The sequence below is a fragment of the Bombina bombina genome, chromosome 3 (assembly GCF_027579735.1).
Source record: "Bombina bombina isolate aBomBom1 chromosome 3, aBomBom1.pri, whole genome shotgun sequence".
NCBI lineage: Eukaryota > Metazoa > Chordata > Amphibia > Anura > Bombinatoridae > Bombina > Bombina bombina.
In genome coordinates, this window is record NC_069501.1 from 73,839,452 (window position 1) to 74,127,809 (window position 288,358).

The following is a 288,358-nucleotide window of genomic DNA, read 5'->3' on the forward strand; positions in this document are numbered from 1 at the left end:
ACCTCCCTAAGCAACACGCGGAGGTGTTCAAGCTTAAATTTAAATGTAGAAATATTAGAATCAGGTATCTTTCCTGAGTCATTAACATCACCCACTGACTGAAGCTCTCTTTCCTCAGCTTCTGCATATTGTGAGGCAGTATCAGACATGGTTCTTAAAGCGTCAGTATGCTCTGCATTTTGTCTCACCCCAGAGTTATCTCGCTTACCTCTAAGTTCAGGTAGTCTGGCTAATACCGCTGACAGTGTATTATCCATGACTGCCGCCATGTCTTGTAAAGTAAACGCTATGGGCGCCCTAGATGTACTTGGCGCCATTTGAGCGTGAGTCCCTTAAGCGGGAGTCAAAGGGTCTGACACGTGGGGAAAGTTAGTCGGCATAACTTCCCCCTCGTCAGATTCCTCTGGTGATACATTTTTTAAAGACAGAAAATGAAATCAGTACATTTGGTACACATTCTAAGAGGGGGTTCCACCATGGCTTTTAAACATAATAAACAAGGATTTTCTTCTATGTCAGACATGTTTATACAGAATAGCAATGAGACTAGCAAGCTTGGAAAACACTTTAAATCAAGTTAACAAGCAAATATAAAAAACGGTACTGTGCCTTTAAGAGAAACAAATTTTGTCAGAATTTGAAAAACAGTGAAAAAATGCAGTAAATCAAACGAAATTTTTACAGTGTGTATAATAGGCTAACAGAGCATTGCACCCACTTGCAAATGGATGATTAATTCCTTAGTTCAAAAAACGGATAAAAAAAAAGAAATAGACATTTTTTAACAGTCACAACCAACTGCCACAGCAAGCTGTGGCCCTACCTTCCCCAATAAACGACTTTGGAAAGCCTTTGGGCCCTTTAGAGATGTCCTATAGCATTCAGAGGGCCTTTGAGGGAAGCTGGATGTCACAGTTTGTAATTTTTAACTGCACCAACTGTAACTTTTATACTACAACAGTGGAAATTGTTTCTAGTCAAAATTTAAGCCAGCCATGTGGAAAAAACTAGGCCCCAATAAAGTTTTATCACCAAAGCATATATAAAAACGATTAAACATGCCAGCAAACGTTTTATATTGTAAATATCATAAGGGTATTACCCCTGGGAGTAAGCATGATACCAGTCGTTATTAAATCACTGTATTCAGGCTTAACTTACATTAATCCGGTATCAGCAGCATTTTCTAGTGTTTTCCATCTCTAGAAAAAATTATAACTGCACATACCTGATAGCAGAATAAACTGCACGCCATTCTCTCGCTGAAGTTACCTCATCTGTGTAATCCCCTCAGACATATGTGAGAATAGCAATGGATCTTAGTTACAACCTGCTAAGATCATAGAAACCTCAGGCAGATTCTTCTTCTATTTACTGCCTGAGATAAAATAGCACAACTCCGGTAATATTTAAAAATAACAAACTTTTGATTGAAGAAAATAAACTAGCTATATTTAACCACTCTCTCCTACAACGTCCTTGCTTGTTGAGAGTTGCAAGAGAATGACTGGCTATGACAGTTAGGGGAGGAGCTATATTACAGCTCTGCTGTGGGTGTCCTCTTGCAACTTCCTGTTGGGAATGAGAATATCCCACAAGTAATGGATGATCCGTGGACTGGATACACCTTACAAGAGAAATTATAGTCTTTTTATATTGGTATACTTTTTCGCTTTACATCAGCACAGACGGTGCCTGGACTCTTACCTTGTCCTTCAGGCTCTACAGGAGCTGCATCTGCCTGGTCTCCTCCAGGCTCGCCAAAAATGGGGATGTAGGGACATGGTGCACGGCTCAGGTGGTGCACACAGGATAAAAGATGCCTGCTCCTTCTACTGGAAGTGTTAGCAGAGTGGTGGGGGAACTCCTGGGACCTGGGCAGAGATGGGATTTGAATGGGAACCACCTACACGCAGTGAGAAAGTTTCTGACGTTGCACCTGCAAGTTCCTCTTGAAACTGGGGGATTTTCACAAAAATTAAGTGTGCCTACAACTTCCCCACTCGTGGCAAAACTCCAGGGCTGTTAACAACTGCTGGCCCCTCTAATAAATCTATGCACTCTGGCTGGTAGTGTCATCCGGATGCGGGCCACACCCCCCTAGTGACGCCACTGGATTAAGTAAAAATATGTAAAAAAACGGCATGCAGATTTTAAATGACACGCTACAAAGCAGTACTCAAACAATGCATTTTTTTGTCATGTGACCTTTCAATAGTGAAAAAAACATATAAAAACATGTATAACATTATATAAACAGTAGTTCCTCTTGCTCCCAATCAGTAAGAGAATATCACTACATTCATCTATACTATAATTGTGTTTGTAACGAGTCCGTCACTGTCGGCAGTTGCACACGCATCCTCAAAGGATTGTTGGCAGCGCGAGGCAGCCAAAAGAATTCACCTGGATGCAGCTTAGCTGCAACCAGGTGGATTCAGAAAATGGCAGGGTGGTAAAAGAAAACACCATTTTCAGAATCCACAGGGATGCAGCGGTGGATTATTTCACCACCCTGCCATTTTCTGAATCCACTGAGATGCAGCGGTGGATTATTTCACCACCCTGCCATTTTCTGAATCCACTGAGATGCAGCGAAGGCAAACGGAGCATTAAAAAAAAAATAACCGCCCACAATAAGTATTGAAAAAATAAATAAATGCCGTAATAAGTAAAAAAAAATAACCGCCCAAACAAAGTATTAAGAAAGAAAAAAAAAAAACAATAAAATTATTAACCTCTAAATCCACCAACGACAAAATCGCAAACTACTTAAAGGGACAGTCTAGGCCAAAATAAACTTTCATGATTCAGATAGAGCATGGGATTTTAAACAATTTTCCAATTTACTTTTGTCACCAATTTTGCTTTGTTCTCTTGGTATTCTTAGTTGAAAGCTTAACCTAAGAGGTTCATATGCTAATTTCTTACACCTTGAAGCCCACCTCTTTCAGATTGCATTTTAACAGTTTTTCACCACTAGAGGGTGTTAGTTCACATATTTCATATAGATAACACTATGCTCGTGCACGTGAAGTAATCTGGGAGCAGGCACTGATTAGCTAGACTGCAAGTCTGTCAAAAGAACTGAAAAAAGCGGCAGTTTGCAGAGGCTTAGATACAAGATAATCACAAAGGTTAAAAGTATATTATTATAACTGTGTTGGTTATGCAAAACTGGGAAATGGGTAATAAAGGGATTATCTATCTTTTAAAACTATAAAAATTCTGGTGTAGACTGTCCCTTTAATACATCTATTAACTCCTAATCCGCAAACCACCCACAACGCATTAAAGTGAATGTAAAGTCAGTCTCTCCCGTTAACACTGCAGTAATCGCTATCCAAAAATATGTGTACTTTAATTCATAATTTAATGATTTTATTATTGTTTGCTTTGTATTTTACCTTACTAGCCGTTCGCTCAAAGTATTATTCCTCTACCCGCCATCTTAGCTTTTTGATTGTCAGATTATGTTAAATCTTGTCTACCAATCATTGAATCCCCCCTCGGGAGGAACAAACCTCTTTTTAATACGTCACTCGTTCCTAATGCACCTGCGTTAGACCGCTAATCTTCTATTCAACTTTGCCACACGTTCACGCTTCATGCATGCGCGGTAGCATTTTTTTCAGTGTTTGAAAATTATTTAACAATCGTCCTACAGCCAGGTAAGTAGCGATTGTATCAGCTCTGATGTAAAAACATATATAATGACTTTGTAAACGTATTTTAAAAGCGTTAATATAATTGAGATGCATATAGAACATAAATATGAATATTGGCAATATTTATATTTAAATTATTATAGTAACTATCTAATTTTATTGCAATAATTTTATATTAAAAATATTTTAAAAATAGAATTGAATACTTTAATTTCATTGAATACTATGTAGCTATTCAACGGAATCACAGTGTAACGCATGCGCTGTTGTACTAGACGGGAGCGTGCTTTGTGAAAAAGTAAACAGCGGGTGGGACCACTCTATACGTAACAGGGAGGAAAATAAGGAAGTAGTGGATGGGAGGAGCTGGGATTGAAAACGTCCGAAAATTGGTGATATAAATATATAAAAAAAAAAATTAAACATTGAAGGAATTAATATATGCCATCAAAACTATAAAAAAACAACATTCACTTTAAACCTAATTTACCTATTAACTCCTAAACCGCCCACAATGCAAAAAACTAATTTAATGACTAAGCCCCCTAGCATAACAACCCCTAAATTAAGCACTTAATTACATTAAAAAATAAATAAATTACAATTAAAATAAAAAATAATACATTACATTAATCTAAAATTACAGAAAATAAAAAAGGCTAACATTCCAAAAAATAAAAAAGTCTAACATTACAAAAAAATAATAAACAACACTATCCAAAATAAAAAAAATTAAACCTAATCCCTATGAAAATAAAAAAGCCCTCCAAAATAAAAACACCCCCTAATCTAAGAAGAAGCTACCAAAAGCCATTAAAAGGGCTTTTTTTTGTAGGGCATTGCCCTAAAGAAATCAGCTCTTTTACATTAAAAATAAACAAAGTTCCACACTAACAGTAAAACCCCCCACCCACCAAACCCCCCAAAATAAAAAAAATCCTAACAGTAATAAACCTAAACTACCCATTGCCCCTAAAGGGGCATTTGTATGAGCATTGCCCTAAAATGGCATTCAGCTCTTTTTCACTGCACTTAAAAGGGCATTCAGCTCTTTGGCAAATTTGCTCAATAAACCCTAATCTAAAAAAACAAAAACCCTCCCCAAAATTAAAAAAAAAAACTAACACTAAAGCCCCAAATAGGTACTCACGGTTTCAGAAGTCCGGTGGAGAAGGTCTTCCAGGACGGTCCATCATCTTCATCCACAGCGAAGGCGGCACAGAGTGGAGATACGGAGCGGTCTTCCCAGATGTGGCGATCCTTGGCGTTGGTCATCTGTGGCGGCGGTCCTCGGTGGCATGGAGGCTCCTCTGCATCCGTTGTCCGTCGTATACTGAATATTGAATGCAAGGTACCGCAATCAATTTGGTATACCTTGCATTCCTATTGGCTGAATGTTTCAAAACAGCCAATAGGATTAGAGCTATTGAAATCCTATTGGCTGTTCAAATCAGCCAATAAGATTTCAGTAGCTCTCATCCTATTTCAAAATCAGCCAAGGGGGTGAGCTTGTGCACACATGTTATTTCCATATTCAGTTTAAGGAAGTTTACTATGAAATCTCATGAAAATTAAGTCAAATCTCATGAGATCACAGTAAAAGACTTCATAACTGCTGATGCTGATTGGCTGCAGTTCATTTCTTCATTTTTTTTTTTACCTGGAGCTGGATAGCAGCTGAAGTATAACTTTTTACACAGCACTTACTCTGCTGAGCTGAGGAAGTTGTGAGGTAAAATATCTTCCTTTTTTTCTTAGAGATGCTCAGTTGATACTTTGCTGTCAACTTTTTACAGTTATACTGCATCAGTTTCAAGTGATTTAGCATATGAGTATTATGTCCCTTTAAGGGGGGTTAAGAGGGGGGGCTATTTATGAGGATACCTATATCTCAAAAACTGACAATGTTACAAACGTGAAAATTGGAATTTAGATTCTCCTTGAAAAATAAAGAAACACGTGTTTTACCATTTCCCCAAAATCCACTTAAAGGGACAGTCAACACCAGAATTTTTGTTGTTTAGAAATATAGATAATCCCTTTATTATCAATTTCCCAGTTTTGCATAACCAACACAGTTATACCTCTGTGATTACCTTGTATCTAAGCCTCTGCAAACTGCCCCGTTATTTCAGTTCTTAGACAGACTTGCATTTTAGCCAATCAGTGCTCACTCCTAGGTAACTTCATGTGCGTGAGTTCATTCTTATCTATATGAAACACATGAACTAATGCCCTCTAGTGGTGAAAAATTGTCAAAATGCTTTCAGATTAGAGGCGGCCTTCAAGGTCTAAGAAATTAGCATATAAACCTCCTAGGTTTAGCTTTCAACTAAGAATACCAAGAGAACAAAGCAAAATTGGTGATAAAAGTAAATTGAAAAGTTGTCTAAAATGACATGCCCTATTTGAATCATGAAAGTTTTTTTTGGACTTGACTGTCCCTTTAAGGGGGGTCAAAAGGGGGGGCTGATTTATGAGGATACCTATATCTCAAAAACAGACGATGTTACAGACGTGAAAATTGGTATTTAGTTTTTCGCTATTTTTTACAAATCACAAAATCCATGCGAGCAACAGCTAGTTAATCATAATCTAACAATCTACACTTTTTTTATTTTGTGCCATAAATCCTATTTTTATTTTTAGAATATTTAAAAGCCTTATTAAATGCTAAGTATTATCAATTTGTGACAAAATTGATGCCCTTGAACTCTCTGTGCTTTAATATTTGTGCCTTCTGCATTTCTTGTACCCGCATCCGCCCACTGCTGAATTTGGGATTTGAGCAGTAAGACATCATTAGTTGCAGTACGCTGCTCTTAGCTGTATGTAAAGTGGTCTGTGGGAAGGACTTTGCAATAGATTAGGTAAAAAAACTAAAGTTATATGAATTTATCATAGCTCACGGGAACATAAATGTACGTGATAGCAATGAGTAATGCATGTGTCACGTTAAAGGGACATCAAAACTATTTGTTTCTTTCATGGTTCAGATAGTGCATGCAATTTTATATAACTTTCCAATGTATTTCTGTTATCTAATTTGTTTTGTTCTCTTTGTATCCTTTGTTAAAAAGAATACCTAGGTAGGCCCAGAAGCTGTTGATAGGTGGTTGTGCATATATACCTCGTCACTGGCATTCATTTAACTCCCAGTAGTGAATTACTGTGTCCTCAACAAACGATACCAAAAGAATGAAGCAAATTAGAAAGTAGAAGTAAATTGAAAAATTGTTTAAATTATAGCATCAATGTGAATGGTGAATTGTGAGTTTCATGTCCCTTTAAAATACACTGTATCCATATTAACGTTAGAATTACTGATCCAAAGAGCTTGCAATCAGATCAGTAGAAATCCTGCAATTAATACACTTTCTCATTGATGCTACTGTTCTGGATTGCCTGTGGAGAAATAAAATCATGAAACCACTGAATGACAAAGGAACACGTTCCATTAGCCAAAATGTTTCTGGTAAAATTTATTCCTGCAGCATACGCACATATGCTGTGAGGACCGGTGCTCCAGCATTTAAACACAATGCCTGCTCAGAGAGTCAGCAGTGGTTTATATTACACAAATTCTTCACAGGCGCAATACACACCACCAGCAGCGGGCATATGTGCGTATGTCACTGAAATGCAGTAACAACTTTTACTAGAAACATTATTCCTAATAGAAATATATTGCAAAAATGCTTCTATTTAAAACTGAAATACACCCATGAACATTTTAATGTTGACCTTTCTATCCCTTTAAAGATCTCCAAAGTAAAAAATAAAAACTAAAATGTATATTTGCACGGGACAGCAACAAATTTTAGAAAAGAACAAAAGCATTTTTACATACATGTAACCATGCTTCTCCTATTACATACATGTAACAATGCTTCTCCTATTACATACATGTAACAATGCTTCTCCTATTACATACATGTAACAATGTTTCTCCTATTACATACATGTAACAATGCTTCTATTACATACATGTAACAATGCTTCTCCTATTACATACATGTAACAATGTTTCTCCTATTACATACATGTAAAAATGTTTCTCCTATTACATACATGTAACGATATTTCTCCTATTACATACATGTAACAATGCTTCTCCTATTACATACATATAACAATGCTTCTCCTATTACATACATGTAACAATGTTTCTCCTATTACATACATGTAACAATGCTTCTCCTATTACATACATATAACAATGCTTCTCCTATTACATACATGTAACGATGTTTCTCCTATTACATACATGTAACAATGCTTCTCCTATTACATACATGTAACAATGTTTCTCCTATTACATACATGTAAAAATGTTTCTCCTATTACATACATGTAACAATGCTTCTCCTATTACATACATGTAACAATGCTTCTCCTATTACATACATGTAACAATGTTTCTCCTAGTATATACATGTAACAATGCTTCTCCTATTACATCATTACAATGCTTCTCCTATTACATACATGTAACACTGTTTCTCCTATTACATACATGTAACAATGTTTCTCCTATTACATACATGTAACAATGCTTCTCCTATTACATCATTACAATGCTTCTCATATTACATCATTACAATGCTTCTCCTATTACATACATGTAACAATGCTTCTCCTATTACATCATTACAAGGCTTCTTCTATTACATACAGTACATGTAACAATGCTTCTCCTATTACATCATTACAATGTTTCTCCTATTACATACATGTAACAATGTTTCTCCTATTACATACATGTAACAATGCTTCTCCTATTACATACATGTAACAATGTTTCTCCTATTACATACATGTAACAATGCTTCTCCTATTACATCATTACAGTGCTTCTCCTATTACATACATGTAACAATGCTTCTCCTATTACATACATGTAACAATGCTTCTCCTATTACATACACGTAAAAATGTTTCTCCTATTACATACATGTAACAATGCTTCTCCTATTACATACATGTAACAATGTTTCTCCTATTACATACATGTAACAATGCCTCTCCTATTACATCATTACAATGCTTCTCCTATTACATACATGTAACAATACTTCTATTACATACATGTAACAATGTTTCTCCTATTACATACATGTAACAATGCTTCTCCTATTACATCATTACAATGCTTCTCCTATTACATACATGTAACAATGCTTCTCCTATTACATACTTGTAACAATGTTTCTTCCATTACATACATGTAACAATGATTCTCCTATTACATACAGGTAACAATGCTTCTCCTATTACATACAGGTAACAATGCTTCTATTACATAATTACAATGCTTCTCCTATTACATACATGTAACAATGTTTCTTCTATTACATACATGTAACAATGATTCTCCTATTACATACAGGTAACAATGCTTCTCCTATTACATACAGGTAACAATGCTTCTATTACATAATTACAATGCTTCTCCTATTACATACATGTAACAATGTTTCTTCTATTACATACATGTAACAATGATTATCCTATTACATACATGTAACAATGCTTCTCCTATTACATACACGTAAAAATGTTTCTCCTATTACATACATGTAACAATGCTTCTCCTATTACATACATGTAACAATGCTTCTATTACATACATGTAACAATGTTTCTCCTATTACATACATGTAACAATGCCTCTCCTATTACATCATTACAATGCTTCTCCTATTACATACATGTAACAATGCTTCTATTACATACATGTAACAATGTTTCTCCTATTACATACATGTAACAATGCTTCTCCTATTACATCATTACAATGCTTCTCCTATTACATACATGTAACAATGCTTCTCCTATTACATACTTGTAACAATGTTTCTTCTATTACATACATGTAACAATGATTTTCCTATTACATACAGGTAACAATGCTTCTCCTATTACATACAGGTAACAATGCTTCTATTACATAATTACAATGCTTCTCCTATTACATACATGTAACAATGTTTCTTCTATTACATACATGTAACAATGATTCTCCTATTACATACAGGTAACAATGCTTCTCCTATTACATACAGGTAACAATGCTTCTATTACATAATTACAATGCTTCTCCTATTACATACATGTAACAATGTTTCTTCTATTACATACATGTAACAATGATTCTCCTATTACATACAGGTAACAATGCTTCTCCTATTACATACATGTAACAATGTTTCTTCTATTACATACATGTAACAATGATTCTCCTATTACATACAGGTAACAATGCGTCTCCTATTACATACAGGTAACAATGCTTCTATTACATAATTACAATGTTTCTCCTATTACATACATGTAACAATGCTTCTCCTATTACATCATTACAATGCTTCTCCTATTACATACAGTACATGTAACAATGCTTCTCCTATTACATCATTACAATGCTTCTCCTATTACATACAGTACATGTAACAATGCTTCTCCTATTACATCATTACAATGCTTCTCCTATTACATACATGTAACAATGCTTCTCCTATTACATACATATAACATTATTTCTCCTATTACATACATGTAACAATGCTTCTCCTATTACATCATTACAATGCTTCTCCTATTACATACATGTAACAATGCTTCTCCTATTACATCATTACAATGCTTCTCCTATTACATACATGTGACATTATTTCTCCTATTACATACATGTAACAATGCTTCTCCTATTACATGATTACAATGTTTCTCCTATAACATACATGTAACAATGCTTCTCCTATTACATCATTACAATGCTTCTCCTATTACATACAGTACATGTAACAATGCTTCTCCTATTACATAATTACAATGCTTCTCCTATTACATAATTACAATGCTTCTCCTATTACATACATGTAACAATGCTTCTCCTATTGCATACATGTAACAATGCTTCTCCTATTACATCATTACAATGCTTCTCCTATTACATACATGTAACAATGCTTCTCCTATTACATCATTACAAGGCTTCTTCTATTACATACAGTACATGTAACAATGCTTCTCCTATTACATCATTACAATGCTTCTCCTATTACATACAGTACATGTAACAATGCTTCTCCTATTACATCATTACAATGTTTCTCCTATAACATACAGTACATGTAACAATGCTTCTCCTATTACATCATTACAATGCTTCTCCTATAACATACATGTAACAATGCTTCTCCTATTACATACAGTACATGTAACAATGCTTCTCCTATTACATACATGTAACAATGCTTCTCCTATTACATACATGTAACAATGCTTCTCCTATTACATACAGTACATGTAACAATGCTTCTCCTAGTACATCATTACAAAGTTTCTCCTATAACATACATGTAACAATGCTTCTCCTATTACATAATTACAATGCTTCTCCTATTACATCATTACAATGTTTCTCCTATAACATACATGTAACAATGCTTCTCCTATTACATCATTACAATGTTTCTCCTATAACATACATGTAACAATGCTTCTCCTATTACATACATGTAACAATGATTCTCCTATTACATACATGTAACAATGCTTCTCCTATTACATACATGTAACAATGCTTCTCCTATTACATACATGTAACAATGCTTCTCCTATTACATACATGTAACAATGCTTCTCCTATTACATACATGTAACAATGCTTCTCCTATTACATCATTACAATGCTTCTCCTATTACATACATGTAACAATGCTTCTCCTATTACATACATGTAACAATGCTTCTCCTATTACATCATTACAAAGTTTCTCCTATTACATCATTACAATGCTTCTCCTATTACATACAGTACATGTAACAATGCTTCTCCTATTACATCATTACAAAGTTTCTCCTATAACATACATGTAACAATGCTTCTTCTATTACATCATTACAAAGTTTCTCATATTACATACATGTAACAATGCTTCTCCTATTACATCATTACAATGCTTCTCCTATTACATCATTACAATGCTTCTCCTATTACATCATTACAAAGTTTCTCCTATAACATACATGTAACAATGCTTCTCCTATTACATCATTACAATGTTTCTCCTATAACATACAGTACATGTAACAATGCTTCTCCTATTACATCATTACAATGTTTCTCCTATAACATACATGTAACAATGCTTCTCCTATTACATCATTACAATGTTTCTCCTATAACATACAGTACATGTAACAATGCTTCTCCTATAACATACATGTAACAATGCTTCTCCTATAACATACATGTAACAATGCTTCTCCTATTACATACATGTAACAATGTTTCTCCTATAACATACATGTAACAATGCTTCTCCTATTACATCATTACAATGTTTCTCCTATAACATACATGTAACAATGCTTCTCCTATTACATCATTACAATGTTTCTCCTATAACATACATGTAACAATGCTTCTCCTATTACATAATTACAATGCTTCTCCTATTACATAATTACAATGCTTCTCCTATTACATCATTACAATGCTTCTCCTATTACATACAGTACATGTAACAATGCTTCTCCTATTACATCATTACACAGTTTCTCCTATAACATACATGTAACAATGCTTCTCTTATTACATCATTACACAGTTTCTCCTATAACATACATGTAACAATGCTTCTCCTATTACATCATTACAAAGTTTCTCCTATAACATACATGTAACAATGCTACTCCTATTACATCATTACAATGTTTCTCCTATAACATACAGTACATGTAACAATGCTTCTCCTATTACATCATTACAATGTTTCTCCTATAACATACATGTAACAATGCTTCTCCTATTACATCATTACAATGTTTCTCCTATAACATACATGTAACAATGCTTCTCTTATTACATCATTACAATGTTTCTCCTATAACATACAGTACATGTAACAATGCTTCTCCTATTACATCATTACAATGTTTATCCTATAACATACATGTAACAATGCCTCTCATATTACATCATTACAATGTTTCTCCTATAACATACATGTAACAATGCTTCTCCTATTACATCATTACAATGCTTCTCCTATTACATACATGTAACAATGCTTCTCCTATTACATACTTGTAACAATGTTTCTCCTATTACATCATTACAATGCTTCTCCTATTACATACATGTAACAATGCTTCTCCTATTACATACATGTAACAATGTTTCTCCTATTACATACATGTAACAATGCTTCTCCTATTACATACATGTAACAATGTTTCTCCTATTACATACATGTAATAATGCTTCTCCTATTACATCATTACAATGCTTCTCCTATTACATACAGTACATGTAACAATGCTTCTCCTATTACATCATTACAATGTTTCTCCTATAACATACATGTAACAATGCTTCTCCTATTACATCATTACAATGCTTCTCCTATAACATACATGTAACAATGCTTCTCCTATTACATACAGTACATGTAACAATGATTCTCCTATTGCATTACTACTGATAATAACATTAAACATGCTGCCGATACAATGGTTGGCAAAATGCACTTGCAACTGCCTCCAGCGCATGCGTAAAGATAGATGACGTGTTAGGTAAAGGAATAGTAAAGCTAATTTTTTTCTCTCATGTTTAAATAGAGAATGCACTTTTAAACAGCTTTCATGATTACTTCTGTTATCAAATTTGCTTCTTTCTCTTGGTATCCTTTGTTGAAATGCATACCTAGGTAGGCTCGTGAGCAGCAGTGCACTACAGGAAGCTAGCTCCTCCCTCACCTGCCATTGGGCATTGTACTCAAAACACTCAGCAATTCGTATTAAAGTTTAAAGGGACAGTCTACACCAGAATTGTTATTGTTTAAAAAGATAGATTATCCCTTTATTACCCATTCCCCAGATTTGCACAACCAACACAGTTATATTAATACACTTTTTACCTCTGTAATTACCTTGTATCTAAGCCTCTGCAGACTGCCCCTTATCTCAGTGCTTTTGACAGACATGCAGTTTAGCCAATCAGTGCAGACTCCTAAACAACTCCATGGGAGTGAGCACAATGTTAGCTATATGACACACATGAAATAGTACTGTCTAACTGTGAAATTTTTTCAAAATGCTCTGAGCTAAGAGGCTGTTTTCAATGGTTTAGAAATCAGTTTGAAATCAGGTTTAGCTTTTCAAAAATACCAAAGGGAAGAAAGCAAATTTAATGATAAAAGTCAATTGGAACGTTGTTTAAAATCGCCTGCCTTATCTGAATCATGAAAGTTTAATTTTGACTAGACTGTCCCTTTAACATCTAAGCATGTCACATTTTTATTTTGCCTGTAACAATGTGAAGTAAAATTTGTTTAAATTTAAATGGATATGAAACCCAATTTTTTTTCCTTTCATGATTCAGATAGAGCATGCAATTTTAAACAACTTTCTATTATCAATTTTTATTCATTCTCTTGGTATCTTGTTGAAAAGCAGGAACGTTACCGCAAGAGCGTGCAGATGTATATATACTATATGGTAGCACTATTTCCTGCTGTGTAGTGCACCAGACACCTATCCAGGTATCTCTTCAACAAATAATATCATTGGAACAAAGCAAATTTGATAATAGAAGTAAATTGGAAATTTTTTCATGCTCTGTCTGAATCACACAAGATTTTTTTTTTATTTTTTTTGGGGGGGGGGGGGGGGTTCATATCCTTTTAAAGTGGAACAAATACAGAAGTGTCAGCTATACAGTTCCTGGCAGAGATCTACTCCATAGTAATACACATTGGTTTATAGGTATTTCCTGACTTAACATTGCAAAACTCATACTGGTTATTAAACAATGACAGTGTTTTTATCAGACTGAATGTCTTTTGTTTAAATGATGTTTATACCAAAGCAAAATATTTTTGACTATTCTATCTCTTAAAGTGTCAGTATAAGGCTTGGTCTATAATTATTTGGTGTTTATTTCCTACTTTTAGCAATTTGTCATTCCCAAGGGCTAAAGGGTTTTTTTTATGCTTTAGAAAAAAATCCTCAACATGACATCTAATTGGATTAGCTACAATTCATGTGCAGGGATATGAAAGAGGGTCTCAGTGCATTTCTAAGAGAGAAAAACTTCTTTGTCTGACTAATGAATATGACTGGGGGTTGGGTGGTTCAGGAGCAGACCATTGTGTGGTTGGCAGCAGTTTTTACTTGCAGGAGACAGACAACCTGTGGTTCAGGTCTGCCAGGGGAGGGAGCAAGGTGATACCTGTGATTATGCATTCCATGCTCTATGCAAATGACCCAGGAGAGGAAAACTAGTTGTGGCAAAAGAGGAGGGGAGGGAGGTGCCTGCTCACCAGGGAGGGGTGCTGGCTGGTGACAACCGTGGGAGTGGGGGAGGGTGCACAGGTTTCTGAATGGTGCTGAGAAGTTTCTCTTGATTGGAATTAGGTCTCTAGCACAAGAGCATTGTCTGCTCACTTTAAGGAAGACCCCGAAAAGCCCCTCGCTACAGTGTGATCTCTGAGCAGGGCCCTCGTGAACTGCACACGGGACTGGAGCCAGCAAAAGACCTGTTGGTCAATTAAATTGTGAACTACTCTGCGGATACAACATCCATGATACTAATACACCTGCTGCTCTATGGCTGGCTGGCGACAAGTAAGTGTTCCTAGGTGACGGGGGTCGTTTATAGTGAGGGAGCTGGGTAACAGCGCTGCGCATGCGCGGCCTTGTAGCAGGTGCGGTGGGCAGGTGCATTTGCTTCACAGTGAGGGGTTTTGTAATGGTTACAACACAAGCGCAATGTATGTAGCAGGCCGACTATTTACATATGCTGTAATACTGTTACACATCATTTGCTTCTGAATATAGCTAATATCTATTCAAATGGACGTTTTCAGGATACAGTTCTAATCAATTGTATTATTGTTTATATATTTACGTTATATAGACTGCTAGATGCAATACATCCATCATCAGGAGGACCCAACATCTACCCTCCTTGTGCACTTCCATATGGAGCTCTGAGAGTACTTATAGGGATTGGGAAGGCTATAGAAATAATTGTGTGGCTTCTGATTGGCTGATAAGCAGAACTCTGCATAATTTAACAATGTGCCACAAAAGCATACAAACATTTTTTTTTTAACATTAAAGGGACACTGAATCCAATTTTTTTCTTTTGTGATTCAGATAGATCATGCAAATTTCTAATTTACTCCTATTATCAATTTTTCTTCGTTCTCCTGGTTTATTAATTGAAAAAGAAAGTCCGGAACCTTTGACAGCACTTGTTTATTTGTGGATGAATTTATCCACCAATCAGCAAGAACAACCCAGGTTGTTCACCAAAATGGGCCGGCATCTAAGCTTACATTCTTGCTTTTAAAATAAAGATACCAAGAGAATGAAGAACATTTGATAATAGGAGTAAATTAGAAAATTGCTTAAAATTGCATAATCTATCTGAATCGCAAAAGAAAACATTTGGGTTCAGTGTCCCTTTAATCTCAGCTGGCTGTAATATACTTTAACTTGCACTTTGTAGATGGAGTAAATAAATTATTTAATGTCCTAGATTAATTCTATTTTATAAATACTGGAAATTATAATTAATATATAGTATCCAGGAATCTATGTTGTAGTCCAAATGTGTTTTACCTGGGAAATAAATAAATACAGCTACACAGTATGCAATTAAAGTGAGTGTCATATTGTGTATGCACATGACCTGCTCTGGTGCCTCTTGTAGTAGACTGTGGATGGTTCTCAATAGTCATTTGGGCGAGCTCCCATTAAAAAGCAGACAGCCAACATGATAAATCTGTGCACGATGCAGAAACATAGCAGATATAATGAGACTTTAGATGCTTAATTTTTAATGGCTCGTAAATAGGCTCAGCATAAATCTGTCTCTTCAAATCATTTCCAGAGGGAGTTAATGTTATATTGTGAGACTCTGTAGCACAGTTTTCTAATTCCCTTGCTTTTTATGTGCTCTTCCCTATACACCAGCTACCTCTCCTCATTTGCAACCCACAGAATGCTTTATTTTAGCAATATGCTTATTTATTATTGTATAAAACACAATCATATTCTACAATGCTATGACCTGCATGATGACAGGATAAAGCGATTTAAATATAAGACTATTTTTTTTCATACAAAAATATTAAAACCTGTTTTTCTTCTGCTCTTTCATATACATGATAAAAATACTACATACTATATCCAGTTAATGTTACTTTATCTGCAGTTTAAAGGGATATTAAACCCAGCATTTTTCTTTCATGATTCAGATAGAGCTTGTTTTTTTAAACCACTTTCTAATTTACTTCTATTAACAAATTTTCTTTGTGCTTTGGTATCTTTTGTTGAAAAGTTGGGACGTATGCTTAGAAGCCTGCCATTTGTGGAACACTACATGGGCTCCATTTATCACCCCGTGGCAGACGGGCAAATATGTACATATTCGCCCCTGTCCATCTGGCTTATTCTCTGGCTCCAGTGTGCTTGCGTGCAACTTCGCCCCCTGCCCATGCACAGCCAATAACGCGCGGGCAGAAGCTGTCAAATGAGGCCTAAGAGGTAGAGAACAGGACAGAGAAGCAGCAGTCTGATGACCGCTGCTTGATAAACTTGATTGCAGGTTCTCTCGTGCGAACCTGCAGTCAAAAGGGGCTTTATAAATCGAGCACTGTAGGCTTTTGATTTATCAAGCCCTTCTTTTCCCTATGACTGCAGGTTCTCACAAGCGAACATGCAGTCCGTATTGATCAAGCAGCGGTCATCAGAATGCTGCTTCCCTACCCTCTTCTGCCTACCAGCGCGTGATTGGTTGTGCATGGGCAGGGGTGGGGTTGCACGCCGTGGCAAAATGGCGCTCGCGTGCAATTTTAAATTCTGGCAGCGGATTGCTGGCAGCAAGAGGAGAGCTCGGGCGGGGAGGGGCGAATATGTATGCCCTTGTCCGCCCTTGATTTATAAATCGAGCCCCATATGACAGGGGTTTTGCAAGACTTATCCATTTGCAAGAGCATTAGATACAATATACATCATCCATGTAGTGCTCCAGATATTATGTATCCCTTTAACAATGAATATCATGGGAATGAAGCACATTTTATAACAGAAGTATATTGGAAAGTTTTTTTAAATGATATGCTCTGTCTGAATCACAAAAGATCATTTTTGAGTTTCGTATTATTCCCCCCCTCCAAGATCTAGGGCAATGATACCACGCACCTTCACAACCCTATTCTCACTCTTAGTTAGAACATTTCTGAAGTAATATACAAGATAGCTGCAATTTTTGGCAAAGTGACAAAAATGTGTATGTAGGTTATTCCTGATTGCAGTCAAACTTTAAAGTGTTGTAAAAGTTAATAACACACCACACGCAACACTCTAATACAACACACAAACGCAACACTAATACAACACACACCACTCTAATACAACGCACACAGCACACACGCAATACTCTAATACAACACACAAACGCAACACTCTAATACAACACACACACACTCTCGTACAACACACCATACGCAACACTCTAATACAACACACGCACACCACACGCAACACTCTAATACAACACACAAACGTAACACTCTAATACAACACACACCACTCTAATACAACACACACACCACACACGCAACACTCTAATACAACACACACACCACACACGCAACACTCTAATACAACACACAAACGCAACACTCTAATACAACACACACCACTCTAATACAACGCACACAGCACACACGCAATACTCTAATACAACACAAACCACACACAACACTCTAATACAACACACGCACACCACACGCAACACTCTAATACAACACACAAACGCAACACTCTAATACAGCACACACCACTCTAATACAACGCACACACCACACACGCAATACTCTAATACAGCACACACCACACACAACACTCTAATACAACACTGTCATACAACCCACACAGCACACTATCATACAACACACACAGACCATACACACTATCATACCACACTATAATACAACACACACACTCTAATACAACACACCACACACAACATTCTAATACAACACACCACACACAACATTCTAATACAACACACACACTCTAATACAACACACACAACACTCTAATACAACACACACCACACACAACACTCTAATACAACACACAACACTCTAATACAACACACACCACACACAACACTCTAATACAACACACACCACACACAACACTCTAATACAACACACACACGCAACACTCTAATACAACACACAACACTCTAATACAACACTCTCATACAACCCACACAGCACACTATCATACAACACATACAGACCATACACACTATCATACCACACTCTAATACAACACACACACTCTAATACAACACACTCTTATACAACACACATACACACCACCCATGCAATTTTAACCCTTTAATGACCACAGCACTTTTCCATTTTCTGTCCGTTTGGGACCAAGGCTATTTTTACATTTTTGCGGTGTTTGTGTTTAGCTGTAATTTTCCTCTTACTCATTTACTGTACCCACACATATTATATACCGTTTTTCTCGCATTAAATGGACTTTCAAAAGATACCATTATTTTCATCATATCTTATCATTTATTATAAAAAAAATTATAAAATATGAGGAAAAAATGGAAAAAAACACACTTTTTCTAACTTTGACCCCCAAAATCTGTTACACATCTACAACCACCAAAAAAAAACATGCAAAATAGTTTCTAAATTTTGTCCTGAGTTTAGAAATACCCAATGTTCACATGTACTTTGCTTTTTTTGCAAGTTATAGGGCCATAAGTACAAGTAGCACTTTGCTATTTCCAAACCACTTTTTTTCAAAATTAGCGCTAGTTACATTGGAACACTGATATCTTTCAGGAATCCCTGAATATCCATTGACATGTATATATTTTTTTTTAGAAGACATCCCAAAGTATTGATCTAGGCCCATTTTGCTATATTTCATGCCACCATTTCACCACCAAATGCGATCAAATAAAAAAAATTGTTCACTTTTTCACAAATTTTTTCACAAACTTTAGGTTTCTCACTGAAATTATTAACAAACAACTTATGCGATTATAGCATAAATGGTTATAAATGCTTCTCTGGGATCCCCTTTGTTCAGAAATAGCAGACTTATATGGCTTTAGCTTTGCTTTTTGGTAATTAGAAGGCTGCTAAATGCCACTGCGCACCACACATGTATTATGCCCAGCAGTGAAGGGGTTAATTAGGGAGCATGTAGGGAGCTTCTAGGGTTAATTTTAGATTTAGTGTAGTGTAGTAGACAACCCCAAGTATTGATCTAGGCCCATTTTGGTATATTTCATGCCACCATTTCACCGCCAAATGCGATCAAATTAAAAAAAACGCTACATTTTTCAGAATTTTAGGTTTCTCACTGAAATTATTTACAAACAGCTTGTGCAATTATGGCACAAATGGTTGTAAATGCTTCTCTGGAATCCCCTTTGTTCAGAAATAGCAGACATATGACTTTGGCATTGCTTTTTGGTAATTAGAAGGCCGCTAAATACTGCTGTGCATTACACGTGTATTATGGCTAGCAGTGAAGGGGTTAATTAGGTAGTTTGTAGGGAGCTTGCAGGGTTAATTTTAGCTTTAGTGTAGAGATCAGCCTCCCACCTGACACATCAGACCCCCTGATCCCTCCCAAACAGCTCCCTTCCCTCCCCCACCCCACAATTGTCCCCGCCATCTTAAGTACTGGCAGAGTGGCGCTCTCTCTGCCCAGGATGGCTAAAAAATGTTATTGCGGAATGCCTCGATATCGAGGCATCCTGCAATAATCGGAAAGCAGCTGGAAGTGATCAGGATCGCTTCCAGCTGCTTTCCAGACCGAGGACGTGCAGGGTACGTCCTTGGTCGTTAACTGACTTTCTTTTGAGGATGTACCCTGCACGTCCTTGGTCGTTAAGGGGTTAAACAACTTTCCAATTTACTTTTATCATCAAATTTGCTTTGTTCCCTTGGTATTCATTTTTAAAAGCTAAACCTAGTTAGGCTTAAACTGATTTCTAAACTGTTGAAAACCGCCTCTTATCTCTGAGCATTTTGAAAGTTTTTCACAGTTTGACAGTACAATTCGTGTGTGTCATATAGACAACATTGTGCTCACTCCTGTGGATTTATTTAGGAGTCTGCACTGATTGGCTAAACTGCATGTCTGTCAAAAGCACTGAGATAAGGGGCAGAAGCTTAGATACATGGTATTTCAGACATCCCAACTCTCCCTGAAGTTCAGGGAGTCTCCCTGATTGTAATAGTGGCTCCCTGATACCAGCAAATGGAATTCAATCTCCCTGAAACTCCAAGTACCATGATCCAATGTGGCCCAAATCCGGAAAAGTGTTTTTTTTTTAGGAATGCCTTAGTTGCTTGGACGTTATAGAACCCTCAAAGCATGCATCAGTAACCATAAAGCCTCCACTGATTTTAATAAAATAAAACACAAATATTACCTTATTTACTGCACGTAATTAAATTTCATATTCTAAAATATTTAAGCATTCAACAAGCGTACGATCATTGGAAAAAAGGTTTGTTGTATGTGATTGAGCAATAAAGCTATTTTTTTTAATGTGCCTTTAATGGGAAGCTACTTTAATAATAAGTCACTATCTTATTTAGGGTTTCAAGGTGTCTAATATATAACTGGGAGGGGGGGTGGCGGCGGCGGCGCAGAAGCGGGTAAAGCCACCTCCCTGAAATGAGCTTTTGCAGGTTGGGATGTCTGGTATTTACAGAGGTAATATGTGTATTAATATAACTGTGTTGGTTATGCAAAACTGGGGAATGGGTAATAAAGGGATTATCTATCTTTTTAAACAATAACATTTTTTACGTAGACTGTCTCTTTAACTGCTTAGTTACTGATAATGCAGCTGTCAACCCCAGCTTAAGCAACATGCTGGGCCCTTGGTCCAGGTTCTATTTGCCTGGCTGGTCAGTCCGCCCCTGAACACACTCTTATACAACACGCACACACCACCCACTCTCATACTACCCACACACACTACACATTCTCTTACAACACACACATACTCCACACACTCTCATTTCACACACACTTTCATACAACATGCACACACAACACACACTTTCATACAACATACACACACAACACACACTGTCATACAACACACACCACACACATCCTTTCATACAACACACAGCCCACACACTCTCCTGCAATACACACACAAGTCGCGACCCAGTAAACATGGTGTTGCTAATGATTAATGGGTCCCAACGCTTGGTTTGAAGAACCCTACAAGAAAGAATAGTTTATGGAGTTAGTGAGACATTACTGTATGTAAACAGTTACATTACCAAGCAGTAGCATTAATTTATTATATCAGTAAGTGCCTACAAATAAAGATTGAGGTTGTTGCTGAATTAGAGTATTAGCGTGACACAGGAATCTGCAGGCTGTTAATAGTTGAGCATTTACAATTTTTTTTTTCTTTGAGTGATTCACAAAGGAGGGGGTTGTCACATTTAATGGCTAATAAAGTTTAGTGTCAGAGGAGGCAGTTATAAATAACAACTGATCAATAACCAGACCTGCTGACTTAAAAAAAAACATTTCTAGTGCGCACAGATTAGAATATCTAATGATGTTACTCTGTCATACTGCAGTATCCCAATTATTAGATCCTATTCATATTATTATTATTATTATTATTATTATTATTTATTTGTAGAGCTCCAACAGATTCCGCAGCGCTAGATTAAATATTACTAGAAAACTTTATATCAGAAATATGTGCTTAGTTTTTTTCTAGAATATTTAAATTTTACCTTTTTAGGAGCCAAATATTTTTGTGTTTGTGTGTGTGTATTATTATTATCGGTTATTTGTAGAGTGCCAACAGATTCCGCAGCGCTAATATAATAAATATATAACCCACACAGCAAAAAAAATAATAATAATTATATATATATATATATATATATATATATATATATATATATATATATATATATATATATATATATATATAAATAAATAAAAGAATACTTCTCAATAGGGTGACTTAGATATAAGCATCATATTACTGCATTAAAGTATATGATAGACTGAATTGAATGTTAGTAATTCACACTAAACCACTGTGGGGCTAGAAGAAATACTGTGATATTAATCTCCCAGAAACTTTATAAACAGCAGAAAACGTGCACTTATCCAGCCCAGAGTTACTTTGGAAACACAAAATTCCTTTGCGTCATAAGACCACAAATAGCTGAGGATAATAATGACCAGACTGACTATATGACGATTGTAACTTCAGTAAATGTGCCTTATGTCTAACTAGATAAAATGTACTATATCTGTTACCAGGGCCGCCACCCCTTACTTAACCATTGATCAGAGCCCCCCTTGACGTGCAATTTTTGACCAAGTGACTAAAACATATAAATGCACTTTTATTCTTAAGTGTAGTTAAACTTGGAAATGTTAATGTAGTACCACAAAAACACAGAAACACACAGACACACTCATACAAGAATTACACACATACGGATTCACATATAGACACTCTAGCTGCCTAGCAGACATGCAAAGAGACACACAAACACACTCAGACACACACAATCAGTACTTGTTTACATTGACCTGACAAGTAATGAGGTAGACTACAGTTTTGTCAAAAAGGAGGAGTTCTGATTATCTTTTTGTCAAGGAAGATGCCAACTATATGATAACAGCATGCAGTGGCTTCCGGAAAGGTCTCAAAGTCTGTAGAAAGATGTGAATAATCAGTAGTAAATGTGCAAACAAAAATACTCATGTAAATTCAAAATTGTACATTAATAATCTGTCAGAAAGGGTAGTTGAAGAGAAGTACTTTTGAAAGGTTGACATATGTTGTCCCCCCCCCCCAACCAAGAGCACAACTTCAAATCCGGTGTACAAATGTTCCCATCTGTCAGCTGTACTTATCGATTTTGAAAATGTTGTATTCTATAAAGGCGATTTATCAAGCTGAGGCGGACAGGGGCGCACATACGCACCCATGTCCGCCGCTGCTCGCCTCTGGCTGGCTGAATTCCCCATGCAGAATTCAGCATTGCACATGAGCACTATTTTGCACTTGCGTGCAATCCCGCCTCCTGCCCATGCACAGCCGATCACGCGCAGGCAGCATCTGTTAATCTCCCTGGTCGGAGATTTATTTTCGCCAATTTAGAGGTGGCGAAAGATTAGGGAAACAACGGTCTGAGGACTGCTGCTTGTTAAATATGGCGTGCAGGTTCTCTTGTGGGAACCTGCAGCCGTAGTGGGTCGAAAGGCTTGAGAAGCCTTTGATAAATCGACCCCTATATGGTCTTGGTGGAACCATAAGCTGTGGTACTCATACCATTCGATCTGATTAAATGCAGGATTTAGGCTTGTTTGTATGTACAGTATTTCAAAATTAAGTCAGCTGTAGTGTAAACTGAATAGTGTTAAGTTATCCTGTCTCATTTCAAACACTGAGCAATCTTAACCTGAGAGTATATCAATTTATGCAGATGTAAAAAATTCTTAGATAAAATGCCTCCTGGCATCTGGAAAGTCCTTGCACAAAGGGGCGGTAAACTGGAATGTAATTAAAAAAAAAAATATATAAAAAATGTAATTTAAAAAAATATATATATATAAATTTTTTTATATATATATATAAAAATCATATCTGCCAAAAGGGCACCTACCATTTGTGTATTGAGGAGAAAACCTTTCTGCATGGCCTCTGACAGGAGTCGCCCCTTTCATCCCCTGACGGCGGCCCTGTCTGTTACAGCTAATATAAAAAATGAGTGCTCTTTGTAATGTGATTTATTGAAATTGTGAGTCCAGGAGGTCATTGCCCCTACAATTATAGTTCAGGTGCCTGACATTTTTGTTTATTCTTCTCAGTTTTCTAGTTAGCAAAATTTCAAATAAATGTTTTGATCTTCCTCTTCGTCCGCTTCGTCCTCTTCTTCCTCTTCTTCTCTTCCTTCTCTCTTTTATTCTAAAATTTAAAATGGACATTTTTTGTGTTCCTTTAAAGGGGCAGTAGAGCCAAAATTAAAGTTTCATGGTTTAGATAGAGCATGCAATTTAAACCCTTTAACGACCACAATGTACGACCAGCTACAGGGAACTTCAATGGTCATTAAGGGGTTAAACAACTTTCCAATTTACTTCTTATTTGGTATCTTTTATTGAAACATACCTATGTGGTTCAGAAGCATCAATGCACAAATGGGAGCTAACTGCTGATTGGTGGCTGAATATATGCATCCTGTAATTGGCACACAGGATGTGTTCCTTTTTAAAGGGACACTTAAGTTAAAATTATACTTTCATGATTCAGATAGAGCAGGCCATTGTAAACAACTTTCCAATTTACTTCCATTAACAGAATGTGCACAGTCTTTATATTTACACTTTTTGAGTCACCTGCTCCTACTGAACATGTGCAAGAATTCATATAATATATGTATATGCATTTGTGATTGGCTGATAGCTGTCACATGATACAGGGGGGAGTGGAAATAGACATAACTTTAAATTTGTCAGAAAAAATCTACTACTCATTTGAAGTTCATTGCATTGTCTTTTTAGCATGCAATTATTGATTGTGCAAATCTACTTTATTTACTGGTCTTTTAACCCCTTAACGACCAAGGATGGCAGGGTACGTCCTACAAAAACTGCTAGTTAATGACAAAGGACGTACCCTGCACATCCTCAGTGTTTTCAAGAGCTGGAAACGATTGTGATCGCTTCCAGACGCTTTCACAGTATTGCAGCGATGCCTCAATATTGAGGCATTGTGCAATACCCATTTTAAGCACACAGATGCAGAGGTGGCCCTCTCAGCATCGGCCAGAGATGGTGCAGATCGTTGGTGGCGTGGGAGGGATACAAGGGATGCGGGTGGGCGGCCCATCGCTGGATCACTTCCTCTCAGTGTTTTCCTTTTGATCCAGTGCCGCGAGGGCGTTGGGAGCGTGCAAGGGGGGCAGGAGTGCGCGCACGTACTTAGTACAATGTATAAGGGTAGGGGGGATAAGTCTTGGGAAAAGGGATCAGAGAGGGTATTGAGGGGGGCAGCTACACTACGGAAAATATGGAATTAATAATAAAAAAAAAATTAAAACGGCACAATTTTAAATGCAAAGTGGGTGCCAGTACTTAAGATGGGCGCAAATAGGAAGAGGGGGGAGGTTAAGAGAGCTGTTTGGGGGTGTTTGTGGAGGTTGGGGGATTAGGGTGGAATCTACACTGCAGAAATTATTTATATAAAAAATAAAAACTTTTATTTTAGTACTGGTAGACTTTCTGGCAGTACTTAAAGGATTACTTTCTGTTATAATTTTTAAGCTAAACAACTAACATATTAAAGTTAATAAACATTAATTAAAACCTACTGACCTATATTTTCTCCAAAACGAAGTTTCATAACGTTCTAAAAGTTATATCTTTTATTCGCCGATGATGTCACGTTATCCTGCCCACTATTTTCAGCACTGCATGTTCAAAATACTTAAACCAATAACTTTGTGTTTAAAGCGCCATTTTGAAACCTAGGTATTGTAAACGGATTGGTACAGAGCAAAGGATACCCACGGAGTGGGTTTGGAAAACAATTAAATTTGCAGACAAGATTTCTGATATACGGTAGAGATATGTTAATGAAATGCTATTGATAAAAAGTGTATTTGGGGTAGTTAGTTAGTAACAGGCATAGAAAATATTTACTTACAGTGGCCCTTTAAGATGAAGATGACATTTGTGAGGAGGGGGAGGGAAGAGAGCTGTTTGAGAGGGGTCAGGGAGGGATCAGTGGGAATATTTCTAAACTCAGGACAACATTTAGAAACTATTTAGCATTGGTGTTTTTTTGGTGGTTGTAGATGTGTAACAAATTATTTTTTTCCTTAATTTTTTCATCTTAATTTACTTTAAAAAAATTTAAGAAAATTATATGATGTGATGAAAATAATGGTATCTTTAGAAAATCCATTTAATGGCAAGAAATGGTATATAATATGTGTGGGTACAGTAAATGAGTAAGAGAGGAAAATTACAGCTAAACACAAACACAGCAGAAATGTAAAAATAGCCCTGGTTCTTAATGGTAAGAAATTTGAAAAATGGTCTGGTCACTAAGGGGTTAAGTTACCTGGAAATAATCATAAAGATTTCTGGCTAGCCAGCTTTGTTCACTCCTCACAGCTGCACATTAGTAGGTCATTTGTCCTCGTTGTTTCACCAAAAAGATGGTATTTAAATTAATAGCATGAGCCTGTCTTGACTGAATTAATATTTTCTTCTCAGGCCTGCAGAAGAATGTCCTCTCTTACCAATAGAACTGTGGTAGTTGTTCTTAGCTAATGAACATTTAGTACTTAAAGGGACAGTCAAGTCCAAAAAACACTTTCATGATTTAAATAGGGAATGTAATTTTAAACAACTTTCCTATTTACTTTTATCACCAATTTTGCTTTGTACTCATGATATTCTTAGTTGAAAGCTATACCTAGGAGGTTCATATGCTAATTTCTTAGACTTTGAAGACTGCCTCTAATCTGAATGCATTTTGACCACTAGAGGGCATTAGTTCATGTGTTTCATATAGATAACATAGAGCTCAAGCACGTGAAATTACTCTGGAGTGAGTACTGATTGGCTAAAATGCAAGTCTGTCAAAAGAACTGAAATAAGGGGGCAGTTTGCAGAAGCATAGAAAAAAAGGGAATCACAGAGGTAAAAAGTGTATTTCTATACCAGTGTTGGTTATTTTAAACAACAAAAATTCTGGTGTTGACTGTCCCTTTAACATTATCTTAGTCAAAATATTTTCAGTATCTTTATGTGTGTTATACAAATTATATTAATATAGTGTCCCTTTAACCCCTTAATGACCGCAGCACTTTTCCATTTTCTGTCCGTTTGGGACCAAGGCTATTTTTACATTTTTGCAGTGTTTGTGTTTAGCTGTAATTTTCCTCTTCCTCATTTACTGTACCCACACATATTATATACTGTTTTTCTCGCCATTAAATTGACTTTCAAAAGATACCATAATTTTCATCATATCTTATAATTTACTATAAAAAACATAAAATATGAGGAAAAAATGGAAAAAAACACATTTTTTCTAACTTTGACCCCCAAAATCTGTTACACATCTACAACCATTAAAAAACACCCATGCTAAATAGTTTCTAAATTTTATCCTGAGTTTAGAAATACCCAATGTTTACATGTTCTTTGCTTTTTTTGCAAGTTATAGGGCCATAAATACAAGTAGCACTTTGCTATTTCCAAACCACTTTTTTTCAAAATTAGCGCTAGTTACATTGGAACACTAATATCTTTCAGGAATCCCTGAATATCCATTGACATGTATATATTTTTTTTTAGAAGACATCCCAAAGTATTGATCTAGGCCCATTTTGGTATATTTCATGCCACCATTTCACCGCCAAATGCGATCAAATAAAAAAAAATGTTCACTTTTTCACAAATATTTTCACAAACTTTAGGTTTCTCACTGAAATTATTTACAAACAACTTATGCAATTATAGCATAAATGGTTGTAAATGCTTCTCTGGGATCCCCTTTGTTCAGAAATAGCAGACATATATGGCTTTGGCTTTGCTTTTTGGTAATTAGAAGGCTGCTAAATGCCCCTGCGCAAAATACGTGTATTATGCCCAGCAGTGAAGGGGTTAATTAGTGAGCATGTAGGGAGCTTCTAGGGTTAATTTTAGCTTTAGTGTAGTGTAGTAGACAACCCCAAGTATTGATCTAGGCCCATTTTGGTATATTTCATGCCACCATTTCACCGCCAAATGCGATCAAATTAAAAAAAAAACGTTAATTTTTTCGCAATTTTAGGTTTCTCACTGAAATTATTTACAAACAGCTTGTGCAATTATGGCACAAATGGTTGTAAATGCTTCTCTGGGATGCCCTTTGTTCAGAAATAGCAGACATATATGACTTTGGCGTTGCTTTTTGGTAATTAGAAAGTCGCTAAATGCTGCTGCGCATCACACGTGTATTATGGCTAGCAGTGAAGGGGTTAATTAGGTAGTGTGTAGGGAGCTTGCAGGGTTAATTTTAGCTTTAGTTTAGAGTTCAGCCTCCCACCTGACACATCCCACCCCCTGATCCCTCCCAAACAGCTCCCTTCCCTCCCCCACCCCACTATTGTCCCCGCCATCTTAAGTACTGGCAGAAAGTCTGCCAGTACTAAAATAAAAGAATTTTTTTTTTTTAAAGAAAAAAAAAAAAGCATATTTACATATGCTGTGTTTAGGATCCCCCCCAAAACAGCTCTCTAAGCCTCCCCCTCTGCCTTATTGGGAGTCTACCCAGTTTGCACAATCAAATGTTTATTTTTTTTATTTTTTTTTTATTTTTTCTGTAGTGTAGCTTCCCCCCCCCCCCCCCACGGACCAACCCCCACCACCTAAATAACGCCTAAGGTTTTTTTAAAAAAAATTACTGGTCCCACTTTTATTTTGGGACACATTTTTTTCTGTAGTGCAGCGGTCCCCACCCGGTCCCTGCCCCGTGCGCGCCCGGGCTTCCACGCCCACGATCCCGCCCCCCTCCACATGACCAGGGCCATCGATGGCCGCCACCCACCTCCCACACCGGCTCCCACCCACCAACGATACCGGCCATCGATGTCCGGTGCAGAGAGGGCCACAGAGTGGCTCTCTCTGCATCGGATGGCCATCTAAGGTTATTGCAGGATGCTTCCATATCGAGGCATCACTGCAATAACCGGAAAGCAGCTGGAAGTGAGCAGGATCTCTTCCAGCTGCTTTCCACACCGAGGACGTGCAGGGTACGTCCTCAGGCGTTAACTGCCTTTTTTCTGAGGACGTACCCTGCACGTCCTCGGTCATTAAGGGGTTAAAGGCCTCTAACACACTAAATAAATGCTAGATAAGAAAAGATTAGTTTGACAATAACATTTAGAGGTATTTTTTAAGTTTCATTAGCTGTTAAAAAAAGTGACAAAATAAGTGTAAAGTTTTAGTGTCTATAACACAATGGGAGCTGCCATGTTGTAATTTAGGCTACCTTCTCTGCTGTGGCCAATTAGGAACAGTTATAAATAGGTCACTAGAGTGTGCAGCCAATGACTGTGTGGAATAAGTGTTCTGCACTTCCATTTGTAACAGGAATAAGCATAATCGTAAACCTTTTCTGACGTTTTCAACATGTTCAGTTTTGTGCTGAATATTTTTTTCCCCAGCTCCGCAAGAGTTAAATTTAAATATTTTGCAGTAATAAAACCTCACCAGTATCTTGCATCCTACGTGCTTGGTTTCTGTACTTGCTTTTTTTTTCTTTATTGATCAAATGTTCCCTTTTAAAAGGCAGACGTAAATAACCATGGCAATCATCATTATTTGTTTACTTTCATTTGACGGCTGGATAGATATTGATATTTGCTCTCTGTGTAGCTGTTCTTTTTGTTGCATTGCAATTAACAACTAACTTTAAATGAACTTTCGTTACAACAGTTCGAAGCTTCCGTTTGTGTAGGCCTGAAGCAGTGCTAAAATTACCATCTAGTGTACAGTTTGCTGCTCACAACCAATCATTTGAGTTATCGCTAGATAGGGTTGCCATGCGCCCCGTATTCAACCGAACAGTCCAGTAAAAATTTTTTTTATTGATGTTCAAAAATCAAAGCATAATAGACAAATTGTTAGCATTTGCCATTCAAGTACACAAATAACATTCATAGTTATATTGGCTAATAAAAGAGCAATCTACAGATTCACATACACCAAATAATAATTAATAGAGAATGTCTACTTCAAGGAAGAGAAATGAAGTTCCCAAACAAAATAGGAGTGGCCGCAATTCTCCTAAAATTGTGCCTCTAAATCTGCATACGACTGAATCCCTTGATTTTATTAATGCAAAGTGCCCCTATCAGGAGTGCAATATAAATTTGTAGTGAAGTAAGTCAGCTGAACAGTGAGACTTTCTCCATTGTGGGGAGGGTCCGTCTCTGTAAGTGAGAGAGTTGGTCTGTTGTGACTGACCATAAGAGTAACTGAGCTGCAGAAGTTTTGTTGCTCGAGGGGCAGTGGAATTGTCAATTGAGAGGTTGAAATCACAGATAATGAGTTCAGGGGTGCCTGAGGAGAGGGAATATGGTAGCCAGGCAGGAAAATGATAAAGTAATTGAGTTGGGAAGCTGGGGTGTGTGTGATTATATAACTGCAACATGTAGAGAGGCTGAGAGAAAAAGTGAATTGTGTGGGTTTCGATGGGAAAAAATGGGTTGTATTTGAAAGACCCAGCAAGAGGAAAGTAAAATGCCTACAGCACCTTATCTGTTTCCAGAGCTAGGGGTGTGGGTGAAGTGAGACCCCCATGTAACAATGCTGCAGGGGAGATTGTGTCTGAGGGAGAGAGCCAGGTTTCTGTGAGAGCCAGAAGGTTGAGGTAGTGGGTGATGAAAAGCTCATGGATAGAATAGAACTTGTTACAAACAGAGCGAGAGTTCCAGAGTGCACAAGTGAAGGGGGTGTTGGCTTTAGATGCACAATGAATTGGAGTTAGATCTCCAGAGTTCTGTGTTTTTTTGGTCTATGGTAAGAAATACATCAACGTTTGATATTAGGAAGTAGTGGGGGGCCAGGACTGGGGGAGATATCACCAGCAACTAATATTAGCAAGTGAGTTATATAAGATGAGATACAGATGTGCGGTATTGAGAGTGTCTTTGGGATTTGATGCAGGGAGGAGAGAGAGAGAGTTTAGGAATGTGTGGAGCCCATTAGAGTAAAAGTGAGGTGATGGTAGGAGAGATGGGCCAATTAATGTTTCATGTGGTGAGGGGGAGGAGTAAATAAATAAATAAATATAGTTGGTTACAAAGACAAGAGATAGCAAAGGGAACATTAAGATATGGAGTATTTTTACAGTAAGGGAATCGGTGAAACACATGGAACAACAAAATTACAATATGTGCCTTATGTCTTGTACTTGGTTCAATCCTTGTATAATCCTTATTGCGTCACTTATAAATGCTCACATAAAGGGACATCCTACTCCAAAATCTTTATTGTTTAAAATGATAGATAATCCCTTTATTACCCATTCCCCAATTTTGCATAACCAACATGGTTATATTGATATACTTTTAACCTCTGTGATTACCTTGTATCTAAGCCTCTTTTGAAAGCCCCCTGATCACATGGCTATTTGTTTATTATCTATTGACTTGCATTTTAGCCAATTAGTGCTGTGCCAGCCACAACTCCACTGGAGAGAGCACAATGTTATATATATGGCCCACATGAACTAGCAGTCTCTTGTTATGAAAAGCTAATACAAAAACATTATAAGAGGCTGTCTGTAGTGGCTTAGAAACAGGCAGACATTTAGAGGTTTAAATGTTATAAAGTATATTAATATAACAGTGATGGTTGTGCAAAGCTGGGGAATGGGTAGTAAAGGCGTTATCTATCTTTTTAAACAATAACAATTTTGGTGTTGACTGTCCCTTTAATTAACCCCTTAACGCCTTTAGGACGTTCTATGCCGTCTTAACTGCACTGGACTTTAACGCCCTTAGGACGGCATAGAATGTCTTAGCCTTTTGGTTGTACTAAAGCCAGAGGGGCTTCGCGAATGGGATGCGGGCTGGAGGGCGTGCCTAGCGTCATAGGCAATCCCCTCAGACACTATCATAATTGAAATCACGTGATCGCTTGATTTACATTTTCTTCCTAATGGGAAAGAGTCCACAGCCACATTCATTACTTATGGGAAATAAGAACCTGGCCACCAGGAGGAGGCAAAGACCCACCAGCCAAAGGCATAAATACTCCTCCCACTTCCCCTATCCCCCAGTCATTCTTTGCCTTTCGTCCCAGGAGGTTGTCAGAGATGTGTCAGAAGTTTCCTTTTAAAATTATTTTACTTTTATTTCTTTTTCATATGTCTCTTATGGAGGGTGCTACCCTTTGACATGGGACGGGAGTTTTAAGGTGTCCTGTCAGTCTCTTGTGGGGGCCTGGGCGAAAGTGAGAGTCCGGAGATGCAGTGGGAGCTTCCCCTGTGACACCATCCCGACTCATATTCACATCTCCGTTTCAGCACTTGGTGTTGCCGAACTTTGTTTCGCTACATGCTGTCTTCTCACAAGTCCATGACGGAGGCGATGCTACTATTCGTCACACTTGAAGGACCGTCTTCCTGTTCCATGGCGTAGATTCCGGTAAGATTGTTTAATTTTATTCTGTTTTCTGTAATGTAATTATTATGACAGTTAAAGGACCAGTCAACACATTAGATTTGCATAATCAACAAATGCAAGATAACAAGACAATGCAATAGCACTTAGTCTGAACTTCAAATGAGTAGTAGATTTTTTTTATAACAAATTTCAAAGTTATGTATATTTCCACTCCCCTTGTACCATGTGACAGCCATCAGCCAATCACAAATGCATATACATATAGTCTGTGAATTCTTGCACATGCTCAGTAGGATCTGGTGACTCAAAAATTGTAAATATAAAAGACTGTGCACATTTTTTTTAATGGAAGTAAATTGGAAAGTTGTTTAAAATTACATGCTGTATCTGAATCATGAAAATTTAATTTAACATGAGTGTCCCTTTAAGTATGGGCCTCGCTGAGGCACCTTCTGCTCCGATCTGGGAATCATGGGATAATTCCTCCTTGGATTAGTGAACGGGGATGGGTTTTTTTGTTTCTCATGTTTCTTATGTGATTCAACCTGCTTGTGTATGTGCATAGGAGCTCTGCGGCCGAGACATATGCCTATGTGGCACATATTGGCTTGTACTTTCAGTTGTGGTTTACACGGCCTAGAACTATACCTTCGGGTTATGCCTATTTTATTCAGACTTGCTAACTTTTTCTGTGGGCCTAGTTTTGCCGCCCTTTAGTGGCACGCTTTTTGGGATTTTGAGGGGTATCTGGTGACCGGGCGTGTTTTTATGCTTGGGTGGGTCTTCTTCCCCTTCTGCATTCCTGACTGAGTGGCGACGGAGTAAAGAGTCTGCTCTGCTGCAGTCTAGTCATAGGAGGTAGTGAGTGCCCCCAGCCATTGTGGGTGTCAGGTGCAGTCGCTTTTTTTTTTTTCCTCCCAATCTCTGTTTATCTTGTGCAGTCTTAAGCTATGGAGGATTCCAATGCCGGGACTAGTTTCATATCCGATTCTGAGTCATCCTCTGATGAGGATTGTAATTCTGAGTCGTCCTCAAATGAGGACCAAAATTTGGCCCTGTTATCGCAAGTCTGACAATTTTGTTTCTTGTGCCTGGATAGTTTGCCGGGTCCCTCAGGCTCAGAGGACCCTGGGCCTTCCGAGCCATTGGCCTCTGGGGGCTCTGCTCCTCAGGAGGCACCTTCCCAATAGCATACTTCTTTTACTTTTGAGGTTGGCCCCGATGTCAATGTCCCTTCTGCGCAGGGTGGATTGTTTCCCCCAGAGATGACGGGACATTTTCGATTTAATATTTTAATGGAGCTGATTCGTTATAATATTCCCCCCGGGGGTGTTTGTTCCCCCTTGTTGTTATTTTCGTTATAGGATTATGTGGCTTTGTGTCCTATTATGACGACTTTTTGACTTATTTGGGGATCCTTTCCTTTATGGTCCAAGGACTTCTCAGTTCTTCGAGATAGGCTAGTGGGGATGTGTCTCTCCCCGGTCGGTCTACTGTGAGTTTCCCCAGTCTTTTTTTCTGGAGGTTACGGTTTCAATTTGGCAGGTCCTGCGGAGACATAGTTCTTTCTGGACGGATGCCTGTGGGTGCCCTTGTTTTTCTTTTATCTGGTCCGGATTATTTATTTTTTTGTTTTCCCTATGGGAATTCTGGGATGGCTTGATTTAAGTTCTTCTATGGAAGTTGTTTTCGGATTTATTACGGAGTTTTGTGTGTGACCTGTTACTTGTTAGTGACGCATGTTGTGTCTGGCTGGTCCGGCGGGACCTACTGATTCTCTTGTTCAGTTATTTGTTTTTATACACAAAAAAAAATAAAAAATTACACTATTCTTCTGGACCTTCGGATCTGGATGTTGGAAACGCTTGGGCTGGCCCGTGTCAGTCCGCACCCGACATCTAGACCGGTGGTATCTCACAGCGTCCTTTCGCATCCCTGATCCGAAGAGTGTGGTCCTTACCGTGTGGTTATGTCCTTTTGAGCTGCTGTTGATGGTTCTATTAGAGTCTTTGCCATCGTGTAGTTTAGGCTGTCATGCAGAGGTGGCCAATGTCCTCTTCCTCCGCCCCTGGGAGCTTTTTAGGCTCTGATGGGATTTTAGATTGACTTCTCCGGTGTTGTCACTGGTGCCCTGTTCGTCTTTATCGCCCCTTGGGGTGTTGGGCCATAGGTGGGCTCTGTTCTTGGAGTCCTGTGCCTCGGGGCTACGGATTAGGGTTTTTTCCCTAATGGACTCGTGCTGCAGGTGTTTTTCGCAGTTTCTCTTGTGTCCTTCTTGGATTTTGATTCAAGGTTCTTTTTTCTCGTTGAAATAGCCTGCCAGCTGGTTTGGATTGGGGCGTGTCGCCTTGGGCGCTAACTTATGTAAATCTGTTTTCCTCCTTTATGATTCCGGTGTGGATTTCGGGGGAGAGTCTACGGTTCTTTATCCTATCTGTATGACCCTGTTATGCCCCTGGGATTTGGGGTTGGGTCAGGATGGGTCCTATTGTCTCCCTTTTAGGGTGTCTGGGGTATTTTCGGTTTGATACCTTTGTGGAGGATGGGCTCTAGGCCTTTTTGTTAAGGGGTTCCCTTATCTTATTCCTCTTTCATGTCTAGGACTAGCTCTAGCTCGGTTTGACCTCTTTTTTCCCCTTTGTCTATGCCTTCTGCAGACTTTGTCATGGCTCATTGGTTGGGCTTGTTGGTCGCCTTGCTGCTTATGCTAAGGGGGATTGAGCAGTTGCTCTCAGTCTTGGCCCTTTTGTTGGGTTCTGGGAGGTCTGTATTCCTTTCTGTCCTAGGATTTGCGCTGGTCACTCAACACTTTGGGCATTCTGTGCCTGTACAATCATTTGTAAATTGGTTGGGTGCCCTGGGGACACGTGCTCCCTGTCTTTGTCTGAGGGGCTCTGGTCTCTTGGATTAGCTTTGCTGTCTAGTAAGCGGAAGGTTTGCTGTTGGGAAACAGCTGCAGTTATTTTACTTTGACTGCTGGCAAGCTATTGAGCCTAGGTGGCCTAGTGGTTAGCTTGTCTGTCTAGCAAGCTGCAGTTCTTGAGTTTGTACTCAGCTGTGATTACTTGCTATTTTATATCTGATGCCTGTGGGCTTGCCCTTAGGTATTGTGCCTGGTGGTCCTTCCCTTCCTTTTGTGTAGGGGTGGGGTTCTGTTAGTCAGCTATTTTGGCCTTTGGTTAGCTTTGCTACCCAGCTTGCAGAAGGTTGCTGTTGTCTCCATGGCAACTGTGGCTCCTTGAACGCTAACATGCACTTTAGGGTAAATTTTGAGGTGTTTTTCTGAACCCTCTGGGGGAGTTGGATCCTTGTGATCTCTTTGTTCAGAAGGGTTAATTCAGGAGGGATGTTCAGCTGCTCTGCGGCCTATATAGCTGTAGTGTTCTGCGCAGTTTCAGTTGCGCAGGAGCGGGATGTTTCGTATCCGTTTTCGGATGGGGGCTCTGCATATTTTTGCGCCACTAGTTTTTGGCATCCTTTTCCTGTCTCTCTCCTGAACTTTTCTCCGGCTACAGAAATTTTTCCTTGCTTGTGAGGCGTCCTCAGTCTCTTGTGGTCTGGGCTGTGGGACTTGGTCGTTTTTCCCCTGCTCACTGGGGTGTTTTTTTTTTCCTTCATGTCCTCGTTTATATGGTGATGCGTGTCCAGGCTGTCTCATTGTTTTTGCGTTTGTTGGTCCTTGAGATTCGTTTGTTTCTCTCTGGTCCTTTCTTGACTTTTCATATATTCTGTTTGGGTGTAGCCTACTGAGTAGTTCTGGGTTGTCTCTTTGTCACCCTGGACGTTGTTCCTTTTCTTCTGTCTTGTCTCTTCCCTCTGAGAATTTTTAGTCAGGGTCCCTCGCTTGGTTGAGGGGCTGCGGCGGGGTTGTTGCCCCTGACAGATGCTGTCCTTGTGGTGGGTGCTCTCGGTTGGACCCACTCATGGTTTTATCTAGGTTCTTTGGACTGTTGGTAGATTTGTGTTTCTGGGACCGCTTTTTCAAAATGTTTGCTGATCCCTGTTTCGGACGAACTGGGACTTTGTTTCCTTGGGAATCTGTTTTTAGGTTGGTGCCTTTATTGGTCCGCCTCTTACTCGTTTTGGCATTCTGTGTCCTCTTTGGCTTGGGTATAAATTTCCTATAAGTAATGAATGCGGCTGAGGACTCTTTCCCATTAGGAAGAAAAACATAAATTATGCTTACCTCATAATTTCCTTTTCTTCTGTGGGAAAGAGTCTGGCACCCTTTCACCTTGATGCTTCTTCCACTGTTTCTTGTTCCTCGGCTGAATGACTGGGAGATAGGGGAAGTGGGAGGAGTATTTATGCCTTTGGCTGGTGGGTCTTTGCCTCCTCCTGGTGGCCAGGTTCTTATTTCCAATAAGTAATGAATGAGGCTGTGGACTCTTTCCCATGGAAGAAAAGGAAATTATCAGGTAACCATAATTTATGTGTTTTTTTTTTACTTATATGTTTGCATCTGAACTTTGTTCCGATGTAGACATATAAGTCTGGCCGTTAAGGGGTTAATGTGAGCGTATGACGATGCTAACTGTCCTTACTATCCTAACTCCTTGGGCTCCATGTATGAAGCAGCAAGAGCTGCTCCAGAGCCCTTGCGGGGCAGGTTCACATATGCGAGCCTGCTTCCCACAATGTAAGACCGCTGCTTCTTACACCCTACGCCACCTCTGAGGTGGCGAGGGAAAATCCCAGAGAGTGGATTGACAGCCCCTTCTGTCACGCGAATGAAGGGGCGGGTATTACACACTGCGATGAGTGTGTAATGATACTTACGGGCCAGCATACAAACAGATCTGCCTGTATGTAGCAAAGGCAAGTGGACAGCTTCGCAAGTTGAGAAGTTTTTGTCCGCCAGTTAGTACATGGAGCCCCTTGCTTTGTTTTCCCCATACAAGTGTTAAATTTATAGGGCAATGCAGTCAGCTAGGTCCCCTCAATTAGTTAAAGACAGGATCAAAGACATTCAAAAGGTCAACTGGGTCAGAGTGACCTAAACTTAAAATAAATAGATAATAGAATTTGGAGGGAGCTTGAAGTTATACAATTAATCAACTAGTAATTTTAGTTGCTAAACCAATGGCAAGGCTTAAACATATGTTCAACCGGAATTAAACAGCAAATTACGTTGGTGGCAAAAGCGGGTATTTATTATATACCAAAATCTGGCCTGTAGCCCAAGCAGTGGTAAGTGTTGGAAGCGTGTGTTTATTGTATTGGTTTAAGTTCCATAATAAGAGTGAAAGTTTTCTTACCGTGCCCCCTGTGTCAGCCGGCCGGTCCCTGGGTAGAGGCTGTGGGTCTTACGCTGCATTAATCCTCTCCTGGATCTTAGCCGGTACTTTCTTGTACTCCTCAGCGTTCTCCGTCCTCCATTCAGCCTGCCATACCCTCCTCAGCTCGTAGCAATAGGGGGCGCGGTTACGCCTCTGATGCGTCCGATGACGTCAGCTCACCTCTGCCTCTGCTCGTTCCGGAACTGTATACCGGATAGGATGGTCCTGAACTCGCTTCTAAACCCCAAAAGTTGCCGTGCTCACTGTGGGTAATGTTCAGTAATAGCTGCTGTTTTTTAAGGCTAACACAAAACTCGTAATCTAGCCGCAAGAGAATGAAGCAAATTAACAAAACAGAAGATATTTAATAAAGTTGTTTACAATTGCATGCTCTATTTGAATCGTGAAAGTTGAATTTTGACTTTACTGCCTATTGAGTGTAGACTGAAATATGTAAAAGCAGAATGCAAGTTGTGGGTAAACTTCTGCCAGTACTCACTAATAATTATTTTATTGCCAGAATACATAACTTGTCTCAGATAATAGGATTAAAAAAAAAAGCCCTGTTGATAACGATATGACTCATTATCTTATTAAATAAACCTTGGTCACCCCAAAGTTGACGGTGATTTATCTTGAACGTGTTATCAGCAAAACTCATTGTTCTTTTATGTAGTGAACTTGCTATTAAATATATAATCACAATAAGATTAGGTCTATTTGCATTTGTATCTGTGGAAATTCATTTACACAATTTAGTTGCCTAACTTTACAGAGTCAAAATTTTAATTGTTTTATTTTTTAAATGTATTAAAGGGAAAGTCTACTCCAGCATTTGTATTATTTTAAAAGATAGATAATCCCTTTATTACCCATTCCCCAGTTTTGCATAACCAGCACTGTTATATTAATACACTTTTTACCTCTGTGATTACCTTGCATATAGGCATCTTCTGAAAGCCCCCTGATTACATGACTCTTAATTTATTGACTTGCATTTAGTACTGTGTTGTGCTAAATCTTAAATAACTCCTTGTGCGTGAATACAATGTTATCTATATAGCCAACACGAATTAGCAGTCTCCTGTTGTGAAAAGCTAATAAAAAAGCATGTGCTAAGAGGCTGTCTATAGCTAGTGGCTTAGAAACAGGCAGAAATTTAGAGGTTTAAAGGTTATAAAGTATATTATATCAATGTTGGTTGTGCAATGCTGGGGAATGGGTAGGAAAGGCTTTATCTATCTATTTAAACAATAACAATTCTGGTGTAGACTGTCCCTTTAACAATTTAAAACCATATTCTTACATACTGTATTTGTGAGAGAAAAAAAATCTGATTTAAAAAAAAATAAAAAAGTATTATTTAAATTAGATTTCTTTCCTAAGATATGGAGAGTCCACGAACGTCATCAATTACTAGTGGGAATATAAGAAAAAAGAAGATATAATGTGTACTAGACACACCAATCCTCCAGGGGGAGCTCTTAACAGATGTATAATATCATATGGAACAGCAAGAAATCTAAAATAATGCTTAAAAACAATAATAAACATGCAAATTATAGTCCATACAAACAAGTACAGAAGGAGGAGAATACTCAAAAAAAAAAAAAAGAAATGGTCAGCTCTCTGTCATAGGAGGGTCAGGATCCTGGTAATTCGGATGGTCTAGGAGAGAAGAACACAAAGGTGCCCAATGGCCTAATGCCATATACACAGAGTGGATACAAGTAAGCAAAATGGATACTCACAAATTGACAGCACCTGAAGGTGCAAACAGGCAGACTGGAACCTCACAGTTGCCCAGCTAACTGGATATAAACAGCCAGATATTCAAAGGGGAGTCCCCACTTGTAGATTCCAAGGTGATCCTATATACAGGGAGACAGAGCCAACATAGCCCAGCACAGTTTGGTACAAGGATGTGTCTATTTATGGAAATAAGCACACTTACATGTTCCAAAGCACCCCCAGGTGCAATCAAAACAGGCTGGAGCTTCTCAGCCGCCCAGCTGACTGAGGGTTCAGCAGGTCACAAAAAACTCCCAAAGAGTTCAGGGATGGATGAAAAATATCACCAGAAAAACAGCAGCAAGTGTATGGATAAAAAATGCTTTATCAAAAGCGACGCGTTTCTCAGCCATTATGTGGCTGTTTCCACAGGCTAATACATAAAATAATAAAAAATCACTTGCTACTTATAGGGTGTGAACCCATCTGATTGGTTAATTAGATAATCGGAACCATCTGTGTAAGTAGACCTCTTTTTGGTTTTGTTGTCATAGTAATGTCTAATACACAACCCTGATCCTAGAGATGACATTGTAAACAGTGTGTAATATATGATATACAAAATAATGCTGTATACATGTCAGGAATGGCACAAATAATGTATATCAAAAAATAAATAAAAATGTCTTCTATTAATAAGGTCTGGCTTTAAACATAAATTAGTAACAAATACATACAAAGTATAATGCAGAAGATACAAACATTTAAAACAATTATTTAATATATAATGATAAATCCTATCTAGTTAGATCTTCCTCTCCACCCCTAAATAGACAATACATAATATATATATGTAATTCCTGTTTCATACAGTTTAATAAACTGATCCCAATACAATACCCAACATCCAAAAAAGCAGATGTAAATATAAACTTTCACCTTGCGATCAGAGCGACAAGATGTCCAAGCAAATGATCCCTTCCTAAGTGGCACACATGGTAAATATGATAGTACTACAAGCGCATTTGCAAACTCAATCGGTACAGCGTTTGTAGTACAAAATTGTTATAGTTGTTATAACCGATGGTGAACGTGTGGCCATCCTACCTCTCACACATCCCTTTTAATTCCGATATGAAGAGGGTGCATGGTCGGTCATCCAATCACAAGTCTGTATACAAAAAAAGAGGCTGGATACAGATGGTGGTGAGCCCACCACTGGTCAAAGTCCCGTCACACGCCCCCACCGCTTCATCCTTAGAGGGCCTAGCAGTGTTCATAGTAAACAAGACACTAACAGGCTATCCGATCACCTGATAACTGTCAGATAGAGAAAAGTAGATCTGCAGGTTTAATGTGTAAAAAATTTGTTGCTCTTAGCATGAATTATTATTTGCTTTGAATTATTTAATGGCTTAATTTTTCACCAATATTATTTTTTTACATTATGGCAGTTTTTGGTATTTGTTACAATTTGAAAAGATTATCTAATTAAATTGCAGTTGTTTGTGAAGCCAAATCGAGAGTTAAAGGGGCATTGTACTGTAAATTTGTCTCATCCCATAATTTGTTTCTAACCATCCATTTTATTTGCTGGAGTTTATTGTTTGCAAACGGCTCCTTTACCTTTTTTTATTTTAATTTTTTAATTTATTATTTAAATCAGATTTCCTTCCTAAGATATGGAGAGTCCACAACGTCATCAATTACTATTGGGAATATCACTCCTGGCAAGCAGGAGGAGGCATAGAACATGATAGCAAAGCTGTTAAGTGTCACTCCCCTACTCATAATCCCCAGTCATTCTCTTTGCCTCTGTCAATGGAGGAGGTAAAGTTTTGGTTTCCGAAGAAAATTGTATTTCTTTTGCTACAAGCAAGAATTTTGGGTCTAGCCGTAGTGTGGAGGCTTTATAGCAGTTAGTAACTTGTGAGGTGGGCCTGAATGCTAGATTGCAGGTAAGTGCCTTTTTGTCTTCTAGGTTTGGAGATGGGCACTTAAGAAGTTTGCCTGCAACTTTAAGAGACTTATATATCCTTTATACAGGATATTTTCTGGCGGGAGCAGGCACTTTTATTGCGATTAGAGACTAGGGGTTATCTCTCCCTATTTGGGCTAAAGTATTATGTGGAACTGTTGCGTGCACTGTATGATTTAAGCTATGCAAGCTGCTTATTTTTGTGTAAACAACGCCTTCTGACTCAGTATAAAAGCTAGATGTTAGCTATCCTGCTGAGGTGCGGTCTAGATACGTTATAGAGCGGTTGCACTATGTCTTATGAGAAAAATGACTGTTGCGTGCATTTTATATGTGTTTGCAATTTTTAATGTTCTTTTCACATAGGGATTTCCATGCCGCTCCAATAGCTGTTGGGCTGATGATTTTTTGCTGAATATGTTATGCTCGGTTTTCCGCCATTATGGCTTCATGGCGGGGAGGACACTGCAATCCTTGCAGGAAGAGAAATGCGCGCTTGTATTTTATTGCACAGTTTCTCGTCGGCGAGTCATATGACCCGCTTCTCCGCTTCAATCCTTTAGCGGAGCAGTGTTTGTTTCTGATGCCAACTTCTTCCGTATTTAATGGTTTGGCAGGAGAACTTCCTGCCCTTTTTACTCTTGCAAATGAGTGGTTTAGACATCCGATCTGAGTCAGGCTGAGACGTTCTATTCATATTTTAAAGTGACAGTACCTTATAATTTTATATATTTCAATAAAGATTTGTGGGCATGGCAGTCTTTGTGTTTTTTATATTTATGTTTGTATACTTTGAGACACAAATTGTTTCGCTATACAGTCTGTGCTGCATGCTTAGCTAGGACTGTTGTATGTAGAGTTAAATTTTTGCATACTGAGTCCAAAGTCTTTCAGGATGATGCTGTTCAAGTAATGTCACAGCTTTCTCCTTAAACGTGTCAAGCCTTCATGGCGTCACATGCAGTGCCCTGCAGGTCCTTTTAGACTCCAGGAGGAGTTTATTTACATGCAGAAATGGCTGCACAGGTATCTTCTACGGTATCTGGTATCTGTGGCACTATCTGCTTTTCCTATGCTAAAGGGAACACGCAAGAGGAAAATTGGCTACTATGACTATCCTGTCAAGGTCAACCTTAAAAAGTCTAGTAAGCTTTGTATATACAGTGATGTTCATTCCTCTGTGAAAGTTTTTTCCTGTTCCAGACTGTGTAATGGAGTTTAATTCACAGGAATTGGGATGTTTCCTGTTGCTGACTCCATTTCACATTTATGGATGCACGGAGCCTAAAGTAGAAGGGTTTTTTTTCTAAAGTAGCTTAGAGATTTATGGTCCCTATAGAGGATAGCTGCTCTTTTAAGGATCCCATGGACAAAAGCTGGAGGTTTATTTTAAAACACTGTGGCCTCAGTAGCAAGCGCGGCATCCTTTGGTGCGACGCCTTGTCTGAATCTTTTTAGTAGAGAATTCCTTGGGGGAGATCCAAATAGGATTTAGGCTCTCAATCTAGCCAATTCCTTTATTTCTGATGCTTACATGCATGTTATTTGACTGGGAGTCTAGATGTCTGGCTTCATGGTCCTAGCCTACATGGCTTGGTGGCTTTAATCTTGGTCAATGGATGTTTCCAAGTTTCTGGTCCTTCCTTACTAGGATGAAACCTTGTTTGGTCCTGGTCTGGCAGAAATAATTTCTGATATTTCGTGTGGAAAAGATTCTTTTCTACCACAAGACAAAAGATCAGACCTATAAGTTTTACTTTCTCTGTTCCAAGCAGAAACAGTACAAGTCTTCTTGGAATCTCAATCATTCTTGGAGCAAGGGGAAGTTTATTTAAGAAACCCATAGCTGAGTCTACATCAGCATGAGGGGGTCTGCCTTCGGTCTGGGTTCGGATCACGTGGGGACAGCCTTTCCCTGTTTTTGTCAAGCGTGGATATGAGATGTCCCAGATCCTTGGGCTGTGGACATAATATCTTGGGGTTACAAAATAGAACTCAAATCTTGCCCTCCCAGGGGCAGATTTCTCCTCTCTAGCTTATCTGCGGTTCAGGTTTAAGGAGAGGCATTCTTAAGCTGCGTTCAGGATCTTTTCTCTCTGGGAGTGATTGTTCTAGTTACAGTAAGGGAATAGGGTCTAGGATTCTATTCCAATCTGTTTGTGGTTTCAAAAAAAGTTTCTCAGGTTACCGTCCTTCAAATGGAAACCATTCGTTCCATTTTTTCTTTGGTCCAAGAGGCTTGGTTCATGTTGAAGGACGTGTATCTTCATGTTCCCAGTAAGGGATCATCAAAAGTTCTGGTTCGTCTTTCTAGACAAACATTTTCAGTTTGTGGCACTTCTGTTTGGCCTTGCTATAGCTCCCAGTATCTTCTCAAAGGTTCTGGGGGCTCTTTTGGCAGTGATCAGGTCTTGGGGTATTGCAGTGGCGCTCTTCCTGGACAACTTATTGGTTCAGGTGCCATCTTTTCAACAAGCTAACTCTCATACAGAGATCTTGTTGTCTTTCTACGTTCCCACGGCTGGAAGTGAATCTGGAAAAGAGTTCCCTTGTTCCAGCTACAAGGGTAGTTTTCTAAGGGACCCTAATAGATTCCCTGTCTATGAAATTATTTCTGACAGAGATCAGAAAATCCAAGATTTTTTTTCCTCTTGCCTCTCTCTGCAGTCTTCTGTTCGACCATCAGTGGCTCAATGTGTGTGTGGTAATTGGTCTGATGATCGATTTCATGGACATCATTCCCTTTGCTCGATTTCATTTGAGAGCTCTTCAGTTATGCATGCTCAGACAATGGAACAGGGGACCATTCAAATCTGTCTTAGAAGATAGATTTAGTTCAGTCGACAAGAGACTCTCTCCCACGGTGGCTTTCTCAGGAGCTTTTGTCTCGGGCACATGCTTCCGGAGACCTTCCTGGGTGATCGTGACCATGGACGCCAGCCTGCTGGGCTGCAGAGCAGTCTGTGACTCGTTAAAGGCGCAGGGACTATGGACTCGGGAGGAGTCTGCTCTCCCCATAAATATCTTGGAGTTGAGAGCGATTTACAATGCTCTGATGGCTTTGCCTCAATTGTCTTTAATCCGGTTTATCAGGTTACAGTCGGACAATGTCACCTCAGTGGCTTACATCAACCACCAGGGAAGAACTCGGTGTTCTTTAGCCATGAAGGAGGTGGCTCTAATTGTTCTGTGGGCAGATGCTTTCTATAGCTGTTTATCTGACATCCACATTCCAGGTGTAGACATCTGGAAAGCGGACTTTCTGAGCAGACAGATATTTCATCCCGGGGAGTGGGCTCTCCATCCGGAGGTGTTCTCCAGGTTAACCCTCAAATGTTGGGTGCTGGAGTTGGATTTGATGGCGTCTCAGCAGAACGCCAAGCTTCCAAGGTACGGTTTAAGGTAAAGGGATCCGTAGGCCGCCCTGATAGATGCTCTGGCAGTTTCTTGGGACTTCAGTCTGTTTCCTCGGTTTGCTCTCCTTCTTCGAATCTTTGCTCATATCAGACAGGAGAGAGCATCTGTAATTCTAATAGTTCCTGCATGGCCTCACAGGATCTGGTATGCCGACCTAGTGAAGATGTCATATCTTCCACCTTGGAGGTTGCCTCTGAGGAAGGACCTTTTCTCACTTAGGGTCCATTCCTTCATCAAAATCTTGTTTCTCTGAAGCTGAGTGCTTGGAGATTGAACGCTTAGTTCTGTTTAAGCGTGTTTTTTCTGAGTCGGTCTTTGAGACCATTATTCAGCTTTGCAAGCCTGTTACTGGAAAGAATTTCCATAAGGTATGGCGTAAATACCTTTATTGGTGTGAATCCAAGGCTACTCTTGGAGTAGGGTCAGGATTCCTAGGATTTTGTTTTTTCTCCAGGAAGGATGTGCCAGATGTTCAATATTTTTGTCAGGCTCTGGTCAGCATCCAGGCCGGTGTTTAAGTGCTCCTCCCTGGAGTCTTATCCTTGTTCTTAAAGTTTTGCAGCAGGCTCCGTTTGAGCCATTGCATTCCATAGATATGTTATCTTGGAAGGTTTGGTTTCTTATTGCTAGCTCTTCTGCTCAGAGAGTCTTGGAACTCTCGGCTTTGCAGTGTAATTCGCCTTACCTTATCTTTCATGCTGATAAGGATGTTCTTTGTTATAAGTTGGGTTTTCTACCTAAAGTGGTTTCAGATAGAAATATTTCTCAGGAAATTGTAGTTCCTTCTCTATGTCCTAACCCTTCTTCTTATCAGGAATGTTAGTTGCACAACTTGGATGTTGTGCATACTCTAAAATTCTACCTACAGGCGACTAAGGATTTTCGCCAGTCCTCAGCACTGTTTGTTTCTCTGGAAAGCGTAAAGGCTCATTGCAAGAGGGCTGTCTACTCTTTTTGGGCTTTAAAAAATTAAGCTTCTATGGAACAGATTTGCAAGGCTGCAACTTGGTCTTCTCTGCATCCTTATTTTTTTTACAAATGTTTATTTACAAATTTGATACTTTTGCCTCGGCTGAGGCTTCTTTTGGGAGAAAGGTTCCTCAAGCGGTGGTGGCTTTTGTTTATGTCTGCCTGTCTTGTTCTCCCTCTCTAGTCATCTTTGTCTTCTAGCTTGGGTATTGGTTCCCACTAGTAATTGATGACGTTGTGGACTCTCCATATCTTAGGAAAGAAAACAAAATTTATGCTTACCTGATAAATTTATTTCCGGATGTGGAGAGTCCACGATCCCACCCATATTTTTAAGACAGGTATTTTTGACTAAACCTCAGGCACCTTTACACCTTTGTGTTATTCCTTTTCCCTTCTGTCGAATGACTGGGGATTATGGGTAGGGGAGTGACACTTAACAGCTTTGCTGTGGTGCTCTTTGCCTCCTCCTGCTGGCCAGGAGTGATATTCTCACTAGTAATTGATAACATTGTGGACTCTCCATATCCGGAAATAAATACATTTATCAGGTAAGCATACATTTTTTTTTATTTATTTATTTAAATAGGAATTTTTAAAATAAACATTTTTTTTAGGAAAAAATCTATCTTAATATAGTTTCTACTTAAAGGGACAGTCTTCACCAAAATTGTTATTGTTTAAAAAGATAGATAATGCCTTTACTACCCATTCCCCAGCTTTTCACAACCAACATTGTTATATTAATATACTTTATAACATTTAAATATGTGGGCCATATAGATAACATTGTACTCTCTTCTGTGGAGTTGTTCAGGACACAACAGTAATGAGCTAAAATGCAAGTCAATAGATAATAAAGTAGCCATGTGATAAGGAGGCTGTCAGAATAGGCTTAGATTCAAGGTAACTACAGATGTAAAAAGTATATTAATATAACCATGTTGGTTGGGTAATAAAAGGATTATCTATCTTTTTAAACAATAACAATTTTGGAGAAGACTGTCCTTTTTAAAATACATTATAATCCAAAGGTTATTCATCCTGAAATATAGATTCGTTTTTTAACTATATAGCAAGACGCTGTATATTCAAATCATTAAGATAATCTGAAAACGTATTATTTAAAAAATGAAAACCATGATTTAAATCGATTTTACTGACAAGTGGTTTAAATAATGATGTAAATCAAATCCACCCTGTTTTTAAATAGTAGATTTTGTATCCAACTATTCAGATTATATATAAATACTGCTGTATGCTCTGTAGAAAAGCTATATAAATGTGAGACCGTATAAATTAACCTTCCAGTGGGGGGTGGGAGAGGGAGATTTAGCTGTATTTGCTATATTAACATTTCAATACCTAACTACAGTATAAGCTTTGTGTATACAAAGAGAGATAACATGAGTAGGTCTGCTGTTTCTTCAAGTTCAACCTATTTAAACGGGTATGTCCTTGAGAACAATAGACAATGGTTTTAATGACTAAAACCAGCTAATTCAAATACAAAAATAAACACGAAGGAGCATTTTCCCATACATCTATTGAAAAATGAGTGGATTGATTGCAGGTTCACAAGCAGGAGTGTCAGTATTTGTGAGCCAGGAGTGGAAATGAGAACTACAGTACAAGAGAACAAGGAACATTGTACTCCAAAAAATTACCATCCATATAAAAGAGCTAAAATATTATTTTAACTTCTTGAGTGATAAGCCATTTAACTAGTGGTTGTCTCTTATGTATGCATACATTTCTCCTTTTTTTCTGTGAAGTACCCATACAAATTATACCTCACTGATTAGTAACATACCTTTCTTAACTGTTGTCCTGCCCTATCTCATGGACTTAATTGCTTGGGTATAGGATCCCACATGTGATGACTTGTGGACTCTCACCATCTTATGAACGAAAACAAAATGTATGTTTACCTAATAATAAATTCATTTATTTTATGATGGTGAGAGTCCGCAAGCCCTGCCCTTTCTTTCCACTGTTGGCGGCAGTACTTGCACTTCTTTTGCCCCACTTTGTCTTTCCTGTCCTACATCTACTCAGCCATATGTACTACTGAGGAATTATGGGAGAGTGAACGGGTTTAAAACTTTGGTATGTACTGGGGTTTTTGCCTTCTCCTAGTAGACTACTAGACAGGAGTGTAATCCCTCATATAATGTCTCGCTATCATGAAGGAAATGTATCAGGAAAGTTTATATATATATATATATATATATATATATATATATATATATATATATATACATACATACAGTATATACATTTTTATTATTTTTTTTATTATTATTTTTTTTCTTCTTAAACGGGGAGAGTCCACCGCTGCATTCATTACTTTTGGGAAATACAGGCAAAAACACCACAGCCAAAGGCTTAAATACCTCCCCCACTTCCCTCATCCCCCAGTCATTCTTTGCCTTTTGTCACAGGAGGTTGGCAGAGAAATGTCAGAAGATTACGGAGTAGTCTCTTATGGAAGGTAGTACTCTTTGAGATGGGACTGGAGTTTAAAGTAGTCCTGTCAACCTTTCAGTGAGAGCATGGATGAAAGTTAGAGTCCTGAGATGCAGGGAGAGTCTTTCTGTAAAACCATCCCGACTCATATTAACAACTCCATAAGCAATCAGCGATGACGAGTTTCGCTGTCTGCTTTCTTCTCTCAAGTCTATGTCAGAAGCAACACTACTATCTATCAAACTTGAAGGGCTGTGTTACTGTTCCACGGCATAGATTCCGGTAAGATTGTTTCCTTTTCATTGTGTAATGATAGAAGACAGGGTCTTTATCTTTATGGAATCAAGGGTTAATATCTCCTAAGGGGGGGTTATTGAACAGTGGGGGACTTTAATCATGTTTGTGGCTCATGGCTATTACAGAACGTACAAGTTTTTTCGAGTTGCACAGTTCTTGTGGACTGGCACTTTTTTCCTTTGGCCTGCATGTTGCACCAGGGTATTCCAGCCCAATCAATTATGTTCTGTATGCCGTAATAGAGTGCTTTCTTCTCCCAATGGGGAGAGGTTAGAGACCGCTGAGCCGTCCGCCTCTGAGGATTCTGTGTCCAGTGAAGTGCGTTTCCTAGAATCTTCTGTTCCTACACAGGCAGTTGTCCCATATACCGTTACATCTTCTCCAGAAGGAGGTTTATTTCCACCAGAGGTTACTGCATGGTTTTGCATGGCCATATATTTGGCGTTGGCGCACTTACTTCCTGATTGCAAGCGAAGAGCTCATCTGTGTCCTCTTACCCTGGGTGTGTCAGGTGAGAGATTGAATATATTGGATATTTCCTCTGGGGAAGCAGTTCCTTCTGGGGCTTCAGGGGTACAGCCTTTCCGGGTCGGGGTCTTCAGATGCCCCGCTGGAGGGGAGTCTCGCCTTTAGATTCAAAATGGCGTGCATTCGTGAATTGCTGAGGCATGTGTTGGAGGCTTTGGAGGATCCCAGTTCGGATTTGTCTACGAATCCCCAGTCTTCTGAATCAGATGGCGAACAGCGCTAGATGAGTGGAGGTTTTCTGGTCGTTTCTTGTTTGTGTATCTAATCCCAGTTCTGAGCTCTTGAGCAATCGGGTCTCTGACAGGCTGGCCCTTTTAGTATTTCCATTCCTTTTGGCGTTCACCTATGGGTGCTGCCTACTTTCTTTTGATCCGGTTAGGATGTATTTTATTTCTTTTATTTCCAGAGCTCGAGACTGTTGTTGTTGTTTTTTTGTTTTAGGAAAAACTTTTTCTTTTCTGGGATTTTATGGTTGCGATAGAAGTTACTTCTGGCGGAAGTTTAAAAAAAAATGTTGAGACAATCTTTAAGCCTCAGAGCTTATTTATCGTTTGTCTGTTTATTTAGTCTAGCCCTGCTAGGGTTTAGAAATTTCAGTTGGCCCTTGAACAGTTCTGTGGTACCCTGGACATCAGGCTGGTCCTGGTTGGGTACTAGTTCATTCTGTTCTTTTGAGGTTTATATCAGACACGTTGTATCCTTGACAACAGGCTGGTCCTGTTTGGGTACTAAGTTTGCTTACTTCTTGTTAAAAAGTTGTTTCTACAAGCTATAGGAGGCCCTTCTATCCTAGATGTCAGGCTGGTCCTAGTTTATTTAATCTTGGTGGGGCATCCGATGTTTGGTTCGTACTCAATCCTAAGTGTCTTGTCCCTGCATAGCTAGCATAGTTAGCTCGAATTTCGGATCCTGCTATGGCTGTAAATTTGTAGTTCCTGAGGTCCTTTGGACAGGAGCTAGAGTTCTCCCTTCTGAGGGGGGGGGGATCAGATGACTTCATGGAGATCTTCAGTACCTGGTGTAGGAGGTGGTTAATTTCCCCCTCTATTGGTACTCCATTGTGGATTGAATTGTCCTATTTTGGTTTTGATCTCCTTAGGCAGTGCTTCTCTTCTCTTTTTTTGAGGATTGCTGTATTTTTCTCTCCCCTTGCTTTTTGGGGAAGGCCTTCCTGTTATCTGGTTGAGGAGTCCCGGTTCTTAGGGACTGTTTTTCTTGTAGTATCCTCTTTTTAATCCTATATACTTGGGGATCTGGGGGATTGTTATGCAGTCTCTTTTGCCGTTGCATGACAGGATTTTTAGGATGCTTGTTCATTCGTCAATCCCTTGAGTTGTGAGGGTTGATCCAGACTGGATCTTTAGAGACTGTCATATTCTCTCAAACGGGGATTCATTTCTAAGGTTTGAGTACTGATCTCTTTTGGGTCCTACCTTTGTCTTTGGACTTTGTGGGTATTATCCTAGAAGCCCTTTGAGCCTGAGTGGACAGTCTCTGAGATGCAACATGAGATATCAGAGTTCGAGACCCCATGGGGGCATGGCAGTGATTGCATCAACTCTTGTGCAATTTCATGTTCAGCAGGGGTAACTTTGTGGTTGTATCGCAAGGTTTGTTGGTTTTGATCCGGCTCCTGGTTCCGGGTGTCCGCTTTTTAACCTAGTCCTTGTCTTTGACTTGGCATTTGTCCGGCGTCCAGTAGCAGTTTTTGGTTTCCCGGTCCTGAGGAAATCTCTTTGTTCCTACGGGGGCGGTTCTTTTTCTCTCTTACGGAGAAATGGAGGCAGTTTTGCCTGCTATTTGGGAGGATATGGTTTGCTGCGCCTATCCAGTTGGCTCCTCCTGAGGTAGTTTTCCTTATCTGACTCCAGGAGTAGAGTGGGTCGAAGGGGGTCTCTTTGCTGAGTGTACCTTCCCTTCGGGTTTCTGAAGGGAAATGAGGATAGGTATTCTGAAACCCGAGTTAGTCTCTCTGGGTATCGGTGCCTCTTTCCTACTTCTTTTTCTTAAGAAATCGTGGCTGGAGATTCGTTATCTGATCTCCGGGCCTTGTCGATGTTGGAATTTTTTAATCTTCCTTGTCCTTTTGGACCTTACCAGTTGCTTCTGTGAAGGGACAGTTCAATCGGAGTTGGGGTAAGGGAATCTGACTGCTTTGTTTGGGCATCGACCACGTATCATGAATCCTGATTGCTCCTTCCATAGATTGAGAGGCCTTGCAGTTGGTTTGGATGATATGGAACCTTCCCTCAGTGGGTAGCTGGTTCTTCTTTATTGGTCAGGGTGTTGTCCTCCCTTACCCCATTTTTCTAGTAGGGGGGGAGTTGGTCCACCCTGCTTTCTCTATTTTTTTTCTCTTGTTCCTTTCCAGGAAGGTCCTGGTACAAGTTTTCTAGCTTCTCGGTTGGCTAGTTATTATGGCTTGAAGATTAGCCTGACTGCCTATTCGATGGAAGCTTGTGGCTTTCTTTGTGGCATACTCTGATTTTTCTATTATGTTCATGTTCTGCTCCTGGGCTTTCTGACCTACGGGTGTTCTGTTTCTATGTGCTAGATAGCTGTCTGGGTAAGGTAATTATGTTCTACCTTTTGTCCTTCTCGGACTTCGGTTCTGGTTAAGGCTTTACATTGGTTCCTTTGGATCCATGTAGGAGGTGGTCTGGAATTTTTCCTTTCTTTGCTCTCCTCCGTCGGTTGAGTATTCTCTATGGGGCTTTGACCTCTTGTAGTCCGCTCTGTTTCGGGTTTTGCTAGGGGCTTCTCCCTCTTTTGGTCCTTGAGTTTTCGAGAATTGTTTCTGGAGGTCCATTCGGACTTTCTTATCTGATTCTTCCTTTCTTCTTAGTTGGGGAGAATGGGTGTGGGGAGTTTGTTTGTTGTTCCCCTTGCCATTGATCATGTAGAGGGTTTATTTTTTGTGTGCTTCTAGACAGTGGGACTTTTGTCTCCTCAGAGGCTTTTGTGCTCAGTTGAGTCCAGTATTTTATGAGTGGTCTTTAACAGGAATCCTTATGGTTCTAATTAATGGGCAGTTACTTTGTCCTCTTCCCATTTTTGTTCCTTCTGCTTCTGTTGAAGTAGTTTCTCAGAATGGGCCGCCTTTTTGTTCCCGCGCATTTGCATTAAGTGTCCTCTATAGCTTGGGTATTGATTTCCCAAAAGTAATAAATGCAGATATGAACTCTCCCCGTTTTAAAAAGGAAAAACTTAAATTATGCTTACCAGATAATTTTCTTCTGTACGTAGAGAGTCCACAACTACCCGCCCGTAATTTTTCTGTGGGTGGCCTTAAATTCTTTTTTCTCCAACATAGGTGTGTCCGGTCCACGGCGTCATCCTTACTTGTGGGATATTCTCTTCCCCAACAGGAAATGGCAAAGAGCCCAGCAAAGCTGGTCACATGATCCCTCCTAGGCTCCGCCTACCCCAGTCATTCTCTTTGCCGTTGTACAGGCAACATCTCCACGGAGATGGCTTAGAGTTTTTTAGTGTTTAACTGTAGTTTTTATTATTCAATCAAGAGTTTGTTATTTTGAAATAGTGCTGGTATGTACTATTTACTCAGAAACAGAAAAGAGATGAAGATTTCTGTTTGTATGAGGAAAATGATTTTAGCAACCGTCACTAAAATCCATGGCTGTTCCACACAGGACTGTTGAGAGCAATTAACTTCAGTTGGGGGAACAGTGAGCAGTCTCTTGCTGCTTGAGGTATGACACATTCTAACAAGACGATGTAATGCTGGAAGCTGTCATTTTCCCTCTGGGATCCGGTAAGCCATGTTTATTACGATTGTAAATAAGGGCTTCAAAAAGGGCTTATTAAGACTGTAGACTTTTTTTGGGCTAAATCGATTGATTATTAACACATATTTAGCCTTGAGGAATCATTTTATCTGGGTATTTTGATATAATAATATCGGCAGGCACTGTTTTAGACACCTTATTCTTTAGGGGCTTTCCCAAAGCATAGGCAGAGCCTCATTTTCGCGCCGGTGTTGCGCACTTGTTTTTGAGAGGCATGGCATGCAGTCGCATGTGAGAGGAGCTCTGATACTTAGAAAAGACTTTCTGAAGGCGTCATTTGGTATCGTTTTCCCCTTGGGGCTTGGTTGGGTCTCAGCAAAGCAGATACCAGGGACTGTAAAGGGGTTAAAGTTCAAAACGGCTCCGGTTCCGTTATTTTAAGGGTTAAAGCTTCCAAATTTGGTGTGCAATACTTTTAAGGCTTTAAGACACTGTGGTGAAAATTTGGTAAATTTTGAACAATTCCTTCATGTTTTTTCGCATTTGCAGTAATAAAGTGTGTTCAGTTTAAAATTTAAAGTGACAGTAACGGTTTTATTTTAAAACGTTTTTTGTACTTGTTATCAAGTTTATGCCTGTTTAACATGTCTGAACTACCAGATAGACTGTGTTCTGAATGTGGGGAAGCCAGAATTCCTATTCATTTAAATAAATGTGATTTATGTGACAATGACAATGATGCCCAAGATGATTCCTCAAGTGAGGGGAGTAAGCATGGTACTGCATCATTCCCTCCTTCGTCTACACGAGTCTTGCCCACTCAGGAGGCCCCTAGTACATCTAGCGCGCCAATACTCCTTACTATGCAACAATTAACGGCTGTAATGGATAATTCTGTCAAAAACATTTTAGCCAAAATGAACACTTATCAGCGTAAGCGCGACTGCTCTGTTTTAGATACTGAAGAGCATGACGACGCTGATATTAATATTTCTGAAGGGCCCCTAACTCAGTCTGATGGGGCCAGGGAGGTTTTGTCTGAGGGAGAAATTACTGATTCAGGGAACATTTCTCAACAAGCTGAACCTGATGTGATTGCATTTAAATTTAAGTTGGAACATCTCCGCATTCTGCTTAAGGAGGTATTATCCACTCTGGATGATTGTGACAAGTTGGTCATCCCAGAGAAACTATGTAAAATGGACAAGTTCCTAGAGGTGCCGGGGCTCCCAGAAGCTTTTCCTATACCCAAGCGGGTGGCGGACATTGTTAATAAAGAATGGGAAAGGCCCGGTATTCCTTTCGTCCCTCCCCCCATATTTAAAAAATTGTTTCCTATGGTCGACCCCAGAAAGGACTTATGGCAGACAGTCCCCAAGGTCGAGGGAGCGGTTTCCACTTTAAACAAACGCACCACTATACCCATAGAGGATAGTTGTGCTTTCAAAGATCCTATGGATAAAAAATTAGAAGGTTTGCTTAAAAAGATGTTTGTTCAGCAGGGTTACCTTCTACAACCAATTTCATGCATTGTCCCTGTCGCTACAGCCGCATGTTTCTGGTTCGATGAGCTGATAAAGGCGGTCGACAGTGATTCTCCTCCTTATGAGGAGATTATGGACAGAATCAATGCTCTCAAATTGGCTAATTCTTTCACCCTAGACGCCACTTTGCAATTGGCTAGGTTAGCGGCTAAGAATTCTGGGTTTGCTATTGTGGCGCGCAGAGCGCTTTGGTTGAAATCTTGGTCGGCTGATGCGTCTTCCAAGAACAAGCTACTTAACATTCCTTTCAAGGGGAAAACGCTGTTTGGCCCTGACTTGAAAGAGATTATCTCGGATATCACTGGGGGTAAGGGCCACGCCCTTCCTCAGGATCGGCCTTTCAAGGCAAAAAATAAACCTAATTTTCGTCCCTTTCGTAGAAACGGACCAGCCCAAAGTGCTACGTCCTCTAAGCAAGAGGGTAATACTTCTCAAGCCAAGCCAGCTTGGAGACCAATGCAAGGCTGGAACAAGGGAAAGCAGGCCAAGAAACCTGCCACTGCTACCAAGACAGCATGAAATGTTGGCCCCCGATCCGGGACCGGATCTGGTGGGGGGCAGACTCTCTCTCTTCGCTCAGGCTTGGGCAAGAGATGTTCTGGATCCTTGGGCGCTAGAAATAGTCTCCCAAGGTTATCTTCTGGAATTCAAGGGACTTCCCCCAAGGGGGAGGTTCCACAGGTCTCAGTTGTCTTCAGACCACATAAAAAGACAGGCATTCTTACATTGTGTAGAAGACCTGTTAAAAATGGGAGTGATTCATCCCGTTCCATTAAGAGAACAAGGGATGGGGTTCTACTCCAATCTGTTTATAGTTCCCAAAAAAGAGGGAACGTTCAGACCAATCTTAGATCTCAAGATCTTAAACAAGTTTCTCAAGGTTCCATCGTTCAAGATGGAAACCATTCGAACTATTCTTCCTTCCATCCAGGAAGGTCAATTCATGACCACGGTGGATTTAAAGGATGCGTATCTACATATTCCTATCCACAAGGAACATCATCGGTTCCTGAGGTTCGCATTCCTGGACAAACATTACCAGTTCGTGGCGCTTCCTTTCGGATTAGCCACTGCTCCAAGGATTTTCACAAAGGTACTAGGGTCCCTTCTAGCTGTGCTAAGACCAAGGGGCATTGCTGTAGTACCTTACTTGGACGACATTCTGATTCAAGCGTCGTCCCTTCCTCAAGCAAAGGCTCACACGGACATTGTCCTGGCCTTTCTCAGATCTCACGGATGGAAAGTGAACGTGGAAAAGAGTTCTCTATCTCCGTCTACAAGGGTTCCCTTCTTGGGAACAATAATAGACTCCTTAGAAATGAGGATTTTTCTGACAGAGGCCAGAAAAACAAAACTTCTAGACTCTTGTCGGATACTCCATTCCGTTCCTCTTCCTTCCATAGCTCAGTGCATGGAAGTGATCGGGTTGATGGTAGCGGCAATGGACATAGTTCCTTTTGCACGCATTCATCTAAGACCATTACAACTGTGCATGCTCAGTCAGTGGAATGGGGACTATACAGACTTGTCTCCGAAGATACAAGTAAATCAGAGGACCAGAGACTCACTCCGTTGGTGGCTGTCCCTGGACAACCTGTCACGAGGGATGACATTCCGCAGACCAGAGTGGGTCATTGTCACGACCGACGCCAGTCTGATGGGCTGGGGCGCGGTCTGGGGATCCCTGAAAGCTCAGGGTCTTTGGTCTCGGGAAGAATCTCTTCTACCGATAAATATTCTGGAACTGAGAGCGATATTCAATGCTCTCAAGGCTTGGCCTCAGCTTGCGAGGGCCAAGTTCATACGGTTTCAATCAGACAACATGACAACTGTTGCGTACATCAACCATCAGGGGGGAACAAGGAGTTCCCTGGCGATGGAAGAAGTGACCAAAATCATTCTATGGGCGGAGTCTCACTCCTGCCACCTGTCTGCTATCCACATCCCAGGAGTGGAAAATTGGGAAGCGGATTTTCTGAGTCGTCAGACATTGCATCCGGGGGAGTGGGAACTCCATCCGGAAATCTTTGCCCAAGTCACTCAGCTGTGGGGCATTCCAGACATGGATCTGATGGCCTCTCGTCAGAACTTCAAAGTTCCTTGCTACGGGTCCAGATCCAGGGATCCCAAGGCGGCTCTAGTGGATGCACTAGTAGCACCTTGGACCTTCAAACTAGCTTATGTGTTCCCGCCGTTTCCTCTCATCCCCAGGCTGGTAGCCAGGATCAATCAGGAGAGGGCGTCGGTGATCTTGATAGCTCCTGCGTGGCCACGCAGGACTTGGTACGCAGATCTGGTGAATATGTCATCGGCTCCTCCTTGGAAGCTACCTTTGAGACGAGACCTTCTTGTTCAGGGTCCGTTCGAACATCCGAATCTGGTTTCACTCCAGCTGACTGCTTGGAGATTGAACGCTTGATCTTATCGAAGCGAGGATTCTCAGATTCTGTTATCGATACTCTTGTTCAGGCCAGAAAGCCTGTAACTAGAAAGATTTACCACAAAATTTGGAAAAAATATATCTGTTGGTGTGAATCTAAAGGATTCCCTTGGGACAAGGTTAAGATTCCTAGAATTCTATCCTTCCTTCAAGAAGGATTGGAAAAAGGATTATCTGCAAGTTCCCTGAAGGGACAGATTTCTGCCTTGTCTGTGTTACTTTACAAAAAGCTGGCCGCTGTGCCAGATGTTCAAGCCTTTGTTCAGGCTCTGGTTAGAATTAAGCCTGTTTACAAACCTTTGACTCCTCCTTGGAGTCTCAATTTAGTTCTTTCAGTTCTTCAGGGGGTTCCGTTTGAACCCTTGCATTCCGTTGATATTAAGTTATTATCTTGGAAAGTTTTGTTTTTAGTTGCAATTTCTTCTGCTAGAAGAGTTTCAGAATTATCTGCTCTGCAGTGTTCTCCTCCTTATCTGGTGTTCCATGCAGATAAGGTGGTTTTACGTACTAAACCTGGTTTTCTTCCAAAAGTTGTTTCTAACAAAAACATTAACCAGGAGATTATCGTACCTTCTCTGTGTCCGAAACCAGTTTCAAAGAAGGAACGTTTGTTGCACAATTTGGATGTTGTTCGCGCTCTAAAATTCTATTTAGATGCTACAAAGGATTTTAGACAAACATCTTCCTTGTTTGTTGTTTATTCTGGTAAAAGGAGAGGTCAAAAAGCAACTTCTACCTCTCTCTCTTTTTGGATTAAAAGCATCATCAGATTGGCTTACGAGACTGCCGGACGGCAGCCTCCCGAAAGAATCACAGCTCATTCCACTAGGGCTGTGGCTTCCACATGGGCCTTCAAGAACGAGGCTTCTGTTGATCAGATATGTAGGGCAGCGACTTGGTCTTCACTGCACACTTTTACCAAATTTTACAAGTTTGATACTTTTGCTTCTTCTGAGGCTATTTTTGGGAGAAAGGTTTTGCAAGCCGTGGTGCCTTCCATTTAGGTGACCTGATTTGCTCCCTCCCTTCATCCGTGTCCTAAAGCTTTGGTATTGGTTCCCACAAGTAAGGATGACGCCGTGGACCGGACACACCTATGTTGGAGAAAACAGAATTTATGTTTACCTGATAAATTACTTTCTCCAACGGTGTGTCCGGTCCACGGCCCGCCCTGGTTTTTTTAATCAGGTCTGATAATTTATTTTCTTTAACTACAGTCACCACGGTACCATATGGTTTCTCCTATGCAAATATTCCTCCTTAACGTCGGTCGAATGACTGGGGTAGGCGGAGCCTAGGAGGGATCATGTGACCAGCTTTGCTGGGCTCTTTGCCATTTCCTGTTGGGGAAGAGAATAAGTAAGGATGACGCCGTGGACCGGACACACCGTTGGAGAAAGTAATTTATCAGGTAAACAAAAATTCTGTTTTTTTTTTTTTATTTGTTCTTCTGGCACCTTTTTCACCCTGATATTTCTCCTACTGTTCCTTGTTCCCTTGGCAGAATGACTGGGGGATGAGGGAAGTGGGGGAGGTATTTAAGCCTTTGGCTGGGGTGTCTTTGCTTCCTCCTGGTGGCCAGGTTCTGTATTTCCCAAAAGTAATGAATGCAGCGGGGGACTCTCCCTATACAGAATAAAAGAAAACTGTCTAGTAAGCATAATTTAAGTTTATATATATATATATATATATATATATATATATATATATATATATATATATATATAAAAAATTAATATGTAGTATATATATTTTTTTTTTTTACTATGTCGTTTATTAAAACAAATGTGGCTGTGTTCCTTTTTTTCTTTCCGCATCTTTTTATTCGCTCTATGTGCATGTAAGTGACCTAAATGCTTAATTGAATGTATTTTACAGTTGAACACTTTTTTAGGATCAATATGTAATTCTCAGATTAAACCAGTATTCATTCCACCATAACCATTACTGTGCAGCGAGCTGCTTAATTTAAAGGGATGAAGAAGCTATTTAGTAACGTTTTTAAAGGTTTTAAAAGCTATTGTGTTTGCAATACAAGTACTGTTTTGTTTGCTTTCTCAGTACACAAGCTCTCATTATATTGTTTAGTGTTCAGTGTGCGCCCACTATTGATGATGGTTTGCACCTTTTTGCCTGTTTTGAATTTAGCATTTTTTTCTATTTATTGATCATTTTTGGTTTAGTCTTCAGTTGAAATGAAAAGATAAAGGGCTAGATTACAAATTGAGCACATTAATATTAGTGCAATTGAGCGCGTACACCACTCAAGATCTATCTATATATCAATCTACTTTTGAAGTGTTGCTAGATGACACCTATAAAAATGCTCTGGTCAGTTTGTTACCCATAATCAGTAGAGGACTTCTGTGAATATCATGTGACAGTAGAACTTACATTTTGCAATGTCTGCTTCCTTATCTAGCTGTAGACAGGGGCAACACTGAGAATCTCTAAGTGCTTATTTGGCAAGAAAACAAGTGAGTTGTTTGCTTTTTGTAACACAGTCTGTTTCTTTTTATGTTTACATTGATTTGTATTTTTTATTTGTATTTTTTATTTTTTTACTAAAGAAGCACAGTTTAAAATCCCTTTAAATAAACAGGAAATTTGAAATTATATTCAGATTCAGATAGAGCATGTGATGTTAAACAACTTTCCAATTTACCTCTATTATATAATTTGCTTTGTTATCTTGGTGTCATTTTTTGTTTCATTAGTGTAAACCCAATCTCCGGAGCAGCAATGCACTACTAGGAGCTAGTGATTAGTGGGTACGTACATATGCCTGTTGTCATTGGCCCAATCTGTTTAGCTGCCTCCCAGTAGTGTATTGCTGCTCCTGAGCCTTCCTTGAAAAGTTTCCAAGAGAATATAGTAAATTTATTAACTGAAGTAAATTGGAAAGTTGTATAAAATGCTATGCTCAGTTTAAATCATATAAATTTAATTTTGACTTTACCGGCCCTTTAAAAGATTTACCAATAATAACTATAAGCACAAATCCAGATACAAATATAGAACCAATTTGGTGTAAATAAATAAAATACAATTCCCGGTGCACACATTTTCTTGCTTGTAACTGGAATTTATGTATCATGCTGGAGAACTAAGAAGGTGATAAAATTACTAATGTGTTTTGGCTCCATTTTAGTATCAAGTTTCCATTGAAATATTTTGCGCATTGCGTTCAGTCGCTCTTTGCGTGTAGGTGTAAGTTAATGTGTTAACGCTTCCATCTGACGTTGGATTTCTTGAAAATCAGTTGCTATGGTAACCCGTCAAACTATAAAATTTATGTTTAACGTCTGCGCTCCTTATCTGTGATCACCTCTAAAGAGAAACAAAAACAGATACACTTATTTATATATATATATATATATATATATATATATATATATATATATATATATATATATATATAAAACAACATTTTAAATTAGGGGGAGATAGAAGGCGAGTTTAAAATCCTCCACTACGGACAAAATATAGAAAAAATAACTCATTGTGTAGTTCATTAACAAATCTAGACAGGCCCAGAGGCTTGTTTTCCCACAGAAAACCTCTGAATTACATTGTTTCCAATGCAGCAAAGGATTCTGGGTAAGATATGCAAATTAAGTACACAATGACACACCTTTTTACTTCAGTCTGCTTTTCAGCAGGTTCCCTTTACGCCGAAGTATCGCTGTTCACACAGCTTATAAACTTAGCTAGGGTTAGTGCAGTGATTCATAACCATCCCAGGACAGACTGTTTCGTGGTTTTTGCCACTCATCAGCTGGGAGAAGGTTAGAGTCACTGCTGGGTGAAGTTGATTCCAGGCAGAATACAACAACATTTTTAATTAGGGGGAGAAAAAAGGCGAGTTTAAAATCCTCCACTACGCACAAAATATAGAAAAAATAACTCATTGTGTAGTTCATTAACAAATCTAGACAGGCCCAGAGACTTGCTTTCCCACAGAAAACCTCTGAATTACACGTTCATACACTGCTGAGAGTTGCCAGTATATATTGACAGTACGTTCATACACTGCTGAGAGTTGCCAGTATATACTGACAGTACGTTCATACACTGCTGAGAGTTGCCAGTATATATTGACAGTACGTTCATACACTGCTGAGAGTTGCCAGTATTTATTGATAGTACGTTCATACACTGTTGAGAGTTGCCAGTATATACTGACAGTACGTTCATACACTGCTGAGAGTTGCCAGTATATACTGACAGTACGTTCATACACTGCTGAGAGTTGCCAGTATTTATTGATAGTACGTTCATACACTGCTGAGAGTTGCCAGTATATACTGACAGTACGTTCATACACTGCTGAGAGTTGCCAGCATATACTGACAGTACGTTCATACACTGCTGAGAGTTGCCAGTATATACTGACAGTACGTTCATACACTGCTGAGAGTTGCCAGTATATACTGACAGTACGTTCATACACTGCTGAGAGTTGCCAGTATATACTGACAGTACGTTCATACACTGCTGAGAATTGCCAGTATATACTGACAGTACGTTCATACACTGCTGAGAGTTGCCAGTATATACTGACAGTACGTTCATACACTGCTGAGAGTTGCCAGTATATACTGACAGTACGTTCATACACTGCTGAGAGTTGCCAGTATATACTGACAGTACGTTCATACACTGCTGAGAGTTGCCAGTATATACTGACAGTACGTTCATATACTGCTGAGAGTTGCCAGTATATACTGACAGTACGTTCATACACTGCTGAGAGTTGCCAGTATATACTGACAGTACGTTCATACACTGCTGAGAGTTGCCAGTATATACTGACAGTACTTTATACACTGCTGAGAGTTGCCAGTATTTATTGACAGTACGTTCATACACTGCTGAGAGTTGCCAGTATATACTGACAGTACATTCATACACTGCTGAGAGTTGCCAGTATTTATTGACAGTACGGTCATACACTGCTGAGAGTTGCCAGTATATACTGACAGTACGTTCATACACTGCTGAGAGTTGCCAGTATATACTGACGGTACGTTCATACACTGCTGAGAGTTGCCAGTATTTATTGACAGTACGGTCATACACTGCTGAGAGTTGCCAGTATTTATTGACAGTACGTTCATACACTGCTGAGAGTTGCCAGTATATACTGACAGTACGTTCATATACTGCTGAGAGTTGCCAGTATATACTGACAGTACGTTCATACACTGCTGAGAGTTGCCAGTATATACTGACAGTACGTTCATACACTGCTGAGAGTTGCCAGTATATACTGACAGTACTTTATACACTGCTGAGAGTTGCCAGTATATACTGACAGTACGTTCATACACTGCTGAGAGTTGCCAGTATATACTGACAGTACGTTCATACACTGCTGAGAGTTGCCAGTATATACTGACAGTACTTTATACACTGCTGAGAGTTGCCAGTATATATTGACAGTACGTTCATACACTGCTGAGAGTTGCCAGTATATACTGACAGTACGTTCATACACTGCTGAGAGTTGCCAGTATTTATTGACAGTACGTTCATACACTGCTGAGAGTTGCCAGTATATACTGACAGTACGTTCATATACTGCTGAGAGTTGCCAGTATATACTGACAGTACGTTCATACACTGCTGAGAGTTGCCAGTATTTATTGACAGTACGGTCATACACTGCTGAGAGTTGCCAGTATATACTGACAGTACGTTCATATACTGCTGAGAGTTGCCAGTATATACTGACAGTACGTTCATACATTGCTGAGAGTTGCCAGTATATACTGACAGTACGTTCATACACTGCTGAGAGTTGCCAGTATATACTGACAGTACGTTCATACACTGCTGAGAGTTGCCAGTATATACTGACAGTACGTTCATACACTGCTGAGAGTTGCCAGTATATACTGACAGTACGTTCATACACTGCTGAGAGTTGCCAGTATATACTGACAGTACTTTATACACTGCTGAGAGTTGCCAGTATATATTGACAGTACGTTCATACACTGCTGAGAGTTGCCAGTATATACTGACAGTACTTTATACACTGCTGAGAGTTGCCAGTATATACTGACAGTACGTTCATACACTGCTGAGAGTTGCCAGTATATACTGACAGTACGTTCATACACTGCTGAGAGTTGCCAGTATATACTGACAGTACGTTCATACACTGCTGAGAGTTGCCAGTATATATTGACAGTACATTCATACACTGCTGAGAGTTGCCAGTATATACTGACAGTACGTTCATACACTGCTGAGAGTTGCCAGTATATACTGACAGTACGTTCATACACTGCTGAGAGTTAACAGTATATATTGACAGTACGTTCATGCACTGCTGAGAGTTGCCAGTATATACTGACAGTACGTTCATGCACTGCTGAGAGTTGCCAGTATATACTGACAGTACGTTCATACACTGCTGAGAGTTGCCAGTATATACTGACAGTACGTTCATACACTGCTGAGAGTTGCCAGTATATACTGACAGTACGTTGATACACTGCTGAGAGTTGCCAGTATATACTGACAGTACGTTCATACACTGCTGAGAGTTGCCAGTATATACTGACAGTACGTTCATACACTGCTGAGAGTTGCCAGTATATACTGACAGTACGTTCATACACTGCTGAGAGTTGCCAGTATATACTGACAGTACGTTCATACACTGCTGAGAGTTGCCAGTATATACTGACAGTACGTTCATACACTGCTGAGAGTTGCCAGTATATACTGACAGTACGTTCATACACTGCTGAGAGTTGCCAGTATATACTGACAGTACGTTCATACACTGCTGAGAGTTGCCAGTATATACTGACAGTACGTTCATACACTGCTGAGAGTTGCCAGTATATACTGACAGTACGTTCATACACTGCTGAGAGTTGCCAGTATTTATTGACAGTACGGTCATACACTGCTGAGAGTTGCCAGTATTTATTGACAGTACGGTCATACACTGCTGAGAGTTGCCAGTATTTATTGACAGTACGTTCTTGTGTATTTCAGGTTGCTGGTCCGTGCTTGTGACCGTACAGGACACTCAGCGATACACCATGTTGTTCTCCAGTATTATCCTCAAGTGTGATTACAGCACGTCGGCACAACTGCAAGACGTGGCGGTCACGTGGCGCTTCAAGTCCTTCTGCATGGATCCTTTGTTTGACTACTATTCAGCTGGTAAATTCTATGTCCTAACTCACAACTGATAGAGCATAGAATAAAGAAAAACTAGTTAATTTCAGTTAAAGGGGCATGTTATTTCAGTTAAAGGGGCATGAAACCCAATTGTTTTTTTTTATGATTCAGTTAGACCATATCATTTTAAACAACTTTCGAGTTTACTTCTATTATTACATTTGCTTTATTCTCTGGATATGCACTACTGGGTGAGCCTATTACAAGAGGCATATATTGTATGTGTAGCCATCAATTAGTAGCTAGTTCCCATTAAAGCATTGCAGCTCCTGAGCCTACCTAGGTATGCTTTTAAACAAAGGATACAAATAGAACAAAAGCAAATTAGATAAAACGTGAACTGAAATTGTTTTTTTAAATTGCCTGCTCTATCTGATTCATGAAAGTTTAATTTTGAGTTTACTGTCCCTTTAACTAATGTGTCTCTTTATTCTCTTGGTATCCTTTGAAACTGAGCTTCTTTCCTTGAGAGCATTCTTAGGTAGGCTAAAGAGTGGGCATGTGTCTTCAGCACTATATGACAACAATGTTTGTAACAATGTTTTACATACACTGGTCAAGAAACATGCATAATTCTGCTAATAGAAGCTTCTTTTTTCTTTCCAGTTGTGTACTCCTTGCAGGTGTTAAACATACAGCTAAGGATAAAAATGATATGCTCAAACAAATGAAAACTTGTATTTCTTTACTATGAGCTAGCTGAACACATCTGGCGAGCCACTGACAAGGCATATGTGTGCAGCCACCAATCACCAGCTAGCTCCCAGTAGTGCGTGCTCTGTCTGAACCATACACGCTTAGTTATGGCTTCCATGTCCCTTTAACTGTCTTGTTAGTATAAGCGATGGGCATCATATTCCCCTAGAAATGCATTGTGTGCCACTGCATCTTTGTAAAACAAACAGACCTAAAAGTGTTAGCCTCATGTTCATTTAGCTCTCCCTTCAGTCAGATAATTAATGTAGTATTTAAAGGGACATGAAAGCCAAAACATTTTCTTACATGATTTAGGTAGAACATACAATTTTAAACAACATTCCAGCTTACTTCTATTATTAAATTTGCTTCATTTTCTTGGTATCATTTGTTGAAGGAGCAGCAATTCTCTACTGGTTTCTAACTGAACACATGGGTAAGCCAATGACAATTGGTATATATATATATATATATATATATATATATATATGCAGCCACAAATCAGCAGCTAGAACCTAGGTTCTTTGCTGCTCCTGAGCTTACCTAGATAAACCTTTCAGCAAAGGATAACAAGAGAAGGAAGCAAATTAAATATTAGAAGTAAATTGGAAAGTTATTTAAAATTCTATTTTCTGTCTAAATCATGAATCTCTAATTAACACTTTACTGTCCCTTTAATTTAAAGGGATACCATGTAACTAAAATGCATTTCTCTTATAGAAAAATATATTAGCCAAGTGTAAACAAAGTAACATCTTGTTTGCTGAAATTGCCTTGTTCAGATGAGCCAGTCTAGATTATTACAGGAATAGACCAGGCTTGTCATGGTTTTTATCTGTTGATGTCCATTAAAGAATGCAGCAGCCCCAGTGCACTTGAATAAATGTTACACACACTTTACTGGGGCTGCTGAATTCTTGAATGGATATTGTTCTATGGGCTTAGATGTGAAGCCCAGTAGCTGGCACACAAGACACTGGTGCTGAATATTCTTGTTTTGAGTTTTATCTGTTGATGCCATTTAGGGAAATATATGTAGCAGGGTTTGCAGTTCAGGTTTTGTATTGCAGTCTCAAGGGGTTTACTCTCCATTTAAATAATAACATTATTTGAAATTGAGAAATTCAAATGTATTACTTTGATATTAGCGCTGCAGAATCTGTTGGCGCTCTACAAATACCTGATAATAATAATATTAGTTTTAAATCCTATTTAAAGGGGGGCAATAGCAAAAAATATTAGAGGGATATGAAACCCAACATTTTTCTTTCCTAATTCAGATACATCATACAATTTTGAACAACTTTCTGTATCACTTATATTATCAAATGTGCTTTGTTCCTTTATTATCCTTTGTTGAAGGAGCAGCAGTGCACTACTGGGAGCTAGCTGATAAACCAATGACAGGAGGCATATATGTGCAGCCACCATTCAGAAACTAGTTCCCAGTAGTGCTTTGCTGCTCCTGAGCCTATCTAGATATAATTTTCAGTAAAGAATAGCAAGAGACCAAAGCAAATTAAGCAGAAGTAGTTTGGAAAGTTATGTAAAATTGCATTATCTATCTGAAGCATAAAAGAAAAATGCTGTGTTTTGTATCCCTTTAACATTCTATGGATATTCCTAGACAAAAAAGGATACGATCTTTGCAGAACATTTAAAGGAACAAATATGTCTCTATAAAATGTGTTCTGGTTATTTTCCCAGAGAAAGACAAGAGGACAGAGTAAGGAGAGTCCACATTAGGTTACTTATTAGTAGATTTGTGCATTCGTTTTACTGGAAAAGTGCTTGAATAAATCATCTAAATATAAGACTATTAATAAAAAGCAGTCATTTTTATAATGGCAGATTAGGCTTCTGGGTTTTATCTGAATACAAAATACAGTTTTACTTTGTCTCCGAAAATATCTTCTTCCATTTTCAGCTTATCAAGCCGGCTTAGCGCTTAATCAGGATCCTTCCAATGACTGTAATGACCGACAGCGGGAGGTGCGAATTGTAATACAGAAGCGAGGACAGAATGAAGCTGTGCTGGGTATGGATTATCGGCAGCGCAAAATCACCATGAGGGATAGTAAGTACTAAGGATGTATATTCTACCTTTTTATAAAGCCTTTCAATATAAACCTTATACTTTACTCAATAAAAGCAGCACATAGATTATTTTACAATGTCAGCTTGCGTCAGATTTCTCAGGGGCAACAATGCTTTACTGGTGATAGGTAGTGACACACATTTCTCTCTAGATCATAGTGGTACATTGCGGCTCCAGTGCTAATTTTTAACTTTGTGTTTAATCCCTTTTTCAGGGATATAAACAAGCAATAGTGCAATAATAACGCTCTAGAAAGCAGAGTGATTTTTTTTGTACTTTTACATTAGTATAAGCCTATCTAAGCGTGGCAGGGTTCAGAGCTGTAAGATCTGCATGGACCCAGTGGTGCACTAATGTGATGGCTATATGCGTGCCCGGGGCTGTGCTATGAAGAGAAGGTTTAGTGCTGCTGATAGCTTGTGGTACGCTATGTGCATCTCAATGTTGGAAGAGGGGTGCAGGCGACTTCTAATAATATCACTAGCTGTGTGACCTGTGCTAAAGATATCCGTATTTGTGACCTTTGTGTCAGAAGTGACCCTGCAGCTGATTTGGTGCCAAGATCTATGGTGGTTAGCATTCAGGCTCCTGCAATACCAGTCTGTGCTTGTTTATTCTTTATTAAAAATCTTGTTGCTTCTGGCCTGCTCTCCTGGTTCTGACCGTACCGTGTATCCTGGTTTATGCCTTTTGCCTCACCCTATAAGCGTATTTATGGACTTATAAACTGGTCGCTGATTTCTGGAACCCCCCCGCTCTCTCTGTAAAGACACACCCACACATCCGGTCCCGGATCGGGGGCTACCCCTTCATGCTGTCTTGGTAGCAGGCACAGGCTTCTTGGCCTGTTTATTCTTATTCCAGCCCTGCAAGGGTTTCCAGGTTGCTTTGGGCTGTGAAGCGTTACCCTCTTGCTTTGCGGCAGCAGAGGATGAAGCAGGTCCGCTCCTGAAGTTAGTATTACCTTATATTGATATTCCTTGGCTGCTGACTTCTGCTTCTGTCTACCCGTGACAACTTGATCCTGACTATTGCCTACAACACATCTGCAGTGTTTAAGCAACGTAAATTCTGTTTGCCTTCTACCTTTAAAACATAATAATTAAGCCTTTATATGCACAGTGCCACCTACTGCAGCTTAGTGCAAAACCTTCATGTGCATAGGAAAGATTTTTTTTCTTAGAGGATTATCATCTATTTTTGCACACTTCTCACCAAAAGTTTTGCCCCCACTAATCTAGCGGCAGAATGGGGTCTTTGGAAGAGTTTGTGTGCTTCTTAGGGTTCACTGAAAAAGGAATATAGATAGACACACCCACACATCCCAGCTCTCTCTGTAAAGACACACCCACACTTCCCCGCTCTCTCTGTAAAGACACCCCCCCGCTCTCTCTGTAAAGACACACCCACACATCCCCGCTCTCTCTGTAAAGACACCCCCCCGCTCTCTCTGTAAAGACACACCCACACATCCCCGCTCTCTCTATAAAGACACACCCACACATCCCAGCTCTCTCTGTAAATACACACCCACACATCCCAGCTCTCTCTGTAAATACACACCCACACATCCCTGCTCTCTCTGTAAAGACACCCCCCCGCTCTCTCTGTAAAGACACACCCACACATCCCTGCTCTCTCTGTAAAGACACACCCACACTTCCCCGCTCTCTCTGTAAAGACACCCCCCCGCTCTCTCTGTAAAGACACACCCACACATCCCCGCTCTCTCTATAAAGACACACCCACACATCCCAGCTCTCTCTGTAAAGACACACCCACACATCCCAGCTCTCTATGTAAAGACACACCCACACATCCCAGCTCTCTATGTAAAGACACACCCACACATCCCAGCTCTCTCTGTAAAGACACACTCACACATCCCAGCTCTCTCTGTAAAGACACACCCACACATCCCAGCTCTCTCTGTAAAGACACACCCACACATCCCAGCTCTCTCTGTAAAGACACACCCACACATCCCAGCTCTCTCTGTAAAGACACACACACACATCCCAGCTCTCTCTGTAAAGACACACCCACACATCTCTGCTCTCTCTGTAAAGACACACCCACACATCCCAGCTCTCTTTGTAAAGACACACCCACACATCCCAGCTCTCTCTGTAAAGACACACCCACACATCCCTGCTCTTTCTGTAAAGACACACCCACACATCCCAGCTCTCTCTGTAAAGACACACCGACACATCCTAGCTCTTTCTGTAAAGACACACCCACACATCCCAGCTCTCTCTGTAAAGACACACCCACACATCCTAGCTCTTTCTGTAAAGACACACCCACACATCCCAGCTCTCTCTGTAAAGACACACCCACACATCCCAGCTCTCTCTGTAAAGACACACCCACACATCCCAGCTCTTTCTGTAAAGACACACCCACACATCCCAGCTCTCTCTGTTAAGACACACCCACACATCCCAGCTCTTTCTGTAAAGACACACCCACACATCCCAGCTCTCATTGTAAAGACACACCCACACATCCTAGCTCTCTCCTTTAAAGTGTCAACATCATTCCTAGGTGCATTAAAACGGTATTACAAAATCACAGTTATTACTGATATTTATTTTGTAAAAATATTTACAAAATTAAACTAATTTAAGTCAACTTACTTTACTAACAAAGCTAATTTGCAGATTTGCTAATCATGTAGGCACAATCATATTCGTGCAGGGTAGATACCTAGGCGTTCTGTTTTCACACCTTTCAATAGAGTCTGTGTTTGTAAAAATGAAAGGTTTGCATGCGAGTCTCAGAACAAATGATCATAATTTAATTTTAATTATCTATGAAAGGATCCAACACCATAAAATGTTAATTACTGTTACCAAACATGACCTTCATCTGGGAGTTTGCGTTTATTTAATATAAAGCTGTGAATTGCATTTTATAGGCTAGCAGAACTAAAATATATAAAATAAAGTATATGTTTTCCATGTTGTTTTAATCCCTTGTTTTACAAAGATGGCTGCAATACATTACATATCAATGAGTCGCAAAGCCTGTCTGGAAGCAAAAGGGTTAATAAACATTCAGAAGGGTATATGAAGGCTCAAACAATGTTCATCATTTGTATGAAAGATCATAATTTAAAGGGACATTTGAGTCAAATTAAACTTCCATGATACAGATTGGGCATATAATTTTAAACAACTTTCCAATTTACTTTTAGCGTCAAATTTGCTTTGTTCTCTTGGTATTCTTTATTGAAAGCTAAACCTAGGTAGGCCCTTGAAAGCTGCCTCTTATCTCCGTGCATTTTGTCATTTTTTTACAGCTAGACAGCACTAGTTCATGTGTGTTTATATAGGTAATTTACTCACTCCCGTGGAGTTATTTATGAGTCAGCAATGATTGGCTAAAATGCAAGTCTGTTGAAAGCACTGAGATAAGGGGGGAGTCCGTAGAGGCTTAGATACAAGGTAATCACAGAGCTAAAAAATGTATTAATATAACTGTGTTGGTTATGCAAAACTGGAGAATGGGTAATAAAGTGATTAGCTACTGTATCTTTTTAAACAATAAACATTTTTTTTAAGTAGACTGTCCCTTTAACCTTTTTTTCAAATCATTACAAGTAATATTTGCCTTAAATGTCCATTTTAAAGTGGTTAAAGTTGATTTAAAAACTAACAGGAAGTGTACATTTGTGCATAATTAATCTGTAAGGCTATATTGCTCCCTGGCTGATAAAGCTTCATTGATGGGCAGTGCCATAACTCACGAGCAAGAAAACCGACAAAAAGTATATATTTTTTCTCAGCACAATACATTCATTCTTTAAGGAAAAAAGATCAACATAAGACTACTGTTTGTAACCTGATGAAGATAACAATATCTTGTGTGCATTTATTTTACAATTATACAAATGTATACCTGTACCTGTGCCTGGAATCCTGACCTGTATAACCTGTTTGACAAATTGGTGCTCGATTTCCTTCTCTCTGTTGTTGGAGCTTTGTAGACGTTTTATTCCGGTTTTCTGTATAAACGGAATTAAAGTGAAACAAGTATGTCTGCATTCAGGGTGGTGCAAATAATCTGTAAATGTGATTCTGGTATAATTTCAGAATTAGGTCTTTAGCTGCTGGGTTGTTCTGTATTACACACATCTTGTGCTAAAGACAAGGTAATTATTATAGTCAATATAGTGTTTTTTAGTCACAGCCATTAAATATGGCACAATTAGCCCTATTCAAAATCAAGCATAGAAAGGAAATGGCTTGAGAGCCATGTGACATAGCAAGATTTAAATTAAAGTGACAGCATAAATCATAGTCATGTAGTCATGTCCGTGACATGTCCTGGGATTGCTAGTGGAAGTGTTTTATTCACACAAATCTACAGCTAAACGTGATATAAATATTCTAACCACCATATTTCTGTATACTACATCAAACATGGTTCTAGTAAAAGTTATCCCTGTTTTATCGTTAGAATTTTTCAGTGCACCAGTGTTTTAAATACTGCAGCTGCTCTGATCGCCAGTGGGGCCTGTCTCGTGTCAGTAATTAACAAATTAAGTCATTACCAGATGGTACAAGGCTCTGGGTGAGTGCTGGTGCACTGAGCATACTTAAATACACCTTTGAAACAGCTATAGCTTTTATAAGAAGCAGTTTTGCTAATACATGTTTATTACAAAAATGCTTCTATTCAAAACTAAAATTAATCCATGTGGATTCCAATATTGGCTGGAATGTCCCTTTAATTTAGTGTAAATAAACAGTTTATTTTGTTTCCTTTAATCAATTTATCTCAGAACTTATCTAGGCTAACACTGCTACATATATATACCCAACTGGCCTCAGCAGAGATTATCAGATAACAAACCACAGCACAATGAGTTTTCTACCATAATGATCCTCCTAATAAAACACATGATGGATGGGGTCTGGCTATTGCATAATAATTGCAGCTTACAGGGTATTGTTAAAAATGATCGTAGTTGTCCGGTATGTTATTCTGTAGCAAAACATCAGAACGTGTTATGGTTAATGTATAGTGAACTGTGGCTTGCACCCAATCAAACTCTTCCTGGGCAATCAATTACTTTTTCAATTTACTGAGAGTAACTTTTTTTTAACTTTCTAGTTAAGCAACCAATCAGAAGGGGACTTTTTGAATTTACTAGTTATGCAACCAATCAGAGGGGGGACTTTTTGAATTTGCTAGTTATGCAACCAATCAGAGGGAGACTTTTTGAATTTGCTAGTTATGCTGACCACACTCAGTTTATGTCTACAAAGTCTTTTTTCCTAGCTATCTGAGGAAAACCTTGTATTGGATTATATGGCCTTGACCTTGAATTATGACCTTTGCCTTGTTAATGCTCAGGCCTTGCCTATTTTTACATGATCTAAGATGATATAGTTTAATACAGTGCCCAATTAATTTGCTAAAAGTTTAGGAGCCAGGGTTTTTTGGACGAGATCTATCTATCTATATCTATCTGTGATGAGAGTGGGAGGTGACGTCACCAGATAGGGGCGTGGCCTGGGGCCGTTAGTGTGTGTGTGTCGCAGTTTGCTAAGTGAGATGTTTTGTACAAGCTGTATACTTCCATGCTCTGCAACAAAATAGCGTTGTACCTTTTATGCTGTGTCCTGCATCTCATGACACTATCAACACTGAGGTTGTTCCGTGTTTGTGTGCGCACACTGCAGGGACAATGTTGTAAGCTACTCTATATTGTATTATGACCAATAACTATAATAAGCACATATGTCCCGTATCACTTGACACGCTTGCTCATGGTCTGCTATAATCCGAATCTGGGACTCACCCTGCCTGTTGTCACATCCTGGGGCTAACACCTCCTGCTCACTTGCACCATCCACCTGCTGTTCTCCGGACATGGCATGTAATCCTTGTTATAGTGAGAGCAGGGAGGCCTGGGCTTGTGACTTAACTTCCTGGGGCATGGGCTTATGACAGGCTGGAGTTGGCAGGGACAGATCCTGCAGTGGTTAGCGAGTGTGAGAGAGAAATCTTGGCTCTGGGCTTAATTTTTGAGGTACCAGATTCAGATAGAGCATGCAATTTTAAGCAACTTTCTAATTTACTCCTATGCGCAAATGTTCTTAATTCTCTTGGTATCTTTATTTGAAGAGCAAGAATGTAAGTTTAGATGCCGGCCCATTTTTGGTGAAAAACGAGAACGAAGAAAAATTGATAATAGGAGTAAATTATAAAGTTGTTTAAAATTGCATGCTCTATCTGTATCACAAAATAAAAAATTTGGGTTTAGTGTCCCTTTAACTATGTGTGGGGAAAATCCTGCTTTTAGTGAATAGCGGTTGGGAGCTGAATCACTATTATCATTAATTGTGATTGGGGAGTTCACATTTAGAGTTAATTATGTCTCCTCTATTGTCTTCTTTCTCGCTCTCTGTTCTCTCGCTCTCTGTTCTCTCTCTCTCTGTTCTCTCTCTCGCTCTCATGCTCTCTGTTCTTGTGCTCTCTGTTCTCGTGCTCTCTGTCCTCGTTTTCGCTATCTCTCTCTGTTCTCTCTCCTTGTTCTCTCTCTCTCTCTCTCTCTGTTCTCTCTCTCTCTCTCTCTCTCTCTGTTCTCTCTCTTTTGTTCTTTCTTTCTCTCTCTGTTCTTTCTCTCTCTTTCTTTCTCTCTCTTTCTTTCTCTCTCTCTCTCTCTCTCTTTCTTTCTCTCTCTCTCTCTCTCTTTCTTTCTCTCTCTCTCTCGTTCTTTCTCTTTCTTTCTCTTTTTCTCTTTTTCTCTCTCTTTCTTCCTCTCTTTCTCTCTCTTTCACTCTCTCTCTTCCTTTCTCTCTCTCTGTTCTCTCTGTCTGTTATCTCCCTCTCTCTGCTCTCTCTCTCTCTCTCTCTCTCTCTCTCTCTCTCTTTGTGTTCTCTCTCTCTGTGTTCTCTCTCTCTGTGTTCTCTCTTTCTCTCTGTTCTCTCTCTCTCTCTGTGCTCTCTGTTCTCTCTCTCTCTCTCTCTCTCTCTCTCTCTTTCTCTCTCTCTCTCTCTCTCTCTCTCTCTCTCTCTCTCTCCATTCTCTTTCCCTCTATTATGTGAGTGTGTGAGTTATTACCTTTCTTACAACTATTTAATGTTTGGCTACACCCGTACACACATTTTAGTCACTTGGCCATAATTTGCACAGGCAAAATTTCTTTTATGCACAGTACTCAGAAATCAGAGGGAACAATGCTTGTGGGGCAGGTTGAGTTACTGGGATTTTCTTCATCAGCCAGTGAGCTTCTATCCCACAGACCAGTTCTTTTTCTGTTAATATCAAAATAAACCTTTTTTTAATTTATGTAAAAACATAGTTTAACAATTTTTAAGACTGTTATATGCACGAACAAAAATGTATTTAAATAGGTTTATTGTGTCTTTAATTCCAGGAACATAGGCTTTCTGTACCAGAATATTTTACTAAAAACTCCATACCAATCACCACTGCCTTTTCTCTATTTTCCTATGCGTCGTACTCCACAGAAAGATTTGATATTTGTCATTTATAAATGTAACTTAAAGGGACAGGCTACTCCAGAATTTGTATTGTTTAAAAACATAAATATTCCCTTTATTACCCATTCCCCAGTTTTGCATAACCAACACAGTTATATTAAAGGGACAGTAAAAACGTTCATGATTTAAATAGGGCATGTCATTTTTTTTTTTAATACTTTTTCTTTTTATTCGATATCCAACAAAATATTGATTTTAGTGCCTACTACATGTAGGGTTCCTGTTGCGCCTCGCAGGGCATTATAGTACAAGAAAACAATAAAGAAAAACATAATTAATTAGTTAAAACACTAAACAAATATATTTATATATCTCAGAAACAAAATTAAAAACTCACTCAATGACAAGACAAAAAACTGTTACAATTTTACCCTTGTGAACGTCTATTATCAACTGTCTTGCCCTAGTCTATTATTTTGTGCCCTGTGTTAAATTTACCTATGTAGGTTTCGCATTTTGTTGATTTTAATATTACTGTGTTGGAGATCCTCAGTTTTCCTTGCTGGCAAGCGGAACACCCAGTTTGTGGTTTACTATAAGTTATATGAGGCAGGGGGGGGGGGGGGGAGAGAACGAGACAGAAGAGGAAGGGGGGGGGTTATGGGAAAGGGAAACTGATTGTTGCCTTCCCTTCTCTTTCCTCTCCTTTCTGTGCTTTTACCAAATTCCTAAGAGAACTAAATCTGAATTCCTAAATGGATAAATTAAGTGGTCTATTTCTTCTTTTGGAAAGATCTTTATAAATGATGACCATTTTTGAGTCATATTGTTCAAGTATACATTGCTTTTTTATGCAATTTCTGAACTCTGGGATACTAGGACTTGATGTTTCTTTCCATTTTTTAAACAGCAGATATCTTGCTGCTAGTTAACAATTTTTTTTCTTATCTGGGGGAAGTCTTTCATCTGTTCTAAGAAATATTACTTTTATAAATGAGAGAGCCGCGTAGGTTATACCTATCCTTCTATTTAACCAAAATTCTACTTTCCTCCACATTACTCTCACCTTTGGACACTCCCATAGCATGTGCTTGAGGTTAGCCGCTCCCAGTGAACATTTTGGGCACTTATTGAATTCAGTGTCGCCCCATCTATGTCCCTTTTCAGGGGTAACATAAGTCATATGCAGAAGTTTCACATGTGACTCCCTCCATGTGGAGGAGAGTGTTGTCTGACTATCAATTGATATAGATATTTGGGTATATCCCTCCTCTAAATAAGCTGGTTCTATAATTGGAGCCCATTTTGATTAAATTTTTGTTATGTTATTTGCAATGCTTGAATTCAGCATTTGGTAAAAGGGAGAGATTGACATCTGGCCTTTATTAACCAGTAGTAACCAATTCTCAAGTGGTCCCAATGACCAGTTCCAACCTGAAACCCTTATTAGCTTCCAAATATAGTGTCGTATCTGAAGGTAGACAAAAAAAATATTTTCGTGGGAGGTCGAACTAATTTCTAAGGTCACTAAATGATTTAATACAGTTCCCTGCTATGTCTATTAGTTGCGCCACTCTTTTGAGGCCTCTTGCCTGCCATCTTTGGAGAGGTGATATTTATAAACCTAGTTCAAACTGCGGGTTTCCTTTTAAGGGTAGATAGTTTGAGATTTTCTCGTTTATTTTTAATAAATTACAAATCTTCAACCATGCTTTAATTGGGACAAAAGTAGAACAAAGTTTCTTAACTCCCTTTGGTATTTCAGTAATTTTACAATGTATTAAAGCTGTAGGAAGGTAGGGAAAACTTATGTTCTTCTCCAATACATTGTCCGTTACATAGTCTTTAAGGTGGATCCAGTCTGTTACTATTCTGGCTAAGAACGCGAGATTGTATAATCGTAAGTCTGGTAAAGCACACCCTCCATATTTTATAGGTAAAGAAAGTTTTTCAAGGGAGATTCTAGGTTTCTTGCCTTGCCATAGAAACTTTCTAAGTGCCTTATTTAAAAGCCTAATATCTTTCTGCTTCAATAACATCGGTATATTTTGACAGATATAGAGAATTTTTGGCAATAGTATCATTTTGTAAAGAGCAATTCGACCTGAAAGTGAAATGGGGAGGCTCTGCCAATTTTTCATTGTTTCTCTAGTAACTTTCAAAATTGGAGGTATATTAAGAGAATACCATTGTTCTGAGTTTGAGGTAATTATAATGCCCATGTATTTAAATGAATCCTCTGCGATTTTAAAAGGTATATTTTCTATGGGCTGTTCTGGGTAACTTAACCAATAGAGTTCAGACTTATTAGTGTTTATCTTATATCCCGAGAACGAGCTGAACTGGGTTATAATAGATAATAATTTGGGGATATTTGACTGAGTATTTCTCATATATATTAGAATATCATCCGCATATAGCGAAATTTTAAGTTCTTTTTTCCTTATTTTAATTCCTTCGATATCTTGCCTAATTAAGATTGCAAGTGGTTCAATTGCAATATTAAACTGCAACGGGGAGAGAGGACAGCCTTCCCTTGTGCCTTTTGCAAGGTGTATGTCTAGTGATTGTCTAGTATTAACTAGTAACCTAGTGTAGGCTTTATTATAAAGGTTTTTAATGAATTTAGGGAACTGGCCTCTGAACCCAAATTGGGATAGTGTGTGTAATAGATGATCATGATGGATCGAATCGAATGCCTTTTCGGCATCGATTGTAACAATTGCCTTATCAATATCGCTTTGTTCTCCTCCTTGGGCTTGGGTCGGCTCTGTATTGACATAGTCGATAGTAAGGAATAGCTCACAGATTTTGGCTGATGAGTTTCTATTTATCAAAAATCCTGCTTGGTTTTTATGTATTATGTGTGCAAGGGGGGATTGTAGCCTACTTGCCAAAATAGATGTCAAAAGTTTATAATCTATGTTTAACAAAGCAATAGGTCTATACGACTCTTTTAGAGTTGGGTCTTTTCCAGGTTTTAAGATGAGTGGTATAGGATACTGAGAAGCTGGCAGATGGTGGGCTACCCTCCCTATACATATCATTAAATAATTTGGTTAGATGTGAAGCTATAGCAGGAGATAATAGCTTGTAAAATTCACCAGGCAAGGCGTCCGGGCCTGCCGCTTTATTAATGGGCAAGTCCCCTATTCCCTTCACCACCTCTAACTCTGTAATGGGGAGATTGATCATTTCATTTATTTCTTCTGAGATACTTGGATACGGGATTTTTTTTCAAAAGTCCTCGCTATCTCTATTATTTGATATACTTGGAGAGTAGAGACCTTGATAATACTCTACAGTTATTTTTAAAATCTCTTCTGAATCTGAAATAGTTTGTCGTCTTTCTGAATAAGTTTGATTGGAGTATATCCTTTATCTTGCTTAACTAGCCTAGAGAGTAGTTTGCCTGCCTTATTCCCGCATTTATATAATTGTGATTGGAGTCTCAGTTCTTGTTGAGTAGCTTTATGTAGTAGGAAAGAATCTTTCTTTTTTTGCTTGTGTGTAATTGTTCCAAGTTGCAGATGTTTTATTAACTATATAACTATTGTAAGCATTTGATAGTGTTTTCATGATATTCTCTTCCTTTTTTTATAACTCTTAGTTCTGTTAATGTTATATGCTAATATCTCTCCCCTCATAACTGCCTTTGCAGCTTCCCAGAATATCATTGGACGATTTATGTATTCCCTATTAAAACGAACATATTCTTAAAATTTTAAGTTTAACATTGTTTTAAATTCTGGGTCTGTGGCCAGATATTGAGGAAAATAAAATTGATTGTTTTTAATTTTGGCATCCTGTGAACAAATTTCAATAGTTATTGGGGCGTGATTTGATATTGTAACCGGCAAAATTCTGGCCTCGATTTTTAGATTCAATAACTTCTCATCTATTAAAAATAGATCAATTCTCGAAAGAGACTTGTGTGCCTTTGAGAGGCAAGTACAATTTCTACTCTCTGGATTTTGAGATCTCCAAATGTCTTTTACTCTTAAATTATTGAATAATTTATTAAAAATTTTTGCTTCTAGATTATCTTTTTTTGTTTTCAGTATTGTGGCATTGTGTCTAAGTTTATCTAAGGCATATTGTGGTGACATATTAAAATCTCCTCCAATTATTAACATTCCTTCTATTTTTGAAAGTATCTTATTTTGTAGGGTTTCCCAGAAAACATAGTCTATAATATTTGGTGCATTTAGGTTACAGAGTGTATATATGGTGTTACCATTTTTAACCTTTACTATTAAAAACCTTCCCTCTGGATCTACTTCGAGAACCGTAGATGTTGCTTTAATTTTTTTCCCTAGTAGGATTGCTACCCCTCGTTTCCTTCCTAATGCTGGAGAGGCTATAACTTCCCTAACCCAGGATCTTTTCAATTTATATACTTCTTCCAGTTTAATATGGGTTTCTTGGAGGAAGGCGACATCTACCTTCAGTTTTTTTAAGGTGAGATATAATTGTGGTTCTTTTTATTGGGGATGTTTGCTCACCAATGTTCCATGAGACCATTTTACAATCGTTCGCTGTCATTATTAATTAAAACAGGTAAAAAGGAGAGAAAAAAAAAAGGGGCTAAATTATGAGCCACCCTCTCCCCGGTCCCCTCTCCCCCACCCCCCGGTCCCCTCATTCCCGTCCCATCTCCTTGGGAGTAATCCCGGTGCCCTTGCCCCCTTATTGATGTCCTAGTAGTCAGATTGGCTCCGACTAATGCATCTTCCCTATTTACAGACTGAGTATGCATTACAAAATTCAAGTTGGAGAAGCCCTTATTGAGTTTGATTTGTGATTTTAATTAATTATTTTCACCTTTTCCCTTGCGCCTGAGGTACAGCTTGCGTTATATATTTTTCAGCCTCTTTAGCTGTTTCAAAAAATTGAACGTCATTGCCTATTGTTATTTTAAGTTTGGCTGGATATATTAAAGTGGCTTGATAACCTTGGTTTATCAGGCGAGTACATACTGGTGCTAGTTCTCTCCTCTTAGCTGAGGTTTCCGCTGCGAAGTCCTGAAAGAGCATGATTTTGGTATTTCCCAATAAAATGGGTTGATTTTGTCTAAAGTGTTGGAGCAGAGTAAGTTTGTCTTGGTAGTTAAGTAATTTAGCTATAATAGGTCTGGGCCGAGCTTTCCCTCTCTCCAGGTTATACCACCCTAACCTATGAACCCTTTCAATTATAATACGGTGATGTGTTTGAGGTATTTGTAAAAGTTGTGGAATTATTACTGTAATTAATTTATTTAAATCCTCATACTGTTTATCTTCGGGAACTCCAATTATTCTAATATTGTTCCTTCTTGCCCGGTTTTCTAAATCTTCTATTTTTAGTTGCATTTTCAGTACTTTGGCATTTATTTCTTCTAAACTGGAGTTATGGTTTAGGGTGGTATCCTCTAAATCGGATATTCTCTGCTCTGCCTCAGAAATTCTTTTAGAGAACTGGTGTACTTCTGTAGTTAAAGAATTAATATTGTGCTTAATCTCATCTCTCAGTTGTTCGAACTTGGGAGAGAGGGCTTCTGATATTTTAGTAACTAATGTTTGTATATCAAGTTGTTCACTTACATATGAGGGGCTGCTAGAGCGAGTCTCTGCTGCATTTTCTTGTGTGTTCTTGTTTTTTCTCTCTCTTTGTTTTGCTGCCATGACTGAGGGAGGAGTTCTGATTTATGCAGTAATATATTTGTCCATAGATTTGTGCTAAATTGTGTGAATATGATGTGAATCACAGTGGAGGAGGATTGGTGAGGCGAGAGAAGGGGGAAGAACAAAAAATTGGATCCCCTCGAGTGAAAAAGAGAAAAAAAAAAAAAAAAAAAACGGAAAAGGAGGGGGGGAGGGAAAGGAGTGCAGTTAGTGAGGGTGACGAGTGATATGGTGCTAAAGTGGACTATGTGGAAAGACAGAAAGAAAGGGAAAAAAAAAAAAAAAGGAGCAAGTCCGTGTATTCAGAACACCTCAGTCATGCAGATCTGCAGTTAGGTATTTCCAGTTCTTTAATAAAAATGTATTCAATAAGTTATTATGCTCTGCCTCAATAAGAATATAATCTTTTGTCTTATTACCGTAGGTACAAATGATAATATTCCCTTTATTTATGTTTTTATAAAGTCTTAGGAGAGTCTTACTGGACTGAGCAATATTATACACCTTCAATTTACCCCCCAATCTAGTATAATGTCTAGGTTCTTATGAAAAGCTTACAAGGAGCAATTTTATCAGTTATTTTCAACAAGGGGCTAAGCTATTTCAATTACCCCAATGATCTCGCTTCAATTTGCTTTTCTGCTTCTATTAATCTCAGTCTATGTAATCACTATGAGCTATTTAGCCAATTTTATCTTTGATAAATTTCTATTTTATTAGGTTTGTCTCTTCAGGAATTTCCTTCTCCTAAACCATGTGCATTTTTAATCTGATGATAAATTCGTGCACTCTTAATATATTTACAGTGATACAATTTCTATTTTTACAAAGAGTAACAGTCAATACCTAGGATATAAAACACACAAGATATTTTTGCTTTCCCTCTGTTATGTATCATAATGAATAGGAACAAATTCTGATGTTTACTGTCCCTTTAATATACTTTTTACCTTGTATCTAAGCCTCTGCAGACTGCCCCCTTATTTCACATTTTTATTTTTGACAGACTTGCATTTTAGCCAATCAGTGCCCTCTCATAAGTAACTCCATGGGGGTAAGCACAATGTTATGTATATGACACACATGAACTAGCACTGTATAGCTGTGAAAAAAAACTGTCAAAATGCACTGAGATAAGGGACGGTCTTCAAGGGCTTAGAAATTTGCATATGAGTCTACCTAGGTTTAGCTTTTAATAAAGAATTCCAAGAGAACAAAGCAAATTTGATGATAAAAGTAAATTGGAAAGTTGTTTAAAAGTGCATGCCCTATCTGAATCATGAATGTTTAATTTTGACTAGACTGTCCCTTTAAGCTGCACAAATTAATTGCATGATTTTGCATAAATTGATCAAAGGAACATAAACCCCAACATTTTCTTTCATGATTCAGATAGAGAATACAATTTTAAACAACTTTCCAATTTACTTGTATTTTACAATTTTATTTCTTTTCTTGTTATCTTTTTTTGAAAAAGCAGGAAACTGTTTAGGAGCGTGCACGTGTCTGCAGCACTATATGACAACAGTTTTGCAACAGTGTTATATATTAGCAAGAGCATTACATGGCAGCGCTATTTCCTGTCATTCCCTATCTATCTAGATATCTCTTCAACAAGGAATAACATGAGAACAAAGCAAATTTGATAATAGAAGTAAATTGGAAACTTTTTTAAATTGTATTCTCTATCTGAATTATGAAAGGCATTTTTTGGATTTCATGTCCCTTTAACTGTTTGAGTAATTAAATTTCCAATTCGTTACTGGTACCATAAGAAAGATGTAAATTGGTTAATAGAAGAATCATGAAAGTTTAAATTTGACTTCCATATCCATTTAACTGATTTTGTATCATTAGATATTGTGCTTTTGAAGTCAGTGGTTATTTACTAATACAGTAATCATATGCAGGTGATGAGTGGTGCTCAGCAGACAAGAGATAACTACAGAGTATTTGACTTTCACTAGGCTGCTGTGTGTAACTCTGTTATCCAGTTCAGGGCAGATACATTATCAGCAAATTACAATTTGAGCAACAAACATTGAAAACATTTAATATTAACTAATTATAGCTTTAATAGTAGCTTACATTTTAGACGGTTAGTCAGTAAAATCACCCGGGTGGTTCACCCACTAAACAGCCCCTGGGGAGAACACTGCTATGTTATGTATATTCCTTATGTATTCTATTAAAATACCATTGAGATAAATATGTTTCTCTCTCTATACTTTAGCTAAAATACATATCTCATTGGTTTCCCATAACAATAAAAATATTGCAGGGTCAGGCTAGAACTTTTATGTCCGTTATATTTGGGAGATTGCCAAGGTTTGCAGCTCTCTGGCCCTGAAAGGGTTAATGTGACTGGGCATCTCTGCTGCACATGTAATAGCTTGATTACGCTTTACATTGCACTGCAATTGATTAGACAGGTTAAGAAAGCGTAGTCACAGTATGACTAATGTTAAACAGTGGAAGGTAGCGACCGCATGAAATAGAATGGGATTGCTTTTCTTTGTAAGTAGAATGACTCAAGTGCAGAGCACATGGGCATCACACAGTTCTGAATGAGCTGTCTGACATTCTGTATAGATGAAAGGTTGTAAGGTCCCTGTTTAGTTACAGACAATCATCTAGTCTGGAAGTTGCTTAATTTAATTGGCCCCTTTTGAAAACCCTTGCTGACATGTGGATAAGCGCAGTAATATAGCAAGAGAGAAAATCGTAGCATTCATGTCTGCAGAGAAATGAGCTCTGACACTGAGATTTGCATCTGAGTGCAATTTATGGACGTTTAAAGAGACACTAAATTAAGTCAAAATTAAACTTTCATGATTCAGATAGAGCATGTAATTTAAAAAAAAAACTAATTTCAGTTTACTTCTCTTGTTTACATCTTTTTGATGGTATCCTTTTTACAAACCTTTTTTCAAACTTGATGCTTTTCAAGAAGAGCATATTGAGGTAAGCTTAGGAGCAACACTGTAGGTATAACGTTGCAAACACTGCTGCCATATAGTGCTTCAGAAGTACATGCACACTCCTGACCGTACCTCAGTATGCTCCCTTAGCAGAGATTTATCAAAGGACTGTTATGTCCTGACACTGGAGCAATTGATATCACAATAGTACTGAAAAATTCACACACGAGAATGTAGTGGTATAATAAGTGTTTATAATTAACTTAAATGCAATAACATAAATCGGTAATCCGCTTATAAAGCAAGATAGTGAATATACTATAAACGTATTACTTATCTTCAGGTTTCAAATAAGGCATTCATATCAGCTTACAAGGTTAGATATGCAGATAAGTGCAGTTACAGTCAACATCTTCATTCAGTGGGAAACACACACAGCAGATAATGTTTGAGCCGTCTCTAAGATGTTGCTCAAAACTCTCCTGCCCCCTCTCAGCAATTCTAATACTTAAACTACAGTTTAGCAGGCGTGTCTAAAGTTATGTCAATCATATTATTAAATTTAGCAAACGTGTTAGTTCCTCATAACAAGAAACAGATTCTCACCCTAGGGCCTCTCATTGGAATGCAACACCCCCTTCTTTCTATATAAGAACACTGCTTGAGAACATAACAGCAGAGTGAAATACAAGTGCAACATTTCTTAAAACATATTTCTCTTAATGTTCGCCATGTTCGAACTTAAGTTTTCCTATTATCTTACTCTCTTGCTGAGAATAATTAAAAACAGGCAATGGAAGAAACTGTTCAAACAAGGCTGTGTGAAACATAAGATAATCTAACACAGCCTTATTTGCACATATTGCCTGATTTATAAATGTCACTAATTGTTCACAGAAGAAGAGAGAGATAAATAGAAAACTAGTTCTAACATGGCTTTATAGAAACTAGACCTTTACATTTATAGATTCAGTATTTAAACAAGTAATATAATTGTAAGAAATAAATATGCATACATATTATTATTATAAGCGTGATTTCTGCTTTGTATAAATAATTATGTCTAGTATTCCATGGCTTAGATCTCATTGTGACACTAAAGACAAAGCTGGGAATGGTCAGTAAATATCTTTTAACAAAAAAAAAAAAAAAGTTAATTACTTTGTTGACTTGAATCAACTCATTGCTACAACATCTACAGAATGCAATAAGAATGATAAGCCATTGGCAGGTAAAATACGTATTTGAAAGGATTTCTCCATTAGTGCAGTGCCGGTTTCAGCACATCTCTGTGAGCGTATTCCCTGTGGTTATGGCATTTCACAAATTTGTAATAAAAGACGTTGAAGTAATATTTGTCTTATTCTAACCCCCAAGCAAACCAGTGCTAGCAAATAATATGACCTTTCAGAGAATTGCTGTTATCAGCTCTTCCACCAAAGCCGTTCATCAGCTGTCCTAAACCGTTTTATTGAGTGAGGTCGGACTTGGAACTATATATTTTGTTTATCTTCATTCATTTTATGGGATGTTTTGTTATACATTAGAAAGAACACTATTGTTGTTCCTTATGTAATTAATGCACGTCAAATGTATGTTTAATACTTAGGTATTTATACTCATTGGGTGACAGGAACTCCTTCAGCTGAATTAGTGAAGACCGGCACGTCTGCAAACTTGACAAAAAAGATTGTTTATTGAAAGCACACAAAAAAGCAAAAAGCAAATGCTCTGTTAGATTAAAGTATCATTGCTCTATTGCTTGCATATAACTATGTGTTTAACACCTGAAAATGGGCTAATACATAGTTAGTCAGCTATAGAGCAACAATGCACTAATGGGACATAGTTGAACACATCTGGTGAGCCACAGACAAGAGGAATATGTGTGTAGCCACTAGGGATGTGCATTTAACAGTTTCATTAGCTGCCAAATGCAGAAAAAGGTTGTTGCTCGTGGCATTCAGCAGTTTTCGGAGCCGGATTTTTTTCTTGTGAAAGTGCAATACACTAAGATCTGGATTTACACAAATTTGAATGTGTTGGATCTGTTGCACTTTCACAAGAAGAAATCCAGTTTCGAAAACAGCCGAATGCCTCAATCAGCTGCTTTTTCTTAAACTGCCCCATACAGCAGTTATTTGTAGTCTTCCTGCCCTTTTAGTCAGTGCACAATGGGGGTTCCTTTTGGTGACACAAATACACAGGTTACCCAAGTGTTATGTCCTCTTTCTATTCTTCTAATGACTCATTAGACAAGAGTCAACATTAAAAGGGACAGTAAAGTCAAAATTAATCTTACATGAATTGGATAGAACTTTCCAAGCCATGTTAAACCCATGATAAAGACACATGCACGCTCCTGAGCTCCCATCAGCCTACCTAGGTTTACTCTTAACAAATGATATCAAGAGAATAAAGCAAGCTTGATGATAATAATAATAAAAGTAATTTGGAAAGTTGTTTAAAATCATATGCTCTCTGAATCATGAAAATGTAATTTCATTCATATGGCATGGAGAGTCCACGAATCATTTAAATTACTAGTGGAATATTCACTCCTGCTGTATCACTTCCCTTACCCATAACCTCCAGTCATTCTCTTTGCCTCTGTCAAGGGAGGATGTCCGAAGTTGGTGTCTGAAGATATGTAATCCTTTTATGGGTACTTTTCCCTGCAAGCAAGGATTTGGGGCTGTGCTGTGTCCATGTCAATCTCTTTAGTAAGAGTAATGGTGGCGTTTAGCAGTTAGAAGACGGCAAGGTGGTCCTTGCTTTATTTCTAACAACTATGCTATCCCTATTATAGAAAACCAGAGTTGGTTACTCTGTTTTTTCTTTTTCTACAGGTCACTGTTAGATGTGGAGTAATCTGACAGACCTAAAAAGCTATTCCCTGCTGCTTCCACGGGTAAGTGCTAGGATAGAAGGTGCCAGCACTCTAGAAGTTAATTGTACAAGATTTCTGTGGAGTGTGGACGGTAATCAGGGGAACTTGTATGCTAATACAGAGCATATTATTTTCTGGGCAGGGAACATGTAAGGAGCACTGCATTAAGGGACTTTCTGGCTGAGAGGACTCTTGTTATATAGTGGGCTATATAGGTGTCTGGGCTCTGTAAATTTTGGGTATTTATCCTCCTTTACGTTTTAGGAGGTGTTTTTGGTGCTTGTTTGCCGGAGTTTTGGCAGCTTCCTGTTGTGGTCATGTGACTTGTCTGTCAGCCGCTCCGCTTTGGCCTTAGAGGTTTAGCCTCACTATAGGAAGTGCTCTGTTTTCACACTGTTTCTTTCAGAGTGAGAGGCGTGTGACGTAGTTATTTGAATTGCGGTCATGTGACCACGTTTGTTTTGCGCTTCCTCTATCTGGCTCTGCTTGCAGACCGGAGGTTTCTCTGACAAGGTGTCTTCGACAGCGGCTGTTAGTGGATGGTTGGTGAGGACTAAGAGCTCAGTGGTCTTTAGGAGCGGTAGCCCTCAGCAGAGCTGAGGTTTTTTGGTGTCTGGATTTTTTGCAGCTATCAGTAAACTGTTTGCAGACATATTAGCCTGTTTATATTTGATAGAGCTAGTGTATCTTATAAAGACTTTGCTGATTCCCTGTCATTATGGACACTAATGAAAATTTAAATTTGCCAATTGACAAATGTTTTGCTTGGAGGCTCAAGTGGTTCCTCCTGTGCAATTTTGCTCCTCTTGTTTAAATAAGACATTATTATTTAAAGATAAGATTTCTCCCCAGAGCCTTCTGTCTCTCAGGATAATGTTGTTTTAGCAACGCCTCAGCTTTCCCCTCAAAAATCCCAAGCTTCACATGCAGTGCCCTGCGGTTCCTCTCAACAACCTCCTGGGGGTGTTTATTTACCTGAGGATTTTGCTGCGCAGATAACTTCTGCTGTTTCATCAGCCTTATTAGCTTTACCGAAAGTTTCTGGTAAGCGCAAGAGTAAATCTAAAAATATTAATGTTAATAAGGGTTCTGAATCTGCTAAGTCTTCGTTAGTCAGTTTATCTCAGTTATCTGATGAGGATGATTGCTCAGTGGCTTCTGAGGGGGAATTGTTAGATTCTGATACTGTAGTGACTAATTCCGCAGATTCAGAGGAGATTAATTTCAGATTTAAGTTAGAACACATTTAGAGTACTTTTAAAGGAGGTTCTTGCTACTTTGGAAGAATCCGACTTGTCTGTCGTTGAGAATCCAAAGAGGTCTAGTAAACTTAATAGAGTATATGATGTACCCTCATCTGTGGAAGAGTTTCCAGTTCCAGACCGTATGGTAGCTATCATAACTCAGGAATGGAATAAACCAGGGATGCCTTTTTCCCTGTCCCCTGTTTTTAAGAAGAGGTTTCCTGTTGCTGACTCTATTCGTGACTTGTGGTGCACAGTGCCCAAGGTAGAGAGAGCTATCTCTATTCTTGCCAAGAGAACTACTATTCCTATTGAAGTTAGTTGTTCTTTCAAGGATCCCATGGATAAGAAGCTTGAGGTTTTTTTGAAGAAGATGTTCGTACATCAGGGATTACAGTGGCAGCCTGTTGCTAGTATTGCTACAGTTGCACGATATAGCTTAATCGTGCGCACGATTTAGCAAAATATGCTCACGATTTATAAAAAAAATCTTGTGTGACACTTCTGGGGCTCCATAAAAGGCAGAGGTCTATTGAGAACTGCTGTGAACTTATATTTGAATCAGTGTACAGTTAACTGAGTGTGTCATTGCAAAGGAGTTAGTTAAATGGGACACTCAAGTCAAAATAACCTTTTATGATTCAGATAGAGCAGCAGTTTTAAGACACTTTCCAATTTACTTCTATTATCAAATTGTGCACAGTCTTTTTATATTCACACTGGGGAACAAAATCCTAATGAGCATGTGCACAAGTTCACAGGGTATACATATACTTGTCTGTGATTGGCTGATGTCTGTCACATGATACAGGGGCTTAGAATATGAGAGAAAAAATTAATTTGTCAGAAAAAAATCTACTGCTAATTGGAAATTCAGAGTAGGTGTTTTTGCATTGCATTTTTATTATGCCCTTGTTAATTATGTAATTCTACTGCATCGTTCATGAACTGGACATCACTATGGGCTTGATTTATGAAGCACTTCTCCCTATGATTGCAGGTTCTCACAAGAGAACCTACAGTCACGATTTATCAAGCAGCGGCCATGAGACCGCTGCCTCTCTACCCTCTTCTCCTAGTCTGACAGTTCCTGCCCGCTCGTGATTGGCTGTGTGTGGGTAGGTGGCGGGATCGCAGGTGAGCGCAAAATAGCGCTCGTGTGCAATGTTAAATTACGGCAGCAGATTGTTGCCCACCAGAGGAGAGCTGGGGCGGACAGGGACGAATATGTACGCCCCTGTCCGTCTCTTGATTGATAAATTGAGCCCTATGTGTCAGTGAGGATCAGCACAAACTGGTAAGTTACTGTGCACTTATCAAATTCAACAGATAAAATGAAATATAGAAGAAAAAGGGATAAGGAGGAACAAGATAGGTAATGAGAGATTTGGCGCACTATCTTCCTCAAATAATAAAACCTAACACTTTATTGTTATTCACTAAAAAGCTAGTATCCAAAATAGGTCAATACTAGTTATATCACCAGTCCACACTGCCAGAAATTAAACTAGTGTATAAGGAATGATACATTAACATAAACTGCAATGGAGTTGGACTCCCAAATCAATGGAGACCATAACCGCAGCACTGATTCCACTCATACAAAAAAATCATGCCGTCATGTCCCCATAGCGTGATCTTCCAATCACCCAAATAGTGCCAGTGAATCATTTCTTTTTTGTAAGTAACTGTGCACTTCAGCTACAGTCACATGGATTTCTGTTAGCATTATGTTATGTGACAAACAGTACAATTAGTATTGCAATTAAAGCATAGTTATACTTTCACAATACAATGCTAAATAATCTGTGATTACCTTGTATCTAAGGCTTTGCACCAATCCCCCTTATCTAAGAGGTGTGTGCATACTTGAATTTAGCCAATCGGGGATCACTCACGATTTAATGAGTCAGCTCAGTGTTATTTATAATGGTACACATTAAAGGACCAGTAAACACAGTAGATTTGCATAATCAACAAATGCAAGATAACAAGACAATACAATAGCATTTACTCTGAATTTCAAATGAGTAGTAGATTTTTTTCTAACAAATTTCAAAGCTATGTATATTTCCACTCCCCCTGTACCATGTGATAGCAATCAGCCAATCACAAATGCATATACGTATAGTCTGTGAATTCTTGCACATGCTCAGTAGGAGCTTCTGACTCAAAAAGTGTAAATATTAAAGACTGCACATTTTTTTAATGGACGTTAATTGGAAAGTTGTTTAAAATTACATGCTGTATCTGAATCATGAAAATGTAATTTGACCTGAGTGTCCCTTTAACTAGCTTTGGTCTTGCTGTGAAAAACTTATAAAATGCTATTGATTTTAGTTCTTATAAATTATATTAATAAAACATTGTTAGTTGTGCAAAGCTGGGGAATGGGTAGTAAAGGCACTATCTTTTTACACAATAAAACATTTGAAGTAGACTGTCCCTTTAAACTTTACACTGTACTCAGACAGATATCTCCATGTAAACAACACATTTTGCAGCTATACTGCTTTGGGATCCAATCCCTATCTTTTGGCTAAGCTGTGCAATGCACAGCATTGTGTGTACAATAACACAGGCTTCCATGATTCTATTGTGCACAGAGCATTATGAAAATGTATAGTTCTAACTGCCATTTCTTTCTTTAGGTAGTGGAATCAAATGAGATGTTTCCATAGTATTAATAAAACACAAATTGCCTGCTTAAAAAAAGACAGAAGACTCTGACAATATTTTATAAAGAAATTATAGAAAAATATGTATTTGAAATTGTACAATTCATAACTTTTTACACGGAGCACAACTTTTTTGTTTTGAGAATTCAGTTTTTAACCTGAATAATTAACTAATTTCTGTTCAATATATACTATAAATATAATATAATTTACACCAATTTCACCTCCAATAATTTTGAATATAATTGCCTTGTTTTGTGAAGAAAGGATAAATATACGTTGTGAGCATTGCAATACTAAATGTACTGTTGCATAAAATAATGCTAACATTCTTCTTAGATTCTTGCACCGGGGCCCTGTGGTTTCTAGTTACGCCTCTGTTAAGGTGGAATAACATGATTATAATAAATTATAAATTGTGCGCATGATATAGCTAAATCGTGCTCATGATATTGCTAAATTGTGCGCACGATTTAGCTAAATCGGGAGCACGTTTAACTAAATTGTGCGCACGATATAGCTTAATCGTGAGCACGATATAATAAATTGTGCGCGCGATTTAGCTAAAACGGGAGCACGTTTAACTAAATTGTGCGCACGATATAGCTTAATCGTGAGCACGATATAATAAATTGTGCGCGCGATTTAGCTAAAACGGGAGCACGATTTAACTAAATTGTGCGCACGATATAGCTTAATCATGGGCACGATATAGCTTAATCATGCGCATGATTTAGCTTAATCGTGCGCACAATTTAACAAAATTGTGCGCACAATATAGCTTAATCGTGTGCACGATTTAGCAAAATCTGCTCATGATTTATAAAAAAAATCTTATGCGACACCTCTGGGGCTCCGTATATTCTGAGTTTTATTGGTGCTGATTATATTTTGTTCACCTACTGAAGCATGCAAATACTCTAACTAGTGTACTGTGAGTGACATCTAGTGGGGAACTTGTATAATTACAGTTGGCTTTGTGTGATGTATCTGTCCAGTGCTGTATTTCAGCGATAGCCTATATCCTAGCACATGGGGGCCCCAGATCAATATTTTAGAAACCTAATGGGCCACATATAAATGGATGGCTATTAAGCAAATATATTTACTAAAAAATGTCCAGTGGCACAGGGATAGATTAACATAAGGTTGCATGGAACCCTCTGTCTGATTCCTTTTTTTTTTTTAGTTATGATCACTCACAAGATTATAGAAAGGTAAATTTACTGTGTCTTTAAAGGGACAGTCAAGTCCAAAAAAAACCTTTAATAATTCAAATAGGGCATGTAATTTTAAACCATTTTTTTCCATTTTAATTTGATCACCAATTTTGCTTTGTTCTCTTGGTATTCTTAGTTGAAAGCTAAACCTAGGAGGTTCACATGCTAATTTCTTAGACCTTGATGGTCGCCTCTAATCTAAATGCATTTTGACAGTTTTCCACCACTAGAGAGCATTAGTTCATGTGTTTCATATAGGTAACATTGAGCTCACGCACGTGAATTTACCGAGGAGTGAGCACTGATTGGCTAAAATGCAAGTCTGTCAAAAGTCTGTCTAAGTCTGCAGAGGCTTAGAGATAATCACAGAGGTAAAACTTGTATTATTATAACTGTGTTGGTTATGCAAAACTGGGGAATGGGTAATTGAGGGATTATCTGTCTTTTAAAACAACAACAATTCTGGTGTTGACTGCCCCTGCATTTCTTGGCGTGAAGGATAGGCAAAGCCCAGTACAATATAGCAGTGCCTGACATGAGTTTAGTTACATTTACATATTGTTCTTTGCTTTTTTAATTAACCCCTTTGCTACCTGAGAAAAACTTGCATAACATACAGGATAATTTTTTAGCATTTTTGCTATCACTCCATTCAAACAGAAATAGAGCCTTGTTTTGTTTTGTTTTTAAGTAGAAAAAAAGTTCTACAATTCAGTGAGTTCAGCCCCTGTGAAGTCTGTACTTTCATTCTAAGTTGGAGAATATTTGAGAATTGGGCCCCTAGTTTTGGCTACCTGACATTGATATATTTTACATATTTCACATTACACATTTTCAGAGTTTCAACTTAGTCTATCAGTCCCTGATGTTAACAACATTATATTAACTTAAAGAAGCAAATGTTGACAACAGTTAAAGGACCAGTTAACTTTTATGTTTTGCATCTTGTCTGTTAAAGATCAATTTGCTATTTAATATAGGCAAGACATTGATTGGAACAGTCCAATCACTGCGCTCAGAATAAGGATCATTTTTATGCAAGTACTCTCCTATCTGCGTGCAGCGCAGTTCCCTTCCAACATCGATAGTGACTGCTGATCACATCAGCGCTCCAATTACACAATGGGCCTGGTGGTTGGACGCTCTCAGTGCTGCGTGAAGTTAGTGTAAGGTGACAATAGCAGTGGTAAGGCAAGGTATAGTGCCATATGTGTCATCTTAGTATTTACTCCAGTCATAGCTATATCCCAGGGCCAGACTAGATGAGACATTAAGTGATGACCACAAAGTCTTAGGGCATTGCACAAGATTGGTACCTGCAGCTGTAGTGTGTCCCTGTGTAACCTTTCTCATTCCCTGTGCTTCTGGAACTTCTGGGTCAGCAATCAACATCGCTCCCCAAATTCTGCACCAACAAGGGCTCCCCTACAGTTTTCTCTGAGTAGCAAACATCCATTGTAATAGGAGGCCCATCTGTCACCTCCACTATGAGCAGCAGCTCAGTCTCACTTATAAGTAGCAAGCTTGGTTGAGAGTTGGCCACAGATGTAGTTAAGTGCAGTGTTTGATCACAAAATCAATTTTTGATACTGTGCATTTAAAAGGCACTCTACTGCTTCTAATAAGCATTGATCTGCATTCACCATCTTGTAAGTAAAGTCATATTTTTACATTAAACGGTAGCTCCCCAAGGATTCAAGTAGCAAATGCTAGGCTAGGAGCAAATATGTCCCAGTTAGCAGCCACAAGCTGACTACTTTACCTGGGTCACGGGTGGGAGGGGGGAAGGGGTGTTGCAAGCTCACAGGAGGCTGCTGTTAAAGCTGCAACAGTTCAGACCAGTGTGCATGTTGGGAAAGCAAGACAAATGCATCATTATCTGTACCAGTAAACTCTCATACCATCAATTCTTACACTTAAGAGAATTCATGGTACAAATAGTCAAAGATTCGGCAGATTATCCATTTCTAACACACAGTATCTAACATACTTAAAGGGACACTGAACCCACATTTTTTCTTTAATGATTCAGACAAAGCAGCAAATTTAAGCAACTTTCTAGTTTACTCCTATTATAATTTTTTCTTCGTTCTCTTGGTATCTTTATTTGAAAAAGCAGGACTGTATAAGCTTACAAGCCGTCCCATCTTTGGTTCAGCACCTCGGTAGCACTTGCTGATTGGTGGCTAAATGTAGCTACCCAGGGTGCTGAACCCAAGATGGGCCAGCTCTTAAGCTTACATTCCTGCTTTTTCAAATAAAGATAGCAAGAGAAGGAAGAAAAATTGATAATAGGAGTAAATTAGAAAGTTGCTATAAATTGCATGCTCTAAATGAATCATGAAAGAAAAAATATGGGTTTAGTGTCTTTCAGTTTCAGTTCTATAGCAGCAGTGCATTATTGGAACTTTTCTGAACACATCTAGTAAACCAATGAGATTTGACATATGTGTGTAGCAACCAATCACCAGCTAGTTCTGAGTAATGCATTGCTGCTGAACCTATCAAGCTATAATTTTTAATTTAATCTACAAAAAACAATAACGGTTAATTTGATAAAGTAAATTGAACAATGAAAGTTTATTTATGTCCCTAAAATTCCCAAACATTGTTTTCCTTTTATTGCCGGTTTAAATTGCTGTCCAGTCTATAGCAAGTATCTGAGTTTTTGTAACCTTAAAGGGACAGTCAACACCAGATTTTTTGTTGTTTTAAAAGATAGATAATCCCTTTATTACCCATTACCCAGTTTTGCATAACCAACATTGTTTTATTAATACACTTTTTACCTCTGTGATTAACTTGTATCTAAACATCTTCTGACAGCCCCCTGATCACATGACATTTTATTTATTATCTTTTGACTTTTATTTTAACCAATTAGTGCAGTGTCTGCCACAATCCACGGGCGTGATCACAATGCTATCTATAGGGTTTACTTGAACTAGCTCTCCCCTGCTGGGAAAAGCAAATACAAAAGCATGTGATTAGAGGCGGCCTTCAAGGGTTTAGAAATTATCATATGAGCCTTCCTAGGTCTAGCTTTCAACTAAGAATACCAAAAGAACAAAGAAAAATTGGTGATAAAAGTAAATTGGAAAGTTGTTTAAAATTACATGCCCTATTTGAAACATGAAAGTTTTTTTTGGACTTGACTGTCCCTTTAATGTAAATTTTTTGAGTGTACAGTATTCTTTTCTTCACACACAGCTAGATTTCTTTGAACCAAATCAATAAATAATTAAGTGTTTTGCTTCAACTTGATATGCCTTTTTTTTTAAAAAAAAACTTTGGAACATTATTAATTAGCTAATGATGTGTCTTCATTATCCTCATTAACTCTTTTCTAAAGAGGAACTATCCATATAGGTAAAAATATAATTACGGATAAACTGTTTTCATCTTTACTATAAAGACTGTGAGCTAGGTCATAGCAATTAATAGATTAAACCATTAAATTCCCAATTTTATTCCCTGTAACTATGGAAACGCTGTTAATAACTAACATCCACCTAAGTGGGAACTAGATGTTCACAGAGGATAAAATGTCATTTGGGATAATTAATTTAACCACTTCATTATTTATGTGTTAGGGATGTGTAAGGTTGTAATTCTCTTTACTCTAGGTTGTTGTATTAGGCTATAGAAAACATACATTTCAGGACCATCTTGACAAATACACAATGGACAAAGGCTATTCCCTTACAAACTACAAAGTAAGTCAATCCATCCACACATTTACTTAACAAAGACTTCTATTTACTCACATGGGTCCACACATGAATAGACTGTTTCAAGCATCAAACACAGCCTAACACTAATACATGCAATTCAAGCTTAAATAGCACAGTTACACTACAATCTAGTAGCTATTAGTGTAAATATACCTACATATATACACATATACATATACAGGGCTCAAGTCCTAAGCTACTAGCCAGCCCAAAATGTTACTCGCCTCTTTTGATCCCATCCTCTACCCCCCCATTCTTTGCATACGTTTAGCCAATGTGAAACACCTTACTGTGCAGTCGTTTTTTTAATATTGTTTTTGTTTTATGCTATGATATCAATAATGCTACATACAGTAATAAATGAACTAAAATAAGTGCATAGCCATTAGCAACATCAACTAGGGTTCTGGGGAAGGCAACAGCTAAGTTGTTGAACTGAGAGAAAGCAGAGAGTGTTTACATTAATGTGAGGTCATAGCAGACCTGGTGATTTTTTTATAATTATCATCTCACATCTATCTTTCTCCACTACCTCCTCTCTTCAATTTCTTTTTTTACCCCCCCCCCCTTCTCTCTCAGGCCATATCTTCTATTTACACTCTCTTTCTCTCTTTTTTCTCAAACCTCTTCATTCTTTTTTTTCTCCACTCTTTTCTAACGCTTTATTTTTCTCCACTTTCACTTTTCCTCTCCAATCTCTCTCTGCCCCTGTTTACCCTCTCAGTAGAAACAGTCTACGCACTCATGGGGTCCCTATAGCCCTAGAGGAATAACATATCCTTGCCTTTTCATGGATTTATAATATCACGTTACAAATATAATAAATTACAAGAGTATTGCATTAACCCCTTCAGGACGGAGGCAACTGTGTAACTTCCAAACGTAAACATGACCGTGACTGCGATCATGTGATTCCAAATACCGCTGATTGGCTCCTCGGGGGCTACCTATGTTGCTAGGCATGTCCCCAGTTGGATCCACTGGAGGTTTCACAAGGAGGGGACCAGGATGCCGCAAAAGTTAGGACGCTCCATGTCGTTATAAAGGTGTTAAAGCCCAGCGCTTTTAGGACGACATGGAAGTCATAATGGGGTCTAGGGGCTAGGCAATGCTATTGTTTTATTGGACTAACTATACATTTTAAAAAGGCAAGCTTTCGAGAGTTTCTTCTCTTCCTGAAACAATATTGCTTGTCTTTTTTCCTCCCGATGTATAGTTAGTCCGATAAAAAGTATCAATAAAAAATAAAAAAAAGTATTCGTACAGTGATTTTACAATGAGGAAGAGTGCCGTTATTTCACTATTACTTTTTATATGTGATTTATGTATAAATCCCAATAACTACAATTAGATTATTTTACTTGCTACATATACAAATTATTCCACTCAACTTTTAAAGAAAGGGAGAACAATCAAAGTCACAATTCAAATCGTATGGTTCTGACGTTCTCAACGTATAAATCCATAGCATATCCCACCACATCTAGGCATCTCTGCCATTTCTGTAGTCTGAGACCTAACGAGGCTGACACTAAGAACATATTAATTAGTAGTCTACTTCAGAGTATTCACATCTCTAATATCAGACTTCACTAAATGATCTGAGGTTAAGGACCCTTTTATAAGCAGTTGGTGGATCTGTAAAGCTTTGATGGCTGGTTTACATTTTTCTAAAACATTTAACTGCTTTCTGATAATCCTTAACGGGACGCTGAACCCAATTTTTTTTTTTTCATAATTCAGATAGAGCATGCAATCTTAATCAACTTTCTAATTTACTCCTATTATAATTTTTTCTTTGTTCTATTGCTATCTTTATTTTAAAAGCAGGGATGTAAATCTTAGCAGCCAGCCCATTTTAGGTTCAGCACCATGGATAGCGCTTGCTTATAAGAGGCTTACATTTATCCACCAATAAGCAAGCATAACCTAGGTTCTCAACCAAAAATGGGCCGGCTCCTATGCATCACATTCCTGCTTTTTAAATAAAGATAGCAAGATAATGAAGAAAAATTGATAATAGGAGTAAATTAGAAAGTTGCTTAAAATTGCATGCTCTATCTGAATCATGAAAGAAAAATATTTGGGCTTAGTGTCCCTTTAAGAGGTCCCAATTAAGGGGATACTAAGAACTTATTAGATTTCATATTCCTTCCTCTAATTATGGGTGCCACCATTTTGAAACCTAGGTTACACTGCAGGTATCTGTAGGAGAGTGGTTGCACGTGTGTAAACAGGTCAGCGCTGTGCGACAAATATTAACCTTTATAAGTGACAGCCTTGTAGCTCACATCTGTGGGATATCCTCTAACAATACTTTATTTTTTAGCATTACCTGGGTCCTAGTTCTTTTTGCAATCTCAGGGATTGACGCTTAGGGAGTCCTTTAAATGCAGTAGGAGAATGAAAGCTGTCAAGTTGTTCCTATCTGTTGTTTCTGTGATCTTAAAGGGCCATTGTAGTGATAAAGAATATGATCTAATTCGTTAGAGAGTATGTTATTGTAATGCTAGGGACATGGCAAGAGCTGCACAACTCCCACTGCTGATTGGTTCAGCAGAAAGAGGCTGTACCCTGAGTAGGGACCATCCCATAGGACAAATTATTATAGCAATGTCCCTTCCTTTCTTGTTTTGTATCTGCATATCACCCTTAGGGAGTTTGTTTGTGTAATGGATTTGAAACACATTTTCTTTTGTGATTCAGACAGAGCATAACATTTAAAAAAAAAAAAGTTTCCAATTCACTTCTTTTATCAAATTTGCATTGTTCTCATGGTATTCTTTGTTGAAGAGATACCTAGGTAGGTGTCTGCAGCACTACATAGCCGGAAATAGTGCTGCCCTCTAGTGCTCTTCCAAATGGATAACATTCGTGCAAAATCGCTGCCATATAGCGCTGCCATATAGCGTGAGCTTATGTCCCTGCTTTTTAACAAAAGATACCATGAGAATGAAGACAAGTTGATAACGGAAAAGTTGTTAAAACTGCATGCTCTATCTGAATCATGAAAGTAAAAAATGTGTGTTTCATGTCCCTTTAAGGGTGATGGGGTAACGACAAGTGGACCCCTTGCACTGTGTGCCCTAGAGTGATATGGTTGCCCCTGCACCACAGGCAGCTGCCTATGGGTAATTACAAATGTGAGTCTGTTAATAAAACACCAAGCAGGGAGCAGTGAGGGAATATTGCTTCATACCTGTGGGTGTGTCATGTGACTGTCACGTGATCAAGGAGAGCGGCCATGTCTGTGCACTATGATTATATATGGTGTACTTTATTATGTATTTATTAGACATATTCTAGCAGTACATGCCAAGTGTTTTGCACCTCGTCATGACGTTGGTTTTGTTTTTCCTTCCCAGAGGCTGACCTAGTTATCAATGAAGTGATGTGGTGGGATCATGGAGTCTATTACTGCTCAGTAGAGGCTCAAGGTGACACAGCAGGGGACCCTGATAAAGAAGTGAAGCTCGTTGTGCTACGTAAGTTGTGTTAGATTGGCTTCAGGACTGTGCTTCACTAAGGAATAGAGGGAAACGCTGCAGTATAAAGGGCGGGATATATTCAGCATTAGGTAAACTTGTACCCTAAATACAAGATGAGCAGAGGCTGGTTAGCTAGTGGCTCCGCTCTTGCAGGGAGATCATTTAAAGGGACATGTGTTATAATATTTTTTATTGCTCTATTGTTAAAGGGACAGTCAACTCCAAAATTATTTTTTAAAAATATAGATAATCCCTTTGTTACCCTTTCCCCAGTTTTGCACAGAAAACTGTTATATTAATACACTTTTTACCTCTGTGATTACTTTGTATCTAAGCCTCTTCTGACAGCCCCCCGATCACATGACTATTTGTTTATTATCTATTAACTTGCATTTTAGCCAATTAGTGCTGTGTCCTGCAAAACTCCACGGGCATGAGCACACTGTTATTTATATGGCCTACATGAACTAGCAGTCTCTTGTTGTGAAAAGCAAATATAAAAGCATGTGATAAGAGGCTGTCTGTAGTGGCTTAGAAACAGGCAGACATTTAGTGGTTTAAATGTTATAAAGTGTATTAATATAACTGTGTTGGTTGTAGAAAACTGGGGAATGGGTAGTAAAGGCATTATCTATCTTTTTAAACAATAACCATTTTGGTGTTGACTGTCCCTTTAACACTGCTTTGTTTTGCATTCAATGGACATATCTCTTCAAAATCCTTAAATATATTTATCCTTTCTCCTCTGCTGTGGCACAGTTTTTATTAAACAGATTTGTACACTTTACAGAAGCACTATACTAGATATTTATTTATTATGTGCCAGCATATCCCTTAACACTATAACTCAGACTGTGAAGCGGCACGTTGCCACCTGTAATGTATGCGCTGGTTCAGCACGGTGCGCACTACTGGACATGTGAGCTGACGTTCTGTTTCTCTTGGTCCCTACAGACTGGCTAACGGTGATATTCATCGTTCTTGGAGGGCTGCTGCTGCTTCTTTTTATCTCGATTTGCTGGTGTCAGTGCTGTCCCCATTGCTGTTGCTGCTACGTCCGGTGTCCCTGCTGTCCAACTAAATGCTGCTGCCCAGAAGAAGGTAAAACACACTTATGGATATTTTGCTCCTCTTAATAGGAATGTCAATAAAAAGAAATAACTCCGGCCTTGGATAAATGTGTTTAAAAAGGGTCTTTTATTTTCTTACATGGTCCAAAGTACAGAAAAAACGTTTCAGGTCCTTAGTCATGCCTGATGTATATATACAAAGTGGTCTTTTATTGATTCACCCGCATCCTATTACACAATATCACCATCTAGTGGTCAATTTTCATATTATAAGTTTTTTTCTTTAATGATGCCATCTAGTGGACATTATGTATATCATCCATAAATAAAATTATATTCAGTCTAAAGCAGTGTTTCTCAACCACAGTCCTCAAGTACCCCCAACAGGCAAGGTTTTCATTATAGCTGAACCAGTGCACAGGTGAGGTAATCGGCTGAACAGTAATCATGGTTACTAACCTGCTCTCACCCATCAGCTGATTATTTCACCTGTGCACTGGTTCAGCTATAATACAAACCTGGCCTGTTGGGGGTACTTGAGGACCGCAGTTGAGAAATACTGATCTAAAGTGTGTATATACAAAAGTTAAAAAAATAAGTTTATACATTGTTAAAGCACTTTTACACCTAGTAGTATGACACATAGTGCCTCTACTTATATAGCACTGGTAGAGAAAGCTATAGAGAAATTGTTATTTAAAAATAAAGTAACAAAACTCCATCCAATGGGGATTTAAAAAAAAGACAAAAAAGCTTTTGATTCACTGAAGAATCACAAAGGGACACTGAACCCAAATTTATTCTTTCATGATTCAGATAGAACAATCAATTTTAAGCAACTTTCTAATTTACTTCTATTATCCATTTTTCTTTGTTCTTTTGCTATCTTTATTTGAAAAAGAAGGCATCTAAGCTAAGGAGCCAGCAATGTTTTGGTGCAGAACCATGGACAGCAATTTTTTATTGGTGTTGTCCAATCAGCAAGGACAACCCAGGTTGTTCACAAAAAATGGGCCGGCATCTAAACTTACATTCTTGCTTTTCAAATAAACATACCAAGAAAATGAAGAAAATTTGTTAATTGGATTAAATTGGAAAGTTGCTTAAAATTGCATGCTCTATCTGAATCACGAAAGTGTCCCTTTAAGGAAGCCGATAATGGCGGAGCTACAGTTATAATGAATAAGTCAGATAACACAAAAGTTAAATGACGCACAGGTTTAAAAAAAAAAAAAAAAGTAGAAAATATAACATTGAAAGCTGTAAAAAGAGGAATTATTACAGAACATTTTATAAATTGGTAAAACATCAAATTAAGCCCAATATATGGCCACTAGACCACCAGGAAGACCAATAGTGGCAGGTGTGGGGTCAGTTTTCTCATAAAATCGCTATATTTTTAGACAGAGTCTTACAACCTTTAGTTGTCAAGACAACCTCATATCTAAAGGATAGTGGCATTTTTTTCGATAAACTAAAAAAATTGTGACATATTCGTGAAAAATGTATTCTCTATACACTTGATGTATGCAGTCTGTATACATTGATCAGACATACTAGTGGAGTACCAGCCGTCAAACATGTATTGAAAACTGATGGTTCTTATAATGAAGGCCAAATTGATTTTGTGGTAGAACTATTTGAGATTATCCTTTATCAAAATTACTTTCTTTTTTCAGACACATTCTTTCTGCAGAAACGAAGAACTGCCATGGGCTCCAATGTCACCCCCGACATAAGCCAATATTTTCATAAACAGCTATGAGGAACACTTTGTGTATATTCATAGTCTGTTCATGCTCTATGGTGCCATCTGGTGGAGGTACTTAGATGATATTTTTGGCGTTATATATCTAATTAAGTGTCCGTGTGGTTAACATTATGTAGGTGAGTCCTGTAGGGAGGCAAGTGAATGAATCACGGAAAATAAATCCAACATAAGATGTAGGAATAAGGATGCCCCTGTCTCCTCCCACTTCTTGAAAGCTGAACACAAAATCGGGTTGTTACACTTCCAAATTATTGAAAGAGTTGATTATCCCAGAAGAGGAGGAGACAGACAACATCTTTTAAAAGTCAAGGAAATGTATTGGATTAACAAACATTGGTACCAAAAGGCCTCAACAAAGATTTTGATTGGGCTTTATTTAGGTAACAATCTTGTTTTCCTTCTTAATATGAGGAGAGTCCACGGCTTCATTCATTACTTGTGGGAATACAGAACCTGGCCACCAGGAGGAGGCAAAGACACCCCAGCAAAAGGCTTAAATACCTCCCCCACTTCCCTCATACCCCAGTCATTCTTTGCCTTTTGTCACAGGAGGTTGACAGAGAAGTGTCAGAAAATACGGAGTAGTTCCTTTTGGAGGGTAGTACCCTTCAGAATGGGACTGGAGTTTTAAGTAGTCTTGTCAGCCTTTCAGTGAGCATTGATGAATGTTAGGGTCTGGAGATGCAGGGAGAGTCTTTCTGTGAACCCATCCGAACTCGTATTAACAGCTACTAAGCAATCAGTGTTGACGAATTTCACTGCCTGCTTTTATCACTCAAGTCCATGTTAGGAGCGATGCTACAAGACCGTCTCTGGACTATCTATTTTTGAAGGCTTGGTTGGGAGACGTGCAAGACCCTTGGGTCCTGGAGGTCATCTCTCAGGGGTACAGGATAGGTTTCAGATCTCATCCACCCCAGACAGATTCCTCTTGTCAAACATGTCTTCAAGGCCAGAATAACGAGAGGCCTGTCTAGGGTGTGTGAGGGATCTCTCCTCCCTGTGAGTAATTGTACCAGTACCTCTAGCAGAAAGATGTCTTGGATACTACTCAAACCTTTTTGTGGTCCAAAAGAAAGAGGGAACTTTTTGCCCGATTCTGGATCTAAAGTGATTAAACAATTTCCTGTCGGTCCCCTCGTTCCAGATGGAGATGCTAAGGTCCATTCTGCCCTTCGTTCACGAAGGACAGTTCATGACTACAATAGACTTGAAGGATGCTTACCTTCACGTTCCAATCCACAAGGAACACTTCAAGTTCCTGAGATTTGCGTTCCTGGACCAGCACTCCCAGTTTGTTGGACTTCCATTTGGTCTAGCTACTGCCCCAAGAGTCTTTACAAAGGTTCTGGGGGCTCTGCTCGCAGTGGCGAGATCCAGAGGGATAGCAGTAGCGCCATATTTAGACGACGTCCTGGTTCAGGCTCCATCCTGTCGGCTGGCAGAGGACCATTTAAAAGCTCTTCTATTTCTTCTTCGATCTCATGGATGGAAGATAAACTTAGAAAAGAGTTCTCTTTTTCCCAGTGCCAGGGTGTAATTCCTGGGTACGATAATAGGCTCCATATCCATGAGGATATTTCTTACAGACCAGAGATGTTGCAAGCTAACTTCCAATTGTCTTGCCCTACAGACCTCTTTAAAGCCCTCTGTGGCCCTGTGTATGGAGGTAATTGGACTCATGGTGTCCAGCATAGACATCATTCCATTTGCCAGGTTCCACCTCAGGCCTCTTCAGCTGTGCATGCTGAGCCAGTGGATTGGCGACCACAGATTTCTCTGGACAACCGGTTGAGAGAATCGCTCTCTTGATGGCTCTGTCCAGATTACATGTCCCAAGGGACATCCTTCTTGAGACCATCCTGGGAGATTGTGACTGGGGAGCTGTTTGGGGTGCCAGGACGGCACAGGGCCTGTGGACTCGAGAGTAATCTCTCCTCCCGATCAACATTTTTGAACTTTGAACGATCTTCAATGCTCTGAAGGCTTGGCCTCTTCTGGGTTCATCCCAGTTTATCAGATTCCAATCAGACAACATAAGCTCAGTGGCTTACATCAACCATCAGGGGGGAACGAGGAGCTCCCTAGCAATAAGGGAAGTATCTCAGATTCTGGAATGGGCGGAGACCCACAACTGCTCACTGTCAGCGATTCACATTCCGGGTGTGGACAACTGGGAAGCGGATTTTCTCAGCAGACAATCCTTTCACCCCGGGGAATGGTCTCTCCATCCCAAGGTGTTTGCAGAGTTTTTCAACAGGTGGGGGACGCCGGAGATAGATCTCATGGCATCCCGACTTAATACTAAACTACCCAGATATGGGTCGCGGACCAGGGATCCTCAGGCAGAGCTGATAGATGCATTAGCAGTGCCTTGGATGTTCAGTCTAATTTACATTTTTCCACCGTTACCACTTCTCCCTTGGGTAGTGGCCCGCATCAAGCAGGAGCAATCTTCGGCAATACTAATTGCTCCATCGTGGCCGTGAAGGACATGGTTCGTGGAACTGGTGGAGATTACCTTGTTGCAGGGATCTGCTAGAACAGGGTCATTTTGTTCATCAAAATCTAGATTCTCTGAAGCTGACTGCGTGGAGATTGAATGCCTAGTCCTAGCCAAGAGAGGTTTTTCTGAGAGAGTGATTGATACTCTCATTCAAGCTCGAAAGCCGGTCACTCGTCGCATTTATCATAAGGTGTGGAGGACCTACTTATTCTGGTTTGAAGAGCGTGGATTCCCCTGGCATAAGGTCAGGATTTCCAGGATTCTTTCTATTCTCCAGGATGGTATGGAGAAGGGCCTTTCTGCGAGTTCCCTAAAGGGACAGATTTCGGCTCTATCTGTGTTATTGCACAAGAGGCTCGCTGAGCTTCCTGATGTGCAGTCTTTTGTTCAGACTCTGTCTAGAATCAGACCTGTGTTTAGACCTTCCGCTCCTTCTTGGAGTTGAAATCTAGTTCTTAAAGTTTTGCAGAACGCTCCATTTGAGCCTATGCATTCGATTGACATTAAATTACTATCTTGGAAGGTTCTTTTTCTACTGGCTATTGCTTCGGCACGCAGAGTTTCTGAGATGGCGGCCTTGCAATGTGAGCCTCCATACCTAGTTTTTCATGCTGAGAAGGCTGTTCTTCGTACTGGGTTGGGTTTTCTTTCTAAGGTTGTTTCTGATCGTAACCTCAATCAGGAGATTGTGGTTCCTTCCTTGTGTCCTAATCCTTCTTCACCGAATGAACGGTTAATTCATAATTTGGATGTGCTTCGGGCTTTGAAATTCTATCTTCAAGCTACAAAGGATTTTAGACAGACTTGTTTTTTGTCTATTCTGGGAAGCATAGAGGGCAGAAGGCCTCTTCCACTTCCTTATCTTTTTGGTTGAGGAGTATTATTCGCTTGGCATATGAAACAGCGGGACATAAGCCTCCTCAGAGGATTACGGCTCATTCAACTAGAGTTGTGGATTCATCCTGGGCCAAATGTGGCCTCTATGGAGCAGATTTGTAGGCCGGCTACCTGGTCTTCCTTACATACCTTTTTAAATTTTTTACAAATTTTACGTTTTTGCTTCGGCTGAAGCAGCTTTTGGGAGAAAGGTTTTGCAGGCTGTGGTGCCCTCAGAATAAGGGTCTGCCTCTCTTTTACCCTCCTGTTTTCATTCAGTGTCTTCTAGAGCTTGGGTATATGTTTCCCACAAGTAATGAATGAAGCCGTGGACTCTCCTCATATTAAGAAGGAAAACATAACTTATGCTTACCAGATAATTTCCTTTCCTTCTGTATGAGGAGAGTCCACGGCCCCCGCCTGTTTTTTCTCCGTTCGGCGGACCTAAATTTTTGTTTTTTCTTCTGGCACCCCTTATACCCTGATATTTCTCCTACTGTTTCTTGTTCCCTTGGCAGAATGACTGGTATATGAGGAAAGTGGGGGAGGTATTTAAGCCTTTGGCTGGGGTGTCTTTGCCTCCTCCTGGTGGCCAGGTTCTATATTCCCACAATTAATGAATGAAGCCGTGGACTCTCCTCATACAGAAGGAAAGGAAATTATATGGTAAGCATAATTAGTTTTTTTTGGGGGAAAAAAGATATAATGTTTGCCCTGATAGAATATAGTTGATGTAAAATAGCATTGAGGAAGTCTGCAACCACATTTTTTTAATAATGGTGATAGAGTTGTGCAATATAATTGTTTTTAACTTTTGTATATTTAGACTGTATATAATTTTATTTAGGGACGATATACATAATTTCCACTAGATGTCATCGTCCAGTAAAGAAAAAAGAAAAAGAACTCATATGAAAAATGACCACTAGATGGTGATATTGTGTAATAGGACGTGTGTGGATACTTCCATGTAAAAGTCTGACAGCTTTGTATAATATTAAAAATGACCACTAGATGGTGATATTGTGTAATAGGATGTGTGTGGATAGTTCCATGTAAAAGTCTGACAGCTTTGTATACAGTATATACATGCAGACACAAATCTCTCTCTCTCTCTCTCTCTCTCTCTCTCTCTCTCTCTCTCTCTCTCTCTCTCTCTCTCTCTCTCTCTCTCTCTCTCTCTCTCTCTCTCTCTCTATATATATATATATATATATATATATATATATATATATATATATATATATATATATATATATATACTCTTAAGTGATAGGTCTATAGTCAACTATGCAAATGCCCCCCTTGAATTTTATTCCTTAAAGGAACATTAGACACTTCTTGCTTTTGTGTAATAATTGTTCTTCGTCCAACACTCAGAGAGCCGCCAGAAAGCAAAATATGTACCCTAGATTTTCAACAGGCTGCAAATTGCCTGATCTAGCTATTTGATTTGCAGCATTTCCAGGTTACTGAATTTGCTTTCTGGCCTTCTAGGGAGCGTAGGACAAACACAAAATTACACAAAAGTCAGAGGTGTTTAATGTCCTTTTAACTTTAAACATAAAAGTCACTCTCTTCATGTTAGTGAGCATTTTTATTTTTATTTAAATGATGTCCAGAACATTTGTACAATCTTTCTATACTGCTAAGTCTAGAGAAGTATATTTGTAACTGCCCAATCATGTTTGTTTATAGTTATAAAGGGCAATGAAACACACATTGTTTTCTTTCACGATTCAGATATAACAAACAATTTGTAACACTTTTACGATTTTCTTCTATCAAATCTCCTTCATTTTCTTAGTATCCTTTGTTGAAGGAGCAGCAATGCACTACTGGGAGCTAGCTCACCGCATTGAGTGAGCCATCGAGAAGAGGCATATATGCAGACACCAATTAGCAGCTATCTCCCAGTAGTGCATTGCTTCTCCTGAAGCTACTTAGGTATGTTTTTCAATAAAAGATACAAAAAGAACAAAGCAAATTAAATATTTATAACAAATACTTTGGAAAGTTCTTCAGAATTGCAAGCTCTATGTAAATTAGAAAATAATTTTAAAAAAAGGGTTTCATGTCTGAAGTTATTTGTATAGGGTTATAGTTTTACAAAATTGCATTGTTTATGCAGCACACCAATTGCCTGAATCCCTATATATTATTATTATTATTATCAGGTATTTGTAGAGCGCCAACAGATTCCGCAGCGCTAATATATCCTTCTATGTACAGACAGTTGCAGCTTATCTAATATTCTCAATAATAAAGATTAGAATTATTATATCTTCTATGAAAATATGTGACTCAAAGAAATATATGCCCTGATATTGCACTTTGTTTTGGCACCAGCCCTTGCCCGACATAGATACATGAAACAGGCGGAGAGTCTGCTGCCATGGATGGTTGATAAGAATATGTTTGCAGGAGCTGACAGAAATTCTCAGAATTCTTCTTATCAGCTAAACCCTCTTCTTCAACGAGGTGAGGTGGGGTTTTTGTGTTTTTAAACTGTTGTGTTTGATAAAAAAATGTTGCACAAAACACATCAAAATTACGTTTAAAGGTACAGTTACACTGACTAATAAAATGATCAAAAAATATTGCTTAAAGTTATAAGGCTTCAAAGATCTAAGGTTTCAGTTGTTAAAGCCCTTTGCCTGCCTTTTTTTTTTTTAACAGAGATACATACATATGCATGTCTAAATATGTATAGGTAGGTTTTGTGTGTGTATATGTGTGTATATATGTATTTGCAGACATATATACACATACAAACACATAAATACATAGATAGACACATATATATAAGTGCATTAAAGCCCTTTGAAGTCAAGTAGCTGAAAACATGTAAATTAAGATTTATGCAATATTCATGTTTAATAAAGTGTTTAACAGTGTTTGTACTGTAAATATTTCACTTTCCAATGTTCTGTATATATCTATACCTATATATAATCCTATATATACATAGGTATAGATATATATTTTACCAAGAAACATCAGATATATATAGAAATATTTATGTATGAATAAATAGAACATATTTTCCTATGTGAAGAACATTGGAATGTGAAATATTAATTTCATGTCGGGTTAGCGCACTTAGTTAAACACTATGGGGGAATACATTAACATGGTCGCAATATTCGAAGTCCGCCTTTTTGTGTGTGTCAGGTTATCACTCGTGCAAATTTGTTTTTACTTTCAACTTATAATACGCATGCTACCCAACACGCACAAAAAGCTTACTTTTAGCAAAGTTAACGTGCAATCATTAAATAGCACGCCACTTGTAATCTAGCCCTAAATTATTTATTTCTTTAAAAGAACTTGATAAGTAAATACAACCGACTAAAAATAGTGTAGATGTGGGATATAATATCATAACCTTGATATAGGTCTATTTTAAAATTGTTATATATTGTTTTTTATCATAATACATAGTTATATGTTTATTTTTTTCCCTTCATAGATTTTTCATTGCCTCATAATGCACCAATGGTCAGACAACAACACTACCCATCTTCCAATAACAGAGTTCTAGATTTTCTAGAATCTGAACTCAAAAACCTTAATACAGCGCAGCCGCTTCTTGCTGGCGCTCAATACAGTGGAGCAAGCCATCACCCTAGTATGTTGTCGTCTCTCGGTGATGTTGGGGTACGAGAGGTGGAACGTAGAGTAATTCAGCTTCCTCCCATTGTAGAACATATTGTAAATTCCCAGAGACCCAGCAACTCTTCTCAACAGCGTAGAAATATGGGTTCTTGGGATCCATTGTATAGTGAGCAAGACAGGAGGAGGAACAGAGCTTTGGATACTTCATATTCAACAGAGAGTGATTGGAGGGCACATGACCGTCTACGAGATGATAGACCTTATGGGCATAGGAGAGAAACTCAAAGTAGTAGCCGCCCACGAAGAGATCATTCCCCCCAGCGTAGACATGATTATGATAGTTATAGTGATCATTCAACTCATGGGGATGATCGTGGTCGTTCACATATAAGAACACGGTCTGCAGAGAGGAGAAGGTCACCAGAGAGAGGAGCACAAAGGTCAGGAAGAAGAGGTAGCCCAGATCAATATTCAAGACCCCGGGAGCAGAGGAGGGGCCCTTCTCCACCACATCGACGGGATTCCTGGAGCTCAGTAGATGAGAACTTGCATGTCCGAGGACGAAGCGAAAGACCCCAGCGCTCTTATGAGTGGCCAGAGGAAAAACCTCCCAGCTATAAATCATTAGATGTAACTACAGGGAAAACCCCAAGGCAAATCGTAGGAAGACAGTCGGTAAGCTTATGAACTACAAGTAGATATCTAACATTTTGCTTAGCTTCCTCAGAAATGTGTAAATACTAAAAATATATAACAATAAGGTGTCTTAAAACCTTAACATCTCAGCAATCATAAACGCAACAAAAAGACTTACTACAATAAAATCTCTGTATACTACATTTACTAAGGATTCGGTGCAGTAGTTTGTGCTGTAGCTTTGTCTAGATCACACAGTTATACGCAAGCAATTGTGCAATAATATATTAAAGCATTTTCTTTTTGTACTTTTATGTCCTTTAGCTATTGTCTTTGCTTTATCAAGTATAACAAATACCCTTATGTATTTCATGAGATTGAGGAAGACAATAACGTTTCTAATGGCACTATAGTGCACTGAATATGCTATAGATGTTTCAAAATTGTATTTAAAGGAACAGTAAAGTCAAAATAATTGTACATGTTACAGATAGAGCATGCAATTTTAAACAACTTTCCAATTTATTTATGTTATGAAATTTTATTTGTTCTCTTGGTGTCTTTTATTGAAGAATACAACTAGGTAGGCATAGGAGTGTGCACGTGTCTTTAGTACTCTTTGGCAGCAGTGTTTTGCAACATTGATTGTAGCTTTGTTACACAAAGTAAATTGGAAAGTTGTTTAAAATCGCATGACCCATCTGAATCATGTAAGTTTAATTTTGATTTTACTGTCCCTTTAAGTATGCCCCGTGTACCAGTATTTTAAACACAGCATGGCAATGACTCAATATGTTAATTGCTGACATGATACAAGCCCCACTGGCACTCTGAGCAGCTGCAGTATTTAATATGCTGATGCACTAAGAATATCTAGCTATGCTTCACATGCAAAAAAAGAGAAGAATGTTCACTAAAACATTAATCATTTTTACTAGAAGCATTTTTGCCAATTCATGTTGTGTACTTTTTCGCGTGTATTTTTTTAAACTGACGATTATAGGAACACAATTATTCCAGGAAATGTTACAACCTATTTCTACCTATTGGTGAATTTAAAGGGACATTTCATGCACCTCTTTCTAATTACGGGTTCCTCTGTTTTGGAACTTAAGTTTTACTGCAGTTATCTGAAGGAGAATTGCTGCACATGCGCAAACACATCAACACTGGAATGTAGTTAAAGATAGATTTCTATATGGTAGCACCCATGACTGAGGGAGGTGGGGAATCATTTTAATACTGTGCTTATACATTGTATTTAGTGTTTAATGTCAATTTAAAGTGAAGGTCCATTTTGATGAATTAATGCCCGGTTTTTAATAAACCTATTAAAAACAAGGGTACTTTAATGCATCAAAATTGACAATTCACAATTTTCTTTGAAAACTTACCTTTCTTTCATGTAATTAGCAAGAGTCCATGAGCTAGTGACGTATGGGATATACATTCCTACCAGGAGGGGCAAAGTTTCCCAAACCTCAAAATGCCTATAAATACACCCCTCACCACACCCACAATTCAGTTTTACAAACTTTGCCTCCCGTGGTGGTGGTGAAGTAAGTTTGTGCTAGATTCTACGTTGATATGCGCTTCGCAGCAGGCTGGAGCCCGGTTTTCCTCTCAGTGTGCAGTGAATGTCAGAGGGATGTGAAGAGAGTATTGCCTATTTGAATTCAATGGTCTCCTTCTACGGGATCTATTTCATAGGTTCTCTGTTATCGGTCGTAGAGATTCATCTCTTACCTCCCTTTTCAGATCGACGATATACTCTTATGTACCATTACCTCTACTGATTCTCGTTTCAGTACTGGTTTGGCTTTCTACAACATGTAGATGAGTGTCCTGGGGTAAGTAAGTCTTATTTTTTGTGACACTCTAAGCTATGGTTGGGCACTTTATTTATAAACTTTAAACTTATATTTGCCATGATTCAGGATGATCAATATTCCTTATTTCAGACAGTCAGTTTCATTATTTGGGATAATGCATATGAATAATCATTTTTTTCTTACCTTAAATTGTTTCAATTGACTTTTTTTCCCTGTGGGCTGTTAGGCTCGCGGGGGCTGAAAATGCTTCAATTTATTGCGTCATTTTTGGCGCAGACTTTTTTGGCGTAAAAAATTCTGTTTGTCATTTCCGGCGTCAAATTTGACGCCGGAAGTTGTTCGTGTTTGTGTCATTTTTTTTTTTTTACGTTTTGCGCCAAAAATGTCGGCGTCACCAGATGTGGCGTCATTCTTGACGCCAGAAATTTTAAGGCACCAATAATGTGGGCGTCTTTTTTGGCGCTAAAAAATGTGGGCGTCATTCTTGTCTCCACCTTTTTTTCACATTATTTCAGTCTCATTTTTCATTTGCTTCTGGTTGCTAGAGGCTTGTTCATTGGCATTTTTTTCCCATTCCTGAAACTGTCATTTAAGGAATTTGATAAATTTTGCTTTATATGTTGTTTTTTCTTTTACATATTGCAAGATGTCTCACATTGACCCTGGATCAGAATCTACTTCTGGAAAGACGCTGCCTGATGCTGGTTCTACCAAAGTTAAGTGCATTTGCTGTAAACTTGTGGTAACTGTTCCTCCGGCTGTAGTTTGTGATGAATGTCATGTTAAGCTTGCTAATGCAGATAGTATTTCCATTAGTAATATACCATTACCTGTTGCTGTTCCTTCAACATCTAATACTCAGGATGTTCCTGTTAATATAAAAGAATTTGTTTCTAAATCTATTAGGAAGGCTATGTCTGTTATTCCTCCTTCCAGTAAACGTAAAAGGTCTTTTAAAACTTCTCATTTTTCAGATGAATTTTTAAAGGACCGTCGTCATTCTGATTTGTCTGTTTCTGATGAGGATATTTCTGGTTCAGAGGATTCTGTCTCAGATATTGACACTGATAAATCTTCATATTTATTTAAAATGGAATTTATTCACTCTTTACTTAAAGAAGTTTTAATCGCATTAGAGATGGAGGATTCTAGTCCTCTTGATACTAAATCTACTAAGCGTTTAAATTCGGTTTTTAAACCTCCTATAGTTATTCCAGAAGTTTTTCCTGTCCCTGATGCTATTTCTGAAGTAATTTCTAGGGAATGGAATAATCTGGGTACTTCATTTACTCCTTCTCAAAGGTTTAAGAAATTGTATCCTGTGCCATCTGACAGATTAGAGTTTTGGGATAAAATCCCTAAAGTTGATGGGGCTATCTCTACTCTTGCTAAACGTACTACTATTCCTACAGCAGATAGTACTTCCTTTAAGGATCCTTTAGATAGGAAGATTGAATCATTTCTAAGTTAAGCTTATTTATGTTCAGGTAATCTTCTTAGGCCTGCTATTTCTTTGGCTGATGTTGCTGCCGCTTCCACTTTTTGGTTGGAGGCTTTAGCACAACAAGTATCAGACCATAATGCTCATAGCATTGTTAAACTTCTTCAACATGCTAATAACTTTATTTGTGATGCCATCTTTGATATCATTAGAGTTGATGTCAGGTATATGTCTTTAGCTATTTTAGCTAGAAGAGCTTTATGGCTTAAAACTTGGAATGCAGATATGTCTTCTAAGTCAACTTTGCTTTCTCTTTCTTTCCAAGGTAATAAATTATTTGGTTCCCAGTTGGATTCTATTATTTCAACTGTTACCGGGGGGAAAGGAACTTTTTTGCCTCAGGACAAAAAATCTAAAGGTAAATATAGGGCTGCTAATCGTTTTCGTTCCTTTCGTCAGAATAAGGAACAGAAGCCTGACCCTTCCCCTAAAGGAACGGTTTCTGTTTGGAAACCTTCTCCAATCTGGAATAAATCCAAGCCTTTTAGAAAGTCAAAACCAGCTCCCAAGTCCACATGAAGGTGCGGCCCTCATTCCAGCACAGCTGGTAGGGGGCAGGTTACGATTTTTCAAAGACATTTGGATCAATTCGATTCACAGTCTTTGGATTTAGAGCATTGTTTCACAAGGGTACAGAATAGGTTTCAAGGTAAGGCCGCCTGCGAAGAGATTTTTTCTCTCTCGCATTCCAATAAATCCAGTGAAGGCTCAGGCATTTCTGAAATGTGTTTCAGATCTCGAGTTGGCTGGAGTAATTGTGCCAGTTCCAGTTCTGGAACAGGGTCTGGGGTTTTACTCAAATCTTTTCATTGTACCAAAGAAGGAGAATTCCTTCAGACCAGTTCTGGATTTAAAGATATTGAATCGTTATGTAAGGATACCAACATTCAAAATGGTAACTATAAGGACTATTCTGCCTTTTGTTCAGCAAGGGCATTATATGTCCACAATAGATTTACAGGATGCATATCTTCATATTCCGATTAATCCAGATCACTTTCAGTTTCTGAGATTCTCTTTTCTAGACAAGCATTACCAGTTTGTGGCCCTTCCGTTTGGCCTAGCAACAGCTCCAAGGATCTTTTCAAAGGTTCTCGGTGCCCTTCTCTCTGTAATCAGAGAACAGGGTATTGCGGTATTTCCTTATTTGGACGATATCTTGGTACTTGCTCAGTCTTCACATTCTGCAGAATCTCATACGAATCAACTTGTGTCGTTTCTTCAAAGACATGGTTGGAGGATCAATTTACCAAAGAGTTCGTTGATTCCTCAGACAAAGGTAACCTTTTTGGGTCTTCAAATAGATTCAGTGTCCATGACCTTGTCTCTCACAGGAAAGAGACGTCTGAAATTGGTTTCAGCCTGTCGAAACCTTCAGTCTCAATCATTCCCTTCGGTAGCTTTATGCATGGAAATTCTAGGTCTCATGACTGCTGCATCGGACGCGATCCCCTTTGCTCGTTTTCACATGCGACCTCTTCAGCTTTGTATGCTGAACCAATGGTGCAGGGATTATACAAAGATATCACAATTAATATCCTTAAATCCCAATGTACGACACTCTCTGACGTGGTGGATAGATCACCATCATTTAGTCCAAGGGGCTTCTTTTGTTCGTCCAACCTGGACTGTGATCTCAACAGATGCGAGTCTATCAGGTTGGGGAGCTGTATGGGGATCTCTGACAGCGCAGGGGGTTTGGGAATCTCAGGAGGCGAGATTACCAATCAACATTTTGGAACTCCGTGCGGTTTTCAGAGCTCTTCAGTTCTGGCCTCTTCTGAAGAGAGAATCGTTTATTTGTTTTCAGACAATGTCACAACCGTGGCATATGTCAATCATCAGGGTGGGACTCACAGTCCTCAGGCTATGAAAGAAGTATCTCGGATACTTGTATGGGCGGAATCCAGCTCCTTTCTAATCTCTGCGGTTCACATCCCAGGTGTAGACAATTGGGAAGCGGATTATCTCAGTCGCCAGACGTTACATCCGGGCGAATGGTCCCTTCACCCAGAGGTATTTCTTCAGATTGTTCAAATCTGGGGACTTCCAGAAATAGATCTGATGGCCTCTAATCTAAACAAGAAACTTCCCAGGTATCTGTCCAGATCCAAGGATCCTCAGGCGGAGGCAGTGGACGCGTTGTCGCTTCCTTGGAATTATCATCCTGCCTATATCTTTCCGCCTCTAGTTCTTCTTCCAAAAGTGATTTTAATGGAACGTTCGTTTGTACTGCTGGTGGCTCCAGCATGGCTTCACAGGTTTTGGTATGCGGATCTCATTCGGATGGCCAATTGCCAACCTTGGACTCTTCCGTTAAGACCAGACCTTCTATCTCAAGGCCCTTTTTTCCATCAGGATCTCAAATCATTAAATTTGAAGGTATGGAAATTGAACGCTTGATTCTTAGTCATAGAGGTTTCTCTGACTCAGTAATTAATACTATGTTACAGGCTCGTAAATCTGTGTCTAGGAGGATTTATTATCGAGTCTGGAAGACTTACATTTCTTGGTGTTCTTCTCATAAATTCTCTTGGCATTCTTTTAGAATTCCTAGAATTTTACAGTTTCTTCAGGATTGTTTGGATAAAGGTTTGTCTGCAAGTTCCTTGAAAGGACAAATCTCTGCTCTTTCTGTTCTTTTTCACAGAAAGATTGCTAATCTTCCTGATATTCATTGTTTTGTACAGGCTTTGGTTCGTATCAAACCTGTCATTAAATCAATCTCTCCTCCTTGGAGTCTTAATTTGGTTCTGAGGGCTTTACAAGCCCCTCCGTTTGAACCTATGCATTCTCTGGACATTAAATTACTTTCTTGGAAAGTTCTGTTCCTTTTGGCCATCTCTTCTGCTAGAAGAGTTTCTGAGTTATCTGCTCTTTCTTGTGAATCTCCTTTTCTGATTTTTCATCAGGATAAGGCAGTGTTGCGGACTTCATTTAAATTTTTACCTAAGGTTGTGAATTCTAACAACATTAGTAGAGAAATTGTTGTTCCTTCTTTGTGTCCTAATCCTACGAATTCAAAGGAGAGATCTTTACATTCTTTGGATGTAGTAAGAGCTTTGAAATATTATGTTAAAGCTACTAAAGATTTTAGAAAGACTTTTAGTCTATTTGTTATCTTTTCTGGGTCCAGAAAAGGTCAGAAGGCCTCCGCCATTTCTTTGGCGTCGTGGTTAGTCTTTAATTCATCATGCTTATGTGGAGTCGGGTAAATCCCCGCCTCAAAGAGTTACGGCTCATTCTACTAGGTCAGTTTCTACTTCCTGGGCGTTTAGGAATGAAGCTTCTGTTGATCAGATTTGCAAAGCAGCAACTTGGTCTTCTTTGCATACTTTTACTAAATTCTACCATTTTGATGTGTTTTCTTCTTCTGAAGCAGTTTTTGGTAGAATAGTACTTCAGGCAGCTGTTTCAGTTTGATTCTTCTGCTTATAATTTCAGTTTTTTTCATTATTAAGATTAATACTTTTGTTTTGGGTTGTGGATTATTATTTTTCATCGGAATTGGCTGTCTTTATTTTATCCCTCCCTCTCTAGTGACTCTTGCGTGGAAGTTCCACATCTTGGGTATTTATTATCCCATATGTCACTAGCTCATGGACTCTTGCTAATTACATGAAAGAAAACATAATTTATGTAAGAACTTACCTGATAAATGCATTTCTTTCATATTAGCAAGAGTCCATGAGGCCCACCCTTTTTTGTGGTGGTTATGATTTTTTTGTATAAAGCACAATTATTCCAATTCCTTATTTTTTTGATGCTTTCGCTCCTTTCTTATCACCCCACTTCTTGGCTATTCGTTAAACTGAATTGTGGGTGTGGTGAGGGGTGTATTTATAGGCATTTTGAGGTTTGGGAAACTTTGCCCCTCCTGGTAGGAATGTATATCCCATACGTCACTAGCTCATGGACTCTTGCTAATATGAAAGAAATGAATTTATCAGGTAAGTTCTTACATAAATTATGTTTTTAATCCTGAATGCCGCTCCAGTGATTGCTCCGGGCGTCTGAAGCCTCTGCAGACTTCAGAAATGACGAATCAGGCTTCCTCCAATCACAGCTTCCCTCCCCAGGGGAATCTTGGCCTGATGCAATGCTGTGATTGGAGGAAGCCGGATTCGTCATTTTGGACCCGCGAAGACGGCTTGTGACGGACGGAGGAAGTGCTGGAGCGGCTGCCAGGATTAAAAGATAAGTTTTTGAAGAAAACAGTGAAATGTCAATTTTTATGAATTAAAGTGCCGTTGTTTTTAATAGGTTTATTAAAAACCGGGCACTAATTCATCAAAATGGACCTTCACTTTAATGTATGCCAAATTCTAAAACAACTCTCCAGCTTGGAGTAAAACCATTGTGCACACTTCATGGTGCCTTATTGCAATGAGACTTGTAAAAGATACTCAGAAATATACAGTGTATAATCCTAATTTGTTAGTTACACAGAAACATATAAAGTACAATCACTGTTTGTAAAAATCAAATTTTCTTCATAAATGGATAGAGTCCACAGCTGCATTCATTATTTTTGGGAATTCAGAACCTGGCCACCAGGAGGAGGCAAAGACACCCCAGTCAAAGGTTACACCTCCCAATCCCCCAGTCATTCTTTGCCTTTCATCCCAAGACGTTGGCAGAGAAGTGTCAGAAGTTTACGATTAAGTCTCTTATGGATGGTAGTACTCTTCGGCATGGGACTGGAGTTTTAAGTAGTCCTGTCAGCCTCTCATTGAGAGCTTGGATGAAGTTAGAGTCTGGAGATGCAGGGAGAGTCTTTCTGCGAAACCATCCCGACTCATTTTTAACAGCTCCATAAGCAATTGGTGTTGATGAGTTTCGCTGCCTGCTTTCTTCTCTCAAGTCCATGGCAGAGGCGATGCTACTATCTGTCACACTTGAAGGGCCGTGTTCCTGTTCCACGGCGTAGATTCCGGTAAGATTGTTTCATTTTACTTTCTTCATGATTGTATTGTACTACAAGTGTTTTCCTGAGAGGCTACCACCTTGAGGGATTAACTATAATTGGGGTCTCAGTAAAGCTCCTTTTGTATCTTGGAATCAAGGGTTAATATCTCCTGAGGGGGGTTATTGAATAGGGGGGTCTTTAATCATGTTTGTTATGTGATTCGACCTGCTTATGTGTACTGTTACTTAGGCTCTTGGCTTGTGGAACATAACGGCCTTGAAAGTGACGCGGCCTTTGCGGTCGGGCACGCTTTTTTTTTGGACTGTGCAGCTTACCTTGTGACCAGGCGTGGTTACCTTTTTGACTCACCAGTTCGGCATTCCTGACTGTGTGGCGACGGAAAAATTCTGGTCCGCTGGTGTCTGGTGCATAGGAGGTGGTGAGTGCCCCAGCCATTGTGGTTACAAGGTGCCGTTTAGATATTTTCAAATTTGGTCCATTTTTTTTTTTTCATATCTCAGTTATGGAGGACTCTGATGTTGAGATTGAAGTAGTCTCTGACTCAGATTCTATTTATTGCGAAGAATATGAATCAGCCCTGATGATACATGACAGTCAGTTATGTTCCGTTGGCGTTTTAGAGGGTTCGATTCCTCGAAATCGGGGAATCAGGGGGCCACTGAACCATCTGCCTCTGGGGGTTCTGTCCCTCGAGAGGCGAGTTCCCTACCACTTACTGTTACTACACGTGCAGGTGACCCAGATTATGCTTATCCCTCCCTGGATGGAGATTTGTTCCCTCCAGAGGTTGCGATACGTTTCCGTATGCAAATAATTATAGCGTTAGCACATCTGCAGCTTCCAGATGGGGTGGCCCGTTCAGCTCTCCGGGGGTCCTGAGGCTCCAGCAGAGGTGTGCTGTGCTTTTCGATATAGACTAGAGCGCCTTCGTGTTCTGCTACGACATGTTTTGGCGTTGTTGGAGGATCCCATCCTTAATGGATTTAGAAGTTCTCAGTCTTCTACTTTGAATAGCACACACAATTAAATATAAGGGGATGAAGTAATCTTCTTATAGTCTGATCATTGAGTATCCTTTACAGTCTGAGCTTGGACGAGCAGGGTTCCGTTGGGCTGGTCCTGCGGGTGTGTCTGTTCTCCTTGGGCGAAAATATACGGGTTGCCTTTTCTTTTATTTAATCCGGTGAGGATTACTTTTATTTGCTTTAAAGAGCTTATGTTTTGTTTTATATTCCTTCGGGAATTTTCCTTCTGGAATCGATAATTGCAATTTCTTAGTCGCACTGGTTACTTCTACGGAAGTTGTTTTGGGGATGCGTTTAGCCCTATGTTTGTCTGTCGTTTATTTTATATTACGGCCTTGACATTAATGGCTAAGGTTCAGCTCCTTCTGTCTTGAGGCCTATTCAAACACGTAGCGCCTGTTCTGCCTGGCTGGTCTGGCTTGGGCGTTGTGTGATTGCATTATTATTTGTGTTTTTCTTATCATGTTTTTAGAAGTGTCAGCTAAGCATTCTGAGGGTCCGTAGGGCATGGGGGACTGACTCAGTGCTCATCAGCCTTTTCGAGCTGGTCGTCTGACTCAGTGGAGTAGAGTTGCGTCACACTCCGTTGGTTCCGATATGTCGGGATTTGAGTGTTTCCTTCCCGACGTGGGTTGAGGATTTAGTGCCTCCTTGCCCTTCAAGGGCAATTGGAATTGTCCTTCTGGACTTGTTCTTTTTGGGACTCTTCCTTCAGGTTGAGTTCTCTAGACTTTGTCCATTTTCTCCTTAGCAGTTGAGGACGCCTTATGGGAGGGCCTTGTGGTCTTTCCTACTCTGGGAGTTAGCCTATAATTCATAATAAGGAACGACTATGTGGTGTCCTTGTCCTGGCTCCGTCTAGGTTTTTTTTCCAGTGTTTGGGATGATATGCATTCTTTTTCCTTGGATATAGTCCTCTGGTTCTGTACTCTGAAGAGATTATGGAGACTAGCTTTTGTTAACTCGCTCTTCGGGTGACTTTGTCCCCGATATTTCCCCTTGGTTCTGGAAGTTGGGTGTTGTATACCTGTTGAGCTTAGAATCTTAGTGGTTCTGTCGTGCCCTAGCTCTTTTGGAGTGTGTTCCCTTCCCCTTGGGTTGGGATTTATGAGTGAGTCCTAGACCCGTTCGCCGGGTTAGTCTTACCCTCTGTGTAGTCTGTTTTATTCAGATGGGGTATGGTGTTTCCTGGAGTATTGTTTGTTTAGACAATTCTGGGGCTCGGGCCCTACGTTTGTCGGGATCTTTCTGGGCCTAAGCCAGCTGGTCAGATTGGGGGTTAGCTCCATGGTTTCACTACCTGGATCCTGCTGTGGGTGCGGGTACTCTTTCTTCATGACCTTATCTGTCATTCTTTTTCCGGAATTTTATGATCCTATAGCTGGTTCGGGAGCTCTAGTTTTCCAGGGAAAATAGACTATATCTTATGGTCTCGCTAGTTGAGCTACTAGCAGCTTGGCCAGGAGTTATGTGTGCTCCTCAGAGCCTTCCTTGTTCTTGAGTGGTATATGCTTCCCTCTGGGAAGTTCCCTGTTCATATTCCTCAGTGGCGCCTGGATGTTTTTCATTTGGCTCAGACTATGGCTTCGGCCTTGTGAGCGTGTGCGCTATTCTGTAGCTGTGCCCTTCCCTTAGGGGGGGTTGTTTGCCTTTCTTAAGGAGGTGAGGTTTTCCTCTCTCTGGAGGATGCTTGTCCTGCCCTGTGTGCAGGGGGTTGGAACAGGTGGTTTATCCTGTACAGAGAGTGGTTTACTTTCTGGGATTGTTCTGTTCTGTCTGGGTTTTTTGCAGTCTCCAAGTTAGATCTCATAGTTACGCTTGTCTCTGTTGGGTTCTCTTTGGAAGTACCTATGGGCGTGCTGTGTGGAGACTGCCATAGAGTGTCGGGCTAGATTTCATAGGACTTCTGTCTTCTGCCTATATCTTTGGGGTCCTTATTGGGAGTAGCTGTTTGTAGGTGCTTCTGGAAGGCCCCCGAGCTCTGTTGGGGAGCCTGAGACCATCCCATTCCGTCCTTTTATCTGGGGGCTGGTGGTTGGGGTCCCTTCTGTTCCCCTGTCTCTCAGACCTGTAGGTTACTTGGGTCCGGTGTTGGAATAAGATCTCAGATATGTTGTCTATCCTCGGATCATTGAGGTACGATGAGCCTCTTTGAGGTTCTGGGCTTCTCGTTGTTCCAGACACGTGGGAAGGCCTTTCGGCTTTGAATAACCTGCAGTGTACCCGCTAATTAATGTAAGTTAGAAGCCTGCCGGTTGGTGTTGGCTATCTATCTAAAGCTGCTTTTTACTTGTCTGCGAGTATTTTAGTATTTTATCCTGGTATGACTGCAGCATGTGGTGTTCAGAGGTTGCTTCTCTGGGTTTGATGCACGTGTTGGTTTGGGAATATTTTGATATTCTGAGTTACTGGCGACTTGGGACTCCGGTTTCAGTCGTTTTTTTCCAGGGCGGTTGCTCTGTTTTCGGGGAAGTTTTCTTCTCTGTTCTGATTCCCGGTCTCAACCTTGTGGTTCTGTACAGTTTGGGGTCTGGGCGATGCATTTCCTTGTTTCAGGAACCCTTAGGGTCCATATGAGCTTGGCTCATGTTTTGGGGTTTTCCATTTTTATTTGGATCTTATTGCACCCTGTTTAGGGTCTTCCAGAAATCCTTGTTTGTTCCTCCATGTCCTCTCCCCTTTGGGAGTTTTCGATTGTTGTTCCTTTTTCTCTGTAAGGGTATGTGGTTGAGGACCGACCTTTGGGCAATGGTGTCTCCTGGAGGGGTGTTGGCTCAGTTGAGTCTGTTTCTGCAATCTCTAGCAAGGCTTGTGGACTCTCTGCAGGTCAGTGTCCTTGGGGCCTTTTTTCCTTTTCATATGTTTTCCTGGCTTCGGACGAAGCAGGATTTTTGCTGGGTTGTGGTTTCAGGCCTGGTGCCCTCAGAATCTTCCGCCTTTTGTACCCTCCCGTTTTTAGCATTCAGTGTCCTCTATAGCTTGGGTATTGTTTTCCCAAAAGTAATGAATGCAGCTGTGGACTCTCTCCATTTATGAAGAAAAACATAAATTATGCTTACCTGATCATTTTCTTTTCTTCAGATGGAAAGAGTCCACAGCACCCCGCCCGTGTTTTTATGTGGGGCGGCCATAATTTTTGTTCTTCTGGAATTTTTTCACCCTGATATTTCTTCTACCGTTCCTTGTTCCTCGGCAGAATGAATGGGGGATGAGGGGAGTGGGAGGAGTATTTAAGCCTTTGGCTGGGATGTCTTTGCCTCCTCCTGGTGGCCAGGTTTTGATTTCCCAAAAGTAATGAATTCAGCTGTGGACTCTTTCCATCAGAAGAAATGTAAATTATAAGGTAAGCATAATTTATGTTTTCTAAATACACTGCTGTATACAAAATCTAAATGCATTAAAACACAAAATACTATAGAAGTGAAAAGCATAAAGGGCAAGTGTTTTATTTTTATAGTTTCCCTGAAATGTTAAGTATCTCATTATTGTCTTTGTTTAGGATCGTGCAAGTTCTAGGAGTGGTAGGAGTATGATGATTTAAGTAGGAAAACCTCATGCAATGTCTGGAGGTAATCGTACAGTTCCTGGGAGTGAGCCAGCTGCTTTTAAAACAGCGATGGAATCCATGGACATAAAAGCTGTAGAAGAAAAAAAAACACTTGACGGAATCCATTTTCTACTCTAGTATTTTTATACATTTTTTAAAATTGTTGTTTGACGCAAAGGAATAATGTGACTAAGCACAGTTTACTGTAAATATTGCATATAATAACGCCTTGTATAGAACATTTTAAAGATAAAGAACACATTCTTACTTTTTGTTGTATTAAACCTGTTGTACATTTTATGTAAATAAATAGGGTACATTTGGAGGAACGGAGTGGTTATTTTGTTTTAATTGGAAGGAAACCACAAGTGACGTGACCAAGAAATCAATATTACAATAGAAACATTAGCAGTGACGTCACTAGGGGGGTGTTGGACCGGGGTGACACTCTCAGGGGGGTAAGGGGTTACACCACCAGGCGCATAGTTGCTAACAGTCCCATATCTGACCTCTTAGTTCAGGTACACAGTATAGAAGAAGCCTGGCTAGCTGCTCAGACTCTGTTAAATGAGCCCAGCAAACACCCCTTCCCCTCTTTGTTTCCTTCCTACTTCCCCTGTGTCAGACTGATGTGGGACGGTGTGTTGAAGTAAATGCAGCAAGCATCAGCAGCCCCCCTCCTCTCCCCCGTGCCGATATCAAGGAAGGGATTTAATGTAGGTTTTTGAAGCAGAAGCGTGGCACCGTGGAGCAGAAGGTAGGGGGTTGGCTACTGTCTCCTGCATTGGTTAGAGTCTAAGGTGTGGGACTGTGCTTGTCACTCATTACTGGCTTTAAACAGCTTAATACAGACAGCATTATGCATATACTGTTATTTGGGTACTTTACTTTACATAATTAATCTGTTTAAACAATTAGCAGCAGCTGAAAATTAGTTTAACTGTGCAGAGTAATGTCCCCAAATAACACTATATGCATCCAGCAGTGAGTGCTTTGTTTTAGGAACTTTTTAAACTAAACAGTTAATGTGAAATCCCCTAAGAGAACAACAGTCTATTAAAACAAGCCCACCCAACAAAAAGAGACCACTGAAGTACAGAGAAAAGGAGTGTGACTCGTTATTCCTACTCCCCCAGCCCCCCAAACAACAAATAACTATAAGATCAACCGCTACAACAGAGTTCTTATCGCTTTGCACTACTGAGCAGCACATTACATTTTATGTCAACTTAATATTATCAACTCAGAGGAAAGAATCTCATTAAAGCAGAATTTCTTTACAAATATTATCAGTAAGTATACAATAAAACGATAGTTCCAGTTAAAAGGGGTTTATTTAAAAGCAACGCGTTTCTCAGTGGGAATACCACTGTTTCATCAGCTGGTAAAACAGTGGTATACCCACTGAGAAACGCGTTGTTTTTTTTAAAAAAAAACTTTTAACTGGAACTATTGTTTTATTGTATACTTTATATACAATCTCAGCAGCACTTTTTATCACCTTTTATTGCCTAATTGGCAACCTGAGTGCTCTTTTGCACTGCCTTCCAGCCTGTCTGGCTAAAAGGTGGCTATTTTAAAGTTGAAACACTTACTTAAAAGTAAACTCATCTTTAGACTGGTAATTTTAAATGCCAGGTTTGCTACTGGTAATTTTATGAAAGTTGTTAATAAAAATGACAAAGTAAATGCTGTCAAGTTGAGTCCAAATACGCTTTGAATAAAATTACTCTGAAGACTGTAAGTGATATTATCATGATTGGAATTGAAATGTGTTTCTGTTTATCACAGTGAAACAGGTCTGAATTATTTAGGTTGAAATGTTTAAGAATTAAAATAGTCCCAATGGCAACTAAGACTATAAATTGTAATAAGCATTTGCTTACTTAGTAATATTATTACAAGGGGGTCCTTTTTTCTCCCCTGTAAAGGGTCCCTGGCGCAAAAAGTTTGAGGATCCCTGAGCTAGAGTACTATAGCTGTGACATCTTTATTTTACTGTTGTTTCAAAAGAGAAGTATGTTAAATACATACTATACATGCACACTCACTAAATTCATACAGGCACACTCACTAAATTCATACAGGCACACTCACTACATACAGGCACACTCACTACATACAGGCACACTCACTACATACAGGCACACACACTACATACAGGCACACTTACTACATACAGGCACACTCAGTACATACAGGCACACTCACTAAAGACATGCATGCACACTCACTATAGACATGCAGGCACACTCACTACATAGAGGCACACTCACTATAGACATGCAGGCACACTCACTATAGACATGCAGGCACACTCACTATAGACACGCAGGCACACTCACTATAGACACGCAGGCACACTCACTACATAGAGGCACGCTCACTAAAGACATGCAGGCACACTCACTATAGACACGCAGGCACACTTACTATAGACACACAGGCACACTCATTACATAGAGGCACACTCACTATAGACATGCAGGCGCACACACACTAAAGACACGCAGGCACACTCACTACATACAGGCACACTCAGTAAAGACATGCAGGCACACTCACTAAAGACACACAGGCACACTCACTATAGAAACGCAGACACACTACATACAGACACACTCACTAAAGAGACACAGGCACACTCACTAAAGACAGGCAGGCACACTCACTAAATACATACGTGTACACTCACTAAATACATACATGATACTCACTAAATAAATACATACAGGCACACTCACTAAATACATACATGCACACTCACTAAAGACATACAGGCACACTCACTAAATACATACAGGCACACTCACTAAATACATACATGATACTCACTAAATAAATACATACATGCACACTCACTAAAGACATACAGGCACACTCACTAAATACATACATGCACACTCACTAAATACATATAGGCACACTCACTACATACAGGCACACTCACTAAATACATACAGGCACACTCACTAAAGAGATACATGCACACTCACTAAATACATACATACACACTCACTAAAGACATGCAGGCACACTCACTAAAGACATGCAGGCACACTCACTAAAGACACACAGGCACACTCACTAAAGACATACAGGCACACTCACTAAAGACACACAGGCACACCCACTAAATATATACATGCACACTCACTAAATAAATACATGCACACTCACTAAAGTCATGCAGGCACACTCACTAAAGACATGCAGGCACACTCACTAAAGACATGCAGGCACACTCACTAAAGACATGCAGGCACACTCACTAAAGACATGCAGGCACACACAAACATGCATGCTACAAATATACACACAAGACACTCATCAAGAAAAATCCCAATATAGGAGCTCTTGCCTGTGGAGTTATATCTTGCATATTTCAGCCCTAGTTTCCTTATTAAAAAATCTTGGACCTCCCAAAACCTGCCCTGGAACCCCCAAAACTCTGACCAGAGTTGTCCATGCTTGCCCCCAAATAGCCCCACCCACAAAGACCACCTACTTGTTCCTGTACCGGCCTATTCCAGTATTCATCAAAATCGGGAAGCGTATAGTTATCTAGCCATGGAGAAATTAAATGCTTAAGCTTCTACATTAAAATGTCCATTTAAACCATGTTGCGATGTTTAAATTAATGCTAGGCACATTTTGCAATGCATATACCAAGCCTTAATATAAACATTACAACATGGTTTAGATGGTCATTTTTACGCATATGCATAAGGATTTCATGTAAGCATTGACTGCACTTGTCTTGGGCTGGCTGGGCGAAATGGGACAAGTACATCCTCTGTTCATCTGTCGCTGTCACAGTGCCAGCATGGGGGGATTTTTATGGGGATTTTTTTTTAAATAAAATAGTAGTAGTCTGCACTAATGCACACTATTTATTTAACACATGAACTTTTTTAGGATAAAGTTCATGTGCTAAATAAGTAGTGGGCATCAGTGCAAACTTCCACAATTTAAAAAAAGAATTCCCATAAAAAAATTGCCACACCACCTAAGTAAAAATATGTGAAAGCGAGTGGGACGACTGATAACAAGAAGAGACCCCCTTTGGAGTAGGGACAGTCAGTCACCAGCCGCAAAATAAGGGGTGCGGGAGAAGGTCAGCAGCGCAGTGGTATTTACCCCTGGCCTGTATGAATCGTAAAGCATGTTAATCATTGACACTGCTGGTCCCGGACCAGAATACAGACCAGGAGTAAATACCGTGGCACTGCTGGTCTTTCTAATCCTGAGGGAGAGAGTGAATAAAGGATAGGGAGATGGTCTGGAGAGTGGGGCAAAGAGGGACAAGTCCCCAAGAGTCGGAGCCTCTTACCTGCAGTAGTAGACTGGTTCAAGGCTGTGAGGGCGAGGAAGGTGTCTAGAACTCAGTATGCAGAAATTAAAAACCAAAACAAGTCTTTTCTTGAACAAACTTTACTGAAAAAAAATAATGCAGAAGCAGGTAATTTAAATTGAGGTCAATATTGAACCAAAAAAATGAACAAATATACGGCTAGATCACGAGTTTGGCGTTAGGGTAAAAAAGCAGCGTTAAGGGGTCCTAACGCTGCTTTTTAACGCCCGCTGGTATTACGAGTCAGGCAGGTACAGGTGTACTGCTCACTTTTTTTCCGCAACTCGAGGCTACCGCAAATCCCCTTACGTCAATTGTGTATCCTATCTTTTTAATGGGATTTGCCTAACGCTGGTATTATGAGTCTTGGAGAAAGTGAGCGGTAGACCCTGTCCTGTCCAGACTCCTACCGCATTTAAAAGTCAGTAGTTAAGAGTTTTATGGGCAAACGCCGGAACATAAAGCTCTTAACTAAAGTGCTAAAAAGTACAGTAACACCCATAAACTACCTATTAACCCCTAAACCAAGGCCCTCCCAACTCACAAACACTAAAATACATTTTTGTAACCCCTAATCTGTCGACCGGACATCGCCGCCACCTACATTATACCTATGAACCCCTAATCTGCTGCCCCTAACATCGCCGACACCTACATTATATTTATTAACCCCTAATCTGCCCCCCACGTCGCCGACACCTACCTACATTTATTAACCCCTAATCTTCCGACCCCAACGTCACCGCTACTATAATAAATGTATTAACCCCTAAACCTAAGTCTAACCCTAAGTCTAACCCCCCCAACTTAAATATAATTTAAATTAAACGAAATTAATTTAACATAATTAAATAAATTAATCCTATTTAAAACTAAATACTTACCAATAAAATAAACCCTAAGCTAGCTACAATATAACTAATAGTTACATTTGTATCTAGCTTAGGGTTTATTTTTATTTTACAGGCAACTTTGTATTTATTTTAACTAGGTACAATAGTTATTAAATAGTTATTAACTATTTAATAACTACCTAGCTAAAATAAAGACAAAATTACCTGTAAAATAAAACCTAACCTAAGTTACAATTACACCTAACACTACACTATCATTAAACTAATTACCTAAACTACCTACAATTAATTACAATTAAATGAAATAAACTAAATTATGGAAACCCCCCCCACTAAATTACAGAAAATAAAAAAAGAATTACAAGAATTTTAAACTAATTACACCTAATCTAATCCCCCTAATAAAATAAAAAAGCCCCCCAAAATAAAACAAAATTCCCAACCCTATACTAAATTACAAATAGCCCTTAAAAGGGCCTTTTGCGGGGATTGCCCCAAAGTAATCCGCTCTTTTACCTGTAAAAAAAAATACAATACCCCCCAACATAACAACCCACCACCCACACAACTCTACTCTAAAACCCACCCAATCCCCCCTTAAAAAAACCTAACACTAACCCCCTGAAGATCACCCTACCTTGAGCCGTCTTCACCCACCCGGGCACAAGTGGTCCTCCAGAGGGTCTGAAGTCTTCATCCGATCGGGGCAGAAGAGGTCCTCCAGACGGCAGAAGGCTTCATCCAGGCGGCATCTTCTATCTTCATCCTTCTGGAGCGGAGCGGCTCCATCTTCAATCCAGCCGATGCGGAGGAACCTCTTCAAACGAAGTCCTAACGAAGAATGAAGGTTCCTTTAAATGACGTCATCCAAGATGGCGTCCCTTGAATTCCGATTGGCTGATTACATCAGCCAATAGGATTTTTCCTACCTTAAATAGGTGTAATTAGTTTAAAATTCTTGTAATTCTTTTTTTATTTTCTGTAATTTACTGTTTTTTTTTTCTCGTAATTTAGTTATTTAATTTAATTGTAATTAATTGTAGGTAGTTTTAGGTAATTAGTTTAATGATAGTGTAGTGTTAGGTGTAATTGTAACTTTGGTTAGGATTTATTTTACAGGTAATTTTGTACTTATTTTAGCTAGGTAGTTATTAAATAGTTAATAACTATTTAATAACTATTGTACCTAGTTAAAATAAATACAAACTTACCTGTAAAATAAATATAAACCCTAAGCTAGCTACAATGTAACTATTAGTTATATTGTAGCTATCTTACGCCTAGATTTAGAGTTCTGCTTTAGCCGTTAAAAGCAGCGTTAAGGGCTCCTAACGCTGCTTTTTACCGCCCGCTGGTATTTAGAGTCAGTCAGGAAAGGGTCTAACGCTCACTTTCCAGCCGTGACTTTTCCATACCGCAGATCCCCTTACGCCAATTGCGTATCCTATCTTTTCAATGGGATCTTCCTAACGCCGGTATTTAGAGTCTTGGCTGAAGTGAGCGGTAGAGCCTCTACCGTCAAGACTCCAGCCGCAGAAAAAAGTCAGTAGTTAAGAGCTTTCTGGGCTAACGCCGGTTCATAAAGCTCTTAACTACTGTGCTCTAAAGTACACTAACACCCATAAACTACCTATGTACCCCTAAACCGAGGCCCCCCCACATCGCCGCCACTATAATAATTTTTTTTAACCCCTAATCTGCCGACCGCACACTGCCGCCACCTACATTATCCCTATGTACCCCTAATCTGCTGCCCCTAACATCGCCGACACCTACATATTTATTAACCCCTAATCTGCCCCCCCCAACGTTGCCGCTACCTTACCTACACTTATTAACCCCTAATCTGCTGACCGGACCTCGCCGCCACTATAATAAATGTATTAACCCCTAAACCGCCTCAAAAAGCCTATAATAAATAGTATTAACCCCTAATCTGCCCTCCCTAACATCTGCGACGCCTAACTTCAAGTATTAACCCCTAATCTGCCAACCGGACCTCGCCGCTACTCTAATAAATGTATTAACCCCTAAAGCTAAGCCTAACCCTAACACCCCCCTAAGTTAAATATAATTTTTATCTAACGAAATAAATTAAATCTTATTAAATAAATTATTCCTATTTAAAGCTAAATACTTACCTGTAAAATAAACCCTAATATAGCTACAATATAACGAATAATTACATTGTAGCTATTTTAGGATTTATATTTATTTTACAGGCAACTTTGTATTTATTTTAACTAGGTACAATAGCTATTAAATAGTTATTAACTATTTAATAGCTACCTAGTTAAAATAATTACAAAATTACCTGTAAAATAAATCCTAACCTAAGTTACAATTAAACCTAACACTACACTATCAATAAATTAATTAACTAAACTACCTACAATTACCTACAATTAAATAAACTAAACTAAATTACAAAAAAAACAAACACTAAATTATATTAAAAAAAAAGATTACAAGAATTTTAAACTAATTACACCTACTCTAAGCCCCCTAAAATATAACAAAGCCCCCCAAAATTAAAAAAAGGCCCTACCCTACTCTAAATAAAAGCTTTATTACCTTACCAGCACTTAAAAGGGCTTTTTGTGGGGCATGCCCCAAAGTAATCAGCTCTTTTGCCTTTAAAAAAAAACCATACAATATCCCCCCAACATTACAACCCACCACCCACATACCCCTAATCTAACCCACCCAAACCCCCCTTAAAAAACCTAACACTAAGCCCCCTGAAGATCTTCCTACCTTGTCTTCACCCAGCCGGGTACCATCCGATCCGCCCAGAAGAGGGTCCGAAGTCTTCATCCTATCCGGCCAAAAGAGGTCCTCCAGAGGGTCCGAAGTCTTCATCCAGACCGCATCTTCTATCTTCTTCCATCCGTAGCGGAGCGGGTCCATCTTGAAGCAGCCGGCGCGGATCCATCCTCTTCTTCCGACGTCCTAACACAGAATGAAGGTTCCTTTAAATGACGTCATCCAAGATGGCGTCCCTCGAATTCTGATTGGCTGATAGGATTCTATCAGCCAATCGGAATTAAGGTAGGAAAAATCTGATTGAATCAGCCAATCAGATTCAAGTTCAATCCGATTGGCTGATCCAATCAGCCAATCAGATTGAGCTCGCATTCTATTGGGTGTATTGATCAATCGACCAATCGGAATTAAGGTAGGAAAAATCTGATTGGCTGATTGAATTAGCCAATCAGATTCAACTTCAATCCGATTGGCTGATCCAATCAGCCAATCAGATTGAACTTGAATCTGATTGGCTGATTCAATCAGCCAATCAGATTTTTCCTACCTTAATTCCGATTGGCTGATAGAATCCTATCAGCCAATCGGAATTCGAGGGACGCCATCTTGGATGACGTCATTTAAAGGAACGTTCATTCGTCGTCTAGTCGTCGGGGATGAAGGATGTTCCGCGCCGGAGGTCTTGAAGATGGAGCCCCTCCTCGTCGGATGGATGAAGATAGAAGATGCCGCTTGGATGAAGATGTCTACCGGTCCGGATGTCCTCTTCTGCCCGGATAGGATGAATACTTCTGCCGCTCCGGATGTCTTCTTTTGGTCCATCGGTGCCTGGTTGGGTGAAGACGACTCAAGGTAGGGAGATCTTCAGGGGGGTAGTGTTAGGTTTATTTAAGGGGGGTTTGGGTTAGAGTAGGGGTATGTGGGTGGTGGGTTGTAATGTTGGGGGGTGGTATTGTGTTTTTTACAGGCAAAAGAGCTGATTTCTTTGGGGCATGCCCCGCAAAAAGCCCTTTTAAGGGCTGGTAAGGTAATAGAGCTGTTAACTTTTTTAATTTAGATTAGGGTAGGGAATTTTTTTATTTTAGGGGGCTTTTTTATTTTATTAGGGGGCTTAGAGTAGGTGTAATTAGCTTAAAATTCTTGTAATCTTTTTTTAATTTTTTGTAATTTAGTGTTTGTTTGTTTTTGTAGTTTAGTTTATGTAATTGTAGGTAATTTATTTAATTAATTTATTGATAGTGTAGTGTTAGGTTTAATTGTAACTTAGGTTAGGATTTATTTTACAGGTAATTTTGTAATTATTTTAACTAGGTAGCAATTAAATAGTAAATAACTATTTAATAGCTATTGTACCTAGTTAAAATAAATACAAAGTTGCCTGTAAAATAAATATAAATCCTAAAATAGCTACAAAATAATTATTCGTTATATTGTAGCTATATTAGGGTTTATTTTACAGGTAAGTATTTAGTTTTAAATAGGAATACTTTAGTTAATAAGATTTAATTTATTTAGTTAGATTAAAATTATATTTAACTTAGGGGGGTGTTAGGGTTAGGGTTAGACTTAGCTTTAGGGGTTAATACATTTATTAGCGTAGCGGCGAGGTCCGGTCAGCAGATTAGGGGTTAATACTTGAAGTTAGGTGTCGGCGATGTTAGGGAGGGCAGATTAGGGGTTAATACTATTTATTATAGGGTTTTTGAGGCGAGAGTGAGGCGGTTTAGGGGTTAATACATTTATTAGAGTAGCGGCGAGGTCCGGTCGGCAGATTAGGGGTTAATAAGTGTAGGTAGGTAGCGACGACGTTGGGGGGGGGCAGATTAGGGGTTAATAAATATAATATAGGTGTCGGCGATGTTAAGAGCAGCAGATTAGGGGTACATAGGTATAATGTAGGTTGCGGCAGTGTACGGAGCGGCAGATTAGGGGTTAATTGTGTAATGCAGGTGTCAGCGATTGCGGGGGCGGCAGATTAGGGGTTAATAAGTGTAAGGTTAGGGGTGTTTAGACTCGGGGTACATGTTAGGGTGTTAGGTGCAGACTTAGAAACTGTTTCCCCATAGGAAACAATGGGGCTGCGTTAGGAGCTTAACGCTGCTTTTTTGCAGGTGTTAGGTTTTTTTTTCAGCCCAAACTGCCCCATTGTTTCCTATGGGGAAATCGTGCACAAGCACGTTTTTCCAGCTAGCCGCTACCGTAAGCAACGCTGGTATTGAGAGTTGAAGTGGCGGTAAATATGCCTCTACGCTCCCTTTTTGGAGCCTAACGCAGCCCTTTAGAGAACTCTCAATACCAGCGTTGTTTAAAAGGTGCGGGGGGGGGGAAAGGAGCGTTAGCTACGCGGGTCATTACCAACAAAACTCTAAATCTAGCCGTTAGACCTAACTTATAACAAAGAACCTTAGCTGTATAGAAATATCTGAGATTATGGTGACTGTCCCGTACTAGCTGAGGAGGCATCTGCATCCGACATTACTGCCATCATAGGTATTTCCCAGTGTGGGTAGGTAATTGCAGCCTATAAACTTATTCCATGACAATTTTGATCATGTTTAACAATAGGAATAAGTAATGATTAAAAAATATAACGTCTCAGCAAAGGCTACGGGTAGAAGATGCAAACTTATTCTCCTTATTAACAAATGCCATATCTGTTTGTGTTCATAATTCTTGGGTTAACCTGCACCGCGTGTCTCCATTGTAGTGTAGTAGCTGTTAGCAGGCAAACAGGAGTTCCATATCTAATGCCTCGTTGGAACCCACTTTTACAGGGAAGCGATGGATAAAGGAGAAGCACACACCTTACCTCCAAATCAAACTCACGTCCAGACCTGATGGTTCATATGGAGCTACTTGAAATATCGCCAGGAGTGAGCTGCAGATTCACACATGCTTGTGTTTTGGTATCTTTCCATGATTGCTCCCAGCCCACTACTGTATTGTGACTGAACTGCAGAACCTATGTTACAGATGATTTTCTCTGTGGCTTACTCTGAGCACATTCGGTCTCTCCCAAGTAGGCGTCCCGTGAACGCAGTGCACAGGACTCAGTCAAAGGTTGACGCTGGGGCCCTACAGCATCACACTGAGTAAGTAAGATATTCCAGTTGTTAGCGTGGGAGACTGCGGTAAGAGTCATATCTGAGGAAGATCTGGCTTCTGTATTCAAGATGGAAATGCAGGTCACATGGTGCTGGTCCATGCGAGAGCTCAATTCCCTTAATAGAAGGGCAACCAGCTCCATAATGGAATACAAGGTAGATGCCAAGTGCAAGATGAGAAGCGTTATAGCAGAGGGTATAATATTGCTTACACCAAGTTATCGGGAGAAGGAAGTTTCAAGATACACAGGTTAGATCTCCATCTGGGTCTTCAGTGAGCTAATACAGGGGTTGGCTTGAGAGGTTTGAGCTTTAGTATTCGTAAGTCCAGCGACTTTTTGGTAGTTGCCGATTTATCCGTGAGGATGATTCAGAGGGTGCCCAGTTATAGAAACTGAGTCTACCATCTTTGTGAGGCCGCAGGCCCTGTTGCGTAGTTTCTGTTCCGGACTCTTCAGCTTGTTAAAGTCAGTTACTAGTATTTGTAATCTTTGTTAGACCGGCTCAGAGGTTGGTAGGAGCTTATAGCTATGGAGTGCTGCTCCTTAGGAGTATGTTTAAGTCTAAAGCTAGTTGTAGGTCCTCTTAAAAGATAGCATCATGGAACTTTGTGCAAATGCAGCCATATAGGTCTCTGGTCAACTCCGTCTCCCGCAGCTCTTTATTTTATCAGGGAAGCTCTGAATAGCTGAAACTACCTTCATATGGCTAGCTAAGCTAAGAATGGCATCTGATTCACGCCAAAACTGTTTTAGCAGGCAGCAGGGATAGACGTCCCTCTTGTGTGTTCTTGGGAAGACTATGGCCGCAATAAAAGGGTATACAGGGATCAGGTCCTATAATACTAGGCACTACAGGGGAGCAATAGGTAACTCACTCAGATCCGTAGTTTTGATCCGCTGCAGCCCTTCTGTGAAATGTTCCACTAGCCGCACTCGGGTGTCTCCTTGTTAGTTACTCGCTCCTCTGCACTAAACCAGGCACTGTAGTGGATCCCCGACTCTCCGGATTACAATACTAGTCCCTGGTGTATGATGTGAGCGGCTCGGTTTGGCAAGCATGCTTGCGTGCTGTATTGCAAGGTCTCGTGCTTCCTCTGTCTGGCCGCAGCTCAAGTTCAATCACGAACCTGAAAATAAAGGTTTCCACTTGTGCAGGGACGCTCTCTCACTCAGGATACCTGTGTGATTGAGGGTATATTATGCCCCCTATTCTATTAAATTAGCTTAATTATGCGATTTGTCTGAGGAGCTTCTTGGTAAAGCTTCTGATCTGCTTGGCTCTGATCTGCTTTAGGATTTTTAATTTGTAGTTTATTTTATTTTATTAGAATAGTTATGTTAGGTTAATTTATAGTTTTATCTTATTTTTTTAATTTCACTGGTAAGTTTATATTTATTTTAAGATAGTTATATTGTACTTTTAATTTAAATTAGGGGTTAATAGGTTTAGTTTATTAGTTGCGATGTGGGGGTCTGGCGGTTTAGAGGTTAATACTTTATTATAGTGTTGGCGATGTGGGGGTCGGTGGTTTAGGGGTTATTAGGTTTATATAGTGTTGGGGATGTGGGTGGGCGGCAGATTAGGGGTTAATAGGTTTATTTAATAGTCACGATGTGTGGGGTTGACGGTTTAGGGGTTAATTGGTTTATTTAGTATCAGCGATATTGGGGAGCGGCAGACTAGGGGTATTTTGACTAGGGGTTTATGTTAGGGTGTTAGGTTTTATCTTAATTTTCTTTTCCCCATAGACATTAATGGGGTTGCGTTTACAGCAATTTGCCATTCCGCGATCGCAGGTGTTAGTTTTTTTTCTGACACTTTCTCCTCATTGATGTCTATGGGGGAAAGCGTGCATGAGCACGTAAACTCAGCCCTTGGCCTTTGTGTGGTACCTCCCTTCAAAGTCAGATCTAGAATCCCTGAAGTCTTTTATTAAGGAGGAAATGAGAGATCTCAAGAAAGACCTTAATGACATGGGATCGAGAATTGATTATTTAGAAGAGGGCCAAGATTCTTTAAACAATCTGGTAAGCTCAAACACCCAGTAACTGTCGATACAAGATTCTATGCTGCAATCCCTGCACGAAAAAATTGAGGATCTTGACAATCGTTGAAGAAGAAATAATCTTAGGATCAGAGGCATCCTGGAAGAAGTTACACAAGATCAACTAAAATCCTACGTGAGAGACCTCTTTTACTTTCTATCTTCGAGATCACCTCCTCTCCAAAATGATGATATTGAACGGGTTCACAGAGCTCTCCTAAACCACCTGCTCCTCCAAGGGATGTAATCCTAAAATTTCTGAAATTCACCACTAAAGAAGAATTCTGGCAAGCTGCGAGATCAAGACAAATTATCTTTTTTAAAGATCGCAACTTACAAATACACCAGGATCTTAGTCCGCAAACAGTACAGAGACGAAAAGAGGTCAGATTTATAACCAAAACCCTGCAAGACCACAATATTAAATATCGCTGAGGATTTCCAATAGTCTCTCATAATGGGTCCCAAATTGTTTACAAAAAATTTAATGATCTGGACAATCTGGCGAAAAAAATTGAACATCTCTATTGTCCCTCCTACGGACAATGTACTAGAAATCCCCCATCACATCCAGATTTAAGACAGGATTTCCCCAAAGAACAGCGCCCGCTCTGGAATAGGGCACAATTTAAAAGACGGAAGACAGATCTCTCCTCTTCAGAAAATAGTTAATTACTGTACAAAATTTAACTGTAGTAGCCTAAGGTCAATGAACCCCAGAATTCCAAATCAGGGACACTGTGGGGACATTTATAAGCCCTATCAGTTCACAAAAGTATTGGGTAAGAAATGCAATAACAATGCATATTACACTATGATTTATACCTGAACTGTTCTTTTATTTTTACTTAGTTTTATTCATGCTTAGTTTCTATTGTTCTAACAAATAACAGTATTATTACCACTATTGCTCTGAATGTTCTTGTATCACACCATACTCAGTCCTTAGACTGTGGCAAAATAATCCTCCCTGATTCCTGGACCTATGATGTTTGCACTTATTTCCATTGCCTCCCCTTTTCAAGATCCTTATAATTCCATGGATTTATCATAAATGACCTTTCCCATTATGAGGATTCCACTCCACCCACATATATTCTCTGCTATACCAAAAGAGCATTGTGAGACATTACTCAACCCCCCCATTATGGTGTATGAATGTGAAAATGCACTCATTGTTAGTACTGTTTCAAGCTACTGTTTAGCTTATTTTTTTTATTACCATAGTTATTGTTCATATTGTGTCTAATACCATGCCTTCAATGATATCCTTATTTGATACATGTTTACTGTACAAATGTGCCTTGTTATCTGAACTTGCTTACACCTTACTACATGATTATGTCAGTACACTCACGTGAAATTAAAATCCTTTCACATAACGTAAAGGGGTTTAATATCCCACAGAAGCGTTGCATCGCTTTAAGAGATTACAAAAGGCTTAAATGTCACATTGTTATGCTTCAAAAAACCCATTTCAAAAAAGGTCACGAACCTCATTCCTCTTTCAAAAAATTTGGTCCAGCATACTTTACCTCAAATACCACCAAACATAATGGAGTATGTATATTAATCAGTAAGTCTCTTCCATTTAAGGTCAACTCAAGTCACTAAAGATAAGGAAGGGAGACACCTGATTGTTTCGGGCATCCTACATAACAAAATGATTACTCTGGCAAATATCTATGCCCCAAATACTGACTCCCCCTGTTTTTTCCAACATACTTACAATAAAATTTTAGAATCTACTAGGGGTAGTTTGATAGTTGGAGGAGATTTTAATGTTGCTCTTGACCCAAACATTGACTGCTCGTCAGGACGATCATCGGTTTCAACACTAAACTTAAAGGGGAAGTCTAGTCCAAAATAAACTTTCATGATTCAGTTAGAGAATGTCATTTTAAACAATTTTCCAAATTACTTTTATCACCAATTTTGCTTTGTTCTCTTGGTATTCTTAGTTGAAAGCTAAACCTAGGAGGTTCATATGCTAATTTCTAAGCCCTTGAAGGCCGCCTCCTCTCTCAGGGCATTTTGACAGTTTTTCACCACTAGAGGGTGTTAGTTCATGTGTGTCATGTAGATAACACTGTGCTCACGCATGTGGAGCCAGCTCTGATTGGCTAAAATGGATGTCTGTCAAAAGAACTGAAATAAGGGGGCAGTTTGCAGAGGCTTAGATAAAAGGTAATCACAGAGGTAAAAAGTGTATTTATATAACTGTGTTGTTATGCAAAACTAGGGAATGGGTAATAAAGGGATTATCTATCTTTTTAAACAATGAAAATTCTGGTGTAGACTGTCTCTTTAATAAAATCTAATTTGTCTAACCTAGCAATACATGACGCTTGGCGCATACATCACCCAAATACTAAAGATTATACCTTTTTTCACATCCTCATCAAATTTATTCCAGAATTGACTACCTGATGATTGACGTCACCAGCTTAACTCATATCACCCACACAGATATCTCCCCTATTACCTGGTCAGATCACGCTATGATTAGTTGTACTCTTACACTACCCTCACAGGAAGCACAAGAAAGAATTTGGAAATTAGACAAATCCCTACTGAAAGATCCTTTAATCCGCATTCAATTACCAAAATCATTGATGAATATTTTGACCTAAATACTACTCCTGATAGCTTTGAAAGCAGCCTAAATCAAACAGCAACAAACATACTTAACGTCCTTATTAATTGATCTAAATAAACTTCAAGAAATTCATAAATCACATCCTAAATATTGCTCCCTTCTCGAAAGCTTAGCACATAAAAGACAACAACTTAATCTTTATTTAGGTATTGAAGCAAAATGTAATGCATTATTTTTTAAAAAACTTTTTATGAAGGTGCCAATAAACAGGGGAGACTCCTAGCCAGACAGCTTAAGAAGAAAATGTACAATCGCTACATTTTGCATATCAAAGATGATGTGGGAAAAAACTGGTATTCCTCAAAAGATATAGCTGATAAATTTAGACAATATTATGAAGCACTTTATAATCTAAAACAAATTCACACTCCTCCGAAAGAGGTGGAGATACAAGAATATTTAGCACAATTACATTTACCTACATTAACTAAAGAACAAAAAGATAACTTAGATGCTCCCTTTTCTATTGAGGAACTCCAAATAGTGATTAAATCCTTAAAATCAGGAAAATCTCCAGGCCCTGACAGACTAGGTAACAGTTATTACACTACTTTTAAAGAACTCCTAGCCCCTCACCTTCTAGCTTTCTTTCAAAGTATAGATGAAGATAAAAAAATTCCCCCTCCTAGCACTCCAAGCTAATATAACATTAATACCAAAACCAAATAAATCCAACACACAAATCCCTAACTATCTCCTGATTTCGCTATTGAACTCCAATATTAAAATGTTTACGAAAATTAAAGTAAACAGATTGAACTTAATTCTTCCAAATATTTTCCATCAAGACCAGGTGGGTTTTGTCTCCTACCATGAAGCCAAAGACAACATGGTACGTAATCTCCATTTAATGTGGCATGCTAAATCAGAACATATCCCCTCAATTTGGCTATCTACAGATGCAGACTGTGTCGGATGGCCTTTTCTGAAAGCAACTTTACGTGCCTTTGGGATGGGTAATAAAACATTACATATAATCTTTGCATTAAACAATTCCCCCAGCGCCAGAATATTTCTTAATGGTACTTTGTCACAACCATTCCAAATAACGAATGGCACTAGACAGGGATGTTCTCTGTCCCCACTGCTCTTCACCTGCCTTATTGAAGCCCTGGCGACAAAAATAAGACTAAATAAAAAAATAACAGGTATCCACCTCGAAGGAGAGGAATACTGTATAAGATGTCTCTGTTCACAGATGATATCCTTTTCTCTCTCATAGACCCGGTCAAGACAATTCCTCTTCTGCTAAAAGAACTAGAATCGTTTCATAAACTTACCAATTTTAAGATTAATAATACCAAGTCAGAAATTCTAGGAGTAGCTATTGCTCCTCAGCTAGAAAGTCAAATTACTAAAATATGTCCATTTAAACGGAGCAAAGAGTCCCTGAAATATTTAGGGATCCAATTAGCAGATAATCAAGAGGCTTTATTCAAATTAAATTACCTACCCATCAAAAAAACCCTAATGAGAGATCTCTCCTCTTGGACTAAAAAAAAATCTTTCCTGGCTTGGTAGGATTAATAACATTAAAATGAATGCCTTTCCAAGGCTCTTATACATACTGCAAACCCCCTACTTATGTATCACAGATACAACAATTATTCGGTTCCTTCATATGGAACAGTCGTCCTCCTAGGATAAACAAACACACAATGTCACGCTTCACCACACAAGGAGACTTTGGTGTTCCAGATAAAGATTCCTATAGACGATCAATATTTCTCCAAAGAATTCTAGATTGGAGAATACATAAAGATCATAAGAGATGGATTGCACTAGAAGAGAATTTGAATCTAAATGTCAACCTCCCTTCAATCTGCTGGCACCCAAAATCCCTATATTTTTCTAGACATATCACCAACCCAATTACTCAAGAGACATTAAAAATGTGGGACAACATAACTAGGATAAATTCCTACCTTTCCTCCTGCCCAGGACCACTAACATCAATACTTCACAACAGTGAATTCTCCATTTTGGAGCTGAGTAGCAATACGAGCATTGATGATACTACTGAAGATATTTCTATTAATCACGACGAGCTGAGTCAGGAGCCAAAGCGAATAGTCAGACAAGCCGGAATCAGCAACAAGGAAAACAGCAGAGTCAGGAACAAGCCAGGGATCAGGAACCAGGAGGACGTCAGGCAGCCAGGTAATACACAGGAACTCTCACAAACAGGTCTGAGACAACGCAAAGGCAAAGCATACTGAACAGAAGCCCTTTAAATAATAAGTGATGACATCACAATTCTGAGACTGCATCCTGTCTCACACGGATGATGCACACCAGTCTGGCCATAAAAGGAAGTGCAGGAAATGAGCAGCATCCCCCACAATGCACCATAGTTAGGAAGAGAGGTGAGTAAAATGGCTGCCAGCAGCACATGGCAAACAAACAGGAAAAAAACCCTGACAGTACCCTCCCCTCAACGACCCCTCCCCTGCGGGAGGACAAAAGGCTTATTGGGGAAACGGGCATGGAAGGCACGGAGCAGGGCGGGAACATGAACATCAGAGGAGAACATCAGAGAACCCAAGAACGCCCCTCCAGTGAACCAAATACTGTACACGGCCCCTGGACATACGAGAGCCAATAATGCTGCTGACCTCATACTCCTCATGGTTGTCAACAAAGATAGGATGGGGATGAGGCAACACAGTGGTAAACCGTTTACAAACCAATGGTTTCAAGAGGGAGACATGAAAAACATTGGAGATGCGCATAGCAGGAGGAAGGTCAAGAGCGTAGGCCACAGGATTAACCCGTCGGAGTATTCGAAAAGGACCAACATAACAGGGAGCCAATTTATTGGAAGGCACACAAAGGTTCAAGTTGCGGGAGGACAGCCAAACTCTGTCACCAACCTGGTAGGAAGGTGCGGGCAGACGCCTACGATCAGCCTGGAACTTTTGGCACTGCATAGAATGATGAAGGCAATCCTGAATCTGCACCCACGTGGAACGGAGTTGCCAGAGATGCTCCTCCAAAGCCAGAATACCCTGAGACATGAATGAATCGGGCAACAAGGATGGTTGAAACCCATAATTCGCCATGAACGGGGATAACTTGGAGGAAACATTAATAGCACTATTACAAGCAAACTCTGCCCAAGGTAACAGTTCAGACCAATTATTGTGGTGATCTGAGACATAGCAACAGAGGAACTGTTCCAGAGCTTGATTAGACCATTCCACAGCCCCATTGGATTGAGGGTGATATGCCGAGGAGAAGGAAAGCTGGATCCCCATTTGAGCACAAAAGGAATGCCTAAATCTGGAGACAAACTGGCTACCCCGGTCCGACACTATCTCCTTGGGTAACCCATGTAAACGGAAGACCTCCCGGGCAAAAATTGAAGCAAGCTCCTGAGCAGTAGGCAGCTTCATCAAGGGAATGCAATGTGACATTTTAGAAAAACGGTCAACCACCATAAGGATAACAGTATTGACATTGGAAACAGGGAGCTCGACAATGAAGTCCATGGAAAGATGTGTCCAAGGACGCTCACCATTAGCAATAGGTTGAAGAAGACCCACAGGAAGACGTCAAGGAGTCTTATTCTGTGCACAAACTGAGCAGGAGGCAACATACGCAGCAACATCAGAACGAAGACCTGGCCACCAGAATTGTCGAGTGACAGACCAAATCATTTGGTTCTTGCCTGGGTGACCTGCGTCTTTAGGATAGTGGTAAGTGTGCAAAAGTTTAGTTCGAAGATTCTCAAGCACAAAACACTTACCACTAGGTTTCTCAGGACGTGCAGCCAGGATCTCCTCCCCTAAGGGAGAAGTCAAATTAGTACGTATGGTAGCCAAAATATGGTCAGGAGGTATAACAGGAGTAGGTACAGACTCCTCCTTGGACAAAGGCGAAAATTGTCGAGAGAGGGCATCAGCCCTAACATTCTTACTACCAGGCAGGTAGGAGACCACATAATTAAACCGAGACAAAAATAGCACCCATCTGGCCTGTCGGGGTGACAAATGTTTTTCTTCAGATAGATAAGTTAAATTCTTGTGGTCAGTAAGAATGAGCACTGGCTTGCTAGTACCCTCGAGAAGATGCCTCCATTCCTTGAGTGCCAAAATTATGGCCAGTAATTCCCTGTCGCCAATTTCATAATTGCACTCCGCTGGAGACAATTTCTTAGAGTAGAAACCACACGGATGCAAGGAACCGTCAGGCGTAGGATGTTGAGACAAGAGGGCACCTACTCCAGTCTCAGACGCATCAACCTCAAGAACGAAAGGCAGGACAGGGTTAGGATGAGCCAGAACTGGAGCGGCAGCAAAGGCAGTCTTAAGACTATCAAAGGCCTTAATGGCAGTAGGTGACCAATGGAGTGGATCATTCTCTTTACGGGTCATGTCTGTGATAGGTTTGACCAAGGAAGAAAAGTTTTTAATAAACTTTCTATAGTAATTGGCGAACCCCAAAAAACGTTGAATAGACCGAAGACCAACAGGGCGAGGCCACTGCAGAACTGCAGATAACTTGTCAGGATCCATGGAGAACCCTGCAACGGAGATAACATAACCTAGGAAGGTTACTTGAGTCTGATGGAACTCACATTTCTCGAGTTTACAAAACAGGCCATTCTCACGTAGTCTCTTAAGAACCCGTGTAACATCAGAACGATGAGCCTCAAGTGTGAGTGAGTGTATGAGGATGTCATCTAAGTACACCACAACACACTGTTGCAACATATCTCGTAGGACATCATTAATAAATTCCTGAAAAACAGCAAGAGCATTACATAGGCCAAAGGGCATTACAAGATACTCATAATGCCCGCTCCTGGTGTTAAATGCTGTTTTCCATTTGTGGTCCTCCTTAATCCAAATGACATTGTACGCTCCTCTCAAATCAAGTTTAGTAAAGACCGTAGCTCCCTTGAGGCGGTCAAAGAGTTCCGTAATGAGCGGAATAGGGTAAGCATTCTTAATGGCAAGACGATTAAGACCCCTATAATCGATGCATGGTCTTAACTCGCCACCCTTTTTCTTCACAAAGAAGAAGCCAGCCCCTGCAGGAGAGCAGGATTTGCGGATGATCCCCCGCGACAGAGCATCGGCAACATACTCCTCCATAGTACAATTCTCTGCAACAGCCAGAGGGTACAACCCGGCCCCAAGGAGGAATGGCTCCGGGTTGCAGGTCCATGGCACAATCGTAAGACCGGTGAGGAGGCAACGTACCGGCACGCACCTTGTCAAAAACGTCTAGGAACTCTCGGTACTCCTCTGGCAATTGAGATACCGAAGAAGTGCACAATACTTTAACTGGTTTTCGAAGACAAGCGGAAATACATTGCGGGGACCACGACAAAATTTCAAACCTGCGCCAGTCGAGACTGGGATTGTGCTTTTGGAACCAGGAATAACCCAGAACAACCAGAAAATGCAGAGTTTATCACCTGGAACTGGAGGGTTTCAAAATGGAGAGCCCCAACAGCCATGGACAACGGAGCAGTTTCGTGAGTAACGAGTGTGGGCTGAAGGGGCCTGCCATCAATGGCCTCAATAGCAAGTGGAATGGACCGAGGCAAAACAGGAGTGGAGTGCTTTGATACAAATGAAATAGCCTGCAGCACCGGAGTCAACAAGAGCCTGAGTGACTATGGAGGAGTCCACCCAGGAAAGGACAACCATGACCAAAGGTTTCTCCTTAAGCGGTTCCGGGGACGAGGATAAACCACCCAAGGTCCATAGGTGTGAGCGTTTCCCGGCCATGTAGGACAAGACTTCAAAAGGTGGCCCTGTAACCCACAATAAAGGCAGACCCCCTCCCTCCTCCTAAAGGCCCTCTCCGCCGCGGAGAGACATGTGAATCCCAACTGCATCGGCTTAGCAGTACCTGGTGACTCGGGACCAGGAGGCATGGGAGGAGAGGGAGGCATGGGTGGGAATGAACACGAGGCTTCTCTCTGAGTCTGATGTCAATTAGGATCAAAAAAGACACCAATGCCTCGAGATCCTCTGGCAAATCTCCGGCATCAACTTCATCTTTAATCACATCAGAGAGCCCATGAAAGAAAGCGGCAACAAGGGCTTCATTGTTCCAACCTACCTCTGCGGCAAGTATACGGATCTCAATAGCATATTGAGCAACAGATCTTGTACCTTGCTGAATGGACATGAGTCGTTTAGCAGCAGAGGAGGAGCGAGCCGGAACATCAAATACCCTTCGAAAGGAGGCCACAAATTCAGGGTAATTTGAAATCACAGGTTTATTAGTCTCCCACAAGGGATTAGCCCAGGCAAGAGCTGTGTCAGAGAGTAACGAGATGAGAAATCCCACCTTAGCTCTGTCAGAGGGAAAAGCCTGAGGTAACATCTCAAAGTAAATGCCCACCTGGTTCAAAAACCCTCTGCACTGAATAGGATCGCCTCCATATCGCTGAGGTAGAGGTGCAGAACCGGACATGCTCCTGGTAGGCATAGGTGCAGCAGCGGAAACAGGAGCAGCCATAACTTGCGAGACACTTTGGTCTAAATGTGCAGTGCGAGTCAGCAGGGTTTGCAGGGCTAGTGCAAATTGATCCAAGCGGTGATCCTGTACATCCATCATGGAAATTATGGCAGGTAAAGGTGGATAATTAGCACCATCAGGATTCATGGCCATTGTGTAATGTCAGGGTGCCAGGAATCAGACTGAGACGAGAAGTGCAAAAATAATCACACCTTTATTAATATCAAAAAATAATAAAAAGTCCACAAGTCAAATAACAAGCCAGGAATCAAAACCAGAGCTGGTAGTCAGACGAGCCGAGTCAGGCGCCAAAGCGAATAGTCAGATGAGCTGGTATCAGGAACAAGGAAAACAGCAGAGTCAGAAACAAGCCAGGCATCAGGAACCAGGAACGACGTCAGGCAGCCAGGTAATACACAGGAACTCTCACAAACAGGTCTGAGACAACGCAAAGGCAAAGCATACTGAACAGAGGCCCTTTAAATAATAAGTGATGACATCACAATTTTGAGACTGCATCCTGTCTCACATGGATGATGCACATCAGTCTGGCCATAAAAGGAAGTGCAGGAAATGAGCAGCATCCCCCACAATGCACCAAGTCAGGAAGAGAGGTGAGTAAAATGGCTGCCAGCAGCACATGGCAAACAAACATTGAAAAAACCCTGACAAGAGTACACCATTACATCACAACTACTAATTTGACTCGCTCGTTAACTTATCTTGATTTTTTTTTTAACTCTAAACCCCCTATTAAGCACAGTCTTTCACACATCTATAAGATTATTACCCAGCCAACCCCTGGTAATCTACCACACTCTATTGAAACATGGGAGAAAGAGCTTGGAGTGATTATAACCCCTCAAAAAGCAACTAACATTTTCCATAATACAAAAGCCTCCTCCTCCTCCTCTTCTATCCTTGAGATAAACTAATACATTTTACATTGCTGGTATTTGACCCCTAAAAGGCTCCACAAACTATTCCCCAAAACTAAAAATCATTGTTGGCATTGTGGTCATGTAGGTAGTAATATGGGTCATATGTGGTGGTGGTGCTCCCAGATGAATTCATTATGGAGAGATATAATTAAAGAAATAGAAGATATCTTTCAAACTCTCCTCCCACTAGACCCTTTGATTTGGTTGCTTAATAAATCTACTAAATTACCTCAGAACCATTTCAGACCTTTATTAAAAATTATGATAAACAGTGTTAAAGTTCTTATTGCACAAAATTGGAGATCCACTTAAATACCCTCCTTAGAGCTATGGCGAAGTAAAGTAACACATTTGATTGAATTAGAGGAATAGAGCTCATATAAATCAGGTTAAAGAGACCAATCAGATTTTTCCTACCTTAATTCCGATTGGCTGATAGAATCCTATCAGCCAATCGGAATTCAAGAGACGCCATCTTGGATGACGTCATTTAAAGGAACCTTCATTCGTCGTTAGTCGTCGGGAAGAAGAGGATGCTCCACGTCGGATGTCTTGAAGATGGACCCGCTCCGCGCCGGATGGATGAAGATAGAAGATGCCGCTTGGATGAAGACTTCTGCTGGATGGAGGACCTCTTCTGCCCCGATCGGATGAAGACTTCTGCCGGTCCGGATGTCCTCTTCTGTCCCATCGGATGAACACTTCTGGATGGATCAGATGACCAGTGGTGCCCGGCTGGGTCAACACGGCTCAAGGTAGGGTGATCTTCAGTGGGATAGTGTTAGGTTTTTTTAAGAAGGTATCAGATGGGTTTTAGAGTAGGGGTGTGTGGGTGGTGGGTTTTAATGTTGGGGGTGGTCTTGTATTTTTTTTTACAAGTAAAAGAGCTGATTACTTTGGGGCAATGCCCCGCAAAAAGCCCTTTTAATGGCTGGTAAAAGAGCTGATTACTTTTGTAATTTAGTATAGGGTAGGGAATTTTATTATTTTGGGGGGCTTTTTTATTTTATTAGGGGGCTTAGATTAGGTGTAGATTAAAATTCTTGTAATATTTTTTTATTTTTTGTAATTTACTGTTTGTTTTTTTGTAATATAGTTTAGTTTATTTAATTGTATTTTAGTTTAGATCATTGTAGGTAATTTATTTAATTAATTTATTGATAGTGTAGTAAGTGTATTTGTAACTTAGGTTAGGATTTATTTTACAGGTAATTTTGTAATTATTTTAACTAGGTAGATATTAAATAGTTATTAACTTTTTAATAGCTATTCTACCTAGTTAAATTAAATACAAAGTTGCCTGTAAAATAAATATAAATCCTAAAATAGCTACAATGTAATTATTAGTTATATTGTAGCTATCTTATGGTTTATTTCATAGGTAAGTATTTAGTTTTAAATAGGAAAAATTTATTTAATTATAGTAATTTTATTTAGATTTCTTTAAATTATATTTAACTTAGGGGGGTGTTAGGGTTAGACAGGTTTAGGGGTTAATAACTTTATTATAGTAGCGGCGACGTTGGGGGCGGCAGATTAGGGGTTAATAATTGTAGGTAGGTGGCAGCGATGTTAGGGAGGGCAGATTAGGAGTTAATAAAATGTATTATAGTGTTTGCGAGGCGGGAGTGTGGCGGTTTAGGGGTTAATACATTTATTATAGTGGCAGCGATGTCCGGTCGGCAGATTAGGGGTTAATAAGTGTAGGTAGGTGGCGGCGACGTTGGGGGCGGAAGATTAAGGGTTAATAAATATAATGTAGGAGTCGGCGATGTTGGGGGCAGCAGACTAGGGGTTCATAGGGATAATGTAGGTTGCGGCGGTGTCCGGAGCGGCCGGTTAGGGGTTAATAATATAATGTAGATGTCAGCGATAGCGGGGGTGGCAGATTAGGGGTTAATAAGTATAAGGTTAGGGGTGTTTAGACTCGGGGTTCATGTTAGGGTGTTAGGTGCAGACTTAGAAAGTGTTTCCCCATAGGAAACAAAGGGGCTGCGTTAGGAGCTGAACGCTGGTTTTTTTGCAGGTGTAAGGGTTTTTTTTCAGCCAGCTCAGCCCCATTGTTTCCTATGGGGAAATCGTGGACGAGCACGTTTAGCCAGCTTACCGCTACTGTAGGCAACGCTGGTATTACAGGTAGAAGTGGAGCTAAATTATGCTCAAGGTTCACTTTTCTGAGGCTAACGCAGCCATTCAGAAAACTTGTAATACCAGCGTTGTTTAAAGTGAGCGCTGGAAAAAAAAAAGGAGCGTTAGCACCGCAAGTTTTTACCGACAAAACTTGTAATCTAGCCGTAAAAGAATTATATCTATTTATCTCTACACAAGCCCATGGTCAAGGTTACACTTGTCAACTATGCTTCTGTTTGGAGTACTCTTTATCAGTCCACCTATCTTTAAATATATCTGATGTAGATAACATTGGATCAGTGGTTGTATATTAACATCTAATTGCACTTTTTTAAAATCAATCTGAAAGGCGATTTTTAGATTTGGTCAGGCAAAGGGTTAATTGTTTATTTGCTATTGCATAACTGCCCAAATAAATTATATATATTTTAAGAACAGACAACCCAAGCCCTATTTTTGTATATTTCAGTCAGATAAATGCCAAATGCAATAATTTAGAAAAGTAAAATAGATTATTTTCACAAACATTGTCATTATTTACAGAAAAACATGTACAGTGAAAATTCTAATTATTTTAAAATCTTTTTTGGGGTCCCTTTTTTAAGAATTCACAGACATGCATGGGCTTGTCATTGGTTTTGGTACTTAGAAGGCTGCTAATTATAGCTGTGAATCACAGTTCTGAAAGGGGATTTTAGATATTTGTTGTCAAACGGTCATATAAAGTCACAAATTGCAGCAGTGCATCACAGTTCTGGAAGGGGATTTTTGGGAAAGTGTTAATCTCTTGTTTTCTCCGGCATAACTGCTTGTATTAAATGATATAATTTTCCTGCCACCAGCCATTCGCAAGCGTGATCATTTAAAAAAAATTATACACAGACTTTGAGATTGCCAATTTATTAATAACCAGCATTTTTACCAGTATTTTTCAACTGTATGATGAATTTCAACGCAATTTTTGATGCATAAACCAGGTTTTGATGTGCAAGTCATACAGTGAAAACGTGAGTCTTTCCTCATTCCCTTTTTTCGAACAATCTCTGCAGAATTTTTGGGAACAGGCCTTCTTTGCTATAGGGGAGATATAACTGGGGAAATGTCTGCCAGTTAGTCTTGCAATGTTTTCACACTAAGGGGCATATTTAACAATGTGCGAGCAGACATGATACGAAGTAGCGTATCATGTCCAATGCACATCGCTGCCCATCGATAAATGCCGACAGCAATGCTGGCCCTTGCAGACTTGTGGCCTCTAGCAGGGGGTGTCAATCAACCCAATTCGATCAGGTTGATTTTTGTCCGCCGCCTCAGAAGCAGGCGGACAACTTCTGGAAAACTTCTGTTTCCGGCGAGCCTAAAGGGCTCAAGCTCCATGCGGAGCTTGATAAATATGCTCCTATAGGTTTTGAGGTTTCACTATTTTCAAATAAAAGGCTTGCAATTACCTCTATTTGTTAATTTAGGTGGGGAACTTTTTGCCAGATGCAGTTGTTTTGTACAAAATATACAAATTAGAAAGTGCCTTTTGAATCATATAGACAGCAAGCTTTTTATACCAGATTTTGGGTTTTCTTGCGCAAGATAAGACTTCATCATCTGGTCAGAGAGGTTTGCTCCACCCACGTATTTATTGTAGTCTAAAATGCAAACTGTTTTTTGAATTTGTCTCCTTTCACCTCTGAGAGTAACTGCCTTGGTTTTATCATTGTGTATAGTTGTTAGCATATACACATCTTTTTTGTCACTAAATTTAAGTGCTAGGAATTCTTCGCTCCGCAGCGCTGCTGTTTTTCCTGTATTTTGTTTCTTGGAGACTAATTGCTGTGAGAAACATTTACGTTTTTTTCAAATTGTTCCACAGGCTAAGGTGTCAACGCAAAATAATATTTTGAAAAGGGGAATACTAGTTTAATTATTATCAACATACAGATGGTACCCATGTCCTAACAAGGGAGGATGAGGTCCCAGACAATTTTCTCACTTGTTGTAAGGTAAGGTGGGCAGCCAGGTAGATCTAATTGGCACAATTCCACAAACCAATCAGAGGAACACTTCCAGCGGTGCTAAAACTTAACTTTTATTTACATTAAGCAATACAAATCCATAACTTGTATCATCACTCTGGGGACCAGTTTTGCACTGGGCAGTGTGAATAATTGCCAGTTTCGAGTTCTATTCAAACGTGAAGTTTTGTGATATATAAGAGGGAAGTTCATCAGTACAACAGGTGCCGAATATTTTGTTGTTGGATCTAATTGGCAGTCTTTCCCTTCATACGCTCTAAAATGTTGTATGTAGCCCGTGGAACTCTCACACAGTTTATAGAATTTAATAACATAATGTGCTCTTTTAGAGGGGATATATTGTTTAAATTGTAATCTACATTTGAAAAGAATTGGGGACTTGTCAATACAAATATTTTTGATGGGGTATATACTTCAGCAAACAATTTGCTAAAATAATCAATTAGTGGTCTTATTCTATATAATCTGTTAGCATTAAAGTGGAGGAAACTGTGTAAGGTTTCATACCTTGATCTGGGCATTACTGCTGGGAACAGAGGTGTTGAAAATACATGGTGGGTAGACCAATACGGTTTTATAGTAACAAGATAGTAGGTAAAGTTATACTAATGGTAAGTACCTATAGGTGCCATCATAGATAAATGAGTAACAAAAAAAAGAGTGCTTTACCCCTGCAATTATTTAGGAAAAATTCTCACTGAATAATACAGGAATGTTTATTAACCATTCATACTTTCATACTATCTTTATTGGTTTAACTATTCAATCATATACGTTTAAAAACACTTAGGCCTAGATTTAGAGTTCGGCGGTAGCCGTGAAAACCAGCGTTAGAGTCTCCTAACGCTGGTTTTAGGCTACCGCCGGTATTTGGAGTCAGTGATTAAAGGGTCTAACGCTCACTTTTCAGCCGCGACTTTTCCATACCGCAGATCCCCTTACGTCAATTGCGTATCCTATCTTTTCAATGGGATCTTTCTAACTCCGGTATTTAGAGTCGTTTCTGAAGTGAGCGTTAGAGCTCTAACGACAAAACTCCAGCCGCAGGAAAATAGCAGGAGTTAAGAGCTTTCTGGCTAATGCCGGTTCATAAAGCTCTTAACTACTGTACCCTAAAGTACACTAACACCCATAAACTACCTATGTACCCCTAAACCGAGGTCCCCCCACATCGCCGCCACTCAATTAAAATTTTTTAACCCCTAATCTGCCGACCGCCACCTACGTTATACTTATGTACCCCTAATCTGCTGCCCCTAACCCCGCCGACCCCTATATTACATTTATTAACCCCTAATCTGCCCCCCACAACGTCGCCGCCAGCTACTTACAATAATTAACCCCTAATCTGCCGACCGCAAAGCGCCGCCACCTACGTTATCCTTATGTACCCCTAATCTGCTGCCCCTAACACCGCCGACCCCTATATTATATTTATTAACCCCTAATCTGCCCCCCTCAACGTCGCCGACACCTGCCTACACTTATTAACCCCTAATCTGCCGAGCGGACCGCACCGCTACTATAATAAAGTTATTAACCCCTAACCCGCCTCACTAACCCTATCATAAATAGTATTAACCCCTAATCTGCCCTCCCTAACATCGCCGACACCTAACTTCAATTATTAACCCCTAATCTGCCGAGCGGACCTCACCGCTATTCTAATAAATGTATTAACCCCTAAAGCTAAGTCTAACCCTAACACTAACACCCCCCTAACTTAAATATAATTTACATCTAACGAAATTAATTAACTCTTATTAAATAACTTATTCCTATTTAAAGCTAAATACTTACCTGTAAAATAAATCCTAATATAGCTACAATATAAATTATATTTATATTATAGCTATTTTAGGATTAATATTTATTTTACAGGCAACTTTGTAATTATTTTAACCAGGTACAATAGCTATTAAATAGTTAAGAACTATTTAATAGTTACCTAGTTAAAATAATAACAAATTTACCTGTAAAATAAATCCTAACCTAAGTTATAATTAAACCTAACACTACCCTATCAATAAATTAATTAAATAAAATACCTACAATTACCTACAATTAACCTAACACTACACTATCAATAAATAAATTAAATACAATTGCTACAAATAACTACAATTACATAAACTATCTAAAGTACAAAAAATAAAAAAGAACTAAGTTACAAAAAATAAAAAAATATTTACAAACATAAGAAAAATATTACAACAATTTTAAACTAATTACACCTACTCTAAGCCCCCTAATAAAATAACAAAGACCCCAAAAATAACAAAATGCCCTACCCTATTCTAAATTAATAAATTTAAAAGCTCTTTTACCTTACCAGCCCTGAACAGGGCCCTTTGCGGGGCATGCCCCAAGAAAATCAGCTCTTTTGCCTGTAAAAGAAAACATACAATACCCCCCCCCCACATTACAACCCACCACCCACATACCCCTAATCTAACCCAAACCCCCCTTAAATAAACCTAACACTAAGCCCCTGAAGATCTTCCTACCTTGTCTTCACCATCCAGGTTCACCGATCCGTCCTGAAGAGCTCCTCCGATGTCCTGATCCAAGCCCAAGCGGGGGGCTGAAGAGGTCCATGATCCGGTCAAAGTCTTCATCCAAGCGGGGCAGAAGAGGATCTTCCATCCGATTGAAGTCTTCATCCAGGCGGCATCTTCTATGGTCTTCCATCCGGAGCGAAGCGGCAGGATCCTGAAGACCTCCAGCGCGGAACATCCATCCGGCCCGACGACTGAACGACGAATGACGGTTCCTTTAAGGGACGTCATCCAAGATGGCGTCCCTCGAATTCCGATTGGCTGATAGGATTCTATCAGCCAATCGGAATTAAGGTAGGAATATTCTGATTGGCTGATGGAATCAGCCAATCAGAATCAAGTTCAATCCGATTGGCTGATCCGATCAGCCAATCAGATTGATCTCGCATTCTATTGGCTGATTGGAACAGCCAATAGAATGCGAGCTCAATCTGATTGGCTGATTGGATCAGCCAATCGGATTGAACTTGATTCTGATTGGCTGATGCCATCAGCCAATCAGAATATTCCTACCTTAATTCCGATTGGCTGATAGAATCCGTGAACCTGGATGGTGAAGACAAGGTAGGAAGATCTTCAGGGGCTTAGTGTTAGGTTTATTTAAGGGGGGTTTGGGTTAGATTAGGGGTATGTGGGTGGTGGGTTGTAATGTTGGGGGGGGTATTGTATGTTTTCTTTTACAGGCAAAAGAGCTGATTTTCTTGGGGCATGCCCCGCAAAGGGCCCTGTTCAGGGCTGGTAAGGTAAAAGAGCTTTTACATTTATTAATTTAGAATAGGGTAGGGATTTTTTTTATTTTGGGGGTCTTTGTTATTTTATTAGGGGGCTTAGAGTAGGTGTAATTAGCTAAAAATTGTTGTAATATTTTTCTTATGTTTGTAAATATTTTTTTATTTTTTGTAACTTATTTATTTTTTATTTTTTGTACTTTAGCTAGTTTATGTAATTGTAGTTATTTGTAGCAATTGTATTTAATTTATTTATTGATAGTGTAGTGTTAGGTTAATTGTAGGTAATTGTAGGTAGTTTATTTAATTAATTTATTGATAGGGTAGTGTTAGGTTTAATTATAACTTAGGTTAGGATTTATTTTACAGGTAAATTTGTTATTATTTTAACTAGGTAACTATTAAATAGTTCTTAACTATTTAATAGCTATTGTACCTGGTTAAAATAATTACAAAGTTACCTGTAAAATAAATATAAATCCTAAAATAGCTACAATGTAATTATAATTTATATTGTAGCTATATTAGGATTTATTTTACAGGTAAGTATTTAGCTTTAAATAGGAATAAGTTATTTAATAAGAGTTAATTAATTTCGTTAGATGTAAATTATATTTAAGTTAGGGGGGTGTTAGTGTTAGTGTTAGACTTAGCTTTAGGGGTTAATACATTTATTAGAATAGCGGTGAGGTCCGCTCGGCAGATTAGGGGTTAATAATTGAAGTTAGGTGTCGGCGATGTTAGGGAGGGCAGATTAGGGGTTAATACTATTTATGATAGGGTTAGTGAGGCAGATTAGGGGTTAATTACTTTATTATAGTAGCGCTCAGGTCCGCTCGGCAGATTAGGGGTTAATAAGTGTAGGTAGGTGTCGGCGACGTTGTGGGGGGCAGGTTAGGGGTTAATAAATATAATATAGGGGTCGGCGGTGTTAGGGGCAGCAGATTAGGGGTACATAGGGATAACGTAGGTTGCGGCGGTGTACGGAGCGGCAGATTAGGGGTTAATAATAATATGCAGGGGTCAGCGATAGCGGGGGCGGCAGATTAGGGGTTAATAAGTGTAAGGTTAGGGGTGTTTAGACTCGGGGTTCATGTTAGAGTGTTAGGTGCAGACGTAGGAAGTGTTTCCCCATAGGAAACAATGGGGCTGCGTTAGGAGCTGAACGCTGCTTTTCTTTCATGTAATTAGCAAGAGTCCATGAGCTAGTGACGTATGGGATATACATTCCTACCAGGAGGGGCAAAGTTTCCCAAACCTTAAAATGCCTATAAATACACCCCTCACCACACCCACAATTCAGTTTTACAAACTTTGCCTCCGATGGAGGTGGTGAAGTAAGTTTGTGCTAGATTCTACGTTGATATGCGCTCCGCAGCAAGTTGGAGCCCGGTTTTCCTCTCAGCGTGCAGTGAATGTCAGAGGGATGTGAGGAGAGTATTGCCTATTTGAATGCAGTGATCTCCTTCTACGGGGTCTATTTCATAGGTTCTCTGTTATCGGTCGTAGAGATTCATCTCTTACCTCCCTTTTCAGATCGACGATATACTCTTATATATACCATTACCTCTGCTGATTCTCGTTTCAGTACTGGTTTGGCTTTCTACAAACATGTAGATGAGTGTCCTGGGGTAAGTAAATCTTATTTTCTGTGACACTCTAAGCTATGGTTGGGCACTTTGTTTATAAAGTTCTAAATATATGTATTCAAACATTTATTTGCCTTGACTCAGAATGTTCAACTTTCCTTATTTTTCAGACAGTCAGTTTCATATTTGGGATAATGCATTTGAATTAATCATTTTTTTCTTACCTTCAATTTGACTCTTTTTCCCCTGTGGGCTGTTAGGCTCGCGGGGGCTGAAAATGCTTCATTTTATTGCGTCATTCTTGGCGCGGATTTTTTTGGCGCAAAAATTCTTTTCCGTTTCCGGCGTCATACGTGTCGCCGGAAGTTGCGTCATTTTTTTGACGTTATTTTGCGCCAAAAATGTCGGCGTTCCGGATGTGGCGTCATTTTTGGCGCCAAAAGCATTTAGGCGCCAAATAATGTGGGCGTCTTGTTTGGCGCTAAAAAAATATGGGCGTCGCTTTTGTCTCCACATTATTTAAGTCTCATTATTTATTGCTTCTGGTTGCTAGAAGCTTGTTCACTGGCATTTGAGCACGTTTTTGAGGCTGGCCGCGTCCGTAAGCAACTCTGGTATCGAGAGTTGCATTTGCGGTAAAAATGCTCTACGCTCCTTTTTTGGAGCCTAACGCAGCATTTGTTTGAACTCTCGATACCAGAGTTAATTTTATGGTGCGGCCAGAAAAAAGCCCGCGGAGCGTTAACAGCCCTTCTACCGCCAAACTCCAAATCTAGGCCTTTGACTCTCTAGATATCAATATATAGCATAGATGTGTGAATAATACCGCTGAGAATCATGTATCTAGATGTGAAACATTATACTAGGTTTGTATGATATCAAGCAGTCAGATACAAACATTATTTTTTGTAGCTGGCTATTAATAAATTCAGAAATAATACTGTAACAAGAGGATCTGTTAATATGTGGGATGTCAGATTATGAGATTAAAGCTATCTAGCTAATAATCTATCTGTAATTATAAAGTCCTTGCTTGCATGGTCAACTTTAGCACAGCTGTTCAGTGTAATAGATTCTGCCTGCTTAAAATCTCTAGATAACAGAGGCCTACTTTTCAAGCCGTCAACTTACTTGCATTCGACTGCACTAATACGCTTGCCTAAGATTGCCTAACATCGCGGCCGCAGACCTGAATACGCTCTCCATATTTAATAAAAAAGCTGTCAAAAAGCCGCGCACCAAGTACGGGGCGATGAGCAGCGGACTGTTGTTAACTAAACAGTCATCGATCTCGCTGCTATTCGGCTTTTTCCCAGCTTTATTTGTATACTGTCACTAAACACCGCCACTATACTAAAATGTTTAACCCCTATCCCGCCGCTCTCGGACCCCGCCGCAACTCTAATAAAGTAATTAACCCCCATCCCGCTGCTCCCGGGCCCCGCCGCAACTCTAATAAAGTTATTAACCCCCATCCCGCCGCACCCGGAGCCCACCGCAACTCTAATAAACTTATTAACCCCTATTCCACCGCTCCCCGACAGCGCTGCAACTCTAATAAACTTAATAACCCCTATTCCGCCGCTCCCGGACCCCGCCTCAACTAACTAAATATATTAACCCCTAAACTGCCGGCCCCCCACATCGCCATAAACTAAATTAACCTATTAACCCCTAAACCTAACAACCCGCTAACTTTATATTAAATATTAACTCATCCCTATCTTATAATAAATTTAAACTTACCTTTAGATTTAAATTAAACTATATTAAACTACGAATTAACTTACCCTAAATGTTATACTAAAATTACATTAAACTATATTAAACTAATAATTAATCTACCCTAACTATTAGACTAAAATTACAATAAACTATATTAAACTAATAATTAACCTACCCTAACTGTTATACTAAAATAACAGTAAACTTTAAATTAAATTAAATATATTACATATTTAAACACCTAACCCTACTCAAATAATTTAAATCTACAATAAAAAAATTACAAAGTTACAAAAAACTAACAACTAAGTTACAAAAAATAACAAACACTAAGTTGCAAAAAAAAATAATAAACACTAAGTTAAACAAAATAAAAAATAAATTATCAGATATTTAAACTAATTACACCTAATCTAAGAGCCCTATGAAAATAAAAAAGCCCCCCCAAAATAAAAAAAAACCCTAGCCTACAATAAACTACTAATGGCCCTTAAAAGGGCCTTTTGAGGGGCATTGCCCCAAAGAAATCAGCTCTTTTACCTGTAAATAAAAATACAAACAACCCCCCAACAGTAAAGCCAACCATCCACGCAACCAACCCCCCAAATAAAATCCTAATCTACAAATCCTAACATCCCCATTGCCCTGAAAAGGACATTTGTATGGGCATTGCCCTTAAAATGGTATTTCGCTCTTTTTCAAAAGCCCAAACCCTAATCTAAAATTAAAACCCAATAAACCCTTAAAAAAGCCTAACACTAACCCCCGAAGATCCACTTACAGTTTCTGAAGAGCCGACATCCATCCTCAATGAAGCGGCAGAAGTCCTCATTGAAGCTGGCAGAAGTCTTCATCCAAGCGGGCCGAAGTCCTCCTCGAAGCCGGCAGAAGTGGTCCTCCAGACGGGCAGAAGTCTTCATCCAGATGGCATCTTCTATCTTCATCCATCCGGCGCGGAGCGGCTACATCTTCAAGACATCCAGCGTGGAGCATACTCTTCTTACGACGTCTTCTTCCGAATGAAGGTTCCTTTAAATGACATCATCCAAGATGGCGTCCCTTAGATTCCGATTGGCTGATAGAATTCTATCAGTCAATAGGAATTAAGGTTGAAAAAATCATATTGACTGTTGCAATCAGCCAATAGGATTGAGCTTTCATCCTATTGGCTGATCCAATCAGCCAATAGATACGAGCTCAATCCTTATGGCTGATTAGATCAGCCTATAGGATGAAAGCTCAATCCTATTGGATGATTGCAACAGCCAATAGGATTTTTTCAACCTTAATTCCGATTGGCTGATAGAATTCTATCAGCCAATCGGAATCTAAGGGATGCCATCTTGGATGAGGTCATTTAAAGGTACCTTCATTCGGAAGAAGACGTCGTAAGAAAAGGATGCTCCGCGCCGGATATCTTGAAGATGGAGCCGCACCGCGCCAGATGGATGAAGATAGAAGATGCCGTCTGGATGAAGACTTCTGCCCGTCTGGAGGACCACTTCTGCTAGCCTCCAGGAGGATTTCGGCACCCTTGGATGAAATCTTCTGCCGCTTCGTTGAGGATGGATGTCGGCTCTTCAGAAACTGTAAGTGGATCTTCGGGGGTTAGTGTTAGGCTTTTTTAAGGGTTTATTGGGTGGGTTTTAATTTTAGATTAGGGTTTGGGCTTTTGAAAAAGAGCTAAATGCCATTTTAAGGGCAATGCCCATACAAATGCCCTTTTCAGGGCAATGGGGAGCTTAGGTTTTTTAGATTAGGATTTTTTTTTTTTTTTTTTTTTTTCATTTTTCAAAAGCTTTATTGAGAATTCAATAAACATAACAGTACGATGGTATAAGTATACAGGATACATGCATAGACAAAGGAAATAAAAAAGAGAAAAAAAAAAAGTACATGTATACTGTAATATTCTAACAAGAGTGAGTTCCTCCAATGCCACAAGGGGACACTCTTGGCCCCCCAATAAGTTTATAGAATATAAAGGAGGAAAACTGATGCTATAGGTGGTCACTCATGGACCATTAATGTGGTAACATTGTCCCTTTTGGGCTTTCAACGTAAAATAATTAACAACAGTAAAATGGAAACAGAAGGATAAAGACACAATTAAATACCAAACCACCTGCTGATATATAAGTCCGTGGGAGTACAACAATAAAATAAGACCATGAGTATAACCCAGTATGTAACCTGTAGAGGAGACATAGCCCTAGAATAAATGTTAAGTATGGAGCCACACTTCTGTACCATAATTGGTGCTCTCAATGAGACTATATATGTCACATGTGTATACCCTAGCAGATAGGGTTGTGAATTGCCCTGGGAGCCAATATCTAGAATGAGCCTCTCGTCCATACATTTGCATAACTATTCAAGTTCAAATAGGGGGATGATTAATTAATGGGAACTATCTAAATGGGTACAGTTTAAGGGGAACCGTGCTAAGATAATATAATAGAGGGGTACATTGTCCCTAATTGGTTATCAGAAGATGAAATTTATAGTTAGATACACAGTGATGGGTGATATGAAAAGTGGCCTGCACTCATTCCATATCTAGAAGGACAGCCCCAATGAAGCTTATACCTGAGGCAGGTTGGTCGAGACTTAAATATGGAGCTCATCTGACAGTCCCACTCCCCCACGTAACAAATAATGTAACATACAGTCCGTCTAAGCTCAGGGATACACTAACATGTATACGTGTATGCACAGCCCCTTCTAAGTGTTGTTATGAAAATACAGAAATTAGTAGATATAAGCCAGTTAAGGCTGCAGTGGACACTACTGGCATGATAGTGATATAGCATTGGTCCCACTAATCAGGCCAGATTGGGTGGGAGTTGGCAGACCTAATAAAATATAGGGGACAATGAAGTATATTGTGTGAGCGCAGGGTTGATTTTAAATAACCAATGACCCAGTTATATGCTTTACAAGGTCAAGGCATCCATCTGGCAAGAAAGGAGGAGTCATAGATTGAGCATATAAAGTGAATCCTGGGCTAGGAAGTTGTCATCACCATCAGCTACCAAGGGAGCTATAAATGTCTAAACATTCAGTATATGTACCTGGTATAGACCTACCCTGCTGTGAGGAAGTATAAATAAACTTTAGTGTCAGAGCAGCCTAACATGTCCCAGCAGTTGCACCATAGCCCTCCAACATATTGATCAGAAGTCATTACAATTAAATGCCCTGATTGTAGACAGTCAGTTAGACAAGGCAAACAAATTCAATACAGACACTTAGTATAACAAGAGTCCCGCTATCTCCAGCAACAGTGATTATATTTTATGTAGTCTCAGGTAAAGCAGTCTGACAACTTAGGAGATGCAAGCAAACAATTGCACATTATAGTCACAAAGTAGGACCTCTAATATCGGGATTTCTGGCCATCATCGACAGAGATAGAGGTGCTACTAAGAGTCAGGTTGTTGATAAGCCCTGTTAAACTCGATCTACTAGGCTTGCGGTGGTTGCTTCCCAGAGCCATTAGGTAATATGTAGGGTGCTCCAAAAGATAATCTAGAACAGGGCAAGCCGGAATATTACTCTTCCTCCCGGCATCATATGGAAATATAGTGTTTGGTGACAAGTACACTTAAAAAGCTTAGCGGGCAGTCGTAGGATTTTGTGGGCCGCTTTAAAAAGGAAAAAGTTCAGCTCTCTAACCTATGCCCGCTCTGCTTAGTGGAGTGAAAAGTCTTACCGGCATCTTACTGAGCAAGTGGGGCTGCAGGAGGCCGAGGATCTTGACTTTCGATAATCCCCTTCCAAGAGATACCTTAAAGAAAATTAGGCGTCCCAAATCTGAACCCGGCTCTTCCAATGTGAGCCAGCAGAGCTGAGATGGGTCCTCGGTGCTGTTATGGAGAGTTAGAATGCGCGCACCAACAGGCCGCCTCCCACGAGAGCCAAGGATAGGCACAGTTCCTGCCGTGGGAAGCGCGAGTCTCTGTAAATCTGGGTCGCCTACATCAAGCTGCGGGGGCCTCCGCAGCGTCGCAAAATCCCTCCAGGTATTCTCTATGTTAGGCACGTCCCACCGCTGGGGCTTCTGAGCTGCCTCCCCCTTGTACTGGGGAGAGGCACCGCTTCTGTATCTTCGCTCCCAAAACAATGCATACCAACATCGTTAGTGCAGAATGGGGCAGCCTCCTCAGAGACCAATTCTATGAGAGACTCCGCAGTTCTTTCGTTGAAAGCCTTTAGTTCACGGTGGCCATCTTGAGAATCACGTGGGGTCAAGCAGCTTGCAAAAGACTGCACAATTAAGTAACGCAGTCCAGCATAATGTTCATTAAACATTTCAAAGATAGTGTCCTCTGTTTCCCGTGTATCTATATCCATCTTTAAACAGAGTGTGTAGTCAAGTAGGACTACTCGTAACCCAGTTACCTGGGGGGGGAAATGTGTGGCAGCTTAAAACACAGCGGCCTGTCAGACAGGGTCGCTTAGTTTGGCCAAACAGCATAGGCTAAGGATCCAACTCAGATAGGCCCATACTCCACACCAATCTTTTAAAGTAATAAGCACCAAAGAATCATAAATATCCCTTAGGAACCTAAAAAAGGCTCATATATGTTGTCTGTAGATCAGGAGCTCCTCCAAGATGCGTCCTGCCGGTTCAGCTCGTCGCTCCGCCCCCCTAGATTAGGATTTTATTTGGGGGGTTGGTTGGGTGGTGGGTTTTACTGTTGGGGGGGTATTTGTATTTTTATTTACAGGTAAAAGAGTTGATTACTTTGGGGCAATGCTCCGAAAAAGGCCCTTTTAAGGGCCATTGGTAGTTTATTGTAGGCTAGGGTTTTTTTTTAATTTTGGGGGGCTTTTTTATTTTCATAGGGCTCTTAGATTAGGTGTAATTAGTTTAAATATTTGATAATTTATTTTTTATTTTGTGTAACTTAGTGTTTATTTTTTTTGTAACTTAATGTTTGTTATTTTTTGTAACTTAGTTGTTAGTTTTTGTAATTTTTTATTGTAGATTTCAATTATTTGAGTAGGGTTAGGTGTTTAAATATGTAATATATTCAATTTAATTTGTAGTTTACTGTAATTTAGTATAACAGTTAGAGTAGATTAATTATTAGTTTAATATAGTTTAATGTAATTTTAGTATAACAGTTAGGGTACAATCTATGTCACCTAACCAAAATCAAGCACAAGTGAACACAATAAATGATAAAGATCCAATATATTTTACTACAAAATATAGTGGCCAATTTTACCAAATCTGCAGAATCATTAAGAAGTACCTACCAGTCTTAAATGGAGATACAATTCTAAAACATAAGATGGACAATATAGTGAAATTTACCGCTAAAAAGGCCACAAATATAGGTGATCTAGTAAAGAAAAAATTTAACAAGAAAATTGACCCCCGCACCAATTGGCTCACACCAACAGCAGGCTTCTACCGGTGCGGACACATCCGTTGCAAAAGTTGTGACTATACCAATCTTAGTCCAACCTTCACCTCAACCCAAACAGGACACACATACCATATTAAAAACAGGATCAACTGTACCTCCACATTCATCATTTACCTAATCACATGCAAAGAATGTGGCTTTCAATATGTAGGCATCACTACTCGCCCCCTAAAGGATAGGGTAAGAGAACATCTGACATCCATAGAAGATAGCACACCGAAAACACCAGTAGCAAGACATTTTCACACACATACTAACCTTATCAAAAATTTTTCCTTTCAAGGAATAGAACACATAGGTAAAGACCCACAAGGAGGAGATAGGGTCAAAATACTTCAAAAAAGAGAAGTCTATTGGATTTTCACTCTAGCAACTAGAACACCTACAGGGATCAATAGAAGATATGATGTAAACTTATTAACAGAGTAGAAATACAAGCTAATTTACCACACAGTATGATACAAGACCCCACAAAATCCAAACTGAGTACTAACCCAGATATAATGACAACACTAATTAGATATGAGATATGTCCCTCTTATGCTCACAACATTCATAGTCATCTGTAAATCTGTAAATCGGGAAGTATAAACATAATCTTTTGATCTTTTGATTTACAAGTGTACAATAGCCTTATCTTTGAAACCTAACATTCTATATCATCTTTTTATGCAAAGTAGTTAAGGAACATGAAATATTGACATTCATAACTTGTCCTCTTCCTTTATATCCTCTCTCTTATTACAAAATATTAAGAACCCACAAGATAGTACAAAGAAGCATAAACATGCACAAATAGGAAATTTGTAACTTATATAATATTAAATACATCTATAGAAGTCATTGTATATAATCTTCTGGTATTTTCTGCAAAGTACTAAACTATCTGATAAAAGAGATAAAAGTAAACAAAATAGTTATTTTAGAATGCTTAAACACTCAGTAACACTGAAATAATTTTTATACTTAGATGAATAAGCAAACAAACTTGTGTCATTTTAAGTTAACTTAAATCCTTGTCAATGTCTAATTTTTGTCAATATGTGTATATTTTTATAAGCTTTGTCTATGTCAGATTGCATTCACTAAAAAAGAAAAAATCTTTACTGAAGCATAAAAACTTTTTTTAAGTGCCAGAAAATGTCATCCTATATAAACAGTACTTTTGGCTTCCACAGCTGGGCTTAATAGTTCCACCTGCTACCTGGATCAACCCACTTTTCCAATAGGCTGGAAGTGCCTATTTAAGCTCACCTGTGGCAACCAAAAAACTACCTCTGAAGAAGCGCATGAGTCATGCGCGAAACATGTTAGCTAGTTCAAGCTACCCTTGTTAAACTGTACTTAACAGAAGAATAAACCTGTTGCACTGGCTATCTGTCCGGAATTGTTCTTTTTTTTTTTTTTTCTTTCAAGTCTAATAGTTAGGGTAGATTAATTAATAGTTTAATATAGTTTAATGTAATTGTAGGATAATAGTTAGGGTAGGTTCATTAGTAGTTTAATATAGTTTAATTTAAATCTAACGGTAAGTTTAAATTTATTATAAGATAGGGATGTTGTAATTTTAATGTAAAGTTATCGGGTTGTTAGGTTTAGGGGTTAATAGGTTAATTTAGTTTATGGCGATGTGGGGGGGCTGGCGGTTTAGGGGTTAATAACATTATGTAGGTGGCGGCGGGTCCGGGAGCGGCGGAATAGGGGTTAATAACTTTATGTAGGTGGCGGCGATGTCGGGGGCGGCAGATTAGGGGTTAATAAGTGTAATGTAGGTGGCAGCAGTGTCGGGGCAGCAGATTAGGGGTTAAAAAGTATAAAATAGGTGGCGGCAGTGTCGGGCGGCAGATTAGGGGTTAATAAGTATAATGTAGGTGGCATCGGTGTCGGGGCAGCAAATTAGGGGTTAATAAGTATAATGTAGGTGGTGGCGGTGTAGGGGGTGGCAGATTAGAGGTAAATAACATTATGTAGGAGGCGGCGGTGTAGGGGGCGGCAGATTAGGGGTGTTTAGACTCGGGGCTTATTTTAGGGTGTTAGGTGTAAACATAAATTTTATTCTCCCATAGAAATCAATGGGATATCGGACAGCAGCGAACATAAGCTTTCGCTGCTTTCAGACTCCCATTGATTCCAGGGCGGCGGATTGAAAACCAGGTACGCTGGGCTGGAATAATGGCGAGCGTACCTGATAGATATTTGATAAATGGCAAAAGTAGTCAGATAGTGCCGAATTTGCATTCTGAACATCTGTAATGACGTAAGCATCGATCTGTGTCGGACTGAGACCAGCGGATCGTATATTACGTCACAAATTTCAACTTTTGCCGGTCTGTAGGCTTTGATAAATAAGGGGAATCAGGCACTCCACAATTACGCTGAGGAATTCCAGCGTATTTGCGGTTGACGGCTTGATAAATAGGCCTCTTAGTATAGGTGTGTGAATAACACCTCTGAGAATCATGTGTCTACTTATGAAACATTGTACTGTATTATAGTGCTGTAAGAAGAGGACCTGTTAATATGTGAAATGTCAGGTTATGAGATTAAAGCTACCTAGCTAATACTCTATCTGTAATTATAAAGTCCTTGCTTGCATAGTTAACTTTAGCACAGTTGCTCAATATAATAGATTCTGTCTGCCTGAACTCTCTCGATATCAATATATAGCATAGGTATGTGAATAATACCTCTGAAAGTCATTTATCTAGATATGAAACATTGTACTTGGTTTGTATAATATCAAGCAGTTAGATACAAACAATATTTTTTGCAGCCGGCTATTATTAAATTCAGAAATAATGCTGTAACAAGAGGACCTGTTAATATGTTGGATGTCAGATTGCGAGATTAAAGCTATATAGCTATTACTCTGTAATTATAAAGTCCTTGCTTGCACAGTTAACTTTAGCACAGCTACTCAGTGTAATAGATTCTGACTGCTTAAGATCCTTCTATAGCGGGGGCTAGATTAACGTTTAACTGACTTGTTTCACTAACATAGCACAACGTCTGATCTCAGAATATAACACACATTTACAAGCTATTGGCAATCAACAGTTATCATAGAGAGTAAGCGGTTAAAAAATGAGAGTATGAACTCTCTGAAGCCAGACCCCTGACACGTGTTTCGCTCACGCTTCCTCAGAGGTGTTTTTAAACGTGTATGATTGAATAGTTAAACCAATAAAGATAACGTATGAATGGTTAAAAATCGTTCCTGTATTATTCAGTGAGAAATTTTCCTAAATAATTGCAGGAGTAAAGCACTCTTTTTTGTTACAGACTTTGTAACTTATTTTTTAATACGTTTTTATGCTTGGCTTGTGTACGATGCCCATAGTAAGAGTGAGTCTACAAAAATTTTGGAATCCAATTATCTGTAGGGGATTTCTGGGCGAAGCACTGCTCTGCATAAAGGATAGTCTGGCAAGCAATTTCTTCCAAAATAGTATCTGAAAAAAATATTTTGAAAATGTCTGCTGGTTTGATATTGGTGATGTCGGGAATTTTAGGGATATAAAAATGAGGGGGATTCCAAATTAAATTGTCACCTTGAGACTCTGTAACTTGTTCTTGTGGAGACTGGAACTTTGTTTTGTTGGGGTGAATATGGTGCTCGATATCAGTGTCACTAGTTTCCTCACTGTCTGCATTAGGATGGTGGTCTGATTCAGAGGGGTCAATATCAGAGTCTGTATCATTTACAATGTAGTATGCCTCCTTAACATTATACAGGTGGCCCTCGTTTTACAACGGTTCAATTTACACCGTTTCAGAATAACAACCTTTTTTCCCCAGTCATGTGACTGCTATTAAAAAGCATTGGGAAGCAGTGCATTTATTAAAATAGCCAGTAGGTGGAGCTGTCCGCTTGTGTTGCAGCAAAGCCAAGCAAGCTGAAATTAATCAGTTTAACCAGACCTGAGCTATCGAGCAGATTTCAAAGGAACAAGATCTTCCTGTCTATAAATCAGTCCAGATTGGAATACATAGAAACAACTGTTTGCAGAAAAATGCAAGTTAAGTCTGTGTTGTGTGATTATTTTATTAGGTTTATAATGCTGTTTAGCAAATGTTTTTGTTCATTTAACTTAGTTTATTATATATTCTGTGTTGTGTGATTTTTTCATTAGGTTTATAATGCTGTTTAGCATTTAAAGTCTTCATTTCAAAGCTTTAAATATAATGTATTAGGTGTTACTTATGACAATTTTGAGAGGGGCCTGGAACCTATCTCCCTCACTTCCCATTGACTTACATTATAAACTGGGTTTTAATTTGCAACGGTTTCGATTTACAACCATTCCTTCTGGAACCTAACCCCGGCGTAAACTGAGGGCTACCTGTACAATCTTTTTTGTTATTTTGCCAAATCTAAGGTATATAACTTGCTGCAAAAACTCCCCCAAAATCTGGTAGTATAATATAGTACAGATAATTTCTGTGCTCTCTCTCCCTAAAATAATTCCACTAAGAACTAAAAATATTTTACAAAATAAAAGTTAAAAATTTACAAAACTTTTTTATTTATTTATTATTTTTTGCTTCTATTAGGGGGTCACCCAATTACTGGCCGATAACAGGAAATGTCAGCATCAGCAGGATTCCCACTGGTCAGCAAAGAATTTAAAGAAAAGACAGCAGACAGTAAATGTATAGGTGACAAATAATACATGTATAAATCTGGAAGCAATAATCAATATATATACTGTTATATCAGAAATAAACTAATAAAAAAAAAGCTGCTGGTATATTATTGCCAATTTATAGATGCATTGATTGCAATCGCCTAGATTACGAGTTTTGCGGTAACAGGGGTGCGGTGCTAACTTGCACGTTATTCTCACCGCTCACTTCCCTGCAGCGCTGGTATTACAGGTTTTTACAAACCCGGCGTCAAAAGGCAAGAAGTGAGCGTAAAGCAAAATTGAGCTCCACACTTCACTCCAATACCAGCGCTGCTTAAGTGAGCGGTGAGCTGGTTATACGTGCTTGTGCACGATTTCCCCATAGACATCAATGGGGAGACGCGGCTGAGAAAAAGTCTAACACCTTCAAAAAAGCAGCGTAAAGCTCCGTAACGCAGCCACATTGATTCCTATGGGGAAACTAAATTTATGTCTACACCTAACACCCTAACATGAACCCTGAGTCTAAACACCCCTAATCTTACACTTATTAACCCCTAATCTGCTGCCCCCCACATCGCTGACACCTGAATTATACTTATTAACCTCTAATCTGCCGCTCCGGACATCGCCGACACCTACATTATACTTATTAACCCCTAATCTGCTACCCCAACATCGCCGACACCTACATTATATTTATTAACCCCTAATCTCCAGCCCCCAATGTCGCCGCCACCTACCTACATTTATTAACTCCTAATCTGCCACCCCCAACGTCGTCGCCACTATAATAAACATATTAATCCCTAAACCGCCGCGCTCCTGCATCGCAAACACTAGTTAAATATTATTAACCCCATATCTGCCGCCCCTAACATCGCCGCCACCTACCTACATTTATTAACCCCTAATCTGCCATCCCCAATGTTGCCACCACTATTCTAAATTTATTAACCCCTAAACCTAAGTCTAACCCTAACCCTACAACCCACTAACTTAAATATAATTAAAATAAATCTAAATAAAATTCCTATTACCTAAATTATTCCTATTTAAAACTAAATACTTACCTATAAAATATACCCTAAGCTAGCTACAATATAACTAATAGTTACATTGTATCTAGCTTAGGGTTTATTTTTTATTTTACAGGCATGTTTGTATTTATTTTAACTAGGTAGAATAGTTACTAAATAGTTATTAACTATTTAATAACTACCTAGCTAAAATAAATACAAATTTACCTGTAAAATAAAACCTAACCTAAGTTACACAAACACCTAAAACTACACTACAATTAAATAACTTACATAAATTAAATACAATTAAAAATAAATGAAATACAATTAGCTAAATTACAAAAAAAATAAAATACTAAATTACTGAAAATAAAAAACAAATTACAAGATCTTTAAACTAATTACACCTAATCTAATAGCCCTATCAAAATAATAAAGCCCCCCCCCCCCCCAAATAAAAAAAAAAAAACCCTAGCTTAAACTAAACTATCAATAGCCCTTAAAAGGGCCTTTTGCGGGGCATTGCCCCAAAGAAATCGGCTCTTTTACCTGTAAAAAAAAATACAAACAATCCCCCCCAACAGTAAAACCCACCACCCACACAACCAACCCCCCAAATAAAACTCTAACTAAAAAAACCTAAGATCCCCATTGCCCTGAAAAGGGCATTTGGATGGGCATTGCCCTTAAAAGGGCATTTAGCTCTATTGCTGCCCAAAGCCGTAACCTAAAAATAAAACCCACCCAATACACCCTTAAAAAACCCTAACACTAACACCCGAAGATTTACTTACCGGGAGAAGTCTTTATCCAAGAGGCAAGATGTCCTCAACGAAGCCGGTAGAAGTGGTTCTCCAGATGGGCAGAAGTCTTCACCCAGACGGCATCTTCTATCTTCATCCTTCCGACGTGGAGCGGCTCCATCTTCAAGACATCCGGCGCGGAGCATCCTCTTCTTCCGACGTCTTCTTGCTGAATGAAGGTACCTTTAAGTGACATCATCCAAGATGGCGTCCCTTAGATTTCGATTGGCTGATAGAATTCTATCAGCCAATCGGAATTAAGGTTGAAAAATTCAATCAGCCAATAGAATGCAAGCTCAATCCTATTGGCTGATTGGATCAGCCAATAGGAATTTTTCAACCTTAATTCCGATTGGCTGATAGAATTCTATCAGCCAATCGGAATCTAAGGGTCGCCATCTTGGATGATGATGATGTCATTAAAAGGTACCTGCATTCAGCAAGAAGACGTCGGAAGAATAGGATGCTCCGCGCTCGATATCTTGAAGATGGAGCCGCTCCGCGTCGGAAGGATGAATATAGAAGATGCCGTCTGTGTGAAGACTTCTGCCCGTCTGGAGGACCACTTCTGCTGGCTTCGTTGAGGACATCTTGCCGCTTGGATGAAGACTTCTCCCGGTAAGTGAATCTTCGGGGGTTAGTGTTAGGAATTTTTAAGGGTGTATTGGGTGGGTTTTATTTTTAGGTTATGGCTTTGGGCAGCAATAGAGCAAAATGCCCTTTTAAGGGCAATGCCCATCCAAATGCCCTTTTCAGGGCAATGGGGAGCTTAGGTTTTTTTAGTTAGGGTTTTATTTGGGGGATTTGTTATGTGGGTGGTGGGTTTTACTGTTGGGGAGGTTGTTTGTATTTCTTTTTCAGGTAAAAGAGCTGATTTCTTTGGGGCAATGCCCCGCAAAAGGCCCTTTTAAGGGCTATTGATAGTTTAGTTTAGGCTAGGTTTGTTTTTTTTATTTGGGGGGGGGGGGTTATTTTGATATGGCTATTAGATTAGGTGTAATTAGTTTAAAGATCTTGTAATTTGTTTTTTATTTTCAGTAATTTAGTATTTGGTTTTTTTTTGTAATTTAGCTAATTGTATTTCATTTATTTTATTGTATTTAATTTATGTAAGTTATTTAATTGTAGTGTAAGGTTAGGTATTAGTGTAACTTAGGTTAGATTTTATTTTACAGGTACATTTGTATTTATTTTAGCTAGGTAGTTAGTAAATAGTTAATAACTATTTAGTAACTATTCTACCTAGTTAAAATAAATACAAACTTGCCTGTAAAATAAAAATAAACCCTAAGCTAGATACAATGTAACTATTAGTTATATTGTAGCTAGCTTATGGTTTATTTTACAGGTAAGTATTTAGTTTTAAATGGGAATAATTTAGGTAATGATAGGAATTTTATTTAGATTTATTTGAATTATATTTAAGTTAGGGGGTGTTAAGGTTAGGGTTAGACTTTGGTTTAAAGGGTTAATACATTTAGAATAGTGGCAGCGACGTTAGGGACGGCAGATTAGGGGTTAATAAGTATAATGTAGGTGGCGGCGATGTTAGGGGCGGCAGATTAGGGGTTAATAATATTTAACTAGTGTTTACAAGGCGGGAGTACGGCAGTTTAGGGGTTAATATGTTTATTCTAGTGGTGGCGATGTCGGGAGCGGCAGATTAGGGGTTAATAATTTTATTATAATGTTTGCAATGCGGGAGGGCCTCGGTTTAGGGGTTAAGAGGTAGTTTATGGGTGTTAGTGTACTTTTTAGCACTTTAGTTATGAGTTTTATGCTACAGCGTTGTAGCGTAAAACTCATAACTACTGACTTTAAAATGCGGTACAAATCTTGACGGGATAGGGTGTACCGCTCACTTTCTGGCCTCCCAGGACAAACTCGTAATACGGGCGCTATGAAAGTCCAATAGAAAAAAGCCTTTACGAAATTTACATAAGTGGGTTTGTGGTAAGGCCAAAAACGTGTGCGGTGCCCCTATACCTGCAAGACTCGTAATAGCAGCGGGTGTAAAAAAGCAGCGTTAGGACCTGTTAACGCAGCTTTTTCACCTTACCACAAAACTCGTAATCTAGCCGAATATATTTTATGCTCAGTAGAGCAATATATATATATATATATATATATATATATATATATATATATATATACAAAACACGGGTGGGGTCAGCACTCTCAGGCCGGACCGGGTAAACATCCTATGACCCTGCAACATGCACAGCCCTGGGTGCAAACCAGCACTCTCAGGGAGCTGCACTGTCACCAGAGCCACAGGCAGTTAACCCCAAGGCCCAAACAGGGAAAATTACAAAAAAATACATTCATATAACACACAGAAAGAGTCCAGCACTCACTCACAAGTTCTCAACTTAGATAAAAAGCAGCAATAGAAGAGTTAGTTACAGCATCTGGCCAAATGGGAAAAGCTCAGGTACCTCGTCAAGGTCTCTTCCAAAAAAACCTGGGTCCCTAAACAGCCACACAATGCAGGCTCACAATCAAACAACTGTGAAAAAACGGACTAGATTGTATAACTCCTTTGAACTTTGTTACACAGATAAGTAAGATTGTTTCAAAGCACTAGCTCAGGAACTAATCTAAACTTCAAACAAGGTAAACGCATTAAAGGAACCATATATTTAGATAACAATTAACAAATGCCTTTTCAACAACTGTTCAGTTCCAAAAATAGGTCACAGATAAACTGCTAGAATATAAAGGATCCGGTAAATAAATAAGAGCTCTCTAAGTGCAGCCTTAGTTCACAGTAAGATTTAAATTAACCCACTCCTCTCCTCACTCTTTTTAGTCCAGCAGAAAGAAATAGATGTGGGCTAATGGGATCCTTGTGGAGAAATATAAGAAGTATTTTGCTCTGGTAAGCTAGAGGGCTGAGCAGATATTTAACATTAAGAAAACAGGAAGATAGAGGGGCGCCTCATGTGTATATCAGTATATTTGTATAATATTAATCAGATTAAGTAAGCCAAATGGGTACTCACATTTGAGTACACTTATGTACTAGTAGGTGCAGGCTGATAATTCAGGGTATACCAGCTAACCCTTTCCAGGCACAGGATGATGGATGCAGGGGGCTCCTGTCACGTGCAATGAGGTAAGTAGATCAGTGACAGTGATATTCACTGCTCAAGAAGGTGAAAACCAGAGCTTGTATATCAAGCTAGTTTATTAAGAACAAAGTATAAAATAGTAACAATCAATGGTTACAAACTTTGCAACGCGTTTCTCAGCCTCAACGTGGGCTGTTTCATCAGGCATAATACACCTTCCAACTGACCATATATTTAAACTAAGGCCTATCCAATCATAAACTAGAATACTCCCACAATGGGCGTATAAGAACATATCCATTCAAATTAATCAATTAAAAGATAATACAGGACGTGTTATATAAAATACATATAAAATAAACAAATCTAATGTTTATAAAAACTGTAAAAACAACAGCAGCATACATAAAAACCTACATTTCATGCAACAATCCAAATGATGATTTTCCACTTCATATTATAGTCTGCATATAAATTAAACAGATCCAATATTTGATAAAAATGACAATAAAAACAATAACAGCAGTAGCCATATATATATATAATATAATATAAACCTACATTTCATGTGGCAATCACAATGGTGATATTTCACTTCATATTAAGATTTACACATAACCATATTGGTACATAAATATTAATTTTCACCAGCACCATTTCTTACCCTATAGTGGGTCACTGTGTCGTTTGGATGAATTAGCGATATTATGTAGGGGTGCATCACATCTCTCATAACTTCTCTCCATAATTCTCATAATACAATAATCGATGTTCTAATGGAGGAATGTTAATAGGAATTTTTTATCATTCCCTTATGAAACCTCTATTACAATATCTTATTTTCTATACATCGATTGTATCAAATTTCACTTATACACTTGATATATGTAGATAGTGGTGATTATAGATGGTATTAAATAGTTATAGAATTGCCGATTATATAGAATCATTTACACAGAGCTAAACTCGTGCATTAGCATGAACACTACCGATTGAAACTTCCCAAATGTGGGTAACTCTTGTTTAACGATGTTGAGCCAATTGTCGTATTGCAAGTAACTAACACACCCTCTATTCAACCAAAAATAGGGCAAGGGGCGTGTCAGTACAACGTCACAATGTATTATGGTTAAATTTATTGGAAGCCTGTTTTCTAACCTAGAGGATCTGATTAAATCTGAAACCAGACACTGGTGGGATTTAGACACCCTTAAAAAATATAGGGATAATAAACAGATAGCAAGAGGTTTAAGAATATTTAAAAACTGTTAATTTAAGAATGATGATAAACTCCTGGAAAAATTGTTTTCTATTTTAGAAGATTGCTCCTTGAAATTGATAGATATTCTAATTACACATAGGTAGCATTTAGTTGATACTCTCTAGCTGTTGAAATTGAACTAATGCAGAATGAATTAGGCAGTTTTAAGGAGCATGAAGATTATCATAGGCTTAATAGTGCTACGATTAAAGCCACTGATAGCTTTCAAAAAGAAATTATAGAGAGGAAAAAAATCAAAAATGGTTAGGGATGAGGAAGACTATACAAATGGTAAGGTATACACTTACAACAAGAAACTCACCAATGAATCTAAAGATACATCTGAAAACAAATGGGTAACAGTATCACCACATAATAGAAGGTCAATCCCCAATAACAATAGGCAAATGAATACAAATGCCAGGTATGGAGCACAATATAGAAACAACAACCATTCCAATTGGAAACAGAATGCAAATAATAATTACAAATCACATAATACATCTAATAACAATTGGCGATGGAAAAATAGTGCACAACAACAAACACATTGGGGGTCCAATAGAGAACAGCACACAGCTAGACACTATAACAACTATCATTATGACAATGGGAATCAAGGGAGACCCCTGCACAATAAACTTAAGCCGATTAATGACAATTATGGAAATAATGGGACACATCGTCAAATAGAGAGTAATGACTATAATATTCCTACACACAATAGATATGAGCCACTTATTGAACACAATCAGAGTTGCTCTCCGCATGTTCAATATCAAGAACAAACTAATTATAGAGAGGATAAACGGGTAATGCCAGTACTAACAATAATTTTTTAGGGGACAGACCCCTAGCCCCCTTATGGAACAGAACCAGGCCTCCCCCTCCCCCATCAAACAGCAAAAAAAGATCTTTCACAAACGAGGGAGAAGAGGCAGAGGGAAAACCCTAAAAAAAACAGAATTATTAAAACTAAAAGAGGGAATATTTAACCTTTCTACACATAATCTAACAAATGACGAAATTAGAATTATTGGGAGGGGCTTATCATTTTGTCCTCCTAATGAACCCAATTTGTTTAACTTATTTGTAGATTTAAATGCTTTTACTAGAAAACTTAATCTTCAAAGATATTTTGCATCAAAACAACTAAAGAAAAACAAATTAAAAGGGCACTCCTATTCTAGTAGATAATATGGATCCAAAAAGGTTAGATTACATACCATATACTCAAACAAATAATCTATTGAATGAATTATTTGAACAAATACTACATACTTCACTTGCTCCACCATCTTCATTTAATCCCCCAAAAGAGGATTGTTCTTATGTAGATTTATTCCAACAGTTAGTCATGGAGGATCTCGAAAGGGCAGTAAGAAATGGTAAACATAATAAAAATAAACTATGGCCCAATGAACAAAAAGCTTTGAAAACTCTTATGGATGATAAAAACCTAGTTATTCGCCAAGCCGATAAAGGCGGTGGTATAGTGCTAAAAGATTACAATGATTATATATTGGAGGCTAAACGAATTGTATTATATCATGAATACTACAAAAAGCTGACTGGAGACCCTACCATAGTCTTCAGCAAGATACTTAGAACAATTATTCTGAAAGGGTTTGAAAATGGGGTACTGAATAAAATAAGAGAGCTTTTTTATTGCCCGACCACCCGAATATTCCTTTTTACTACCATCTACCTAAGATCCATAAGGATCGTTTTAAACCCCCTGGACGCCCGATTATAGCAGTAATTAACAGCCTGACAGATCGTCTGTCAGAATACATAGATTTCTATTTGCAAAAATATGTAGTCAACCTCCCTTCTTACATATGTGATACAACTGATCTATTAAATAAGCTATCTGAATACCATAGAAAGGATGATTATATTTGGCTTTCTTGTGATGTTGGGGCTTTGTACTCAAATATAGATCACAAATTGGGTTTGGAAGCTGTGAGTACTTTTTTAGAGAATGACATTTATCTCCCATCTATAAAACAAAATTTCATATTAAATATAATATCATTTATATTATCACACAATTATTTCCAATTTTTGGATGATTTTTATTTACAGATTAAAGGGACGGCCATGGGCACCAGGTCCGCCCCCAGTTTTGCCAACTTATTTATGGGCATATTTGAAGATAAATACATCTATCACTCAAACTGGAGGGCGAACCTGGTGTTCTATGGCCGCTACATAGATGATTTGATATTCATATGGAAAGGACCGATATCAATGGCCCAAGCCTTTGTAGATAACCTAAACTTAAACGATATGGGTTTAACTTTTACATCAAATTTTCAAAAAGAAAAAAATTGAATTTCTCGATATATATCTGGAATGGGGTTCAGATGGGAGACTGTTGCCGTCAACATTTTTTAAAAGTGTTGATAGCAATAATTTTCTACATTTTTCAAGTAACCATCTAAATGGGTGGAAAACAAATATAACCTATAGTCAGTTTAGACGTATTAGAAGAAATTGTAGAAATATAGAATTATATGATATTCAATAAAAAAACCTTGATAAATAAATTTAAAGAAAAAGGTTATCCCACAAACCTAATCATGGATGGATATATTAAAGCAAGAAATGTAGATAGAGGGTTTATATTGCAGCAAGCCCCTAGAGTTAAGTCTGATAAACAGCTAAATATGGCATCTAATTCAGCTTTTATAACTCAGTATAGCATTGGTCCATTGTATTAAAGGACCCTTATTTAAAGGGAAACCTTGAACGTAATCCCAAAAAGGTATTTAGGCGAGCACCTACTTTGAAGCAAAAATTGGCCCCTAGCAAAATAGTGGTTTCTAAAAGAAACACGCGTAATATATTACCCTTAAAAACTACAAATTGTAAAAATCCAGGAGCATTAAAATGCAACAAAAGGAGATGTTTGATGTGCCAATCTGTAACTCATGGTATTAATTCAATCACCAGTCACACCACAGGCGAGACTTTTGAAATTAAAAGTCGCATAGACTGTGGTTCTGATTATGTTATATATGTTCTCACATGTGAGTGTGGATTGCAATATTTAGGGCGCACTTGTAGAAAGATAAGAACCAGATGGAGCGAGCACAAGAGGAACTTAAAGAATGGCTCATTGAAACATAGTGTATCTAGACAGTGGCCTCTAGTTATCAAGCCGTCAACCTCAAATACGCTGGAATTCCGTAGCGTATTTGTGGCGAGGCTGATTCGCCTAAGTTATCAAGCCCTACACACCGGCAAAAGTAAAATATAGTGACGTAAGCTTCGATCCGCCGGACTAAGTCCAACACAGATCGATTCCAAACGCAAGTTCGGCACAATCTGAATACTTTTGGAAGTTATCAAATGACTACCAGGTACGCTCTGCACTTTTCTGGCCCTGGAGGCGGCGGATCCCCTAGGAATCAATGGGAGTCTGACCATAGCGAAAGTTCATGTTCGCTGCTGCCCGACTTCCCATTGATTCCTATGGGAAGTGTGTACACCTAACACCCTAACATGTACCCAGAGTCTAAACACCCCTAATCTGCCCCCCTACACCGCCGCCACCTATATTAAACATGCTAACCCCTAAACCGCCGCTCCCGGACCCCGCCGCAACTATGATAAATATATTAACCCCTAAACCGCCACCGACCCCGCCACAACTATAATAAATATATTAACCCCTAAACCGCCGCTCCCAGATCCCGCCGCAACTATACTAAATATATTAACCCCTAAACCGCTGCTCCCGGACCCCGCCACAACTATAATAAATATGTTAACCCCTAAACCGCTGCTCCAGGACCCCGCCGCCACCTACATAATACCTATTAACCCCTATCCGCCCCCCCACACCGCCGCCACTATAATAAGATTATTAACCCCTAAACCTAAGTCTAACCCTAACACCCCCCTAACTTAAATATTAATTAAATACATCTAAATAAATATTATTCTTATTAACTAAATTAATCCTATTTAAAACTAAATACTTACCTTTAAAATAAACCCAAATATAGCTACAATCTAACTAATAATTATATTGTAGCTATTTTAGGATTTATTTTTATTTTACAGGCAAATTTCAATTTATTTTAACTAGGTACAAAAGCTATTAAATAGTTATTAACTATTTAATAGCTACCTAGTTAAAATAAAGACAAATTTACCTGTAAAATAAAAACTAACCTAAGTTACAATTACACCTAACACTACACTATCATTAAATAAATTATTCCTATTTAAAACTAAATACTTACCTGTAAAATAAACCCTAATATAGCTACAATGTAATTAATAATTACACTGTAGCTATTTTAGGATTTATATTTATTTTACAGGTAACTTTGTATTTATTTTAACTAGGTACAATAGTTATTTAATAGTTATTAACTATTTAATAACTACCTAGCTAAAAGAAATACAAATTTACCTGTAAAATAAATCCTAACCTAAGTTACAATTAAACACTACACAATCATTAAATAAATTAAATTAATTAACTACAAATACATACAATTAAATACAATTAAATAAACTAACTAAAGTACAAAAAATAAAAAATAAAAATTACAAAAAATAAAAAAAACTGTTACAAAAAATAAAAAAATACAAGGTTTTTAAGCTAATTACACCTAATCTAAGTCCCCTAATAAAATAACAAAGCCCCCCAAAATAAAAAAATGCCCTACCCTGTTCTAAATTACAAAAGTTAACAGCTCTATTACCAGCCCTTAAAAGGGCCTTTTGCGGGGCATGCCCCAAAGTAATCAGCTCTTTTGCATGTTAAAAAAAATACAAGCCCCCAACATTAAAACCCACCACCCACATACCCCTACTCTTACCCACCCAAATCCCCCATTACAAAAACCTAACACTAACCCCCTGAAGATTTCCTTACCTTGAGTCGTCTTCAGCCAGCCGACCACTGATGGAACAGAAGAGGACATCCGCAGCAGCCGAAGTCATCATCCAAGTATGATATATATATATATATATATATATATATATATATATATATATATATATATATATATATATATATATATATATATATATATATATATATATGTGTGTGTGTGTGTGTGTGTGATTAGGAAGCTGTATGACACATATTTTTACACACAAATGTTACCTGACATTTGCTCCTACAAGTTATGAGAAAATTTAAGTTTGCTCATAACATGTAGGAGCAAAAGGGTTAAATAAACCCCTGGTTCCCTTACCTCTGTTCTTTGGCTTTCACTCCCTTCAGAAATTATTACTTATATCTCTGAACAGATACACAGACTGACACATACACACACTCACAGACACACAAAGATATAAGCATAGAGATACACAGCACACATACAAACAAAGAGACACACACATAGACACTAACACATTAACAGAGACACTGGAAAATAAGACAAAAATATTACAGAAAGACAATGCACTTTTAAATAAAGATGGGTGTTATACAACTTGAAATCACAAAACCATGAGAAAGGGCACTAACAGCTGCTGAGACCCTGCATCTCCTGAGAGTTCATTGACCCCAATAAAATAAATCCATGACCTGGCAGTCTGGCACATGAAAACAAAGTTCTTGCTTAGCCACTCTGAATATCCATGACAAGCCTACACTCATCTCTGACAACATACAGCAGGATGCCTTTCTGCTTCCACTAGTTGCTCTGTGTTTGTTCAACCCACCGGGATTTCTGCAGCTCTGCTTTATTTCATTTCAGCAGTCTGTCTCTGTTGAAATGAAATGAAGCAAGAGAGGAGATAGATAACGCAGCTTCACATAATCGCTGCATTTCTGGATAGCAGAGAGAAAAGAACAAGCGATGTTCTAAAACCTCCTTAACTAAGAAATAAATAAATATTTGTACCAGTCCAGAGCGATGTTGTCTAAAGCCAACCCTGTCTACCAGAACTCCAGTACTCACTATACAATTCTTCCTCCTGTACTGTGTGTCTGTAGGGAAGCCTGCGCTAGTAGGATAACAGCACTGTAGCACGCCACCATTATGTTTTAAAGGAGAAGCGCGCTAAACCAGAGTCCAGGGTGCACCAGGGGCAAAGCCTATCAATTTTTCTATATTCCAGTAAAAAGGACCTGGGTATGTACACTAGAATTCTGCCACAGATAGGAGCCACAAGACTTATCATAGCACATCACTCACTAAAGAGACAAAGTATTGTATAGGAATACAAAACTTAGGTAGCGCCACAAAAAAAAAAATATATATATATATGTATAAGTAATGCCAAATCTCAAGGGGAGAAAAAAGGCCCAAAGTTAAATATGGTACTGGTAAAAATGTACCATAGAGATTTTAACACGCTCCTCCCAGCTTCGTCATTGCTTCTGACGAAGCTGGGAGGAGCCCAGCGAAACGCGTAAGGCCACGCCCATCTCATATACGGAGGATAGTGGTAAGCTGTGCGCAGCGACGGATCCAAGCCGGCTTATATAGGATACTTGCTGCCACAGTATTTTTTACCTCCTCCTGTGTTTGATACGTAATTGACCATGTCCCCTGAACCCTGCACAGCCTTGTGAACTACTTTGACATTGTGACTGTGGGCATTTAATGCTATAGGCGATTTCAACACACAATAACATTAAGGAAAGAGCCCCGGTCAGTGTTACAATATAGTGAACTGTAAACACATTGTTTGATAAGGGGTCATTGGAGTCATATTACATTTCTGGATGTGAAGTATCGTTTTATGGTGGACATCTGTATGAATTTGAAACTTCATACCTCATATGTTTGAGGGTTCAGTCTGTAAGTGCGCATTTTGATGTGTTGTTTTTTATGTGAATAAAGTGCTAAGTGTTTTTAAAAATCTGCACTTAGATTGGTGTTTTTCCCTTTGGCTGCGTTCCATCCCCCTTTCTGTATCTACAGATTTTTCTCTTGTATACATCACTCACTAACATCGAGACAGTAGCCAGCCCCCATACCTTCTGCTCCATGTTGCCGTGCTTCCTTGATGTCTGCAGGGAGGAGAGGAGGGAGGGACCAGTGTCTGCTGATGCTTGATGCACCACGCTTTTATGGTTTCTCATTAAACATGTCTGACTCTGATCTAAGAGGCCACCCCTCCTGAAAGTGTCACCCGGTGCGGGCCACACTGCCCTAGTGACGCCACTGCCTCCACACACACAGCTCTTAGTGTGCGAGTGTCACGTGACAGCTGGCTCTCGCACACTAAGAGCTGTGCGGTTAGGAGACCTATGGGCTGGCCTGTAGGTGGCGCTGCTGTCAATGCAGGCTGAAAGTGGATAGTGCTTTTGCCTATACTTCTATCTATCACACTGCACATCATGTGCGATAGATAGAAATATTAGGCAAATGCCCATTCCACTTACAGCCTAAATAAGGCAATTTTAATGTTTTTACTTAAAACTGCAGTGGAGCCTGGAGTATTTTTAATTTAAATATATCTAGGGAGAGAGAGAGCGCTGAAACAATTCACCTCAAAGTATACAGGTTGATATCAAAAAATCCCCAGATAAAATTGATGATTGAAATCTATGTAAATAGTCTTCCTGCGCTAAAGGCCAGATTATGTGGACCTAAAGCTAAAACATTTGAGGTGACACTGAATAGATGGAAATGATCACTCAGGACATAAAATATGTTAAATATGAGCTAATATTTATTATTAATAAAAGAGATGATTAAAATATTTTCTTTGAAAATTTATTAGTAAAATAATTTTTTAAATTTTTTTAAAAAAAATTGATTAAAAATAGAATTTAATTGAATTTTGTATTAAAAAGCTGATATAATAATGTTTTTCAGCAAAAATAACAGAGGCAAAAAAGATGAAAAGAAAAGATATAAGTGAGGTGAGTGTACTGAGCAGAGGATATAGTTAGTATACACAGCACATTTAGTTAGTATGTTAGTATAGTTAGTGAGGTTATTCAAACAACAGATGCGGTTAATATACAGCAAGTGTAATGAGTGCAGTGGATTTGATTGAGGTTAAAGTGTAAACTAAAAATGGGTCAGCTAAAGGTGTATAAGCTCAAGTGGTGTGTGCTAAAAGTGGTGTGTGCTAAAAATGTATTATAAATTAAAATTATGTCAACTAAACAGCTATAAAATAAATATACCTAAATTCATCAAGTGGACAGTTGTGCAAAAAAGCAATGTAAATGAAACTTAGCTAAAAAATAAAGTTAAATATTAAAGTTAAATAGAGCTAGGTTAATAAGGCAAAGTTAGTACAACTAAAACAGCGTAACTAAAATTTGGTATTAAAAATTGCCATTTCAAACACAATTGTGATAGAACTGTAAAATGAAAGTTCTTTTCTGTGCACAGATAAAGAGTGTTGGCATATGCAAAATGTTGGGCAAGTGAAATTTTCAGTGCCGTCTCCTTTTTATGTTAAAAGTACCTTGTAAGATCAGACTCACAGTCTTTTTTGTAATTCAATCCTATGGTAAAATCAAATGAAGTAATCCAAAGTTCAGGTAATACCAGGTTACCTTAAGCTGCTTTTATTCAAGGAAGCATCTGTCAGGTTGTTAATATAGTACCTTGTTTCTTTCCTTGTCCTTTGTGGTAAAGCCAGGTTACCACTATGAATTTCAAGCCGCATACAGGGCTGGTGTGACGTTAATGTGGTGCTTCCGCGTCCTCCTCACTGCAGGCTCACAGGATGGGGACCCTAATCCCAGGCTGATATCCCTGTGCTAATGTCCTTTTAATCCCAAAGTCACAGGATCCCTCCCCCTCCAGGGGAGCAGCAGCAAGTCCCAGGCGGCACTGGATAGTGAGTAATAGACAGAGACCGAGCAGGCAGCATGCACAAAACTGCTGGGGTCCGGGAAGAACCGAAGAGAAAGTCAGCTGTATCTGGTCAGTAAACCCGGGATACAGGGATTACAATGTCAGTGTAACAGTACTCACTGACAGAGAGATGCGAGTAATGTGAGATGGACAAGCAGCACTACAGCCAGAGTAAGAGGGGCGGAGCTGTTTTAGTTGTACTAACTTTGCCTTATTAACCTAGCTCTATTTAACTTTAATATTTAACTTTATTTTTTAGCTAAGTTTCATTTACATTGCTTTTTTGCACAACTGTCCACTTGATGAATTTAGGTATATTTATTTTATAGCTGTTTAGTTGACATAATTTTAATTTATAATACATTTTTAGCACACACCACTTTTAGCACACACCACTTGAGCTTATACACCTTTAGCTGACCCATTTTTAGTTTACACTTTAACCTCAATCAAATCCACTGCACTCATTACACTTGCTGTATATTAACCGCATCTGTTGTTTGAATAACCTCACTAACTATACTAACATACTAACTAAATGTGCTGTGTATACTAACTATATCCTCTGCTCAGTACACTCACCTCACTTATATCTTTTCTTTTCATCTTTTTTGCCTCTGTTATTTTTGCTGAAAAACATTATTATATCAGCTTTTTAATACAAAATTCAATTAAATTCTATTTTTAATAAAAAAATTTAAAAAAATTTTAAAAAATTATTTTACTAATAAATTTTCAAAGAAAATATTTTAATCATCTCTTTTATTAATAATAAATATTAGCTCATATTTAACATATTTTATGTCCTGAGTGATCATTTCCATCTATTCAGTGTCACCTCAAATGTTTTAGCTTTAGGTCCACATAATCTGGCCTTTAGCGCAGGAAGACTATTTACATGTATTTTTAATTTAATCAGCAAAAAAGGTTTAAAAATTTAATTATTTTTTTGTTCATCAGGGGTCAGGGGGCATCAGGGGTCAGGGGGTTCACGTGCTCAAGTGCTCCTATAGAGAAGCCTCCACTGAAAGGAGCTAGGCGGCAGGTGGGGAGACCAGAGAGGACAGAGTTGCAGTAATCGAGGCGGGAAAGAATGAGAGAGTGGATTTAAAATCTTAGTTGTGTCTTGTGTAAGGAAGTGTCTAATTTTAGAGATGTTTTAATGTGGAAGCAGCAGGCTTTAGCCAAGGACTGAATGTGAGGATTGAAAGAAAGATCTGAGTCAAATGTGACCCTGAGACATCGGACATGCGGGGTAGGGGTAATGATGGAGTTGTCGACAGTTATAGAGAGATTGGGGGTGGAGATTTTTGAAGAAGGGGGGAAAATAAGGAGCTCAGTTTTGGAGGGATTTAGCTTGAGGTAGTGAGAGGACATCCAGTTAAAAATGTGAGAAAGACAGTTAGTGACACGGGTTAGCAAGGAAGGAGATAGGTCTGGTGCAGAGGAAAGTAAAAATTCCTACACCACCTCCTTGTCTATTACCAGACCTAGGAGTGTGGCTGAAGTGGAGACCCCCATGTGACAGAGCAGCAGTGGATGCTGTGTCTAGGGGAGAGAGCCAGGTTTCTGTTAGGGCCAGAAGGTTGAGGGAGTGGGAGATAAAGAGGTCATGTATAGGAGTGAGCTTGTTGCAAACAGAGTGAGAGTTCCAGAGTGCGCAAGTGAAAGGGGTAGTGGCTTTTGATGCAAAAGGAATGTGAGTAAGGTTGTCAGAGTTTTGTTTTCTGAGTCTGTGGGACGGTACACATGGATGTGCATGGCTAGGCAGTTGTTGGGGACCAGGATTAGGGGAGATGTCACCAGCAGTTAGTAAAAGCAAGAGGGAGAGTGACATGAGATTAGATACAGATTTGCAGTAATAAGACTGCTTTTGAGAATAGGTGCAGGGGGGAGAGAGAGTGTTTTGGAATAGGTAAAGTTCATGAGTACAAAAGTAAGGTGAGTTTAAGAGAGATGGGCTAATGAAAAGTGCAGGTGGAGAGGGAGAAGGAGTCATTGAATAATGTAGTTTGTTATAGAGACAAGAGACAGCAAAAAGGAATTTGAAGATATTAGGCATTTTTACAAAAGAGGGAACCAGTTAAACACATAAGACACAGTATTACAGTAGCAACTGCATTAGAAAACAATAAGGTATATAAAACATAAAATTACAAAAGTATTTGCCTTGTGTCTTGCCCCTTGTCCAATCCTTGTTCAGTTCTTGTATAATTCTATTGCTAATGCCTCACTTATAAAATGTTCACTTTGAAAATGTGAACATATGTTGTTATAGCAATGCACAGCCCAGTGCAATGCGCATTCCATACTAGTGTGAAATATATGCAGGCAGGGAAGTCAGCTGAGTCCACTAAATGTAGTTGATTGCTAATCAAAGACAATTGGAAAGGCCAATTATATATATATTCAAACACATATCTCTTACACAAAATTTACACACTTACCATAATAATAACACATTACTTGTTCATGAATTGTCTCCTCATTTCCCCATTATTCTTACCTCTGTGTAAGGCACCATAGATACATTACTATGCTCAGACATACTTTTTCTATCTTATAGTTCTTGATTTATTTTGTGCAGTGTTGCTCCAACTGAAATAAGCAGGTGAACTACTGGCTGATTAAATGCATTATCTATACATTAGAGAGGTGGGCTAAGTTAGTGGTTAATAGGTTACTGGTGGTGTCCTTGGCTGCTGGTGGGGTGGAGCACAACTGAGACATCTGCCGCTATGCAAACTTAAAGTGAAGGTAAAGTTCGATCGTTTATAATGAAATCCTATACATATAAATTAATGGCACTTTCATTCATGAAAATTTATATTTTTACTTGGATCTTTTGATATCTCCATTTTTATTTTGCAGCTCGCTATATCGATATCAACCCATTATTTTATTTTTTTCTACATGCTGGTCATGTTGTTTATCCAGCCAATTGAATTTCTGGCCGTTAGGTGGCTGTCATTTGACGTCAGCATGGTCTTGGGCGTTAGTGGTTTCGGCTCACACTGGAAAGGCGATCGCAGCCACATTTCGCGCATGCTCATTACCAATTTTTTGTTTCGGGCAGTGTTACGTAACAGCATTACAACTAGAAGCAGCAACAGTATCGAAGTCTGCAACATTTGTATCTTCAATTCTAATAAGCGCATCTCTGTCTGGAATTCACTTTTAAAAGTAAGTAGCTAAGCATTGGAAAAGTAAGCCGATATTCTATATAAATCTAAATAGACATCATTTAATGCATTGAAATTATTATAATAGCAAATTTATATTCAATATTTGAATAAGTACCAATATTAATTGATTATTCTTTGCATTGAATTATTTATCATATTGTGTGTTAAACGATATAACAACATAACATATATAGTACTATTGTAAAAAAGAATAGTAATGTCAGACATCCCAACCTGCAAAAACTCATTTCAGGGAGGTGGCTTTACCCGCTATTCTGCCGCAACCCCCCCCCCCCTCCGTTATATATTGGACACCTTAAAACCCTAAATAAGATAGAGACTTATCATTAAAGTAGCTTCCCACTAAAGTCACATTACAAAAAGGAGCTTTATTGCACAACCACATACAACAAACCTTTTTTCCAGTGATTGTACGCTTGTTGAATTGTTTAAGAATACAAAGTTTAATTACATGCAGTAAATAAGATAGTATTTGTGTTTTATTTTATTAAAATCAGTGGGGGCTTTTTGGTTACTGATGCTTTGAGAGTTCTATAACGTCCCAGCAACTAAAGGCATTCCTTAAAGAAACACTTTTCTGGATTTGGGCCACATTGGATCATGGTACTTGGAATTTCAGGGAGATTGCATTCCATTTGCTGGCATCAGGGAGCCGCTATTACAATCAGGGAGACTCCCTGAACTTCAGGGAGAGTTGGGATGTCTGTAATGTTCTAAATTGAAATGACATAGTACACACCATTAAAAAAATTGAAATCTATGATAGAATCAATCGATCTGTATTAAGAACTATTTATAAACTTTTAATGTAATTGATTTATAATAAATCAATAAATTGATTGATTTCATGTAATACATTTTATTTTTTTAATTTTAAATGCTAAAATTACTGAATTTCAGTATTTTAATGAAAAGGCAATATATAGCATACTTTATAAACATGTATTTTTAATATATTGATTGAAAGATACATCAAATCAAGTGATTTTATTTATATATCTGTTTATACTCTGACCTGGGTATACTCAAACTCTATGTAATTGGAATATTAGTTTGCTATGTACTAGATATGTTTTCCATAGTAACTTCCTTGGAGTTAGATAGATAAGGTTTCCATAGTAATATCCTTGAAGTTAGATAGAGACAAAGACAATCTTTAGATAAATCACTTAGCAGGACAGCATGAAACGATTGTTAAATGTGAACTGAATTTGTTTTTAAGATTACATTGTAGAATGAACATAATTGATTTTATTTTAAAAATATACGGCTAAATTACGAGTCTTACGTTAGCCTTAAAAAGCAGCGTTGAGAGGTCCCAACGCTGCTTTTTAATGTCCGCTGGTATTACGAGTCTGGCAGGTACAGGTGTACCGCTCACTTTTTTTCCGCTACTCGAGCATACCGCAAATCCCCTTACGTCAATTGCGTATCCTATCTTTTCCATGGGATTTGCCTAACGCGCCGGTATTACGAGTCTTGGAAAAAGTGAGCGGTAGACCCTCTCCTGTCAAGACTCCTACCGCATTTAAAAGTCAGTAGTTAAGAGTTTTATGGGCTAACGCCGTAACATAAAACTCTTAACTAAAGTGCTAAAAAGTACACTAACACCCATAAACTACCTATTAATCCCTAAACCGAGGCACCCCCTGCACATCGCAAACAGTTAAATAAAATTTTTAACCCCTAATCTGCCGACCGGACATCGCAGCCACTGTAATAAATATATTAACCCCTAAACTGCCGCACTCCCACATCACAAACACTAGTTTAATTTTATTAACCCCTAATCTGCCGTCCCTAACATTGCCGACACCTACCTACATTTATTAACCCCTAATCTGCTGCCCCCAACGTTGCCGCCACTATACTAAATGTATTAACCCCTAACCCCCCCTAACGTAAATATAATTTAAAATAATCGGAAAAAAATTACTACAATTAACTAAATAATTCCTATTTAAAACTAAATTCTTACCTATAAAATAAAACCTAAGCTAGCTACAATATAACTAATAGTTACATTGTAGCCATTTTAGGATTTATTTTTATTTTACAGGTAACTTTGTATTTATTTTAACTAGGTACAATAGTTATTAAATAGTTATTAACTATTTAATAACTTCCTAGTTAAAATAAGTACAAATTTACCTGTAAAATAAACCCTAACCTAAGTTACAATTACACCTAACACTACACTATAATTAAATTAATTGCCTAAACTAACTACAATTAAATCAAATTATCTAAAGTACGAGAAAAAAAAACACTAAATTACAGAAAATAATAAAATAATTAAAAAAATTTAAACTAATTACACCTAATCTAATCCCCCTAATAAAATAAAAAAGCCCCCCAAAATAAAAAAAACCCCTACCCTATACTAAATTACAAATAGCCCTTAAAAGGGCCTTTGCGGGGCATTGCCCCAAAGTAATCAGCTCTTTTACCTGTAAAAAAAAAGACAATACCCCCCCAACATTACAACCCACCACCCACACACCCAACCCTATTCTAAAACCCACCCAATACCCCCTTAATAAAACCTAACACTAACCCCTTGAAGATCACCCTACCTTGAGACATCTTCACCCAACCGGGCAGAAGTGGTCCTCCAGACGGCCAGAAGTCTTCATCCGATCCGGGCAGAAGAGGACCTCCAGATGTGCAGAAGTCTTCACCCAGGTGGCATCTTCTATCTTCATCCATCCGGAGCGGAGCGGGTCCATCTTCAAGCCATCCGACGCGGAGCATCCTCTTCTATCCGATTGCTAACACTAAATGACGGTACCTTTAAGTGACGTCATCCAAGAGGGCGTCCCTTCAATTCCAATTGGCTGATAGAATTCTATCAGCCAATCGGAATTAAGGTAGAAAAAATCCTATTGGCTGGATGGGATGAAGATAGAAGATGCCGCCTGGATGAAGACTTCTGGCCGTCTGGAGGTCCTCTTCTGCCCGGATCGGATGAAGACTTCTGGCCGTCTGGAGGACCATTTCTGCCTGGTTGGGTGAAGATGTCTCAAGGTAGGGATTGGGTGGGTTTTAGAGTAGGATTGGGTGTGTGGGTGGTGGGTTGTAATGTTGGGGGGGTATTGTCTTTTTTTTTTTACAGGTAAAAGAGCTGATTACTTTGGGGCAATGCCCCGCAAAAGGCCCTTTAAAGGGCTATTTGTAATTTAGTATAGGGTAGTTTTTTTTTTATTATTTTCTGTAATTTAGTGTTTGTTGTTTTTGTACTTTATTTAATTTAATTATAATTAATTGTAGTTAGTTAATTTAATTATAGTGTAGTGTTAGGTGTAATTGTAACTTAGGTTAGGGTTTATTTTACAGGTAAATTTGTATTTATTTTAACTAGGAAGTTATTAAATAGTTAATAACTATTTAATAACTATTGTACCTAGTTAAAATAAATACAAACTTGCCTGTAAAATAAAAATAAATCCTAAAATGGCTACAATGTAACTATTAGTTAGGGTTTATTTTATAGGTAAGTATTTAGTTTTAAATAGGAATTATTTAGTTAATTATAGTATTTTATTTAGATTTATTTAAATTATATTTAAGTTAGGGGGTGTTAGGGTTAGACTTTAGATTTTAGATTTAGGGGTTAATAACTTTATTATAGTGGCGGCGGCGACGTTGGCGGCGGTTGATTAGGGGTTAATGAGTGTAGTTAGGTGGCGGCGACATTGGGGGTGGCAGATTAGGGGTTAATAAATAAAATGTAGGTGTCGGCGATGTTGGGGGCAGCAGATTAGGGGTTCATAAGTATAATGTAGGTGGCGGCGGTTTACGGAGCGGCAGATTAGGGGTTAATAATATAATGTAGGTGTTGGCGATGTCGGGGACGGCAGATTAGTGGTTAATGAGTGTAATATTAGGGGTGTTTAGACTCAGGGTTCATGTTAGGGTGTTAGATGTAGACATAAAAGTATTTTCCCATAGGAATCAATGGGGCTGCGTTAGGAGCTGAACGCTGTTTTTTTGCAGGTGTTAGTTTTTTTTTCAAACGGCTCTGCCCCATTGATTCCTATGGGGAAATCGTGCACGAGCACGTTTAGCCAGCTCACTGCTACCGTAAGCAGCCCTGGTATTGAGGTGAGATGTGGAGCTAAATTCTGCTCTATGCTCACCTTTTTGTGGCTAACGCCGGGTTTAAAAAAACCTGTACTACCAGCGTTACTTTAGGTGAGCGGTGAGGGAAAACTGTGCGTTAGTCACGCACGCCATTACCGACAAAAACTCTTAATCTAGACGACTGGTTTTAAATGATAAGTTAATATTACACTTGTTCTCATGGTTTTCTAATATGATATGAACTCATTTTTTTAATATGTTCTATCAATTATGCTAATTGTTTCTAATAATTATTATTCATAAACTTGCAATGCAAACAAATTAACATGGTAAACATTTTTCTCTTGTAAGATGTATCGAGTCCATGGATTCATCCATACTTGTGGGATATTCTCATTCCCTACAGGAAGTGGCAAAGAGAGCACCCACAGCAGAGCTGTCTATATAGCTCCTCCCTTAGCTCCACCCCCCAGTCATTCTCTTTGCCTATTCTAAGTAACTAGGAAGGGTAAAGTGAGTGTGGTGACAAAAATGTTAGTTTTTATTTTCTCAAACAAAAGTTTGTTATTTTAAATGGTACCGGTGTGTACTATTTACTCCCTGGCAGAAAAGGATGAAGATTTCTGCAAGGAAGATGATGATCTTAGCACTTTATAACTAAGATCCACTGCTGTTCTCACAAGGGCTGAAGAGTACAGTAAAACTTCAGTTGGGGGAACGGTTTGCATGCTAAATGCATTGAGGTATGTTCAGTGTATTTTTTTCTAGACAGACTGTGATAATTCTAGAAAAGGCTGGCAATATCCCCATGAGGGAAGGGTAAGCTGTATTCAGGCACTTAGTAGGAATCCCAGCTTGCATAAAGGGCTCATTAGTTACTGGTGACACTGATAGGAAAAAACGTTTTGGTTTATTTATAAAAAAGGCAAATATAACGTTTTTTGAGGGACTTTAAGGGGTCATTGTGGCTTGTTTAAGGGTTTTTAACCACATGGCTAGTTTAAGAAACACTCTGTTGTGTTTCTTTTAGGCCCCATAACATTGAGTGAGGTGGGAGGGGCCTATTTTCGCACCTCAATTGCGCAGTTACTTTTCCTCAGAGACATCCAACTGCTTCTCCAGAGGTTCCTACTGTGTTTGAGGGCTGTAAAGAAGTTTTTTCCCCCACAAATCATTCCTAAAGGGCAGGTAGGCGCCACAGCAGAGCTGTGGCAAGGTACTGAACGTTTTTTACTGGTTTTTGACGTTTTGTCAATCCGGTTTTTACATTAAGGGGTTAATTGTTTATTTGCATAGCTGTGCAAAGTTACTAAGGCTTTATGATGCTACTGTAAAAATTTCGTTGAGTTTACTGCTTTTTTACACTGTTTTGCAGAGTTTGTGCAGCTTTTTTTTCTCTTAAAGGCACAGTACCATTTTTTTCTAAGTGTTATTTGCTTTGATTAAAGTGTTTTCCAAGCTTGCTTGTTACATTACTAGCCTGTTTAACATGTCTGACACCAAGGAAAATCCTTATTCAATGTGTTTAAAAGCCATTGTAACCCCCTCTTAGAATGTGTCCCACTTGCACTGATATGTCTATAAATTATAAAGAGCATATTTTAGCACTTAAAAATATTGCAATAGATGATTCTCAGAGAGAAGAGAATGAGGGTTTGCCATCTAGCTCTCCCCAAGTGTCACAACCAGTAACGCCCGCACAAGTGACGCCAAGTACCTCTAGTGCGTCGAATTCATTTACTTTACAAGATATGGCCACAGTTATGAATACAACCCTCACAAAGGTTTTATCTAAACTGCCTGGTTTACAAGGAAAGCGTGACAGCTCTGGGTTAAGAACAAATGCTGAGCCGTCTGACGCTTTAGAAGCGTTTTCCGATATACCCTCACAATGTTCTGAAGTAGGGGTAAGGGATTTGTTATCTGAGGGAGAAATTTCTGATTCAGGAAAGACGCTCCCACAGACAGATTCTGATATGACGGCCTTTAAATTTAAGCTTGAACACCTCCGCTTGTTGCTCAGGGAGGTATTAGCGACTCTAGATGATTGTGACCCTATAGTGGTCCCAGAGAAATTGTGTAAAATGGACAAATACTTAGAGGTTCCTGTTTACACTGATGTTTTTCCAGTCCCTAAGAGGATTGTGAATATTATTACTAAGGAGTGGGATAGACCAGGTATTCCGTTCGCTCCCCCTCCTGTTTTTAAGAAAATGTTTCCCATATCTGACACCATGCGGGACTCGTGGCAGACGGTCCCTAAGGTGGAGGGAGCTATTTCTACTCTTGCTAAGCGTACAACTATACCTATCGAAGACAGTTGTGCTTTCAAAGATCATATGGATAAAAAATTAGAGGGTCTCCTAAAGAAATTTTTTGTTCATCAAGGTTTTCTTCTCCAACCTATTGCGTGCATTGTTCCTGTAACTACTGCAGCTGCTTTCTGGTTCGAGGCTCTAGAAGAGGCTCTTCAGATGGAGACTCCATTAGAGGATATTATGGGTAGAATTAAGGCCCTTAAGTTGGCTAATTCTTTCATTACAGATGCCGCTTTCCAACTGGCTAAATTAGCGGCAAAGAATTCAGGTTTTGCCATTTTAGCACGCAGGGCGTTATGGCTTAAGTCCTTGTCTGCTGATGTGTCATCAAAATCTAAACTTATGAACATCCCTTTCAAAGAAAAGACCCTATTCGGGCCTGAACAGAAAGAGATTATTTCAGACATCACTGGAGGGAAAGGCCATGCCCTCCCTCAGGATAAAACAAATAAAATGAGGACCAAACAAAATTTTTTTCGTTCCTTTCGGAACTTCAAGGGTGGTCCCGCTTCAGCTTCCTCTGCTGCAAAGCAAGAGGGAAATTTTGCCCAATCCAAGTCAGTCTGGAGACCTAACCAGGCTTGGAACAAGGGTAAACAGGCCAAGAAGCCTGCAGCTGCCTCTAAGACAGCATGAAGGGGTAGCCACCGATCCGGGACCGGATCTAGTAGGGGGCAGACTCTCTCTCTTCGCTCAGGCTTGGGCAAGAGATGTTCACGATTCCTGGGCTTTAGAAATTGTGTCCCAGGGATATCTTCTGGATTTCAAAGACTCCCCCCCCCCCAAGGGGGAGATTTCACATTTCTCAATTGTCTGCAAACCAGACAAAGAGAGAGGCGTTCTTACGCTGTGTAGAAGACCTACATACTATGGGAGTGATCCGCCCAGTTCCAAAAGAGGAACAAGGGCTAGGATTTTACTCAAACCTGTTTGTGGTTCCCAAAAAAGAGGGAACTTTCAGACCAATCTTGGATCTCAAAATTCTAAACATTCAAGATGGAGACTATTCGGACCATTCTACCAATGATCCAGGAGGGTCAATATATGACTACCATGGACTTACAGGATGCGTATCTACACATCCCTATTCACAGAGATCATCATCAATTCCTCAGATTTGCCTTTCTAGACAGGCATTTCCAGTTCGTGGCCCTTCCCTTCGGGTTGGCCACGGCTCCCAGAATTTTCACAAAAGTGCTAGGGTCCCTTTTGGCGGTGCTAAGGCCACGGGGCATAGCAGTGGCACCTTATCTAGACGACATCTTAATTCAGGCGTCGACTTTCCAACTAGCCAAGTCTCACACGGACATCGTGTTGGCTTTTCTGAGATCTCACGGGTGGAAGGTGAACATAAAAAAAAGTTCTCTCTTCCCTCTCACAAGAGTTTCCTTCCTAGGGACTCTGATAGACTCGGTAGAAATGAAAATATTTCTGACAGAGGTCAGAAAATCAAAACTCTTAACCACTTGCTGAGCTCTTCATTCCATTCCTCGGCCATCAGTAGCTCAGTGCATGGAGGTAATCGGGTTCATGGTAGCGGCTATGGACATAGTTCCTTTTACCCGCCTACACCTCAGACCACTGCAACTATGCATGCTCAAACAGTGGAAAGGGGATTATGCAGATTTATCTCCTCAAATAAATCTGGACCAGGAGACCAGAGATTCTCTTCTCTGGTGGTTGTCTCAGGACCACCTGTCTCAGGGAATGTGTTTCCGCAGGCCAGAGTGGCTCATTGTAACGACAGATGCCTGCTAGGCTGGGGTGCAGTCTGGAACTCCCTGAAAGCACAGGGCTTATGGTCTCAGGAGGAAACTCTCCTCACGATAAACATTCTAGAACTGAGAGCGATATTCAATGCGCTTCAGGCGTGGCCTCAGCTTGCTGCGGCCAAATTCATCAGATTTCAGTCGGACAACATCATGACTGTAGCTTATATCAATCATCAAGGAGGAACACGGAGTTCTCTAGCGATGATGGAGGTAACCAAAATAATCCAATGGGCGGAGAATCACTCTTGCCATCTCTCAGCAATCCATATCCCAGGAGTAGAGAACTGGGAGGCGGATTTCCTAAGTCGTCAGACTTTTCATCCGGGGGAGTGGGAGCTCCATCCGGAGGTATTTGCCCAGCTGACTCAGCTATGGGGCACACCAGAATTGGATCTGATGGCGTCCCGACAGAATGCCAAACTTTCTTGTTACGGGTCCAGGTCCCGGGATCCCCAGGCGGTACTGATAGATGCTCTAGCAGTGCCCTGGTCCTTCAATCTGGCCTATGTATTTCCACCGTTTCCTCTCCTCCCACGTCTGGTTGCCAGAATCAAGCAGGAGAGAGCTTTGGTGATTCTGATAGCACCTGCGTGGCCACGCAGGACTTGGTATGCAGACCTAGTGGACATGTCATCGTTTCCACCGTCGTCTCTGCCAATGAGGCAGGACCTTCTAATCCAAGGTCCATTCACGCATCCAAATCTAGTTTCTCTGCGTCTGACTGCTTGGAGATTGAACGCCTGATTCTATCAAAGCGTGGTTTCTCTGAATCGGTCATTGATACCCTGATTCAAGCTAGAAAGCCTGTCACCAGGAAGATTTATCCTAAGATTTGGCGCAAATATTTTTATTGGTGTGAATCCAAGGGTTACTCATGGAGTAAGATTAGGATTCCTAGAATCTTGTCTTTTCTCCAAGAAGGATTGGAGAAGGGATTATCAGCTAGTTCGTTAAAAGGACAAATATCTGCTTTGTCTATTCTTTTACACAAACGTCTGGCAGATGTCCCAGACGTTCAAGCATTTAGTCAGGTCTTGGTCAGGATCAAGCCTGTATTTAAACCTGTTGCTCCACCATGGAGCCTAAACTTAGTTCTTAAAGTTTTTCAAGGGGTTCCGTTTGAACCTATGCATTCCATAGATATTAAGCTTCTATCTTGGAAAGTTTTGTTTTTGGTAGCTATCTCTTCGGCTCGAAGAGTTTCTGAGTTATCTGCTTTACAGTGTGACTCACCTTACCTTGTTTTCCATGCAGATAAGGTGGTTTTGCATACCAAACCTGGGTTTCTTCCTAATGTTGTTTCTAATAGGAATATCAATCAGGAGATTGTTGTTCCTTCACTGTGTCCTAATCCTTCATCAAAGAAGGAACGTCTGTTGCACAATCTTGATGTGGTTCGTGCTTTAAAGTTCTACTTACAAGCAACTAAAGATTTCCGTCAAACATCTTCATTGTTTGTTGTTTATTCTGGTAAACGGAGAGGTCAAAAGGCTACGGCTACCTCTCTTTCCTTTTGGCTGAAAAGCATCATCCGTTTGGCTTATGAGACTGCTGGCCAGCAGCCTCCTGAAAGAATTACTGCTCATTCTATTAGAGCAGTGGCTTCCACATGGGCTTTTAAAAATGAGTCTTCTGTTGAACAGATTTGTAAGGCAGCGACTTGGTCTTCGCTTCATACTTTTTCCAAATTTTCCAAATTCGATACTTTTGCTTCTTCGGAGGCTATTTTTGGGAGAAAGGTTCTACAAGCAGTGGTGCCTTCCATTTAGGGTCCCTGTCTTGTCCCTCCCTTCATCCGTGTCCTAAAGCTTTGGTATTGGTATCCCACAAGTATGGATGAATCCGTGGACTCGATACATCTTACAAGAGAAAACATAATTTATGCTTACCTGATAAATTTATTTCTCTTGTGATGTATCGAGTCCACGGCCCGCCCTGTTTATTAAGACAGGCAATATATGTTTATTTAAAAAAACTTCAGTCACCACTGCACCCTATAGTTTCTCCTTTTTCTTCCTAGCCTTCGGTCGAATGACTGGGGGGTGGAGCTAAGGGAGGAGCTATATAGACAGCTCTGCTGTGGGTGCTCTCTTTGCTACTTCCTATAGCGAATGAGAATATCCCACAAGTATGGATGAATCCGTGGACTCGATACATCACAAGAGAAATAAATTTATCAGGTAAGCATAAATTATGTTTTTTTACTGTATATCACATTTTTTACCGCTAAATATCAATTAAATATTAAACTAATATCTAAAATGAAACCATCTCTAACTTTTCTTTTGTTTATCATTCCTTATTTTCTCAATCTTACTTTATTCTTTAAATGATAATTTGTGTAGCAGTAACATCTGTATATATAACATTTTCAATATCTTCATATCTATAACATTATATTAATATATATTTTGATCCTTTTATCTCTATTTCTTTTGCAATCTATGGCCCAGATTCCGAGGTTTGTGTTAGAGGCTGTGCAGTGCTAACGAGCAGTTTCCCTCATCGCTCACTTACCTGCAGCGCTGGTATTACGAGTTTTCAGAAACCCGTCGTTAAAAGACAAGAAGTGAGCGTTGAGCAAAATTTTGCTCATTACCGCACTCCAATACCAGCGCTGCTTAAGTCAGCGGTGAGCTGGTCGTACGTGTCCGTGCACGATTTCCCCATAGGAATCAACGGGGAGAGCCGGCTGAGAAAAAGTCTAACACCTGCAAAAAAGCAGCGTAAAACTCAGTAACGCAGCCCCATTGATTCCTATGGGGAAATAAAATTTATGTCTACACCTAACACCCTAACATGAACCCCGAGTTTAAACACCCCTAATCTTATACTTATTAACCCCTAATCTGCCGCCCCCGACATCTCCGACACCTGCATTATATTATTAACCCCTAATCTGCCACTCCGGACACCGCCGCCACCTACATTATACTTATGAACCCCTAATTTGCTGCCCCCAACATTGTCAACACCTACATTATATTTACTAACTCCTAATCTGCCTCCCCCAATGTCGCCGCAACCTACCTACATTTATTAACCCCTACTCTGCCGCCCCCAACGTCGCCACCACTATAATAAACATATTAACCCCTAAACCTAATAAACATATTAACCCCTAAACCGCCAAACTCCCGCCTCGCAAACATTAGTTAAATATTATTAAACCCTAATCTGCCATCCCTAACATCGCCGCCACCTACCTACATTTATTAACCACTAATCTGTCGCCCCCAACATCGCCGCCACTATACTAAATGTATTAACCCCTAAACCTAAGTCTAACCCTAAACCTAACACCCACTAACTTAAATATAATTTAAATAAATCTAAATAAATATCATTAACTAAATTATTCCTATTAAAAACTAAATATTTACCTAATAGTTATATTATTAGTATATTTATACTAATAGTTACATTGTAGCTATCTTAGGGTATATTTTTATTTTAAAGGCCAGTTTGTATTTATTTTAACTAGGTAGAATAGTTATTAAATAATTAACTATTTAATAACTACCTAGCTAAAATAAATACAAAAGTACCTGTAAAATAAAACCTAACCTAAGTTACACTAACGCCTAACACTACACTATAATTGAATAAATTACCTAAATTAAATTAAATTAGCTAAAGTACCAAAACACCCCACCTAATTACAGAAAATAATAAACAAATTACAGATATTTAAACTAATTACACCTAATCTAATAGCCCTATTAAAATTAAAAAATTCCCCCCCCCCAAATAAAAAAAACCCCTAGCCTAAACTAAACTACCAATAGCCCTTAAAAGGGCCTTTTGCGGGGCATTGCCCCAAAGTAATCAGCTCTTTTACCTGTAAAAAAAATTACAAACAACCCCCCCAACAGTTAAACTCACCACCCACATAACCAACCCCCCAAATAAAAGCCTAACTAAAAAACCTAAGCTCCCCATTGCCCTGAAAAGGGCATTTGGATGGGCATTGCCCTTAAAATGGCAGTTAGCTCTCTTGCATGCCCAAAGTCCCTAACCTAAAAATTAAACCCACCCAATACACCTTTAAAAAACCACTAACCCCCTGAAGATCGACTTACCAGGAGAAGTCTTCATCCAAGCCGGGCCGAAGTCCTTAGCGAAGCCAGGAGAAGTCTTCATCCAAGCTGGGCGAAGTGGTCCTCCAGACGGGCAGAAGTCTTCATCCAGACGGCATCTTCTATCTTCATCCATCTGGCGCGGAGCGGGTCCATCTTCAAGACATCCGACGTGGAGCATCCTCTTCATCCGATGACTAAAGCTGAATTAAGGTACCTTTAAGTGACATCATCCAAGATTGCGTCCCTTAGATTCCGATTGGCTGATAGAATTCTATTGGCTGATAGAAGTTCAATCCTATTAGCTGATCCAATCAGCCAATAGGATTGAGCTCGCATTCTATTGGCTGTTCCAATCAACCAATCGGAATCTAAGGGACGCCACCTTGGATGACGTCACTTAAAGGTACCTTCATTCAGCTTTAGTCGTTGGATGAAGAGGATGCTCCACGTCAGATGTCTTGAAGATGGACCCGCTCCGCGCCGGATGGATGAAGATAGAAGATGCCGTCTGGATGAAGACTTCTGCCCGTCTGGAGGACCACTTCGCCCTGCTTGGATGAAGACTTCTCCCAGCTTTGTTGAGTAATTCGGCCCGGCTTGGATGAAGACTTCTCACAGTAAGTCGATCTTCAGGGGGTTAGTGTTAGGTTTTTTAAGGGTGTATTAGCTGGGTTTTACTTTTAGGTTAAGGACTTTGGGCATGCAAAGGAGCTAACTGCTCTTTTAAGGGCAATGCCCATCCAAATGCACTTTTCAGGGCAATGGGTAGCTTAAGTTTTTTTAATTAGGCTCTTATTTGGGGGGTTGGTTGTGTGGGTGGTGGGTTTTACTGTTGGGGGGGTTGTTTGTATTTTTTTTACAGGTAAAAGAATCTGATTGCTTTGGGGCAATATACCGCAAAAGGCCCTTTTAAGGGCTATTGGTAGTTTAGTATAGGCTAGGATTTTTTTATTTTGGGGGGGCTTTTTAATTTTAATAGGGCTATTAGATTAGGTGTAATTAGTTTAAATATATGTAATTTTGTAATTATTATTTTCTGTAATTTAGTGTGTTTTTTTTGTACTTTAGCTAATTTTATTTAATTTATTTAATTGTATTTCACTTAGGTAATTTATTTAATTATAGTGTAGTGTTAGGTGTTATTGTAACTTAGGTTAGGTTTTATTTTACAGGTACTTTTGTATTTATTTTAGCTAGGTAGTTATTAAATAGTTAATAACTATTTAATAACTATTCTACCTAGTTAAAATAAATACAAACTTGCCTGTAAAATAAAAATAAACCCTAAGCTAGCTACAATGTAACTATTAGTTATATTGTAGCTAGCTTAGGGTTTATTTTATAGGTACGTATTTAGCTTTAAATAGGAATTATTTAGTTAATGATAGGAATATTTATTTAGATTTATTTAAATTATATTTAAGTTAGTGGGTGTTAGGTTTAGGGTTAGACTTAGATTTAGGGGTTAATAACTTTAATATAGTGTCGGTGACATTGGGGGCGGCAGATTAGGGGTTAATAAATGTAGGTAGGTGGCGTCGATGCAAGGGACGGCAGATTAAGGGTTAATAATATTTAACTAATGTTTGCGAGGCGGGAATGCGGCAGTTTAGGGGTTAATATGTTTATTATAGTGGCGGCGACATTGGGGGCGGCAGATTAGGAGTTAAAAAGTGTAGGTAGGTGAGGCGACATTGGGGGGGCAGCAGATTAGGGGTTAATAAATATAATGTAGGTGTCGGCAAAGTTGGGGGCAGCAGATTAGGGGTTCATAAATATAATGTAGGTGGCGGTGGTGTCCGATGCGGCAGATTAGGGGTTAATAATTTTATTATAGTATTTGCAATGCGGGAGGGCCTCGGTTTAGGGGTTAATAGGTAGTTTATGGGTGTTAGTGTACTTTTTAGCACTTTAGTTATGAGTTTTATGTTACGGCGTTGTACCATAAAACTCATAACTACTGATTTTTAAATGCGTTAGGACTCTTGACGGGGTAGGGTGTACCTCTCACTTTTTGGCCTCCCAGGACAGACTCGTAATACTGGCGCTATGGAAGTCCCATAGAAAAAAGACTTTACGAAGTTTACGTAAGACGTTTTGCCGTAAGGCCAAAGAAGTGTGCGGTGACCCTAAACCTTCAAGACTCGTAATACCAGCGGGCTTAAAAAAGCAGCGTTAGGACCTCTTAACGCTGCTTTTTTACCCTAATGCACAACTCGTAATCTAGCCGTATGGGTCTCTTTATTTTTTACATTATCTATCCTCATATTTAAATTCTTTTATATATCTTTATTTTTTTTTGGTATGTGTTAAACTATTTATATTTATTTGTTTCACAAACTTTTAGTTACTTTTAGTGTCTTTTGATCTCTATCTATACAAAGATATAGATAGAAATATGAAGAAATGTTTTTTTTTTTTTTTTTTACATCTTGCTCTTGCATAGTCTAATATTATTTTAGCTGCTTAGATTCCAAAATGTATCTATGTAAAACTCTTATGAAATATATGTATATATCTATTTCACTTTTGAATGATTTGAAAGTTATTTTCAATATAAAATAAACTTGCATGATCCATATTAAGAATTTAAATATTATGTAATCACAGAGGTCCAATGTTTATTTTAAAACCCACAGGGACTCTTTCTGGCCACAATAGTGATGGAAAAGTTGTTTCAAGGGGACTAACACCTGGACTGTGGCATGCCGGAGGGGAATCCATGGCAAAACTCCCATGGAAAATTACATAGTTGATGCAGAGTCTGGTTTTAAGCCATAAAGGGCATAAATCACCTAATATTCCTAAATTGTTTGGAATAACATGCTTTCAAACATCAGGTATGATGTTGTATCGATCAGGTAGTGTAAGGGATACGCTCGCTTCACAGTGACAGACCAAACTCCCCATTTAACGCACCGCAAACAACCGCAAACAGTCCATTTGCACAACCACGAGATAGATAGATTTGATAGACACATAGATACATAGATTAGATAGATAGATCAATAGATGCAATATACATTTGATAGATACGATAGATAGATAGATATGATAGATAAATAGATAGATTTGATAGATATATAATTTCCCAGACAGAGAATTACAAGACGTGCGGTGGCACTAGTTGGCAAGTGGGCCTGGCACACACGCTGGCAGGCAGGCAACTGCTATTAGATTACACTAGCAGACTGATGTTTCACAGTCAAAAATTTTTTGTTTTTAAAAATTTACACTACTGTTACAACAGATATGAGCGGTGGCACTAGTTGGCAAGTGGGCCTGGCACACACGCTGGCAGGCAGGCAACTGCTATTAGATTACACTAGCAGACTGATGTTTCACAGTCAAAAAAGTTTTTTTTTTAAAATTTACACTACTGTTACAACAGATATGAGTGGTGGCACTAGTTGGCAAGTGGGCCTGGCACACATGCTGGCAGGCAGGCAACTGCAATTAGATTACACTAGCAGACTGATGTTTCAAAGTCAAAAAAGTTTTTTTAAAAAAAATTTACACTACTGTTACAACAGATATAAGTGGTGGCACTAGTTGGCAAGTAGGCCTGGCACACACGCTGGCAGGCAGGCAACTGCAATTAGATTACACTAGCAGACTGATGTTTCACAGTCAAAAAAGTTTGTTTTTTTTAAATTTACACTACTGTTACAACAGATATGAGTGGTGGCACTAGTTGGCAAGTGGGCCTGGCACACACGCTGGCAAGCAGGCATCTGCAATTAGATTACACTAGCAGACTGATGTTTCACAGTCAAAAAAGTTTTTTTTTTACAAAATTTACACTACTGTTACAACAGATATGAGTGGTGGCACTTAGCAAGTGGGCCTGGCACACACGCTGGCAGGCAGGCAACTGCAATTAGATTACACTAGCAGACTGATGTTTTTTATATTTTTTACATTTCTTCACCTTTTTGATTTTTACACCAACTTTGGACATATTATCATTTTTATTTTTATTTTTTTTGGATATTAACCTTGAACATTTGCTTTGGACATTTTGGTATGGGACTTAAACACTTGTATGTTACATAGGACATAACTTCTTGGACATTGTATGGGGCAATCCATTAGATTGTTGAATCTATTTTTAACTGTATTTTTAACTGTCAGTTTATGTTAATAAAATGTTTGTTTAATACATTTTAATATCACATCCTATATATATATATATATTGTTTTTAATCTTTTACCTTTTAAGTACTTTTTCACATGGTTTTATATATATTCTTTGTGTAACACAATATTATATATTAACCTTGATGTATACACATTCCTAGTCGTGGACACCATCTTTAGCAACCCAACCCTCATCTGAGGGTAGTGTAGCGCTGTATCTTGGCATTTCTTTTTACTCTGCAATTAGATTACACTAGCAGACTGATGTTTCACAGTCAAAAAAGTTTTTTTTTACAAAATTTACACTACTGTTACAACAGATATGAGTGGTGGCACTTTGCAAGTGGGCCTGGCACACACTCTGGCAGGCAGGCAACTGCAATTAGATTACACTAGCAGACTGATGTTTCACAGTCAAAAAAGTTTTTTTTTTTTAAATTTACACTACTGTTACAACAGATATGAGTGGTGGCACTAGTTGGCAAGTGGGCCTGGCACACACGCTGGCAGGCAGGCAGGCAACTGCTATTAGATTACACTAGCAGACTGATGTTTCACAGTCAAAAAAGATATTTTTTACAAAATTTACACAACTGTTACAACAGATATGAGTGGCGGCACTGCAGGCAGGCAACTGCAATTAGATTACACTAGCAGACTGATGTTTCACAGTCAAAATTACACAGGCAAAAAAAAAAAAGTTGTTCTAGCCCTAAAAAGGGCTTTTTGGGGTGCTGTCCTTACAGCAGAGATCAGATGAGTCCTTCAGGACTGTAGTGGACACTGAATACACTAGCCTAGCTATCAATTTCCATATAAAATCAGTAGCAGCTACACTATCCCTCCTCTCACTAAGAATGCAGGATCAGAATGAATCTAAAATGGCTGCTGTCCAGGAGCTGGGAGGGTCTGGGAGGGAGTGTCTGCTGCTGATTGGCTAAAATGTGTCTGCAGACTGTGAGATACAGGGTCAAAATTTACTCAATGATGATGAATAGGGGGCGGATCGAACATCGCATATGTTCGCCCGCCGCGGCAAACGCGAACAAGCTATGTTCGCCGGGAACTATTCACCGGCGAACTATTCGCAACATCACTATTAGTAAGTACCCTTTTATTTTTATAATAACACCCAGCACTATACAAAGATGCAGTAGTGACACTGGCACATGCATCCAGCCAGAGGAGGACTGGTTATTGTCTCTTTGGTATCTGCATCAGTATAATAACACTCAGCCCTATATAAGGTGAAACTATTGACACTGGATCAGGGGAATAGCCATAGGATGGCTGGTTATAGGATCCATGTTTCCTGTATAAGTGTCAGGGTTTTTCCCCCTGATCTGTTTGTCATGTGCTGCTGGCAGCCATTTTACTCACCTCTCTTCCTGACTCTGGTGCATACTGTGTGATGCTGCTCATTTCCTGCACTTCCTTTTATGGCCAGACTGGTGTACATCATCCGTGTGAGACAGGATGCAGTCTCAGAATTGTGAAGTCATCACTTATTATTTAAAGGGCCTCTATTAGGGTTCAGTATGCTTTGCCCTTGCATTGTCTCAGACCTGTTTGTGAGAGCTCCTGTGTATTATTATTATTATTCTTTATTTATAAAGCGCCGACAGATTCCGCAGCGCTGCCCATGGGTACAAGGATAACAGAACAGTGGAGAAACAATACGATAAGACAAAAATTTTTACAGACAAATACAGGGGGAATTGAGGGCCCTATTCCCGTGGGAACTTACAATCTAGATGGGTAGGAGGATGGGAAACAGGAGGTGAGGACTGCAGAGGTGGGAATTATATTAGTGAGGAGATAGAGGGCAACTGTTAGTTAAGTGAAGTTAGTTTGTTGATAAGTTGGGTGATAAGCTTCCCTGAACAGAAAGGTCTTTAGGGAATGTTTAAAGGAGGAGAGGTTATGGGAAAGTCTGACATCTCGAGGAAGTGCGTTCCAGAGGGTTGGTGCCGCACGAGAGAAGTCCTGTAGTCTAGAATGAGAGGAGGTTATGGTAGAGGATGCAAGAAGCAGGTTGTTGTTGGATCTTAGGGGACGGGCAGGAGTATATTTGTTGATGACTGAGGACAGGTAGGGTGGGGCAGCATTGGTGAGGGCTTTGTAGGTCAGGGTGAGAATTTTGAATTTAACTCTGTTGTGAATGGGGAGCCAGTGAAGGGACTCACAGAGAGGTGCAGCAGAAACAGAGCATCAAGAGAGGTGAATTAGCCTGGCAGATGCATTTAGGATGGATTGGAGGGGAAAGAGGCGGGAGAGAGGGAGGCCAGTTAGTAAGTTGTTACAGTAGTCAAGTTGGGAAATTACCAGGGAGTGGATGAGCTGTTTGGTAGTTTCAGCACTCAGAAATGAATTTTGTAGATATTGCATAGGTGGTTGCGGCAGGATGAAGAGAGCAGTTGGATGTGGGGAATAAAGGACAGATTTGAGTCAAGCGTGACTCTGAGGCAGCTGACTTGGGGTGATGGGGAGATAGTGGTGCCGCCAACAGTGATAGAAAAATTAGAGACTGGAGTGGAGCTAGAGGGGGGAATTAGAAGTAGTTCGGTCTTGGACATATTTATTTTTAGGTGGTGAGAGGCCATCCAGGAGGAAATGCCAGATAAGCAGTCGCTGATGTGAGAGTTGACAGAAGGAGAGAGTGCAGGGGTGGAAAGGTAGATCTGGGTAACATCAGCATAGAGGTGATAGCTGAAGCCATAGCTGTAGATAAGTTTACCCAGTGAAGAAGTGTAAATAGAGAAGAGTAGAGGACCCAGGACAGAGCCTTGAGGTACTCCAACAGACAGGGGCAATAGAGAGGAGAAGTCACCAGAAAAGTGAGAGAGTAGGATCTGTTAGAGAGATAAGGGTGAATCCAGGAGAGGGCAGTGTCACAGAGACCAAGAGAACTGAGAGACCGTAGGAGAAGGGGATGGTCAACAGTGTCAAAGGCAGCAGATAGGTCAAGTAAGATGAGTATAGAGTAGTAGCCTTTGTTTTTAGCAGAAAGGAGAACGTTAGTAACCTTGGTGAGGACAGTCTCAGTATTACCTGGCTGTCTGACGTCCCTCCTGGTTCCTGATTCCTGGCTTGTTCCTGACTCTTGCTGTTCTCCTTGTTCCTGATTCCGGCTCGTCTGACTATTCGCTTTGGCTCCTGACTTGGCTCGTCTGACTATCAGTTCTAGTTTTGATTCCTGGCTTGTTATGTGACTTGTGGACTTTTTATTATTTTTTGCTATTAATAAAGGTGTGATTATTTTTGCACTTCTCGTCTCAGTTTGATTCCTGGCACCCTGACATTACGCAAGAGCCATGAATCCTGATGGTGCTAATAATCCACCTTTACCTGCCATAATTTCCAGGATGGATGAACAGGATCACCGTTTGGATCAATTTGCACTATCCCTGCAAACCCTGCTGACTTGCACTGCACATTTGGACCAAAGTGTCCCGCAAGTTATGGCTGCTCCTGTTTCTGCTGCTGCAACTAGTCCTACCAGGAGCATGTCCGGTTCTGCACCTCTACCTCAGCGATATGGAGGCGATCCTAAACAGTGCAGAGGGTTTTTGAACCAGGTGGGCAAATCACTTTGAGATTTTACCTCAGGCGTTTCCCTCTGATAGAGCTAAGGTGGGATTTCTCATCTCGTTACTCTGACAAAGCTCTTGCCTGGGCTAATCCCTTGTCGGAGACTAATAAACCTGATATCAAATTACCCTGAATTTGTGGCCTCCGTTCAAAGGGTATTTGATGTTCCGGCTATCTCCTCCTCTGCTGCTAAATGACTCATGTTCATTCAGCAAGGTACAAGATCTGTTGCTCCGTATGCCATTGAGTTCCGTACGCTTGCCGCAGAGGTAGGCTGGAACAATGAAGCCCTTGTTGCCGCTTTCTTTCATGGGCTCTCTGATGCCATTAAGGACGAAGTTGCTGCCAGAGATTTACCAGAAGATCTCGAGGCATTGGTGTCTTTTTTGATCCTAATTGACATCAGAATAAGTGAGAGGCCCTCTTTCAAGGAGCGCTTGCGGAAGCCTCCTGTTCCATTGTCTCCTACTTGTTTGTTCCCACCCATGCCTCCCTCTCCTCCCATGCCTCCTGGTCCCGAGTCACTAGGTACTGCTGAGCCGATGCAGTTGGGATTCATGCATCTCTCTGCGGTGGAGAGGGCCTTTAGGAGGAGGGAGGGGCTCTGCCTCTATTGTGGGTTTCAGGGCCACCTTTTGAAGTCTTGTCCTACATGGCTGGGAAACGCTCACACCTAAGGTCCTGTTGGGGGCAGACCTTGGGTGGTTTATCCTCGTCCCTGGAACCGCTAAAGGAGAAACCTTTGGTCACGGTTGTCCTTTCCTGGGTGGATTCTTCCATAGTCGCCCAGGCTCTTGTTGACTCCAGTGCTGCAGGCTATTTAATTGACAGTGCTTTAGTATCAAAGCACTCCATTCCTGTTTTGCCTCGGTCCGTTCCACTTGCTATTGAGGCCATTGATGGCAGGCCCCTTCAGCCCGCACTCGTTACTCACGAAACTGCTCCGTTATCCATGTCTGTTGGGGCTCTCCCTTTTGAAACTCTCCAGTTCCAGGTGATAAACTCTCTGCATTTTCCAGTTATTTTGGGTTATCCCTGGCTCCAAAAGCACAATCCCAGTCTCGACTGGCGCAGGTCCGAAATTTTGTCGTGGTCTCCACAATGTATTTCCACTTGTCTTCGGAAACCAGTTAAATTCTTGTGCACGTCTATGGTATCTCAATTGCCAGAGGAGTACCAAGAGTTCCTAGACATTTTTGACAAGGTGTGTGCCGGTACGTTGCCTCCTCACCGGTCTTACGATTGTGCCATAGACCTGCAACCCAGAGCCATTCCTCCTCGGGGCCGAGTTTACCCTCTGTCTGTTGCGGAGAGTTGTTCTATGGAGGAGTATGTTGCCGATTCTCTGTTGCGAGGGATCATCCGCAAATCCTGCTCTCCTGCAGGGGCTGACTTCTACTTTGTGAAGAAAAAGGGTGGCGAGTTAAGACCATGCATCGATTATAGGGGTCTTAATCGTCTTACCATTAAGAATGCTTACCCTATTCCGCTCATTACGGAACTCTTTGACCACCTCAAGGGAGCTACGGTCTTTACTAAACTTGATTCGAGATGAGCGTACCCTCTCGTTAGGATCAAGAAAGGCAACGAATGGAAAACAGCATTTAACACCAGGAGCGGGCATTATGAGTATCTTGTAGTACCCTTTGGCCTATGTAATGCTCCTGCTGTTTTCCAGGAATTTATTAATGATGTCCTACAAGATATGTTGCAACAGTGAGTTGTGGTGTACTTAGACGACATCCTCATACACTCACCCACACTTGAGACTCATCGTTCTGATGTTACACGGGTTCTTCAGAGACTACGTGAGAACGGCCTGTTTTGTAAACTCGAGAAATGTGAGTTCCATCAGACTCAAGTAACCTTCCTAGGTTATGTTATCTCCATTGCAGGGTTCTCCATGGATCCTGACAAGTTATCTGCAGTGGTCTCGCCCAGTTGGTCTTCGGTCTATTCAACGTTTTTTGGGGTTCGCCAATTACTATAGAAAGTTTATTAAAAACTTTTCTTCCTTGGTCAAACCTATCACACACATGACCCGTAAAGAGAATGATCCACTCCATTGGTCACCTACTGCCATTAAGGCCTTTGATAGTCTTAAGACTGCCTTTTGCTGCCGCTCCAGTTCTGGGTCATCCTAACCCTGTCTTGCCTTTCGTTCTTGAGATTGATGCGTCTGAGACTGGAGTAGGTGCCCTCTTGTCTCATCGCCCTATGCCTGATGGTTCCTTGCATCCGTGTGGTTTCTTCTCTAAGAAATTGTCTCCAGCGGAGTGCAATTATGAAATTGGCAACAGGGAATTACTGGCCATAATTTTGGCACTCATTCTTACTGACCACAAGAATTTAACTTATCTATCTGAAGCAAAATGTTTGTCGCCCCGACAGGCCAGATGGGCGGTATTTTTGTCTCGGTTTAATTATGTGGTCTCCTACCTGCCTGGTAGTAAGAATGTTAGGGCTGATGCCCTCTCTTGACAATTTATTTCCTCTGTCCAAGGAGGAGTCTGTACCTACTCCAGTTATACCTCCTGACCATATTTTTGCTACCATACATACTAATTTTACTTCTCCCTTGGGGGAGGAGATCCTGGCTACACAAACCAATGCACCTCCTGCGAAACCTAGTGGTAAGTGTTTTGTTTCTGAGAATCTTCAAACTAAACTTTTGCACACTTACCACTATCCTAAAGCCGCAGGTCACCCAGGCAAGAACCAAATGATTTGGTCTGTCACTCGACAATTCTGGATGCCAGCTCTTCATTCTGATGTTGCTGCATGTGTTGCCTCCTGCTCAGTTTGTGCACAGAATAAGACTCCTCAACGTCTTTCTGTGGGTCTTCTTCAACCTATTGCTAATGGTGAGCGTCCTTGGAAACATCTTATTTATCATGGACTTTATTGTCAAGCTCCCTGTTTCCAATGGCAATACTGTTATCCTTATGGTGGTTGACCATTTTTCTAAAATGTCACATTGCATTCCCTTGAAGAAGTTGCCTACCGCTCAGGAGCTTGCTTCAATTTTTGCCCGGGAGGTCTTCCGTTTACATGGGTTACCCAAGGGGATAGTGTCGGACCGGGGTAGCCAGTTTGTCCCCAGATTTTGGCGCTCAAATGGGGATCCAGCTTTACTTCTCCTCAGCATATCACCCTCAATCCAGTGGGGCTGCGGAATGGTCTAATCAAGCTCTGGAACAGTTCCTCCATTGCTATGTCTCAGATCACCACAATAATTGGTCTGAACTGTTATCTTGGGCAGAGTTTGATCGTAATAGTGCTATTAATGCTTCCTCCAAGTTATCCCCGTTCATGGCGAATTATGGGTTTCACCCATCCTTGTTGCCCAATTCATTCATGTCTCAGGGTATTCCAGCTTTGAAGGAGCATCTCCGGCAACTCCGTTCCACGTGGGTGCAGATTCAGGATTGCCTTCATCGTTCTATGCAGCGACAAAAGTTCCAGGCTGATCGTCGCCATCTGCCCGCGTCCTCCTACTAGGTTGGTGAGAGAGTTTGGCTGTCCTCCCGCAACTTGAACCTTCGTGTGCCTTCCAATAAACTGGCTCCTCGTTATGTTGGTCCTTTTCGAATACTCCGACGGGTCAATCCTGTGGCCTACGCTCTTGACCTTCCTCCTGCAATGCGCATCTCCAATGTTTTTCATGTCTCCCTCTTGAAACCATTGGTTTGTAATCGGTTTACCACTGTGTTGCCTCGTCCCCACCCTATCTTTTTTGACAACTATGTGGAGTATGAGGTCAGCAGCATTATTGACTCTCGTATGTCCAGGGGCCGCGTACAGTATTTGGTTCACTGGAGGGGCTACGGTCTGGAGGAGCGTTTATGGGTTCCCTCCTCTGATGTTCATGCTCCCGCCCTCCTCCATGCCTTCCATGCCCATTTCCCCAATAAGCCTTTTGTCCTCCCACAGGGGAGGGGTCATTGAGGGAAGGGTACTGTTAGGGTTTTTCCCCTGATCTGTTTGCCATGTGCTGCTGGCAGCCATTTTACTCACCTCTCTTCCTGACTCTGGTGCATACTGTGTGATGCTGCTCATTTCCTGCACTTCCTTTTTTGGCCAGACTGGTGTACATCATCCATGTGAGACAGGATGCAGTCTCAGAATTGTGATGTCATCACTTATTGTAAGGATTCCAGGCCACCTTTTCCTTCTCTCCTTGTAACTGTGCTTCCTACCTGCTTTTAAGTCCTCACCTGACTGCAAACAGGTGCTTAGTAATTAAACTTGCAAGCAGCTAGCAGCAACACTGCAACCTCGCTTCTGTGATTACCTTTAAGCCTATCTTTGGATTACAAATAACACCTTCCTTTCATCTGTGTTTATCATCATTCTAAGCACTGGATTACATTACTGGAACAAGTTCCATTTCACTAAAGGAGTTAAGCTTACAATCCAACAAGCCATCTTTTCTCATCAGCAGTTTACCCGCAGCTCTCCCCAAACTGAACTACAGATCTAGTTTTGAGCGTCTACAATACCAGTGAATTCTAGTCTCCTGTTTTACACCAAGACCACTTACAGGGACTAACTGATTTCACGCCAAGCAAAGTGACCACCTCTTTAAACCGCACCGGAGTTTCAAACAGCAAGCCGCTGTCACTCACATCCTCTATTCCTCCCACTTCATCGGAACCTCGGAGATACACTGTGCAAGCCGCTGTCAATCAGTTTCTCTGTTCCTCCCACTCCTGTACGCAGCTCCGCTCTATAGCGGTCACGGATTTTCAGCTGCTCCTTCCAACTGACAGCTCTCCAGGATAAATGCGGTAAAGTTAGACAATCCTCTGTGCTCTCACTGTGTGATAGTTGAATCGCCGCTGTGATGTTAGAATAACTCTGAGGCTCCAGGTTGTACTGTTTCTGTTATAGCCTCTCAGGGAACCTTTACTGTGATATATCCTTCTAATTTCATGGCAACTGACTTCCACATATCAAACCACTTGATTGAAGATAAAGTCTGATGATTCTTTTTGCATTGTTTTGCTGAAGTACATAGAAGGAGATTTATATTCTACCTTCTAGTGTTAAATAAGATTAACTCTATTTCACCTAATACAAACAGTCTATGCTGATAATAGCCTGTGTATTCTGGTGATACATTCCTATACATATTTACGTCTGCAAGTGCGATCCTATTCTCTAACCTTTAGGGGGGTTCGCCTACTTGCTCTTACACTTATTATTTAAAGGGCCTCTGTTCAGTATGCTTTGCCCTTGCATTGTCTCTGACCTGTTTGTGAGAGCTCCTATGTATTACCTGACTGTCTGACGTCCCTCCTGGTTCCTGATCCCTGGCTTGTTCCTGACTCTGCTGTTCTCCTTGTTCCTGATTCCTGGCTCGTCTGACTATTCGCTTTGGCTCCTGACTCGGCTCGCCTGACTACCAGTTCTGGTTTTGATTCTGTAACTCGTGGACTTTTTATTATTTTTTGCTATTAATAAAGGTGTGATTATTTTTGCACTTCTTGTCTCAGTTTGATTCCTGGCACCCTGACAATAAGTATACTAAAACTCAGCACTATACAAAGACACAGCAGTGACACTGGCACATGCATTCAGCCAAAGGAGGACTGGTTAGTGTCTCTTTGGTATCTGCATCAGTATAATAACACTCAGCCCTATATAAGGTGAAACTATTGACACTGGATCAGGGGTACAGCCATAGGATGGCTGGTTATTGGATCAATGTTTCCTGTATAAGTATACTAAAACCCAGCACTATACAAAGACACAGTAGTGACACTGGCACATGCATATAGCCAGAGGAGGACTGGTTATTGTCTCGGTTGTATCTGCATTAGTATAATAACACTCAGCCCTATCTAAGGTGAAACTATTGACACTGCATCAGGGGTACAGCCATAGGATCAATGTTTCCTGTATAAGTATACGAAAACCCAGCACTATACAAAGACACAGTAGTGAAACTGGCACATGCATATAGCCAGGGGAGGACTGGTTAGTGTCTCTTTGGTATCTGCATCAGTATAATAACACTCAGCCCTATATAAGGTGAAACTATTGACACTGGATCAGGGGAATAGCCATAGGATGGCTGGTTATAGGATCAATGTTTCCTGTATAAGTATACTAAAACCCAGCACTACAGTGAGTGCAGAATTATTAGGCAAATTAGTATTTTGACCACATCATCCTCTTTATGCATGTTGTCTTACTCCAAGCTGTATAGGCTCGAAAGCCTACTACCAATTAAGCATATTAGGTGATGTGCATCTCTGTAATGAGAAGGGGTGTGGTCTAATGACATCAACACCCTATATCAGGTGTGCATAATTATTAGGCAACTTCCTTTCCTTTGGCAAAATGGGTCAAAAGAAGGACTTGACAGACTCAGAAAAGTAAAAAATAGTGAGATATCTTGCAGAGGGATGCAGCACTCTTAAAATTGCAAAGCTTCTGAAGCGTGATCATCGAACAATCAAGCGTTTCATTCAAAATAGTCAACAGGGTCGCAAGAAGCATGTGGAAAAACCAAGGCGCAAAATAACTGCCCATGAACTGAGAAAAGTCAAGCGTGCAGCTGCCAAGATGCCACTTGCCACCAGTTTGGCCATATTTCAGAGCTGCAACATCACTGGAGTGCCCAAAAGCACAAGGTGTGCAATACTCAGAGACATGGCCAAGGTAAGAAAGTCTGAAAGACGACCACCACTGAACAAGACACACAAGCTGAAACGTCAAGACTGGGCCAAGAAATATCTCAAGACTGATTTTTCTAAGGTTTTATGGACTGATGAAATGAGAGTGAGTCTTGATGGGCCAGATGGATGGGCCCGTGGCTGGATTGGTAAAGGGCAGAGAGCTCCAGTCTGACTCAGACGCCAGCAAGGTGGAGTACTGGTTTGGGCTGGTATCATCAAAGATGAGCTTGTGGGGCCTTTTCGGGTTGAGGATGGAGTCAAGCTCAACTCCCAGTCCTACTGCCAGTTTCTGGAAGACACCTTCTTCAAGCAGTGGTACAGGAAGAAGTCTGCATCCTTCAAGAAAAACATGATTTTCATGCAGGACAATGCTCCATCATACGCGTCCAAGTACTCCACAGCGTGGCTGGCAAGAAAGGGTATAAAAGAAGAAAATCTAATGACATGGCCTCCTTGTTCACCTGATCTGAACCCCATTGAGAACCTGTGGTCCATCATCAAATGTGAGATTTACAAGGAGGGAAAACAGTACACCTCTCTGAACAGTGTCTGGGAGGCTGTGGTTGCTGCTGCACGCAATGTTGATGGTGAACAGATCAAAACACTGACAGAATCCATGGATGGCAGGCTTTTGAGTGTCCTTGCGAAGAAAGGTGGCTATTTTGGTCACTGATTTGTTTTTGTTTTGTTTTTGAATGTCAGAAATGTATATTTGTGAATGTTGAGATGTTATATTGGTTTCACTGGTAAAAATAAATAATTGAAATGGGTATATATTTGTTTTTTGTTAAGTTGCCTAATAATTATGCACAGTAATAGTCACCTGCACACACAGATATCCCCCTAAAATAGCTAAAACTAAAAACAAACTAAAAACTACTTCCAAAAATATTCAGCTTTGATATTAATGAGTTTTTTGGGTTCATTGAGAACATGGTTGTTGTTCAATAATAAAATTAATCCTCAAAAATACAACTTGCCTAATAATTCTGCACTCCCTGTATACAAAGACACTGTAGTGACACTGGCACATGCATATATCCAGAGGGGGACTATTTGTTGTCTCTGTGGTATATGCATCAGTATAATAACAATCAGTAATATATAATGAAAAACTTGTGACACTGGCTCATTGGTCTAGCCATAGGATGGCTGGTTATACGATCAGTGTTACCTGATTCAGTGTAATATCAACAAACAATATCCAAAGATATAGTAGTGACACTGGGTCATGGGTATAGTCAGAGTAGTGTTATTTAATGGATAAGTGTTATTTTCATAATTAAAATAACACAAGTCACTATATAATGACACATTAGTGACACTAGCACATGGGTATAGCCAGAGGAGGGCTTGTTATAGGATCATTATTATCCACATACGAATAATAACATCAAGCACAATATAATAACAGATTGGGTACGCTGGAACATGGCTATAGCCAGCGGAGTGCTGTATATGGTTTTAGTGTTATCTGCATCAGTATAATAACACAAAGCACTATATAATGCAGATTTTAATATTCATTTGCGTAAAAAATATATATAGTAACTTTACTGTATCCTCTTTGATCCACCTGAAACAAAATTGCATGTAAGAAAGAATATGACCGCTAGCTTTATTCAAATCATATCCATAAAACTATAATTGAATAGTGTTACTATAGTCAAGACCCTATAAACAATCTATAATATTGTTTGTATTTCCAATACAAACATATTTTAATAACGCATCAAATTATGATAGTATTGTAATATGAAATTTAAATTTAAAAAATAATAACAATATTATTAATGGTCATATTAAACGATTTTAAAAAATTACAGGATGTATGTTATCGTATGAAATACAAATATATTTTTTTTAAAATACCAATAACCTATTAGTATATGACATGTATATCGATATCTGTTGAGAAAGTAGGATGAATGTAACTATTATGTGTCAACTTATTAAATATATACATTTTATTTATTTATGTATGTATTAACTTTATGCTATCTTTGTTTAATAGATGAAACAATTGATGGAAGAGCTTAATTCCGAACCTTTATTATTCGATGTTTCACAAACACACTTGTGGGATCCCATACGCAATCATGAAGAACAAAGCCAAGCAAGTCAAAGATCTGATACCAATTCTCAAATTACATATGAAGATAGTGTGGATTTGGAAAGGCTAGAGAACTTGTCTTGGTGTTCCTGCGGGAATTGTGTCTTGATGCCTACTATAGTAGAGAGCATTTGTTGCCGTGAAAGCAGGAAGGTTATGTTCCATATACCAGAGGGTGGTGCGTGTATATGTGAAAATGAATATAGTAGAGACATTTGGCTAGATTTAGAGTTTTGCAGCCAAAGGGGTGCGTTAGCTACGCGTGTATTTTTTCCCCCGCACCTTTTAAATACCGCTGGTATTTAGAGTTTTATGAAGGGCTGCGTTAGGCTCCAAAAAGGGATCGTTCAGACATATTTTCCGCCACTTCAACTCTCAATACCAGCGGTGCTTATGGACGCGGCCAGCTTCAAAAACGTGCTCGTGCACGATTCCCCCATAGGAAACAATGGGGCAGTTTGAGCTGAAAAAAAACCTTACACCTGCAAAAAAGCAGCGTTCAGCTCCTAACGTAGCCCCATTGTTTCCTATGGGGAAACTCTTCTGCACCTAACACCCTAACATGTACCCCGAGTCTAAACACCCCTAACCTTACACTTATTAACCCCTAATCTGCCGCCCCCGCTATCGCCGACCCCTGCATATTATTTTTAACCCCTAATCTGCCGCTCCGTACACCGCCGCAACCTACATTATAGCTATGTACCCCTAATCTGCTGCCCCTAACATCGCCGACCCCTATATTATATTTATTAACCCCTAATCTCCCCCCCCCCAACGTCGCCGCTACCTAACTACACTTATTAACCCCTAATCTGCCGACCGGACCTCACCGCCACTATAATAAATGTATTAACCCCTAAACCGCCTCACTCCCGCCTCAAAAACCCTATAATAAATATTATTAACCCCTAATCTGCCCTCCCTTACATCGCCGCCACCTAACTTCAAGTATTAACCCCTAATCTGCCGACCGGACCTCACCGCTACTCTAATAAATGTATTAACCCCTAAAGCTAAGTCTAACCCTAACACTAACACACCCCTAAATTAAATATAATTTAAATCTAACGAAATAAAATTAATCTTATTAAATAAAATAATCCTATTTAAAGCTAAATGCTTACCTGTAAAATAAACCCTAATATAGCTACAATATAACGAATAATTATATTGTAGCTATTTTAGGATTTATATTTATTTTACAGGCAACTTTGTATTTATTTTAAATAGGTACAATAGCTATTAAATAGTTAATAACACTAAATTACAAAAAATAAAAAAAGATTACAAGAATTTTAAACTAATTACACCTACTCTAAGCCCCCTAAAAAAATAGGATAGGATTCTATCAGCCAATCGGAATTAAGGTAGCAAAAATCTGATTGGCTGATTGAATCAGCCAATCAGATTCAAGTTCAATCCGATTGGCTGATTGGATCAGCCAATCAGATTGAGCTTGCATTCTATTGGCTGATCGGAACAGCCAATAGAATGCAAGCTCAATCTTCTGGACCTCTTCTTGCCGGATAGGATGAAGACTTCGGACCCTCTTCTGGACGGATCGGTGATACCTGGCGTGGTGAAGACTAGGTAGGGAGATCTTCAGGGGCTTAGTGTTAGGTTTATTTAAGGGGGGTTTGGGTTAGATTAGGGGTATGTGGGTGGTGGGTTGTAATGTTGGGGGGGGGTATTGTATGTTTTTTTTTTACAGGCAAAAGAGCTGTTTACTTTGGGGCATGCCCCGCAAAAGGCCCTTTTAAGGGCTGGTAAGGCAAAATAGCTGTTTAATTTGTATTGTAGAATAGGGTAGGGCATTTTTTTTATTTTGAGGGCTTTGTTATTTTTTTTAGGGGGCTTAGAGTAGGTGTAATTAGTTTAAAATTCTTGTAATCTTTTTTTATTTTTTGTAATTTAGTGGGGGTTTTTTGTAATTTAGTGTTTTTTTTTTTGTAATTTAGTTTAGTTGATTTAATTGTAGATAATTGTAGGTAGTTTATTTAATTAATTTATTGATAGTGTAGTGTTAGGTTTAATTGTAACTTAGGTTAGGATTTATTTTACAGGTAATTTTGTAATTATTTTAACTAGATAGCTATTAAATAGTAAATAACTATTTAATAGCTATTGTACCTAGTTAAAATAAATACAAAGTTGCCTGTAAAATAAATATAATCCTAAAATAGATACAATATAATTATTCGTTATATTGTAGCTATATTAGGGTTTATTTTACAGTTAAGTATTTAGCTTTAAATAGGATAAAAATTATATTTAACTTAGGGGGGTGTTAGGGTTAGGGTTAGACTTAGCTTTAGGGGTTAATACATTTATTAGAGTAGCGGTGAGGTCCGGTCGGCAGATTAGGGGTTAATAAGTGTAGGTAAGGTAGCGGCGACGTTGGGGGGGGCAGATTAGGGGTTAATAAATATTATATAGGTGCCGGCGGTGTTAGGGGAAGCAGATTAGGGGTACATAGGGATAATGTAGGTGGCGGCGGCGGTGTACGGTCGCCAGATTAGGGGTTAAAAATTTTATTATAGTGGCGGCGATGTGGGGGACCTCGGTTTAGGGGTACATAGGTAGTTTATGGGTGTTAGTGTACTTTAGAGCACAGTAGTTAAGAGCTTTATGAACCGGCGTTAGCCCATAAAGCTCTTAACTCCTGACTTTTTGCTGCGGCTGGAGTCTGGTCGTTAGAGTTCTAACGCTCACTTCAGCCAAGACTCTAAATACCGGCGTTAGGAAGATCCCATTGAAAAGATAGGATACGCAATTGGCGTAAGGGGATCTGCGGTATGGAAAAGTTGCGGCTGGAAAGTGAGCGTTAGACCCTTTCCTGACTGACTCCAAATACCAGCGGGCGGCCAAAACCAGCGTTAGGACCCCTTAATGCTGGTTTGGACGGCTAACGCAAAACTCTAAATCTAGGCGATAGTTAATAATGAACATCTCACCAGAATGGCAAAATTTAATAATAGTTATGGACCAATGCGTTTTGCTATCGGTCAAGTTATGACCGAAAGGTAAGTTTAAGATTAAAATATTAGCTAAATTTTATAAAAAAACGGTTATCTATTAATATTAATTTTAACATTATATTAATAATTATTTGGAAAGTAAATTAATCATTGTGTCCTAGAGGCCCATTTATCAAGCTCCGGATGGAGCGTGAGGGCCTGTGTTTCTGGCGAGTCTTCAGACTCGCCAGAAACACAAGTCAGGGGGCGGCGTTGCACCAGCAGCTCTTGTGAGCTGCTGGTGCAATGTTACATGCGGAGAGCGTATTGCTCTCCGCATTCAGCGATGTCTTTCGGACCTGATGAGCACTGTTGGATCAGGTCCGACAGACATTTGGTAAATCGGCCTCCTAGTATCAAGTCTAAAAAGTAAAAGATTGAACATTTCAAATTACTTTGCAGACTAAGATATTATCTGCTTTAATTTTTTCAAAATTATACATATTGAAAGATGGGATGTAATATATATTTAATTTAGCTTTACTATTTTAATTTAAATATTAGATTTTGATTGTGTTATAGCTACCTATATATAAATTATCGATAAATAAAGTAACATGAACCAAAAAAAACATTAGTACCTTATTTTCTAATTTTGATGATCTAATTTGCTTCATCCTCTTGGCATTCTTTGATGAAAAAAAATGCACTACTGTTAACTATCTTACACCTAGATTACGAGTTTTGCTTTTTAACGCCCGCTGGCATTACGAGTCTTGAAAATACAGGTGAACTGCTCACTTTTTTGGCCAGACTTGGCAATACCGCAAATCCACTTACGTAAATTGTGTATCCTCTTTTTTCAATGGGACTTGCATAGCGCCCGTATTACGAGTCTGCCAAAAAGTGAGCGGTAGACCCTCTCCTGTTAAGACTGGTACCGCATTTTAAAGTCAGTAGTTAAGAGTTTTACAATCTGTAGCATAAAACTCTTAACTAAAGTGCTAAAAAGTACACTAACACCCATAAACTACCTATTAACCCCTAAACCAAGATCCTCCCACATCGCAAACACTAAAAGAAACATTTTAAAACCTAATCTGCTGAACCGGACATCGCCGCCACTATAATAAATATATTAACCCCTAAACCGCCGCACTCCCGCCTCGCAAACATTAGTTAAATATTATTAACCCCTAATCTGCCGTCCCTAACATCGCCGACACCTACCTACATTTATTAACCCCTAATCTGCTGCCCCCAACGTTGCCGCCACTATACTAAAGTTATTAACCCCTAAATCTAAGTCTAACCCTAACCACCCCAACTTAAATATAATTAAAAGAAATCTAAATAAAAATTACTATCATTTACTAAATTATTCCTATTTAAAACTAAATACTTACTTGTAAAATAAACCCTAAAATAGCTACAATATAACTAATAGTTACATTGTAGCTAGCTTAGGGTTTATTTTTATTTTACAGGCAAGTTTGTATTTATTTTAACTAGGTAGAATAGTTACTAAATAGTTATAAACTATTTAATAAACTACCTAGCTAAAATACATACAAAAGTACCTGTAAAATAAAACCTAACCTAAGATACACTAACACCTAACACTACACTATAATTAAATTATTTCCCTAAATTAAATACAATTAAATTAAATTATCTAAAGTACAAAAACCCCCACTAAATTACAGAAAATAATAAACAAATTACAAGATTTTTAAACTAATTACACCTAATCTAATCACCCTAACAAAATAAAAAAGCCCCCAAAATAAAAAAAGCCCTACCCTACACTAAATTACAAATAGCCCTTAAAAGGGCCTTTTGCGGGGCATTGCCCAAAAGTAATCAGCTCTTTTACCTGTAAAAAAAATTACAAATCCCCCCCAACATTAAAACCGACCACCCACACAACGAACCCTACTCTAAAACCCACCCAATACCCCCTTAAAAAAACCTAACACTAACCCCTTGAAGATCACCATGCCGGGAGAAGTCTTCATCCAACCGGGCCAAAGTCCTCAACGAAGCCGGGAGAAGTCTTCATCCAAGCCGGGCGAAGTGGTCTTCCAGACAGGCAGAAGTCTTCATCCAGACGGCATCTTCTATCTTCATCCATCCGGCGCGGAGCAGGTCCATCTTCAAGACATCCGACGTGGAGCATCCTCTTCATCCGACGGCTAACACTGAATGAAGGTTCCTTTAAATGACATCATCCAAGATGGCGTCCCTTCAATTCCGATTGGCTGATAGAATTCTATCAGCCAATCCGAATTAAGGTAGAAAAATTCTATTGGCTGATGCAATCAGCCAATAGGATTGAAGTTCAATCCTATTGGCTGATCCAATCAGCCAATAGGATTGAGCTGGCATTCTATTGGCTGTTCCAATCAGCCAATAGAATGCCAGCTCAATCCTATTGGCTGCATCAGCCAATAGGATTTTTCCCTCTTAATTCCGATTGGCTGATAGAATTCTATCAGCCAATCGGAATTGAAGGGACGCCATCTTGGATGACGTCATTTAAAGGAACCTTCATTCAGTGTTAGCCGTCGGATGAAGAGGATGCTCCACGTCAGATGTCTTGAAGATGGACCTGCTCCGCGCAGGATGGATGAAGATAGAAGATGCCGTCTGGATGAAGACTTCTGCCTGTCTGGAAGACCACTTCGCCCGGTTGGATGAAGACTTCTCCCGGCTTCGTTGAGGACTTCGGCCCGGTTGAATGAAGACTTCTCCCGGTAAGGTGATCTTCAAGGGGTTAGTGTTAGGTTTTTTTAAGGGGGTATTGGGTGGGTTTTAGAGTAGGGTTGGATGTGTGGGTGGTGGGTTTTAATGTTGCGGGGGATTTGTAATTTTTTTCACAGGTAAAAGAGCTGATTACTTTGTAATTTAGTGTAGGGTAGGGCTTTTTTTTATTTTGGGGGGGCTTTTTTATTTTGTTAGGGGGATTAGATTAGGTGTAATTAGTTTAAAAATCTTGTAATTTGTTTATTATTTTCTGTAATTTAGTGGGGGTTTTTTGTACTTTAGATAATTTAATTTAATTATAGTGTAGTGTTAGGTGTTAGTGTAACTTAGGTTAGGTTTTATTTTACAGGTCAATTTGTCTTTATTTTAGTTAGGTAGTTTATTAAATAGTTAATAACGATTTAGTAACTATTCTACCTAGTTAACATAAATACAAACTTGCCTGTAAAATAAAAATAAAACCTAAGCTGGCTACAATGTAACTATTAGTTATATTGTAGCTAGATTAGGGTTTATTTTATAGGTATTTAGTTTTAAATAGGAATAATTTAGTTATTAATAGTAGGTTTTATTTAGATTTATTTAAATTATATTTAAGTTAGGAGGGGTTAGCGTTAGACTTAGGTTTAGGGGTTAATACATTTAGAATAGTGGCGGCGACGTTGGGGGCGGCAGATTAGGGGTTAATAAATATAATGTAGGTGTCGGTGACGTTGGGGGCGGCAGATTAGGGGTAATAAATATAATGTAGATGTCGGCGATGTTGGGGGCAGCAGATTAGGGGTTAATAAGTATAATGCAGGTGTCAGCGATGTCGGGGGCGGCATATTAGGGGTTAATAAGTATAATGTAGGTGCTGGCGATGTCAGGGGTGGCAGATTAGGGGTTAATAAGTATAATGTAGGTGTCGGCGATGTTGGGGACGGCAGATTAGGAGTTAATAAGTGTAATATTAGTGATGTTTAGACTTGGGGTTCATGTTAGGGTGTTAGGTGTAGACATAAATTTTATTTCCCCATAGAAATCAATGGGGCTGCGTTAGGAGCTAAACGCTGCTTTTTCGCAGGTGTTAGGCTTTTTTTTTAGCCGGCTCTCCCCGTTGATTCCTATGGGGAAATCGTGCACGAGCACGCACAACCAGCTCACCGCTAACGTAAGCAGCGCTGGTATTGGAGTGCGGTAATGAGCAAAATTTTGCTCAACGCTCACTATTTGTCTGTTAACGCCGGGTTTGTAAAAACCCGTAATACCAGCGCTTTCTGTAAGTGAGCGGTGAGCATAAACTGCTCGTTAGCACCGCATAGCCTCTAACGCAAAACTCGTAATCTAGGTGTTAATAATCTTGATTAACAGATTTTAAAATATATATATATATATATATACACATTGTTGTTACCACCAATCAGCACCTCTTGATTAAAGGGACAGTCTACACCAGAATTTTTATTGTTTTAAAAGATAGATAATCCCTTTATTAACCATTCCCCAGTTTTGCATAACCAACACAGTTATATTAATATACTTTTAACCTTTGTGATTATCTTGTATCTAAGCCTCTGCAAACTGCCCCTTTATTTCAGTTCTTTTGACAGACTTGCAGTTTAGCCAATCAGTGCCTGCTCCCAGATAACTTCACGTGCACGAGCACAGTGTTATCTATATGAAATACAGGAACTAACACCCTCTAGTGGTGAAAAACTGTTAAAATGCATTCTGAAAAGAGGTGGCCTTCAAGGTCTAAGAAATTAGCATATGAACCTCCTAGGTTAAGCTTTCAACTAAGAATACCAAGAGTACAAAGCAAAATTGGTGATAAAAGTAAATTGTAAAATTGTTTAAAATTACATGCTCTATCTGAATCATGAAAGTTTATTTTTGCCTAGACTGTCCCTTTAAACTTTAGTTTGACTCTCAACTAGACATGTGCAATTCGGTTCGGATCGATTCGGAAATTCGGCAAATTCGGCTAATTCGGAGATTCGGATAGAACCGAATTTCCGAATTAAAATACTGCCGAATTTACCAAATAAATCCGAATTAGTTTGGATTTATTCGGTAAATTTGGATGGCCATGTATTACACTAGTATTTTACAGTATATTAGGTTATATCACTCTGCTATGGGTTACACCTAATATACAGTACATAATACTAGTCTAATACACAGCACACATACCGAAATTCCGAATTTCCGAACCGAATCCAGCCAAATTTTTTCGAATCCAAATGAATCCGAAACAAATTCATTCGAAGTTTTCCGAATTCGAATCGATCCGAAACGAAATTCGAAAAACTCTGAATCGATCCGAACCGAGCCGAAACAAATTTTTCGATCATGCACATATCTACTCTCAACAACGATTTTAAAAAGAACAAAACACATTAAATTTTCTATTTTTAAAATTGTAAATTAATGCAAATCACATGTTCTATCAGAATTTTTAAAATAAAAACATTCGGCTAGATCACAAGTTTTGCGTTAGAGGCTATGCAGTGCTAACGAGCAGTTTTGTCTCAATGCTCACTTTCCTACAGCGCTGGTATTACGGGTTTTTACAAACCCATCGTTAAAAGACAAGAAGTGAGCGTTGAGCAAAATTTTGCTTCTTAACGCACTCCAATACTTGCTTAAGTCAGCGGTGAGCTGGTCGTAGGAATCAATGGGGAGAGCCAGCTGAGAAAAAGTCTAACACCTGCTAACACTTGGCTGTCTACTATATGTAGATGAGTGTCTTAGGGTAAGTAAGTCTTATTTTTTATGACACTCTAAGCTATGGTTGGGCACTTTATATGTAAAGTTCTAAATATATGTGTTTAAACTTATATTTGCCTTGATTCAGGATAATCAGTATTCCTTATTTCAGACAGTCAGTTTCATTATTTGGGATAATGCATATGAAATATTTTTTTCTTACCTTAAAGAATTTTTTTCAATTGACTATTTTTCCCTGTGGGCTGTTAGGCTTGCAGGGGCTGAAAATGCTTCAATTTATTGCGTCATTCTTGGCGCTGACTTTTTTGGCGCAATAATTTTGTCATTTCCGGCGCCCTAATTGACGCTGGAAGTTTGCGTATGGTTGCGTCATATTTGACGTTCAGACGTTTTTTTGTGCCAAAATTGTGGGCGTCGTTTTTTTCAGCGTCACAGGATGTGGCGTCATACTTGGCGCCAAAAAATATAGGCGTTGTACTTGGCGCCAATAATGTGGGCGTCATTCTTGGCGCCAAAAAATGTGGGCGTCATTCTTGTCTCCACCTTTTTTTCACATTATTCCAGTCTCATTTTTCATTGCTGCTGGTTGCTAGAGGCTTGTTCATTTGGTATTTTTTCCCATTCCTGAAACTGTCATTTAAGGAATTTGATCATTTTGCTTTATATGTTGTTTTTTCTATTACATATTGCAAGATGTCTCAACATGACCCTGGATCAGAATCTACTTCTGGAAAGACGCTGCCTGATGCTGGTTCTACCAAAGTTAAGTGCATCTGTTGTAAACATTTGGTAACTGTTCCTCCAGCTGTTGTTTGTGATAACTGTCATGATAAACTTTCTAATGCAGATTGTATTTCCATTAGTAATAATCCATTACCTGTTGTTGTTCCTTCAACATCTAATGTTCAGGATGTCCCTGTTAATGTCAAAGAATTTGTTTCTAAGTCTATTAGGAAGGCTCTGTATGTTATTCCTCCTTCCAGTAAGCGTAAAAGGTCTTTTAAAACTTCTCATATTTCAGATGAATTTTTAAGTGACCGTCATCATTCTGACTTATCTGTTTCTGATGAGGATCTATCTGGTTTAGAAGATTCTGCCTCAGATATTAACACTGATAAATCTTCATATTTATTTAAGATGGAGTTTATTCGTTCTTTACTTAAAGAAGTATTAATTGCATTAGATATGGAGGAGTCTAGTCCTCTTGATACTAAATCTACTAAGCGTTTAAATTCGTTTTTCAAACCTCATGTAGTTATTCCAGAAGTTTTTCCAGTTCCTGATGCTATTTCAGAAGTAATTTCTAGGGAATGGAATAGTCTGGGTTTACTCCTTCTCAAAGGTTTAAGAAATTGTACCCTGTGCCATCTGATAGATTAGAGTTTTGGGACAAAATCCCTAAAGTTGATGGGGCTATCTCTACTCTTGCTAAACGTACTACTATTCCTACGGCAGATAGTACTTCCTTTAAGGATCCTTTAGACAGGAAGATTGAATCCTTTCTAAGGAGAGCTTATTTATGTTCAGGTAATCTTCTTAGACCTGCTATTTCTTTGGCTGATGTTGCTGCAGCTTCAACTTTCTGGTTGGAGGCTTTAGCGCAACAAGTGTCAGATCATAATGCTTATAGCATTGTTAAACTTCTTCAACATGCTAATAATTTTATTTGTGACGCCATTTTTTATATCATTAGAATTGATGTCAGGTATATGTCTTTAGCTATCTTAGCTAGAAGAGCTTTATGGCTTAAATCTTGGAATGCAGATATGACCTCTAAGTCAACTTTGCTTTCTCTTTCTTTCCAAGGTAATAAATTATTTGGTTCACAGTTGGACTCTATTATTTCAACTGTTACTGGGGGGAAAAGAACCTTTTTGCCTCAGGACAAAAAATCTAAAGGTAAATACAGGGCTGCTAATCGTTTTCGTTCCTTTCGTCAGAATAAAGAACAGAAGCCTGACCCTTCCCCTAAAGGAACGGTTTCCGTTTGGAAACCTTCTCCAGTCTGGAATAAATCCAAGCCTTTCAGAAAGTCAAAACCAGCTCCTAAATCTGCATGAAGGTGCGGCCCTCATTCCAGCACAGCTGGTAGGGGGCAGGTTACGATTTTTCAAAGATATTTGGATCAATTCGATTCACAGTCTTTGGATTCAGAACATTGTTTCTCAAGGATACAGAATAGGTTTCAAGATAAGACCTCCTGTGAGAAGATTTTTTCTCTCTCGCATTCCAGTAAACCCAGTGAAGGCTCAGGCATTTCTGAAATGTGTTTCAGATCTAGAGTTGGCTGGGGTAATTGTACCAGTTCCAGTTCTGGAACAGGGTCTGGGGTTTTACTCAAATCTATTCATTGTACCAAAGAAGGAGAATTCCTTCAGACCAGTTCTGGATCTAAAAATATTGAATCGTTATGTAAGAATTCCAACATTCAAAATGGTGACTATAAGGACTATTCTGCCTTTTGTTCAGCAAGGGCATTATATGTCCACAATAGATTTACAGGATGCATATCTTCATATTCCGATTCATCCAGATCACTATCAGTTTCTGAGATTCTCTTTTCTAGACAAGCATTACCAGTTTGTTGCCCTTCCGTTTGGCCTAGCAACAGCTCCAAGGATCTTTTCAAAGGTTCTCGGTGCCCTTCTCTCTGTAATCAGAGAACAGGGTATTGCGGTATTTCCTTATTTGGACGATATCTTGGTACTTGCTCAGTCTTTACATTTTGCAGAATCTCATACAAATCAACTTGTGTTGTTTCTTCAAAAACATGGTTGGAGGATCAATTTACCAAAGAGTTCTTTGATTCCTCAGACGAAGGTAACCTTTTTGGGTTTTCAAATAGATTCAGTGTCCATGACTTTGTCTCTAACAGAAAAGAGATGTCTGAAGTTGGTTTCAGCTTTTCAAACCCTTCAGTCCTTCTATAGCTTTTTGCATGGAAATTCTAGTCTCATGACTGCTGCATCGGACGCAATCCCCTTTGCTCGTTTTCACATGAGACCTCTTCAGCTTTGTATGCTGAACCAGTGGTGCAGGGATTATACAAGGATATCACAACTAATATCCTTAAATCCCAATGTTCGGTCTTCTCTGACTTGGTGGTTGGACCACCATCGTTTAATTCAAGGGGCCTCTTTTGTTCGCCCAACCTGGACTGTGATCTCAACAGATGCGAGTCTTTCAGGTTGGGGAGCTGTATGGATCTCTGACAGCGCAGGGGGTTTGGGAATCTCAGGAGGCGAGATTACCAATCAACATTTTGGAACTCCGTGCGATTTTCAGAGCTCTTCAGTTTTGGCCTCTTCTGAAGAGAGAGTTGTTTATTTGTTTTCAAACGGACAATGTCACAACCGTGGCGTATGTCAATCATCAAGGTGGGACTCACAGTCCTCAAGCTATGAAAGAAGTATCTCGGATACTTGTATGGGCGGAATCCAGCTCCTGTCTAATTTCTGCGTTTCACATCCCAGGTGTAGACAATTGGGAAGCGGATTATCTCAGTCGCCAGACGTTACATCCGGGCGAATGGTCTCTTCACCCAGAGGTATTTCTTCAGATTGTTCAAATCTGGGGACTTCCAGAAATAGATCTGATGGCCTCTCATCTAAACAAGAAACTTCCCAGGTATCTGTCCAGATCCAGGGATCCTCAGGTGGAAGCAGTAGACATGTTGTCGCTTCCTTGGAATTATCATCCTGCCTATATCTTTCCGCTTCTAGTTCTTCTTCCAAGAGTGATTTCCAAAATTCTAATGGAACGTTCGTTTGTACTGCTGGTAGCTCCAGCATGGCCTCACAGGTTTTGGTATGCGGATCTCATACGGATGGCCAGTTGCCAACCTTGGACACTTCCGTTAAGACCAGACCTTCTATCTCAAGGCCCATTTTTCCATCAGGATCTCAAATCAGTAAATTTGAAGGTATGGAAATTGAACGCTTGATTCTTAGTCATAGAGGTTTCTCTGACTCAGTAATTAATACTATGTTACAGGCTTGTAAACCTGTGTCTAGGAAGATTTATTATCGAGTCTGGAAGACTTACATTTCTTGGTGTTCTTCTCATAAGTTCTCCTGGCATTCTTTTAGAATTCCTAGAATTTTACAGTTTCTTCAGGATGGTTTGGATAAAGGTTTATCTGCAAGTTCTTTGAAAGGACAAATCTCTGCTCTTTCTGTTCTTTTTCACAGAAAGATTGCTAATCTTCCTGATATTCATTGTTTTGTGCAGGCTTTGGTTCGTATCAAGCCTGTCATTAAGTCAATCTCTCCTCCTTGGAGTCTTAATTTGGTTCTGAGGGCTTTACAGGCTCCTCCGTTTGAACCTATGCATTCTCTGGATATTAAATTACTTTCTTGGAAAGTTTTGTTCCTTTTGGCCATCTCTTCTGCTAGAAGAGTTTCTGAGTTATCTGCTCTTTCTTGTGAATCTCCTTTTCTGATTTTTCATCAGGATAAGGCGGTGTTGCGCACTTCATTTAAATTTTTACCTAAGGTTGTGAATTCTAACAACATTAGTAGAGAAATTGTTGTCCCTTCATTGTGCCCTAATCCTAAGAATTCAAAGCAGAGATCTTTACATTCTTTGGATGTAGTAAGAGCTTTGAAATATTATGTTGAAGCTACTAAAGATATTAGAAAAACTTCTAGTCTATTTGTTATCTTTTCTGGTTCCAGGAAAGGTCAGAAAGCTTCTGCCATTTCTTTGGCGTCTTGGTTAAAATCTTTGATTCATCATGCTTATGTAGAGTCGGGTAAGTCCCCGCCTCAAAGGATTACAGCTCATTCTACTAGGTCAGTTTCTACTTCCTGGGCTTTTAGGAATGAAGCTTCTGTTGATCAGATTTGCAAAGCAGCAACTTGGTCTTCTTTGCATACTTTTACTAAATTCTACCATTTTGATGTTTTCTCTTCTTCTGAAGCAGTTTTTGGTAGAAAAGTACTTCAGGCAGCTGTTTCAGTTTGATTCTTCTGCTTATGATTTCAGTTTTTTTCTTTATTTTGATTAAAACTTTTGATTTGGGTTGTGGATTATTTTTTCAGCGGAATTGGCTGTCTTTATTTTATCCCTCCCTCTCTAGTGACTCTTGCGTGGAAGTTCCACATCTTGGGTATCTACTATCCCATACGTCACTAGCTCATGGACTCTTGCTAATTACATGAAAGAAAACATAATTTATGTAGGAACTTACCTGATAAATTCATTTCTTTCATATTAGCAAGAGTCCATGAGACCCACCCTTTTTGTGGTGGTTATGATTTTTTTGTATAAAGCACAATTATTCCAATTCCTTATTTTTGATGCTTTCGCTCCTTTCTTATCACCCCACTTCTTGGCTATTCGTTAAACTGAATTGTGGGTGTGGTGAGGGGTGTATTTATAGGCATTTTGAGGTTTGGGAAACTTTGCCCCTCCTGGTAGGAATGTATATCCCATACGTCACTAGCTCATGGACTCTTGCTAATATGAAAGAAATGAATTTATCAGGTAAGTTCCTACATAAATTATGTTTTTGAATTTATGTCTACACCTAACACCCTAACATGAACCCCGAGTCTAAACACCCCTAATCTTACACTTATTAACCCCTAATCTGCCGCCCCCAACATCGCCGCCGCCACTATAATAAACATATTAACCCCTAAACCGCCGTACTCCCGCCTCGCAAACATTAGTTAAATATTATTAACCCCTAATCTGCCGTCCCTCACATCACAGCCACCTTCCTACATTTATTAGCCCCTAATCTGCCACCCCCAACGTCGCCACTATACTAAATGTATTAACCCCTAAACCTAAGTCTAAACCTAACCCTAACACCCCCTAACTTAAATATAATTTAAATAAGTCTAAATAAAATTACTATAATTAACTAAATTATTGCTATTTAAAACTAAATACTTACCTGTAAAATAAACCCTAAGCTAGCTACAATATAACTAATAGTTACATTGTAGCTAGCTTAGGGTTTATTTTTATTTTACAGGTAAGTTTGTATTTATTTTAACTAGGTACAATAGTTATTAAATAGTTATTAACTATTTAATAACTACCTAGCTAAAATAAATACAAAAGTACCTGTAAAATAAAACCTGACCTAAGTTACAATAACACCTAACACTACACTATAATTAAATACATTTACTAAATTAAATATAATTAAATAAATTAAATTAGCTAATGCAATCAGCCAATAGGATTGAGCTCGCATTCTATTGGTTGTTCCTATTGGCTGATTGGGACAAAAGTAGAATATTTGTTTTAAACATAATTTGATGAAAATATATTAATTACTCAAATTGAACCCCAATTTTTTTTAATATATATTGAAACCAAAATCAAGAGTACTGTTAACTTCTCAAATTACTTTCAATGTCCACAAAATATATATTTTATGTACTTTGCTTTTTGAAGTAAGATTCTTTGATTGCCACGTATGTGATATTTTCCCTTCAACAAGATTCAACACATCAGTGTTCATTTTGTAAATGTGAGACATGTTCATCTCTTCATAAACAGGTCTTAACATCCACTGTTTCTTGCTTTTGGGGAAGTAAGTGGTAAACATTGGTTCACCAAAAGCACTGCTTTTTCTTTTACAAAGATATGAAGAGTCCACGGATTTCATCCTTGTGGGATATTAACCTCCTGCTAACAGGAAGTGGCAAAGAGCACCACAGCAGAGCTGTATATATAGCCCCTCCCTTCCCCTCCACCTCAAGTCATTCTCTTTGCCTGTGTTATACTAGGAAGACATGGTAAAGTGAGGTGTTAGTTTTAGTTTCTTCAATCAAGAAGTTTTTTATTTTAAATGGTACCGGTGTGTACTATTTTCCTCAGGGGGATATGGAAGAAGTTTTCTGCCCTGAGGTTGATGATGTTAGCAGTTGTAACTAAGATCCACGCTGGTTCCCACAAGACTTCTGAAGGTAACCATGAGACATCTTCAGTATGGAGACCGGTTTCATGCTACAAGCAGCATTAAGGTATGTGCAGCCTTTTTTATTCTGAGGAGACTTGGTGTATCAAAACTGGCTGGCATTATTTCCCTGTATGGGAATAGGGTAAGCAGTAAATTCTATTTTATAAGAGGGGTATTACTGGAGTCCCTATCTTATATTTATCATTAGTTGACTTTATTTGGGCATTATGTGACATGGGAGACAATGAAAAAACGATGTATTACGTTTTTTTATTCTTGGCATTCAGACTTGTTTGTTTTATGTTTGAGGGGTTGTATACTGTGTGTACATTAACTTTGGTGCAAAACCGCATTCCCATGCGGTTTTGTTTGGGCCTACTCCGACTTTGACCTTAAGGGACGGGGCTTATTTTCGCGAGCTCAGATGCGCACTTCCTTCAGGCTAAGCAGCAGCAAGCAGTAACTCCGGTGGCTCCTGGACTGTGTAGCTAGTCTGAAGGGTTGGAAACTTGTTTCGAAGTACCCCGGGGGCAGGGCGAGTTGTGGCGAGGTGCAGAGGGTATTTTTATCTATCTTTTGACTAGTTGTTGATATAAGTACTTCTAAAGCCTTATTTCTGCCCTTGCTTCTGGGTGCAGTAATTTTTGGATTAACCAACGATATTAAGTTAAATTTGGAGATAATTTAACGTTAATTGAGCATTTTGGAAAAATTGTTCACTTTTTCTTTTCTTAAAGGCACAGTACACATTTTTTCAAATGTTTATTTTATGCAATAAATAAGTGTTTAAACGACTTTTGTGGTATTACTAGTCTGTTCAACATGTCTGACATTGAGGTTTCTCATTGTTCTATGTGTTTAGAAGCTATTGTGCAACCCCCTCTAATATTGTGTAAAGCATATTTTAAATAAAGAAAGTGTGCCTAAGGATGATTCTCAGTCTGAAGAGAATCAGGATATGCCATCCAATCCTCCCCAAGTGTCACAACCTTTAACGCCCACACAAGCGACACCAAGTACTTCTAGTGCGTTTAATTCCTTTACTCTGCAGGAGATGGCTGCAGTTATGTCAACTACCCTTACAGAGGTATTGTCTAAATTACCAGTGTTGCAGGGGAAACGCAGTAGGTCAGGTATTAATGTAAATACTGAATCCTCTGATGCTTTATTAGCTATTTCCGATGTTCCCTCACAGTGCTCTGAGTTGAGGATCAGGGAATTACTGTCTGAGGGTGAAATTTCTGATTCAGGGAATGTTTTACCTCAGACAGATTCGGATGCTATGTCATTTAAATTTAAGCTTCAACACCTCCGCCTGTTACTTAGGGAGGTTTTAGCGACTCTGGATGATTGTGACCCTATTGTGATTCCTCCAGAGAAATTGTGTAAAATGGATAAATATTTGGAAGTACCTACTTACACTGATGTTTTTCCGGTTCCTAAGAGAATTTCAGAAATTATTAGAAAGGAATGTGATAGACCAGGTATACCGTTTTCTCCCCCTCCTAATTTTAAGAAAATTTTTCCCATATCAGATACCATTCGGGACTCATGGCAAACGGTCCCTAAGGTAGAGGGAGCTATATTTACCCTAGCTAAGCGTACTACTATACCCATTGAGGATAGTTGTGCTTTCAAGGACCCTATGGATAAGAAATTAGATGGTCTACTAAAGAAATTATTTGTTCCAGTAACTACTGCAGCAGCTTTTTGGTTTGAGGCTCTAGAAGAGTCTCTTAAGGTTGAGACTCCATTAGATGACATCTTAGATAGAATTAAGGCTCTCAAGATAGCTAATTCTTTTATTACTGATGCCGCTTTTCAAATTGCTAAATTAGCGGCAAAAAATGCAGGATTTGCTATTTTAGCACGTAGAGCATTGTGGCTCAAATCTTGGTCTGCTGATGTGTCATCAAAACATAAGCTTTTAGCTATTCCCGTTAAAGGTAAGACACTTTTCGGGCCAGAATTGAAGGAAATCATTTCTGATATTACAGGAGGTAAAGGCCATGCCCTACCTCAGGATAAGTTGGTTAAAATGAGGGGTAAACAGAATAATTTTCGTTCCTTTCAGAACTTTAAAGGAGGACCCCCCGCTTCTTCTTCTTCCACAAAGCAGGAAGGGAATTTTTCCCAATCTAAGTCAGTCTGGAGACCCAATCAGAACTGGAATAAGGGTAAACAATCCAAAAAGCCCACTGCTGGTCCTAAGACAGCATGAAGGGGTGGCCCCCGATCCAGGACTGGATCTAGTAGGGGGCAGACTCTCTCTTTCTTTGCTCAGGCTTGGGCAAGAGATGTTCAGTATTCCTGGGCAATAGAAATAGTGACCCACGGTTATCAATTGGAATTCAAGGATTTTCTCCCAAGAGGGAGATTTCATCTTTCAAAATTATTTGCAAACCAGATAAAAAGAGAGGCGTTCTTACGTTGTGTAAAAGACCTTTCGACTATGGGAGTAATTTGTCCAGTTCCAAAATTGGAACAGGGACAGGGGTTTTACTCAAATCTATTTGTGGTCCCCAATAAAGAGGGAACGTTCAGACCCATTTTAGACCTCAAGCGTCTAAACAAATTTCCAAGAGTTCCATCATTCAAGATGGAGACAATTCAAACAATTTTACCAATGATCCAGGAGGGTCAATATATGACTACCGTGGATTTGAAGGATGCTTACCTTCATATTCCAATCCACAAAGATCATCATCGGTTTCTAAGGTTTGCCTTCTTGGACAAATATTATCAGTTCGTGGCTCTTCCTTTCGGGTTGGCCACAGCACCCAGAATCTTCACAAAGGTTCTAGGGTCTCTTTTGGCAGTTCTCAGACCGCGAGGGTTAGCGGTGGCACCTTATCTGGGCGATATTCTGATTCAGGCGTCAACATATCATCTGACAAAATCTCACACGGACACAGTGTTGTCTTTTCTGAGAACTCACGGCTGGAAGGTGAACATAGAGAAGAGTTCACTTGTTCCACAGACAAGGGTTCCTTTCTTGGGAACTCTGATAGACTCGGTAGCCATGAAAATATTTCTGACGGAGGTCAGAAAATCAAAGATTCTGAATACTTGCCGAGCACTTCAGTCCATTCCTCGGCCATCAGTGGCTCAGTGTATGGAGGTAATTGGATTAATGGTAGTGGCAATGGACATTGTTCTGTTTGCTCGCTTTCATCTCAGACCACTGCAACTGTGCATGCTCGGACAGTGGAATGGGGATTATGCGGATTTATCTCCTCAGATAAATCTGGATCAAGAGACCAGAAACTCTCTTCTTTGGTGGTTGTCACCGGATCATCTGTCCCAGGGGACTTGTTTCCGCAGACCCTCATGGGTGATAGTAACAACAGATGCCAGCCTTCTGGGTTGGGGTGCAGTTTGGAACTCCCTGAAGGCTCAGGGTGTTTGGACTCAAGTGGAGTCTCTACTTCCAATCAATATTCTGGAACTGAGAGCAATATTCAATGCGCTTCAGGCATGGCCTCAGTTGGCTTCAGCTAAATTCATCAGATTCCAGTCGGACAACATCACGACTGTGGCATATGTCAATCATCAGGGGGGAACAAGGAGTTCCTTAGCGATGATAGAGGTATCCAAGATAATCAGTTGGACAGAGGCCCACTCTTGTCATCTGTCAGCGATCTACATCCCAGGAGTAGAGAACTGGGAAGCAGATTTTCTAAGTCGACAGACTTTTCATCTGGGGAGAGTGGGAACTTCACCCGGAGGTATTTGCCTCATTGATTCTCAGATGGGGCAGACCGGAATTGGATTTGATGGCATCTCGACAGAATGCCAAGCTTCCAAGATACGGATCCTGGTCAAGGGATCCTCAGGCCGAACTGATAGATGCCTTGGCAGTGCCTTGTTTGTTCAGCCTAGCTTATGTGTTTCCGCTGTTTCCTCTCCTCCCACGCGTGATTGCTTGATTCAAACAGGAGAGAGCTTCAGTGATCCTGATAGCGCCTGCGTGGCCACGCAGGACTTGGTATGCGGATCTAGTGGACATGTCCTGTCTGCCACCGTGGAAACTTCCATTGAGACAGGACCTTCTCATTCAAGGGCCTTTCCAACATCCAAATCTAATTTCTCTGCAGCTGACTGTGTGGAGATTGAACGCTTGATTTTATTGAAGCGAGGATTCTCTGATTCGGTTATTAATACTTTGATACAGGCTAGAAAGCCTGTCACTAGAAAAATCTATCATAAGATATGGCGTAAATATCTTTATTGGTGTGAATCCAAGAGTTACTCATGGAGTAAAGTTAGGATTCCTAGGATTCTGTCTTTTCTCCAAGAAGGATTGGAGAAAGGGTTATCAGCGAGTTCCTTAAAGGGACAAATTTCAGCTTTGGCAAATGTACCAGATGTTCAGTCTTTTTGTCAGGCTCTATCTAGAATTAAGCCTTTATTTAGACCTATTACTCCTCCTTGGAATTTGAATTTAGTTCTTCGAGTTCTTCAAGGGGTTCCGTTTGAACCTATGCATTCCATAGATATTAAACTGTTATCTTGGAAAGTTCTGTTTCTGGTTGCTATTTCTTCTGCTCGAAGAGTTTCTGAGCTTTCAGCGTTACAGTGTGATTCGCCTTATCTCATATTTCATTCTGATAAGGTGGTTTTACGTACCAAACCTGGTTTTCTTCCTAAGGTTGTTTCGAATAAGAATATTAATCAGGAAATTGTTGTTCCTTCCTTGTGTCCTAATCCTTCTTCTAAGAAGGAGTGTCTGTTACATAACTTGGACGTGGTCCGTGCCTTAAAGTTTTACTTACAGGCAACTAAGGATTTCCGTCAATCATCTTCATTATTCATTGTTTATTCTGGAAAGCGTAGGTGTCAGAAAGCTACGGCTACCTCTCTTTCTTTTTGGCTGAGAAGTATCATCCGCCTGGCATATGAGACTGCTGGACAGCAGCCTCCTGAAAGAATTACGGTTCATTCTACTAGGGCTGTGGTTTCCACATGGGCTTTTAAAAACGATGCATCTGTTGAATAGATCTGTAAGGCTGCGACTTGGTTGTCACGTCACACTTTTTCCAAATTTTACAAATTTGATACTTTGGCTTCTTCTGAGGCTATCTTTGGGAGAAAGGTTCTTCAAGCAGTGGTGCCTTTTGTTTAGGTTCCTGTCTTGTCCCTCCCTTTCATCCGTGTCCTGTTGCTTTGGTATTGGTTTCCCACAACTAAGGATGAAATCCGTGGACTCGTCATATCTTTGTAAAAGAAAAGTAAATTTATGCTTATCTGATAAATTAATTTCTTTTACGATATGATGAGTCCACGGCCCACCTGTTATTTTAAGACAGATTTATTTTATTTTTTGAAAACTTCAGTCACCTCTGCACCTTTTTAGCCTTTCCTTTTCTCTTCCTATAACCTTCGGCCGAATGACTGGAGGTGGAGGGGAAGGGAGGGGCTATATATACAGCTCTGCTGTGGTGCTCTTTGCCACTTCCTGTTAGCAGGAGGTTAATATCCCACAAGTAAGGATGAAATCCGTGGACTCGTCATATCGTAAAAGAAATTAATTTATCAGGTAAGCATAAATTTACTTTTTCCGTGGGACATTTAATTTTGGCTTGCACTCTGTTTGAATTGTAGTTGTTTGCAAGTGCAGCCAATTTGGTCCTGGCCTCCATAGCGTCCATACGGAAGTGTATCCTTTTCGGCCTGTATTTTAGGACAAAACTATGGAAGACCTCCAGACTTCCTGTATGACAAAAGAGAGTCAGGTATGGCATATCTTTGTCCATCTGATCGCTACATACAATTTGTTTTACTTCATGGAAAGCTTCAGACTGTTGACTTAGCCATTTTCTTTCACGTTCTTCTTCATCTCTCATGGTTTGATGATTGCATTTCTTTTCTTGACTGTCCTCCATCCATGTGTGAATGTTTAGGACATGATATAAGCAAGATTTCCATTGCTTTGACATTACAACCACATCTCCCTTGCATAACATATTAGCCGTCCACAGGTGATTAGTAATTGCTGAAACCCATGGAGAAAGTTGTGAACAAGTTTTTTTCTTAGAAATTGTATGCATCTTTTTCTTTAGGCTTTTGGCATAGTGCCAGACATCGTACTGATAGTTTATATTTGGGTATTCCTCTTAAGATTTTTTTGATGCTGACATGCCTGTCTGTTGCAACTACGACCTACAAAACTCCTGAAGCCATGAGTTTATTCACTGATCTTCTAAATGCTTTGGCCTCCATTGCCACAGAAGAGGTTGCTTCAGATACTTGTATGATTTGCAAATCAATTTTTTTTTTACTTGTCCTCCATCATGGTATAGGTGCAATATTTGGCCGAAAATCCTGGCCTGTCACATTGACCGTCACCTGTTACAGTTATTGGTTTGCCATTTATTGCACTGACATTTTTTTCAACTTCCTCTTTCCAGTATTTGTCGATTATTGGAAAAATAAAGTATTTTTGGTAATTGTAATAAGTGGGCTTGCTTAAAAACAAACACCAAAGAACTCAAACATCTCAGCAATCTTGTCAAACTGGTTTCCAGTAAAAAGAATAGATGAACATCCAAGGATATTTCCAATCGATTTGTTCCCAATAGTAGGTTGGCTAACCCATAAAGTGCTGTTATGATTGTCTTCGTACTCACCAACCACAATTACCATAGTACCCACCAATCTTTTGTTAATGGACATCATCGGAGCATTGCAACTACTGTTGTATCGACAAGGAATTAATTTTAAAAGTTCATCTAAACTTTTTTCAAATACAATAAATTTCCTTTCATACACATAATCTTCATTAGTTGGTTCCACAATCATTGAAAATTTGTCCTCTGTCTCTTCGGTAGTTTCCGGATTGTAAATACGATCCTTCGGATCTTCATCCATGTTTTCTATTTGAGATAGGTCAACACTCAAAACAGTTGGATCTATCCCAGTGAGCTCTATTATTTTGTCTTTGTTGTTTATTCTGATTCTATCGGTCTGTGTATAGGTTGATGTCGTTGTTGGTGTATCTTGAATCGCTACATTTAATACATTGGTAGTCTCCATTTCTGTAATCAATTGTGTAGTTACTTCACTTCGACGTTGACCTAAGTTTTGCGATGTTGAAAATTGTGACAGACTAGTGTCTGCTGACACATCACCCATAGTCCATGTGTACTTATCACTCATTTTTATCAAATCTTTTGTGTAGGTTGATTTGTTTTTGGTTTTGATCATTGTAAATCGTCCATCCTGTCTACGCATTTCGTTTGTCCTCTGCAAACTTTCTCAAGACAATGGATATAATATATCTATTGTCTTAAGAAAGTTTGCATAGGACAAATGAAACACGTATACAGGATGGTCGATATTTAACTACAAGACTCTGCACTTAAGAAGAGACATCTTTTAAGCTGAACTTTTAAACTGAATTTTTTATATATTTAATTTTATTGGACTGAGTCTGTGAATGCACAGAGTCACAAGAAGAGCAGAGGTCGCTACCTGCAGAATCGTGTGGAGTGGAGAGACTCTCGTATAAGATATTTCATAAGGCATTTTCAAATGGATCTCTTGTAAGTGCAATAGATTGTGTGCACAAATAAAGTTGAAAACGTTTTACCTTGAACCTGGGATGCGCTTTGTGTTCTTATCTTTCCACTATTCTAATAACAAATACAGAATTTACATGTACCCACCAATAAGCAAGCACAACCCATGTTCTCAACCAAACAGCAGTAGAGAAGAATCTGGTAACTACAGGCCAGTTAGTTTAACTTCAGTAGTAGGGAAATTAATGGAAAGCCTCTTAAAAGAAAGAATTATGACTTACATAAAGACAAACAATTTAGAGGACCAAAATCAACATGGTTTTACTTCATGGAGATCATGTCAGACTAATAGAATTGACTTATTTGATTATGTAACAAAAGTATTACACAAGGGTGGAGCAGTTGATGTAGCATATCTAGATTTCAGCAAAGCATTTGACACTGTCCCACACAATAAACTAATTCACAATCTGTATCTCCTTGGTCTAGATTAAAAAATAGTAAACTGGGTGGAATGCTGGCTTAAGGACAGAAAACAAACGCCTAGATTTAGAGTTCTGCGTTAGCCTTAAAAAGCAGCGTTAAGGGGTCCTAACGCTGCTTTTTAACGCCCGCTGGTATTTAGAGTCAGACAGGAAAGGGTCTACCGCTCACTTTTTTTCCGCTACTCGAGGCTACCGCAAATCCCCTTACGTCAATTGCGTATCCTATCTTTTCTATGGGATTTGCCTAACGCCGGTATTACGAGTCTTGGAAGAAGTGAGCGGTACAGCCTCTACCGCCAAGACTCCAACCGCAAAAAAAAGTCAGTAGTTAAGAGTTTTATGGGCTAACGCAGGAACATAAAGCTCTTAACTACAGTGCTATAAAGTACACTAACACCCATAAACTACCTATGAACCCCTAAACCGAGGCCCCCCCCCCACATCCCAAACACTATATTAAAAATTATTTAACCCCTAATCTGCCGACCGGACATCGCCGCAACTATAATAAATGTATTAACCCCTAAACCGCCGCACTCCTGCCTCGCAAACACTATAATAAAATTTATTAACCCCTAATCTGCCCTCCCTAACATCGCCGCCACCTACCTACAATTATTAACCCCTAATCTCCCGCCCCCAACGTCGCCGCTACTATAATAAAGTTATTAACCCCTAAACCTAAGTCTAACCCTAACCCTAACACCCCCCTAAATTAAATATAATTTAAATAAAACAAACTAAAATGACTATAATTAAATAAATTAATCCTATTTAAAACTAAATACTTACCTATAAAATAAACCCTAATATAGCTACAATATAACTAATAGTTACATTGTAGCTATTTTAGGATTTATATTTATTTTACAGGCAACTTTGTATTTATTTTAACTAGGTACAATAGCTATTAAATAGTTAATAACTATTTAATAGCTACCTAGTTAAAATAATTACAAAATTACCTGTAAAAAAAAATCCTAACCTAAGTTACAAATACACCTAACACTACACTAGCAATAAATTAATTAAATAAATTACCTACAATTATCTAAACTAAAATACAATTCAATAAACTAAACTATAATACAAAAAAACCCCCACTAAATTACAAAAAAAAAAATCTTAAAAGAATTTTAATCTAATTACACCTAATCTAAACCCCCTAATAAAATGAAAAAGCCCCCCCAAAATAATAAAATGCCCTACCCTATACTAAATTACAAAGTAATCGGCTCTTTTACCAGCCTTTAAAAGGGCTTTTTGCGGGGCATTGCCCCAAAGTAATCAGCTCTTTTACCTGTAAAAAAAACAAATACAATCCCTCCCCCAACATTACAACCCACCACCCACACACCCCTACTCTAAAACCCACCCGATCCCCCCTTAAAAAAACCTAACACTACCCCCCTGAAAATCACCCTACCTTGAGCCGTCTTCAGCCAGCCGGCCATCGATGGTACAGAAGAGGAAATCCGGACCGGCAGAAGTCTTCATCCGATCGGGGCAGAAGAGGTCCTCCAAGCGGCAGATGTCTTCATCCAAGCGGCATCTTCTATCTTCAATCAACCGGAGTGGAGCCATCTTGAATCCAGCCGAAGCGGAGCCATCCTCTTCTTCCGATGTCCTAAGGCCGAATGAAGGTTCCTTTAAATGACGTCATCTAAGATGGCATCCCTCGAATTCCGATTGGCTGATAGGATTCTATCAGCCAATCGGAATTAAGGTAGGAAAAATCCAATTGGTTGATTTAATCAGCCAATCGGATTGAAGTTCAATCCAATTTGCTGATTGGATGAGCCAATAGAATTGACCTCGCATTCTATTGGCTCATCCAATCAGCCAATATCAGTCAATTAAATCAACCAATCGTATTTTTCCTACCTTAATTCCGATTGGCTGAGGGACGCCATCTTGGATGACGTCATTTAAAGGAACCTTCATTCAGCCTTAGGACATCAGAAGAAGAAGATGGCTCTGCGTCGGCTGGATTCAAGATGGCTCCGCTCTGCTCCGGTTGATTGAAGATAGAAGATGCTGCTTGGATGAAGACATCTGCCGCTTGGAGGACCTCTTCTGCCCCGATCGGATGAAGACTTCGGCCGCTCCGGATGTCCTCTTCTGTCCCATCGGTGGCCGGCTGGCTGAAGACGACTCAAGGTAGGGTGATTTTCAGGGGGGGTAGTGTTAGGTTTTTTTTAAGGGGGGATCGGGTGGGTTTTAGAGTAGGGGTGGGTGGTGGGTTATAATGTTGGGGGGGATTGTATTTGTTTTTTTTACAGGTAAAAGAGCTGATTACTTTGGGGCAATGCCCCGCAAAAAGCCCTTTTAAGGGCTGGTAAAAGAGCTGATTACTTTGTAATTTAGTTTAGGGTAGGGAATTTTATTATTTTGGGGGGCTTTTTTATTTTATTAGGGGGCTTAGATTAGGTGTAATTAGATTAAAATTCTTGTAATATTTTTTTATTTTTTGTAATTTAGTGGGGGGGGTTTTTGGACTATAGTTTAGTTTATTGAATTGTATTTTTATTTCGATAATTGTAGGTAATTTATTTAATTAATTTATTTATAGTGTAGTGTTAGGTGTATTTGTAACTTAGGTTAGGATTTATTTTACAGGTAATGTTGTAATTATTTTAACTAGGTAGCTATTAAATAGTTATGAACTATTTAATAGCTATTGTACCTAGTTAAAATAAATACAAAGTTGCCTGTAAAATATTAATCCTAAAATAGCTACAATGTAACTATTATTTATATTGTAGCTATCTTATGGTTTATTTTATAGGTAAGTATTTAGTTTTAAATAGTATTAATTTATTTAATGATAATAATTTTAGTTTGTTTTATTTAAATTATATTTAACTTAGGGGGGTGTTAGTGTTAGACTTAGGTTTAGGGGTTAATAACTTTATTATATGCATGAGCACGTTTTTCCAGCTTACCGCTACCGTAAGCAACGCTGGTATTGAGGGTTGAAGTGGAGCTAAATTTTGCTCAACTCTCACTTTTCTGAGGCTAACACAGCCATTCAGACAACTCGTAATACCAGCGATGTTTCAAGGGTGCGCTGGAAAAAAAAGGCTTGTTAGCACCGCAGGTCTTTACCGACAAAACTCCAAATTTAGGCGAAAGTGTCTTAGTAAATGGAGTTCATTCAGCAGAGAGGGCTGTTACTAGTGGTGTTCCTCAGGGGTCAGTTCTGGGGCCTGTTTTGTTTAACATATTTATCTGTGATATCAGCAAAGGGCTACGGGGGAAAGTATGTCTGTTTGCAGATGATACAAACATTTGTAACAGAGTGGATGTTCCGGGGGGTAGACAAAATTAGAAGTGACATACAACAATTGGAGGATTGGACAAACTACTGGGATCTAAACTTTAACACAGCAAAGTGTAAAAGGGAAGAAAAATCCAAATGTTAATTACAGACTCAATGACACTTTACTGACTGTTACAGATGAGGAACAGGACTTGGGAATTATTATTTCCGATGATTTAAAACGTAGTAAACAATGTAGTAATGCAGCGAGTAAGGCTAGCAGAATGCTTGGATGTATTGCTAGAGGTATTTTCAGCAGAAATATTTAGGTTCTTATGCCACTTTATAGATCATTAGTTAGGCCTCATCTTGAGTATTGTGTGCAGTTCTGGAGGCCATATCTTCAGAAGGATAATAACAAACTTGAATCTGTGCAAAGGAGGTCTACCAAAATGGTACATGGTCTAAAAAATAAAACTTACCAGGATAAGATCAATGACCTAAATATGTATAGCTTAGAGGAGAGAAGGGAAAGAGGTGATATGATAGCAACTTTCAAGTACATTAAAGAGCTTAGTAAAACTGAGGCTGTGGGTATTTTACATAAAATGGAAAACTCAAGAACAAGGGGTCATGATCTCAAGCTAAAGGGTAGTAGATTCAGGAGTAATTTGAGGAAGCTTCTTTACAGAAATAGTGATTGATTTATGGAATAAACTTCCTCAAGAGGTAGTAGCGACAAACACTGTGTGGGACTTTAAAAATGCATGGGATAAGCATAAGGCTATCCTACAAACTAGATAAGTTTATACTGTTAGGTAATATCAGTGCAGACTTGGGCCTCGCTTCCATTGAGTCGTTAAAAATGGAGCCGTAAGCTACCGAAGCGGCCGACAACTAAAAGTAATTTACGGCTCCATTTTAGTACCAGGTTTCCATTGAAATATTTTGCGGATAGCGTGCAGTCGCTCTTTTCGTGTAGCTGTAAGTTAACGTTGTGTTAACACTTACATCTGATATTGGATTTCTTGAAAATCAATTAGTTGCTAAGGTAACCCGACCTTACGCTATAGAATTTACGTTTAACGTCCGTGCTCCTTACCGGTGATCACCTCTCAAGAAAAATAAAGATATACTTATCCATATTTTTAATAATCAAATACTATTTTTTTAATATAATTATATTTACCACTTCATAAATATAAGTAATATGTATTGCTGCCCTAGGCTTAGGTCTAGTTTGCATTCTGTAGATATGTTCTTGCATATATTATTATATTTAAATATATACTGATATTTCTATTAGAATATAAGTTCAACTATTTCTATACATGAGACAACAATAAATATTACTTATAACAATATATTTCTACATTAAAACACTTGCATTATTTGCAAGTTTTATAATTTCAATAGAAAATAGGTCTCAAAAACACAATTTTCCTCTTTTACACCTAGTTGAGCTGGGTGTAATATTTCTCAATGTATCGACAGCCTCCGACAGTATATTAACGGTTTGCGCTTTCATTGGAAACCTGGTATAATTTATCGATTAACGGCTTCTATTACTTTCTATGGGACGCGAAGATTTTTTCGGCAGCCGGAGTCCAGCTGCCGATATTGAGGTATAACGCGCCATTGGAAACAGTCGATAAACGATATTGCTTTCGACAGCATATTTAACGGTTTGCGAGTGCACGCAAACTGAATTACGACTCAATGGAAGCGAGGCCTTGATCGGCCTATGGCTCTTATCTGCTGTAAATATCTATGTTTCTATGTTTAAACAATGTCAGACTCCTATTAATCACATATATGCTTTTAAAATACAGATAGCAAAAGAAGGAAGAAGATAAATTGTTAATATTACACAATTTGAAAAAAGTTTAAAATTGCATGCTCTCTAAAAAATTTTGAATAAAAAAATTGTGTTTAGTGTCCCTTTTATGTCGCTGTGATTTTAATAAGGATAATTTCTTTAGTTGTTTCCACTATATATTTTTTTTCTTTATTGTTTTGAGTATGTGTGTGGAGGTGTTTTTTTATTTTTTATGTCTGTATGCCTATATTATCTATTCTTACATATTGTTTCAGACAGTATGCCTATGACTTTGTGTTTGCTTCTTAAATGTAACATAAAAAATAATGTTTGTCTGTATTTTTTTTTTATAATGTGTTAGTGTGTTATATCTGTGTGTGAGTGTATTCTTCTTTTTTATTACTTGTTGATAGTATATGATTGTATAGATCTTGGTGTGTATGTTTATATTTATTTATTTTTGGTGTATGGTGTATAGTGTATCTGTGTATGGGTATACAAATTATGAGTGTTAGTACTTTGCTAATGTATGGTGTTTATTACATATTGTTTGTGAGTGGAAACAATTTTGTAGTAAATTAAAGGGACATTAAACCATAACATTTTGTTTCATGATTCAAATAGAGAACACTGTTTGAATCAACTTTAAAATTTAATTATATTATTTATTTTCCTTCACTCCCTTGTTATCTTTTGCTGAAAGGTTTATCTAGGCAAGCTCTGGGGCAGAAGAGCTGTTTATTGGTGGCTGCATATATATATAGATTGTGATTGGCTCACCCATGTGTTCACTTAAAAAACATTAATGCATTGCTGCTCCTTCATCAAATAAAAACAAGAGAATGAAAATGATTAGATAATAGAACTAAATTATAAAGTTTTTTTAAAATTGTATTATCTAACGAAATCATGAAATAAATAATTGTGGTTTCATGTCCCTTTAAGTATAGCCATTAAAATCAAAATAATATGATTATAAAATCAACCATTGAATGATTCATGGGGCGCGATCCGATATACGGCGTAGTTTTTGGTGCAAGCAAGGGAACCCACGCCGCCCGTAGTTTTACCTTGCACATCGGGGTATTACATATACGGTGCCGTCAGATGCTAAAGTGGCGTAAGTAGGACAAATTGGCGTTCTTCTGAAACATTTTACTCGTCGCAAGTAACTTACGCCTGTATTTTGTCCACGTAAAGTCTCATTAAAGAGTAGTTTTATGCAAAATAGGCTAATACTCATAAAAATCACCCGCGACTACATCTAAAAATGCGCCACGTAATTACGCTATTCAAAAGTCGTATATAAACCCATGTGCAGCCGGCATTTTCGTCAGTGTGTTTGGATGGTTCCTTGAGCTACAGCACACTACAGCGGAGCGGAGGATTAGTCAGAGTAGAGAGAGAGAGGCGCAAACAGAGGAGTTAGTTAGGTCGCATTGTTGGTTGGTAAAGCTTGTACACTTACACATATTTTTACATATTGCACACATTTTGCAAACATACATATACAAAATACACAACACTTTTTTTTTCTAACTCCTCACACATTTTATTTCAATTTTACAGTGTGATAGGCTGAGTGTTTGGTAGTGATTGTGTGTGATTGAACTGGGAATGAGTGTGAGTGTGTGTAGTGTGAGGATGGCAGGGAGAGGTAGGGCGGAGGGGAGAGGAGTGGCAGGGAGAGGAGTATTGTAGAGCAGTGGTTCTCAACCTAAGTGACCCCAAGCCCCGGTAAGTTTTAGCCGGACCGGTCCAGGGCTGGTAAGCATCGGGAGTGGGTTGCAGTAGGTTTGGAAGAAAAAAAAAATATATATATATATACACAGTCTCTCTCCTTCTCTCTCTCTCTCTCTCTCTCTCTCTCTCTCTCTCTCTCTCCCCCCTCTCTCTTTCTCTCTCCTCCCCTCTCTCTCTCTCTCTCTCTCTCTCCCTCTCTCTCCTTCCCTCTCTCTCTCTCTCCTTCCCTCTCTCTTTCTCTCTCTCCTCCCCCCTCTCTTTCTCTCTCTCCTCCCCCCTCTCTTTCTCTCTCTCTCTCTCCCCTCTCTCTCCCCTCTCTCTCTCTCTCTCTCTCTCTCTCTCTCTCTCTCTCTCTCTCCTCCCTCTCTTTCTCTTTCTCCTCCCTCCCTCTCTTTCTCTCTCTCTCTCCTCCCTCTCTTTCTCTCTCTCTCCTCCCTCTCTTTCTCTCTCTCTCTCTCTCTCTCTCTCTCTCTCTCTCTCTCTCTCTCTCTCTCTCCTCCCTCTCTTTCTCTCTCTCTCTCCTCCCTCTTTCTCTCTCTCCTCCCTCTCTTTCTCTCTCTCTCCTCCCTCTCTTTCTCTCTCTCTCCTCCCTCTCTTTCTCTCTCTCTCTCCTCCCTCTCTTTCTCTCTCTCTCTCTCTTTCTCTCTCTCTCTCTTCTCCCTCTTTTACAGTGGTTTAATTATGTAATAATTAATTTGTGTCAGTGGGATCCATATTAATATCCCACTGACACCAATGAATTATAAAATTAACCCACTATAAACCATCTATATATATTATATATGGATCCCACACCACTGAATTATCATATAATTATAATATATATATATATATATATATATATATATATATATATATATTACAGTGGGTTAATTATATGATAATTCATTGGTGTCAGTGGGATATATATATATATATATATATATTTATATATATATATAGAGTTTACAGTGGGTTAATATTTTATGATAATTCATTGGTGTCAGTGGGATCTATATATATATATATATATACACAGTTTACACATTGGTGTCCAGTGACCGCCCTAAATATTTACATTGGTGTCAGTGGCCGTAATTATGTCATTGGTGTCAGTGGGCTTACTTACCTGTGAGCCGATGCTTCACGCTCTGCATGCCGCATCTACCCGGTCACAGTGCGCCCGCCCGCTGCTACATGCTCACAGTGCGCAAACTGACATGCGCCGTGGCACTCTGACAGGCCCGTCCAAAATTTAGGAGATGTGTAAAGGCGGGCCTGTCAGAGTGAGTGTCTGGAGGAAATGTCGGGTCGCGGCCCACCAGCAGGGCCGTCGCGGCCCGGTAGTGGGCCGCGGCCCGGCTGTTGAGAAACACTGTTGTAGAGGACAGGAGGAGCAGCGGGGTCCCCGTCAGGGAGTAAGTGGAGTGGGGAGAGGGAGAGCTAGAAGGGATGATGGGAGGGGAGATGCCTGAGAGCCCCAGAGACCAGGCACATCAAGGAGAGGGGCAGAGGGTGCACATGGGGACAGAAGGGGGGAGGAGGGAGAGGATAGGGAGGAACCCACACCAGGGCCATCGCAGGGAGCAAGCCAGGTGTCCACAGAGGATGAGAGGATGAGATGTCCAAACTTCTCATTCGATGAGAATGTTGCCCTAGTCCAGGCCATCATGGACAACCACAGTGCCCTCTTTGGCCAGGAGAAGGGCAAAAGTGTTGCCAGAAGGCGTAAAACAGCATGGTTGGTCGTAGAGGATGCCGTCAACAGTGTGGCCCCGCAGAGGAGGACTTTTAAGGGCCTTAAAAAAAGGTGGAATGACTGTAAGAGGCAGGTGAAAGAGAAGATGGGGCAGGAAGCCATGCACCAGAGGGGAACAGGCGGTGGTCCACCCCTGGAGACAGAATACAACACCTGGAAGGAGATGATACGCAGGTCCCTGAGTATCACAGCAGTCCGTGGACTTCCAAGGGCTCGTGACTCAGGGGCTGCAACCACAGCACATCATGCTGGTGAGTAACATCCCACACACCAGTATTATATGTATTTGAGATATAACATCCTTTAATGTCACACATTCATGTACACAATGAGGAGCATAGTATTTGGCCTACTAACAAAAACATCTACAATTATATTTAACATTAATGCTACTTAACACAATGGAATTCATGATATGAGGTGGAATAGTGCAATACTAACATGTCTCAGAGTAACACAGACCACACGCCACATGTAGAGTTTTCAGTAAATGGACACTATAGCCATCACAATACTTATAGCTCAGAAAGCAGGTTCTGTGCCTACATCAGGCTAAAGTAAATTGTGTGACCATAGTGTCACTTAAAGAACACATTTTTTCCATCATTGACATGTACACATAACTATTGTATGAAACACATACCTGTATACTGTGCAGCTCCACCATCCTCTTCCCTTGGGAGAGCTCCACCATCCTCTTCACTTGGTAGAGCTCCACCATCCTCTTCCCTTGGGAGAACTCCACCATCCTCTTCCCTTGGGAGAGCTCCACCATCTGCAGATGAGCATATAGCTGGAATTACTCAAGCACCAGCAGATGCAGCTGAGGATGTCCCAAAAGCACCAGCAGATGCAGCTGAGGATGTCCCACGAGCACCAGCAGATGCAGCTGAAGATGTCCCACAAGCAGCAGCAGATGCAGCTGAACCTGCACCTCAAGAAGCAACAGATGCAGCTGAAGATGTCCCACAAGCACCAGCAGATGCAGCTGAACCTGCACCTCAAGCACCTAGAAGCCCTGCTGCTGAAGAGCCTGTGGATATACTGTATTCTCCCCTGGGTGAGGAATACATTTCACTCCAGAGGAGGCTCATAACAAGCTGCGAGAGCAGACAAAGAGGCCAACAGAGGTTTCACAGGAGACAAGAGAGGTTACTCAAGTGTAGCATAGAGCTGCAGAGGGACATGGCAGCATTATTAAATGGAATTGTTCAAAACCAGTTGCAGATGATGAGAATTCTGTCTGATATGCAGATGCAGATGGACAATAGATGGCGGGAACAAAATCAACTCTTGGGTGTGTTGGTTGAGCATTTTACACACCAGCAGGACACTGCCTCCAGCCTATCATCTGTGGCCAGCACACCAGCAGAAACAGAAGAATCTTCTCAAACCAGGAGAACAAGGAAATCCACTACAGCCACCTCAGCTCCCTCATACAAGAAGCCAAAAAATAAATAAATATTCTTATAGTTCACCATAAATCTTGTCCTCTGTTATTTACCATATAATTGTCATCCACATCCATGTGAGGTGTGTTTTAGTACACTAATATTGTTAAAACATATAATAAGGCCTGTGTGGAAAATGGCCCAAAAAAGGTAATATTATCCTGTTTATGACATATTCTTGTACTATAACTCACATCCACAATAGTTGTTTCTGAAGGGTACATATAGTAATATTCACTTCTAAGATGTAAATCAATGTATCTCACATCCAATATAAATTGACACATTGGTATATATAGTAGTGATGTTACTGATAGGGTGGGCATTATCAGGTGTTTTAAGTCTGCAGGTGAGAGGTTGTGGTGTCTGTGATTGGTTTGACACAATTGCAAAGAGGCAGCCTTCAAGAAGGTGTTAGAAACGATCATATGAACCATCCTAGGTTTTGCTTTCAACTAAGAATACCAAAAGAACAAAGCAAGTGTTCTAATTAAATCTGAAAGTAGTTTGAAATAACATGCCCTATTTAAAAGAAGAAGGTTTTCTTTGGACTTGACTGTCCCTTTATATATTTTGGCATCAGTGCCAAGCTGTGTTAGCATTAGAATAAATTACACTCCAGTGGGTTCTAAATAGTGATGTCGCGAATTGTTCGCCGGCAAATAGTTCCCGGTGAACATAGCTTGTTCACGTTCGCCGCGGTGGGCGAACATATGCGATGTTTGATCCGCCCCCTATTCGTCATCATTGAGAAAACTTTGACCCTGTATCTCAAAGTCTGCAGACACATTCCAGCCAATCAGCAGCAGACACTCCCTCCCAGACCCTCCCAGCTCCTGGACAGCAGCCATTTTAGATTCATTCGGAAGCTGCTTTTTTAGTGAGAGGAGGGACAGTGTAGCTGCTGCTGATTTATTAGGGAAATTGATAGCTAGGCTAGTGTATTCAGTGTCCACTACAGTCCTGAAGGACTCATCTGATCTCTGCTGTAAGGACAGCACCCCAAAAAGCCCTTTTTAGGGCTGCTTTTTTTTTTTCCTGTCTAATCTAATTACAGTTGCCTGCCTGCCAGCGTGTGTGTCAGGCTCACAGCGTATACTGTGCCCACTTGCCCAGTGCCACCACTCATATCTGGTGTAACAGTAGTGTAAATAATTTTAAAAAAAAAAACTTTTTTGACTGTGAAACATCAGTCTGCTAGTGTAATCTAATTGCAGTTGCCTGCCTGCCAGCGTGTGTGCCAGGCCCACTTGCCCAGTGCCACCACTCATATCTGGTGTAACAGTAGTGTAAATAATTTTTTAAAAAAAACTTTTTTGACTGTGAAACATCAGTCTGCTAGTGTAATCTAATTGCAGTTGCCTGCCTGCTAGCGTGTGTGCCAGCCAGGCTCACTTGCCCAGTGCCACCACTCATATCTGGTGTAACAGTGGTGTAAATAATAATAAAAAAAAAAAAAAACTTTTTTGACTGTGAAACATCAGTCTGCTAGTGTAATCTAATTGCAGTTGCCCGCCTGCCAGCGTGTGTGCCAGGCCCACTTGCCCAGTGCCACCACTCATATCTGGTGTAACAGTAGTGTAAATAATTTAAAAAAAAAAACTTTTTTGACAGTGAAACATCAGTCTGCTAGTGTAATCTAATTGCAGTTGCCTGACTGCTAGCGTGTGTGCCAGCCAGGCCCACTTGCCCAGTGCCACCACTCATATCTGGTGTAACAGTAGTGTAAATAATTTAAAAAAAAAAAACTTTTTTGACTGTGAAACATCAGTCTGCTAGTGTAATCTAATTGCAGTTGCCTGCCTGCCAACGTGTGTGCCCGGCCCACTTGCCCAGTGCCACCACTCATATCTGGTGTAACAGTAGTGTAAATAATTTAAAAAAAAAACTTTTTTGACTGTGAAACATCAGTCTGCTAGTGTAATCTAATTGCAGTTGCCTGCCTGCTAGCGTGTGTGCCAGGCTCACAGCGTATACTGTGCCCACTTGCCCAGTGGCACAACTCATATTTTGTTTAATAGTAGTGTAAGTGTACATTTAAAAAAATAAAAACTTTTTGGACTGTCAAACATCAGTCTGCTTTTTTGTGTCAGGCTCACAGCGTATACTGTGCCCACTTGCCCAGTGCCACCACTCATATCTTGTTTAATAGTAGTGTAAGTGTACATTTAAAAACAAAAAAACCTTTTTGTACTGTGAAACATCAGTCTGCTTTTTTGTGTCAGGCTCACAGCGTATACTGTGCCCACTTGCCCAGTGGCACCACTCATATCTTGTTTAATAGTAGTGTAAGTGTACATTTAAAAAAAAAATGACAGGCAGAGGCAGGCCACCCCGCAGGTGCCATCGTGGTCGTGGTGCTGTGATTCCCTTTGGCCATAGAATAATGCCCAGTGTTCAGAGGCAACGTCCCATGAACTCGAAAAGTTCTGAGGAGGACATAGTTGACTTTTTAACACAGGACACCCAATCTTCTATAGCTTCCGCTCCGAACCTTGACGCACCTTCCTCCTCCAGCTTATCTTCGGGCACCTCTCAAGTAACCACCACTACCCGCATGATGATGATGTTGTACCCGCTGCTGCTTCCTTTGTTGATTTGTCAGATACAAGTGAAGCGGTTGATGAAGACGATGAGTCCGTGGATGTCACGTGGGTGACCGCTAGAAGAGAAGAAGAACAGGGGGAAAGTTCAGATGGGGAGACAGAGAGGAGGAGGAGACAAGTTGGAAGCAGGGGGAGGTCGTTGCAAGGAGCTAGTGGCACAGTTAGACAGCATGCATCGGCACCCAGGGTCAGCTAGACAGCACGCCAATCAACGCATGCTGTTGCCACCACCAGAATGCCGTCATCGCAGAGCTCAGCAGTGTGGCATTTTTTTTGTGTGTCTGCCTCTGACAACAGCGATGCCATTTGCAACCTGTGCCAAAAGAAACTGAGTCGTGGGAAGTGCAACACCCACCTAGGTACAACTGCTTTGCGAAGGCACATGATCGCACATCACAAACGCCTATGGGATCAACACATGAGTAGAAGCAGCACACAAACTCAAAGCCGCCATCCTCCTCCTGGTCCAGCATCTTCAGCCACATCAACCACTGCTGTCCTCCTTGCCCCCTCTCAACCATCCGCCACTCCGTCTCTCTTCCGGAGCAGTTCCTGCTCATCTGCCCACAGTCAGGTGTCTGTCAAGGACATGTTTGAGCGTAAGAAGCCAATGTCACCCCCTTGCCCGGCGTCTGACAGCTGGCTTGTCGGAACTCTTAGCCCGCCAGCTTTTACCATACAAGCTGGTGGAGTCTGAGGCGTTCAAAAAATTTGTAGCTATTGGGACACCGCAGTGGAAGGTACCCAGCCGAAATTTCTTTTCACAAAAGGCAATCCCCAACCTGTACTCAATTGTGCGAAAGGAAGTAATGGCATGTCTGGCACACAGTGTTGGGGCAAGGGCCCATATGACCACTGATAGCTGGTCTGCAAAGCATGGTCAGGGCAGGTATATCACCTACACTGCGCATTGGGTAAACCTGCTGACAGCTGCCAAGCATGGAATGCGTGGCTCTGCAGAGGAGGAGTTGGTGACACCACCACGACTTGCAGGCAGGCCTGCTGCCACCTCCTCTACTCCTACTCAATCCTCTTCCATAACCTCCTTGGCTGAGTCCTCTTCTGCTGCTGCGTCTTACTCCACATCAACGGCACCCCCCCAGCTCCGCAGGTACTATTCCACATCCCGGATACCGCAGTGTCACGCCGTCTTGGGGTTGACTTGCCTGAAAGCAGAGAGTCACACCGGACCAGCACTCCTGTCCGCCCTGAACGCACAGGTGGATCAGTGGCTGACTCCGTACCAACTGGAGATCGGCAAAGTGGTTTCTGACAACGGAAGAAATTTGGTGGCGGCATTGAAATTGGGCAAGTTGACACATGTGCCGTGCATGGCACATGTGTGTAATCTGATCGTACAACGCTTTGTGCATAAGTACCCAGGCTTACAGGACGTCCTGAAGCAGGCCAGGAAGGTGTGTGGCCATTTGAGGCATTCCTACACGGCCATGGCGCACTTTTCCGATATCCAGCGGCGAAATAACATGCCAGTGAGGAGCTTGATTTGCGACAGCCCGACATGTTGGAATTCAACACTCCTAATGTTCGACCGCCTGCTCCAACAAGAAAAAGCCGTTAATGAGTATTTGTATGACCGGGGTGCTAGGACAACCTCTGTGGAGCTGGGAATTTTTTTGCCACTTTACTGGGCGCTCATGCGCAATGCCTGTAGGCTCATGCATCCTTTTGAGGAGGTGACAAACCTAGTCAGTCGCACCGAAGGCACGATCAGCGACATCATACCATTTGTTTTCTTCCTCGAGTGTGCCCTGCGAAGAGTGCTGGATCAAGCCGTAGATGAGCGTGAAGAGGAAGAGGAAGAGGGGTGTGGTCACCATCACCACTAGAAACAGCCTTATCAGCATTGCTTGCTGGACCTGCGGCAACGCTGGAAGAGGATTGTGAGGAAGAGGAGTCAGAGGAGGAATGTGGCTTTGAGGAGGAGGAGGAAGACCAACCACAACAGGCATCCCAGGGTGCTCGTTGTCACCTATCTGGTACCCGTGGTGTTGTACATGGCTGGGGGGAAGAAGATACCTTCAGTGACATCACTGAGGACGAGGAACGGGACATGAGTAGCTCGGCATCCAACCTTGTGCAAATGGTGTCTTTCATGCTGTCGTGCCTGTTGAGGGACCCTCGTATAAAAAAGCTGAAGGAGAACGACCTGTACTGGGTGTCCACGCTACTAGACCCCCGGTATAAGCAAAAAAGTGCCAGAAATGTTACCGAATTACAACAAGTCGGAAAGGATGCAGCATTTCCAAAATAAATGAAAAAGTATGCTTTACACAGCGTATAAGGGTGATGTCACAGCACAACGTGAATCTAACAGGGGAAGAGCTGAAAGTAATCCTCTGACTCCCACGACCACGCCGGCAAGGTCAGGATGCTTTACAGACGTGTTGTTGATGGAGGACATGCAGAGCTTTTTAACTCCTTTGCATCGCCACAGCCCTTCGGGGTCCACCCTCAGAGAACGACTCGACCGACAGGTAGCAGACTACCTCTCCTTAACTGCAGATCTCGACACTCTGAGGAGCGATGAACCCCTTGACTACTGGGTGTGCAGGCTTGACCTGTGGCCTGAGCTATCCCAATTTGCAATAGAACTTCTGGCCTGCCCCGCTTCAAGTGTCCTGTCAGAAAGGACCTTCAGTGCAGCAGGAGGTATTGTCACTGAGAAGAGAAGTCGCCTAGGTCAAAAAAGTCTAGATTACCTCACCTTTATTAAGATGAATGAGGGATGGATCCCGAAGGGACTGACATTGGGCGATACATTCGAGTAAGAAAGGCCTGATGAGATGAGCTGCCTTGGGCTAAAAATGGTCCACACGCTGCTGTATTTTATCTTCAAATGCCGGATGACTTGCGTGACTTATCCGCCACCAACTAGGGTTCAAGCCGCAATGTTTTAGGGCACTTTCTGCCTGGGAAATAAACATAAATTTTTCTGGCCGCTGCTACAGCAGGGGCTGCAACAATAACTAATTTTTCAGGCATGTGTACATGCCAAATTTTTCTGGCCTCTGGTGCTGCACTGTGGCTTCAAAAACAAAACAAAAAAAAGACACTTAACAGGATTAAACTGATAGGAATAGTACTACTTAACACACCACTCCTATCTGGTGGCACATTAGATTGCACGCGCAGTGCCCCAAATTTGAAGTAGGAGGACCGACCAAGCATCTTTTTCCATCTCCCGGTTCCTAAAATCCATGCCATATACACATCCCCTGATAGGGGACACCGCAGTGGAAGGTACCTGGCCGAAATTTCTTTGCACAAAAGGCAATCCCCAACCTGTACTCGATTGTACAAAAGGAAGTAACCTTACCATGGGTCCCAGACCGCACGTCTTGTAATTCTCTGTCTGGGAAATTATCTATCTATCAAATCTATCTATTTATCTATCAAATCTATCTATCTGTCTATTGTATCTATCAAATGTATATTGCATCTATTGATCTATCTAATCTATGTATCTATCTATCAAATCTATCTATCTCGTGGCCGGACTGTTTTGTGACAGCCACTTGTGTTTCGGCAAAATGTCCGTCGGACAAATGTCTGTCGGCCAAATGTCCGTCGGCTAAAAGTCCGGCCACGATTGCACGCGCAGTGCCCCAAATTTGAAGTAGGAGGACCGACCAAGCATCTTTTTCCATCTCCCGGTTCCTAAAATCCATGCCATATACACCTCCCCCGATAGGGGGAGTAACAGGTATTAAACTGATCACAATAGTACAACTTAACACACCACTCATATCTGGTGGCACAGTAGATTGCACACGCAGTGCCCCAAATTTGAAGTAGGAGGACCGACCAAGCATCTTTTTCCATCTCCCGGTTCCTAAAATCCATGCCATATACACCTCCCCCGATAGGGGGAGTAACAGGTATTAAACTGATCAGAATAGTACTACTTAACACACCACTCATATCTGGTGGCACAGTAGATTGCACGCTCAGTGCCCCAAATTTGAAGTAGGAGGACCGACCAAGCATCTTTTTCCATCTCCCGGTTCCTAAAATCCATGCCATAAACACCTCCCCCAAAAAAGAAAAAGCATCTTTTTCCATCTCCCGGTTCCTAAAATACATGCCATATACAATTCCCCAGGCGCCGCAACTGCCTCTGGGAACCTTACCATGGGTCCCAGACCGCACGTCTTGTAATTCTCTGTCTGGGAAATTATATATCTATCAAATCTATCTATTTCTCTATCAAATCTATCTAACTATCTATCGTATCTATCAAATGTATATTGCATCTATTGATCTATCTAATCTATGTATCTATCTATCAAATCTATCTATCTCGTGGCCGGTCTGTTTTGTGACAGCCACTTGTGTTTCGGCCAAATGTCCGTCGGCTAAAAGTCCGGCCACGATTGCACGCGCAGTGCCCCAAATTTGAAGTAGGAGGACCGACCAAGCATCTTTTTCCATCTACCGGTTCCTAAAATCCATGCCATATACACCTCCCCCGATAAGGGGAGTAACAGGTATTAAACTGATCAGAATAGTACTACTTAACACACCACTCATATCTGGTGGCACATCAGATTGCACACGCAGTGCCCCAAATTTGAAGTAGGAGGACCGACCAAGCATCTTTTTCCATCTCCCGGTTCCTAAAATCCATGCCATATACACCTCCCCCGATAGGGGGAGTAACAGGTATTAAACTGATCAGAATAGTACTACTTAACACATCACTCATATCTGGTGGCACAGTAGATTGCACGCGCAGTGCCCCAAATTTGAAGTAGGAGGACCGACCAAGCATCTTTTTCCATCTCCCGGTTCCTAAAATCCATGCCATATACACGTCCCCTGGCGCCGCAACTGCCTCTGGGAACCTTACCATGGGTCCCAGACCGCACATCTTGTAATTCTCTGTCTGGGAAATTATATATCTATCAAATCTATCTATTTATCTAGCAAATCTATCTAACTATCTATCGTATCTATCATATGTATATTGTATCTATTGATCTATCAAATCTATGTATCTATCTATCTATCTATCTATCTATCTATCTATCTATCTATCAAATCTATCTATCTCATGGCCGGACTGTTTTGTGACAGCCACTTGTGTTTCGGCCAAATGTCCGTCGGCCAAATGTCCGACGGCTAAAAGTCCAGCCACGATTGCACGCGCACTGCCCCAAATTTGAAGTAGGAGGACCGAACAAGCATCTTTTTCCATCTCCCGGTTCCTAAAATCCATGCCATATACACCTCCCCCGATAGGGGGAGTAACAGGTATTAAACTGATCAGAATAGTAATACTTAACACACAACTCATATCTGGTGGCACAGTAGATTGCACGCGCATGCCCCAAATTTGAAGTAGGAGGACCGACCAAGCATCTTTTTCCATCTCCCGGTTCCTAAAATCCATGCCATATACACCTCCCCCGATAGGAGGAGTAACAGGTATTAAACTGATCAGAATAGTACTACTTAACACACCACTCATATCTGGTGCCACAGTAGATTGCACGCGCAGTGCCCCAAATTTGAAGTAGGAAGACCGACCAAGCATCTTTTTCCATCTCCCGGTTCCTAAAATCCATGCCATATACACGTCCACTGGCGCCACAACTGCCTCTGGGAACCTTACCATGGGTCTCAGACCGCACGTCTTGTAATTCTCTGTTTGGGAAATTATATATCTATCAAATCTATCTATTTATCTATCAAATCTATCTAACTATCTATCGTATCTATCAAATGTATATTGCATCTATTGATCTATCTCAGTGTTTTTCAACCAGTGTGCCGTGGCACACTAGTGTGCCGTGAGAGATCCTCAGGTGTGCCACGGCAGACTGACAACAGTGTGACATATTTTTTAAACTTTGCTTGTTTTTTACTCCCAGTGCAGGGGTAGTTTGTAGGAGGCACGGCATAACAGCACAATACATACAGTATGTGTGTGTTTGTGTGTATGTGTATATATATATGCTGTATTAGGCTACAATGTGTGATTTTTTTAAAATTTTGGGATGGTGGTGTGCCACAGGATTTTTTAATGTAAAAAAGTGTGCCACGGCAAAAAAAAGGTTAAAAATCACTGATCTATCTAATCTATGTATCTATCTATCTATCAAATCTATCTATCTCGTGGATGGACTGTTTTGTGACAGCCACTTGTGTTTCAGCCAAATGTCCGTTGGACAAATGTCCGTCGGCCAAATGTCCGTCGGCTAAATGTCCGGCCACGATTGCACGCGCAGTGCGCCAAATTTGAAGTAGGAGGACCGACCAAGCATCTTTTTCCATCTCCCGGTTTCTAAAATCCATGCCATATACACCTCCCCCGATAGGGGGAGTAACAGATATTAACCTGATCAGAATAGTACTACTTAACACACCACTCATATCTGGTGGCACAGTAGATTGCAGGCGCAGTGCCCCAAATTTGAAGTAGGAGGACCGACCAAGCATCTTTTTCCATCTCCCGGTTCCTAAAATCCATGCCATATACACCTCCCCCGATAGGGGGAGTAACAGGTATTAAACTGATCAGAATAGTACTACTTAACACACCACTCATATTTGGTGGCACAGTAGATTGCACACGCAGTGCCCCAAATTTGAAGTAGGAGGACCGACCAAGCATCTTTTTCCATCTCCCGGTTCCTAAAATCCATGCCATATACACCTCCCCCGATAGGGGGAGTAACAGGTATTAAACTGATCAGAATAGTACTACTTAACACACCACTTATATCTGGTGGCACAGTAGATTGCATGCGCAGTGCCCCAAATTTGAAGTAGGAGGACCGACCAAGCATCTTTTTCCATCTCCCGGTTCCTAAAATCCATGCCATATACTCGTCCCCTGGCGCCGCAACTGCCTCTGGGAACCTTACCATGGGTCCCAGACGGCACGTCTTATAATTCTCTGTCTGGGAAATTATATATCTATCAAATCTATCTATTTATCTAGCAAATCTATCTAACTATCTATCGTATCTATCAAATGTATATTGCATCTATTGATCTATCTAATCTATGTATCTATCTATATATCAAATCTATCTATCTCATGGCCGGACTGTTTTGTGACAGCCACTTGTGTTTCGGCCAAATGTCCGTCGGCCAAAAGTCCGTCGGCTAAAAGTCCGGCCACGATTGCACGCGCAGTGCCCCAAATTTGAAGTAGGAGGACCGAACAAGCATCTTTTTCCATCTCCCGGTTCCTAAAATCCATGCCATATACACCTCCCCCGATAGGGGGAGTAACAGGTATTAAACTGATCAGAATAGTAATACTTAACACACAACTCATATCTGGTGGCACAGTAGATTGCACGCGCATGCCCCAAATTTGAAGTAGGAGGACCGACCACGCATCTTTTTCCATCTCCCGGTTCCTAAAATCCATGCCATATACACCTCCCCTGATAGGTGGAGTAATAGGTATTAAACTGATCAGAATAGTACTACTTAACACACCACTCATATCTGGTGGCACAGTAGATTGCACGCGCAGTGCCCCAAATTTGAAGTAGGAAGACCGACCAAGCATCTTTTTCCATCTCCCGGTTCCTAAAATCCATGCCATATACACGTCCACTGGCGCCACAACTGCCTCTGGGAACCTTACCATGGGTCTCAGACCGCACGTCTTGTAATTCTCTGTCTGGGAAATTATATATCTATCAAATCTATCTATTTATCTATCAAATCTATCTATCTATCGTATCTATCAAATGTATATTGCATCTATTGATCTATCTCAGTGTTTTTCAACCAGTGTGCCGTGGCACACTAGTGTGCCGTGAGAGATCCTCAGGTGTGCCACGGCAGACTGACAACAGTGTGACATATTTTTTAAACTTTGCTTGTTTTTTACTCCCAGTGCAGGGGTAGTTTGTAGGAGGCACGGCATAACAGCACAATACATACAGTATGTGTGTGTTTGTGTGTATGTGTATATATATATATGCTGTATTAGGCTACAATGTGTGATTTTTTTTAAATTTTGGGATGGTGGTGTGCCACAGGATTTTTTAATGTAAAAAAGTGTGCCACGGCAAAAAAAAGGTTAAAAATCACTGATCTATCTAATCTATGTATCTATCTATCTATCTATCAAATCTATCTATCTCGTGGATGGACTGTTTTGTGACAGCCACTTGTGTTTCGGCCAAATGTCCGTCGGACAAATGTCCGTCGGCTAAATGTCCGGCCACGATTGCACGCGCAGTGCGCCAAATTTGAAGTAGGAGGACCGACCAAGCATCTTTTTCCATCTCCCGGTTCCTAAAATCCATGCCATATACACCTCCCCCGATAGGGGGAGTAACAGGTATTAAACTGATCAGAATAGTACTACTTAAAGGGACAGTATACTATACAATTGTTTTTTCCTTAATGTGTTTCCAATTACTTTTTTACCAGCTGCTGAGTAAAAAATGTATGAGATTTGCTTTTTTAAGGCTTATTTGTGTATATGAATCAGCTAATTTTGTGTTCTCAAGCCACAACCTAATAAAATGGGTTGAGCTTGTAGGTATAATCAGATCTCATTACTTTATCACATTGTGTACATATACGTGCTTCTTTATCTTATATCTGTCCATAAACCAATCACCAATACTTGGAGAGAACAATGGAAAATTGCCATTTTATTACCTTATCTCTTCTATAACCCACTGGGAGTGTAATTTCTTCTACTGGCTGTGTTAACACAGCTTGGCCTGGAGGCCAAAAACTTTCAGAATAGGTGGGGATACCACAGGCTAAATATACAATTTCAAATGCCAATATAAGGGAAATGGAAATACTTGTAAACAATGTAATACACTCCAGCAGGTAAAGTGGATCATTGGGAACAAATTAAAGGGGAGAAATTTTTTGAGTAAACTGTCCCTTTAACACACCACTTATATCTGGTGGCACAGTAGATTACACGTGCAGTGCCCCAAATTTGAAGTAGGAGGACCGACCAAGCATCTTTTCCCATCTCCCGGTTCCTAAATTCCATGCCATATACACGTCCTCTGGTGCCGCAACTGCCTCTGGGAACCTTACCATGAGTCCCAGACCGCACGTCTTGTAATTCTCTGTCTGGGAAATTATATATCTATCAAATCTATCTATTTATCTATCAAATCTATCTAACTATCTATCGTATCTATCAAATGTATATTGCATCTATTGATCTATCTAATTTATGTATCTATCTATCTATCAAATCTATCTATCTCGTGGCCGGACTGTTTTGTGACAGCCACTTGTGTTTCGGCCAAATGTCCGTCGGCCAAATGTCCGTCGGCTAAAAGTCCGGCCATGATTGCACGCATAGTGCCCCAAATTTGAAGCAGGAGGACCGACCAATCATCTTTTTCCATCTCCCGGTTCCTAAAATCCATGCCATATACACCTCCCCCGATAGGGGGAGTAACAGGTATTAAACTGATCAGAATAGTACTACTTAACACACCACTCATATCTGGTGGCACAGTAGATTGCACGCGCAGTGCCCCAAATTTGAAGTAGGAGGACCGACCAAGCATCTTTTTCCATCTCCTGGTTCCTAAAATCGATGCCATATACACGTCCCCTGGCGCCGCATCTGCCTCTGGGAACCTTACCATGGGTCCTAGACCGCACGTCTTGTAATTCTCTGTCTGGGAAATTATATATCTATCAAATCTATCTATTTATCTATCAAATCTATCTATCTATCGTATCTATCAAATGTATATTGTATCTATTGATCTATCTATCTAATCTATTTATCTATGTATCTATCAAATCTATCTATCTCGTGGTTGTGCAAATGGACTGTTTGCGGTTGTTTTCAGTGCGTTAAACGGGGAGTTTGGTCTGTCACTGTGAAGCGGGCGTAACCCTTACACTACCTGATCGATACAACATCATACCTGATGTTTGAAAGCACGTTATTCCAAACAATTTAGGAATGTTAGGTGATTTATGCCCTTTATGGATTAAAACCAGACTCTGCATCAACTATGTAATTTTCCGTGGCAGTTTTGCCATGGATCCCCCTCCGGCATGCCACAGTCCAGGTGTTAGTCCCCTTGAAACAACTTTTCCATCACTATTGTGGCCAGAAAGAGTCCCTGTGGGTTTTAAAATTTGCCTGCCTATTGAAGTCAATGGCGGTTTACCCGGTTCGCCCGTTCGCGAACAGTTGCGGAAGTTCGAGTCCGCCGTTTGCGAACGGAAAATTTTCAGTTTGCGACATCACTAGTTCTAAAGAGATGAAGGTAATACAATTTAAAGTAAATAAGCAAGTATATGTCCACAATGTGATAAAGTACCTACAAGCTCAATCCATTTGATTATGTTGTGGCTTTCAAATACACAAATAAACCTTACAAAAGCAATATCACAGTATACTGTCCCTTTAACCTTGAGATGCTGCTTACATGTATGTGTTTGTTAAGGCTTCCAGGGAGTTACGTTGCTTTTTTAGTCAGTGCAAGGGTTCTTGCGCCTGCAATTTGTGGCGAGATGAGAATGGAGTAGATTTTCTGAAATCTGCACACGTAAGTCCTTACGCTGTATATTGGATACCAAATTGTGCGTAGTTCTATGTTAGTCTATGGGTAAAAAAAATACGGGCGAAGGGTGAAATATACGCACGTATATGTGATACCAAAATTGCACAAAATCTGGCGTCGCCGGCTTTTGCGGGCGACGCTGCATATCGGATGGGGCCCATGGTTGGTAATGTGAATTAAATTTTTTTAATTATAAATAAATTGATCAAAATATATGTTTATATAATTATGTGATTATTAAAAAATAAATAATTTTTCTAATATATATTAGTTTTTTATTGACATCATATATAGGTTTATATAGAAAATAATAAATAAAACCAATTTCTAAAAACACATAATTCTAGATAGAAGGATAATGTGAGTAAAATAGTATCCTGTTGCTGAGTCACTTAGTTCAAAACAAGTCTATAAATCATGGGCCCGATCCGATATACGGCGTCGCCCGCAAAAGCCGGTGACGCCAAATTGTGCGCTGGTTTGGTATCCTATATACGGCGTAACCTAGAAGTTACGCTCATATATTTCTGCCTTCGGCCGTAGTTTTTTGGCCCATAGACAGGTATACCAAACCCGCGCAGTTTGGTATCCAATATACAGCGTAAGGACTTACGTGACGAAAATGGAGAAATCTTACTCCATTTTCACCTCACCACAAATTGCAGGCGTAGTAAGCCTTACGCTGAGTATTGGAGCCCTGTAACTCCCTAAACTACCTGCAAAATAAAACCTAACACCTAACGCATGCGCAATGTCTATCAACCTGTCAGCCGCAATCCCCCGCTGCAATCCCTAATAAAGTCTTTAATCCTTAAAGCGCCGCTCCACCACCGCCACCTACATTACATAATGTCTAACCCCCTAATGTGATCCCCGTACACCGCCGCCACCTACATTAAAATTATTAACCCCTAATGTAATCCCCCTACACCGCCGCCATCTATATTAAAATTATTACCTCCTAATGTGAGCCCCCTACCCCGCCGCCACCTATTTTAACTACATTACCCCCTAATCTAATCCCCCTACCCCGCCGCCACCTATTTTAACTACATTACCCCCTAATCTAATCCCCCTACACCGCCGCCATCTATATTAAAATTATTACCTCCTAATGTGAGCCCCCTACCCCGCCGCCACCTATTTTAACTACATTACCCCCTAATCTAATCCCCCTACCCCGCCGCCACCTATTTTAACTACATTACCCCCTAATCTAATCCCCCTACACCGCCGTGACCTATTTTAACTATATTACCCCCTAATGTGAGCCCCCTACACCGCCGCCACCTACATTAACTATATTACCCCCTAATATGATCCCCCTACACCGCCGCCACCTATTTTAACTACATTACCCCCTAATCTAATCCCACTACCCCGCCGCCACCTATATTAAAATGATTAACCCCTAATATAATCCCCCTACACCGGCGCCACCTATAATAAATGTATTACCCCCTAAAATACTAAAATGTCCCTACCCTAAACTAAATTACCAATAGACCTGAAAAGGGCCTTTTGCGGGGCATTGCCCCAAAGTAACCAGCTCTATTACCAGCCCTTAAAAGGGCTTTTTGCGGAGCTTTGCCCCAAAGTAACCAGCTCTATTACCAGCCCTTAAAAGGGCTTTTTGCGGAGCTTTGCCCCAAAGTAACCAGCTCTATTACCAGCCCTTAAAAGGGCTTTTTGCGGAGCTTTGCCCCAAAGTAACCAGCTCTATTACCAGCCCTTAAAAGGGCTTTTTGCGGGGCATTGCCCCAAAGTAACCAGCTCTATTACCAGCCCTTAAAAGGGCTTTTTGCGGAGCTTTGCCCCAAAGTAACCAGCTCTATTACCAGCCCTTAAAAGGACCTTTTGCGGGGCATTGTCCCAAAGTAATCAGCTCTTTTACCTGTAATCTGACCCCCCTACACCGCCGCCACCTATATTAAATATATTAACTACTAATCTAATCCCCCTACACCGCTGCCACCTATATTAAATATATTAACCTCTAATCTGACCTCCCTACACCGCCGCCACCTATATTAACTACATTAACCCTAATTATATTAGGGTTAATATAGTTAATATAGTTATTATATTATATATATTAACTATATTAACCCTATCTAACTCTAACACCCCTAACTTAATTATTATTGCAATAAATCTAAATAATATTAATCGTATTAACTAAAATATTCCTATTTAAAACTAAATACTTACCTATAAAATAAACCCTAAGATAGCTACAATATAACTAATAGTTACATTGTAGCTAGCTTAGGGTTTATTTTTATTTTACAGGCAAGTTTGTATTTATTTTAACTAGGTACAATTGTTATTAAATAGTTATTAACTATTTAATAACTAACTAGCTAAAATAAATACAAAAGTACCTGTAAAATAAAACCTAACCTAAGTTACACTAACACCTAACACTACACTATAATTAAATAAATTAACAAAATTAAATACAATTAAATAAATTAAATTAGCTAAAGTACAAAAAAAACTAACACTAAATTACAGAAAATAATAAACAAATTACATATATTTAAACTAATTACACCTAATCTAATAGCCCTATCAAAATAAAAAAGAGCCCCCCCAAAATAAAAAAAAACCCTAGCCTAAACTAAACTAAAAATATGGCGTCTCTTAGATTCCAATTGTCTGATAGAATTACATTGTAGCTATTTTAGGGTTTATATTTATTTTACAGGTAACTTGGTATTGATTAGAATAGCCAATAGAATTACAGTAGCTCTTATTCTATTGGCTATTCAAATCAGCTAATAGAATTAAAGTAGCTTTCATCCGATTGGCTGATTTGAATTTGAAGGCTCAAATCAGCCAATAGGAATTCAAGGGACGCCATTTTTAATCGCGTACCTTGAATTCCGATTCAGTGTACGGCGGCGATCGTATGAAGAGGCTCCTCCACGCTCCATGGCTCCGGTCTTCAGTTCCAGCGTCGCCGATCTTCAGTTCCTGCATCGCCGGTCTTCAGTTCGAGGGAGGACGGTCTTCAGATCCACGGTCATCGGTCTTCAACTCCTCCGCTCCTCGCCGGCTGGTTCCTGGAAGAAGAAGTCGCCGCCTGGAAAAAGACTTCTCCACCTGGAACAGGACCTTCTCCGCCGGTCTTCAGGACAGGTAAGGAGCACTTGGTGGTTAGACTTAGGTTTTTTTAAGGGGGGATAGGGTGTGTTTTAGAGTAGGGGTGTGTGGGTGGTGGGTTGTAATGGGGGGAGGATTGTTCTTTTTTTTCACAGGTAAAAGAGCTGATTACTTTTGCGCAATTCCCCACAAAAGGCCCTTTTAAGGACTGGTAATAGAGCTGATTACTTTTTGTAATTTAGTTTAGGGTAGGGACATTTTTTTATTTTGGGGGGCTTTGTTATTTTATTAGGGGGCTTAGAGTAGGTGTAATTAGCTTAAAATTCTTGTAATCTTTTTTTATTTTTTATAATTTAGTTTAGTGTATTTAATTATATTTTAGTTTAGATAATTGTAGTTTATTTAATTTATTGATAGTGTAGGTGTATTTGTAACTTAGGTTAGGATTTATTTTACAGGTAAATTGGTCATTATCTTAACTATGTAGCTATTAAATAGTTATTAACTATTTAATAGCTATTGTACCTAGTTAAAATAAATACCAAGTTACCTGTAAAATAAATATAAACCCTAAAATAGCTACAATGTAATTATTAATTATATTGTAGCTATCTTAGGGTTTATTTTATAGGTAAGTATTTAGTTTTAAATAGGAATATTTTAGTTAATAAGATTAATATTATTTAGATTTAGATTTATTGCAATAATAATTACGTTAGGGGTGTTAGAGTTAGATAGGGTTAATATAGTTAATATATATAATATAATTAGGGTTAATGTAGTTAATATAGGTGGCGGTGGTGTAGGGGGGTCAGATTAGGGGTTAATATATTTAATATAGGTGGCGGCGGTGTAGGGGGATTAGATTAGGGGTTAATATATTTAATATAGGTGGCAGCGGTGTAGGGGGGGTCAGATTACAGGTAAAAGAGCTAATTACTTTGGGACAATGCCCCGCAAAAGGCCCTTTTAAGGGCTGGTAATAGAGCTGGTTACTTTGGGGCAATGCCCCGCAAAAGGCCCTTTTAAGGGCTGGTAATAGAGCTGGTTACTTTGGGGCAATGCCCCACAAAAGGCCCTTTTCAGGGCTATTTGTAATTTAGTTTAGGGTAGGGACATTTTAGTATTTTAGGGGGTAATACATTTATTATAGGTGACGGCGTTGTAGGAGGATTAGATTAGGGGGTAATGTAGTTAAAATAGGTGGCGGCGGGGTAGGGGGCTCACATTAGGGGGTAATAATTTTAATATAGATGGCGGCGGTGTAGGGGGATTACATTAGGAGTTAATAATTTTAATGTAGGTGGGGGCGGTGTAGGGGGATCACATTAGGGGGTAATATAGTTAAATTAGGTGGCGGCGGGGTAGAGGGCTCACATTAGGGTGTAATATAGTTAAATTAGGTGGCGGCGGTGTAGGGGGATCATATTAGGGGGTAATATAGTTAATGTAGCTGGCGGCGGGGTCCGGGAGTGGCGGTTTAGGGGTTTATACATTTATTGTTAGGAGTGAGAGGGGGGATTGCGGATAGAGGGGTATACGTGTCGGGCTATGTTTGGGAGGCGTGTTAGACAGTTACGGGAGATTTTATAATTTAGTCAGTTTTTTTAAGCGGCGTTAGTTTCTAAAGTGCCGTAAGTCACTGGCGACTCCAGAAATTTGTACTTACGCAGATTTCTGGACATCGCTAGTTTGTCAGACTTACGACACTTTAGCATCTGACGGCGCCGTATATGTGATAGCTTGAGTTGCGAGCTGAAACTACGGGCGGCGCAGGTTTCCGCGCTTGCGCTGAAACCTGCGCCGTATATTGGATCGCGCCCCAAGTTGTTTTGACAGGCATTTCCTTTTATAATCCAACTCTTTGCAGTTCCATCCAGAGCAAATTGTACATTTATAATAACATTATCAAAAAACTTTAAAAGAAGATATATGAATCTATATATACATGTCTTAAAAAAATAAATAAATATATATATATATATATATATTAACTTTAAGAAGAAAAAAAATATATATATAGAGATAGAGATCGATAAACACACAATTAAACATCAATATACAATAACCCTGAAAAATATATGTAATTTATCAACTATTAAAAAAATTGTTAAAGTATAGTATGAAAAAAAAAGTATGTTACAAATCAAATATTGATGATTTATAAATACATAAGTTTAGAATAGATTGCATTGCAGTACTCAACTAATTGGATATGCTTTCACAGTACTTACAATACACTGTATGCATAAATATATAGCTATTTTTTTTAAATTCAATTCCATATTATAATCCAAAACATATGTAAAAACGTATTGCTTATTATTTGCAAAAAGAACTATAATACTATGAGATATAATAGATAACGGTAAGCCAATAAAAATTAGGTTATAAATCTCTTTATAGTATATAATGAAATTCATGTTTTTTAACACATCGCTATAAAACTTCTAAAATGTCTCTGTGTAACGTTTCAGAAACATAGCTATTGATCTTCTGATTTTCTATAGAATATTTAAATATAAATTACTACAAAATACATAATATTGATTGAGAAATATAATTGTTATTAAAATAATGTATTGATAAATCAACAAACGTGTCTTCTGTCAGTGTTGATTCATTAGCGTATTACAGCTATATAACATAATCAATAAATAATTTCAATCTTTGCAAAAGAAATTAAAATAAATATTAATGCAGTCTAAAATTGAATTCAAAACTTTAGAGGCTGCTATTAATTTTGCGCTCTATACCATCATAGCAAAGGGTTGTAAGAATACTTAACAAGTGAAAAAAATATAATATTTCCATTGCAGAATGTAATCTTGACGGAGAAAAGGTATAAATGTAATTTAGTATGTGATTAAAACCTTATCAATAGTACAATTGTTCAACTTGTATTATCATATAATTACATTACCAAATATACGGCTAGATTAGGAGTTGTGCGTTAAGGTAAAAAATCAGCGTTAAGAGGTCCTAACACTGCTTTTTTACGCCCACTGCTATTATGAGTCTTGAAGGTTTAGGGTCACCACACACTTCTTTGGCCTTACCACAAAACGACTTACGTAAACTTCGTTAAGTCTTTTTTCTATGGGACTTCCATAGTGCTGATATTACGAGTCTGTCTTGGGAGGCCAAAAAGTGAGCGGTATACCCTACCCTGTCAAGAGTCCTAACGCATTTAAAAGTCAGTAGTTTTATGGTACAACGCTGTAGCATAAAACTCATAACTAAAGTGCTAAAAAGTACACTAACACCCATAAACTACCTATTAACCCCTAAACCAAGGCCCTGCCGCAACGCAAACACTAAAATTAATTTTTTAAACCCTAATCTGCCGCTCCGGACCCTGCCGCCACATACATTATATTTATGAAACCCTAATCTGCTGCCCCCAACATCGCTGACACCTACATTATATTTATTAACCCCTAATCTGCCGCCTCCAATGTCACCGCAACCTACCTATACTTATTAACCCCTAATCTGCTGCCCCCAACGTCGCCTACACTATAATAAACATATTAACCCCTAAACTGCTGCACTCCCGCCTCGCAAACATTAGTTAAATATTATTAACCCCTAATCTGCCGTCCCTAACATCGCCGACACCTACCTACATTTATTAACCCCTAATCTGCCGTCCCCAATGTAGCTGCCACTATACTAAATGTATTAACCCCTAAGCCTAAATCTAACCCTAACCCTAACACCCCCTAACAAATATAATTTAAATAAATCTAAATAAAATTACTATCATTAACTACATTATTCCTATTTAAAACTAAATACTTACCTATAAAATAAACCCTAAGATAGCTACAATATAACTAATAGTTACATTGTAGCTAGCTTAGGGTTTATTTTTATTTTACAGGCAAGTTTGTATTTATTTTAACTAGGTACAATTGTTATTAAATAGTTATTAACTATTTAATAACTACCTAGCTAAAATAAATACAAAAGTACCTGTAAAATAAAACCTAACCTAAGTTACACTAACACCTAACACTACACTATAATTAAATAAATTAACAAAATTAAATACAATTAAATAAATTAAATTAGCTAAAGTACAAAAAACCCCACTAAATTACAGAAAATAATAAACAAATTACATATATTTAAACTAATTACACCTAATCTAATAGCCCTATCAAAATAAAAAAGAGCCCCCCCAAAATAAAAAAAAAACCCTAGCCTAAACTAAACTAAAAATATGGCGTCTCTTAGATTCCAATTGTCTGATAGAATTTTATCAGCCAATCGGAATTAAGGTAGAAATAATCCTATTGGCTGATGCAATCAGCCAATAGGATTGAGCTCGCATTCTATTGGCTGATTGGAACAGCCAATAGAATGCAAGCTCAATCCTATTGGCTGATTGCATCAGCCATTAGGATTTTTTACACCTTAATTCCTATTGGCTGATAGAATTCTATCAGCCAATCGGAATCTAAGGGACGTCATATTGGATGACATCACTTAAAGGTACCTTCATTCATCTTTAGTCGTTGGAAGAAAAGGATGCTCTGCGTCAGATGTCTTGAAGATGGAGCCGCTCCGTGTCGGATGGATAAAGATAGAAGATGCCGTCTGTATGAAGACTTCTGCCCGTCTGGAGGACCACTTCGCCCAGCTTGGATGAAGACTTCTCCCGGCTTCGTTGAGGACTTCGGCCCGGTTGGATGAAGACTTCTGCCGCTTCCTTGAGGATGGATGTCGGATCTTCAGAACTGTAAGTCGATCTTCGGGGGGTTAGTGTTAGGTTTTTTTAAGGGTGTATTGGGTGGGTTTTATTTTTAGGTTAGGGACTTTGGGCCTGCAAAAAAGCTAACTGCCCTTTTAAGGGCAATGCCCATCCAAATGACCTTTTCAGGGCAATGGGGAGCTTAGTTTTTTTTAGATAGTATTTTATTGGGGGGTTGTTTATGTGGGTGGTGGGTTTTACTGTTGGGGGCGTTGCCCCGCAAAAGGCCCTTTTAAGGGCTATTGGTAGTTTAGTTTAGGCTAGAGTTTTTTTTTTTATTTTGGGGGGCTTTTTTATTTTGATAGGGCTATTAGATTAGGTGTAATTAGTTTAAATATCTGTAATTTGTTTTTTATTTTCTGTAATTTAGTTTTTTTTTTTTTTGTACTTTAGCTAATTTAATTTAATTTATTTAATTGTATTTAATTTAGTACATTTATTTAATTATAGTGTAGTGTTAGGTGTTAGTGTAACTTAGGTTAGGTTTTATTTTACAGGTACTTTTGTATTTATTTTAGCTAGGTAGTTATTAAATAGTTAATAACTATTTAATAACTATTGTACCTAGTTAAAATAAATACAAACTTGCCTGTAAAATAAAAATAAACCCTAAGCTAGCTACAATGTAACTATTAGTTATATTGTAGCTAGCTTAGGGTTTATTTTACAGGTCAGTATTTAGTTTTAAATAGGAATAATTTAGTTAATTATAGTAATTTTATTTAGACTTATTTAAATTATATTTAAGTTAGGGGTTGTTAGGGTTAGGTTTAGACTTAGGTTTAGGGGTTAATACATTTAGTATAGTGGTGGCTACGTTGGGGGTGGCAGATTAGGGATTAATAAATGTAGGTAGGTGGTGGCAATGTTAGGGACGGCAGATTAGGGGTTAATAATATTTACCTAATGTTTGCGAGGCGGGAGTGCGGTGGTTTAGGGGTTAATATGTTTATTATAGTGGTAGCGACGTTGGGGGTGGCAGATTAGGGGTTAATAAGTGTAGGTAGGTTGCGGCGACATTGGGGGTGGCAGATTAGTGGTTAATAAATATAATGTAGGTGGCGGCGATGTTGGGGGCAGCAGATTAGGGGTTCATAAGTATAATGTAGGTTGCGGCGGTGTCTGGAGCAGTAGATTAGGGGTTAATAAATATAATGCAGGTGTTGGGGGTGGCAGATTAGGGGTTAATAAATGTAAGATTAGGGGTGTTTAGGGGTTCATGATAGGGTGTTCGGTGTAGACATAAATTTGATTTCCCCATAGGAATCAATGGGGCTGCCTTACTGAGTTTTACGCTGCTTTTTTGCAGGTGTTAGACTTTTTCTCAGCCGGCTCTCCCCATTGATTCCTATGGGGAAATCATACACGAGCATGTACGACCAGCTCACCGCTGACTTAAGCATCGCTGGTATTGGAGTGCGTTAAGGAGCAAAATTTTGCTCAGCGCTCACTTCTTGTCTTTTAACGACGGGTTTGTAAAAACCCGAAATATTAGCGATGTAGGAAAGTGAGCAGTGAGACAAAACTGCTTGTTAGCACCGCATAGCCTCTAACGCAAAAAACTCATAATGTAGCCGATATTGAGGTGCATATGCATACTTACAGTGATTGTCCAAATAACTCTCTGTAACACGTAACGGTAACGAAGGATAGCAAAAAAAGCAGCTACTATCTGTCTTGTACAATATAGTATTGAATGAATATTGCTACTCATTCAATACTATGTTGCCGAGACGAATGATGCATGTGCTATAATAGACAATGGACGGGATTACCGCATGCGCATTGTTGAGAGTCAGCGAGTGATGCGCATGCACAGTTTTTTATATTCGCCGTGCACGAGCCTTGTAGACACGTATAGAGCGGGTGGGACCTCTCTATACGTCACAATATCAAAAAACAGGAAATCACTAATGGAAGGAGATTCAAACGGAACGGTAGGGAAAAATAAAAGCGGAATATTATATAAATAACAAATAATTATAAAAAATAATTTAGCGACTCTACATTTCATATGCCTATAAATATAATACTGAAATAAGAAGGCTCTAACTTTACCTTCACTTTAAGAAATAGTAATTTGTCTTGGTAATTTACAAATTTGAAAATAACTGGTCTTGGTTTAGCCTCAGCATTATTCACTCTTAAATGCCCAATCCTATGGGCCCTTTCTATTAGAAAGGGGGTTGGGGGGTGGAATCAAGAGTGCCTGGGGAAGAGTAACTGCAACAAAGGATAGTAGATCCTGAAATTCAATAGATTCAAGAAGACCTATTACTCTCAAGTTATTTCGCCTAGATCGATCTTCCAGATCTTTGATACAGGCTTGTAACAGAGTAATTGCTTTGCCTTGCGTAGTTATTGTTGGAGCATACGTATTTACTCTATCCTCAAGGTCAGACACTCTTGACTCCACCTCCTCCATTCTAGCATTAAACTGTCTGATTTCATTCGTTAGAGAAGAAATCTCAAATGGTATTTCTTGTTTCACCGTGTCTAGGTGTGGTGTAATCAATTTGGCCACTTCTGCGGCCATTTCTGACATGTCATTAAAATTTGTATATGAGACATTTCTCTCATGGGAGATGTCAAGGGCAGATTCTACATTTTTAGTGCTCCCTTTCTTGTCCTTACTTTTAGGAGGCATATTGAGGGAGGGACCTTTCTGGTGTGAGATAAAACTATCCATTCACAATTCATACCTGTGAATGGAATGTGCAAATTAATGTGAAAGAGAATACAAAAGAAAAGATAAAAAACAAAAACACCCCAATTAAAAAAACAACAATCAAAAAAATGAATCTTCCAGTGACTAATACTATCAAACATACATCCAGCCCGAATGGGCGTGAACACAAGTGTGCGGCCAGCTAGGCCTTGAATTTAGTGCGCTAAGTGTGAATGGGTTATTTAAATATCTTCAAACAGTGCTAATTATAATTTAAACCAGATACTCAGGTTTCAGTGACAATATTATCAGTGATGTACAGTGAAATTGGGTCTCCTCCTGTATTATTTAGTTAGAGCAGGCCACCAATTTCAGTACCAAACAATTTTACAGGGTATCTAAATCCCCCACAGAAAAAGCATTTACTAAAGGGTGAATCAATCACATATAATAACTCAGATAGTGATACTGCTTATATAATTCTAGCGAACTGGGTGTAGCGGCTTCAAATATTGCCAATGCAGGTCTAATTGATAGGAAAAAAAAGGGCGATTCTTATTTCAATAGTGGGCCCTTTACATATGGTAATACTACCCCTTTTAATATAACATAATGTCAAACTATTATAACCAACAAACTTTAAAATGGGTCTATGTTATTCCAGTTACAACCTTATATTTAACTGCTACTATACACCTTTGTAACGGTGGTATACAAATTTTAAATGCTGGGTACAAGACACTGAGTAGTAGAAACTAAAAACTTCCAATGTGGCCTAAACTGGATATTGATTTGGAACAATGTAACACCTCCACAGTATACGGTAAAAAGGTAAAAAGAAAACAGCCAAAATGATACAGTGTACAAAGTTGTAGCGTATTTAACTACTCAAGCTTCTGGGGCCAGCAAAACAATCTCCCTTGCCGTCCAATACCTGTTCTTACTAGGCTTGTCAGGGGGATTTCAACAAATTGCAAGTATTTATACTTTAAATCCCAAAGGGCAAGAGAGCAGTTAATACCCAAAGGTCAACCAAGTATACTGGTCTCCAGACCGTGTAACTTACAGAACCGGACACCTTCCACTTTTTTGGCTGGACGGCAGGATTGCAGCAACCCGGACTGAGACAGCCTGAAGCAACAGCAGGAATAATCTGTCGAGTCCGTCGACTATCTTGCAATCCGCGATGTCGGCAGCGGTGGATGTATAGCAACCTGAGCAATAGTTGTATCCAACCTTCAATGCCAGGAATACTCCTGCCGATACAAATCTCGTCTTCATCAGCTTCCAGACAAAACTCCACGTTTCTGATCTAGGAATCTTAAGGGCACACCGGGTTCAACCCTCCAAGGTACTTGTATGATTCACCGGGAACTCCTGTCAGGAACCACGGGTCTAGAAATCCACCGCACAGACAGCGTTGCAGGGAACCAGGGGCGTGTGCTCAACGAGCGAATTGATTGGCTCCAGCCTCCTATGCCGGGTACAGACAAGTTCTCTGCCCAAAGCCAATTTGGAACTTCTGGGTCATTCTAGGTATTCCTCCCAACATAGGCACCAGAGGCGATTTCAGATCATGAAGGGCCGTGGGATTTGCCCATCCCTCCGCTATCCAATATGGAAGTAGTGCAGCCTCTTGCATGCCGAGTTCTGTCAAACTTGTTAGCCAGCCCGAGTTCCCCTTATGCTTTCCGGTTTCTCTTAGGTCTCCAGTCAGGGCTCACATAACACCACAGCTACGGGCTATAGCGACTAGAGAGGTTCAGACCCCTGCTATTTAGACACGGTCAATATCAAACAATCAGCCCTTTTCCAGGAGTATTATAACAGTCTTTCCTTTAGCAACCAAGCTAGTTACTACTTTTTTTTTTAGGACTTCCTAACTGTGATCCATGGATCCTTATACCGGACCTAGCACACAGCTCCGGTCAAGGTATGCTTCAGTAGGCTGGAGATAGTTAAGTTCCCATAAAGAGAGAGATGAAGCCAACGGCAGCTATCTGTATGCTACCTGTTCGCTCCGCCCCCAGCCAGAAGTGCTTTTTCTTACCCAGGTGTTAGCCTTTAGGCACTACGTGAGTTTAGATGTTTTCCTAGCCCCTTGTAAGAGTTGTGTCTGGCTATGAAGAGTGTTGGCGGGCTATTGACTTACTCATCCGCCTCCTGCATAGTGTTTTGTCACTAATATCGCTTGTGTAGCAGGCTTCTGAGGCGTCCTCTTGTTGTCTGGTGCCGATCGATGTGCGGATGTTGTAGATCGTGCAGTGCACTGTGACTGGCTTGGATTTGCGGCCTGCAGTTGTGATCCCTGTTACGCACACTTGTTATATTCTGCCTGCTATTGTTGTCCGAACGACTCCGGATTTGCCCCAGATGGTGTCAGGGTGTTACCCTTGGTGTCCCAGCTGTTTTTAGATGCTCATTTGCCCTTGGTGGTTGTTTGGAGATCATGGGCCTTTACAGGTTGCAGGAGCTATAAGCAACTATGGCCAACTTCCAGCGCGGCCAAGCTCTGCCCCCTATATTTTAGTATTTATATGTGTATTTGTATATTCAGACATAAATACATATATAAAAAAACATAACTATATATAAATATATTTATATACATATATATTAATGTGTATCAGCCTTCCGGGTTCCGCAAGCTGTGGCTATGGCAAGTGTCGGCATGAAAACAAGGCTCGGCCATTGATGTCTATGGGGAAATGTGATCCTGTGATAGCATCTCCTTGAGGGGCCTTAAATTGCTGCCTCGAGGTCACCGAAATTCTACTTGCCATCTTAAATCTCACACTAATAATCACAAACAGAAACAAAAAAACAGCACAAATATGTTGCTTGCGGAAGCGCATATTTGCGCTCCGTATGTAATCTAGACCTATGTTTTCTTTTTTTCAGGAAGTCTTCATTTTACTCAGCTGACCATTTTGCATCAGAGGAAATGAAAAATTTACCACAATAGATGATTTTAAATAAAGACTTTAGACCCTCAAACAAATTTTGTTTTGATTCTTTTTTTGTTAATCACAGTTTGTTTATTTAACAGAGAAGAGATTTGTTCATTTTTGCGTACAGACTACAAGAAGGTAAGGCTTGAAACTGTTATTGTATTATTAATTATAAACTTTAATTCATACACTGTCACAGTTTATTCTGCTTTATGTCATTTTCCTTTTAATTGTATTTTCCCTTTAACTAAATCTGGTCAGTTAAGGGGAAATTAAACTCTAAAGATTGCTTTCGTGCATATGAAAAAGCTCTATTTTTATATATATTTTTTTTCATGAAAAAGTTATGTTAAAGCTGTTCATTTCAAAAAGACCCCTCACACATATAATAACAGAAAAAATGTTTTTATCAGTACAGGAACATCTGTTTTACAAAAAAAAGTGTTTCTTATTTTAAAATGCCCTGTTGTATCTATCTATCATCTATCTATCTATCTATCTATCTATCTATCTATCTATCTATCTATCTATCTATCTATTCATCTATAAATGTATCTCTCTATCTATCTATTAATCTCTGGTACAAATGGAGATATAATAGGAGCGCCAACAGGCTAAAGTATGATATCAGGCAACAGACAACATTAAAGATAAAATGTAAATTATTACATTTATTATAAACAACTAAAAACCAATTCGAACAGATTAAAATTAAAATTGTCTAAAATGATGGTAGGATTAAAAACAAATCTCTATCACCTAGATTACGAGTTTTACATTGCGACTTTTAACGCTGAAAAAATGGCAATTTCAGTGTAAAAGCAGTAACACAGCTATTGCGAGTTGTGTTGGTATAGCTATACCACAAGCATTTTAGCCTGTAACACAACATCCATTCTGCACTCAAAAAAATTACGTTTTTGTGTGGGATTTTCATAGCTCCATTATTACAGGTTGTGCGGTGAGGCTAAAAAGCTTGCGTTACAGCCTTTACCGACACGATCCATACCGCCATCTGAAAGCAGTAGTTATGAGTTTTGCACCACAAAAATGTTTCACAAAACTCATAACTAAAGTGTTACAAAGTACACTAACACCCATAAACTACCTATTAACCTCTAAACCGCCACCCTCCCGCATGGCAAACTCTATATTAAAGCTATTAACCCCTAATCTGCCGCCCACCCACATTGCGACTTTTAAAGAAATGTATTAACCCCTAATCTGCCGCTCCCGACATCGCCGGCACTAATAAAAATTATTAACCCCTATTCCGCCGCTCTCCGACATCACCGCCACACCGCCACTATAATAAAGTTATTAACCCCTTTTCCACCGCTCCCCGGCATGGCCGACACTATAACAAAGCTATTAACCCCTTTTTCCGCTGCTCCCCGACATCGTCGACACTATAATAGTTATTAACACCTAAACCTCCGGCCTCCCAGATCTCCGCAACTAAATAAACCTATTAACCCCTAAACCTAACAGCCCTCTAACTTTAAATTAAAATTACAATATAACTATATTTAAATAAATAAAAACTTAACTGTAAAATAAAAATAAACCTAAGTTTAAACTATAAATTAACCAAATCTTACTATTCCAATAAAATAAAAAATACTACCAATTAAAAAAATCTAATTACAAATTTAAAAAAACCTAACACTACGAGAAAAATTAAAAAATCTAAAATTGCAAAAAATAATAAACACTAAATTACGAAAAATAAAAAACACTAAGCTTACAAAAAATAATAAATTAAACTAAGCTACCCATTGCCCCTAAAGGGGCATTTGTATGGGCATTGCCCTTAAAAGGGCATTCAGCTCTTTTTCATTGCCCTTAAAAGGGCATTTAGCTCTTTTTCAAAAGCCCAAACCCTAATCTGAAAAAAAAACACCCCAAAAAATAAAAAAACAAATCCCAAAAACTAACACCAGAATATCTAGTCACGGTTGCTGAAGCCCAGACATCCAGGCGGCGAGAAGTCTTCATCCAGGCGGCGACATTTTTATTCATTGTGGGGGCGTCTTATATCTTCATCCCGGGGGAGCGGAGCGATGAAGACATCCAGCGCGGAGAGTCCTCTTCATATGGTCCCCGACGTACACTAAAGCTTCAATGCAAGGTAGCTGTTAATGGCGTACCTTGCATTCATTCCTATTGGCTGATTTGATTCTTCAAATTCAAATAAGCCAATAGGATGAGAGCTTCTAAAATCCTATTGGCTGTTCAAAATAGCCAACAGGATGAGAGCTACTGAAATAACCGTGAGCAGAGCTTCTGGGGTTACTGTTAGTTTTTTTTTTAGTTTTTTTTGGGTGGTGTTTTTTTTAGATTAGGGATGGGCACTTGAAAAAGAGCTAAATGCCCTTTTAAGGGCAATGCAAAAGAGCTGAATGCCCTTTTAAGGGCAATGTCCATACAAATGCCCCTTTAGGGGCAATGGGTAGCTTAGTTTTTTTTTTAGAGTTAGGTTTTTATTTTGGGGGGTTGGTTGGGTGGTGGGTTTTATTGTTGGGGGGACTTTGTATTTTTTTACAGGTAAAAGAGCTGATTTTTTTTAGGGCAATGCTCTACAAAAGGCCCTTTTAAGGGGAGAGAAATCAGGAGCACCAGGTTTTTAGGATTTGTTTTTCTTTTTAGTTGCAATTTAGATTTTTTATTTTTTTTCGTTGGGTTAGGGGTTTTTTAATTTGTAATTTAGATATTTAATTGGTAGTATTTTTTATTTTATTAGATTAGTTATGTTAGGTTACTTTATAGTTTAAGGTTAGGTTTATTTTTATTTCACAGGTAAGTTTTTCTTTATTTAAATAGAGTAATATTGTAATATTAATTTAAAGTTAAGGAGTGTTAGGTTTAGAGCTTAATAGTTTAATTTACGCCTAGATTTAGAGTTCTGCGTTAGCCGTCCAAACCAGAGTTAAGGGGTCCTAACGCTGGTTTTGGCTGCCTGCTGGTATTTTGAGTCAGTCAGGAAAGGGTCTAACGCTCACTTTCCAGCCGCGACTTTTCCATACCGCAGATCCCCTTACGCCAATTGCGTATCCTATCTTTTCAATGGGATCTTTCTAACGCCGGTATTTAGAGTCTTGGCTGAAGTGAGCGTTAGAACTCTAACGACCAAACTCCAGCCGCAGCAAAAAAAGTCAGGAGTTAAGAGCTTTATGGGCTAACGCCGGTTCATAAAGCTCTTAACTACTGTGATCTAAAGTACACTAACACCCATAAACTACCTATGTACCCCTAAACCGAGGCCCCCCACATCACCGCCACTATATTTACATTTTTTAACCCCTAATCTGCCGACCGCACACCGCCGCAACCTACATTATCCCTATGTACCCCTAATCTGCTGCCCCTAACATCGCCGACACCTACATAATATTTATTAACCCCTAATCTGCCCCCTCCCCAACGTCGCCGCTACCTACCTACACTCCAGACATCGCCGGCACTAATAAAAATTATTAACCCCTATTCCGCCGCTCTCCGACATCACCGCCACACCGCCACTATAATAAAGTTATTAACCCCTTTTCCACCGCTCCCCGGCATGGCCGACACTATAACAAAGCTATTAACCCCTTTTTCCGCTGCTCCCCGACATCGTCGACACTATAATAGTTATTAACACCTAAACCTCCGGCCTCCCAGATCTCCGCAACTAAATAAACCTATTAACCCCTAAACCTAACAGCCCTCTAACTTTAAATTAAAATTACAATATAACTATATTTAAATAAATAAAAACTTAACTGTAAAATAAAAATAAACCTAAGTTTAAACTATAAATTAACCAAATCTTACTATTCCAATAAAATAAAAAATACTACCAATTAAAAAAATCTAATTACAAATTTAAAAAAACCTAACACTACGAGAAAAATTAAAAAATCTAAAATTGCAAAAAATAATAAACACTAAATTACGAAAAATAAAAAACACTAAGCTTACAAAAAATAATAAATTAAACTAAGCTACCCATTGCCCCTAAAGGGGCATTTGTATGGGCATTGCCCTTAAAAGGGCATTCAGCTCTTTTTCATTGCCCTTAAAAGGGCATTTAGCTCTTTTTCAAAAGCCCAAACCCTAATCTGAAAAAAAAACACCCCAAAAAATAAAAAAACAAATCCCAAAAACTAACACCAGAATATCTAGTCACGGTTGCTGAAGCCCAGACATCCAGGCGGCGAGAAGTCTTCATCCAGGCGGCGACATTTTTATTCATTGTGGGGGCGTCTTATATCTTCATCCCGGGGGAGCGGAGCGATGAAGACATCCAGCGCGGAGAGTCCTCTTCATATGGTCCCCGACGTACACTAAAGCTTCAATGCAAGGTAGCTGTTAATGGCGTACCTTGCATTCATTCCTATTGGCTGATTTGATTCTTCAAATTCAAATAAGCCAATAGGATGAGAGCTTCTAAAATCCTATTGGCTGTTCAAAATAGCCAACAGGATGAGAGCTACTGAAATAACCGTGAGCAGAGCTTCTGGGGTTACTGTTAGTTTTTTTTTTAGTTTTTTTTGGGTGGTGTTTTTTTTAGATTAGGGATGGGCACTTGAAAAAGAGCTAAATGCCCTTTTAAGGGCAATGCAAAAGAGCTGAATGCCCTTTTAAGGGCAATGTCCATACAAATGCCCCTTTAGGGGCAATGGGTAGCTTAGTTTTTTTTTTAGAGTTAGGTTTTTATTTTGGGGGGTTGGTTGGGTGGTGGGTTTTATTGTTGGGGGGACTTTGTATTTTTTTACAGGTAAAAGAGCTGATTTTTTTTAGGGCAATGCTCTACAAAAGGCCCTTTTAAGGGGAGAGAAATCAGGAGCACCAGGTTTTTAGGATTTGTTTTTCTTTTTAGTTGCAATTTAGATTTTTTATTTTTTTTCGTTGGGTTAGGGTTTTTTTTAATTTGTAATTTAGATATTTAATTGGTAGTATTTTTTATTTTATTAGATTAGTTATGTTAGGTTACTTTATAGTTTAAGGTTAGGTTTATTTTTATTTCACAGGTAAGTTTTTCTTTATTTAAATAGAGTAATATTGTAATATTAATTTAAAGTTAAGGAGTGTTAGGTTTAGAGCTTAATAGTTTAATTTACGCCTAGATTTAGAGTTCTGCGTTAGCCGTCCAAACCAGAGTTAAGGGGTCCTAACGCTGGTTTTGGCTGCCTGCTGGTATTTTGAGTCAGTCAGGAAAGGGTCTAACGCTCACTTTCCAGCCGCGACTTTTCCATACCGCAGATCCCCTTACGCCAATTGCGTATCCTATCTTTTCAATGGGATCTTTCTAACGCCGGTATTTAGAGTCTTGGCTGAAGTGAGCGTTAGAACTCTAACGACCAAACTCCAGCCGCAGCAAAAAAAGTCAGGAGTTAAGAGCTTTATGGGCTAACGCCGGTTCATAAAGCTCTTAACTACTGTGATCTAAAGTACACTAACACCCATAAACTACCTATGTACCCCTAAACCGAGGCCCCCCACATCACCGCCACTATATTTACATTTTTTAACCCCTAATCTGCCGACCGCACACCGCCGCAACCTACATTATCCCTATGTACCCCTAATCTGCTGCCCCTAACATCGCCGACACCTACATAATATTTATTAACCCCTAATCTGCCCCCTCCCCAACGTCGCCGCTACCTACCTACACTTATTAACCCCTAATCTGCTGACCGGACCTCTCCGCTACTCTAATAAATGTATTAACCCCTAAACCGCCTCACTCCCGCCTCAAAAACCCTATAATAAATATTATTAACCCCTAATCTGCCCTCCCTAACATCGCTGCCACCTAACTTCAAGTATTAACCCCTAATCTGCCGACCGGACCTCACTGCTTCTCTAATAAATGTATTAACCCCTAAAGCTAAGTCTAACCCTAACACCCCCCTAAATTAAATATAATTTAAATCTAACAAAATAAAATTAATCTTATTAAATAAATTAATCCTATTTAAAGCTAAATACTTACCTGTAAAATAAACCCTAATATAGCTACAATATAACGAATAATTATATTGTAGCTATTTTAGGATTTATATTTATTTTACAGGCAACTTTGTATTTATTTTAACCAGGTACAATAGCTATTAAATAGTTATTAACTATTTAATAGCTACACAGTTAAAATAATTACACAATTACCTGTAAAATAAATCCTAACCTAAGTTACAATTAAACCTAACACTACACTATCAATAAATTAATTAAATAAACTACCTACAATTATCTACAATTAAATCAACTAAACTAAATTACAAAAAAAAAAAAAAACTAAATTACAAAAAAAAAAAAGATTACAAGAATTTTAAACTAATTACACCTACTCTAAGCCCCCTAAAAAATAACAAAGCCCCCCAAAATAAAAAAAGACCTACCCTATTCTAAAATAAAAAGTAAACAGCTCTTTTGCCTTACCAGCCCTTAAAAGGGCCTTTTGCGGGGCATGCCCCAAAGTAAACAGCTCTTTTGCCTGTAAAAAAAAACATACAATACCCCCCCAACATTACAACCCACCACCCACATACCCCTAATCTAACCCAAACCCCCCTTAAATAAACCTAACACTAAGCCACTGAAGATCTCCCTACCTTATCTTCACCACGCCGGGTATCAGCCAATCAGATTCAAGTTCAATCCGATTGGCTGATCCAATCAGCCAATCAGATTGAGCTTGCATTCTATTGGCTGATCGGAACAGCCAATAGAATGCGAGCTCAATCTGATTGGCTGATTGGATCAGCCAATCGGATTGAACTTGAATCTGATTGGCTGATTCAATCAGCCAATCAGATTTTTCCTACCTTAATTCCGATTGGCTGATAGAATCCTATCAGCCAATCGGAATTCGAGGGACGCCATCTTGGATGACGTCCCTTAAAGGAACCTTCATTCGTCGGGAGTCACCGGAAGAAGAGAATGGATCCGCGTCGGCTGCTTCAAGATGGTCCCGCTCCACGCCGGATGGATGAAGATAGAAGACGCCGCCTGGATGAAGATGTCTACTGGTCCGGATGTCCTCTCCTTGCCGGATAGGATGAAGACTTTGGAGCCTCTTCTGGACCTCTTCTTGCCGGATAGGATGAAGACTTCGGACCCTCTTCTGGACGGATCGGTGATACCCGGCGTGGTGAAGATAAGGTAGGGAGATCTTCAGGGGCTTAGTGTTAGGTTTATTTAAGGGGGGTTTGGGTTAGATTAGGGGTATGTGGGTGGTGGGTTGTAATGTTGGGGGGGTATTGTATGTTTTTTTTTACAGGCAAAAGAGCTGTTTAATTTGGGGCATGCCCCGCAAAAGGCCCTTTTAAGGGCTGGTAAGGCAAAAGAGCTGTTTACTTTTTATTTTAGAATAGGGTAGGGCTTTTTTATTTTGGGGTGCTTTGTTATTTTTTGGGGGGCTTAGAGTAGGTGTAATTAGTTTAAAATTCTTGTAATCTTTTTTTAAATTTTGTAATTTAGTGTTTTTTTTTTGTAATTTAGTTTAGTTGATTTAATTGTAGATAATTGTAGGTAGTTTATTTAATTAATTTATTGATAGTGTAGTGTTAGGTTTAATTGTAACGTAGGTTAGGATTTATTTTACAGGTAATTTTCTAATTATTTTAACTAGGTAGCTATTAAATAGTAAATAACTATTTAATAGCTATTGTACCTGGTTAAAATAAATACAAAGTTGCCTGTAAAATAAATATAAATCCTAAAATAGCTACAATATAATTATTTGTTATATTGTAGCTATATTAGGGTTTATTTTACAGGTAAGTATTTAGCTTTAAATAGGATTAATTTATTTAATAAGATTAATTTTATTTCGTTAGATTTAAATTATATTTAACTTAGGGGGGTGTTAGGGTTAGGGTTAGACTTAGCTTTAGGGGTTAATACATTTATTATAGTAGCAGTGAGTTAATACTTGAAGTTAGGTGGCGGCGATGTTAGGGAGGGCAGATTAGGTGTTAATACTATTTATTATAGGGTTTGCGAGGCGGGAGTGCGGCGGTTTAGGGGTTAATACATTTATTAGAGTGGCGGCGAGGTCCGGTCGGCAGATTTGGGGTTAATAAGTGTAGGTAGGTAGCGGCGACGTTGGGGGGGGCAGATTAGGGGTTAATAAATATAATATATAGGGGTCGGCGATGTTAGGGGCAGCAGATTAGGGGTACATAGCTATAATGTAGGTTGCGGCAGTGCACAGAGCGGCAGATTAGGGGTTAATAATAATATGCAGGGGTCAGCGATAGCGGGGGCGGCAGATTAGGGGTTAATAAGTATAAGGTTAGGGGTCTTTAGACTCGGGGTTCATGTTAGAGTGTTAGGTGCAGACTTAGGAAGTGTTTCCCCATAGGAAAAAATGGGGCTGCGTTAGGAGCTGAACGCTGCTTTTTTGAAGGTGTTAGGTTTTCTTTCAGATCAAACTGCCCCATTGTTTCCTATGGGGGAATCGTGCACAAGCATGTTTTTGAAGCTGGCCGCGTCCGTAAGCACCGCTGGTATTGAGAGTTGAAGTGGCGGTAAGTATGCCTGTACGCTCCCTTTTTGGAGCCTAACGCAGCCCTTCAGAGAACTCTCAATACCAGTGGTATTTAAAAGGTGCGGGGGGAAAAAAACACGCGTAGCTAACGCACCCCTTTGGCCGCAAAACTCTAAATCTAGCCGTTAGTGTTTTGAAATGTGGGGGGGCAGCGTTTTAGGGGTTAATAGGTTTATTTAGTGGTGGAGATGTCGGATGCCAGAGGTTTAGGGGTTAATAACTTTATTTAGTGGTGGCGATGTCGGGGTGCGTGGGAATAAGGGTTAATAACTTTTTTATAGTGGTGGCAATGTCATGGAGCGGCTGAATAGGGGTTAATAACTTTTATTAGTGGCGGCGATGTTGGGAGCGGCAGATTAGGGGTTAATAACTTTATTTAAGTGTCAGCGATGTCAGGGGCAGCAGATTAGGGGTGTTTAGACTTGGGGTTTATGTTCCGTTTAAACGTAACTTTTTTTTCCCCATAGACATTAATGGGGCTGTGTTACGGGGAATTTTCATTCCGCACTTCAGGTGTTAGTTTTTTTTTCTAACACTCTCTCCCCATTGATGCCTATGGGGGAAAGTGTGCACGAGCACGTCAAAGTAGCCCTTGGCTTTTATGCGGTATGGAGCTTAACGCCACCATACCGAACGCACAAGGAGGCTTTTCAGAAACTCGTAATGGCAGCGCTATGGGGGGTGAAATAACGCAACTTTTGTTGCATTCATTTTGTACCCTGTTTGGCGCAAAACTCGTAATCTAGCCGAGATTTGTTTTTATCCTACCATCTTTTTAGACAATTTTAATTTTAATCTGTTCGAATTAGTTTTTAGTCATTTATAATAAATGTAATAATTTATATTTTATCTTTAATGTTGTCTGTTGCCTGATATCATACTTTAGCCTGTTAGCGCTCCTATTATATCTCCATTTGTATCTGTCCTAATTATCCTAGGTTTGTTAGGTAACCTTTAATAGTGAGCTTGTATGAGTGTATCTTAGGCGCTGTCAGCAATCCTCTTCTGTTATATCTATCAATCTCTCTCTTTCTATACATCTATCTAACTATCTATCTAACTATCTATCTATCTCTATCCATCTATCTAACTATCTCTCTCTCTCTCTCTCTATCTAACTATCTCTCTCTCTCTCTCTCTCTCTCTATCTCTCTCTCTATCTATCTAACTCTCTCTCTCTCTCTATCTATCTATCTAACTATCTCTCTCTCTCTCTCTCTCTCTATCTAACTATCTCTCTCTCTCTCTCTCTCTATCTAACTATCTCTCTCTCTCTATCTATCTATCTAACTATCTCTCTCTCTCTCTATCTCTCTCTCTCTATCTATCTAACTATCTCTCTCTCTCTCTCTCTATCTAACTATCTCTCTCTCTCTCTCTCTCTCTCTCTAACTATCTCTCTCTCTCTCTATCTATCTCTCTCTCTCTCTGTGGGTCTAACTATCTCTCTCTCTCTCTCTCTCTCTCTCTCTATCTAACTATCTTTCTCTCTCTCTATCTATCTAACTATCTCTCTCTCTCTCTCTCTCTCTCTATCTAACTATCTCTCTCTCTCTCTCTCTCTCTCTCTATCTATCTAACTATCTCTCTCTCTCTATTTATCTAACTCAGTGATTTTTAACCTTTTTTTTGCTGTGGCACACTTTTTTACATTAAAAAATCCTGTGGCACACCACCATCCCAAAATGTAAAAAAATTCACACATTGGAGCCTAATACAGCATATATATATATACACATACACACAAACACACACATACTGTATGTATTGTGCTGTTATGCCATGCCTCCTACAAACTACCCCTGCACTGGGAGTAAAAAACAAGCAAAGTTTAAAAAATATGTCACACTGTTGTCAGTCTGCCGTGGCACACCTGAGGATCTCTCACGGCACACTAGTGTGCCACGGCACACTGGTTGAAAAACACTGATCTAACTATCTCTCTCTCTATCTATCTAACTATCTCTCTCTCTCTCTCTATCTCTCTCTATCCATCTAACTGAAAAATATGATTTAAAAGATAATAAAAGGAAGTTACAGTTTATGAGGTAGTAACATTGATTGAGGAAAACTATAATAACAAATCAAATGTTTGCACTAGGCAAATAAATCACAGCAAAAACAAAGGACCAGTGTTAAAGTGTCTTTGAAATGTAAGCACTAAAAACTTACTGGTCCATAAATATAGTTAATAATTAATTGTAAATAGACATACAAAGAAAGTTGTGTTAAACCCTGTGTTGAAGTAAAAGAACAGTACACTGTAAAATTGTTTTTAGTTGAATGTATTTCTAATGACTTGTTATACCACCTGCAGGGTATATAATGTATGAGAAATTGCATTTGCAGGTTTATTTGTGTACAGGTATACCCCGCTCATACAGCGGGTTAGGGACCGGAGTCCCGCTGTAAAGTGAAAACCGCCTTAAAGTGAAACAAGGCAGTTTTAGCTTTCTTTTCAGTGTTTAAAATCCTGAAAACATGTTTGAACTAACATATATTAGGGGTGCAATAGTGCTATGTTTAGTTTAACACTAGCACAGCAAGTATTCAATAAATACTGTACCTGTAAAATTGTGACAATTACTGTAGTAAAATTTGCCAGACTATAGCACTAAGACACAGATTGCACTGCAATGCTATAAACAGAGTGAACTAAGCATAACAAAATGGTGCCATTCACTTTTCTAACAATCTCACGATGATTATAGCACTGTTTCAAAATTCTTGGAGGTTGAACCTCAGCTCCACAAAGCGCTGTATTAGCGAATCGCTGTAAAGTGAAGCGCTGTAAAGTGAGGTATACCTGTATATGAATTAGCTAGTTTTGTGCTTTGAAACCACAATAGGTCAGCTATGTGCCTGTGTGACCTCAAATTGGAAGCATGCACACATTTTCAACCTCTCCCTCAGCACTGGTACATTTCCCTCATCACTAAAACATGCACTGGTCACACCTATCCTCAAAAAATCTTCCCTTGATCCAACCTCCACTTCCAATTACCGCCCTATTTACCTACTCCCTCTTGCCTCAAAGCTCCTTGAAAAACTAGTTTACGCACGTCTATCCCATTTCCTTACACTAAACTCTCTTCTTGACCCACTGCAATCTGGATTTCGTTCCCATCACTCTACAGAGACAGCAATTGTCAAGGTTACCAATGACCTACTTACAGCAAAATCCAAAGGCCACTTCTCTCTGCTTATCCTCCTTGATCTGTCTGCAGCCTTTGACACTGTTGACCACCCTCTTCTGCTCCAAACCCTCCAATCCTTCAGCATCTGTGACACAGCTCTCTCATGGTTCTCTTCCTATCTGACTAACCGTACATTTAGTGTAGCCTTCTCCGGAGCATCCTCTGCCCCGTTACCACTTTCTGTTGGGGTACCTCAAGGCTCTGTCCTTGGTCCCCTTCTCTTCTCAATCTACACGTCGTCACTGGGTTCCTTAATAAAGTCCCATAGGTTTCAATACCATTTGTATGCCGATGACACCCAAATCTACCTCTCTGCACCAGACCTACCTCCTTCTTTACTAACCCGTGTCACTAACTGTCTTTCTCACATCTCATCTTGGATGTCCTCTCACTACCGTAAGCTAAATCTCTCCAAAACTGAACTCCTTATTTTTCCCCCTTCTTCCAATGTCTCCACCCCCAAAATCTCTATAACTGTTGATAATTCCATCATTACCCCTACCCCGCTCGCCCGATGTCTTGGGGTCACACTTGACTCAGATCTTTCCTTCACTCCTCACATCCAGTCCTTGGCTAAAGCCTGCCGCTTCCACCTTAAAAACATTGCTAAAATTAGACATTTCCTTACACAAGATACAACCAAGATTTTAATCCACTCTCTCATCCTTTCCCGCCTCGACTACTGCAATTCCGTCCTCTCTGGTCTACCTAGCTGCCGCATAGCTCCTTTACAATCCATTATGAATGCCTCTGCCAGGCTCATCTTCCTTACTCGTCGCTCTTCATCTGCTGCACCTATCTGCCAATCCCTTCACTGGCTTCCTCTTGCCTCTAGGATTAAACATAAAATCCTCACCCTGACATATAAAGCTCTCAACTGCACTGCTCCCCCCTACATCTCAGAACTTGTCTCTAGATACTCTCCCTCCCGTCCCCATCGATCAGCTCAGGATCTCCTCCTCTCCTCCTCTCTTGTTACTTCCTCACATTCACGTTTACAGGACTTCTCCAGATTGGCCCCCATCTTGTGGAATTCCCTGCCTCACTCCATAAGACTCTCCCCTAGTTTTAACAGCTTCAAGCACTCCCTAAAAACTCTACTATTCAGGGATGCATACAACCAACACTAACCTTTCCTAATGCCATTGCTTTCCCCTTGAACCCCTTAGATTGTAAGCCTATGGGCCCAGCTGTTTACAGATCGCTTCATAAGAGCCGACTACAACAGTGAAACTCTTGGCAGGGCCCTCTACCCACTTGACCCCTACAAAAGCTATCCTGTACACCGACTATGTTTACAGCGCTGCGGAATCTGTTGGCGCTCTACAAATACCTGATAATAATAATAATGCCCCTTCCAGTCTTTTTTTATGGCACATATGTCAAATAAATCCCAGATCATATGCACTTTTGTGCCAAGTATGCTTCAGTGAGGTCAAGGTAAACAGTGATATGCACACATGTGCTTGTTGTACTCCAGCTATGCCCCAGTGAATCACACGTGAGATGCACCATGCAGAAATAGGTAAATTGCTCTTGTGAAGCTCCTTTTAAGCCAACTAGGTCTCAGTGAGGATCAGATGCACTGGTAGGACCCCTTTTATGCCAGTGAGGTTCAGATCTGATTCACCTACATGGTCAATGTTATGAAAGTTATGCCCCAGTTCGGCACAATTGACATGTATCCGTGTTTACTTTGTATTCCAGCAATACCTCATGGAGGTCTAGAGCAAATGCACCTATAGTCCTTTACCTTATGACATTGGTGCTTGTTGCTTTATGTGACAGCACAACTTATGTTTACATAAAGGGGAGGGAACAGAGGAACAAGCAATGGGCCTGGCTACCACTCCAAATGGCAGCTAGACATTTAAATGTAACTGAGTAGTGAAGCAGAGGAATAGGGCGCAGTTTTCTCCCAAGTCCTGGCATCATAAGAAGATAGGTCAGGCTCAGATGATTTTGAGAAAATCATCCCTGTCTATAGCATGACTGAATTATTCTCCCCTTGTTATACCTATATTTCTTTGCAACCCACTGGATAAAGCTGGTCTAAATCATTGACAAACATAGCCCTTATACTCTCAGGGAATTTATATTGCTGAACTTAGAACCCTAAATTCCCATTTTTTCAAGTATTGACATCTGAAGAGTATTTTGAAGATATTTTAACATGTAAATGTGCTAACATGTTAATACCAAGCAAATAACTTTTGTTCTGGGTTTTTATATCATAGGTGTCAGCTTTGGTACAATCATGCGGATGATCTTCCTTGTCACATCAGTTCTTCTGCTCTTCTTGTCTTCTGGTTTGTAGAATTCAGATATATTAACGTCTTATTGGTGTATCGGACCAAAAGCAAAAAGACTATTGATAGTGATTACTTATTTTTCTATGTCCTGTATAGTTAGGCTAACAAAAACAAGATAATCATGTGCCACAAATCCTATACGGGTGTATAAAAATGTTTGGGTGCCACCAGTAACAAAGCAAAAAAGGGGACTAAAACACATTTAAAATATGCATCAGAAATGAATGGCTGCATTGCAGAACATCTGTATGCAAAATAAACATGTTAAAAGCATTAAGAACAGTCATATTAAGGTGATAGGATAAATGAGTGAAGTGCCATCATTTATTGAAATGATTTTCAGAGGCAAAACACTTTTTTAATGTCACGGTTTAAAGGGACACAACTCAATTTTTTTCTTTCATGATTCAGAGCTTGCAATTTTAAGCAACTTTCTAATTATCAATTTTTCTTCGTTCTCTTGCTATCTTTATTTGAAAAAGCAGAAATTTAAGCTTACGAGCCAGCCCATTTTTGGTTCAGCACCCTGGATAGTGCTTGCTGATTGGTGGGTAAATTTAGCCAAAAAATCAGCAAGCTGTTCCCAGGTGCTGAACCAAAGATGGACTGGCATGTATGCTTAAAGGGACACTGAACCCAAATTGTTTCTTTCATGATTCAGATAGAGCATGCAATTTTAAGCAACTTTCTAATTTACTCCTATTATCAATTGTTCTTCGTTCTCTTGATATCTTTATTTACAAAAGAAGGAAGCTATGCTAAGGAGTCAGCAAATTGTTGGTTAAGGACCATGGACTGCACTTGTTTATTGGTGCTGTCCAATCAGCAAGGACAACCCAGGTTGTTCACCAAAAATGGGCCGGCATCTAAACTTACATTCTTGCTTTTAAAATAAACATACCAAGAGAATGAAGCAAATTTGATAATAGGAGTAAATTAGAAAGTTGCTTAAAATTTCATGCTCTATCTGAATCACAAAAGAAAAAATTTGGGTTCAGTGTCCCTTTAAATTCCTGCTTTTTCAAATAAAGATGGCAAGAGAACAAAGAAAAATTGATAATAGGAGTAAATTAGAAAGTTGCTTAAAATTGCATGCTCTATCTGAATTGTGAAAGAAAAAAAATTGGGTTCAGTGTCCCTTTAAGTTCTCACTCAAAGATAGAAGAGCAAAAAATTCCTGTTAATATGTTTACAGCTTAGAAATTCAAAATGTAAACTTAGCATTTCCTGCCCAAACAGTGCATGCAGACAACTAGAAAAAAAACAAACAACATTTTTTTTAACCAAAATATATTACTTACTGCGGAATGTAATTTGTACTGTTTGTTTATTTCTATACTTTTTC

At 39.4% G+C, this 288,358-nt stretch overlaps 1 protein-coding gene across 1 annotated transcript; it reads left to right on the forward strand.

Annotated features, from left to right (window-relative positions):
• The first annotated feature begins 15,041 nt into the window (after positions 1–15,041).
• Positions 15,042–122,282, forward strand: ILDR1 (immunoglobulin like domain containing receptor 1). The gene is made up of 8 exons (XM_053705869.1): positions 15,042–15,305; positions 64,357–64,527; positions 67,169–67,318; positions 98,519–98,638; positions 99,596–99,742; positions 107,214–107,345; positions 108,337–109,157; positions 121,906–122,282. The coding sequence occupies exons 1-8, from the start codon at positions 15,263–15,265 to the stop codon at positions 121,945–121,947; spliced, it is 1,626 nt and encodes a 541-aa protein (XP_053561844.1). The 5' UTR covers positions 15,042–15,262; the 3' UTR covers positions 121,948–122,282.
• The last annotated feature ends 166,076 nt before the right edge of the window (positions 122,283–288,358 follow it).

Coding starts and splice junctions, on each gene's coding strand:
- ILDR1 (XM_053705869.1), top strand. CDS start 15,263: ATGATACTAATACACCTGCTGCTCTATGGCTGGCTGGCGACAA. Junction 107,346..108,336: donor AAACCCTCTTCTTCAACGAG/GTGAGGTGGGGT, acceptor TTCCCTTCATAG/ATTTTTCATTGCCTCATAAT. Junction 109,158..121,905: donor AAATCGTAGGAAGACAGTCG/GTAAGCTTATGA, acceptor GTCTTTGTTTAG/GATCGTGCAAGTTCTAGGAG.